Raw genomic sequence first — 238,346 nt, 5'->3', positions numbered from 1 at the left:
TTGGGAGGCTGAGGCGGGAGAATGGCGTGAACCCGGGAGGCGGAGCTTGCAGTGAGCCGAGATCACGCCACTGCACTCCAGCCTGGGAGACACAGCGAGACTCCATCTCAAAAAAAAAACAAAAAAAACAAACAAAAAAAAACATTAAAATGAATATTTTTTGTTTTTAAAAAATGTGTTACAGGAAAATTTTATATCTGTAGCTCACATATTTCTGTTGTCAGCACTGGTATAAATAATAAAAAGTAGACTTGGTTGTTTTTGTGTGTTTCTTTAAAGGATACCAATATAATCAAGACCTTGGCAGTCTTGATCACAGAATAGAAATATGAAAGATTACACAGCTACAGCTATATGAATCATAAAAGCGGCAGCTATGGATTTTTAAAGTTATAAGTTGCTATACTATAGATATGTAATGTGTATGTGTATAGTGTGTAGGTATATATATTTATACACACACTATACATGTATTTTAAAATATTGAAAATCCAGAATTATTTTATGGAAAAAATATACTAAAATTTACTTCACATGCTGAAGAAAGCCTGAGTAGACCAACAAACAAAGGAAAAATTAAGACAGAAGATAATGCTTTCTAAAAGAATACATTTAGAATCTGACTTTTTTTTTTTAAATCCTACTCTCCCGAGCCAGAGTAGTCTCAGAGAGACTCCGAGAACCTAATTTTTTAGAAGTAAAATATTTGAAGAATTGGTAATTGCTAAATTTTTCCAACATACTATTCTACAAGACTAACCTAAAACTGATTATATGAACTAGATGAGGAGGGCTGGGGAAACCAAAATCTAGACATTTCCCGTATAAAGAGAAATCTAGTAATTCTAATTTCTATGGCAAATTATATCCAATGGTTTAAATATAGAATAGAAAATCATTTATGTGGAATATCTTGGACCAGATCCCTCTGGCTGTAATTATATATTTAGATTCTAGGCATTCTACCTTCAGAACATCGTAATGATAGTGAAAGAGGTATGATTCTGGCCCAGTATCATCCCAATTGATGTTGATTGTCTTTTCTTCTTTAGCTTTCTATGTATTAAGAATGGAATAAATTTTGTGTATGTAAAAGTATAACCCAACACCTTAAAATTACCTTCTCAAAATTAATAAAGACAGAGTTCTTATAAATGATTACATCAGTTGGACTTCAGTGATTTCACTGCGGTCATCCATTGTGAACTGTATTTGCTGCTATAATTGGGAAGCTATGATGTTCATTGTATTACATCATTATATTCCATTTCTGAAATGGAATATGAAACTTGATAGCATTTGAAACCATTTCCCAGGAAACGCTAGTGCTTGATGGCATTTTAAAAAAAAATCTTTCTGTGGTTAAATGAGCATATTAAGGTATTGCATATTAAAATAATTGTTTTAGAAAATAAAACTATAAGCTTCTCCAAATGAAGTAATGAGAGTTTAATTGATTTTCTTTAACTTAATATATCTGAAGCACCTTTTACCATGTAACTTTCACTCTCAATGCCTGTGAGTATGTTTGGGATACGAACCCATTTTAACAGATAACTTCTGTAACTGAAACAGGTGACGGCAAAGGTGGAAAGTTCAGACCTCATGCCAGGTGGTTAGTTGTGTTGGAAGGTGGATGTGAGGTATGTTTCCCTGGATGTGGCATCATGTTCTAAAGTCACCTTTTTGAATATTGAACTGTTGCTTTTCTGCAGAAATAAAATTTCTGAATCAACACTATACTACAATGAAAATGAACAATCTATGACTACGTACAACAATACAGATAAATCTCAAAAGTATAATGCTGGGCAAAAGAAGCCAGACATAAAAGAGGACATACTATACGATTATATAGAACACAAAAATTGAGAACTTTTTAATGTAGTTAGAAGTCAGGATACCGGTGGGGGTTGAGGGGGTAGGTAGGGGTACATAGCAGGAGGGATAGTGATGGAAAGAGCAATGGGAGGTTTCTGTAGATGCTAGTAATGTTTTGTTGCTTGGTTTGGGTGCTGATTACTCTGATGTATTCAGTTTGTGAAAATTCATTGAGTTGTACATTTGTATACTTTTCTGTACATTTATTATAGTTCAATTAAAAGTTTTTTTAACTTAACAAAAATAAAAACTATGAGTTCATATTGATACTTTCAGTTCAAATGTAATACCACATTATTTTTAACTTTAATTTTCTTCTTGCATTTTCTGCTTTTCCCCGAAAGTCTTGTTGGATTTTAACAATGAGCTAAGTACGTGCTGTGATTTATAAGCAGTATAAAATACTTACAACAGAATACGAGCATTACCACCAAAAATAAATGCTGAATGAAGTTGAAGATTTCTTGGCATCACTCTCTGTCCTTCAGATCATTCACTAACAATGTAGAGTGAAAATGCTTACTTCTAACCAACGTAATTTGCAGCTAGATTCATTTGTTTCTATTTTCAGTGTTCAAGGACTGCCATTTTTCTGATTTAATTTTACTTTTAAAGACTATAACATTTTCATGATTTTAAAGTTAAAAACATATAACAAAATGCGTTCAGAGAAATTTTGCATCAGTTTGTGTCCCATACAATCTGTTACATCAATTCCCTCTTAAAAAACCATTTTATTATTCTTTGGTCTAACTTTCCAGTGGTTCTTGAGAAGGATTTAAGTGCTCTGATGATTGCTGTGTAACAAGCCACCCAAAACTTCGTGCCATATGACAACCATGTGATTATGCTCATAGGTTTTGTGGATCAAAAATCCAGACAGAACACAGCAGGGATGGTTTTTCTCTGCTTCGTGATGTCTGGAGTCTCAGCTGGGGTTATTTGAACGACTAGTCCAGGTAGGGCTGGAATATCCACTTCCAGGCTGCTTCTCTCTCATGCTTGAAATTTGGACTTGGAGGACTTGAATACCAATCTAAGCTAGAACTGTCAGCAGGAGCACCTACATGGTCACGGATTTTTCACAGAATGTTTGTTTATTTCAAGATGAACATCCCAAGAGGGAACATTCTAAGAGAACCAGGTGGAAGCTGGCCTTTTCTGACCTAGCTTTGGAAGTATTACAACATCACTTCTGCATTTTAATGGTTACTAGTGAGACTTAAATTCAGCCCAAATTCAAAGGAAGGGGAATTTGAGTTCACCTCTTGAAGGGAAAGTGCTAAGAACATACTGTGGAAGACCATGTGGGATGGGAAATATTGTTGCATCTATCTTTGAAAAATACAGTCTGCCACATTTTGCCTCCTGGCCACCATTTGCCTCCTGGCCACCATTCACATCCTGCCCTATGAAAATACACTCGGCCGGGCGCGGTGGCTCAAGCCTGTAATCCCAGCACTTTGGGAGGCCGAGACGGGCGGATCACGAGGTCAGGAGATCGAGACCATCCTGGCTAACACGGTGAAACGCCGTCTCTACTACAAAATACAAAAAAAAAAAAACTAGCCGGGCGAGGTGGCGGGCGCCTGTAGTCCCAGCTACTCGGGAGGCTGAGGCAGGAGAATGGTGTGAACCCAGGAGGCGGAGCTTGCAGTGAGCTGAGATCCGGCCACTGCACTCCAGCCTGGGCGACAGAGCGAGACTCCGTCTCAAAAAAAAAAAAAAAAAAAAGAAAATACACTCATGCACTTCCTTCAGGCTTCCAAAGTCTCATTACAGCATCAATTTGAAGTCTAGGACCTTATATAAATCAAATCGAACTAGATAAAGAAAATGTGTGTGTGTGTGTATATATATATACACACACATATATATATACATGGAATACTACACAGCTATAAAAAAAATCATCATCCTTTGCAGCAACATGGATGGAGCTGGAGGCCATTATTCTAAGCAAGTTAAAACAGGAACAGAAAATCAAAACCAGCATGTTCTTACTTGTAAGTGGGAGCTAAACACTGAGTACACATGGACACAAGGCAGGGAACAACAGATACCAGGGAGTACTTGAGGGTAGAGGATGGGAGGGTGAGAGTCAAAAAACTACCTCTTGGGTACTACACTTACTACCTGGGTGATGAAATAATCTGCACCAAACCCCTGCAACACACAATTTACCCACGTAACACACCTGCACATGTACCCCCTGCACCTAAAATTAAATTTGGAAAGAAAAAAATCAAGTGCAGGTGTGGATAAGCCTCCTTCAATACAGTTCCTGGGATACACTCCTTGAGTATGAGCCCTCTCAGTCCACAATATTGAGAACTAACTTCAATCTACAGTTCCCTGACACACCCACATCAAGCGGTGGAACAGGTATAGAAAAGCATTCAGATTCAAAAAGTTGGTGGGTAAAACTGTTGAAGGAAATTGTTAATCCATAGCAATTCTGAATTCTGGCTGGGCACAGGATAACCAGCTCCTTGAGTAGAGTTCCCTGGAAATGATTTTCTATGGCTCTTGCCCTGCCATCTGATCTTTTGGTTCCGCTTTCTGAGTCATGCTGAGTTTTTCTTTTTTTCTTCATAAAAAGTAGCCCATGTTTGTGACTGAGTACTAGTCTCATACTTTTTTCTTGCAGATATTTGCGAATCCAAAGATCCTTCTTCACTTTGTGCTGTTTCTGCCCCTGTAAGCTCAAGCTTGTAGTGCATCAAGTACTACAATTCTCTGGAAAATTCTGTGTATTCTGTGAATTTTATTAGGGTTCATTAAATGAAACAAAAGACACACCACAGGCTCTTCTCTTTATTGTGCTCGTTAAGAGGCCACTGTGGAAAAATGACAGATTCTTTTATTTATTTATTTATTTATTTATTTATTTATTTATTTATTTGGAGACAGAGTCTTGCTCTGTGGCCCAGGCTGGAGTGCAGTGACGCGATCTCGGCTCACTGCAAGCTCCACCTCCCGGGTTCACGCCATTCTCCTGCCTCAGCCTCCCAAGTAGCTGGGACTACAGGCGCCTGCCACCACACCTGGCTATTTTTTTTGTATTTTTAGTAGAGATGGGGTTTCACCATGTTGGCCAGGATGGTCTCGATTTCCTGACCTCGTGATCCACTCACTTCGGCCTCCCAAAGTGGTGGGATTACAGGCGTGAGCCACCACGCCCGGATCTCCTGACCTCATGATCTGCCCACCTCGGCCTTCCAAAGTGCTGGGATTACAGGTGTGAGCCACTGCCCCCGGCCCAAAAACGACAGATTCTTAGAAGCCCTGCTGTTTCACAGAAAGAATAAACGTTGGCTTCATCTTTTCCCTAAGGCTACATTTTCATGACAGCACCATAGATGTGTTTTTCCCCCCACTCGGGCCCTTTATAACTTTGAGAACACTCCCAATTGCTGAGAGAGAGGTATTAAAGTTCTCAACTATAATGAGTTTCCTGTTTCTCCTTCCCCTTCTGATAGCTTTTCCTTCATGTATTTTGAAACTTTGATATATGAGGCATAGCATTTAGGATTATTATGTTTTCTTGGTGAATTGATCTTTTTATAATTTTGGTTTTGTGTGTGTGTGTGTGTGTGTGTGTGTGTTTGAGGGCTCACTGCAATCTCTGCTGTCTGTGTTCAAGCAATTCTCCTGCCTCAGCCTCCCGAGTAGCTGGGATTATAGGTGTGTGCTACCACGCCCGGCTAATTTTTGTATTTTTAGTAGAGAGAGGGTTTTGCCATGTTGGCCAGGCTGGTCTCAAACTCCTGACCTCAGGTGATTGTCCACCTCAGTCTCCCAAAGTGCTGAGATTACAGGCATGAGCGACTGCACCAGGCTCTTTTTATAGTTTTATATAAGTTTATTATCTCTGTTCTGATTTTCTTTGAAACTGGCATTTTCTGATATTAGTAATGCCACTCAGCTTTCTTTTGGTTAGTATTTACATGGTGTATCTTTTTTCCTATTCTCTTTTAAGTTACCTATATCATTATATTTGAAATTAATTTATTTTAATTTTTATTTTTAGAGACCAGGCCTCAGTGTGTGGCACAGGCTGCAGTTCAGTGGCATGATCCTAGCTCACTGCAGCCTTGAGCGCTAATGTGGGGGCTCAAGTAGTCCTTCCATCTCAGCCTACTGCATAGCCAGGACTACTCACATGTGCCACCACATCCAGCTAATTACTTTGTGTTTTGTAGAGATGGAGTCTTGCTATGTTGCCCAGGCTGGTCTTGAACTCTTCCCATCTTGGCCGTTCAAAGTGCTGGGAATACAGGTGTGAGCTGCTGTCCCTGGCCAAGATCTTTTAAAATTGTGTCTATTTGGAGATCTCTGAGCTTCCTGAATCTGCATGTTCAAATCTCTCTTGCTAGACTTGGGATGTTTTCATCTATTATTTAATTAAATAGGTTTTCCAACCCTTTTGTTTTCTCTTCACCTCCTGGAATATCTAAAATTCTAATACTTGTTCTTGTGATGGTGTCCCAATATGTCATGTAGGTTTTCTTCATTTTCAAATATTTTTTTTTCATCTGACAGGGTTCTTTCAAAAGACTTGTCTTCAAGTTCTGAGATTCTTTTTTCTGCTTGATCTAGTGTATTGCTGAAGCTTTTGAATCTATTTTATATTTTATTCAGTGAATTCTTCAGCTCCAGAATTTCTGCTTTTTAAAATTATATCTATTTGAAAATGTCTCATTAATATCCTGAATTTTTTTTCTGATTCCTTTGTTTTGTTTTTCATTATTATCTTATTTAAAATCAATATTTTTGATTGGGTAGAGTGGCTTCTTTAAAATCAATATTTTTGGTTGGGTAGAGTGACTCACACCTGTAATCCCAGCACTTTGGGAGGCTGAGGGGAAAGAATCACTTGAGCCCAGGAATTCAAGACTGGCCTGGGGAACATAAGGATAACCTCATCTCTAATTTAAAAAAAAAAAAAGTGGAATGTGGTGATGTGTGCCTGTAGTCGTAGCTATTCTGGAGGCTGAGGTGGGAGGACCACTTGAGGCTGGGAGTTCAAAGCTGCACTGAGCCATGATCACACCACTGCCTTCCAGCCTGGGTGACAGAATGAGACCCCATCTCAAAATAAATACATAAAAGTAAGATAAATATTTTGAATTATTTTTTCAGATGTTATAAATTTCTTTTTGATTGGGATCTTTGTTGGAGGATTAATGTGTTCCTTTGGTTATGTCATATTTCCTTGCTTTTTCATGTTTCTTGTGTTCTTACATTGAGATCTTCACATCTGGTGTAATAATCGCTTCTTCCAATGTTTTGAATTTGCTTTCATAGGGGAAGAATTTTTCTTGAAGATGTGTCTGTGGTGTTGGTTGGATGGGCACTTTGGCTTTGATTCTAGGTGCATGAAGTAGTGTAGTCTTTGGATGATTGCTTCAACTGCAAACAGTGTCAATGGTTTCTGTGATTTCCTCAGTGGCTCAGGGTGCTGTTGTCAGTGTAGGCTGTGGTGAAGTTTTACTTGGCACTGGGTTGCCAGCCACATGGACCAGTCTCCAGGCCCCAGTGTTGGCAGCAGTGGGCTAAGCATGCCTGTCTTTTGGTCCCAGGGTAGCATATGCTGGCAGTGGTGGTAGAGGGTCCAGGCAGATTGGTTCTTTTATTATTTAGACGAGATATCATTCTGACTCAAGCTGGAGTAGAGTGGTGCAATCACGGCTCACTGCAGCCTCAACTTCCCAGGCTCAAATAGTCCTCTCACCTTAGCCTCCTGAATAGCCATCACTACAGGCATGAGCCATCACACCCCGCTAATTAAAAATTATTTTTGTACAGATGGGGTCTTGCTGTGTTGCCTATGCTGGTCTTGAACTCCCGGGCTTAAGTGCTCCTCTCACCTCAGTCTTCCAAAGTGTTGGGATTATAGGCATTAGCCACTGTGGCCAATTCTTGGGCCTTCAGGTGGCTTGCTTGAGTTCCAAGAGTGGCAGCAATGGACTGAGTGGTTAGGTGGGTCCTTAACCTCCTGTGCAGCTGAATTGTGTGGCCTATGCCAGTAGCAGTGGTGGGACAACCTTCTGGAACCCATGCAGTCCATGCTGGTGTTGGTAGTGGCTACAATGGGCTGGGCAGACAAGTCCCCAGGTCTGCAGGTGGTGTGTGCAGGTGGATGCCAGCTGTGGTGGTAGTGGTAGTGGTAGGTTGTATAGGCCTGACCTCAGACCCTGGGAGGAGTGCTCAGGTGCCAACGGTTGTGGACTAGGCTGGGCGATCCCCAGACCCCTGGATGGCATTCTCAGGCCAGGGACTGTCCTTGAGCCATCTGGTGGTGCTTGCAGGTGCTGACTGTGGTAGGCAGGGATGGGGTTATCCCAGGCCACCAGTGGAATGCACGGAGGGGCAGGGGGAGTAGCAGCTGTGCTACAACCATGCTACTGGGGACGTCACAGTTGCTTTCAAGTGGCAGCAGCCATAGGCAGCTGGGGGAAATGTGTTTTGCTCACCTCTTGGTCCTGCAGAAGCCTACAGTGGTGGCCAGTGCAGGCAGTGGATTTGTCCTTAGCACTTATGAAAATGTGCAGCCACCACTCTGCTTGTGGGAAGTGGGGTCACTGCCAGTGGCTCCTGCCTCATCCCTGCTGGGGCAGCTGTGGGTGGCAAATGCAATGGGGCTCCAGGGATGTGGAGATGCAGGGCCTGTGGGGCCCCAGGGCAGGATGCATTCTGGTGGGGATTGGGCTCTCAAAATGGTGCCATGCAGCAGCTGCTTCGGACTCGAGGGTTTGTAGGACCCAGCATGCACTCCCTCTCTGGAGCGATGCCCTTGTGCAGTCTTCAGGCAGGCACCTGTGTTAGTCTCAGGGCTCATGAGGGTAGAGTGGGTCTCCCTTGGGAAGATTAGCCATTGATGTGGACCACTGGGGGTCTCTCACTTACCCTTTCCCTGCATTAGGGAGCCTCTCCAGGCTCCCGGACTATCCTGGCTAAGCAGACTGCCTCTCCTTTCAGTTTTTCCCATCACTTCTCTGTTGCATTCCAGTGTTCTCCCTCAGATTTTCTATTTGAAATGTGATTATCTATATGCTAATTTGGTTCCTTTCTGTGGAAGAGGCTAGTACTAGATGGATCTAGTCAGCCACCTTGAAGCCCTTCAAAAGTAGATTACTCTGGCCGAGTGTGATGGCTCATGCCTGTAATCCCAGCACTTTGAGAGGCTGAGGCTGGAGGATCACCTGAGGTCAGGAGTTTGAGACCAGCCTGGCCAACATGGCGAAACCCTGTCTACAAAAAATACAAAAATTAGCCGGGCGTGGTGGCGGGTTCCAGTAATCCCAGCTACTTGGGAGGCTGAGGCAGGAGAATCGCTTGAATCTGGGAGGCAGAGGTTGCAGTGAGTGGAGATCATACCATTACACTCCAGCCTGGAAGACAGAGTCTTGCTCTGTCTCAGAAAAAATAAAAATAAAAAGATTAATCTGGGCTGGGTGTGGTGGCTTATGCCTGTAATCCCAGCACTTTGAGAAGCCGAGGCAGGTGGATCACCTGAGGTCACAAGTTTGAGACCAGCCTGGCCAACATGGTGAAACCCTGACTCCACTAAAAAATTCAAAAATTAGCTGGGTATGGTGGCACAGGCCTGTAATCCCAGCTACTCGGGAGGCTGAGGCAGGAGAATCACTTGAATGCAGGAGGCAGAGGTTTCAGTGAGCCAAGATTGCACCACTGCACTCCAGCCTGGGAAACAGAGTGAGACTCTGTCTCCAAAAAAAAAAAAAAAAAGTAGATAACCCTGGATTCTAAATTTTTCAAGAGTTGATTCTGTAAGTTTTTGCTTATTCATTGCTTTTGTGAAGGGATGAGTTGTTGGTTTCCTCCTCTGCCATTTTCTTATTTATAGTGTTTTGGGGTGGATCACTTGTATCAATTTTTTTAGCAGTTGCTCTAGCCAAGCTTAGCTTGACTTGCAGCCTGTGGGCCTCATGCAGCCCAGCAAGGCTTTGAATGCGGTCCAAGACAAATTTGTGAACTTTCTTAAAACATTATGAGATTTTTTGTGTGTGATTTTTTTTTTTAAGCTCATCAGCTATTGTTACTGTTAGCATATTTTATGTGTGGCCCAAGACAATTCCTCCAGTGTGGTCCGGGGTGCCAAAAGATTGGACACTTTTGCTAGGCATTACATTATATATACATAACTTACAAAGTCTACTGGTTTGACATTTTTCCAGTTTGAATTAGTTGTAGAAACCTTCTTCCCTTACCAATCCCAAATTATAATCAAGTTAAATATTTCTTTTATATACATTGAAAACCACCTGAGACTGATAGACGATTTTTGCTTTAGTTGTCAAACATAATTCAGGAAACTCAAGGAAATTACTCATAATTTTGCTGTGTTTCTTTCTTCTACCTTCCTAATTTTCCAAGATTCCTTGTTTAATATTTAATTTCTGTTCTCAGATTTTCTTTAGCCTTTTCTTTTTTCTTTTTCTTCTTCTTTTTTTTTAAATACAGAGTCTCTGTCTGTCACCCAGGCTGGAGTGCAGTGGCACGATCTCGGCTCACTGCAATCTCCACCTCTGGGGTTCAGGCGATTCTCCTGCCTCAGCCCTCCCGAGTAGCTGGGACTTCAGGTGTGTACCACCATGCCCAGCTAATTTTTGTATTTTTAGTAGAGATGGGGATTTCGCCATGTTGGCCAGGCTGGTCTCGAACTCCTGACCACAAGTGATCGGCCTGCCTTGGCCTCCCAAAGTGCTGGGATTATAGGCGTGAACCACCCTGGGCCCAGCTTAGCCTTTCCTTTAGGGTAGTTCTGGCAACAAATTCTCCTAGCTTTGTTTCCTCTGAGAATGTTCTTGATTTCTTCTTTCCTGAACATTATTTTCATTAGGTATGAAAGTCCAGGTTCTCCATTTAGTTGGCATTGACACCATATAGAAGGGGCTCATTACTGGCTGATGAAGATGAAAGGCCCTGGTTTCACACTGGGCTTTTTCCAAGACTACTTGGTCAGGAAGTTTGGGTACCTTGTTAACAGCCTGTAAAGGTAAAAGTCTAGACTCTCCACTTGGCCTTTGGTGTTAAGGGTGGTGGGGGGGCCACAGATTTTTCTGTGGCATTTGGCCAGGGTAAAGGGGTTATTTAAAAGTTCCCTGTCTTGGTTGGGCGCGGTGGCTTATGCCTATAATCCCGGCACTTTGGGAGGCTAAGGTGGGCAGATCACTGGAGGCCAGGAGTTTGAGACCAGCCTGGCCAACATGGCAAAACCCCATCTCTGCTAAAAATACAAAAATTAGCCGGGCATGGTGATGCACGCCTGTTATCCCAGCTACTCGGGAGGCTGAGGCAGGAGAATTGCTTGAGCCCAGGAGGCAGAGTTTGTAGTGAGCTGAGATCATATGACTGTACTCCAGCCTGGGCAACAGAGGGAGACTCTGTCTCAAAAAATAAAATAAAAATAAAAATAAAATAAAATAATAGTTTCCTGTCTTGCTAGACTCCCTTTCCTCTTTCCATAGCTATAGAGAGTAGGCTTTTCTTTAGAAATTTTTTTTCCATCTCTGAATATTGTCATTTTAGGGTTGCCAGCTTCTTTAGCTCCAAGTCTGGGATATAAATAAAGTCCATGGAACTCAAGACTATGTCATTTCTTGGGTCCTGTGGTCCCTAGCCAGTCTGCTCTCTTCTCTTCACCTTTCAGAGTCATCTTGTGTTTGTTTTATATCTAATGTTCAGAGTTTTGAGCTGTACTTAGTGGGAGGAACAGGGAAAAGGACATCTCTTCCATTTTCCCAGAAATGGAAGTCCCTCTATTAAAGATTTTATTTCCACAAGGACATTTAAGTAATTTTTGTAATCTCTAGTTGATTTTGTTATATAGATTTTCTGTTTCCCATCATATCATTTTGAGGATGCTGTTCATACTTACTCTTAATATTCGTACTTAAACAAAACTCCCGTTTCATTTATTCTACTACTGCCTTTGTAGTATTTCCCATTGGATCAGCACTGCTTCTCTATTATATGGGAGTCAGCTTTTTTTGGAAATGTCTGGTAATTCTGATGTGTGTTTAGCTTCACAGTGGAGAGTACTTTGGATGTAGTCTGCTTCGGTGCGGGAATAGGATGTGCTACTCTGATGTGCATTCTGACTTGTTTTTAGAGAGACAGAGGAGTGGCAGCGTTTTTTGTGCTGCAGCATGCCTGGCCCGCTAGCCCCAGGCATCGGGATGCTCCTATTTCCCCTAGGACAATACCAGTCACTGGCCTCACCTCCTCCTCCTGGAAGGAGAGAATAGTGCTTGCTAACTGGGTTAAGGCAAGGTGATGTGCCAGGTTAAATTACTTTACTTCCCCAAGCAACCAATCTCACTACTGTCACCATCCCCACTCTCGTGCCTTGTGACAAACCCTAGGCCCAGCCCCACCTTATTACATCACATTCACCTTTTAAAGTAGTGCACACTCTTGTGTTTTGTTTTCTGGTTCCCTTAGATGATCTAATACCAGTGCTTCCTCTATTTCAGGTGTTCTCCATTGTTCCTGATTCACCAAAAGTTGTTTATATTTTCAGGAGCTGTTTATATGTGTGTGTGTGTGGTATATGCATGTGTACGTAATAGTCCCAATACCATTTATAAAAATTTAGGGCCAACTGCGGTGGCTCACACCTGTAATCCCAGCACTTTGGGAGGCCAAGGCGGGTGGATCACGAGTTCAGGAGTTCAAGACCAGCCTGGCCAACATGGTGAAACGCCATCTCTACTAAAAGCACAAAAATTAGTATGGATCACAAGTTCAGGAGTTCAAGACCAGCCTGGCCAACATGGTGAAACACCATCTCTACTAAAAATACAAAAATTAGCCCGGCATGGTGGCAGGCACCTGTAATCCCAGCTACTCAGGAGGATGAGGCAGGAGAATCGCTTGAAACCAGAAGGCAGAGGTTGCAGTGAGCCAAGATCGCACCAATGCACTCCAGCCTGGGTGAAAGAGCGAAACGCCATCTCAAAAAAAAAAAAAAAATTAAATGAAAACATTATTAAAATGCCTTTCCCTAACAGTTGTTTTCAGGAAATTCTTGTAAACATTAAATTCAAATAAGTCTTTGTGTCTGGTTTGTGTATATGCATGTGTGTGTATATATATATACCATATCCCATCAAATATAAAATGCTTTGATGCTGGCACAAGGCTTATCTTACTAAAAATATCAATGCACGTTTTCTTTCTTTTTTTTTTGAGAGCGAGTCTCCCGCTGTCGCCCAAGCTGGAGTGCAGTGGCGTGATCTCAGCTCACTGCAACCTCCACCTCCCTGGTTCAAGCGATTCTCCTGTCTCGCCCTGCCGAAGTAGCTGAGACTACAGGCATGTGCCACCACACCTGGCTGATTTTTTTTTATTTTTAGTAGAGACGGGGTTTCACCACGTTAGCCAGTGTGGTCTCAATCTACTGAACTTGTGATCTGCCCGCCTCAGCCTCCCAAAGTGCTAGGATTATAGGCGTGAGCCACTGCGCCTGGCCAATGAACGTTTTCACAAGACATTGTATTAGTCCATTTTTACACTGCTATAAAGAACTACTTGAGACTGGATAATTATAAAGGAAAGAGGTTTAATTGACCCACAGTTCTACATTGCTGGGGAGGCCTCAGGAAACTTACAATCATAGCGGAAGGTGAAGGGGAAGCAAGGCATGTCTTACATGGTGGTAGGAGTTGGGGGGGTGGTGGTGAACTGCCAAACACTTTTAAACCATCAGATCTCCTGAGAACTTACTCACTATCATGAGAACAGCATGGGGGAACCACCCCCCTGATCCAATCACCTCCCACAGGGTCTCTCCCCCAACACGTGGGAATTATAATTCAAGATGAGATTTGGGTGGTGCTTTTTAGCATTGATGAAATCAGGAGATATCAGTGATAGTAAGGCTAACATATATATATATAAAAGCCACATATATATATATATATATATATGATAACGAATCGATGAGAATAGAACTGGAGCAATTCTCTTTTTCCATAATTTAAGCTGCATATGTATAGAACCAGAATATTCCAGTGTCTGCACATTTCATATATATTTACTGAAAAATTATATCATTTTGCTGACATTTTATTTAGCATTTTGATTTTTCTCTTTAATTAGAACACATTTAAATTTTGGTTTTTAGTAACTATTCTCTCTAGTTTTATTGTTTGGATTATGTCAGCTATGTATCATGAGCCGGGAAAATTCTGGTAAGAATTTTATGCTTGAATTTTTTATCAAACTAAAACAGATTGTGCTAGCAGACTGTTGTTCTAGCTTGTTCTATAGCTTAAGCTGAATTTAAGTTTTCCATTTATTTACTAGTTCACTCAAGCATCATTATGTTGTATGAATTTTGGTGAAGTACATTTTCTTTTTTTTTTTTTTTTTTTTTTTTGAGACGGAGTCTCGCTCTGTCGCCCAGGCTGGAGTGCAGTGGCGCAATCTCGGCTCACTGCAAGCTCCGCCTCCCGGGTTCACGCCATTCTCCTGCCTCAGCCTCCCGAGTAGCTGGGACTACAGGTGCCCACAACCGCGCCCGGCTAATTTTTTGTATTTTTAGTAGAGACGGGGTTTCACCGTGGTCTCGATCTCCTGACCTTGTGATCCGCCCGCCTCGGCCTCCCAAAGTGCTGGGATTACAGGCGTGAGCCACCGCGCCCAGCACTTGGTGAAGTACATTTTCTAGAAAATACTTCATTAGCTCTGGAATTTTATATACATTGAAATGATAGTACTTTCTTATAATTTAAAAAGATGACATCAATTATCTCTGGTAATGTCCTTTTTAAATTCACGATGCTTTTAACTGTGTCATTTTTTTTTTTTACTGGATTTGGAAAAATTGAATAAATCCATAATCTGCTTATTCTTATTACTTAATTTCTAATTTTAATTGCATTAATTAGTTCCTTCTTTTAGCATCTGCTTTATTTGGTACCTCTTTTTGTTTCTTGAGTTGAATACTTATTTTTTTCTCGAGTTTTATCAAGTGCCTACTATGCAAAAGGCATCACAGTAGTGTTGAGGATACAGAGAACAAAATGTTCTATCCCCAAATCGTCGTTTTCTGTATGCATTAAGGGATGTTAATTTACCACTGTGTAGAGCCTTGGCCACATCCTACAGATTTCAATATGCAGGCATTTCAATATCATTGCTTTCTGTTAAATCAATATTTAACTTTTGATTTCCAGTTTAATCCATGACTTGTATTATACATGTAGATGATTGTAAATTTGCAAAAGGAGGTGCAAATTATCACCCAATTACTTACTAATTGCAAAGAAAATAACATACCTTTACAATGGAGAGATCTGGCAGTCACTACCTTAACCAGTGATCAAATGTAGCATCACTAATAAAAGAACAACCTGCCATTATATGCCTCCTGTGTGTACAGAACGTATTACATACCTAGGAAGTGTTCTTCCTAAAAATGTTTGACCAGAAGCAAATCAAGCTGCTATTTAAGTTTCAGTTTGGAGACAGAGGAAAAAGAGGAACAACATTATGCAGAAATAAAATAGACAAACCCAGAATCCAGGATATTCTAAGACAACTGTGAGGGACTCTTCTAAAAGCCAATAAAATGAAATAAAGATGAGGGGCTGTTCAGTTTAAAGTGACAGAACAGGCTGGGCACAGTGGCTCACACAAGTAATCCCAGCACTTTGGGAGGCCAAGGTGGGTGGATCATAGGGTCAAGAGATCGAGACCATCCTGGCCAACATGGTGAAACCCCGTCTCTACTAAAAATACAAAAATTAGCTGGATGTGGTGGTGTGCACCTGTAGTCTCAGCTACTTTGGAGGCTGAGGCAAGGTAATTGCTTGAACCCAGGAGGTGGAGGTTGCAGTATGCCGAGGTCACGCCACTGCATTCCAGCCTGGAGACAGAGCAAGAGTACGAAAGTCCCTCTCAAAAAAAAAAAAACAAAGTGACAGAACCACCAAAATGTTACAATGTGTGATCCTGAGAGTAAATCCTTGTTAAATATCCATGAAATATATTCTTGGAACAATTATGGAAATTTGAACATGGAATGGATATTATAAGATTCCATGGAATTGTTAATTTTTAGGGTGTGATTTGACTACTTTGGTTATATGCATTAACATTACTTTTAGGAGATACAAACTGATTTAGGGGCAAAATGATATGTTTGTAACTCTCAAATGGTATAGCAAAAAAATTTTATTTTATATAAAAACAAAGCAAAGTATACATTTTCAAATCTAGGTGGAGGGTAAAATGGGTGTTCATTATAGAATGCATTCTATGTTTCTGTGTCTCAGGGCATTTTCATAATAAAATTAGGAAAAAATTTCTAAATACACAGCTTTCTTTTTTCGATTTTTTTTTTTTTTTTTTTTTTTTTTTTTGAGACAAAGTCTCACTCTTGTCCCCCAGGCTGGAGTGCAATGGCGCGATCTCAGCTCACTGCAACCTCCACCTCCCAGATTCAAGTGATTCTCTTAGCTCAGCCTCCTGAGTAGCTGGGATTACAGGTGCCTGCCACCATGCCTGGCTAATTTTTGTATTTTTAGTAGAGATGGGGTTTCTGTATGTTGGCCAGGCTGGTCTTGAACTCCTGACCTCAGGTAATCTGCCCACCTCAGCCTCCTAAAGTGCTGGGATTACAGGCGTGAGCCACGGTGCCCGGCCAGACAGCTTTCTTTTTTCCATCCATTTAATTTCTATATTATTGTGGGTAAATCCCCTCACACCTCTCTCTGATGCTTCAACAGCTATATTCTAAGGTTCTCCCACTCACTACATCCTTAGGGTTTCTCTTCATCTTTAATTTTCTGGTAGAACTTAAGCAATGAGGTCTGAATTCAGATCTTTACATTTTCTTTATATTCTAATGGAGTGCCTTCATTATTCTGGGCTGCATAACTAAACACCATAGACTCAGTGGCTTATAAACAACTGAAATTTATTTCTCACAGTTTTGGAGGCTGCAAGTCCAAGGTCAGGGTGCCAGCATGCTTGGGTTCTGGGAAAGGCCCTCCCTCTTTGGCACTGTAGACTGCTGACTTCCTGCTGTATCCTCATGCGGTTGAAAGAGCTAGCTGGCTCTTTGGCTTCCTCTAATAAAGGCAGCGATCCCATTCATGAAGGCTCCACCCTCATGACCTGATTTCCTCCTAAAGGCCCTACCTTCAAATACCATCACCTTGGGATTCATGTTTCAACATAGGAATTGTTACGGGAACACAAACATTCAGCTCATAACACAGATTTTATCAAAGAAGTCCTTCATGAAATATACGTGATGAGTGACTTTTCCAAATTTATCATCTCCACTGTGTCTTCCTGTTAAGAAATCCACTAACAATAATGTTGATGATAATAAAAACAGTAATATCCAATGTTAATCCAAAGCAGTATGGGCCAGATAGTTGTTGCTGTTATTATACATGTTGGAAACAATTAACCACACTTTTAGGTGTGTTTCATTTTACAGCTGAGGTACCAAGAAGCAAATATTTTGTCTAATATCACACAGATAGTAGAGTAGTGGAAAGGCAATGATGATAAGTATATGCTGTTGCTAGAACACTTTTCCACAATTGTTACATTAACAGCTTTATTTTCTAGTGTGAATTTTCCTAAATTTAATGAGAACTAAGAGATATTTAAGACTCATACATTTATTAAGTTAATATGTCTAAAAAAAGATCAACACATTGACAGAACTTCTTTCTGGCCATAAATATTTTGATATTCTATAAATAGAGCATGACATGGAAACCCTTTCTTATATTAAATTACATTATGAGTTTTCTGATGTTGATAAAGATGTGAATATTGTCTAAAGGCCTTTCTACATACCTTACACTCATAGGGTTTCTCACCAGTGTGAATTCTCTGATGTTCAGTAAGGTGTGAATTAAGTCTAAAGGCCTTCCCACATTGTTTACACTCATAGGGTTTCTCACCAGTATGAATTCTTTGATGTATTCTAAGGTCTACACTACGACTAAAGGCCTTCCCACATTCTTTACATTTGTATGGTTTTACACCCGTATGAATTTTCTGATGTTCAGTGAACTGCCCACGCCGACTAAAGGACTTCCCACATTCTTTACAGTCATAGGGTTTTAAACCAGAATGAATTTTCAGATGTTCTTTAAGATTCCCTCTACGAATAAAGGCCTTTCCACATTCTTTACATTTATAGGGCTTTTCACCAGTGTGAATTCTCTGGTGTTCAGTAAGGTAGAAACCAAATCTAAAGGTCTTCCCACATCGTACACATTTGTAGGGCTTCACATCAGTATGAATTTTCTTATGCAGACTAATTTGAGAGCGCACTCTAAACGTCTTCCCACATTCCTTACATTCATAGGGCTTCACACCAGTATGAAGTCTCTGATGTTCAGTAAGGACTGAACGAAGCATAAAGGCTTTCCCGCATTCCTTACATTCATACGGTTTCTCTCCAGTATGAATTCTAGAATGTACTCTGAGGTCACCACTATAACTAAAAGCCTTCTCACACACCTTACATTCAAAAGGTTTTATACCAGTATGAATTGTTTTATGCCGATTAAGCGGTCCACGCATATTAAATGATTTCCCACACTCCTTACATTCATAAGGTTTCTTACCTGCATGAGTTCTTCTGTGTTCAGTAAGGTAAAAACTAAGTCCAAAGGTCTTTCCACATTCCTTACATTCGTAGGGTTTTACACCAGTATGAATTTTCTGATGACGGGTAAGTTGTCCACCTACACTAAAAGCTTTCCCACACTCCTTACATTCATAGGGTTTCTTACCTGTATGAATTCTTTCGTGTTCTTTAAGGTAGAAAACAAGTTGAAAAACTTTTCCACATTCTTTACATTCATAAGATTTCTCACCAGTATGAATTCTTTTATGTTGAGTAAGTTCTAATCTACTAAAAAAGCCCTTATCACATTTCTTACACATATAGGGTTTTTTACCAGTGTGAATTTTCTGATGTCGATTAAGTTGTGAGTAAAGAAGAAAGTTCTTCCCACATTCTTGACATTCATAGGGTTTCTCACCAGTATGAAATCTCTGATGCAGAGTAAGTTGATAGCTATGACTAAAAACTTTCCCACATTTCTCACATTTACAGGATTTTTCACCAGTATGAATTTTCTGATGGAGAGTAAGCTGGCAGACATTATTCAAGGTACTCCCACGTTCTTTACAATCACGTTTCACATCAGAATCTGTTTTCCCATGTTGAACCAAGTTTGAGTCACAACTTTTCTCACTATTATGAATTCTCTGATTCAGAGTAAAAGAGGGATGTTTTCTACCAGTTGACATTTTTTTAGAGACGATTTTCTTTTGACTGATAGATCTTTCTTCAAGTCCCTGCTGACCCTCAAACTCACTTTTGCTCTGCCACTCATTTCTCAAAATGGATCCTTTCAGACGAAGAGTTTTACTTTTTTCTATTATACTCCCTTTGGATAAACTGATTTCATGAATGTCCTTTTCTGAAGGTAATTTCTTGGTCTTATGCCTGGATAACAAACCTGAAAGAAAACATAAAAGCAAACAAAAATTATTTTCCTGTAGCCAGCATAACATAAAGTTTACATTTTCAAAATTGGAAACAAAGTGAAAACAGTTCTTACTGGAAGTCAATGGCTTAAAGAATATTTCAATAAAGTTATGTAATTTGAAATTAGGCAACATGAGCTTCGAAAATGAGAGATTATAGCCGGGCGCGGTGGCTCATGCCTGTAATCCCAGCACTTTGGAAGGCCGAGGCAGGTGGATCATCTGAGGTCAGGAGTTCAAGACTAGCCTGCCCAACATGGTGAAACCCCATCTCCACTAAAAAAATACAAAATTAGCCAATCGTTGTGGCAGGCGCCTGTAATCCCAGCTACTCAGGAGGCTGAGGCAGGAGAATTACTTGAACCCGGGAGGCGGAGGTTGCAGTAAGCTGAGATCATGCCATTGCACTCCAGCCTGGGCTACAAGAGCTAAACTCCATCTCAAAAAAAAAAAAAATAGAGATTATATAAGATTGTGGTGATATGGCAAATAGTTTATTTACATCAGTGGTTCTAAAATTTTATTGTGGATGAGAATCATCTGGGAATTTATCACAAATACTGCTATTTACTTACCACACAAGTGAACCAAATCTATAGGAGTAATTTGGTATCTGAATTTTTAATAACTCCACTAGATGATTCTGATATAGGTCAAAGTTTGAGAATCTCCACTTAACAATTTTAACAGTTTTTCATTACTCTTAGAATAAAATCCAAACATGTTACCATATAATATAATACGGTCTTTGGTTACCTAAAGCCCTCTTTCAGAGACATTGTCCTCCTTACCCCCTCTTATTATGACATTTGCTTCTATTCAGCTCCTCGATTGTGTCATAGCATTTCCCATTTCATATAGTTTTCTATGGGATTTTTCATCTCCTAAAAATAATCTGTGCTGGGCTCTGTGAAAGGCCAACTCCTTCTCATTCTTAATGGTTGGTTAAATGTCTCTTACACAGAAAGGCTTGCCCTACTGACTGTAAGGCAGTCTATGTCCTTTATTCTCAATTCCAGCATCATGTTTCATTTCTTCATTTCACAATTTTCAAATGCATATCCACTGATTTTTCTTTTTGCTCTTTTGTTGATTTTCTGATCCCGAAACCTTCCCAAAGGAAGATGTAATCCTTATTTCATTCAACAGTGAATAACTACCCACTAGCATATAGCAGGCATTAAACAATTGACTGTACAATAAATTAATCATTGTCTTAAAGGAAATTATGATGATGAATGACAGATAAGCCACGTATAGGACAACTGAATATCAGGACAATCACTTAATTTTTATATTTTTGTTAACAATTACAAACTAGCTCTAATCTCTCTCACCTTATTACAGTGATTAAATGCACTCTTTCCTAGCTTACTTCCTTTACAGATCAGAACAAAAGTAACTCCAAGGTAGCTCAACCAAATGTATAAAATGAAAAGGTCCTTGTTTTGCCTACTTATCCTTTAAATGGCTATCCAATTAAACAGAGATGTTTCCAACCCTGTTGTTCACTGCCTCCTGTGCAAAGAGATGTGTGTTTACACAGCTGAGTTTTACTGTTATTCAGCCACCTACTGGATGCTCACTCTACTCTTTTTTTCTTTTCTTTTCTTTTTTTTTTTTTTTTTGAGATGGAGTCTCACTCTGTCACCCAGGATGGAGTGCAATGGCACGATCTCGGCTCACTGCAACCTCTGCCTCCCAGGTTTAGGTGATTCTCCTGCCTCAGCCTCCTGAGTATCTGGGATTACAGGTGCATGCTGCCAAACTCAGCTAATTTTTGTATTTTTAGTAGAGACGGGGTTTCACTATGTTGGCCAGGTTGGTCTCAACCTCCTGACCCCAAGTGATCCACCTGCCTCAGACTCCCAAAGAGCTGGGATTCCAGGCATGAGCCACCGTGCCCGGCCACTCTAATTTATTTATTTATTTTTTCCCCGAGACAGAGTCTTACACTGTCACCCGGGCTGGAGTGCAGTGGCACCATGTCGGCTCACTGCAACCTCTGCCTCCCAGGTTCAAGTGATTCTCTTTGCCTCAGCCTCCCAAGTAGCTGGGATTACAGGCACCCACCACCACGCCCGGCTAATTTTTTGGTATTTTTAGTAGAGAAGGGGTTTCACTATATTGGCCAGGCTGGTCTCGAACCCCTGACCTTGTGATCCGCCCACCTCGGCCTCCCAAAGTGCTGGGATTACAGGCATTAGCCACCACGCCTGGCCCACTGTACTTTATAACCTTTCTCAGAGGATATCTCTTCTGTTCCCTTACATCTAAAACCAACCATTTCTATACTTAATAGAGAAGTATTTAAATGATTTTTTTAGATATTGTAACAGGTATGTGCCATGTTGAATGGTTTCTGGAAAAAATGAACAAAGAAACTCAACAATTTTAGGGAGAACACAGTAACTGAATAGTGTGAGGCGATGGCTGGGAGACTAGAAGTGTCAAGGAATCTTATTAACACAGATAAGTTAAATGAAAGCTGGAGGGTGGCAATCTAAATAAGACAAGAGCCTAAAAAATCTAAATACCGCCAGGTGCGGTGGCTCACGCTTGTAATCCCAGTACTTTGGGAGGCCAAGGTGGGTGGATCACCTGAGGTTAGGAGTATTTTCTTTTCAAGTAGATAGATCATAACCTGCTGGGGTTTTATTAGAGCCTAATGACATAGAGGAAAGAAAATACCCAGCTCAGCCCTCTAAGCCATCCCGTCGCACCTAGCGATGGGGAAAAAACTGGAAGCACTGGTTAAGTTCCGTCAAGTGGCACAGGTGCACCAAAAGACTGAGACCTAATTCTGGGACTAGGGAACACTCCTCTCCCCTTACACCTTATCACTACATTCCTAAAGGCCTATTTACTATGTTTCCCTTTACCCAGTACATCATGTTTACCTTCCAACAAAAAATTAGAAGGAAAACTAAAAGGCAAGAAACAGTTTGATGAGACTAAACAAGCATCAGAATTAGAGTCAGATATGGCAGGAATGCTGGAATTACCAGACCAGGAATTTTAAAAGACTATAAGAAATGTGTTAAGGGCTTTAATAGAAAAAATAGACAACATCCAGATGGATAATGAAAACAGAGAGATGAATATTCTAAGAAAGAATAAAAAAGAAATGCTAAAGATCAAAAACACTGTAATAGAAATGAAGAATGCCTTTGATGTGCTTATCAGTAAACTGGACACAGCTGAGGAATCTCTGCACTTGAGGCTGTGACAAGAGAAACTTCCAACACTGAAAAGAAAGAGAAAAAATACTGAAAGAAACAGAACAGATATCCAAGAACTCTGGGGTTAAGTATAAAAGGTGTAAATACACATGATGAAAATACCAGAAGGAGGAAAAAGAGAGAAAGGAAAATAAGCAATAAATGAAGCAACAGTGAATGAGAATTTCCCCAAATTAATGTCAGACACCAAACCAGAGATGAGGAATCTCAGAGAACTGCAAATTAAAACGAAGAGATACTACCTCACACCTGTTAGAATGGCCAAAATCTAAAACACTGGCAACACCAAATGCTGACAAGGATGTGGAGCAACAGGAACTCTCATTCATTGCTGGGGGAATGCAAAAATATTATAGCCACTTTGAAGAACATTCTGGCAGTTTCCTACAAAACTAAACATATTCTTATCATACTACTCAGAAATCATATTCCCTGGTGTTTACCCAAATAAAATGAAAGCTTATGTTCATACAAAAACCTGCACACAAATGCATATAGCAGCTTTATTCAAAACTTCCAATACTTAAAAAACAACCAAGATGTCCTTTAGTAGGTGAATGGATAACATGTGGTACATCCAGAAAATGGACTGTTATTCAGTGCTAAAAGAATAAGCCATCACAAAAAGATGTTGAGGAAACTTAAATGCATATTACTAAGTGAAAGACACCAATCTTAGAAGGCTACATACTATATGATTCCAACTACATGATAGTCTGAAAAAGGCAAAACTATAGAGACAGTAAAAGGCTCCGTGGTTTCTAAGGGTTAGGGTGGAATGAGGGATGACTAGGCCAAACAGAAATTTTAGAGCAGTGAAACTACTCTGTATGATACTACAGTTGTGGATACATGTCATTATATATTTTTCAAAGTTAACAATTTATAACACCAAGAGTGAACCTTAATACAGACTGTGGACTTTGGGTGATAATGATGTGTCAATGTAGGTTTATCAACTGTAACAAATGTACCACTGTAATATGGAATGTTGGTAGTTGGGGAGGGTGTGTATGTTTGAGGACAGAAAGTATATAGGAACTCTGTACTTTCTGTGAAATTTTCCTATAAACCTAAAACTGATTTTAAAAATAAAGTTTGTTAATTAATAGAAAGTTACTCCAGAAACTAGTAAAATATTGCAAAATATATATCTAGATCTAAACTAATAAAATACTGCAAAATATATATCTGACAAAGAGGTTGATTATAAGATATATAAAGAACTCTTACAAATCAAGAAGATAAACAAAATGGATAATATCAATGGGAATTTTTGTGTCCGTGTATGAGAAAAAGAGTTCTTAGATACAAAAGCACAATTCATAGAAGAAAAAAAAGATACATTTGGCTTCATCAAAATGAAAAATGTTTGTACTGCAAAAGATAAGATTAAGAAAATGAAAAGATATGCCATCGCAATCTAGGAGAAAATATTTGCAGATCATATATGTAAATAAAATGCTTCTATTAAGAATATATTTTTACAACTCTTGCAACTCAATAATAACACAAACAACCCAATATTAAGAATGGGCAAAACACTGAACAGCCTTTCCACCAAAGAAGCTATGCCAGTAGCTAATAAGCAATTGCTCAACGTCAACCACAATTAGATACCACTACACACACACTGGAATGGCTGTTCTCAAAAAGACAGGTAATAGCACGTGTTGGTGAGAAGACAGAGAAACTGAAACCCTCATGCCTTGTTATTGGGAAGGTACAGCGATATAGGTAGTTTAGAACACATTTTGGCAGTTTCTTATAGAGTGAAAGTTATATTCATCATATAACCCAGCAGTTCCATGCCTATGAATCCAACTAAGATGAATTGAGACATATGTCCACACAATGATATGTATGCCCACGTTTATAGTAGCATTGTTGACAACAGTCCCAAACTATAAACAATCCAAAAGTCCATCACTGGTAAATAGATAAGTAAAATATGGTATATCCCTACAAAAGAACATATTTGGCAATAAAAAAGAATATATTACTAATACATGCTGCTTCATAAATGGACCTCCAGAACATTATGCTAAGTTAAGCCAGATTCAAAAGACTGTACATTGCATGATCCCATTTATATGAAATGTTCAGAAAAGGAAAATCGACAAACATGGAAGGTAGGTCAGTAGATGCCTAAAGCTGGAGGTAGAAGAAGGGATTAACTGCAAAGGGGCATAAGGAAACATTTGGGGGTGATGGAAATATTCTAAAACTGGATTGCCATGATGGCTGCCTAACTATAAATTGACTAAAAGTCACCAAGTATGCACTTACAGTGAGTACATTTTATGTTATGTAAATTATACCTCAATAAAATTGCTAAAAAATTTAATGGATAAAAATTCTAAACAGACACTTTTTACTAAAGGAAATAAGGGAATGGCAAATAAACGAAAATATATTCAACATTAGTCATTAGTTAAATGCAAATTAAAATCACAATGAGATACACCTACATATCCACTAAAATGACTAAGATTAAAATGACTGACAATACCACAGGCTGGCAAGAATGTGGAGCTATTGGACATCTACTGGGAATGCCAAAAAATATAGCCACGTTGGACAGTTTCTTTCTTTCTTTTTTTTTTGAGACAGAGTTTCGCTCTTGTTGCCCAGGCTGGAGTGCAGTGGCACGATCTTGGCTCACTGCAACCTCTGCCTTCCAGTTTCAAGCAATTCTCCTACCTCAGCCTCCTGGGTAGCTGGGATTACAGGCATGCGCCACCACGCCCAGCTAATTTTTGTATTCTTAGTAGAGATGGTTTCACCATGTTGGCCAGGCTGGTCTCGAACTCCTGACCTCGTGATCCACCCGCTTTGGCCTCCCAAAGTGCTGGGATTATAGGCGTGAGCCACCACACCCAGCCCAGTTTTTTTTTTAGATAAAGTTTTTACAGGTGTGTACCACCATCCTAGCTAATTTTTGTATTTTTAGTAGAGACAGGTTTGCCATGTTGCCCAGGCTGGTCTTGAACTCCTGGACTCAAGCGATCCGCCTGCCTTAGCCTCCCAAAAAAGTGCTGGGATTACAGGCATGAGCCACTGTGCCCGGCCCAGTTTCTTATATACACTTATATAATCCATGAATCCCACCCTCAGATGTTTAACCCAAAGTAACAAAGCATACATTCGAAGACTTGTAAACAAGCACTCATAATAAACAATTTAGATGTTCATAAACTGTTAACAAGTAGATATGAAATACTATTCAGCAAGAAAAAGGAATTAACTACTGAGACTTCTGACTACTTGGATGAATCTCATAAATATCAGAAGTGGAAGAAGTATGACACAAAATACTGCATACTCTGATTTATTTGATATGAAATTGTAGAAAAGACACAATTAGGGAAAGAAGGCAACTTAGTTGCCTGTCACGGGCTGTGATGAAAATGGAGGAAGGGTACTGACTGTAAAGAAACATAATAGAAAGTGTTGACATGGTGGACATATTCTAGATCTTGACTGAAGTGGTGATGATTTTACAAGATTCATGCGTTTGTCCAAAATAACTAAATTAAACAGATACAATTAATGAATTTTATTGTATATAAATCATATCTCAATAAAGCTGATTTGAAAAAAAATAGTAAGGCTATTTTCCAAAGCTCTGTGTAATGCTCTAAACAAAATAACCTGTATATTCCAGAATAAAAAATTTTAAGGAAACTATTAATTTCCTGTATTGACCACAGAAGAAATAAAAAGCCTAAGCAAATGAAATTCCATTGTGAAACACCTATCCTTGCAATTTCATAGACGTCTATAAAAGTTTTATAGAACAAATAATTTTAAAGTTAGTTTAGCTACTCAAGAAAAGAGCAAAAAGAAAAGTTATCTTATCCTTTATATAAAATCATGATAAGCAAAACAACTAAGCAGAATTAAGAATTTTAGAGGTAAACATTTTTAAGGAAGAATGAAAAACTATCATGATTTGCAAATGATCTGATTATATACAACCCAAGAATTTCAACTAAAAAAACTGCAAAGGGCCGGGCGCTGTGGCTCACGCCTGTAATCCCAGCACTTTGGGAGGCCGAGGCGGGCGGATCACAAAGTCAGGAGATCGAGACCATGGTGAAACCCCGTCTCTACTTAAAATACAAAAAATTAGCCGGGCACGGTTGTGGGCGCCTGTAGTCCCAGCTACTCGGGAGGCTGAGGCAGGAGAATGGCGTGAACCCGGGAGGCGGAGCTTGCAGTGAGCCGAGATCGCGCCACTGCATTCCAGCCTGGGCGACAGAGCCAGACTCCGTCTCAAAAAAAAAAAAAAAAAAAAAAAAAAAAAACTGCAAAGAAAATACAAATCAGAATTTGGCTTGATATAGAAGAATCAATACACTGTATAGAACTTAATAGCCTTTTCTTCATATTTTAAAAAATACATTATTTTTTACATTGATAGATAAAATTATATGTATTTACTCTGTACAACATATTTTGAAGAATATATACATTGTGAAATGACTAAATCTGGTATACAGTAAATAATAAATGCTGTTATTATTATTAACTCCTGATTAATAGAAAATAAAAAGTGAATGAACTAGTGAGATGCAGGTAAACTGAACACCAGTATTCAAAATATATTTACATCTTTCACTTCAAACATAACTCTCCCTTCCCTCCTGCCAATTCTTAGCTGATGATCTCCCTTATTCTTCTAATAAAAATGAGGCATTGAAAAGAAATACATAATACCACATCAACCCACCTATATCCACTGTCGTATCTATAGTTCTCTAAATTTTTCTTGTGCACTGGATCCTACCTCTTTGTCCTCCAATTTCCATAATTATCCTTCCCTCTACTACAATTTTACCCCTTTCTATAGAATCATTTTCATCTTAAAAATCTCACATCTTGAAATAGACTCCTGGCCAGGCGCGGTGGCTCACGCCTGTAATGCCAGCACTTTGGGAGGCCAAGATGGGTGGATCACCTGAGGTCAGGAGTTCAAGACCACCCTAGCCAACATGGTGAGACCCCATTTCTACTAAAAATACAAAAATTAGCCAGGTGTGGTGGCAGGCGCCTGTAATACCAGCTACTCAGGAGGCTGAGGCAGGGGAATTGCTTGAACCCGGGGGGTGGAGGTTGCAGTGAGCCGAGATCGTGCCACTGCACTGCAGCCTGGGCGATAAGAGCAAAATTCCATCTCAAAAAAAAAAAAAAAAAAAAAAGACTCCTTACATCCCGTATGCTCTTCTAGCTACTAACCCCTTATCTAGTTCCCTCCTAACAGAATTCCCATTGGAAAAATTTTCTATCTCACTGTCATCACTACCTCACCTCCCATTTTATTTCAGTCACATCTGGCAGGCTTTTTCACCTCCAGCTCCACTGAAACCTTGTCCGCTTAACACAAGGTCACCACCAGCTTCTTTCCTGCCATATCCTACAGGCAATTTACAGTTCAGTGGACCTCACAGATAACTACTCCCTTCCACTTGAAACATTTTCTTCATTTGACTTTTTTGGTACCACTCTCCAGGCCTACTTGTTCTCAATCTGCTTGCTGCCTCCTCTTCCTTCTCTAAATAGAGTGCCCCAGGCCTCAGTCTTTTTCTTATCTGGCTCCCTTCATTCTGTCAAACTCATTCGCTAAAGGCAGGGAATCAGCAAACTGTCTGTAAAGGACCAGACAGTCGATATCTTATGCATTGCGAGCCATATGACTTCTGTCTCAACTACTCAACTCTGCCATAGACAATACATTAAATAATTAAGTGTGGCTACGTTTCAATAAAACTTTATTTACAAAAATAGGTAGTAGGTCAGATCAGCCCTAAGTGATCTCATTCAGTCAGTTCATTGGCTGGACACCCAAGTTAATATAACTTGTCCTACCATCTCTCTGACTGTTCAACATCTCAATTTTGATGACAAGTAGGCATTTTAAATATATATACCTAAATCAGGACTCTATTTCCCTCTTCCAAGCTATCTTTCCCATATGTCCATCTCAGCAAATTATATACACTTAGCTGCTGGTTCACCTATGATTTCTTGTTCACTCATACCCCATGGCATGTCTGTTAGCTCTACTTTCAAATTATAAGATGAACACAGCATCTTCTTACCACCCCTCACCACTACCATCCCAATCCAAGCTACTATCACTGCTAATCTAGACTTCTGAAATAGCCTGATAACTGATCTTTCTATTTCCAATCTTGCCCCTGTTTAGTATGTTCTTCACAGAGCATCTACAGCGATCATTTAAAAACATATTTTTGATTATGGCTTTCAATCACTCTTGGAAAAGAAAAATCCAAATTTCTTACTATGATAAACATAGTAAGATAGATAGATATGATAAGACCTGACCCCTGCTCAGCTCTAAATTCATATTTAGTTACTCTTCCCCACTCTGAATCTGCTCTGAGCTGCTTCAAGTTCTTCAAACACACAAAACTCACTTCTCCACTGTGCTTGGAATTATTTTCTTCCAGATTTTCACATAGCCTAAGCCTATACTGCACATCTCTGCACATATATTCACTCTTCGAAGAGCCTTCCCTGGGCAACCCACCCAAATTAAACCTGCCCAAACTCTATCTCCTTACCCTTCATAGGTTCCTTTCATAGCATGCATCATTATTTAATGTTATATATTCATTTGTTTACAGTTTACTATGTATCTCCCCTACTACAATGTTAATTCCATTAGTATAAGGAGGTTTTGGCCTTATTCACCAAGGTACTGATATATGCTGAATATGTGAAAGACTGAACTTTTAGACATTAGAAACAAGCACACATATCAATGGAGAAAAGATAGGAAGCAACTGATTGCACTGGGAAAGCGCATTCTCTTTACTGAAACGGAGAGTAATATGGGTGGAAACAAAAACAGACAGGTGATAAGTAGGAGCCAAGATGAGGTTCTTTTGATAGTTCATGCTAAGATGATCTGTTTTCTTCACTGTCTTAGGCCTTTTCTCCAAAGGCCTGAGGCCTCTGAGAGGAACTACCTGCACAGCATGCAAAGCCTATGTATGCTCCCTCACCAGCTGGCCGCGACTGGCAATGAGGGCTTCCATCTGCCTGATGACTCTCAACTCACCTGGGTACTGTCTTCCGGTCACATCCCTCACCGCCACGCAGGGCTCTTTCCCTTGCTCCAATAAGGTAATCACATCTGGCTTTGAGCCAGAATATCCTGCTTCCAAGAAAGAAATACAAGAATATATAGAAGTAAAACATTGCACGTTCAGAAACATTTTGAGACTTGGTTAAATTCATATGGATCAATGTGATTTCGATAAAGACTTCAGAAAAAACTGACAGGATTAAAGAATATTCAACTTAGTGTAACCTCAGGATCCCAGAGAATAAAGAAACTTGATGGGCAGGGGAATTAAAATTCATCCAGGAGAATTTTAATTCATTTTAGAATTAAAACTCATACAGACTGGGTCTATTGAGAGGCAGTAGTTATTGAGGGCACAGACTCTGAAGCCAGACTACGTGGGTCCAAATTCTACTCTGCTACCTATTGACTAATGATTGTAAACAAACTGGTTAAATTCTTTGGGCCTCAGTTTTTTCATCTGTAAAATGAAAATAAAAGTAGTACCTTTTATTTTCTTTTTTTCTTTTCTATCTCATAGCTAATACTTAGAATGGTGCCTGGTATTCAGTAAGCACTCTATTAGCTATTAGTATTTTTGTTGTTGTTAATTTACTTAGAGCAAAACAAGAAGCTTCCTAAGATATTTCTAGGTTCTTGCTAAGATATTCATTTAAAGTTAGATGCTAAGTTAGTAAATTTTATTTTACTCTAACTAATTTCAACTTTTATTTTAGATACAGGGCCAAATGTGCAGGTTTGTTACCTGGGGATATTGTGTGATGCTGAGGTTTGAGGTACATTTGATCCCACCACCCAGGTACTGAGCATAATGTCCAATAGGTAAAACTTTCAATCACAAATCAGTAAGAGAAAATGTTTGTTTTAGGAAGTAGAATGCATTCACTTTAATTTTAAGTCAATTTTATTGGTCTGAACCATGGCATGTAAATTGTAGACCCTGGGTGGGGCTGTTATCCTCGCAGGCATGTTACTAAATAACAGAGCATCCATAGCAATTCTGAACTCAAATGCAATGTGAAACCTGATTTCATTGACATTGGCTTTGGAGTAAATGCCCCAAAATTCAAATCCAGTCTCTTAACTATTAAGGGAGAAGCAACTACAGGAATGGATTAAGGAACATTTCATGAGGCTCAGTGAGGTATGGTGAAAATGAAAGCATTTAGTGCAAGTGCCATTCACAAACCATCAAAGTTCAGTCCAGTCCTTGAGGGAGAGAGAAGAAATTCAGCTAGTTTCTTAATAATGACTCCTAAATTTGTGGAAGAGAAAGCTACTATTTCAGAAAACGGAGTCTACATTATTTGACATAGGTGACCTTACCCAGTGAGACCAAGTTACTATAATTCTCCAACATCACATCTCTGTACAATTTCCTCTGAGTAGTGTCCAGGCACTCCCATTCCTTCTGAGAGAAGTCTATAGCCACATCCCTGAACGTCACCAATGCCTGAAACCATAAACCAACATATTACTGGTGAAATTACACAACAAGTCTTTTAAAAAGAAGCAAAGGAGATAAAAGGTTTCATTGCAGCAGGGGGTACCATACTAAACTCTAGGCTGGGGCTGAAAGCTTATGATAAAGAGAGAAGAAAGGAACCAGGTGTTCTAAAGCAGAGTCACCTCATTTTCTTGAAGAATCCAGCCAATGTATGCAAAATTTCCTGTATATTATGGGGTTCTTTACTCAAAACATTCCTGGGAACAAATAAATGTTTCCCAATTCAATTAAACAGTGGATACAAGCAAATAAACTATATTTCTACCTCAAGAATTCTCAATAAATTATTACTTAATAATAAATCCTTTAAGAAAACCACTTAATAAATAACTTAAAGAAAAAAGAATCCTATATCTTCTTTTTCCTTTAAGTTTATCTATCTATCGATCAATCAATTGATCAATCGATATGGGGATCTTGCTCTATTGCCCAGGATGGAGTACAGTGGTGAACTCAGAAGTTCAAGGCCATAGTACCTCACTGCAAATCTGGGAGAATACAATTATCTAATATTTATGTATCTGGATGATTTTCTTATAAGTACTACACACCTTCTTTGTTCTTGAGATTAAGAATACCGATGTAATGAACCAGAATCATCCTGATGTCAAGACTAGCACATTTCGTTTAACCACAAAATGCATCTTACTATGGGTTTTCACCTCAGAGATTCTCAGGAAAGATCCCGTGACCTCTCTATAAGCAGGCCCCAACCACATACTGAAACTGAGGCCAATCAATATTAAACTGCGTTTTATCTACAGACACAGGATCTGTGGAAAACTGCAGTGCTTTCCTATGTGTAGTCAAATGAGTCCATTCTTGGTTTCATTACACCTCAGATCCGACAAAGGATGGTAAAGTACCTCCATCTAGGAACTTCATGTCTGTCCATCCCTGCTCTAGACAGAGACTGAGTACCCTGAATGATCTGGTCAATGTGCACATGGATACTGGTTAGAAAAGAGAGGGGGCATAAGGGAGGAGCTTGGGAATGTGGGGATTAAGAAAAAATTGTGTTAGGAAGTGTCAGCATAAAGAGCGAAAATGTTCACATGATCTTGAAAAACAAAAGAATCTAAAGAAAGAAAGAGAAACTGTAACTTACATGGGCCATGGTTTTAGACTCACAAGAACTGCTCAGTCTTCCACAGGATTATTCTGCTGGGGAAGCAAAGTTCGGAGAAGCCTGAATTAGAGAAGAAAAAAAAGAGGCAATGAGACTAGGTTTGCCTCAGAGGTAACAACATGATATAAATTAATAATCTTTTATTTTCCATTGTTGCTTCTAAACACCTCCCCTACACTTCCCTCACCTCCCTCCAACACACTCTTACCACACCAAGGGAACCTGGCTTACGAGGATGGACACAGTGCAGAGGTTCTCCTGCGTTAGAACACACAACAAATATTTCAGCAGGAGAGTTCTGGGCCAATCCCCACTATGAGGATACTGATCTAGACCCAAGGCTGGGATGTTCAGAACTGCCCAGAGTAGATTCTCTTCCCTCGATTCTCACCATCTAAAGGAGACAGACCACATTGTCCAAAGCAGACTGCCTTCATGGCCTTAGGAGCTTCCTGGCTTCCTCAGACTTAAAGACGAAAGATAGAACAGACTAGGAGTTTGCAACCTGTGGCCCATGGGCCAGATCTGGTCCGCCCACATGTTTTTGTAAATAAAGTTGGAATAGAACACAGCTGTGCTCATTTGTTTACTTCTGACTATGGCTACTTTCAGAAAGCTACAGTAGCCAAGTTGAGTAGTTGCAATGGAGACTGTATGGGCCACACAGCCTAAAATACTTCCTATTTGACCCTCTATAAAAACCATTTGCTGGCCGGGCATGGTGGCTCACATCTATAATCCCAGCACTTTGGGAGGCTGAGGCGGGCGGATCACCTGAGGTCGGGAGTTCAAGACCAGCCTGACCAACATGGAGAAACCCTGTCTCTACTAAAAATACAAAATTAGCTGGGTGTGGTGGTACACACCTGTAATCCCAGCTACTCAGGAGGCTGAGGCAGGAGAATCGCTTGAATCTGGGAGGCGGAGGCTGCGGTGAGCTGAGATCGTCCCATTGTACTCTAGCCTGCGCAACAAGAGCGAGACTCCGTCTAAAAAAAAAAAAAATAGTTGCTGATTCCTGGCATAGACAATCCATGATGGCCTTTTTCATTGCAAAATTATACTTGCACACTGGGATCCCTTTTCCTAGCCTGAACTAGAACTCCCACAATCCTCAGCGCTCACCACTACCCATTTCCTTCAATCAGAAGAGTCCCCAGGGTCCCTGCAGGACATCATTCACCCTCCCTTCTCCCTCAGTACTCAGAGGGAGAAGTAAGTTTATGGCCCTGGAAGCAATTTAATAAATCAACTTTTATGTGATGCATACCTTATATATAGATATTTAATCCTTAGAACATCTCTACAGTGTCATTATTATCTCCACTTCAACATCAGAAAAACAGAAACCTAAATCCACTGTTAATAAACAAGACATCTGAGTTCTGAATCCACAATTCTCCAACTACAAAGCCAGTTTTTTTTCAACTGTGCTCTTGTCACTGATACCCAGATTTTCTTATTATGCCTAATAAAACCTGAGCGTGAATAATGACTCGGGTTTAATGACTAAAAGCTATTAAATGCTGCTACTCATTAAGATAATATACGTTAGAGTGGCAAATAGCATTTTATATTTACAACACGGGAACATTGAAAAGACTGATAATAACATGTTGAACTGGAGTAAAATAGATGCCCTCACACCATGTTATATACTGGTGCCACCTTAAAGAGGGTAAATTACAAATTTATATTAGCAGAATTTAATAATGTGAGCCAGATGTTTCAGTAATCTCACTCCTATGACCCTGTCTAAGGAAAATAATTATATATGCTCACTAGGATATATGCAGACAGGTGCAGATAGACTAATTTTAAAATGGAAAAAGCTAGATACAAACATAAATTAGACTTCAATAAAGAACAGGTTAAATAAATTCTAGGGTATCCATATAATAGAAAATAAAGTAGCCATCAGAAATAATATAGATTGGGAGTCTGCAAACTTTTCCTGCAAAGAACCACATAATAAATATTTCAGGCTTTGTGGGCCAGCTGGAGGATCCCTTGAACCCAGGAGTTCGAGATTGCAGTGAGCTATAACGGCACCACTGCACTCCAGCCTGGGTGAGACAGTGAGACCCTGTCTCTTTAAAACAAATACAATATCTGCAAAGTGCAATAAAATGACGCACAATAAAATGAGGTATGCCTACATTATCATTAATGTTGACACGAATATCTTCAAACAAGAGGGAAGAAAGTACATTTGTCTATAAAAGGGCAACACAACAGATCCTTGTGGTGAAGGAAATGATCTGTCTTGACTATCAATGTCAACATCCTGGTTGTCATATTATACTACAGTCCTGCAAGATGTTATCATTGGAGAAGACTAGGTTGAAGATAACACACAATGTCTCTATTATTTCTTACAACCTCATATGAATCTGCAATCATCTCAAATTGAAAAAATAATTTAAAGAAATTTTAAGAATTTCATTTTCAAATATTTGCTAGATGAATTAAGTTTTTACCCCCTTCAAATCCTGAAGGCAAATTAATGCTCCAGGTTGTACTGTTCAATAGGAAGACTGCTAGCCATATATAGCTGTTTACATTTAGATTTATTAAAATTGAACACAATTTTACAAATTCGTTCTTCAGTCAAACCAGCCATATTTCAAGTTCTCAGTAGCCATATGTAGCTAGTGGCTACTGTATTGGAGAGCACAGATATACAAAATGGAACCCAGTTTTGCAGAAATTTCTGTTAAAAAGCATTGTTCCAAAGTGTTACACGACTGATACCCTCACTTTGCAGGTGAGAAAACTGAAGCCAGGAGATATCTGTATAACACAGCGCTGCTCATTGTCACAATATTATGCTCACACACTTCTTCCCCCGCATCCACTGCCACAAGTGAATTCTCAGTGAATCATTCACTAAATTTATGTAATTTCATAGGAATGTATTTTAAATTCATGACCATGCAAAGAAAAATCAATTTCTTACAGGATATAAGATACTCAGTCGCAGGCTGAATCTGATTAAACAGACATCACCCTCAAAGCTATAATCAAACCATTCCCAAGACCCTTCCGCACACAATTCGAATGCGCCAATAATAGCCTCTCCACAGTCTCAAGCATAATCTGACGCACATCACACAGGCATGGCCACTATCCAGTCTGCCCCCACAGAGGACACTCGGACACGGACACGCGAGCGCACAGACACAGACACACACACACGGCCTTGAAGAATGCGCCACACTTCCGAACCCCGGTGAGCAGCAACCCGGTATCGTGGCCACTGCGTCACGGCCAGAGCTGTCAGAAATCCAGACCTTACCTGACAGCCTTTTGCAGCTCTTCTAGCCCGGGACGACATTCACCTGAAGGCACCACGGCAAGATTCAACCTCTTTGTGTGAGATTCTCTGGAATTTCTGGGGCGTTACTTGAGTATAATGGAATAGGGTAGGCTCAGACCATAGTAGGGTAAGTCCTACAGTTCGAGCAAGGGAGCCTCAGTGATCGCTGTGTTCTGGAGCGCTGGACCTGATCTTAGCCGCTGGGCCTGCGCAGAGACGACCCGGCCGGTTTCCAGTTGTAGACTACGTTTCCCGAAGGCCCCTGCGTCGCTGCGCCCCGTCGTACACCTACGCTGTTACGTCTTGACGCACGGAGCCTGTCTGCGTCGGCCAGGTGAGTGGGCGGCCTCACCGCGAACAGCTCGCTGATTTTGGTTTGGCGCATTGAAAAAGAAGCTCTTGTACGGTGCTGGGAATACCGGGGTCCTGGCTTGGGCTCGGTGCTGACAGGAAAGGGACGGTGCTCTAGGCTGATTACTTATGGAAGTCGGCCTTGCGGATGCGGAGAGGTGTCGGCACCGTCACTTTGGTTCTGGGAGCGGCGGGGGCGTGGTGCTGCTAGTTGTGTTCCTTCGCTCCGAATTTATGAGTGTGCGCCTGGAGCCCCTGTCCGGGAATAAAATCGGCACCATCACTTTGGGATAGGGAGCCTAGAGAGAGAGGCGGTTGTTACTAGTAGTCTTCCTCCGCCCTGGACGTGTGCGTGTGCGTGTGCGCTTGTGCGGCCGCGGGGTGGGCTCTCCTGCCGCCTGGTAATGCTCCCAGCCCTTGGCCCTCCCGTGCCGCAGTACTCCTCGTGTGACACGGACAGCGTTACGCCAGCTGAGAATCGTGCGGTTACAGCTGCTGCAGTTCCTTTGCGGAGTAAGAGGCTCTTTTTGAAGTTTCCCTGATGGTGAGGCTTTACTCCGGAAGTGTCTTAGGAAGAAGACCACTGTTAAAGATGTCCCATTCTAGCTTGAGAGCCCTGTGGGGAAGACTAATCCTTTTCTAGAGGTTGGTGTGATCCTAAATTGTTTTGTCTGCTCCGAGAGCTCTGATGTTCTATGATTCTTTTTTCTTTTCTCTGTTCTGTGTTTTCGAAGAGAGGCACCCAGAGGAAAAGAGTATCGCACTTCTGAAAGTCTTGTGTGAAGTTCCTATTTTCTTTCTAACCTCAAATTTCTTCCTTTCCGAAACGTTTTCTATTTCCAGCAACAAACCAGCCATTCTAGTGACTGGTCCTTAGGCACCCCATAAATGATGCTCCGGGGATGGGATCATCAGCTTAGCTCTACTCCCCAGCCACACTACACTTCCCCTTTCCACCCAGTGATACAACACTCCTTTCTGGTCTAAGGTTTTTTTGTTTTGTTTTTGAGACGGAGTCTCGCTGTGTCGCCCAGGCTGGAGTGCAGTGGCACGGTCTCGGCTCACTGCAAGCTCCGCCTCCCGGGTTCACACCATTCTCCTGCCCCAGCCTCCCAAGTAGCTGGGACTACAGGCGCCCGCCACCTCGCCCAGATAATTTTTTTTTTTTTTTTTTTTTTTTTTTTTTTTTTTGAGAGCCCAGGCTGGAGTGCAGTGGCCGGATCTCAGCTCACTGCAAGCTCCGCCTCCTGGGTTCCCGCCATTCTCCTGCCTCAGCCTCCCGAGTAGCTGGAACTACTGGCGCCCGCCACCTCGCCCGGCTAGTTTTTTTGTATTTTTTAGTAGAGACGGGGTTTCACCGTGTTAGCCAGGATGGTCTCGATCTCCTGACCTTGTGATCCACCCGTCTCGGCCTCCCAAAGTGCTGGGATTACAGGCTTGAGCCACCGCCCTGGCCATTTTTTTGTATTTTTAGTAGAGACGGGGTTTCACCGTGTTAGCCAGGATGGTCTCGATCTCCTGACCTCGTGATCCGCCCACCTCGGCCTCCCAAAGTGCTGGGATTACAGGCGTGAGCCACTGCGCCCGGCCTGGTCTAAGGTTTTGATGAAAAATAACTGTACTTTCTGGAGGGAAATTTGAAGACTTTTACAATTTTAACTTTATTGTGGATGTTTTCAAGCAGGATAGAGAATAATACAAACCCCAACATGTTCAACACCTAGCTGTAATTAAAAACATTTGTAAATACCTTTGTATCAGTCCTTCCCCCTTTTTTCCTGTAGTATTTCAAAATCATATTTTATCCTCCTATAAGCATATATGACCAAAAAGACGTTATATTTTAAAATAACTACGATGCTGTTATACCAACATAAAAAAAAAAAAACTAACAATAAGTTTAAAACAATAAGTTTGTTTCTTATGTTGGTGTAACAGCGTGGTGGTGATTTCATAATATGGTATACCCCCATATTCAAATTTTCCCAATTATTTCGAACACCTATTTTTACAATAGGTGTGTTCAAATCTGGATCCAGAGAGAGTCCACACATTGCATTTGGTGGCCAAACCTCTTAAACTTATTTAATCCATGACAGTTTCCCTCCTGTGTTTTGTTTTGGTTTGTTTTAATTGGTGCTGTTGATTTGTAGAAAAACTAGATCATCTGCCCCGTAGAATATTTTGTATACTGCTTTTAGCTAATTGCTTCTTTGTACTGTCATATAATTTGTTTTCCGTTCCTTCATATTTCTGTAAACAGGCAGTTAGATCCAGAGGCTTGATTGGATTCGGATCAGGTTTTCCATAAATCACGTTTAATTCATAGTTGATGTTATTTCCTATGACATCACATCATGAGGCCCTTACAGTCTGGTGTCCCACTTTCAGTGATGTCATATTGATGTGTTTAAATGCTGCCCATGTAATCCTTTCCTTTTTTTTACCTAAAGCATGTATTCTCAGGCCGGGCGCGGTGGCTCAAGCCTGTAATCCCAGCACTTTGGGAGGCCGAGGCAGGCGGATCACGAGGTCAGGAGATCGAGACCATCCTGGCTAACACAGTGAAACCCCGTCTCTACTAAAAAATACAAAAAACTAGCCGGGCGAGGTGGCAGGCGCCTGTAGTCCCAGCTACTCGGGTGGCTGAGGGCGAGGTGGCAGGCGCCTGTAGTCCCAGCTACTCGGGTGGCTGAGGCGGGAGAATGGCGTAAACCCGGGAGGCGGAGCTTGCAGTGAGCTGAGACCCGGCCACTGCACTCCAGCCTGGAGGACAGAGGGAGACTTCGTCTCAAAAAAAAAAAAAAAACAAAACAAAAAACCATGCACTCTCAATGAGGGTGGAGGATATCACCTTCCAAGGGGGTGAAACTTGGTTTTTGAGAAATAAGAGGACAAGAACTCTTAAGTATTACAATGATCTGTGGTCCTTCAAAGGGCCACAGTACATAAACATGTATACAGTATATCTATGGTAATAAAATCTCATGAGAGTGGTGGCTTTTAGAGAAAAGTATCAAAAAGGCTCCTAGGGATATGACCATGAAAAATTTTAGAAGGGTTAAGCAGCACTGACCTAAAGGTTATAACGCCCAGGTACAATTGATACCAAGATCCATTCTTTCTTTTTTTTCCCCTAACTGTCGCCCAGGCTGGAGTGCAGTGGTACGATCTCGGCTCACTGCAGTCTCCACCTCCTGGGTTCAAACGCTTCTTCTGCCTCAGCCTCCTGAGTAGCTGGGATTACAGGCGTGTGCCACCACAGCTGGCTAATTTTTGTATTTTTAGTAGAGACAGGGTTTCACCATGTTGCCCAGGCTAGTCTTGAACTCCTGGCCTCAAGTGATCCACCCACCTCAGCTTCCCAAAGTGCTGGGATTACAGGTATGAGGCACCATGCCTGGCCTATTATTTCATTAATGGTTATATATGGTGATTTTAAAAAATTCTTTCAATTTCTTCTGTATTCATTAGTTATAGTTCTTCTATATATAAGAATTTTTCTTTGTCAAGTATTTGGTTATCTTAAAATACAGTCCATGGCCAGGCGCAGTGGCTCAGGCCTGTAATCCCAACACTTTGGGAGGCTGAGGCAAGCGAATCATCTGAGGTGGGGAGTTCGAGGCCAGCGTGACCAACATGGAGAAACCCCATCTCTACTAAAAATACAAAATGAGCCGGGCATCGTGGCGCATGTCTGTAGTCCTAGCTACTCGGGAGGCTGAGTCAGGAGAATCACTTGAACCCGGGAGGCGGAGGTTGCAGTGAGCCGAGATGGTGTCATTGCACTCCAGCCTGGGCAACAAGAGTGAGACTCCATCTCTAAATAAACAAATAAATAAATAAATAAAGTTCATATGGAAAGGCAGAATAATTGATTTGATTCTTTCCCTTTATGTATTTTCAGAGAAATGAGTTGGTGCCCTTCAACCATCTAAGGAGTCCCAAAAGTGAGTGAGTTTGTTTTGAATACCGTATGTTTCAAACTGTTGTGATCATTATTCTGTTTTATATCAAACTGCTCTTTTTTAAGCCAGTGGTGGTCTTTTCCAGGCAGTTCTGTATCTTTCTGTCATGATTCTAGTAGAGTTGATAGCTGATTTGCTTTCTGGCAGAACAAATGATCCCAAGATCACCTTCTACATTTCCTGTGCCAGGCCTGAAATGAGCCATTTCTCTAAGGAGTTCTGATTCCTCTTGTGGTATATAGTGTACAGTGACCACTGTCTGGGCATTAGAGTTTCTCATTGCCATAGGGCCGTCATTTAATCTAGGTCATTTCAGGGAACAAAGCTAATAACTTGTTTTTAAAGTGTAAATCATGAATCATGAATTTATAATAATAGTTCAGACAAATTACAGAGTATTTTCTTGTTTGATTTTTATACTTGTATCTCTGTTGTATGCTAACAATCTTAGTTGCTGAAACATTAATATAATTTATGTTCTTTATTCTCAAATATAATTGTTTGAAAACAACAGAACTGTCACTACTGTTAAGATAGAGAGTGCATTTTAGATTTCTTTTGGTGTTTTTTTTTTTGCTATATTTAAGTTTCATGGATTACATTTGGTTATGCCTCTTTAGTCTTTTAATTAAAAATTAGAAATTTTTATTTTGATATAATATTACACTTACAGAGAAGTTGCAAAAATAGTAGAAAAAACTCTCCTATGCCCTTACATATTTATCAGTTTTTTAACATTTTGCTTTTTTGTTTGCTAATTCTCTCTACATATATACTTCTGAACTACTTGATAGTAGTTTTCAGACATCATTTTCCTTTATCTATAATTAGTGTATTTTCTGAGCACGGGGACTATAACTACAGTTCATTTATTAAAACAAAGAAGTGTAGCAGAGTTAAGTGATAACTATCTAATCTAGAGTTCATAGAAGAATTTCACCAATTGTTACGATTTTGTCCTTATGGCCTTTTTTTTTTTTGAAACAGAGTCGCACTCTGTCAAGGCTGGAGTGCAGTGTGGGGAGATCTTGGCTCACTGCAAGCTCCGCCTCCTGGGTTCTCGCCATTCTCCTGCCTCAGCCTCCCAAGTAGCTGGGACTGCAGGCGCTTGCCACCATGCCTGGCTAATTTTTTGTTTTGTTTTTTTTTTTTGAGTAGAGACAGGGTTTCACTGTGTTAGCCAGGATGGTCTTGATCTCCTGACCTCGTGATCCGCTCGCCTTGTCCTCCCAAAGTGCTGGGATTACAGGCGTGAGTCACTGCGCTCAGCCCCTTATAGCCTTTTTTGCCCCTTATCTGGTGTCCAATTCAAAATCATATCTAGGATCAAACATTTCATTTAATTAAAACATCTCTTTAGTCTCTTTTAATCGGAAACAGTTCCTGGACTTTTCTTTGATCCTTTGTGATCCTGACTTTTTTGAAAAGCACAGGCCAGTTACTTTGTAGATTGTTCTTCAGTTTGTATGTGTTTGATATTTCCTCATGATTCAATTCAAGTGTGCTTTTTTTTTTTTGCTTTGTTTTTTTTTGTTTTGTTTTTTTTGTTTTTGTTTTTGTTTTTTTTTTTTGAGACGGAGTCTCGCTCTGTCGCCCAGGCTGGAGTGCAGTGGCGCGATCTCGGCTCACTGCAAGCTCCGCCTCCTGGGTTTACGCCATTCTCCTGCCTCAGCCTCCGGAGTAGCTGGGACTACAGGCGCCCGCCACCGCGCCCGGCTAATTTTTTGTATTTTTAGTAGAGACGGGGTTTCACCGTGGTCTCGATCTCCTGACCTTGTGATCCGCCCGCCTCGGCCTCTCAAAGTGCTGGGATTACAGGCGTGAACCACCGCGCCCGGCCTCAAGTGTGCTTTTTTTTAAATTTTGAGACGGAGTCTCGCTCTGTTGCCCAGGCTGGAGGGCAGTGGCGTGATCTTGGCTCACTGTAACCTCCAACTCCCAGGTTCAAGCAATTCTTTGCCTCAGCCTCCCAAGTAGCTGGAATTACAGGTGCCTGCCACCACACCCAGCTAATTTTTGCATTTTTTTTTTTTTTTTGCAGGAATACTGCTTCAGTTTATTGGCCAGCACCTTCAGTTAGTTGCTTTTTGTGTTATGTCCAGATCTGATAGGTGTATCTTCAAGGAATTTAGTCCAATAGGATCTTAATTATATTGGATTCAGAAGTTTTCTCAATTTAGTTTCAATTTGAATTTCTCTTATTTAAATGAGGATGAACATATTTTAAATGTTGAATGGCCATTGACTTTTCTTTTTTTATGAATTATCTGTTGCCTGTTTTAAATAATGATTTTTTATTTTTCTCTTGTTTTCTCTTGTTTTTTAAAATACAGCTCTTTGGATTTTAGGACACTGTGTTTTTGATTTAAGTTGTGCATATTTTCTCCCATTTTGTAATTTGTCTGTGTTTGTATTCCTTTAGGCAATTTTTAAATATAGTAATATTTATTCATATGATTGTGAGACACAGAATTTTCCCCTCTTAACTGTGTCCGCAGTTAAGGACACAGTCTATTTTTCCTTCTAGCATTTTTTTGATTTTTTTTTTTTTTTTTTTTTTTTGAGATGGGGTTTTGCTCTTGTCGCCCAGGCTGGAGTGCAGTAGCATGATCTCGGCTCACTGCAACCTCCACCTAGTGGGTTCAAACGATTCTCTTGCCTTAGCCTCCCAAGTAGCTGGGACTACAAGCACCTGCCACCACACCCAGCTAATTTTTGTATTTTTAGTAGAGACGGGGTTTTACCACGTTGGCCAGGCTGGCCGCGAACTGCTGACCTCAGGTGATCCACCTGCCTCAGCCTCCCAAAGTGCTGGGATTACAGGCATGAGCTACCACTCCCTGCCAATTTCATATTTTAATATTTAGATATCTTATATATTTGGAGTTAATTTTGGTATGTGGTATAAAATGAGGTTCCAATATTACCTTTCTCCAATAATATTTACTGAATAATCCACCTTTCCCCAGAGATCAGGGATTCTATTCTGTTACATTAATCTTTTCTTTCCATTCATATGCAGTATCCAACTTTTTAAAAATAAAATTTCAACTTTTATTTTAGATTCAGGGGGTACATGTGCAGGTTTGTTGTATGGTGTATTGTGTGATGCTGAGGTTTGGGGTATGATCCAGTCACCCGGTTAGTAAGCAGGATACCTGATAGGTAGGTAGGTTTCATCGTTTGCCGTCCTCTTCCTCTCCCTGCTCTAGTAGTTGCCAGTGTCAGTGTTCTCATCTTTATGTTCATGTGTACCCAGTGCTTAGCTTCCAGTTATACAGGATAACATGTGGTATTTGGTTTTGCTTCTGTGTTAATTCATTTAGGATAATGGCCTCTAGCCACATCTATGTTGCTGCAGAGTACATGATTTTGTTCTTTTTTTTACAGTATCCAACATTTTAATGATAGGAGTGGTATTCTGAAATCTCTGCTGTCTTTATTATCAGGCATTTTCTTCCAATTCTTGCTTTTTAATATTCTTGCTTGTTGAATTTAAATTGAATATATCTGCTTTCATACTTGTATTTTTATTGGGGTCATAGTTAATTTGTATATCATGTATCAAATATCCTATTAACTTGCAGAGATTAACATCTTTATATCATTTTATATATATAATTTTAACCCATGGGATTTTTTTTTTTTTTTTTTTTTTTTTTTGAGATGGAGTCTCATTCTGTCAACCAGGCTGGATTGCAGTGGTGTGATCTTGGCTCACTGCAACCTCCACCTCCTGGGTACAAGTGATTCTCCTGCTTTAGCCTCCCAAGTAGCTGGGACTACAGGCGTGCACCACCATGCCCGGCTAATTTTTGTATTTTTAGTAGCCATGTTGCCCAGGCTGGTCTCGAACTCCTGACCTCAAGTGATCCGCCTGCCTCGGCCTCCCTGGGATTACAGGCATGAGCCACCACACGCAGCCAACCCATGTATCCTTAATGAAGATGATATTGCCTCAACGGAGTTGAAAATTGGTTAGTGGGGGGCACAAAATCTTAGATAGTACAGTGGCTTTTGGCGCTTCAAAGCTCAACTATACCAAACAAAATCTTACTTAAATTATTTACCTGCTCTCTTACCGGGTTTTCTTGGTATCACACGAGCAACACTGATGTTAAGTTCATGGATTATACATGTACGCAAGATCAGTGCTACCAAAAAAAAAAAAAAAGGATCAGTGCTACAAAACTATGGCAGGTAGATGGCTGTAGTTGGAGAATGCTCAATCTTGAAGTCATATTGCACGAGGCGGCGTGCTGCGCCCACATTGGCTGTCATGTGAATGTTGTTCATATTTGACCCTCAGTGCTTTTGTGTGTGCCATGGCTTGGAGAATTAGATTACAGTTAAAATAGTTTGTTTTGTTATTCGACAAAAGTTATTCAACCTGTGAAATAAACAAATCCAGACTTAGGTAAGGAATGACTATTTATTCATAGAAACATTGCAGTAAGGGAAGAGGTGTTGTAATTGGAAGAACACTACAACCGTAAGATCTGCAAGCATAGCAAAGGTCAGGCATAAAGGAATTTTCTTTTATAGGGAAGAGTAAACAGGCAAAAAAGAACTAGCTTCAGGGGAGTGGGATGAGACTGTTTTGGATCTGTTGACTCTGATGTGTCTGTCAAAATGTCTGTGAGTCTAGCTGATGTTCATGATGTCTGAAAGGAGGCCACATTTTGGTCTCTGAAGCGCCTTCCTAAGATTGGGAGCAAAGCACCTCACTTTGGGTCCAGGGGGATGGTGGGGGGCTCCCTGGGCATGCCCCTGTTCTACTGTGGAGGTGAAGATGCCATGGGAAAGTAACAGCACCTAGGGTCCTGTTCAACATGGACATTAAGGAAAGGTCTGGCCTGAACCCCTTCTGCAGTAGCTGGCTTCCACTGGGTTTGTGGAAGGACTGAGATTTTTTTCCAGATTCCCAAAAGAGGAGAAGTAAAGGTAGTTCTAAGTAGTTTTATTTTGTGGGCTGTGAGCCAACTCAATCTTGTGGCTTTTTTTCCTTCTCCAGCACTGGCTTCTCTGGACTTTGCACACCTCCAGGAAAGGAACCCAGAAAATCGATCAGTTCTGACAGTTCTAAAAAACCATGCCCCACGTGAGTTGCTGTTTCTTTCCTTCTTGAAGTACAATCATTTTGTTGTGTAATGTGAACACCAGATTTATTTATCCCAGAATTTCCTGCCTTGTTTGGTCCCTTAAGGGAACTGCTGCCAAAGTCTCCCATTCTAGTGAGTAATAGTAGCAAAGAGCCCAATTCTTCTCAGTGCTTTTCCCCTCTCCAAACAGTTTTTAGATGTTCATTCAGCAGATAATTCTGCATTGTCCACAGGCATAGTCTTCTTCCCAGAGCCCTGAGGGAACAGAAATACCTCCTTTTAAGAATGGTACACGTTAGTACCACGGTTTGGTGAGGTAGAGATGAGTGTTTGAATGTGACACATGACAAAGTTTGGTCTTCTCTACAAACTTGCGTTTTCCACTTGAAAGTGACAGCATTTTTTTGTTGGATGTTCCTAGTCTCAGTGTGTGGCAAGATTTTCCGTGAAACTTTGAGGATTGAATGGGAACAGGGTCCTGTGAAGGAAGGGCTCTTGTTCCTGATATAGTTTCCTGTTGCTGCTGTTACTAATAACCACCATACTTAGTGGCTTAAATCAGTATAATTATGATTTATACTTCTGCTGGTCAGAAGTCTGAAATCAGTCTGAAAGGGCTAATATCATAGTATTAGCAGAGCCATGTTCCTTCTGGAGGTTCTAGAAGACTGGAGAATCTGTTTCCTTGTCTTTTTCTGGTTCTAAAGGCGGTCCACGGTCCCTGGGGTGTGGCTTCCATCTGTTTTCAAAGCCAGCAATCACATTTCGACCTTTGCTTTCATCATCACATTTCCTTCTTTTACTCACCTGCCTCCCTCTATCACTTATAAATACATTGGGCCCAACCAGATAATCCAGGATAACCCCCTCTCAAGATCCTTAATTTAATTGCACTTCTAAAGTCCCCTTTGCCATGTAAGGTAAGGTATACATAGGTTTTGTAACCAAATTCAGGTCCAGACTACTTGCCACTTGAAAGCTCAAGAGATGAGCATTGGTGAAAGGAAGGTTAGCTTTATTCAGGAAGCCAGCAACCCAGGGGAGGCAGTGAACTAGTGTTCAAAGACCACTGAGTTCTGTCTCCATATCAGGGGATTTTAAGGGAAATTAGGAAAAATGATGATCAAAACATTCTTGTGAAATGTGCAGTCTCAGGTCATTGCTTTCTTGGTCATTGCTTTCTTGATCAGTGTTTTGTGGCCTTCTGTAGCTGCCGTCAGCCTATTCTTATCAGGCCAGTCAGCCCATTCCCAGAGTTGTTAGCCTGCGTATTTTAATTCTCTTATCTCTGTTGAAGGTCCTGTTTTCCTGAGACTGTTCTTACTGAATAATCTACAAAGTCAAGCAAAGTAATAATTATATTTAAGCAAGCAAGCTTTTCTTTAACATTGAGTCAGTACTGTTACTGTTTCAGGGATTAGGTTGTGGACATGTTTGGGGGGCCTTTATTCTGCCTTCCACAACCCTCTTGCCCAGGAACCAATGAGAGAGGATGATCATAGTCAAGTTCACCTTGGGATTTCCTGGAATGTACCAGTTCAGAGTGATGTCTCTGTGTGCCTGGACTGGCAGCCAGTACCTTGCTGTAGCCTAGGAACAGGGAAAATAGGAGCAAATAAAACATGCCAGATGCATACTCTCAAGAATTATAGATTCTAAGAGCTCAAAGACATTAGAGAATTTGTCTAATTCAAATACTCCCAAATAAGCAGATCATTTTGTACATAAAATGGAAATATCGTATGTCCATTCTATTCTGTGATGTAATAACTTGATGAATCTGAGTCTCCAAAAAATTCTTAGGTTATATTCAAATTTTATTTTCTAATCTAGGGATTTGGTAAACATTGGAAAAAATTCGTCCTTTTAAAAGTCTTTAAAGGCAGAAGGGAGAGCAAGAACTTGTATTGATTGAGAGTATATTAGTTATTGAGGATTTGAAAGCCTAATCTGCTGTGCAGTTAAAATCTGCTGTGAAATAAATGCATGCAGTATTTTATTTAATCAAGAAACTGCATACATCTGGACATCTGGCGTTTTAAATTCTCAGACCTTTCTGGATAATGGAATTGTTCTGTTGTACAAAGGAAGTTTTATCTGTGGCAATAGGAAGGATAGAGAATCATGTTAATACTATGGTTTAGGCAACCAATTTCCTGTTGAAAACAACACAAAAAAATAACACAAAAGTGTTACTTGCTTATCCCGGCCCGCGGGATAGTCGAAGCAGGCCCTGGAAGAGGGGGTGGGAATTTGGGGAACAAGAGATATGAGAAATGGAGACAAGACAGTGCTCTGATCAAGTCTCGTTTAATGGCGGTAATGCACTGCCTTATATACACTTGGAAGGGAAGGGGTTGGGCTAAGGCGGAAATGATCTCATTGCCGAGGGCGTGGCCAGGTTAGTTTCGATTTCTCCGGTGGGACGTCATGTTGCGCTTGCGCTATTAAGTAACAATTTTCCCGGGCGCGGGAAAAGTGAGTGAAGAAGAAGCAGGAAGAGCGCCATCTTTAATGAGGTATTAGTACAGGGAAAAAAGGCAAAGATAGGGAGAAGGTGTGGGGTGGAAGTGAATATAGCTCAGGCATTTAATCTTTATTATTCGCTATGGCCGGGGCGTGCAGCTCCGGACAGGTCCCCCTTTTTATATTTTTATGATAAGAAAACCCCTCGGGAACTGCGCCTGTCTTAGGTTGGGTCAACTCACCCCCACCTTCTAGGCCCGTCATGGGATAAGGCAGCAGCAAGGGCGGCCCTCCTGTCTTAGGCTCCGATGGGGATAGTGTCCTCTTACCCGTCATTGACTGTCCAGTTCAGCACACAGGGGAGGTGGTCTTATTAAGGTAAATAAGACTCACCATTTTCAGTCATCTCAAGGCGATGATAATGAACCTGTATAGGTTTGGCCTGGAAGGCCTCGATTTGTTGTCTGACAAATGCCATAAGCTTATTAAGGATTATAGGCCCGAGAGTGAGGAAAAGTAGAAGAGTGAGTAAAGGACCAAGAAATGGCAAGAGATAGGGGAGAAGACCATCGAGTCCAGTCCATAGTGGATTGGCGGCCAGGCCTTTTCTGCGCTTCTCTAGTTCTTCCTGTAAAGTCTTTATCTTATCTCTGACGATTCCGGATTTGTTGGCGTAAAAACAGCACTTTTCATTTCCATGACTGGTCTGGCATTAGGTAAGCTGTCTTGCCCGAGCAAGTCACCTGGGTGATTCTGTCTGACGGAGGTTCAGATACCTGTCCCCCCCTGCAATCACAAGGCTGGCCGTATTGTTTTCGTAATAATTCTCTTGCCTTACGAGGGTCACCAAAACCTGCATAGACTGTCACTATGTTATATAGAGCGATTATTCTCCAAAGGAATCTCATGTTAGGCTTCATTTTCTGAAAAACAAAAAGGAAAGAACTTCTCAGGGAGATTTATCTTCCCTGGACTGACAATGGTTATGATTTATTTGTCTTACCAATCTTTCAGGCAGCCATCTGGCTGCATCATTTTTTTGTGAGAAGATGCATACTGAGCCTCTTCCCCAAATTAAAACTGGATCAGGGCCATGCCATGAACCATCAAGTGGATCTTTCCATTTTACCATTGCAAACTGTTTTTGAGATTCAGGATGCCAGAAATGGTCGGCAGCCGATTTTCCATGACTGTCCAAATTTAAAAAATTAAGGATAAACAGGGCATGATTATGTTTCTGGGGGTACCCTTCACGGGGTACCAGCTCCCCCCTTTTAATTTTGTGATAATAGTTTTTAATGACAGATGAGCTCTTTCTACTATACCTTGTCCTTGGGGATTATAGGGAATGCCTGTGGTATGTTTAATTTGTAGGGTATTACAAAATTGTAAGAAGGTTTTGGCTATATAACCAGGGCCATTATCTGTTTTGATTTGTTTGGGTATTCCTAAAATAGAAAAGCAGTGTAATAGATGAGCTATGACATGTTTGGTGGCCTCTCCTGTTTGGAGAGTTGCACTGATGAATCCACTATAGGTGTCTATGCATACATGGATATATTTTAGCTGACCGAATTCTAAGTGGTGAGTAACGTCCATTTGCCAAATTTCGTTGGGGATGAGTCCTCGGGGGTTAACTCCTAGATAGGGAACAGGTAAATACGTTATGCAGTTGGCGCATTGTTTAACTATTTGTCGAGCTTGTTCTCTGGTAAGTTTAAACATGAGTCTTAAGGTTTGGGCGTTTAAATGATGTAAGGCATGTGCTTTTTGTGCTTGTTGCAAATTGTCTGTAGTGACTGTGGCTATGATTTTTGTTGCCGCGTCAGCTGTTGCGTTACCTTGTGTTAAAGGTCCCGGTAATCCTGAATGTGCTCTAATATGCCCAAGAAAAAAGGGAGTAGTCCTTTTTCGAATAAGTTGTTGACATTGTAAAAATAGGTCAGCTGTGTCTGAAATGTTTAATTTGAGGCACGGTCTCTAAGAGGGGTATTGAATGAGCCAGGTAGGTGCTGTCTGTGTAAATGTTAAGTGGCTGACAAGGAAAAGCTGATAGTGCTGCAATTATAGCTTGCAATTCGACCAGCTGAGCTGATGTATAAGTGGTCTGGAATTTAACGACTACATTATTGTAAGTGTAAGCGGCAAGTCCTGTGGAAGATCCATCAGTGAAAATTAGTAATGCGTCATTGAGAGGTTCTTTACTGGTAATATGGGGAAATACAAACGCATGAAGTTTACAAAATTGAATAAGTTTGTTAGGTGGGTAATGGTTGTCAATCGCGCCAGTATAAGAAGCGCAAGCAATTGGCCAGGCTTCCGTATTTTGTAACAGCCAATGGATGCGTGATTGAGTGTAGGGCTGTATAATGGTAGAGGGTTCTATTCCAAAGTATTTTCTACTGTTTTCTCTTCCCAAGATAATTAGATCAGCTATGGCATCATAATAAGGCAACAAAACCTTTTTAGGGGAGGAGGGCAGGTGTACCCACATAATGGGATTGTTCTGCCAAAATAGGCCAGTAGGGGTTATTGTTGTGTTAAAAATAAGGAATATTAATGGCTGAGAATAGTCAATACCGGTAACAAATTGTGTTGCAATGGCATGTTCTACCTGTTGGAGTGCCATTAATGCTTCTTTAGTAATGGACCTGGGGGATTTTGGATTAGAGTCTCCTTTTAATATATCGAAAAGAGGTTTTAACTCTCCTGTGGTGAGCTTTAAGTACGGCCGAAGCCAATTTATGTCTCCCAGTAATTTTTGGAAATCATTTAAAGTTTTTAAATGATCACGACGTATAACGGCCTTTTGATTAATGATTTTGGGTCCATTAATTTGAAAACCAAGATAGGTGTATGGATCTTGTAATTGTACCTTTTCTGGGGCTATTTGTAGTCCAGCTGCTGCTAACTCTTGTTTGAGTTGAGCAAAGCACTGTAAGACTTGTTCGCCAATTTCTCCTGCTATTAAAATATCATCCATATAATGTATAATATACATTTGTGCCCACGTTTTTCTGACTGGCTCTATAGCAGCAGCTACATATTTTTGACACAAGGTAGGACTATTAGCCATACCCTGAGGTAAGACTTTCCATTGATAGCGCTTCATTGGTTGTTTAAAATTTGTAGATGGAAGACTAAAGGCAAATCTTTTCTAGTCAGCAGGGTGAAGGGGAATTGTAAAAAAGCAATCTTTAAGGTCAATAACGATTTTAAAATATTTTTGAGGAATCGCAACCGGTGAAGGTAATCCTGGTTGTAAGGCACCCATAAGGATCATAGTGATATTTACTGCTCTTAAATCTTGTAAGAGTCTCCATTTACCAGACTTCTTTTTAATAACAAAAATAGATGTATTCCAAGGGGAATTACTTTCCTCAATATGTCCTGCTGCTAGTTGTTCCTGCACTAACTGTTGGGCAGCACTTAGTTTATCATTGAGTAAAGGCCACTGATCAACCCAAACGGGCTCATCTGACTTCCAAGTAATGGGGTCAGCGCACCTTTGGGGTGCAGGTATGTCAGTGGCCTGAACTAAAAATTTCCAAACCCCTTTTTATCAAGTTGTCCTGAAACTAGTATAGGCTGTGGGATACCGTTCTCTCTTTTTCCAAGACCTTTACCAGGGGTGTATCCTTGAGTTAACATTTGTGCAGTAACTATATCATTTGGACTACACATTATAACTCTCATTTGAGAGAGTAGATCTCGCCCCCAAAGGTTAACAGGTAGGTAAGGGATGACAAATGGCTTAATGAGGCCTGAATTGTTTTATCTGTCCATGTTAGGTATTTAGAACTTTGTTTAGGATTACTGCTTTGTCCAATTCCTCTCAAGTGAGTTAAAGTTTCTGTGGTAGACCAATGAGAGGGCCAATCTTCCTGTTTAATGATAGTTACATCAGCCCCTGTGTCTATTAGTCCAGTGAATGTCTTCCCGTCTAACCATAAGGTTAGAGAGGGTTTTTGATTTGTAATTGGTTGCACCCAATATATATCTGATGATCCGAAACCTTTTATATTTCTATTAGAGTATTGGATATTATTATCTGTTTTAACCAAAGGTAGCAGGAGTAACTGAGCTATTCTAACTCCTTGAGGGACAGTAATAATACTATCAATAGCTCTGGCCATAATTTTAATTTCTCCTTCATAATCATTATCGATAACTCCAGGGAGGACTTGTAAGCCTCTCATGGTGACACTACTTCTTCCTAAAAGTAGCCCAAAAGTGTTAGGTGGTAAGGGTCCATATATTCCGTTATTTAAGGTTTGCGGTCCCATTTCAGGTGTTAGTATTGTGTGGGAGGTGGAACTGAGGTCCAATCCTGCACTTCCTGGGGTTGCTCTACTAAGTTTTGAAATGGATTGCTGTTGCTGGCTGGAACAAAGCTGACTGCCCCATATGCTTGTTTCGGGGCCTGAGGCTGGCCCCTCATCCCGTTTCCCTGCCTGTTGATTTCTTTTAGCTGTATCTCTACAATTTTCAAAGAACTCTGACTTCCAAATTAAGTGGTCTCCCCCAGAAAGAACTGCCCTGACTAAGGTATTCCAGTCTGTAGGAGTGAGCCAATTCTCAGCTACAGATTCCACTATAGCAAGAGTATATGGAGCAGTAGCCCCATACTGAGAAGCAGCAGTCTTTAACTCTTTTATAATAGTAAAATCAAATCCAGTATGATGCCTCCAAGCCTGTCCCTGTTCATCTATGGTTTCCGTGACCGGAAAAACGTCTTTGGGGAAGGAGTCTTCTCTATGTCGGCTAGCAACTAACCCCCCTCTTGGAACATGTTGTCCAGGCCACTGAGGTGGGCGCAAGGAACCCTCCATAGCGTCTGAGTTGGGTACTTTTTCATTTCCTGTTTTTAGCTTTTGGAGCCTAATTATCAACGATTGATGTAACTCTTCAAGTTTAATTTGTTCTTCTAGTTGAGCAATTTTTTGTTTTAATTCTTCTTTGGGATCTATTGCTGCCATAACAATGGGCGCAGAAGCCTCATTATGTGTTTTATTATATGGAGGCAGGTATGAAGTAAAGGGAGGCAAATCAGGGCTGTGATATCTAGCCGCCTCTTCCTCCAAATCATCCCAATTTATATCCGATTGATTAGGCTTATTAATTTTCTCCTCCTTTTGAAGCATCTGTAAAATTGGGTATTTTTTTGGTTTGTCTTCATGTGGCATTTCTTTATCTATTACAGAAGGAGACTTGATTTCCTCATGATCACTTTCGAGGGAAATGAGATCCTCCTCCGTATCTTGCAGAGGCTTTGCAAGGTTAGAACGGGAGCTCACCTTTAAAATATGCTCTGTCTGAGCGACCGCAGCCGTGACTTGCGAATCGACCTCCTTCCTATCTATTAAATCTCTAATGAGGTTCCAATAAGAGAAAACGGTCACAGGAATTTTTTCTGGCCCAAAAGTATTATAATAGTCCTGAAGACAATCCCCTACTCTACGCCATATTTTGATGTCAATAGTTCCTTCCTGTGGGAACCAAGGGCAAGTATCTTTTACAAAATCAACAAATTTAAACAAATCATTACCTTTAACCTTTACTCCTCGTATCTTTAAAGCCTCTTTTAATTGTCCTACATATATTTGATGTTGACTTAATTCTTGTCCCATTTCGGACGCGTCACTTACCTTCGATTCAGACGCGGCAGGTTCCCGCGGTGATTGGTTTAATTCCTTTTGTCTTTGTTAGCGGTCGACCGTCCTTTGGCGTCCTCTTCCTCACGGAGTCCCTCGTTTCCAGGTCCCTGTTCAGGCGCCACGTATCCCGGCCCGCGGGATAGTCGAAGCAGGCCCTGGAGGAGGGGGTGGGAATTTGGGGAACAAGAGATACGAGAAATGGAGACAAGACAGTGCTCTGATCAAGTCTCGTTTAATGGCGGTAATGCACTGCCTTATATACACTTGGAAGGGAAGGGGTTGGGCTAAGGCGGAAATGATCTCATTGCCGAGGGCGTGGCCAGGTTAGTTTCGATTTCTCCGGTGGGACGTCATGTTGCGCTTGCGCTATTAAGTAACAATTTTCCCGGGCGCGGGAAAAGTGAGTGAAGAAGAAGCAGGAAGAGCGCCATCTTTAATGAGGTATTAGTACAGGGAAAAAAGGCAAAGATAGGGAGAAGGTGTGGGGTGGAAGTGAATATAGCTCAGGCGTTTAATCTTTAATTATTATTCGCTATGGCCGGGGCGTGCAGCTCCGGACACTTGCTTCCTTCAATTACCTCCTCCATTTTCTTCTCATTTCACTTCAGAATCATTGCTGTATTTTCACAAGTAATGGATTTGTTGTTTCAGTTGTTGGTGACTTTCAGGGATGTGGCCATTGACTTCTCTCAGGAGGAATGGGAATGCCTGGACCCTGCTCAGAGGGACTTGTACAGGGATGTGATGTTGGAGAACTACAGCAACCTGATCTCATTGGGTAAGATCATCCTACATAATATTCAGAATTTGTTCCCCATAATTTCTGCCTCATTCATTGTGAATTTCTGATCTCCATTCCCTGAGGAAAGGCTTACATTTGAGTAGAAGGAGAAATGGACAACTCCACTGTGTACCTTTTATCTCTTATCCTTTAGACTGTCACATTTTTCTCTGTCTCTTCCTGTCAGTGTCTCCCTTCTTTGATGGCCAGTGGACTAGATTTGAATCTGGGAATCCCCTAGCAAGACCATGTACCACTTCCCTTCTTTTAAGCTGGATGTGCAGTCCCTAAGCCAAATGTATTTTCCTTACTAGAGCAAGGAAAGGAGCCCTGGATGCTGATGAGAACCATGACAAGAAGACAGAGCTCAGGTGAATAAGGGCTGGTCAGTGTCAGCTATTGCTAATAATACAGCTGATCTGTAGGTGGCAGCACTTTGACATGTCTGCATGAAGCTCTCTTCAAAGGCCTGTGGAAAGAAGGCTTGAGACATAGGGAGAGCAGGAAGGTTATGTCTGTGAGTTCCCAGTGGAACCTCCCTCCCAACTCCCATTTGCCACTCTTCTGTTTTACATTCCATTTTTGTTTTAATAAGGGAGCTACCTTTGGTCTGGTCTCTTTTGGGGACAATGCTTTTATCTGTTTTTCCAATTATGTTTTTTCCCAGTTGCTCTTTTATAGTTAAACTTGGATAAGTATCTCTAGCGAGTACATACCTGCTGAGACTTTGCTATGTTCATAGGTTAGGAGGACCAGAAATGATAGCTCTGGGGAGGTAACATTTGAATTGAGACCTGAATAAAGTTGGCTATAAATCAGGGAAATGTGTGTTCAGGCAGAGGGAAGAGAAGATCCTGAGAGAAACTGAGCTTCACTTGTTTGAGAATCAGCAAGAAGGCCAGTGTGGCTACTGAAAGTGGAAATTCAAGGTGAGGTCAGATAAATAGGCAGAGATCAAATCATGTAGGACCTTGTTGGTTGTTGCAAGCGGTGAGATTTTATTCTAAGTGCGATCAGGAGCCCCTGGCTGATTTTTTGCAGATAAGTAAAGGATCTTTGTTTAAAGGTCACTCTGAGTGCTATGTGGACAGTGAGGATAAGAATGAAAGCAGGAAGACTAATGAGAGGACTACTTCAGAAGTTCACACTAGAGATAACAGTGACTTGGAATTGGGTTTAATATGTGGAGGTGATGAAAACAGGTAATATTTTGAAGGTAGATTTAATACCTTCATAATGGAGTTGTTCTGAAGATTGGCAATAGAGGCCTCAGGGTTTGGAAGGCTGGAGAAGGAAGTCAAGAGTTATGTATTTGATATGCTCATTAGATATCCATGTGGTAAAGTTAGATAAGCATTTGGAAGCCTGTGGGTGGAGGGGATAGTCAGGACTGAAGAGATAAATACAGGATTAATCTCTGTACTGAGGAACTGAATGAGATTATGGAGCGAATTGGTTTAGATGGAAGGCAAGGTACAGTTCAAGGACTGAACCATGGGGTGTTCCAACATTCAGTCAGGAACAATCTAGCAAAGGAAATTGAGGACTAACCCGAGTAACCTGTGACCTAGGAAGAAGGAATGCAGTGTATTGGAAGCCAGCTGACAAAAGGATGAAGCAGTTAACTCAGAGAGATAATGCTAAGAGTTCAAGTAAGAGGAAGGCTGAAAACTGGCTATTGGATTTGGCAAGGTGAAGGGTGTTGGTGACCCTGACAAGGTGGGTTTGGAAATGAGAGGAACAAAAACCTCATTGGAGAGTATTTAAGAGAGTGAGAAAGAAGTAAGTCAACAATAAAAACTAGAGTGGGACAGTGAATTAACTCACCAGGCACTGTTGAAGGCCCATTTGAGGAGCCCTCAAAGTTACAAATAGAGTTTACAAATATTTTAGAAGGTTTTAAGAACACTGTAATAATTAGGGGAAAGAAATGTGATTACAGTTTGTATATGCAGTATTAGTTCAACTACATAAAAATCCATGGAACAAATTTAGGAAGGAAATATGGCAAAATGTTAATTGTGGTGGTAGAAGAGAAAGAAAAGCAAAAGGTATAGACAGGAAGCGTGCGTACCTCTTGAGAAGTGTTACCACTCTCCTGTCCACTGCAGCTCCTGTCCACTGCAGCTCCTGTCCACTGCAGCTCCTGTCCACTGCAGCTCCTGTCCACTGCAGCTCCTGTCCACTGCAGGGTGAACCACAGAATCAGGAGAGCTTTTTGTTTTGTTTTGTTTTGTTTTGTTTTGTTTTCAAAGGAGAATCTTTAAAATGGTGGTAGGCTGGGCATGATGGCTCAAGCCTGTAATCCCAGCACTTTGGGAGGCTGAGGTGGGTGAATTGCTTGAGCCCAGGAGTTCGGGACCAGCCTGGGCAACACAGCAAAACCCCATCTCTACTTAAAATAAAAATTAGCAGGGTATTATGGCATATGCCTGTGGTCCTAGCTACTTTGGAGACTGAGGTGGGAGGATCATTTGAGCCCTGAGGTCGAGGTTGCAGTGAACCATGATCACGCCACTGCATTTCAGCCTGGGCAACAGCAAGACCACGTCAAAAAAAAAAGAGAAAGAAAAGGAAAGGAAAAGGGAAAGGAAAGGAGAGAAAGGGAAAGAAAGAAAGAGAGAGAGAGAGAGAAGAAGGAAGGAAAGAAAGGAAGGAAAGGAAAGGAAGAAAGCTGGAGGGGTGGTATAAAGGTAAATGATCTGGTAACTTAAGTGGTGGTGGTCAAAAAGGACGGTTGCTTGAAATTGTGCTTTAAGAGGTGTTATTGGTAATAACATCCTTTGACATTATGTATTATGTTAGTACAAGTTGTGCTAATCATTGTTGAAAAGAGACTATTATGGATTTGGCAATTGGGGGTAGAAAACATGATGTTTGGGAATGAAATGTTTAGAATATAAATAAATGGTCCTAATGTTGTAGGAATAGTGAAAGATGTAAATAAATTTAGCTTGCCTTTTTCCCAAGGGGGTCTCATGTTTTAAGCCTTCAGTGTTCTTTGGTGATGGATTTTAAGAATAGGCATATTTCAAAAATTTTAATTGAAGTAAACAGTGCTAGAATTACTGAAAAAAGTTATGTGGATGTTTTTAGTTTTGGTATTTAAACATAAATGCTGATCACTTTTCCAAGTGTTATGGTAAAACTAATTCAAGTGTAATAGGTGTCTTAGTTCATATTGTGTTACTATCAAGGATACCCTAGGCTGGGTAATTTATAAAGACCAGAGGTTTATTTGGCTCGTGGTTCTGCAGGTTGTACAAGAAGCATGGCACCTCTTGTCTGTTTGGCTTCTGGTGAGGACCTCAGGCCGCTTCCATTCATGATGGAAGGTGAAGGGGAGCCAGTGTGTGCAGAGATCACATGGTGAGAGAGGGGAAAGGTGACAGGCTTTTTTTTTTTTAAAACAGCTCTCTTGAGAACTAGTAGAGCGAGGGCTCAGTCATCCTTGAGGGAGGGCATTAATCTGTTCTCTGGGGACCAGCCCCCATGACCCAAGCACCTCCCACTAAACCCCATCTCCCAGGACGCCATACTGGGAACTAAATTTCAAGATGAGATTTGGTGGGTATAAACCACATCCAAACCATAGCAGATGATATTTCATGTTGTATATCCATCAATATAGTTAGAGTATTGTCATGGCATGTCTGATAAATCAAATGTTGTGGAAAGAAAGTCAGGCTAACACCTACAGATACAAAATGGATTTTGGCTGAGGTTGAGTGTATAACCTGAAAATATGGGAATCAGTGAATAAATCCTGTAATGGTGAAGACTGCACCTATCGATAGAACATGTTAGAAAGGTGCTACAGCATACTATGTATCATGAGGATTGATGTCTGCTGATGAGTTTGAACAGTTCCTGTTAGGCCTCCAACTGTCAGCAGAAAAATAAAGCCTAAACCTCATAATATAGCTGGAGATCATTTAATATTACCTCCCTGTGGGGTTGCTAGTCAGTTAAATACTTTAACTCCTGTCGGAATAGCAATAATTATAGTAGCTAGTGTGAAATACATTCTGGTATCAATGTCTATTCCTGCTGTAAATATATTGTAGTCGCATACGATAAAGCTTATGAGCTAAATTGATATTATGGGTCATATTATTTCTTTTTTTTTTTTTTTGAGATGGAGTCTCGCTCTGTCACCCAGGCTGGAGTGCAGTGGCCAGATCTCAGCTCACTGCAAGCTCCGCCTCCCGGGTTTACGCCATTCTCCTGCCTCAGCTTCCCGAGTAGCTGGGACTACAGGCGCCCGCCACCTCGCCCGGCTAGTTTTTTGTATTTTTTAGTAGAGACGGGGTTTCACCGGGTTAGCCAGGATGGTCTCCATCTCCTGACCTCGTGATCCGCCCGTCTCGGCCTCCCAAAGTGCTGGGATTACAGGCTTGAGCCACCGCGCCCAGCCATGGGTCATATTATTTCTATATAATCAAATGGTTCTTTTTTTTCCAGAATAATAGGTAACAATATGTGAGATTATTCCAAAACCTGTAAAATAAGAATGTACACTTTTGGATAGACAAAAATATCAGAATAAATGTTGGTCTAAAAGTGGATCTCCTCCTCCAGCTAGATCAAAAAAAGTGTATTAAGGTTATGGTCTGTCAGCAGTATGGTGATGCTGGTTGCTAGTACTGGGAGAGAGAGTAATAAAAGCACAGCTGCAATTAATAGTGGTGTCTGGTATTAGATATGGCTGGTGGCTTTATATTTATAATTGTAATAAAATTAAAATCAGTAGCTCTTAAAATTGATGAAACACCTGCAAAATGTAATGAGAAAATGGTAAGATCTGCAGAGGCTTCTGCATGTACTAGATCAGACCATCTTGAGTTATTTTATATGGTGAAAGGTAGGGGTCCAGTTTCGTTCTTCTGCACATGGCTAGCCAGTTATCCCAGCACCATTTATTGAATAGGGAATCCTTTCCCCATTGGTTAAGGCTCACCTGTTTTCCGGTGTCACAGTACTGCTGCTTCCTGTAGAAGGGGCCTCCTCCACAGGGCCTGTGTGATTGGGTGTTGCGCTGGTGTCAGCTGGTTGGGTTGGTCTGACCTCAGGCCCTGGGGGAGACGGTCAGATGCCAGCAGAGTTGGAATGGGGCAAGTAGTTCCCCAGTTACCAGGCCCCTAGCTGGCCCACTGGACAGCCTGTGAGACCTGAAGGGGCTGGACTGCAGTCGTGCTAGCCCAGAGTTCAGGTGCTGGCTTTGATGCAGGTAGGCGGGACAGGTTGGTTTCCAGGTCACTGGTCAAACTTTCATGCAGGGTCCTACAGAACGCTTAGGTGGTGGGAGCCCAAGGGAATATCAAGGTATGTGGGGTTTGGATTTTCAGAAGGGCTCTGGGCTGCAGGTGAAATGTCCAGGTGGGGGCAGGGCGGCTGTGCTGTGGGCCTTTCACTGAAGAGGGCAGGACTCTGCAATAGAGACTGGCAGCTGCGGGGCACGTGGCGCGCTTGCATTTCCCTGCCTTCCAAACAATGCCGAACTTCACTGTTGAGGGCATGCAGAGGTGCGAGGTGTTATCTGTTACCTCTGGGAGTTTTGCCCCAGAGGAACACAGAACCGCAGACCATCGCAGAGTTTAGGCGGAGGTGCCGTTGCTGCAGAGGTGCGGTTGCTGCGCTGGAAGACGGAGCTGGTGAGCCTTAGCCGCCTCAGGGGAGGTAGGGCAGGGTTTGCATGGTCTGCTATCTGGGAGGTTCCTGGGGAAATGCGGAGCCTGCCTGCAGAGTTCTTGTGGAGAGGGTCGCTATGCTGCAGAGCTCAGGCGGGAGCAGGGTGGAGCCGAGCCTTGCCTGGCGAGGAGGGACTGGGCAGTCTGACCGCCCCTCAGCACTGTGACTGCAGCTTCCGCTGGGGTTATGGCAGCTGGCACCGAGCTGCCCAGGGATCTGGGGCTTGTGGTGCTCCACATGGGCTTGAGCAGTGCCTCTGCAAAAACTCTCGGTGGCTTTCTGTGTTGGTCTAGTGGCCCAGGGGTGGGAGTTGGCAGGTCCTCCTGTGCCCAGGATTGCAAAGGGCCACGTAGGAAGTGTGGTTCCCCCAGGGACACTCACTCTCCCACCGTTTAACCATGTTAGGGAGCTTCACCCACTCCATGCCAGTCCCAGGAAGGTGGCTGCCTGGCTTCTCTCCTCTCTGTTCTCTGGGAGTCCCCTGGCGTCTGTGGTAAATCCTGACATGGTCTTTTAGACCAGCGCTACCCCAACCTTTTTGGCACCAGGGACCGGTTTCATGGAACACAGTATTTCCGGCCAGGGGGACGCGGGGCGAGAGGGGAAGGGCAGACTGGTTTTGGGATGAAACTGTTCTACCTCAAATCATCAGGCATTAGATTCTCATAAGGAGCCCGCAACCTAGATCCGTCCTATGCACAGTTTACTGCAGGGTTCGAGCTCCCGTGAGAATCTCAAGCTGCCGCTGATCGGACGGCTGATCTGAGCTCAGGTGGTGATGCTCACCCACTGCTCACCTCCTGCCGTGCAGCTCGGTTCCTCAGAGGCTGCCAAACAATACGGGTCTGTGGCCCGGGGTTGGGGATCCGTGTCTTAGATGATCCACTTAAAGAGACAGTATTTACTTGCGACTTTGTTTCCTCTCCCTGAGAGTGGTGCATACTAGCAGCTTCTAGTCAGCCATCTTGAGTGCCCCCTCTAGAGTTACATTTAAATTTACATTAAGGTTAAAATTTGAGTAAATTTAAAGTTGAACTGAAATTCTGTTCTGAATAGCCAGCTATCACCAGGTTTTCATCTCTACTCATGGATCTTCTCGCTATTTTGCTACATATGAGTCAGTCTGTGGGTAGCTTGTCTAGTTTTGGGTTTTTTAGCTAAAGTTCTCTTTGTAAAATTGTTGTTCATTCGTTACATAAAAGGTATAAAGGATTAGTTTTGCTTTTTTCGTCCTTAAAATTATTCTTTAATCTTTGCAATATGGTACTTTTTCTGTAGCACCTGAAGAAATTCCTTTCTCCTATACCTTATGTTGTGAGTAAATGTTTTGGTCTAAATAAATATAATTGTTAGCTTCTGTTGATTTGGGGGTAGGTCTGGTTCAAAGTGGTCAAATCAATATGAAATCTTCCAGATGTAGGCTGAGTTTAATAAACACTTTGGTTTATTAAAGCATATAGTATGTTTACTTTGTTATGACTCACCTCCTCATATATAAATTTATATTAATTATAAATTTGGATATATTGAAATATTTGAGGAGGGTGATGGATGGGTGTGTGCGTGCTTCATGGCCCTATTCAATTAAGCTCTCTGGTCTTAATTTACTATGAAATTTTCCTTTCGCCTCAAATTTCATAAAGTTTGTTGTGGGTGGAATGTTCTTTAATTAGAAAATATAGCCCATGTCTTTGTGTCTTATAAGCTGCACCATGACCTAATGTTTTCATGTAAATACTTGGGTTTATTTTTTTTATTTTTATTTTTTTTGAGACGGAGTCTCGCTGTGTCTCCCAGGCTGGAGTGCAGTGGCGTGATCTCGGCTCACTGCAAGCTCCGCCTCCCGGGTTCACGCCATTCTCCCGCCTCAGCCTCCCAAGTAGCTGAGACTACAGGCGCCCGCCACCACGCCCGGCTAGTTTTTTGTATTTTTAGTAGAGACGGGGTTTCACCATGTTAGCCAGGATAGTCTCGATCTCCTGACCTCGTGATCCACCCGCCTCAGCCTCCCAAAGTGCTGGGATTACAGGCTTGAGCCACCGTGCCCGGCCAATACTTGGGTTTAATACCTTTTAAGGTTTTGCAGAAGATGACAGTGTATAGGCTGAATTAGCAAGACATAGTGAGGTTTATTGGGGTTTATTGATTACAAAAAAGGGATATAAGCACTGCCAAGTCCTTTGTGTTTTAAGCTGTTGCTGGTAGTACTCTGGTGAATAACTTTGTTAATTTAATTAAGTTTATGGCTATGCATAGTAGGATATTTCTTCTCAGTTTGGGTCTTAGCTATCATGTATTCAGAATATATTAAATCACTTTCATTGTTTATTTTTATATTAGCTGTAGCTTTTTATGACCTAGTTAAGGTATAACTTTGTTTATAATCTTAAACATGTTTTATGCTGAGTTTTATTAATTTGGGTTAGTCATATGACTGCAAGCATGAAATTTTACCAACCCTAAGGAAAATTAATATAACTTAGCCAACCTTTGGTTAACTGCTTAATTTTTATCATTGCTGTTTTCTGTGGCTGTATTGGTAGAGTAAGGTTTTATGAGCTGCTAATTAGTGTGCCTGAGGCCTGCTCTTTTTGGTTTTTGTTGATCTAGAGGACATTCTCACTAGAATGCAGATAGTTGCAAGGGTTACTAAAAATGAAGAGGTCAGGACTAAACCTATTTGTTTATAGAGTTATATGAACTCATTTAGGCATTGTCAGTGCCTTGCGTTGCGAATTAAGCTACATTAGCTTATATGTAGGAAATTCCCTCTCAAGAATAAATGGCCAAGTTTAAGTGCTGTGTCAGTATTGGTGGATGTTTTAGTAAATTTAGTAAAAAAACAAACTTTTAACCCAGAAAACCTAATTTTTAATTTACTTTTTGGATTTTGATAAATTCTTTAGGAGTTGGGCTAAAACTTAGTTCTAAATGAACTGTGTGTGTATGTATGTGTGTGTGTATGTGTATGTGTGTGTGTATGTATGCCTTACCTGTAGTTAATAAATATAAGATTTCCTGTTTTGAGGTTTGGCAAGAATAAAAGCCTTATATCCACAAGTAGTACAATAGCTTGAGATTGTGGGGTTAATTAACGTGAAATCGTGTGTACATGTTTGTGTCATGTTTTTTACTATGTCCACTGAACATGGAGTAATTAAACTTTATGGTTTCACTGTAGAGAAAGACTATTCAATTTCAGCTCAGCTACAGTTTGCTTTATTGTATCAAGTCCATGACAGCCATGTTGGATCATAACATTCCCTAAATTAAAAAATACCAAGTGTGTGACACCACCACAGTGATGTGTGATCATGGACTGGTTAGCCATTAGTCCATCGAGATGTCTTATTAAAGAGGAATGAATGGGCAATCTTAAGTCCGTGACCGTGAAGTAAGAACCAGATGGCAGGCGTAGTTTCATCCAAGTTTCATGGGCCCAGAACGAGAAGTGGGACACGTCTCAAGCAAGTTGCTGGTTTCTTGAAGCTTGGTACTAAAGAAATCCTGTTGGCGGTAATAAGCTTGTTGTCAAGGATTGATTTGTCTGAATGTACTGTGAATAATCAATAATTTCATGTCTTGTGTAAAATAAAGGATTTAATATATCGAACAGTATTTGTATTGGTAAATCTGACATATGTGGGTATGCCATTCAATGTGTTAAGCACTGTTTGTAATTTCATGTATATGCTTATATGCATGGGGAGTGGATCTTAATGTGTGATTACACATGCATATACAATGTACAATCAAGCATAATAGTACTAGTACATTATTAGGAAAAGCACATAATGCATCCATAGTTAGGTTTTATGTTTATTTTCTCAGTACTGACATAGCATTTAACAGGAATTTTTCTCAAGTAGAAGAGTCAGGTTACAGTTTTAAGTGGAATTTCAGCTTTAGAACCCTGAGACTTGAGGTTCTAGTTTTGTTATTTGAGGTGTTGTATTGTTAGGTTTGTTAATAGAGTAATTTATAATTATGTGAATAATGGGTTATGATGAAGTGGAGGTGATTTTTGATTTGAAAATTTAAAGGATTGGGTAATTTTTGAGGGTGAAGAGTTTGGACTTCTTCAGGAAATTTCTATAGGTATAACAGTATTATATAGTTATGAAGGCTGATTCATGGTTGTGGTCAGTTGATCTTTATTTGTTGGTATCTTTATTGTTCCTGAGATTACTCTGGGAAATTAGATAGCTAGGAGTGTAGCCAATAAAAGTGAGATAAGGAAGGAGAAGAAAATAATTAGGAGATGGTTATTGAAACTATCATTTAGAAGTGAGAAATGATTTTTAGAGTGACTTTTTCTAGTCAAATCTAGTAAAACTGGTGCTATGTTTTGGTTTGTTGAAAGGTTTAGGTATGGTGATAAACCGTGAACAACTGTTGGGAAGGAACCTAGAAGGTTGGAAAATTTGTATATGTATGAGGATTCAAATTTAAGATTTTATGTTATTAGTTGAGTTCTAATGTTATAATGAAACTTAAGGTAGTTAAAGCATGAGCTAAGAGTTTTAGGTAGAATGGCATAGTCATCTGAGGAATAGTTACGGGAATAATATTTTTGGAGATAAAAAAAATTCAGTGGGCCGGGCACGGTGGCTCACTCCTGTAATCCCAGCACTTTGGGAGGCCAAGGCAGGTGGATCACGAGTTCAGGAGATCGAGACCATACTGGCTAACATGGTGAAACCCTGTCTGTAGTAAAAAAATTACAAAAAGTTAGCCGGGCATGGTGGCGGGCGCCTATAGTCCCAGCTACTCGGGAGGCTGAGGCAGGAGAATGGCGTGAACGTGGGAGGTGGAGTTGGCAGTGAGCTGAGATAGCGCCACTGCACCCCAGCCGGGGTGACAGAGTGAGACTGTCTCAAAATAAATAAATAAATAAATAAATAAATAAATAAATAAGTGAAAATAATACTGATTGCAAGACATTTAATTGAACTAGCTAGGAGGGGGATTGTTTTTGTTGATTTGACTTAAAGTTGAAAAGCAGAGTTGTCCCAGGATTGTAAAGAAAATAATTTGAGTACTATAGACAGCTCTTAGGGAGATGACAATAAGCATGATTTAAAGGGCTCAGGTGTTGGCATACTGTGTTTGCTGTTTTAATAATTAAATCTTTGGAGCAGAAGCCTTTAAGGAAGGGCATACCTATTAAGTGTAGGCTTCTGAAAATGAGTAAGGACATGGTAAAGAGTATAGTTTTAAATAGGCCCCCTAGTTTTCTAGAATATTTTTCATCATTCAGGGTATGAATAATGGATCCAGAGCATAGAAAAAGTATGTTTCAGGAATACATGCATACAGATGTAAAGAAATGCTAAATGTGGTTGATTAATGCCACTAGTGACAATTAGGAGACCTAGGTTTGAGGTAGAAAAGGCAAATGATTTTTTTAAGTCTTATTTTGTGTTACGGCACAGATTGCTGTGAATGAAGTGGTAATACCACCTAAGCAGTTTTGTTATTTTCTTTTTTCTTTTTCTTTTTTTGAAACAGGATCTCATTCTGTTGCCCAGACTGGAGTGCAATGGCAAAATCACGGCTCACTGCAGCCTCACGCTTTTGGGCTCAAGTGATCCTCCTACCTTAGCATCCTGAGTAGCTGGGACCACAGGTGTGCACCACCATGCATGGCTGATTTTATTTTATTTTATTTTATTTCTGTAGACACAAGGTCTGTGTCTACTGTGTTGCCCAGGCTGGTCTTGAACTCCTGGGTCCAAGCGATCCTCCTGACTCAGCCTCCCAAAGTCCTAGCATTATATTTGTGAACCACTGCACCCCACTGTGTTTTCTTTTCTATTAGTAAAGTGTATTAATAAGAAAATTCTTGTTACAACTATTGTGCTTGAATGAAGTAAGGCTAACACTGGTGTCGAGCCCTCTGTCACTGATGGTAGTTATGGGTGAAAGCCAAATTGGGCAGATTTACCAGTTGCTGCTGCCAGGAGAAGCCTAATTAATGAGAGAGTGTCAGGATTGGGGTTGAGTATGGACATTTTTTGGAATTCTTATGTGTTTGAGTGTAACAATCATGATGCTGATAATAGGAATCCAATATCTCCAATACTTGTATATAAAATTGCCTGGAGGCTGCTCTATTTGTGTCTGTTAGGCCATATCATCATCTAGTAAGTAAAAATGATATGATTTCTATTGTTTTTCATCCAATAAAGAGTTGGAAGAAAAAAAAAAAAGAGTTGGAAGAGGTTGGTGGCATTAGCTACTATTAGTATGGTTGTGAGGAATATAAGTATGGACTTAAGTAATTGATTAATATTTTGATCTGAAAGTATATATCACATTGAAGATTCTGTAATCAATCATGTGATGAAAGAAGTTACTGGTACAAATATTAGTCTAACTTGAAGCTGAATGTCAGTTTTAAAGTTTGAATAGTCATTCAATGTCAGTTTGAAATAATTATTTCTTGCCCTGAATGAATAAATATTGGGGTTGGAAATAGGCTGGTGGCAAATGAGTATTTTTTTTTAAATAGTTATAGTAATTGGTAAACATAAGTTGGTAAGTAAAATTATGATAGAAGAAGAGAAGAAATTTATTTTATTCAAAGTTGCACCAATTTTTGGCTCCTAAGGTCAATAGATTACTTCTAACTTTTAAAAGTTCAGAAAGCCACATGGTTATATATGGAGGCATGAGTTAGCAGTTCTTGCATACTTTCTTAGCAAATCATCAGTTCCCCCTTATCTGCAGGGTATACATTCCAAGGCTCCCCCAGTGGATGCCTGAAACCAGAGCTAGTACTGAGCCATACATATAATGTGTTTTTTGAATCTGATAAAGGAGATAGCTACTGGGTGGTGACTAATAGGCAGATCCTTTTTGGATAATGGCAAAATTAGACAATATGCTCACCAAAGGGATGATTCATGTCTTGAGCAAGATGGAGTAGGATGGTGTGAGATTTCATCATGCTATTCAGAATGGCACAGTTTAAAACTTATGAATTGTTTATTTCTGGTATTTTCCATTTAATATTTTGGACCTCAGTTAACTATGAGTATCTGAAACCACACAAAGTAAAACCTTTGGAACTACTGTAAAGAGTTTTAAGTTTCTATATAAGATTCACAACTGAACGTTTTATTTAAACTATATTTACAATATATGGGTCCTGGAATAATTTTGGAGTTAAGTGACAGGAGTAATAGAGGTAGAAGATGTATAAATATGAGAGTTATTTTCTCATGTGAAATAATGGTTTGATGTTATCAATGTGATATGTGAATTTTTCTCATTGTAATGTGATTGATAGAGGGACTATATGGCCATAATTAGTACATTAGTCCTATTTGGATAATGGCAAATTAGATCATAAAAATACTGATATAATTCCAAATAATTCTCCATTCAGGTTAATAGTTGCTAGTAAGGCTGTCAACTGCTAACTCAGGCCTCCATATAGAACAATGTGGCTTTCTGAACTTTTAAAGGTTAGAAGTAATCTGTTGGCCTTAGGAGCCAAAAAGTTGTTGCAAAAGGCTAGGTCAGTTAGGCTAGCCCGTACTTATCATGTTTCTGTTAAAGGAAATAATGTCTGTAGTCTGCGAGCTAATAGTACAGATGCTTCTCAACATACGTTGGGGTTACTTCTGGATAATGTCAAAAATATTATAAGTCATTCTGTGTAACCCCGTTGGTAAGTCAAGAAGCATAATGAATGTGTATTGCTTTCTTACCATGGTAAATTTGAAAAATCGTAAGTCTAAGTATCATAAGTTGGGGAACTTATCATAAGTCTGGTTTGGCTATGGATTTGTTCATTGTTTGAATTTGGTTTTTGTTTGTTTGTTTTGAGATGAAGTCTCGCTCACCCAGGCTGGAGTGCAGTGGTGTGATCTCAGCTCTCTGCAACCTCCACTTTCTGAGTTCAAGCAATTCTTTTGCCTCAGCCTCCCAAGTAGCTGGGATTACAGGCACCTGCCACCATCCCCAGCTAATTTTTGTATTTTTAGCAGAGACGGAGTTTCACCATGTTGGCCAGGCTGGTCTCAAACCCCTGACCTGAGGTGATCCGCCCACCTCAGTCTCCCAAAGTGCTGGGATTACAGGCATGAGCCACCGTGCCAGAATCATAGTTTGAATTTGTAAGGCAAACTCATTTTGATGTTGTGTGGTCATGGGCAGTTATTAGGGCTGTGGCTTCTATAAAACTTCATGGCATTTGGATGAGAAACGCTATAATTAGTAATGCTGTATGAGCTACAGATGAATACTCAATGATTTTAAGTCTGTTTAGTATGAACAAATAGAATTTGTTATAATTATTCCTCACAGTGATATTAGAAATGGATAGGCTATATACTTTTAGATTTTAAATTAGGGTAATTTGTATTAGGCCACAGCCTATTAATTTTAGTAATGTGGCTACAAGAACTGTGGGTGCAGCATTCGGGGCTTCTACATATGCTTTTGGTAATCAAAGATGGAGGATATAAAGGGGTGGGTTTTTTTGGTTTTTTCTTTTTTTACTATGAATGCTATAATGCCTTCTATTTATACGAGACTATTCAGGAGTTTGGTAGTATTTGAATTCAATAGCAGGTTATTAAAATATTTAATGAATCCATGGTGTTTTAGATATAGATTAATTCTATAAGTAGGGGTAAAGAGCCAATCAGTGTATAAAACAGGAAATGAAAGTCCTGTGTTTAATCATTCTGTTTGGCTTTCTCATTGGGTAATAACAATTAGAGTTTGAATTAGAGTTGCTTCAAGGCAACTATAGAATACAATTAGTTCTATGACGGTAAATGTCATGATTAGGAATATTTGTAGAAAAATTAACATTGAATTTTTTTTTGTATATCTGATTCCTTGGTGAGTTGGTGTTGACTTGCTATAATTATGTCTATCTTGGGACAGGTTGGGTGAAGCAAGGCGGAGGGAAAGACATGAAGGAAAACATTGTTTCTGGCCAAGTAGCATGCTCAAAGTTTCAATAGGATCAAGAAGGTGAAGAAAATAATCAGAGTGGGGGCAGAAGTTGTAGAGGATTTTGTAGAAAGTACACGATGAATTCCAAAAGGCATAGTTTGGAGTGAAGTAGGACATGGATGGGATAAGTGAAGTAGGACATGGATGACCAAGGACCCAGGAAGCCAAGGCTTTTAAGAGTATTGAGATAAGTCAGAGATATCAGGCATTACAGGATTGGCCTCTAGTGGTCTTTTAGGGGAAGGTGGATGGTTATTCCTTTTATAAGTTAAGGATAGTAGGGCTATGACACTAAGAGCTTATGGAAATTGAGATCTCCATGGAGAAGCCAGCCTTAATAGCAGGATGTGGAGGTCTTACCAACACCCAGAGCTGTGGAGGCTTTGCTTGTAAACTGCAGTGGGTGGAGTGGCTGTCTTAACAGAAGAGAGATTACTGGAACAGCATTGCTAGGAGCCTGGGATTGGGGACAGCTTCTCAGGAAGTGCAATGGTACATGAAGTTTCAGGTGAGCCCTGAAAGAATGAAAAGCAGGTAAGGAGACTGAGGGTGGAGAGAAGAGGGAAGAGCATTCCTAGCAGAAGTAACAGTGTACTGAAGACCATAGGAGGATGGAGCTTGGTGTATATGAGGTATTGAGAGAAGGCCTTCGCAGCTGGAGTCTAGTGAGGCAGAGGTGCCACAAGGGAGTTGGAGAGGCTGACTGGAGCCAGGCCAGGCAGAACCTGCTAGAGGTTGTGAATACGACCTAGAAGGTTATAAGCAGCACTTGTTGTTTTTAATAAAACAGGAGATAAAATAACAAAATATGAATATATAATATAGCAAAGAGAATTTTATGACATCCTTGTTTTATGTTTGTGTGTGTACTCAGTCATAATATGTATTTCTTACTATGAGGTTGCAGTCAAAAGAAATTTGAAAAATACTGCAGAAGAGTTCAGATTTTATCCCCCAAATTTTTGCAGGCTGTTGAAGAATCTTATGATTTTCATATTTACTATTCCATTCTGTCTGCCAGATGGAGATCAGAACAAAGGATCTTGTAACATTACTGAGTAGGTTTTTGTTGTGGTTCAGGATGCTTTGGGGCCAGGCGCAGTGGCTCATACCTGTAATCCCAGCACTTTGGGAGGCCGAGGCAGGTGGATCACTTGAGACCAGGAATTTGAGACCAGCCTGGCCAATATAGTGAAGGCCCATCTCTACTAAAAATACAAAAATGAGCCAGGCATGGTGGTGCACACCTGTAATCCCAGCTACTCAGGAGGCTGAGGCAGAATTGCTTGAATCTGGAGGCGGAGGTTGCAGTGAGCTGAGATGGCGCCACTGCACTCCAGCCTGAATGATAGAGCGAGACTCTCTCTCGAAAAAAAAAAAAAAAAAAAGATGCTTTGGGCTTCCTGAGTGTCAGCAGTGGTGTTGGTGATAAGGTAACAGATTCAACAGCTACTTAGGAGATACATTCAGTAGGACTTGATAGGGGCTAGAATAAAAGAAACCTCCTAAAATGAGGACTCCTTTTCAGACTCCATTTTGTTGTCTTCACTCATCACCCATTTTGCAGTTTTCCCTTTTTTCACCATATAGTTTTTCATTACTGACAATAAAAAGAGCTGCTAAATGTTAATTGAATATATTTTTATATGTACTCCTCATTCTGGGTACAGTTCTGAGACTTTCATATTCTAATCTTAACTTTTTCTTTATTTCTCTAGATTTCTGTGTAGCACCTTCCTGTGTTCTCATAGTGCCTCCTACCCCAGAATCATATTAGATTTATATTTCTTCCCATTTTTATTAGGGCACCAGCACATAGGTAGCTGTTTTGGGTCCCAACTGAATTTATTTGATTCCTTATAGTGTTCGCTTAATCACCATAAGCCCATTGATTTATTTCAAAGTGTTTTATAAACCATATTGTTCTTCTATGAAAGAAACAAAATAAAAGCAGGGTCTTTTTCCATGATATGTTGCTGACATGAATTGGTGTTAAACTGAGCTGTGCTGTGCATATGGCAGGTGGGCGGGGGGTAGTTGCTTTTGTTTCTACAATTTCTTTTTGCTTTTCAGCAAAAGTGTGTTTTCTCAAGTTTCAGAGGCTTATTTCTAAAAGACTGTTTAAATTTGAACTTACTGATGTGTATTTATTTTTCTTCCCATTACCACCAGTCTCTGTTATTCTACAACCTATATACACAGTGGTCAGACACCCTGTGCCTGCTGATCCAGTTACATCAGATAGGTTTCTCTGCATTTGAAAAGTACACTTGTTTCCCAACTTCTTTGTTCAGAATGATGTAACACCTTTATTGTGTAAACTTTTCACTATTTACAGGACATTTTGAGGTACTTCTTTGGGAAATATAAGAACATTTGGCCTTAAGTAAGACATGGAAAGAAAGATGTGAAAAACTGTATTAAAGAAATAAAACATTGTATGTATACTGTGTTCTGGGGACTAGCTATATAATAAAACATTCATTTTCCCTCTACACATGTAGAGCTTGAGGAGTAGAAAGATCAACATAAATAAATGAAATTTTAGAATTGCAAAAATTCAAACAAGAATTAGGAATAAATTACAGGTATAGAAAATACATGGCATGGACCTAACTAAAGTGATCCAGGACAGTCTTTCTCAGCAGCTGACATTTAAGCTAGGACATTTCACACACAAAGGAGGTGGCCACTTTGACAGCATTCTTGGCAGATGGAACAGCATATGGAAAATCTAAAATGGGAAAGAATTTGACATGTTCTTGGAGCTTAAATCAGGCCAATAAGATTAGAACACTGTTCCTGAAGATAGCAGTGGCTCAAAATGAGGCTTAAAAGGTAATTTTGAAGAAGTTGGAGAAATTTAAGAAAGAATTGGATCATAAAAGGGGCTTATAGGCCATGAATAGTAATTTGGATTTTGTTCCAAGTACAAGGGTAAACCACTGAAAGATTATTAGCTCTATTCTCAAACTTTGTGTTGTATGAGAAGCATCTAAGGAGATTTATGAATAAAGGAACATTTACGTTTTAAAAATTATTGACAAATATTGAATGCCAACAAATGTGTAAGTAATGATGTTAGGCACTAGAGATAAAGCAGTACATGAAATGAAGTCCCTGCTTTGATTAAGCATGGGACAGACAGACAGTAGTCAAACTTTAGAAATGGTACGTCCATTAGTGAAAAATGCAATAGAGGTAAAATTGTGTGTTGGATATTTTGATAATGTGACAGCTGAGCAGAAAACTGAAATGAGGGAGCAAGCCATGCGTGTATCTAGAGGAAGGGCATTCTAAAAACAAAACTGTAAACGGAGAGGCATATGCTTGACATTTTTTAACACCAAGGAAGCCATTATGACCAGAGCCAAATGAATAATTAGTGGAGTGGTAGGTGATGATATCAGAAAAGTGGCCAAGGGGGGAGATGACATAAGAATGGTGGCCATGGGCAAGTTCGTGTAGGGTCTTGTGAGCCATATTAAGGACTTTGGATTTTATCCTGAGATGGCACACTATTAATGGGGAAGATTTTTAGCAGGGGAATTATGATATAAACCACATTTTGAAAGAATTCCTCTGGCTGCTGTATGAAGAATAGATCATAGAAGCAAGGATGAAAGCAGAGAAACCAGCTAAGAGGTTATGACAATGAGAGATGGGTGACTTGGCCTAGGATGGTGGTAGTGGAGATGGTCAGATTCTTAATTTTGACAGGAGAGCTGATAGGATTTGTTGATAGATTGTATGTCCAGCTAGACATCTGTTTTCAAGAGGGTGTTTTTATTACTATTTTATAAGCCCCCTGGGTGTTTCTAAGCCACTCCAAAGTTTGAGAACCACTGACTTAACCTATTTTTCTAATTGCCTTCTTTCCTATAAGCTCTCCTTTTTCTTTATTCTCTCCTTGTGCCTTTAAAGAAAAATGGCACAAAATATTTCTGTACTGTTTAAGCCATTCTATTCTTATGAGAATTATTTTCATCTATCATTTTTACTATAGAATTTTTATTTCTCCTTGTAAACAAAAGCAGGAATTTGTTTTCTTGTTATTCTACAGACTTGGAATCCAGTCGTGCAACCAAAGAGTTATCTCCAGAAAAGGAAATTTATGAAATGGAATCACTCCAGTGGGAGAATATGGGGAAACTTATCAACCATCACCTTCAGTACAATGGTCTTGGAGACAATATGGAGTGCAAAGGCAACTTAGAGGGTCAAGAAGCAAGTCAGGAAGGGCTTTACATGTGTGTCAAAATTACCTGTGAAGAAAGGGCCACTGAAAGCCATTCAACCTCTTCTACTCTTCATCGGATAATTCCTACCAAGGAAAAATTGTACAAATGTAAGGAATGTAGACAAGGTTTCAGCTACCTGTCATGCCTTATTCAACATGAGAAAAATCATAATATAGAAAAATGCTCTGAAGTTAAGAAACATAGGAACACCTTTAGCAAAAAGCCAAACTATATGCAACATCAGAGAATTCAGACTGGTGAGAAACCTTATGAGTGTATGGAATGTGGAAAGGCCTTTAGTCGTAGTTCTGATCTCATTCAACATCAGAAAATTCATACTAATGAAAAACCTTATCAGTGTAACGCATGTGGGAAAGCTTTTATTCGTGGTTCACAGCTCACTGAACATCAGAGAGTTCATACAGGAGAGAAACCATATGAATGTAAGAAATGTGGAAAAGCCTTTAGTTATTGTTCACAATACACTCTTCATCAGAGAATTCATAGTGGTGAGAAACCCTATGAATGTAAGGATTGTGGGAAGGCCTTTATTCTTGGCTCTCAACTTACTTACCATCAGAGAATTCATAGTGGGGAGAAACCTTATGAGTGTAAGGAATGTGGAAAGGCCTTTATTCTTGGTTCACACCTTACATATCATCAGAGAGTTCATACTGGTGAAAAGCCTTACATATGTAAAGAATGTGGGAAAGCCTTTTTATGTGCCTCCCAACTGAATGAACATCAGAGAATTCATACAGGTGAGAAACCCTATGAATGTAAAGAATGTGGGAAGGCCTTTTTTCGTGGCTCACAACTTACTTACCACCTGAGAGTTCATTCAGGTGAGAGACCCTATAAATGCAAAGAATGTGGGAAAGCCTTTATTTCTAATTCGAATCTTACTCAACATCAAAGAATTCATACCGGAGAGAAGCCCTACAAATGTAAGGAATGTGGAAAGGCCTTTATTTGTGGCAAACAACTTAGTGAACATCAGAGAATTCATACAGGTGAGAAACCCTTTGAATGTAAGGAATGTGGAAAGGCCTTTATTCGTGTTGCCTATCTTACTCAACATGAGAAAATTCATGGTGAGAAACACTATGAATGTAAGGAATGTGGGAAGACTTTTGTTCGTGCTACACAACTTACATATCATCAAAGAATTCATACAGGTGAAAAGCCCTACAAATGTAAGGAATGTGACAAGGCCTTTATATATGGCTCACAACTCAGTGAACATCAGAGAATTCATAGAGGTGAAAAACCTTATGAATGTAAACAATGTGGGAAGGCTTTTATTCGTGGCTCACACCTTACTGAACATCTGAGAACTCATACTGGAGAGAAACCCTATGAATGTAAGGAATGTGGGAAGGGCTTTAGTCGTGGCTCAGAACTTACTCTGCATCAAAGGATCCATACTGGTGAGAAACCCTATACATGTGGCCAGTGTGGTAAAGAGTTTAGACGTCCTTCACAACTTACTCAACATATAAGGCTTCATAATTGAGAAAGCCTTGAATGTGATTAAATATAAGAAAATCTTCATCATCTATTTCATATCTATACTGAATGTGGGACATCCTTTTGCTTCTGCTCAGAATCTACTCATTCTTAGAAGGCCTGTATTAACATGGATGCAGAATAATTTTAGAAACCCCTTATAAATAATTAACATCTCTATAAACCCTAGAATATAATGCTGAATTATATCCTTTATTAAGCATCATCTCCATTTCACCATATCCTAACTGAAATCAGATATATTTGTTTGTTTTTTTCTATTTGTAAAATACTGTAATTGTATTACAATGACTAAATTATAATTAAATACATATAATTCCCTTTGGATGGTATCTGATGTTTATTTTTTAAATGATTGCCATTATCATCATTACATACTGTTAGAGAACTCAAATGGTGGGAATAGTTTATGATTACAATTAAAAGATGCAACCATTCTCTTATCATGTATCCCTTTTAGAACAACAGATAATTTATTTTAGAACAAAACCTTTTGAGTATACTAAAGGTATGAAGAACTTCAGAGCACATCAGTTTTGCAGCATCAGATAATGCCAAAAAGAAACTTGCAGAAATTGCTTTAGGGCTGTTGTTTTTATGTATTTGCCTTAAATGGAAATATAAACAAAATTTACCGACTACAGTTTTTCCTCATTTGAATCTCACCCATTTCTGATATACTGAATGGTAAATTTTTAGAGACCCAGATCTCAGAGCCTACATTCCATTTTTTTAGCTTTTTGGCTTTTTTTTTTTTTTTTTTTGAGACAGGGTCTTGCTGTTCTTGTTTGGACTGGAGTACAGTGGCACAATCACTGCTCACTGCAGCCTTGACTTCCTAGCTCAAGCAATCCTCCAACCTCAACCTGCCAAGTAGCTGTCACTATAGCTGTTTATCACCATGCCTGGCTCGGTTAAAAAAAATTTTTTTTAGAGATGGGGTCTCACTATGTTGCCTCATCTGGTCTTAAACTCCTAGGCTCAAGCAGTCTACCTACCTCAGCCTCGTGAAGTGTTGGGATTACAAATGTGAGCCATTATTTTATTTTTTATTTGTATTATTTTTATTTGGCCCCATTATTGTAAATAGGAAAAATAGTATGTTTTCAGTTCATTAAAAAATCCTAACCAATTTCAATTTGAATTCAACTTAAACCACCTAAATGACTTCTATCAGGGATTTCTGAATAATGTAAAACACTCAAAAGCCAGTTAACAGTTAATTACCAGATATGTTTGTGCATGCAGTGATTTTGAAAACTATTAACGTATGAATTATGCTTTCTTTCTATGCTTTAAGGAACAGATACTATAGTGACAATAAATGTAATATATTAGTATATAATGGACACAAATGACAGATAACAGCTTTAAATAATTTGAACTTATTAATTAGAATGTTGTTGAATGAGGACTGATGGTCAGAAATTAATGACGGTCAGAAGAGGTTAATGGTGTTCAGTGAGTGAAGGTGAGTGAGAATAATATATTGGAGCAGCAATCAATGCCTACAGTTCTGTGATTCCAAGCATCTGGTGCACAGTATTCTCACTCAAGACCTCAAAATTGAGTTACTGTGTACAAAGCTGTTCATAGAAAAACAAATGTTCCCAAGAAATACTTACCTTTTCTATATGCAGTGTTATCTGTTGTCTTCTAATACATTATCTTTTTTTATTTGTTTCAAACAAAAAAACGGAGTTTCACTCATGTTGCCCAGGCTGGAGTGCAGTGGTGCAATCTCGGCTCACCGCAATCTCCACCCCCCCAGGTTCAAGCAGTTCTCTGGCCTCAGCCTCCCAAGTAGCTGGGATTACAGGTGTGTGCCACCACACCTGGCTATTGTATTTTTAGTAGAGACAGGGTTTCTCCATGTTGGTCAGGCTGCTCTCAAACTCCTGATCTCAGGTGATCTGTCCGCCTCAGCCTCCCAAAGTGCAGGGATTATAATAGGCATGAGCCACTGCACCCGGCCTACATTATCTTTAATAAACACTGCAGCCCACTGAATTGTCATCACTCTGGAAACCACTGATTGTATATAGTGTATGATTATAATCTAAATGTTAATTCACTGTTTTAAAAACTGTCAAAAAAAATTTGGTAACTGAGAATCATTAGAACTCTGAATAATCTGTGTAACCACCATGATGCCACAACACTCATGCATTCTTCATCTAAAGTACATCTTCTCTAAAGTACATTTTGCTCAGATTGGATAAGTTATCCCCTCATTGCTCAGTCATTAACAATTGAGAGATTAACATAATTGCAAAATTATAAATTTAAAGGAAAAGTTAAATGTCAGTAGACTGTTAGGTGCCCTTCTACAATGAAACATACTTGTATATTAACTGCCATTTGCAGAGAATATCTTGAGCCAGACTTTTCAAAAATATGTTCAAGAAATAATTCCCAGGCCGGGCGCGGTGGCTCACGCCTGTAATCCCAGCACTTTGGGAGGCCGAGGCGGGCGGATCACAAGGTCAGGAGATCGAGACCACGGTGAAACCCCGTCTCTACTAAAAATACAAAAAATTAGCCGGGCGCGGTGGCGGGCGACTGTAGTCCCAGCTACTCAGTAGGCTGAGGCAGGAGAATGGCGTGAACCCAGGAGGCGGAGCTTGCAGTGAGCCGAGATCGCGCCACTGCACTCCAGCCTGGGCGACAGAGCGAGACTCTGTCTCAAAAAAAAAAAAAAAAAAAAAAAAAGAAATAATTCCCAAAATACATAGAGAGGGTTCTACCTCATTGCGTATGATACAGTGCATAACCAAATTTCCTTACTGGCATTGTGAATTCCACTTTGAACAAACCAAATTAAAAGGTTGAGAAGACCTGCAGTAAAGAAAATACTATCTTTTGTTTAACCCATTGTTTCCCAGTCCTGACCATTAATCCTTTCTCTTCTGTATGCTTATTAATATCTTTGGATTGTGAACACACTTTGAGAATTCCTTTTTAACCATAAAGAATGATGGTAAGGGGGAATTTTAGGCATTATGTCAGTTATTTAAATTTGATGGATGATATAGTGCTTTTCTGTTCTTCAATCATGGACTCTGTGTTAGAGAGGAGCAGTTTCTGTAGCTCAGGTTTTTACAGTCCTCTACACTCCATCATTGTCCAGATCAATTTTATAAGGGTTTTGTCTTTTTTTGTTTAGAGGTGGGCTCTCTGTCACCCAGGCTGGAGTGCAGTGACATGGCTCATTGCAGCATCAAGCTCCTGGGCTCAAGTGATCCTCCTGCTTCAGCCTTCCAAGTAGCTGGGACTACAGGTTTGCACCACCATACCTGGCTAATTTAAATTTTCTCTCTCTCTCTCTCTCTTTTTTTTTTTTTTTTTTTTTTGTAGAGACAAGGTCTTGTTTTGTTGCCCAGGCTGGTCTCAAATCCTGGGCTTCAAATGATCCTCCTGCCTTGGCCTCCTAAAGTACTGTAATTACAGACATGAGCCCCCATACCTGACCAAGGCTTTTTCTGTTGTTACAAGATTGTTTAAAAGGAGAAACTTGAATAACTGTTAACTCTTTCAGCACTTATGTTTATTTCATAAATCATGTTTTCAGACAAATTTTTCTCAAAATGGTTGGGAGCAGGTAGGAATGTACACTAATCAGAGAATTACTAAGGCAGACAAAAGTAGTTGCAGCACTGCTTTAGTTGCTCCTTTGAGATCTGTTACCATCGTAACTGTTTAACATGAAACTTTACTTTCTTTACATCAATGTTTTTCTTTAAAAAAATAATCACATTCACGCCTGTAATCCCAGTACTTTGGGAGGCTGAGGCTGGCGGATCATGAGGTCAGGAGTTCAAGACCAGCCTGGCCAATATGGTGAAACCCCGTCTCTGCTAAAATTACAAAATTAGCCAAGTGTGGTGGTGGCATGCCTGCAATCTCAGCTACTCAGGAGGCTGAGGCAGGAGCATTGCTTGAACCCAGGAGGGAGAGGTTGCAGTAAGCCAAATCGCGCCATTGCACGCCAGCCTGGGCAACAGAACAAGACTCCATCTTAAAAAAAAATCATTACATTTATCTTACAAAGTTACATATGAAGTTTATCCTATACCAAGGAAATAGTGTAAAATTTATTTTTATTTTTATTTTTATTTTTTGATTTTGAGACAGAGCCTCACTCTGTCACCCAGGCTGGAGTGCAGTGGCACAATCTCAGCTCACTGCAATCTCTGCCTCCTGGGTTCAAGCAATTCTCCTGCCTAAGCCTCCTGAGTAGCTGGTATTACAGGTGCCTGCCACCATGCCCGGCTAATTTTTGTATTTTTCGGTAGAGACGAGGTTTTGTCATGTTGGCCAGGCTGGTCTCAAACTCCTGGCCTCAAGTGATCCACTCGCCTTAGCCTCCCAAAGTGCAGGGATTACAGGTGTGAGTCATCACGCCCAGCTAAAATTTTTTTTAAAAACCACCTTCATTGTATTGCACTCATCTGTTAAAACTTTAGTGTTTATTTTTTGATGTTTTCTTCTGTGCTCAAGTATGGGCCTCATTTCAGTCTGGTAACAGTATACTATAATAGGATAACTGCAAATATATCTGTCACTTTAATTTGTTTTAACTTTAGAAAATTTTAAATATAGGCAAAAATAAAATAGTACCATGTACCCATAACCTCTTTAATAATCACACTATTTTTTGCCTTTCTTGTTTTATCTCCCAATAAGTTTTCACTGGGATATATTAAAGACAACCAGTATGCTATATACTGGTTATATTTTCAGTATATATCTTGAACAGAGAAGTCAACCTTTCACAATAATAGTTGGTTTGAGTCCAGATATAAATAAGGTCTGTACATTACATTTTATAGGTATTTGTCTTGTGCACCTTGCTTTTCTTTTTCAAAATGTCTGCAGAATTACATGTAGCAACCTAGTAACAGCAATGCCATGAAAACTCTATCCATTCCCCGTAAGCTGAGTATTCAGGTTGAGTTTTCTGTTTCTGCAAACTAGTGCAATAATACCTTTATATGCTTATTCTTGGATTTTGTTTATATAGAATATATTACAACTGATTATACTGCCAAGTAAAAAGTATGTGTGCATTTTCAATTTTAATAGATTATGCCCAATTACTTTTGAAAATGTCAGTTTACATTCTCACCAGTAATGTGTGAGAGTTTCTTTCCAGTGACATCACCAGTGTCAAATAACATGAGCTTCTGTTGGAGCCATGATGGAATAATTGGTTTGTATAAGGACTGTGATCCCTGACAGAAGAGAATCATGTGGGCCAGGCGTGGTGGCTCATGCCTGTGTTCCCAGCATTTTGGGAGGCCAAGGCAATCACTGGAGCATGGAAGTTTGAGACCAGCCTTGGCAACTCATAGTGAAAACCCATTTCTACAAACAATACAAAAATTAGCCAGGTGTGGTGATGCATGCCTGTATTCTCAGCTACGTGGGAGACTGAGGTGGGAGAATCACCTGAGCTTAGGGAGGTGAAGGTTGCAGTGAGCTGTGATCATGCCACTGCATTACAGCCTGGGTGACAGAATGAAACTCTCTCTATATATAAAAGTGAAGTTGTGCAATAGTCACACAAACTTTCTACTTGGAGACACATTCTGGATAATGAGAAAGCTGATCCCAAACAACGTGAAGTTCTTACTGTGTTGAGAAGATAACAGAGAGACTATGCTAGCTGGTACAGGGCAGAGTTCCGCAGAGGAAGGAGATAAACAGAAAAGATTTTCAGAAATGTGCACAGGGATTTTTTCTGGCGTCTTTTGAAAATATTAAATAGTACATGTGTAGAGTGCAGTTCCTCCACCTGACTGGGCACTAAGTGCAGTCAGGGAGCTGCAAGTTGGAAACTGCCCACAGTTCACATGTGGCCAAGAAAGGTTCTAATTCTGACCAGTGATCACCCACACTATTCAGTGGAAATCCCAGAAAGGTCACACATTAGGAGCAGAGCTAAACTATCTCTGAAGTAAAGACTTCAGCTCTTCTGTAAACTGCTTTTTAAAGAATTCAGAAGGATCAAGCCACTTCACAAGTATTTGCCTACAGATGAAGTTCAACATTGTTAGAAAAGTGTAATAATATCTAACACTTAACTGTAAATTTTACAATGCCCCGTGTCTATATAAAGAAGCGGGAAAATGTGACCCAAATAGGAAAAAATGTCAGCCCAGATGCAAGTGGCAGGGGAGATGGTATTAGCATAACAATATTAAAGAAACTGCAGCATCCTGAAGGTTTTTTTTTTTTAAGCATGTACACAGTGAGAGAAATGGAAGAGAAAAGAACAAAGTGAGACTTCTGGAAAAGAAAAATATCTGAAGAGAAAATTTATTGGAGATTAAACACCAATTTTTGGGAGAAAAAATCAGTGAATTTGAGAACATACCAGGAAAAATGAAGCACAGAGGGAAAAACACTGTAAGAGAGTCTCAGTGATCTGTGGGAAAATATAAAGCAGTTTAAGATATATGTAAATGTGAGTCTTAGAAGTGGGGAGAAGGCAGAAAAAATATGAAAAAACAATGGTTGAAGATACTCCAAATTTCTTGGAACCTATCACCCATAGATCTAAGAAGCTCAAAGAATTCAAGGCTAAACACAACACAAATTGCTGAAAACTAGTGGTAAAGGAAAATCTTGAGAACAGCCTGATGGAAAAAAGATACATACATGGGGACAAAAGTAACAAGATTCATAAACTTCTTGTGAGAATCTATGCAAGCTAGCAGAGAAAGGAATAGAGGGGAAACTCTGGTATTTCTGCACTTGGTAATAATATGAAAAAAGTGAAAACTTTTGTAAACAAGTGAAAGCTAAAGCCTCAGGGAAAAAAGAAATTGTGTTATTTGCAGCAACATGGGCACAGCTGGAGGCCATTAAGTGAATTTATGCAGTATCAGAAACCCAAATACTGTATGTTCTCACTTACAAGTAGAAGCTAAACACTGAGTACACATGGACACAAAGATTGGAACAATAAACACCAGGGCCTGCTTGAGAGTGGAGGGCAGCAGGAATGTGAGGGTCAAAAAACTGTCAGCTACTATGCTCACTACCTGGGTAGCAAAATCGTTTGTACACGAAACCCCAGGGATATGCATTTTGCCAGTGTAACAAACCTATATGTGTACTCCCCAAGCCTAAAATAATAGTTTCAAATGAAAAAAGAAATGAACTGTGAGAGAATTCATCACCAACAGATGCAGATGGAAACATGTTTTCATACATAGGAATGGAAATTAACAGAAAAGTTAAATATGGGTAAATATTGTTTTCCTCATATTCTCTTGAAAAAGTGAGTTTTTAATGCAAAAGCAATAATGTATTATAGGGATGGTAATATTTGTGGCAATTAAAATATGAAAACGGCTCAAAAGGTGAGAAGGTGGAATGGAAGTATTATTTGTGTAAGACCCCAACAAAATATACGATACGATATAATACATAAAACTAGACATTGAAAGTTAAAAATGAATGTTGAAAGGCTCTATAAAAAAAGCATGCAAAATTCTAAAAAGTGCTGTAATCAATGAGCCAGTAGAAGTAAAATAGAATATAATTTTTAAAACTACAAAAATAGGCAGAAAATTAGAAAAAGAATGAAGGATAAACAGAATAAAGAGCAAGTTGATTATTACAAACCCAAATATATCAATAATTACAAACAATGGTAATGGTCTAAATACTTCAGTAAAAAACACAGAAGAAAGCCGGGCGCAGTGGCTCATGCCTGTAATCTCACCAGCACTTTGGGAGGCCAAGGTGGGCGGATCACCTGAAGTCAGGGGTTTGAGACCAGCCTAGCCAACATGGTGAAACCCCATCTCTACTAAAAATACAAAAATTAGCCAGGCGTGGTGGCGGGTGCCTGTAATCCCAGCTACTCGGGAGGCCGAGGCAGGAGAATCGCTTGAACCCGGGAAGCAGAGGTTGCAGTGAGCTGAGATCATGCCACTCCACTCCAGCCTGGGTGACAAGGGCAAGACTCTGTCTCAAAAAAAAAAAAGAGGTTATGTAAAAAAAGATTAAAATATGAAGACTCAGGTTAAAAAGTCAAAAGTATATACCAACTCAAATAGGTTAAAAGTTAAACAAAAACAAAAACAACCATGCAAACACTAATTATACCAAAATGGCTATGTGAATATAAAACAAATTGCCTTTTGTTTTTTTCCAGAGTCTCACCCTGTCGCCCAGGCTGGAGTGCAGTGGCGCCATCTTGGCTCACTGCAACCTCCACCTCTCGAGTTCAAGCGATTGTCCTAGGACTACAGACGATGCACGCCACCATACCCGGTTAATTTTGTATTTTTGGTAGAGATCGGGTTTCACCATATTGGCCAGACTCATCTCAAACTCCTGACGCCAAGTGATCCGACCAACTCAGCTTCCCAAAGTGCTAGGATTACAGGTGTGACCCACCGCACCCAGCCCTCACAACAAATTGTCTTTGAAACAAGTAATATTACCAGGGATTTTCTTCTAAAAAAGGCATATTTTACAATACTATAGAAGCGTATTGACCAAGAAGACAAAGCAATCATACAAGTATTTGTGCCTAGTACCAGAACTAAACAATAAATTAAAAACTGCTAGAAATAAAAATAAATGGACAAACTCAAAATTATATTTTGAGATTTTAATCTATTCTCTCATTAATTTTTAAAAGTATAGAGAAAATCTGTAAATATATAAGATACTTGAACGGTGCTAATAACCAGCTTGTTGTAATTGATATTTATAGACAGTCCACCTAAGAGCAGCAGAAAGCAGTGTTTTCACTTATACAAAGAACATTTAGCAAGCTTGTTTATATTGTGAGCCATAAATTGTCAATATATTGAAAAGGATTGAAATCAGAAAATCTGTTTTCTCTTTTTTTTTTTTTTTTTTTTTTTTGAGACGGAGTCTCGCTGTGTCGCCCGGGCTGGAGTGCAGTGGCCGGATCTCAGCTCACTGCAAGCTCCGCCTCCCGGGTTTACGCCATTCTCCTGCCTCATCCTCCCGAGTAGCTGGGACTACAGGCGCCCGCCATCTCGCCCGGCTAGTTTTTTGTATTTTTTAGTAGAGACGGGGTTTCACCGTGTTAGCCAGGATGGTCTCGATCTCCTGACCTCGTGATCCACCCGTCTCGGCCTCCCAAAGTGCTGGGATTACAGGCTTGAGCCACCGCGCCCGGCCAGAAAATCTGTTTTCTAACCACAGTAGAATTAAGCCAGAAATTAATGTCAAAATTCAAAAATGTTTGCAAATTAAGCAACACACATTTAAGTAAACTATGGGACAAGTAAAAAATACCTACTTGCAGTCAAAAATAAAAACAGCATATAAAATTTTGTGGAATGCAACTAAAGCAGCACTTTGAGGGAAACGTTATGTTTTTAAATACACACCAATGATTTAAGTTCCTCCTTAAACAAAACAGGTGAGACTCAAAAAAGGAATTAAGCTTACAGCTGAAATCAATGACCCCCAAGAAAGCGAAAAACAAGGAAAGCACACCTGGAACCAACAAGAGGGCGCGTAAGAAAGTAGGCGGAGTACAGAGAAACCGCGCTCCACTGCACGAGACACATTCCTTTCACCAGACACCACACACACTCACACAGAAAAACACACACAGAGACATGCAGCACTCGCGCAGAAACACACACAGCCAGGCAGCTCCTCCCAGGAGAGAGCAGCCCCAGGACACACAGGCAGGTGATACCTTGAAATCCCAGGCGGGACAGCATTCAAGGAGACGCGCCCCCAACACTGTCTGGGCAGGCCTGATGCATCGGGGAGATCCGATAGGGATCACGCGGTGCATCCTTGAAGCTCTGCTGGAGGTTTCTTTAGCCTGGTTTGGCTCTGCCGGACTCCTAGGACCGGGGGACCAAGGCGACGATCCCCCGGAGAGGAGGGGCCACAGCCCAGCGCCAACTTACTGCCACGGAGGGGTCCTGCTCCGCCAAGCTGCTGCGACCCGTCCCCAGGCAACGGTGGCGGTCACTGTGACGCAAGCACCGGCTCGGCGATCGCGCCTGGTGACGCGCCCATGGCGCATGCGCATTCGCGTGCCCGGCTGGCGCTGCAGCAGCGTCAGGGCTCTCTGGCTGCAGCCCTATAGGAAAATGGTGGAGGCCGTGCAGGCGGCGGCCGGAGGAAGGAGTCTGAGTGAGACCAGCAGCGCAGGACCCCGACAATCCTGACCTCAGTGCCTACTTGAGCCCACTTTGTGTTCGGGTCTGGGTGGAGGAGGAGGCACTACAGACCGTGAGGTGGGCACTCAGGACTGCTCTCTAATTTGATTCCGGATTGGACGGTGTGGGCAGGAATCGGGTCCCATGGGGCTGGGGATCCAATCTGGTGAGGAGTGGAGGGGTCACTGGGGCAGCAAAACATATCTGAGACCCCAGTGGAGGGTGTGAGTAGGACATTCCCCCACCCCATGAGCTGACTGCCCCGCTTCGACCTGGGCCTCTCAGGGCCCTGTCCTGGTCTCCAAGCCCAGGGCCTCCTGCTTCTCAGCACTGCTGTGGAGAAAAGGCGGAAACAAGAACAAAGGCAAGCCCAATGTGGAGCAGAGGTGGCAACACCTGAAACTGGCATCCCATGGGGGCAGATAAGGTGGAGAGAGTGTCTCAGAGGCCTTTTGGGGTGAATTCAAGCCTGAAAGGGATGTCCAGGCATGCAGCCGAGGACCACTGAGGATCGCCCAAGAAAGCGAAGCACAAACAAAGCACACCTGGAACCACAGGAGGGCCTATGCCAGAGTCCAAGCCTCGTCCAGGGATTCCTGCCAGAGGAGCCAAGAGGATCCTGCAAACTGCAAACCACCCCAACTCCCACACCGGGATCACAACCCACCACCGGGCCTGCACCCAGCAAACCCCCAGTCCCTTTTGCTCTGTGAAATCCGTGGCAACCAAAAGGTGCAGTGCTGAGAGGCAGTCCCAGCCAGGAACAGAGCAATGGAAGACCCCTCAACAATGAGAAAACACCAGCAGATGAGATGAAACATAGCCTTGATTAGAAGGCAAAGACCAGCTACGGCTGGCTACCTCTCATCCTATGTGAATCATGCAGCCAACTGATGCAACAGGGAGACCAAGAGTTTCCTTGTTGGCGGAAGCTACGGGCACCCACGGTTCCACGAGCGTCACAGCTATCCAGTCATTAAGAAATGCGAGTGTTGAGAAGGAAACACTCATCACGTACATCCCCGCCAAGGCGGTCCTGGACGAACTGGGAAACGTTTGCTGTGGAGGACATTCTGGAGGACTGTGAGCCAGACCAAGGAAAACCTGGGCCCACGAGCATCAGGGAAGGCAAGAAAAGAGGGAGGACAGAGTAGAGGCCGCAGCCCAGGCAGGATCAATCCATCCCACTCCCTTGTGGCTCGGGGAACCAGGGTCCAACAGGGGACCTGGCAAGAAAGGCCACAGTTTGCGGTCTAAAGGATCTCTGAAATTCGTGTCTTCTGTCGCCAGCACAGCGCCATAGTGTGGACAAGGTTGTACACTGAAGAGGAAAAGGGGATGGTGTTGGAAGCAGTTTCTTTGACATCTTTCTGCACCTGTTCTGCAGGTGAAGGTGCCAGACCCCCTCCACAGCTCAGCGGATTGTATCCTCACCCCCATCTGACCTTTTTTCTGCACACATGCTTTAATCCAGAATGAAATCCGAAGAGGATGAAGGAGTGCCCGCCTCACGTCCTGAAGCTCCGGTTCCGCCAGTCACCGAATTAGAAGCGGGCTCAAGGGGGGGTCCTGAGGACAGGACGGCTAGGGTCCGTTCAGCCTTGGGTGCACCACAGGACCATGGACCCCCGGAGGAATTTGTTCTTGGGTGTGGTGTGCCCGTCTTCTTTCTGGAAGAGTGGCCCCCTTGGGGTGGGGAGGTGATTTGGACGCCTGCGGGTCTCAGCCAGCACCCCCACTTCACCGAGGCTTTAGGAACCAAGAGCAAAACAAAGAACGCTTGGCCCGGCAACCCAAGCCCGGCCAAAGAGAGGGGCGCATCAGAGAGTAGGCGCACTACAGAGAAACCGCGCTCCACTGCTCGAGCCACATTCCTTTCACGGGACACCACACACACTCACACGCAAACACACACACACACACACACAGAGAGACACACACACACACAGACATCCAACACTCGCGCAGAAACACACACAGCCAAGCAGCTCCTGAGGCTGCGGGGTTCTGCTCCCTGCCAGGAAGCCCTTCCGGGAAGAGAACAGCCCTGGGAAACACAGGCCGTACCTCGAAATCCCCGCGGGACAGCTGTCAAGGAGACACACCCCCACACCATCTAGTCATGCCCGACGCATCCTGGGGATCCTTAGGGATCACGTGGTGCCTCCTTGAATCTCCGCTTGAGGTTTCTTCAGCCAGGTTCAGCCCTGCCCGACTACTAGGATCGCGGGGACCATGGCGACTATCCAGCGGAGAGCGGACGCACTGCCACAGACGGCTTCTGCCCAGCCAAGCCGCTGGGGCCAGTCCCCCGGCAACGGCGGCGGTCACTGTGACGTGAGCTCCCCCCGGCCCCCGCCTCAGCGCTGGCGCCTGGAGATCGCGCCTGGCGCATGCGCTTTCGCGTTCCAGCTTTGTGGGCCGCCATTGTCAGGCCTCGCAGGCTGCAGCCCAATAGGAAGACAGTGGAGGCCGTGCAGGCGGCGGTTCGGGGAAGGAGACTGCATGCGACAAGCGGCGCAGGATCCTGACTGCCTGACTGTCCTGACCTCAGTGCCTCCTTGAGCCGACCTCGTGTTCGGGTCCGGGTGTAGGACGAGGTGCTTCAGACCGTGAGGCGGGCACTCGGGACTGCTCTTCTGATTTGGTTCCGGATTGGAGGGTGTAGGCCGGAATCGGGTCCCGCGGGGTTGGGGATCCGGTCTGGTGAGGTGTGGAGGGGTCGCTGGTGCCCAGAAACATACCGGATACCCTCGCGGCGGGGGGTGGTTCCAGCAGAACATTCCCCGGCTCCATGAGCTGACTGCCTCCCTTCGATCTGGGCCTCCCAGGGCTCAGGATTCCTGCGTCTCCAGCTCAGGGGCTCCTGCTTCTCAGCACTGCTGTCTGGAAAAGGCGGGAACGAGGACTAACGCAAGCCCCGTGTGGGGCAGAGATGGCAACGCCTGGAACTAGCTTTTCATGGGGCAGATAACGTGGATAGAGGGTTCCAACTACATCTCCCTTTATTCTACCCCATACTACTAAACCCCACCAGCTATTTGCCTACAAATTGAGTGTATCAGTCAGGACATTAGGACATCAAGATAAAGGACTAGAGTTTGGTAATCAACTACTGGCTTCTCCAGCAGCTCAGAATGTGGCCTGTATACATCACTTAATTCATTCAAGAAATGCGGACTGAGTTCCTACTGTGTGCTGGACACTTTCCTAGAAGTGGGGCACACTGCAGTGTGTGGGACAAAGGCTGGGCCGCTTATAGCTTACGTTCTAGTTGAAGAGAGAGTCAATCAACAACAACATTCTACCTTCAGACATTGGTAAATGCTCCAATGAAAAGACAAGGAAAATGAAAAGGTAAGAAAAGGGATGGAGAGAGATGGGATGAGGGGTGCCTGGGCAAACAACGCAATGATCTGGCGAAAGAGTATGACAATCATGAGGCTGCATGTTTTCCAGTTTCTGCTGCTGAAAAACAGCATCAACACTTCACATCTTTACTTTTCTGTTACATACATACTATTATTTAAATAAAAAATAGTACTAGTTAACTGTGAAAATTTCAATTAATAGGGCAGATTAAACAAATCCTTTACATTTAAACAAATATTTTATGGTTTTTTTTAATCCTCTGATACATTGTTTCAACTGAAAAAAAAAAACCTTCTTTATTTGATATTTAAACTCTTTAGTCTATATTAATGTATATTCTTAAGATACATAAATTTAAGACTTTTTTTCGAGACAGGGTCCCATTCTGTCACACAGGCTGGAGTGCTGTGGCTCACTGCAGCCTCCACCTCTCCAGGCCCAGATAATCATCCTGCCCCAGACTCCCCAGTAGTTGGGACCACAGGTGTACATCACCACATCCAGGTAATTTTTTTGTCTTTTTTTGTTGGGATGGGGTTTTGCCATGTTGCCCAGGCTGGTCTCCAATTCCTGGGCTCAAGTGATCTGCCTGCCTTGGTGTCTTAAAGTGTTGGGATTGCAGGCGTGAACCACCACATCCAGCCTAATTTAATATTTTTAAAAAGCAGAATGTAAACATGGTCATGCATTGTGTAATGATGTGGATACTTTCTGAGTAATGCATGGTTAGGTGACTTCATCATTATGTGAACATTAGAGAGTGTACATACGCAAACCTAGGTGATGTAGCCTGGCACACACCTACGCTATATGGTACAGCCTATCACTTCCAGGCTACAAATCCAAGTTGCCTGGATACCGTAGGTGATTCTACTCAATGGTATTCATGTATCTAAATATGTCTAAACATAGAAAGGGTACAGTAAAAATATGGTATAAAAGATAAAAAATGGTATACCTGCATCTGGCACTTACCATGAATGGAGCTTGCGAGACTGGAAGCTATTCCGGGTGAGTCAGCGAGTGAATGTGAAGGCTAGGACAGTACTGTATACTACTGTAGACTTTATATGTACTGTATGCTTAGGCTACACTAAATTTATTTGAATTTTTTCTTTGGTAATAAATTAACCTTAGCTTACTATAACTTCTTTACTTTATAAACCTTTTTAATTTTTAAAAATGTTTTGACTCTCTTGTAAGAAATTACCTTCAGACAAACACATTGTATAGCTGTACACAAATATTTTCTTTATATCATTATTCTATAATCTTCTACTTAAAATAATTTTTTTTAATTTTTAAAAATTTTTATTTTATTTTATTTTGAGACAGTCTTGCTCTCTCGCCCAGGCTGGAGTGCAGTGGTGTGATCTCAACTCACTGCAACCTCCGCTTCCTGGGTTCAAGCAATTCTCTTTCCTCAGCCTCCAGAAATTTTCTATTTCTTAAAAACTTTTTTGTTAAAAACAAAGACACAAACACATTGGCATAGGTACACGCAGTGCCAGGATCACCAAAATGTCATTAGGCCGTAGAAATTTTACAGCTCCATAAGAGTTGGAAGAAAAAATAATAATAATACAATTTTATAAAAAGAAAATTTTCAGCTCTGCTATAATCTTATGGGACAACTACTGTATATGTGGTCCCTCACTGACCAAAACATCATTATGTGGCATATGATTATAACAAATGATGGATGGCGAGGTGGTGAAGAAACTGGAACCCTTGTGCATTGCTGGTTGGAATATAAAAAGGTACAGCCACTGTAAAAAAAAAAAAAAAAAAAAAAACACAAAACAGTTTGGTTATTTCTTAATAAGTTAATCATAGAATTACCATATAACCCAGCAATTTCACTTCTAGGTATACACCCAAAATAACTGAATAAGGTGTTTAAACATAAACTTGTACAAGAATGTTCATAGCAGTACATTTCACAATACCCAAAAGGTGGCAACAACTCAAATGTCCACCAACTGATGGTATTACCCATGCAGTGGAATATTATTCAGCCATAAAAAGGAATGAAGTACTGAGGCATGCTACAACATGAAGGAACTTTGAGGACATTATGTTAATATGCTATATACTGTGTAATTCTATTTATAGGAAATATCCAGAATAGGCAAATCATTAGAGACTAGAGACAGTAAGCAGATTAGTGGATGCCAGGAGTTTGGGGAAGGGGTGGGAAGAATGGGAAGTGACTGCTTAATGGATACATGGTTTCTTTTTGGGGTGATGAAAATTTTCTGGAACTAGATTGTAGTGATGCTTGCACAGCATTGTAAATGTACTACATGTCACTGAATTACACACTTTAAAGTGGTTTAAATGGTAAATTTTATATTTGTGTATTTTGCCATGATAAAAAAAGTCACCTATCACCAACACTTTAGATCCCTTATTGACTCCTTAGACTTCCCACATCCCATGTCCCAGAGACTACCACTCTCCCAAATTCCAAGACCTCGGATACCTGACCCGCTGGGACACCCATACCAATCATAGCGTTCTCTGGACTCCTGAATCATTGAAAACCAAGTATCTGCATCCAGTCATTCATTGGACTTCTTTATCACTACATCCCAGAACTGATTCTCCTCCCCCAACTCCTAAACCCGATTCCTGCCACCCACTTCCCGTTTTCAGTCAATTGCATCCAATTTCTAAACCCCATCTCTCCACAAGACCACACATTGCCATGGTTTCCTCAAAAGACATCTCTCCTGTGGCTGCAGGGCCGCTGCTACAAACCCTCTCCACCCCGCCCCAAGGCTGCCACACACGCTTAGGTGCGGCTTTCTGCTGTGTAGCCAAATGCCCAGGGCGCCCCATTAGAATATGAGATGCTGAGTAATTAATTGCGTCTATGCGGTGAAACCAGGTAGCTGCACCCATTTAGCTGTTTCTCCCTGGGGACGACAATTTTCAAAGATGTGTCCTACAGTACCCACAAACTATCTTTTTCTGACTCCGAGGTTTTGGTTGTTCTAGATAGGGATTACACAGTTTACACTGACCTGCTACCATCCTTTCTGTGGGAACCCCACTCTGAGGCTGTCACTTCTGCAGGAAATCGCTGTCGGCATCTCCTCTCGATCAATACAGTGCTAGTTCTAAGAAAGACATTAGGCCGGGCACGGTGGCTCACGCCTATAATTCCAGCACTTTGGGAGGCCGAGGCAGGTGAATTGCTTGACGTCAGGAGTTCAAGACCAGCCTGACCAACATGGTGAAACCCTGTATCTACTAAGAATACAAAAATTAGCTGGGTGTGGTGGCTCATGCCTGTAATCCCAGCACTTTGGGAGGCCGGGGCAGGAGAATCGCTGAAACCCAGGAGGTGGAGGTTGCAGTGAGCTGAGATCGTGCCACTGCACTCCAGCCTGGGCTGGAGTGAGTGAGACTCTGTCTCAAAAAAAGAAAAGAAAGACAGTAGTGGTCTGCAACCTGCTGTCACTGGTGAATGGTAGGGTATACTGGGCGCCACTATTTTGGAGAAGGTGCTGAACAGCTTAGATTCCACTGCTGGGTGGAGGAACCCAGAAAGGCCATGGCAGAGGGGACTCCTTCCTTCCCATAAGCGCGAATGGCACTGGCCCTGCTGTGTGCCGGTCTGAGAAGAGATAGCTTGGACAAAGACTTGGGAAGGGCAGAGTGACAGGGAAGAAGCCACAGCTAAAGGGAGTGTGAATCCAGTGGCACTTTCAAAATTCCTGACCCACAGACAGCGTGTGAGACGTTTATTGTCGTTTTAGGTCACTAAGTTTGGGGGACAATTTGTTATTCAACAAGAATACACCTTCCTTTCTGGTCTCCAACACTCCAGACACATTCCCTTAGGATGTTTGCATTTTTGCATTTCCTGTTCCCTCTGCCTGGAACACAATTTTCTAGACAGTTGCATTATTACATCTCTAATTTCCGTTAGGTCTTTATGCAGAGATCATTTTGAGGGCTTTCCTGGTTACTGCATATAAAATTTAACTCCCCTCCTATTTCATTTTGCTTCCTGACAATTATCAACATTTCTCTTTCTGTTTACCGCTTTATCCCCAGATCCTAGAACGGTGTCCAGTTCATAGTAGGCACGCAGTGTATTCTGTTTAGTGGAGAACTTCCAGCAAGCATATCTAGAATCTGTGCACTCATGGTGCCCAGCAGCAAGTATGTGGCTTACTTAAATTACTATTCCAACACAGTTGCCATCCTCACTCCTCCCTACTTTTTTTTTTTTTTTTTGAGACGGAGTCTGGCTCTGTCGCCCAGGCTGGAGTGCAGTGGTCGGATCTCAGCTCACTGCAAGCTCCGCCTCCCGGGTTTACACCATTCTCCTGCCTCAGCCCCCTGAGTAGCTGGGACTACAGGCACCCGCCACCTCGCCGGGCTAGTTTTTTGTATTTTTTTAGTAGAGACGGGGTTTCACCGTGTTAGCCAGGATGGTCTTGATCTCCTGACTCGTGATCCGCCCGTCTCGGCCTCCCAAAGTGCTGGGATTACAGGCTTGAGCCACCGCGCCCGGCCTCCTCCCTACTTTCAAATAAGTGTTTCCCTGATGGGGTGGGTGGACTCCAAGATGGCCCCCAATGATCTCTGCTGCCTGGTCATCTGGAGAGGGAAATTACTCTCATGTGTAATTCCTTCTCTTTGAGTATGGCTGGGACCTATGACTTGTTTCTAATAGAATGCAGCAAAGGTGACAAGACTTCATTTCCATAGCCCTAACTCAACCTTAGACCAAGCCAGGGTGCCGTCTTGTCAGAAAATGGAAACGTTTTCAAGGCTTCATTTGGTTTGAAATGTTTTCCCCCTTTATTTTATGTTTTTCAAATTACAAAAGCAATATATGTGAACAAGACAATGCAAAGGTATTTAGACAACTTATTACCCTTCTCCACCAAGGTAACCAATGAATGTTAACACCTTCGTGTGTATTTTTCTACATGTTTCTATGTTCATATAAACATCCACATGCATATATACACACACAGGAGTTTTCACTTTTTTAAAAAATAGAATTGTATACATTATTATGAAATTTTCCCTTTTCACTTAACAATATATACCATGAACATCCCCACAAATTAGCAAAATTCTAGCTCCCCCATCCCCAGCCAAATTTACTAACTCACACATTTGTGGTATCACAATTTTTCTTTTTTGGTTTTCCTTTTCCCTACACCCCTGACTCCCCCATATCCTACCTGCATTACCCACCTCCCTCCAAGTCAATGCATACTCTTCTACACTTTTCTTCATGCACATAAAATCAAATAAACATATATAGATACCGCTTATTGCTGATAAACACCTAGAGACATTTTGTTAATGATTTACAAAAATGGAGTCATATTTAACACACTTAATATCTACCTTGCATTTTTCACTCAGGAGAACATTGTGGAATTCCACTCAAGTCCACTAGCATAGTTTTAATTTGTGGCTATATTAACATTCTATGAAATGGATATACTATAGTTCTTTCCTTTCTCCAATTTCCCAATTGATGGGTATTTACTTTGATTCTAGTGTTTGCTTTGGTTTTCGGTGTTTATTTTGCCATTAGAAACAACTTTACAATAAACGTCCATGTTCACATGTTCATCTGTCTTTTATGTATTGGGGCTTTTATTTCTAAGGGAAGATTCCCCAAAGTGACATAAGTATTTTAATAATATTTAATAATATTAACAGATTTCTTTTGTTTGTTTGTTTGTTTTTGAGATGGAATCGTGTTCTGTTGCCCAGGTTGGAGTGCAATGGCACAATCTCGGCTCACTGCAACCTCTGCCTCCCGGGTTCAAGTGATTCTCCTGCCTCAGCCTCCCGAGTAGCTGGGATCACAGGCGCCTGCCATCATGCCCGGCTAATTTTTGTATTTTTAGTAGAGAAGGGTTTTCACCATGCTGGCCAGGCTGTTATTGAACTCCTGACCTCAGGCAATCTGCCTGCCTCGGCCTCTCAAAGTGCTAGGATTACAGGCTTGAGCCACCACGCCCAGCCTAAATATTACCAGATTTCTTTCCAAAAGAGTAACTTGCATTGTTTTTCAAAATTTATTTCTCCACCAGCAGTGTATAACATCTTTTGTTCTGATAGCTAAAAATAGTGTTATTTGATTTTAACTTTAAATCTGCATCCCCCAATGACTACTGAGGATAAACATTTTTGGACAGGTCCATCGGCCACTTAGATTTGCTCTTCTCACAATTGTTGCCTCATATTCTTTGCCACGTTTTGCTATTGGGATTTTCCCTGTCCATTTGGTGACTGCCTTCTCTCTGATCAGCTCTACAAATATTTCTCCACAATCTATTATCTCTTGAGTTTGTTGATGGCATCTTTTGTCACCCAAAAGATTGTATCTTTTACGTAGTCAAATGTTTATTTCCTTTTTTCTTTTGCTTTTTTTCTTTTTTTTTGAGATGGAGTCTTGCTCTGTTGCCCAGGCTGGAGTGCAGTGGCACAATCTTAGCTCACTTCAACCCCTGCCTTCTGGGTTCAAGTGATTCTCCTGCCTCAGCCTCCCACGTAGCTGGGACTACAGGCATGTGCCACCACACCCAGATAATTTTTGTATTTTTAGTGGAGATGGGGGTTTCACCATGTTCACAAGACTAGTCTTGAACTCCTAACCTCAGGTGATCCGCCTGCCTCAGCCTCCCAAAGTGTTGGGATTACAGGCATAAGCCACCACGCTCAGCCTTCTAATGCTTATTTCTAAATAGCTTCTGAGTGTCCTGTGTTGGTAATCTCTCCCAACTCCTAGATTGTACATGTAGGTTCCTTTGATTTTAAGAATTCTGTTGCTTTAAAATGTTATGTCTTAAATCCACCCAGAATTTATTTTTGTGCTGTTAATCCAAATTTTCTTCCTTTAATATTAAAAGGTTCTTGTTCCAGAATTCTTTTTAAGTAAACTACTCTTTTCCCCTATGGTTTGAGATTCTACCTTTTTCACATATGAGAAAGTTCATATATATCAAAGTCTATTTCTGAATTTTCTACTGTGTTCTAATGATGTATTTACCTGTTCCTTTGCCAATACAATATTAATTTCATTAGAATGACTTCATGTTGTCTTCTGGTATCTAGCACGGCATTTAAAATTTTTTAAATTATTATGGATATATAATTGTTATATATATTTATTGGGTACATGAGATGTTTTGATACATGGTATGACTTTTTTCCTATTTTTTTCTCAATGATTCTCAAAAAAAAATCATTGAGATTTAGTCTAATTCCAAAAAAAGTACATATAAATTATTACGTGTTTCTTGTCAGTATGGAGAAAGGCTCTTGATTTTGGTATCCTGCCTTCTTAAAAAGTTAGCTCAAAAAATAATTAGAGTCTTTTCATTTATTGGTGTACAACCATATCACCAGTAAAAATGGATAGTTTTACCTTCTGCTGTTTATACCAATTCATTTCTTTTTATTGCCTTCACTGGAATCTCTAAGACAATGTTGAATTCCTGATTTTTAAAGATGGCTTTGGCATAATACATGCTTTGGGGTTTGGGTGAATTTTTTTTTTTTTTTTTTTTTTTTAAGAAAAACCTCTTTAAGTGGTTACCATCTATTACATATTAACACATTCCATGAAATGCCTTCTCAGTATCTGTTGAAAGTTCGTATGATTCTTCTTCTTTAAGTTGTTAATTTGATTGATGTGTTTCCTATTCCTGAACTGGCTTGACATTCTTGGGATGACTCTTACTATGTCATTCTTTGGGTATATGGCTGAATTCTATTTGCCAGTATTTTAATTATAATTTTTGTTTCTATATTCATGAGTAAGACTGGTCCGAAGTTTTCTTTTTTCTTTTTTTTTTTTTTTTTTGACAGAGTTTTGCTCTTGTTGCCCAGGCTGGATGGCACGATCTTGGCTCACTGCAACCTCTGCCTCCTGATTCTCCTGCCTCAGCCTCCCAAGTAGCTGGGACTACAGGCGTGTGACACCACACCTGGCTAATTGTTGTATTTTTAGTAGAGACGGGGTTTCACCATCTTGGCCAGGCTGGTCTCGAACTCCTGACCTCACGATCCACCTGCCTCAGCCTCCCAAAGTGCTGGGGTTACAGGCATGAGCCACTGCACCTGGCAGAAGTTTTCTTTTTTTCAACTATCTGTATTTGATTTTGGTGTTAAAACTTATTCTGACTTAATAAAATAAATGAGGAGTATAGTTTATGGATTATATTATATCCATATAATAAATAACACTGGTATTACTCTTTCTTTAAAAGATAGATAGAACTAAGCATGAACTCTTCTGAGCCTGGAGCATTTTCCCATTATAGATCTTTAATAGCTTTTTTTGAGTTTTTCAATGGTAATTATTCTACCAAATTTTCTACTTCTTATTGCAGTTTTCATAATTTAAAGTTTATTAGAAAAGCATCCGCCTCCTCTGTTTAAAAAATATGTTGATTAGAATTGTATGAGTTATCTTTTTATCACTTAAAAAGTCATATTGATATCTGTGGTTATGTCTCCTTTCTCATTCTGGATCAGGCAGTCTTACATGGAGGCAAATCTTGAAAAATGTAGATTCCACATGGCCATTTTATTTTCTTACATGGATGACATGGAAGCAGTCTTCTTTCCAAACATTGAAATAATGAAGACCTTGGGATTTAGTGTCCAGGACACTTGCAAGGAAATATAAATGAAAAAAAAAAGAATATTCTTGAATTAATTTGCAGAAGAATAGAGAGAAAAGAAATTCTCCTTCAGTGGTCTATGCATGAAACATTTCTGAGTTATACAAACTGCATATAGAATAGTGTTATCTATGCTACTAATTTGCTACAAGACAAGACATTTTAAGCAAGACTAAGAAAATATGAACAGTGTACTGTATACCAGGGTGACACTACATTTTGTCAAATAGTTTACAGTGTTTCATTTACCCAATATCAGGTTCTTAAACTGTTCCTTAGCTTGCATTTTTAACATAAATAACTACATTTTGGTAAAGTTTTTCGCCAAATTATCAAAATACATTTAAAAACACTGCAGAGGACAATAACAACCTCTATAGCCATTTACGTGTATTACAAAAAGTGGAAAAATGTAGCTGGTATAATAAAGTTCTTTTAAAGATAGTGGGCCATGTCGTTGTTGTTATTTTTTTTTTGTATTGTTAAGACATTAAAAGACAATGATATTTAAAGTGGAAAAGTTTTCTGAATGGCATTCTATATATTGTGTGACATGTGTCTGCTATTCAGATTTTGTGTTAATTTCACATTTACAACTCCAAAATACAAATAGTGCTGATTGTATGGCTCACTGTGGAATATACCAGAGTATGCCTTTAAGACTCTTCAGAGATATTTTGTTTTCTGTTGTTATTCCATTTAATACATTTTTAAACATTTACATGCCAGGGTGACCATGCTTATGTTTTATAAAGTATTTTCCAGAAAAGTTTGTATCACAATTAGATCATGATTTCCATTATGATAAAACACTGTCAGTTGGGTGTGGTGGCTCACATCTGTAATCCCAGCACTTCGGAAGGCCGAGGCAGGCAGATCACGAGGTCAGGAGTTTGAGACCAGCCTGGCCAACATGGTGAAACCCCATCTCTACTAAAAATACAAAAATCAGCCAGGTGTGGTGGCAGGTGCCTGTAATCCCAGCTACTTGGGAGACTGAGGCAGGAGAATTGCTTGAACCTGGGAGGCGGAGGTTGCAGTGAGCCGAGATAGTGCCATTGCACTCCAGCCTGGGAAACAGAGAATCCAACTCAAAAAAAAAAAAAAAAAAACACACACATATACACTGTCCAAATTCATTAAAATGAATTCATTAAGATTTCTCCTAAGGATAGATTCCCTACATACCATGAAACCAGATATTTTGCTCAAGTATTTCCCACAATTATTAAGTTTTCATTCCTGTAGGCATTCTTCCGAGCATGAATTTTCTGATGTCTGCTGAGGTTTGGCTTCTGGTAGAAAGCTTTCCCACATTCATTGCACCCATAGGGCTTCTCTCCTGTGTGAGTTCTCCAATGTTTATTGAGGCAGGACTTCTGGCTGAAGGATTTTCCACATTCTCTGCAACGATAGGGTCTTTCTCCCGTGTGCATTTTTCGATGTACATTGAGGTATGACTTCTCACCAAACGATTTCCCGCATTCACTGCAGACAAAGGGTCTCTCTCCTGTATGTGTTCTCTGATGTTCTGTGCGGTGTGACTTCTGGGTAAAGGCTTTCCCACAAAAGAAACATTCAAAGGGTCTTACCCCAGTGTGAATTCTCTGGTGTTTGATGAGGGTTGACTTATGTGAAAAGGCTTTCCCACAGTCAGTGCAGCCATAAGGCTTCTCCCCAGTGTGACTTCTCTGATGCCTAATGAATTCAGACTTGTAGCAGAAGGCTTTCCCACACTCACTACAGACGTGGGGTTTTTCTGTAGGTGGAACCCTCTTCCGTTTGTACACGAGAGAATCACTTACTGCTGGTTTATACATAAGTGCCGGGTTCTGGGTGAAAGCTTTCTCACAGTGACTGCAACCCCAGGGCTTTTCTCCATTCGGTCGTCTACCATGGTGTATACGCTGAAGCAATTTCTCATAACCATAACACTCATCTTGCTTTTTTGCACAGTTTCTCTTAAAACCAATCAAGTCTAAATTATGGTTCAAATTCTTTCCACAAGGGTTCCAGTTGTTAGGGCTCTGGATTGAAGAAAAAAGGTCAGTGCTCAGAAGTGATATTTTCCCAAACTTACTATATTCACGGCTTTTTTCCTTGGGCAGTGTTTTCTTGCTTATGGCTGCGCCTTGCCTCAAAAGCATGTCTTGCTGTCTTTTCCTCTGGATATTAACTTGCCAGATGTCTTCTGGAGAAAGTACAGTGAATCATCCTTATGAAACTTCATACTACTTGAGAAATGCTCTCAAAATTTAAAGAGTGCACAGCACACAAATAGAGAACGTGAACCATAACCCAAAGCACAAATGCAGGGAAGAGTGTTCTATGAGGAAAGAGGATTCTGAACACTGGCACAAATGCAATACAATGTACCATAGAGTATAGAGACCAATAATTTCAAAGAAAACCGGATATTACAGAGCAGAGGGTGGCAAACTTATTCTTAAGGGGTCAGAAAGTAAAGGCTTTGTGGGCCATATGGTCTCCGTCGCAATGACTCAACTCTCCCACCATACCGTGAAAATATAGATGATACGTAAACATAAGAATGTGGCTGTGTTCTAACAAAACTTTATTCACAAAGCAGGTGGCCAATCGGCAGGCCATAGTTTGCTGATCGCTGTTATAGAAGAAAGAAGGTGAACTGTTAATACAGTACCTTGCTGTCCGGCATGTGGGTTTTCAAGTGGCAATTTTGGCCTTACTTGGAGCTTGTTAGATGTGTAGAATCTGAGGCCCCACCCCAGACCTACTTAATCAGAATCTGCATTTTAACAAGATGCCCGGGTGATTCCAAACACCTTGGAGTTTAACAAGCACTGGTATAGCGGTCATCCAAGGGTGTATCATATTGGGCTAGTTAGTTACAATATAAATGGCAAAGCACTCTAAAGCGAACCAGATTAAAAAATAAAGTCAACAAAGCTAACTAAAACTTAAGCAAGAGTTCTTAACTTGGTAGGCAGAAATCAGCGGTCTTGTGAACTTTGATAGAAATTACATTTTTGTTTTCACTGAGTTCCAACTACAGTTGAACAATTCCTTTGACTATGAATGTAAGCAACAAAACACAGTAGTATCAGCACTTCCTGTGACTTGATACTAGTTTGTGAATCTTGTTATTTTCAGGTCACATTATTATATTTATAATCATCTCTTCTTTGAGATCATGATAGTTATTAGACCTGATGTTAGGTCTCATTAATGTATAAATAAAAAAGTACATGTACTATTATATTGCACATTTTGAAAACATTTTGAAGCCGGGCATGGTGGCTCACGCCTGTAATCCCAGCACTTTGGGAGGCCAAGGCAGGTGGATCATCTGAGGTCAGGAGTCAGAGAACAGCCTGACCAACATGGTGAAACCCAGTCTCTACTAAAAATACAAAATAAGCTAAGTGTAGTGGCACATGCCTATAGTCCCATCTACCCAGGAGGCTGAGGCAGGAGAATCGCTTGAACCCAGGAGGTGGAGGCTGCAGTGAGCTGAGATCACACCATCACACTCCGGCCTGGGTAACAGAGCGAAACTCCATCTAAAAAGAAAAAAAAAGAAGAAAATATTTTGATAACTATTTTCTATGATCTTATGAATTTTATTGTATTTTTATACATAGAAGTGAGGTCTACAGCCTTCAAAAGAATGCCTAAGAAGTCCATGGCACAAAAATAATTAGTAACCCCTCACTTAAAGATATTCAGTCATGAGATAATCTAGGTCTGATTTTAGGAGATATCAGTGGAAAATTAAAAGTGGGACCAGGCGCGATGGCTCACGCCAGTAATCCCAGCACTTTGGGAGGCTAAGGTGGGTGGATCATGAAGTCAGGAGATCAAGACCAGCCTGGCCAAGATGGTGAAACCCCATCTCTACTAAAAATACAAAAATTAGCCGGGCGTGGTGGCATGTGCCTGTAATCCCAGCTACTGGGGAGGCTGAGGGAGAACTGCTTAAACCCAGGAGGCGGAGGTTGCAGTTAGCTGAGATGGCGCCACTGCACTCCAGCCTGCGCGACAGAACGAAATTTCATCTGCAAAAAAAAAAAAAGTGGAGAAGGACTGGGCATGGTGGCTCATGCCAGTATTTCCAGCACTTTGGGAGGCTGAAGCAGGTGAACTGCTTGAGCCCAAGAGTTTGAGACCAGCCTCAGCGGCATTGCAAAACCTCTTCTCTACAAAAAAATATGAAAACTAGCCAGGTGTGGTAGCGCGAATGTAATCCCAGTTATTCGAGAGGTTAAGAGGTGGAAGGATCGCTTGAGCCCAGGAGGTCGAGGCTGCAGTGAGCCATGATCATGCCACTGCACTCCAGCCTGGGTGACAGAGTGAGACCCTGTCTCAAAAAAAAAAAAAAAAAAAAAGGCAGTGACGAAGATTTAAAGCCATTTCTCAGAAGAAAAAAAAAATCAACAAAACCACACATATGAATGGAACAGTTAGAGTGAGTGGTAAAGGCAGAAGATTCAAAATGACCACAAGGTAGCAAAGCTCTGAAATAAAAAGCAAGATGAAGTGGTGTGTGTGTGTGCGTGTGTGTGTGTGAGGGTGAGTGTGTGGCAGGGGTACCAAGGACAAATGAAGATGATTTTCGTTTTTGACACACAAAGAACGGGAAGTGCACACCTGTAGTGTAGTCCACAGACTGGTTAAATGCGGGGCTGGGCAGAGCAAGGGGGAGAAAGGGGCCAACACGGCAAAGAGGCTGGTTGTGAGAATCATGTACTCTCAGAATGGGTGAGTTCTTTGAGAGGGTTACACCACTGGAAAGAGAACCAAGTTATGGAAAACAGAAAATGCAATCGTTCCTTGGAAGGAAAATGCTGGGTTTGAGCCAGGGAAATAGATAATAACAGAGCAGTTGGAAAAACAGAGGCTGACTAGATACATTCTTGTGGAATTTGCAGTTATGAAATTTTCAGAAGAGGAGAAGAAAAGAAAAGCAGGGCAACTGATAACCAGGATACCACAGTCTCAGGACGGCTGAAGAGCACACTTTAATGGAGAAACACACACCAGAGAGCGCCAGAAGCAGAAGTTCCGAGGCATCCCTAAGAGTGGGCCATCTATCAACCCTCAGGGTACCATGGGCATTGCTGGAATGTCTCAGAGCTGAAGGGAGAGGAGCAGTGAGTCTGAGTGTTAATCAGCAGTGGTTAAGATGGGCCCAGCTCAGGCATTTCCTTCACACCTCCCCACCCCAACATGGAATTCACCGCTTCCTTTTCTCTGATCCCACAGTCATCTGTCTATGGGAGTGATTTAAATTTGAGTGCAGAAATTAGGGAAAGCAGGTAGCTCTGAAGCATTTCATCTGGGAAGTGTCAGAACGCAGAATAGGAAGCAGGAACAGGAGAATCATAGAAGCTTTTATTTGTAAGAATACCTGCATGTGAAAGATTCTGGAGAAAGAGAGATGGACCGAGCACATAAGGACAGAGGTGCAATCAAGTAGAGCTGAGAAAAACACTCAGATTCAGGTGTTGGGGTTGCATGGAGGTTAAAGAGGCATTAACGTGGCTGAAGTTCTCGGAGGAACGTCAAGGCTTTTAAGAGAAGAACGCTGAACAAAATTCCAAAGGTGCCAGCCTCCTTCAGTACCCCTTTTGCTAGATTTATTACACTTACCCCAACAGTGGCAGCCCGGGCATGCTGCCTCACCAATCCATGGTGCTTCTTCCTGCTCCAGCCTGAGGATCACATCTGGTTTGGTGCCTTCATAACCTGTTCCAGGGAAATGATCCAGGCCTTGGACTGAGCTCCTTGGTCTTCAGGGCCTCTCAGGCAGCTTTAAAGGCTGCACAACAGATGTTATACTTGGGAGGGGACTAAACACACACCTTGTCCAGAACCAAATGGAATTAGTAATCCAGGACCACGGAAACTCAAGCCATACCCACTGAGGCAGCAGCACAGGGTAAGAATGCATTCTGTGCCGCCAGAACACTGAGGTTTAAATCCTGACTCTGTTATCTACTAGCTGGGTGACTCTGGGCAAGTTACTTCACCTTTCTGTACCTCAATTTCCTGTAAAAAAGTGGTACTAATAGTAACTACCTCATAAGGCTTTTATGAGGATGAAATGAGTTAATATTTTTAAAGTGGCTAAAACAGTTTCTGGCACATAGAAAGTGCTAGATAATTATTAAATAAATAATTATTTAATTATTTAATAATTCAGAGGTTCTAGGTACTTCAGTTGCTTTTTTTTTTTTTTTTTTTTGAGACAGAATTTCACTCTTGTTGCCCAGGCTGGAAGGCAATGGTGTTATCTCAGCTCACTGCAAACTCCGCCTCTCAGGTTCAAGCGATTCTCCTGCCTCAGTCTCCCAAGTAGCTGGGATTACAGGCACCTGCTTCCACACCCAGCTAATTTTTGTATTTTTAGTAGAGACAGGGTTCACCATGTTGGCCAGGCTGGTTTCAAACTCCTGACATCAGGTGATCCCCCTGCCTTGGCCTCCCAAAGTACTCCAGTTGCTTTTAGCAACTGAGAAAGGAAAGGTGGTCATTTGAACATAATCTGCATTGTATGGTGAAGGTGTTCTTACCCACTGAGACGAGGTTGCTATAGGTTTCCAGCATCACATCCCGGTACAGGGCCCTTTGAGCAGGACTCAGCCGGTGCCACTCCTCTTGGGTGAAGCCCACAACTACATCTTTGAATGACACAGGTGTCTGTTGAAACAAAAATGACATTGAGTCATGTAGAAAAAAATGTTTGTGCATGGCCAGGCATGGTGGCTCATGCCTGTAATCCCAGCACTTTGGGAGGCCAAGGCAGGAGGATCAGGAGTTCAAGACCAGCCTGGCAAACATGGTGAAACCCCGTCTATACTGAAAATACAAAAATTAGCCAGGCATGGTGATGCACACTTGTAATCCCAGCTACTTGGGAGGCTAAGGTGGGAGAATCACTTGAACCTAAGAGGCGGAGGTTGCAGTGAGCCGAGATCGCACCACCGTACTCTAGCTTGGGCTATAGAGCAAGACTCCATCTCAAAAAAGAAAAGAAAAAGAAAAAAAGTTTGTGCAAGAGATGGTGCTGATTTCCATAATGTTTATAAGTTAGAGCTTATTATCTATCTGGAAGGTCTTTTATATTCTTGGCTTTGTGTTATATATGGTGGGGAAAACGAAAATCACATTGGAAGCTATCTACTGTTGCCATTCATACTTTGAGTCAACAAAAATTGAAGACCCACTGTGTGTTGCTGGGATCACAATCATAGATGGGTCCTGACCTCAAGAAGCTCACTGTCTGGCACAGAGAGAGCAACATGTAAAGCCATGAGGGTGAAAGTGTCACAAGAGCTATGATGGCAGGACATCTAGGCTATGGCATACAGAGAAGCGAATGGTCTGTTAAATTTTTTAGGGTCCGGTTAGGCTTCAGAGCCCAGGGATATGGAAAGCTGAGTCTCCCCAGGAAGACGGAAAACTGCATTCTATGCAGGGGAGCAGTGGGAACAAAGACTGGGGGGCAAAACGGCGATTTTAGGGGTGGCAAGTTACCTTGTAACAAGAGAAAAGCATGTAGAGGTCGGCCAGCAATGAAATGATGCGCTTTAGGGCCGGGCGTGGTGGCTTACCCCTGTAATCCCAGCACTTTAGAAGGCTGAGGTGGGTGGATCACCTGAGGTCAGGTGTTCAAGACAAGCCTGGCCAACATGGTGAAACCCCATCTCTACTAAAAATAGAAAAATTAGCCGGACATGGTGGCGGGTGCCTGTAGTCTCAGCTACTCAGGAGGCTAAGGCAGGAGAATCGCTAGAACCCGGGAAGCAGAGGTTGCAGTGAGCTGAGATTGTGCCATTGCACTCCAGCCTGGAGGCCAGGCCGAGACTCCGACTCAAAAAAAAAAAAAAAAGAAAGAAATGATGGACTTTAGGACAATGGAAACCCTATCCAAGAAGAAGTGTACTCAGAAAGCATATTCTAGAAGGCATGAGGTGAGCTTCTTGCATTCTATGTGAAGTGGTATAATGATAACTCTAAATAAACTGTGAAAAGTTAAAGACATATATTGTATCCCTAGAGTAACCACTAAATCATAATGAGAGGTGTACCTGATATAAATAAACAGAATTCTGAAAACTGTTCCATTCATCCACAATAGCACAACAAAAGAGAGGAAAGAAGAAATAGAGGAACAAAAGAGTAGATGGGATAAATGGAAAACAGACACGAAAATGACAGATATAAATCCTACTATACCAATAATGTAATTTAATAAACATTAAATGTAATATAATTTAATATAAGACTGAACACTCCAGGCCAGGCACGGTGGCTCATGACTGTAATCCAAGCACTTCAGGAGGCTGAGGCAGGAGAATCGCTTGAAGCTGGGAGGCAGAAGATTCAGTGAGCCCAGAAAGTGCCACTGCACTCTACCCTGGGTAATAAAATGAGACTCTGTCTCAAAAAAAAAAAAAAAAAAAAAAAGACTAAACACTCCAAAAAGGCAGAGATCGTCAGACTGAATAAAAAAAAAAAAATGCTGCCTACAAGAGATGCACTTTCAATGTAAACTCACAGGCAGTTTTAAAGCCAATGGATGGAAAGAGAAGTGTGGTGGGTGACCTGGAGGGAAGTGAGAGGAAAGACCCTATAGTAACCTGTGTGAAAGGTGATGTTCATAAGCAGGACAGTAACCATTAGAGAAAGATAGAACGCTGTAAAGAAGAGCAGACCCCATTCTGCATGGGGTGATTATTTCACGTTGCATGATGCCTGTACCAACACATGTTGCCATAAATACACACACCTACTATGTAGCCACAAAAATTTTTTAAAAATTAAAACAACAAAACAAAAAAAGGAGAGCAAAAAAAGGAGAGGTGGTGGGCGCCTGTAGTCCCAGCTGCTCAGGAGGCTGAGGCAGGAGAGTGGCGTGAACCCGGGAGGCAGAGCTTGCAGTGAGCCGAGATCACGCCACTGCACTCTAGCCTAGGTGACAGAGCGAGACTCCGTCTCAAAAAAAAAAAAAAAGAAAAAAAGAACTGATAGCCCTGGAGATCCCGGCATAAGTTGTGAAGGAGCAGGACAGTCACTGAGGGAGACCCATGGGTACCAGCCTAGGAAGGTCCTGGTGATCCTGTCTTTAAGTGACTGTGTATTAAAGAATTTGACCTTGCCAAAACAGAGGTGTGGCCTTTGCCCTCAGCTCCTGGGAAGTAATCTCTATACTCTTGGAATGTCCTCAGAGTGTCCTTGTTCACCTAGTGGCCTTGGGCCACACTAGATAGTCTAATGATGTGGTTTATAATGAGGGCTTTGGGTCACAGGCATCAGATCAATCTCTTGAAAGGGCTGCAAACTGAGGTCAGCAGTGGGAACAGTCAAGCCTTTCTACATGATCAACCACCAATAAAAAGTGGACACCAGGGCTTAGGTGCACTTTCCTTGTTGGCAAGGCTCCATGTGTATTGGCACACGTTACTGCTGGGAGGATTTAGCACTGTTTTGGGCTCCCTTAGGAAAAGACAGAAGTTCTATATGTGGAACTCTCCTAAACTCTGCTTCATGGGCCTCTTCACTTGGTTGATTTTACTTACGTACTTAATTAATTAATTTTGAGACGGAGTCTTGCTGTGTTGCCCAGGCTGGAGTGCAGTGGTACAATCTCGGCTCACTACAACCTCCATCTCCTGGGCTCAGGAGATTCTCCTGCCTCAGCCTCCCGAGTAGCTGGAAATACAGGCATGCGCCACCATGCCCAGCTAATTTTTGTATTTTTTTTAGTAGAGACAGGGTTTCACCGTGTTGGCCAGGCTGGTCTCAAACTCCTGACCTCAGGTGATCCAACTGCCTTGGCCTCCCAAAGTGCTGGGATTACAGGTGTGAGCTACCGCTAGCGGCCAGCTTAAAATCTTTCTGAGAATTATCCTTGGACAAAGGGTACTGTGCCATCCAAGGATATCTACCCTCCTTGAGGCAGCCTACAATCAATGATTAGTTGATTTCAAAATATAAAAGCCTCCTTGCCTCCATTCACAACAATGCTGAAGGCCATCCCAGCTCCAGAGTATAAGATTCCCTGAGGCCTCTGTTCAACAACTCCCTCAGCCCAATCCAGCTTCCCTCACTGCCTTACAGGGGTTCTAAGAGCCTGCCTAATAAACCTCCGGTGAGAAAAATCTCCATCTATGAGTCAGCTTCCCTGAGAACCCAGCCTGTATGTACAAACTGTACATACTTACAATGCATACTTTTTTTTATCTAGGACAGTTTCCCCAGGAAGGAAAACTGGGTTACTTAATGTGATACTCACCTGGTACTCGATCATTTTCTGCTGTTCTTGGAAAAAGATCTGACACCTGTAGACATGTGGGGGGAAGAAGATGGAGAAAGAGAACAGAGTGTAAGGGACTAGGCCTGTCTTAGAAATTGCAAATTTCCTTTGTAAATCTTGTACAAAAATCCATGCTTTTAGCTGGGTGTGGTGGCTCACACCTTATTTGAGGCCAGGAGCTAGAGACCAGCCTGGACAATATGGCAAAATGCTGTCTCTACAAAAAAAGAGAAAAAATTAGCCAGGCATGGTGTTGCACACCTGTAGTCCCAGCTATCCAGGAGGCTGAGGTGGGGGATCACTTGAGCCTAGGAGGTCAAAGCTGCAGTGAGCCATGATCCTACTACTGCAATCTGGCCTGGGTAACAGAGTAAGACCCTGTCTCAAAAATTAAATAATAAATAAACAAATAAATATCCTTTATCTCTTACTTGTTTCAAATACTTTGAAATATTGTACAGGTCATAAAGCATAGACCATAAAGCATGGTTGCCATAGTATCTAAATGCCCCACACCCCAAGACATTTAATGATTATAAAAGGAAAAGAAGTAACTTTTTCTTGGAAAAACTTGGCAGTATCGCTTAGTCAAGTGATCAGTTAATATGACCAGTAATGAGATATAAGACATCATGTGCCTTCTGATATAATGCACTGTGAAGGGTACAACATCCCTTCTGTGGTATTCACACCCCAAATGCATACCTGAACCTAATCAATGAAGAGAGACATCAGACAAAACCATACTGAGTTACAATATAGAAAATAAACTACCTATACTCTTCAAAAATGTCGACTTCATGGAATATGAAGACCGAGAAACTGCTCCTGATTAAAGGAGACTAAAGGGATGTGTCACCTGAAGGCAGCATATGATCCTGGATTGGATCCTGGGATGGAAAAAGAAAAGTTGCTATAGGGCCAGGCACAGTGGCTCACGCCTGTAATCCCAGCACTTTGGGAGGCCGAGGTGCGTGGATCGCCTGAGGTCCGGAGTTTGAGACCAGCCTGGCCAAGGTGGTGAAACCCTGTCTCTACTAAAACTACACATATTAGCCAGGCATGGTGGCAGGTGCCTCTAATCCCAGCTACTCAGGAGCCTGAGGCAGGAGAATCATTTGAACCCGGAAGGCAGAGGTTGCAGTGAGCTGAGATCACGCCATTGCACTCCAGCCTGGGTGACAAGAGTGAGACTTGGTCTCAAAAAAAAAAAAAAAAAGAAAGAAAGAAAAGTTGCTATAAAGTGACAGTTGACATCTGGTTGTAGACTGGATTAGTCTAGTCTATATTCTGTATTAGTCTAGTTATCATGATTATTAAATCATTATAACACTGACTTAGTAATCAGTGTTAATTGCCTGGTTCTGAAAACTATCAGTTATATAAGAAAATGTTCTCATTCTTAGGAAATATACCCTGAAGTACTTATGGGTAAAGGAGCATCATATCCGCAAGTTAGTCTTAAGTAGTTAAAGAAAAGAAATAATAAGAATGATATATTTATGATATAACATAATCATCTATATACATATATATTTGTATATAGAAAGACAGCACATGTAAACATGGCTTTATATAGATGAACCTAGGTAAGGAATACATAGGAGACTACAGTAATATTCTTGCTTTTTTTTGGAAAAAAATTTCCAAATAAAATGTTTAGTTAAAAACAAAAGGCTGGGTGCGGTGGCTTACCCCTGTAATCCCAGCACTTTGGGAGGCTGAGGCAGGTGGATAACCTGAGGTCGGGAGTTTCAGACAAGCATGACCAACATAGTGAAACCCCATCTCTACTAAAAGTACAAAATTAGCCGAGTGTGGTGATGTGTGCCTATAATCCCAGCCACTTGGGAGGCTGAGGCAGGAGAATCCCTTGAACCCAGGAGGCGGAGGCTGCAGTGAGCTGCGATCGCACCATTGCACTCCAGCCTGGGCAACAAGAGTGAAACTCCATCTCAAAAAAAAAAACAAAAAAAAACTGGTCATGCACGGTGATTCAAGCCCGTAATCCCAGCACTTTGGGAGGCCGAGGTGGGCGGATCGCTTGAGGTCAGGAGTTCGAGAACAACCTGGTCAACATGGTGAAACTCTGTCTCTACTAAAAATACAAAAATTAGCCGGGCATGGTGGTGCATGTCTGTAATTCAGAGATTGTGCCATTGTACTCCAGCCTGGGTGACAAGAGTGAAACTCCGTCTCAAAAAAATAAAACAAAACAAAATTATATACAGTAGGCCCATAAATTCTGCCACCACCACCGTTCTGAGAATCCAGGGCCTTTTCTGCCTCTGAGTCAGGATGGAATGAACTCATCACATTCCAAGAGGCCAGGTGAGGTACCAAAAATGACAGGAGAGCAAGTCTAGAAAGGTCCAGCAAGAATAAAGGAGCGGATGGGCCATACCCCATACCACAAGATAGCAGAATGCAATGGGCTAGATGGATGTCCCCTTCTCCTGAAAGAACGTACCTATCGCACCTGCAGTGAGACTCTGGCCTCTCTACCTCTCCCTTCACTCTGTCTCCCTGGATCTTGGGCGGACCCTCCTCCCTTCATGTAGCCATGGAGAGTCCCTGAAAAGAGTAACGTCTTCAGGTTGGTCAGCTTCTGGCTCAAGGATGAAGCTATTTCCTTTTATGTGGGAGTCTTTGCTCTGACAAGAGGTATGGGGTCTCAGTGATTCCTTCAGAAGGGAATTTTCATCCCAAGTTCCCTTCTCCTGGACAGAGGGTCTTTAACCTGGCCTGCCTAGGCGCTCACAGCTCCGTCTCTCAACAGTAACTCACACTTAGCTGCAGGGCCTTCTGTAGATATTGTAACCAAGGTCCTGTGGCTCTAAGGGCTGGCAGGAGCTAGAGAACCCTAATGTCCAGCAAGGTGGCAGGATCCAAAGGTCTGCAGGGCACCCAGAGAACCTGAAGATAAGCAGATCCCATGGTGAGAGTCATCCACTCATCCCTCCCCAAACACTGCCTGGGGCCTCAGGGGGAAAAGCCTGCAGAGGCTGTGCAGGAGACATAGCTGAGTGATGGCTCTGCTCTGGGACTGCAGCACGGGAAAATGCCACAAAGACCCTTGTGTCTGAGCCACTCCCTGAGCCAAGGAATGACTCAGATACAAGTTTGAAGCCAAGCACTTCCTCTGACTAACTGAGAGAATCTGGGCTAGACACTTTACCTCTCTAGGCCTGTTTCCTCATCTGTGAAAACAGAAAGAGGCTGTCAAACAGACTTGAAAACCAGAAAACCTCGGTTCAAATGCAGGCGCTGCCATTTACTGATGTGTGATGTTGAATGAGTTACTTAGTCTCTCTGTGTCTCAATATCCCCATCATTTATTTATTATTTTACCCTCCTTTGATTTTTAATGGAGAAAGACATTTTCCCCATCTATTTATTGGTCATTTGCATTTCTTTTGTAAACAATCTGTTTATGCACTTATGATTTTCCTGAGTTATTTGCAAAAATTAATTTATAAGTGCTCTTTATATATTGAGGCTATTAATCCTTTGTCATATTTGTTATAAACATGTTTTTATAGATAACATTTGTCCTTATTTGTCATTTGTCCTTAAACTTGGGTTTATTAGTTTCCAAATACCAAACAAGTTTTATTGGTTATTTTTAATAGTCAACTTGTTGATTGTTTTCCCCTTATAGTTTCTGCTTCTGGTAGTATTTTCGGTAAAAGTCTTTTCCACAAGATTATTAAAATGGTCTTTTTGGCTTACAAGATTGGTAAAGGGCCGGGCGCGGTGGCTCAAGCCTGTAATCCCAGCACTTTGGGAGGCCGAGACGGGCGGATCACGAGGTCAGGAGATGGAGACCATCCTGGCTAACCCGGTGAAACCCCGTCTCTACTAAAAAATACAAAAAACTAGCCGGGCGAGGTGGCGGGCGCCTGTAGTCCCAGCTACTCGGGAGGCTGAGGCAGGAGAATGGCGTGAACCCGGGAGGCGGAGCTTGCAATGAGCTGAGATCTGGCCACTGCACTCCAGCCTGGGTGACAGAGCAAGACTCCGTCTCAAAAAAAAAAAAAAAAAAGATTGGTAAAGATGGAAATCATATCTCTTACACTGCTGGTAGGATGGTAGGATATTACAGCTTTCTGAAGGGAATTTATATCAGAATTTTTTTTTTTTTCTCTGTCGCCCAGGCTGGAGTGCAGTGGTGAGATCTGGGATCACTGCAAGCTCCACCTCCTGGGTTCACACCATTCTCCTGCCTCAGCGTCCCCAGTAGCTGGGACTACAGGTGCCCGCCACCACGCCTGGCTAATTTTTTTGTATTTTTAGTAGAGACGGGGTTTCACCACGTTAGTCAGGATGGTCTCAATCTCCTGACCTCGTGATCTACCCACCTTGGCCTCCCAAAGTGCTGGGATTACAGGCGTGAGCCACCACGCCCGGCCCTATCAGAATTTTTAGAGTGCACACTCATTAAACCACTCTTCAACATCCAATAATGTGTCTCTAGGAACTAATTCGTCTCACTAAAAGAAAAGATAAAGGTACAAGGATGTTCATCTCACCTTTGCTTACAAAAGTAAAACAACTGGAAGCAATCAAAATGTACCAACAATAATTTATTTATTTTTTCATTTATCTGTTTCTTTATTTGAGATAGCCTGGAGTACAGTGGCATGATCATGGCTTGCTGCAGCCTCAAACTCCCGGGCTCAGGTGATCCTCCCACCTCAGCATCCAAGTAGGAGGGACTATAGATGTGCACCAGCGCACCTGGCTAATTTTTTTTTTTTTTCTTTTGTAGAGACAGCGTTTCGCCATGTTTCCCAGGCTGGTCTTGGACTCCTGGACTCAAGCAATCCACCCACCCTGGCCTCCCAAAGTGCTGGGATTATAGGTGTGAGCCTATAATCCCACACCCAGCCTGTCCCAGCAATTAAAAGATTGGCGGGCTGATATTGGTGAGCCACAGAATGGAACACAACGCAGGCATTAGTAATAGTAGTGGAGGCCGGGCGCGGTGGCTCACGCCTTGTAATCCCAGCACTTTGGGAGGCCAAGGCAGGCAGATCAACTGAGGTCAGGAATTCGAGACTAGCCTGGCCAACATAGCAAAACCCCATCTCTACTAAAAACAGAAAAAATTAGCTGGGCGTGGTGGGAGGCACCTGTAATCCCAGCTACACGGGAGGCTGAGACGGAGAATCAGTTGAACCCAGGAGGCAGAGGTTGCAGTGAGCCGAGATTGCACCACTGCACTTCAGCCTGGGTGACAGAGTGACACTCCACCTCAGGAAAAAAAAAAAAAAAAAAAAAAAAAAAGAAATAGTAATGGAGTGGTGTACTCTGACTTGGAACTACATTTGTGATGTATTTTGAAGAAGGAAATACAAGTCATAACATACGATGTGAAGCATAATTCTATTTTTTTAATTATGTAAGTCCAAATCTATGAAAATATTAACAGTTGCTTTCTCTGAGTGAGGGGATTGAAAGGAATTTACATTGCATTTTTGAAGTGTTCATTTTCTAACTTTTCCAATAGCCTCATAATTATATATTTATTTAGATAATAGCAATAATAATAATAACAAAATTTACAATAATGATCAATCAAAACAAGCATGGTCTTACATAGGAAGAACAAATAAAACTATGACACATCATAGAAACTGACAGAAATAGAAAAGAAAAAAAAAAAGCCTAGCTTGTATTTATTGAGCCCTGATCTCAACTTAGGCACTGTGCAGGTTATTTCCTCAAATTGACTCATTTATTCCTCACACTGCCCTCTAAACCGAGTCCTACTCCGTTTCTAGATAAAGACATAGTACCTGAGAGAGCTGAAGAACTAGCACACAGCAGCACTGAGATATACACCCGACTAGCCTGGCTGTGGTGCTTCGGTTTATAACTTCTTAGTCTTGCTGCCTCTCAGAGACAGATTTGCCTTCTAAAAGAGCAATGCAACATTTGATGTGCTTTTTTTTTTTTTTTCTAGACAGAGTTTCTCTCTTGTTGCCCACACTGGAGTGTAGTGGTGCGATCTCAGCCCACTGCAGCCTCCACCTCCTGCGTTCAAGGGATTCTCCTGCCTCAGCCTCCCAAGTAGCTGGGATTACTAAAATCACCTCCAGCTGTAGATACAGACTAAAATATTAAGGCAGGAAACAGTAACTGGATACATATGATAAAACTATGATGAATGTTTTCTTCAATTTCCTTCAACAACAAGGAAAAATTAGTAATTTTCCTTTTTTATTTAAAAACGGATTTTTTCCTACTGGGGATGCCCATCTGAACACGGAGCCAAGTGTGGCAGACAAAAGCAGTGCCACCTATCCTGATTAATAAGGAAATGTGAAAAAGTTCCCTTCCTCCCTCAGCCCCAATTCCTCCCTAAAACTGAGCAACTATGGAGAGAATCCGCGTGAAGATGAAATCAATCATTATCTTTCTTGGTAAAGAGTCAATCTCAGGCAGGGCACAGTGGCTCATGCCTGTAATCCCAGCATATTGGGAGGCCGAGCTGGGCAGATTGCTTGAGGCCAGGAGTTCAAGACCAACCTGGCCAACATGGTAAAACCCCATCTCTACTAAAAATACAAAAATTAGCTGGGTATGGTGGTACACACCTGTAGTCCCAGCTACACAGGAGGCTGAGGAAGGAGAATTGCTTGGACCTGGGAAGGAGAGGTTACAGTGAGCTGAGATCGCACCACTGTACTCCAATGTGGGTGACAGAGCAAGAATCCAAATTAAAGAAAAAAAAAAAAGAGTCAATCTTGGAAAGCAGTATTGCCCTGCAGTCAGTCACTCTTCTAACAGCATGGCAGCCATCTGATGGGCACTATCTCAGCATTGTGACATGATTGTGACTTACACACCCTTATCATCAGTCCCTAACATTTGAACTCAAAAGTCATATTTTGCCATATAGATACCATCATCTAGATGCTCTCAGTCACAAACTTAAAACTAGATCATAGGCCGGGCACAGTGGCTCACGCCTGTAATCCCAGCACTTGGGAGGCCGGGGTGGGTGGATCACCTGAGGTCAGGAGTTTAAGACCAGCCTGACCAACGTGGTGAAAACCCATCTCTACTAAAAATGTAAAAATTAGCCGGGCGTGGTGGCATATGCCTCTAGTCCCAGCTACTCGGGAGGCTGAGGCAAGAGAATCACCTGAACGCGGGAGGCAGAGGTTGCAGTGAGCCAAGATCGCGCCATTGTACTCCAGCCTGGAGAAAAAGTGGGAAACTCTTGTCTCTAAAAAAAAAAAATTTTTTTTAACTAGATCATAGGTCTCTCATTGCCACCCATTGTGGTTTCACAAAAGTGAACTCAGTATCTTCTCCCTCAACTTATTCTTCCTCTTAGGTTGTAGCCTCTGTCTCCTGAAGCTGTATGTTTGAAAGCTTTGTTTAGCACATTACCTCTTATTACTTATTTTTCATAAATGTCCTAGATATTCTCAAATGTTTCATCTTCAACATAAACTGTAGAATTATTCTGTTATAATTTGGGGCAAAGAGATCCCTTCTTAAGATTTTGCTTAACATTTCACTGAATTTTTCCATTCATGTAAGAAAATACTGACAATTCTGAAAATTGTTGAGCCTTCCAATCCAAGAACAAGGCTTCAATATTTACTCAAGACTTTCTATATATCTCAAAATGTAATGTTTTATGCTTTCACATAGGTACTCCAATTTTCTTTTCATATCTGTTACTGGATAGTCAACTGTGTTTTCAGCAACCTCCACATCCCAAGTACAAATGATTATCCTGCCTCAGCCTCCTGAGTAGCTGGGACTACAGGCTCTCGTCACCATACCAGGCTAATTTTTGTATTTTTAGTAGAGATGGGGTTTCACTCTGTTGGCCAGGCTGGTCTCGAGCTCCTGATCCACCCGCTTCAGCCTCCCAAAGTGCTGGGATTACAGGCATGAGCCACCACACCCAGCCTTCAGTTTAGAATTTTGTCCTGGTGTTTGTGTGGTTTCAGAATTTCAAACAAAATTTCCTCATGGTATGAATGCCTTGGCTTCACATGTATATGATTCAAATGGAATCCTGTCAAATTCAATGAATATGAGTCAATCAAGTGGACTCATAGGGGATATATGAAATTCAGTTCAAATTCAAAAGCAGGCAAAAGTAATCCACTATATTAAACCCTAGTTACCCCTGGGGTGGCAGTAGGTATTGACCAGTAAGGACACCTTCAAGGTGTTAGAAGCGATGAATATCTTGATCTAGGCTGTGGTCACAGGATTCTGTAATATAAAAATTCATTGAGTTGTACCTTAAAGATAAGCCCACTTGACTACATGTGTATTATGCCTCAATTTTTTTAAAGAATTCTTTTTTTTTGAAACAGGGTCTCACTCTGTCACCCAGGCTAGGGTGCAGTGGCACGATCATAGCTCACTGCAACCTTGAACTCCTGAGCTCAAGGAATTCTTTCACCTCAGCCTCTCCAGTAGCTAGGATCACAGGTGTGAGCCACCACACCCAGCTAATTTTTTTTTTTTTTTGAGACAGAGTTTCACTCTTCTTGCCCAGGCTGGAGTGCAGTGGTGCAATCTTGGTTCACTATAAACTCTGCCTCCTGGGTTTAACTAATTCTCCTGCCTCAGCCTCCCAAGTAGCTGGGATTACAGGTACCCACCACCAAGCCCAGCTAATTTTTTTTTTTTTTTTTTGTATTTTTAGTAGAGACAGAGTTTCACCATGTTGGTCAGGCTGGTCTTGAACTCCTGACCTGAGGTGATCCACTCGCCTTGGCCTCCCAAAGTGCTGGGATTACAGGCGTGAGCCAACATGCCCAGACTACCCAGCTAATTTTTAAATTTTGTGTAATGATGGAGTTTCGCTATGTTGCGCAGGCTGGTCTCAAGCTTCTGGCCTCAAACAATCGTCCTACCTCAGCCTACCAAAGCACTGAGATTACGGACGTAAGCCACTGTGCCTGGCCAAAAAGGGAATATTTAATGACCTGGAGAAATGTCTGTTATATAAATGAAATTATCTCCATTCAAACTTAGAAATTTTGTTCAAACACAGGCTGGGCACAGTGGCTCACTACTAAAAAATACAAATTAAAAATACACCTCTACTAAAAATACAAATTAGCTGGGCATGGTGGTGCGTGCCTGTAATTCCAGCTACTTGAGAGGCTGAGGCAGGAGAACCGCTTGAACCCGGGAGGTAGAGGTTGTGGTGAGCCGAGATCACCCCATTGCACTCCAGCCTGGGCAACAAGAGTGAAACTCCGTCTCCAAAAAAAAAAAAAAAAAGAAAGAAATTTTGTTCAAACACAGCCACATCTTGCCTCTCCCCATGGTGCTCCTCCCCTCAATGAATATCCCATTACATTAGGGATCAAAAACAGACGAAACTAATCTGTAAGGTTAGAAGCTAGGAGAATGGTTCCCTCTGGCAGAGTCGTAACTGGGAGGGGCATCATGAGGGCATGGTGCTAGAATGTTGTTTTCTGATCTGAGTGCAATACCCAGGGGTATTCCCTTGTGACAATTCATTGAGCTGCATATTTATATACATTTTTGCATATATCTTATATCACAATAAAAGGTTTATGTAAAACTTTTTTTTTTTAATTATTTGCTCTGAAACCTGGCACTGAGCACAGTATGGGTAGTGAAGGGAATCAACGTGGAGGAAAAAATACCCAAACTCCTTTCCCTGGCTTATTACTTCACCCATGCTAAGCAGCTATCTGTGTTTGATTCTGTGCAAATGAAAAATAGGGACTATCTGCTTTTAAAACTAAAACATGACCTATGTGGGTTCTGAAAGATGTTACCTGCCTTAGCATCTAGCTGCCTTTATTTCTTAAGATGCTACAGGCATTGTGCTTTTTCTGAAGGTTACATAAAGATCAAATGTAATAATTTTTTAAAGTTAAAATATTGTTTTGGCATTGTACCTTTTCATTAGAGTAATGGTCAAAATCTTATTTTCTGACTCAGAAACTGAAAGTCAAATACTGCATGTTCTCACTTATAAGATAATAATGTGTACATATGGGCCGGGCGCAGTGGCTCAAGCCTGTAATCCCAGCACTTTGGGAGGCCGAGACGGGTGGATCACGAGGTCAGGAGATCAAGACCATCCTGGCTAACACGGTGAAACCCCGTCTCTACTAAAAAATACAAAAAACTAGCCGGGGAGGTGGCGGGCGCCTGTAGTCCCAGCTACTCGAGAGGCTGAGGCAGGAGAATGGCGTAAACCCGGGAGGCGGAGCTTGCAGTGAGCTGAGATCCGGCCACTGCACTCCAGCCTGGGCGACAGAGCGAGACTCCGTCTCAAAAAAAAAAAAAAAATCATGTGTACATATGGACATAGAAAGCAGAATAATAGACATGAGTGACTCTGAATGGAGGGAGGCTAGGAAGCGGGTAGGGAATGAGAAATTACCAGATAGGTTCAATGTACATTATTCAAGTGATAGTTACACTAAAAGCCCAGGCTTCCCCACTATGAAATATATCCATGTAATCCCAGCACTTTGGGAGGCCGAGACGGGTGGATCACGAGGTCAGGAGATCGAGACCATCTTGGCTAACACAGTGAAACCCCGTCTCTACTAAAAAATACAAAAAACTAGCTGGGCGAGGTGGCGGGCGCCTGTAGTCCCAGGTACTCGGGAGGCTGAGGCAGGAGAATGGCGTGAACCCAGGAGGCGGAGCTTGCAGTGAGCTGAGATCCGGCCACTGCACTCCAGCCTAGGCAAGAGAGCCAGACTCCGCCTCAAAAAAAAAAAAAAAAAAAAGAAATATATCCATGTAACAAAACTGCACTTATATCCCCTACATCTATTATTTTAAATCTTATTTCCATTTTATTTGCAATCCCATCTCAGCCATTTTAATAACTATTAGTTCAATTTCAGTTTCAGTGATGAACAGTTTCTAAAAGTAGCTTTAAATTTTGTTTTGTGGTTGTTGTGGCTTTATCTGTCTCGAATTTTTTCTGTCAGGACTTTATAAGGAACTGATTAGTGGAGGTTAAATGTGGCTATGCGTAAAATATATAGGACAAGGCAAAAAGACTCTCAGAATACAATAAATTCCAAATCTAGTTTCTCTTCCTTTGATTATTTTTAAGCTGAGCCTAGATGAATTTTCTAAACACTCTCAGTTTGCTCTTTCAGCCAAATCTTTTACATTATCATTTTATTTTATTTTGTTTATTTGTATTTATTTATTTATTTTGAGACAGAGTCTCATTCTGTCATCCAGGCTGGAGTGCAGTGGTACAATCTCGGTTCACTGCAATCTCCACCTCCAGGGTTCAAATGATTCTCCTGCCTCAGCCTCCAGAGTAGCTGGGACCTCAGGCGCCCGCCACCACGCCCAGCTAATTTTTGTGTTTTTAGTAGAGGCAGGGTTTCACCATGTTGACCAGGCTGGTAACTCCTGACTTCAAATGATCCACCCACCTTGGCCTCCCACAGTGCTGGGATTACAGGCATGAGCCACTGCACCCAGCCTACATTATCATTTTAGATACTTACTCAGTAAATTTGTTTTCTAATCACGGGCAAGGTCACATCCATCCCCGCTGTCACAGAGTCGGAATGGATTTCCAGAAACCAGGCTCACTCTTGGGATGCTGTCACAGATGCGTATGTCATTACTTTTACCAGAAAGAACCTTAAAGGAAACAGGAAAAAATATGCATTAGATCACTAACAGGAACAATAGAAGCCACATCTTTAATAACATGGTACTTCAGATAAGTTTAGCACGCGATCCTTTCAAATTATTTTCATTATTGTGGAGAACAATAAAAAGGGTGTGGGTTCAGAAAAGAGTTTTGAGATGGGCCTTGGTGGAGAGGAACTGGCTGCTATTCACCTAGGGAGTGTCATTTGAGTGAAATGTGTTCCCACAGATTGAGGCTTTCAGCCTCAAATCTGTGATTTTCCCATCCCCAATCTCCACATTTCAGGACCCTCAACACCAACCCTTATAAGCCTCCTAATCAGACACACATAGTGTCCCCAGTCACCGGCCTCCAATCTCCAACCCTCAGAGGTTTTCATAGTCACTGATATTCCCGTATGTTTAAATCTGACCAGGAGAGACTACTGGTCAGTAACTACAAAGCACACTGATCCGATTTGATTGCCAGTGAATTTACACCGCCCCCAATCGTGAACCCACACTGTTCGCCAATGATATCCCAACGACTGAGGATTAATTGTTGATTCTCACAGTCCCACCCCCACCCACAAGTGACAGTCCGAATAACTGAGCCTCATTGAGGCGTACCTTTAAGATAGGCACACTTGACTCTATTCTCCATTCCCTGATCTACAAAAGTCCAATCGTTATTACTCTCCGATCCTCCACCGATGATATGAAGTAAGTCTCAATCACCGATGGCCCAAAACATTTCTCCAAATATTCATCACCACTGACCCCCCTCATAACTGAACCCCAAAGTTTCCACAATCACCAATTCCGGTACCCAAACTATTACTGCCCACAGAACTTAGAACCTCCGATCACTCATCCTCTCGGGCTCAGATCATTAACCTTAAAGCTCTCTAAACCAGTGTCTGAAAAATCCCAATTGACCCCAGACCCATGAAGACCACTATAACTGACCCCATGCACCCTGAAAATCAAGACATTTCACAGAACTCGCATTTATTGATTCCCACACACTCCCAATCCATCTTCTTCAGAGACTGTGCCATTGACTCCCGCCAACCTCTGCCTGCCACCACTGAGGCCCCGCGAGGCTCAGACGTCCAATCTCTTAACCCTTCAGTCCCCTTGTCGTTGACCCTCACGGGCACCCATAACTGACCCAGTCGGCCACCGTAGTCGGCAGCTCACTATCCTTCACCAGTCCCCAGGTTTGACCGTTTCTCAAACCGACCCTTCCCATTTATGCTGCATCCGCGCCCAGAATCTGAAATTGATCGTCCTGCCACACAGCCTTATCGCGGTATAAGGTCGTCCCATCCTGAATGGCCGGTGCGCAGACTCAATTGCGACTTTGAGGCTGTCAGCGGCCACCCGGCAACGTTCCAGAGAACAGGATTCTGGGTTTCTCAAAGCTGTAATGGGAGGTATGATGGCGACGCCCGCTTGACTCCTACCGGGGGCGGCCATGTTTAAAGCTGTGCCGTACAACGGATGGTTACGCCCTTTCTTTGCCCGACCAAAAGATAAGGCTATTTTAGGACAAGGAGAAGTAAGTGTCCCTGGATCCCTAAACAGAGATGTCGTCTCTGCTCTTAACTCTGCATCCCAGATGCCAAAACCTCCTGTGACTAACATGGGGGCGCCCAGACATCAATGCTGAGCTTTCTTTGTTTCCAGCAGCCTGATAAGATGGCCGCGAACATTTTTACCGCTTCTTACGTGCAATGGGTGCAGCCTCTCCTAGGAGGAGTTCCCCTATGGCAATGTGAAACTTTTTCTGAGCCAGCTCTGGGAGTTACAGAGCAGCGAAGAGACTCGCTCTTCTTTTAGAGAGACAGAGACAGCCTAAGGAGGGGGCGTGACTTCACGGAAAGGGCGGAGCCGCGAGGAAAGGGCGGGGCTGCCGCAGCGGGAAGAGATCTGAGTTCTTAGCGCATAATGGAAAGGAAATGTTGAAAGCAAGATTTTTACCTAAGGAGGCTTGCCCGATAAGCCGACCTGAGGGAAGAATATGAGTGCAAGAAGTTTATTTGGTAGGTAGGGGATGGAGAAGTGAGACGGGAGCGATGGGAACGACTATAGAGTGCGTCGGTGAGCCGGTTAGCTCTGTGATCAATGAGGGCTCTGTCAGCTTGGGAACTCTGGGGGATTGTGTAGAAACAACTTCCAAGTTGTCACAATCCCCAGGCCGATGAAGCTGACATATGTCTACACCATCTCTCTTCCCCATTGTTTTAGAGCCACTCCAGAGGTGTTAAAGCTCCAGCACTTCCAGCCTGCCTCATGGGAAGGTCTTAGGCTGAGTCTATAGGTGCCTGCAGTAAGAAGCCAGCGGTCTGCATATGATTGCCCAGGGGTAGTGGCTGGGTACCAACAGCATTCACTACAGGCCTGCCTTGGATACCGCCTAACGCAGTGCTCTGCATATCAAAGGTATTGGAACTTCTCTAGAAAAGATTGCCTTGTCTTATGAAAATGGCTTTCTAAAAAAATCCTAATTCCAACTGGTTATCCTAGCAACTGATACAATAACTGACCTCCAAAATGTTTCCCAATGATTCCTACCTCCTACTATTCACACTCTTATGTAGTTCCCTCCCACATTGTACCAGGGTTGGACTGTGAGACTAATAGAATATAGTACCAGTGATAGATGTCACTGCTGAGATTAAATATAATAATAAAAGGCACATTGACTTCTGTCTTAAAGGCTGCTGCCCCCACTTTGAGAGAAGTTAGTTGCCATGTCATGAGGATACCGAGACAGCCTATGGAGAGGCCCATGTAGCAAGGAACTAAGCCCTCCACCCAATAGCCTGGGAGGAGCTGGGGCCTTCCTATAACCAAGTGGGTCACCCTTGGAAGCACATCTCCCAGCCCCAGTCAAACCTTGAGATGACTGCAGCCCCTGCCAATTATTTGACTGCAACTGCATGAGAGACTCAGTCACAAGCACTCAGCTATAGCAGCTCCTGTATTCCTGACCCTCAGAAAGTATGTGAGATACTAAATTCTTGTTGTTTTAAGCTTCTGAGTTTAGGGTAATTTGCTATGCGTCAACAGATAATTTCAATGCTGTGTTAAATGCTACAGTTGACATTTCTTATTCTTTCTTTTTTTTTTCTTGAGACGGAGTTTCACTCTTGTTGCCCAGGCTGGAGTGCATTGGTGCAATTTCGGCTCACCGCAACCTCTGCCTCCTGGGTTCAAGCGATTCTCCTGCCTCAGACTCCTGAGTAGCTGGGATTACAGGTATGCGCCACCACGCCTGGCTAATTTTGTTACTTTTAGTAGAGATGGGGTTTCTGAATTCTTTAAGTACAGTTTCTAAACTTGTGAGATAATTCTGTCAGAGGGAGATTATTACCAGTTTCCTCTTTTTCCTTGTGATGGAAAAATTAAAAGCCTATGGCACTGCTAGATTTTTAAAATTTAACAAAGATGTCAAGAGTCCTTGCTTCATTTGATTTAATATTAATATAAGTGGTTTATATGACAACACTTTGAAGTGACTATAGTAATTAATTTAAAATCACCATTTAGGATGCGCATGGTGGCTCACACCTGTAATTCCAGCACTTTGAGTGTTGTAACCAAGTGAGTTGTAGAGAAACGCCACACTCTGAGACTAATTCAGGAGTCCTTTTATTGCCAGCGACCGAAACATGGCTAGAGCTCAAAATTCTCTCGGTCCCGAAGAAGGGGCTAGATTTCTTTTTATACCGTGGTCTAAATAGGGGAGGGGGAGTATAGCTGAAGCAATTTTTACAGTAGCAGAACAAGCAAACAAATTTAAAAAGATTTAACTGCTTACAGTTACAGAAAAGTAAACAGTTCCAGGTGCAGGGGCTCAAACTATCACAAAGAGATAATGCAGAGGCTTTGGGTACCATCCCCCAAGCGCGTCCCCAGGAACTGCTGGTTCAGCTTGTCTCAATATCTCATCAGTAAGCGCATTCCTGGATGAGCTTGGAGTCAGCTTGCACTAGTTATGTCCTTAAGGGATGGGGGGATAAGGGGGATGCAAGTGAAGAAACAAAAATGGGGTCTGTCCAGCTCTCTCGGCTAAGAGAGACAATCAGGTTAAAACAAGGTAGAGTATCACATTCCCCACTCATGTTTTGGGGAATCAAATCATTGATTCCTCGGTTATAACAAGGGGGTTATATTGGGTCCTAAGATACATAAGTTTCACAGAAGCTATGCGCTGCTTTATAAAGTTAAGAAACCAATTTAATATACAAGACCCGAAAACTAAACCTAACAAGAGGAGGAGAAGGGATCCTGCCAATCCAGTAATTAGAGGATTCAGCTATGGATTCCAGTTAAACATGTTTTGGTACCGGGGTGTTATTTTCCTGTTCTTGCTGGCGTCTGTCTAGATTTTTTCAAAATCTTTGGAGAGGATCCTTTATGACTCCAGACTGATTGGCATAGAAACGACAGCTCTCTCCTAGAGCTGCACATAACCCTTTTTGGGAGAGAAATAGCAGATCCAGGCCTCGGCGGTTTTGAAGGACTACTTCCGCTAGAGACTCTACCTGGGAATGCGGCATATTTATGGCTGATTGGAGATTGCTTAAATCAGCATCTACTTGTTGAGACAGGGACATTAGTCCAGCTTCTCTCTGAACCAGGGCAGCCATGCCAATGGCTGCTGATCCAGCTATGCTAAGGCTGGCCAGAAGGGGTACAAGGAGTGGGGCGGCTCGGCGAAACCTGGAATGTAATTCAGGGGGAGCGATGAGAAGTTGCCCTTCTGGCCCGCTGTACACACAGACCTAGGGGAGCACATGAACCAACACGCACAGGAGAGGCCCAGGTTCAGTCCCATTGATGCAGCGAGTGAGGCCTGAAGTATGGGCCAACCAGATATTGTTAGGTGTCTGGTAGGAGACTGAGGTGTTTAAGGAAGTAAGTAGAGATTGATTACAGGTGGCCTGAAAGGGAGAAGCAGACAAGTTATACCTGGTGCTAATTAGACAGGAGGCGTTTCCTGACACGTATCCTAGTGTAAGGGCATGGGGGCGTGTACGACAAGGAAGAGAGTCAATTTTAGCCTGGCTTCTACTCCTAAACCAACATAATATGGGGGTTTTGCTTTTAGGCACAACCAACAATCTTGGGCTAGTTTAGGCTGGGTGAGATTAAGGAGGTAACGTACCCCGTCCAGAATGGACATTAGGCTGGGCTAGAGATGTGGTCATGGTAGCTGAGATTTAGGAACCTGGAGAGGCGGTGGGATGGTTAAATCGACCCTGTCTGGGTGTCTTTGGAACACAGGGTCACCTAAATCAGTTAAAGGACCAATTTGCTTAGGAGGGCTCCATGGGACCAGGATTTTTTTCTGGATGGTGAACATAGTTCCAACATCAAATCCCGAGATATAAAGCCTTAATCCCCATGACATGCCATAATACCATTGAGCCGAACCAGGGTTACGGACAGTTATAGTAAGAGGGTTACAATTTTCTATAATACACAGTCTAGGATGGGAAATGCGAGTTATGGAGAGGGTTGAGAACCGGGTTGATCCTCCAGGCTAAGTGGCTAGGGTTACACACGACCAGTGAGGGCAGAAAAACTGGTAAGAATCTCAACAACTAGAGTCAGGGTGATTTCCAGGACAGAGGTAAAAGTCAGCATTCTGGAGTCCTTTTTCTGCACCTTCAGAGCTTCCACATCCAGTCCGGCTTCCTGTGTGTCTGAACCCTGCAGCAAGGTCGATGTTCCCCACTCCCATGACCGGCAGGTGGTGGTGTTCTTCCTGGGTACTGGCAGGCTCTGGGAACAAAGCACATAAATCGACTGCAAAAGAGACTTCCTTGGAGGTTCCTGCCTTCCAAGTGGTGTTTGCAAACACACATCCTGTTGTGAAAGAAGTGAGAAAAGAGTAGAGGGGGCAGAAGGCATAATAGGCAGAAACAAACAAAAGAGGTAAATAAAGAGAATTAATCTGATGGCTTCCCTCGACTTAGGTGCAGTTTTAAGGGGCCTGGCCCAGGCTTGGGGACCCATGTTTCTTGCTGGGCTTTGTTGGATTTTTTGATGCGAGAGTGATGAATCCAAGCAGAAATCCCATCCACTTTCAGAGCTGTTGGCGTGGTGAGGATGACAGTATGAGGTCCTTTCCAGGCAGGAGTGAGTCCTCCTTTCTGCAGCCTTTTAACATACACCAGGTCACCCGGCTGGAAAGAGTGGCAGGGCCCCGTCTGGTCAGGAACTGGATTGGGGTGTGCTCCCTGGACAAGCAGCTAGATGATGTCCTGTACCTGTTGGAGAGACTGCAGGTACTGTAACAAATTAGCTTGTGAGATTTCTGCTAAATGGGTATCTCTTAGCTTAGGCAAGACAGGTGGAGCCCTTCCATACATGATTTCAAAAGGTAAAAACCCAGCCCGGTAAGCGGTGCATCTTACTCTAAGAAGGGCTAAAGGAAGGAACTTTACCCAATCCTCACCAGTCTCTAGGATTAATTTTGTAAGAGTACTTTTTAGGGTGCGGTTCATGCGTTCTACCTGTCCAGAGCTCTGAGGTCGATAGGCACGATGGAGTTTCCATTGAATGTTTAATGCCTTGCTGACCGACTGAGCTATGGACGAGGTGAAGGCTGGTCCATTATCAGACCCTATGGCAACAGGCAACCTGTGTCGAGGGATGATTTCATTTAGTAAAAGCTTATCTACCATGGTGGCAATTTCGTTTCTGGTGGCAAATGCCTCAGTCCATCCGGAAAAGGTGTCTACTAGCACCAGGAGGTATTTATACCCTGGTTTTTCTTCTGCAAAGTCAATTTCCCACTTTTCTCCTGGCGAGCCTCCCCGGAGGCGGTGGCCTGAGCTGGGCTTGGGACCTTGTTTGGCGTTTACCTGAGCACAAGCTGTGCACAGGAGAGCTGCTTGGTTAGTGAAGTCCTGAAGGTGAGGGATCTTGAAATGGCTCCTTAGAAGCTGGGCCAGTTTTACTCCGCCCAAATGGGTGGTAGAATGCAGACGATTGATTAAAGTTTCCTGAAGGCTCAGGGCATGAAAATTCTGGAATCAGGAAGAATCCACCAACCTTCTTGATTTTCACTGGCTTGAAGATCTGAATCTTGTATTTCTTCTTCTGGGGAGTATTCTGGGTGGTCTGGTAAGTCAGACTGCAGAAAGGACACAGCGGGCAGTAGGGTCAAAGGCGAGACTGGGAGCTGAGCTGCCCCTCGAGCTGCAGAGTCGGCTCTTTGGTTACCACGGGCAACGGCCATGTCTTCTCATTGATGTCCTTTGTAGTGAATTACAGCCACCTGCTGAGGAAGCCAAACAGAGATGCACCACGACGCCCGGCTAATTTTTGTATTTTTAGTAGAGATGGGGTTTTACCATATTAGCCAGGCTGTTCTCAAACTCCTGACCTCAAGTGATTCGCCTGCCTCAGCCTCCCAAAATGCTGGGATTACAGGCGTAAGCCACTGCGCCTGGCTGGGGCTATTGACTTCAAAGATAATTTAGGGGGTGAGGAAAATGTTCTATGTATTGTTTTAGGTGGTGGTTTCATGGGCCTATGTAATTGTCAAGACTCATCAAAGTGAACACTTATTTGTGTTATTATATGTAAATTATACCTTCATTTTTAAAAGAAAAAGCATACTGTTGAGAGTATTGAGTAGTGATGTGGGCCAGGGAACAGAGAGGGAGTAGAAAAGAAGTAACCGAACTTTATCATAGTCTGCAGAAAGATAGGACCCTGCCAAGGTCATCATCAGCATTTACGGCCTATGACAGGGCGATTCCTCTAGGCAGAGGAATTCGAGAAAGGAGCCTCTAGGCAGACTTAGCTCCAAGGCTCTGGGCTAACCCAACTTGCACTGACCATCAGTGCTCACTTGTTCCAGTGAGCTTATGCCTATAGGTCCAAGCCTTGAACTACATGTGGTGGCCCTGGACACTGTCATCATTTAAAAGGATACAGGCCCCAAATTTGGCCTAAAAGGAGGCACAGCGCTTCCTTGCTCTGGAGCAGAAAGGACCTTACCTGGGCCTGAGTGTTGTTTGTTTGTTGTAGGGGAAAGAAAGAGAGATCAGACTGTTACTGTGTTTATGTAGAAAAAGGAAGACATAAGAAACTTCATTTTGATCTGTAGTAAGAAAAATTCTTCTGCCTTGAGATGCTGTTAATCTGTAACCCTAGCCCCAACCCTGTGCTTGTAGAAACATGTGCTGTATTGACTCAAGGTTTAATGGATTTAGGCCTGTGCAGGATGTGCTTTGTGAAAAATGTGTTTGCAGGCAGTATGTTTGGTAAAAGTCATTGCCATTCTCCAGTCTCGAGTACCCAGGGACACAATGCACTGCGGAAGGCCACAGGGACCTCTGCCCAAGAAAGCCTGGGTGTTGTCCAAGGTTTCTCTCCACTGAGACAGTCTGAGATATGGCCTCGTGGGAAGGGAAAGACCTGACCGTCCCCCAGCCCAACACCTGTAAAGGGTCTGTACTGAGGAGGATTAGTGAAAGAGGAAGTCCTCTTTGCAGTTGAGATAAGAGGAAGGCATCTGTCTCCTGCTCATCCCTAGGAATGGAATGTCTTGGTATAAAACCCGATCGTACATTCTATTTACCGAGATAGGAGAAACCGCCTTGTGGCTGGAGGTGAGACGTGCTGGCGGCAATACTGCTCTTTACTGCACTGAGATGTTTGTGTAAAGTTAAACATAAATCTGGCCTATGTGCACATCGAGGCACAGCACCTTTCCTTAAACTTATTTATGACACACAGTCCTTTGCTCATATGTTTTCCTGCTGACCCTCTCCTTACCATTACCCTATAGTCCTGCCACATCCCCCTGAGATAGTAGAGATAGTGATCAATAAATACGGAGGGAACTCAGAGACTGGGGACGGTGCGGGTCCTCTGTATGCTGAGTGCCGGTCCCCTGGGCCCACTTTTCTTTCTCTATACTTTGTCTCTGTGTCTTTTTTTCTTTTTTCTTTTTTTTTTTTTTTTTTTTTGAGAGGGAGTTTCACTCTTGTCTCCCAGGCTTGAGTGCAATGGTGTAATCTCGGCTCACGACAACCTCTGCCTCCCGAGTTCAAGTGATTCTCCTGCCTCGGCCTCCCAAGTAGCTGGGATTACAAGCATGTGCCACCATGCCCATCTAATTTTGTATTTTTTAGTAGAGACAGGGTTTCGCCATGTTGGTCAGGCTGGTAAACTCCCAACCTCAGGTGATCTACCTGCCTTGGCCTCCCAAAGTGTTGGGATTACAGATGTGAGCCACCGCGCCTGGCGTCTCTGTGTCTTATTTCTTTTCTCAGTCTCTTGTCTCCATCTTGTGAGAAATACCCACAGGTGTGGAGGGGCAGGCCCCCTTCAGTTTGTTGTTTTTTTATTTTTATTTTTATTTTTTGGTGTTTTGTCTGGTTTAGTTTGACTTTTTGGGTTTTTTTTTTTTTTTTAGAGACAGGATCTCACTCTGTTGTCCAGGCTAGAGTGCAGTGGCACCATCATGGCTCACGGCAACCTTGAACTCCTGGCCTCAAGTGATTCCCCTGCCTCAGCCTCCCAAGTAGCTGGAACTACTGGCACACACCACCATGCCCAGCTAATTTATTTTTATTTTTTTGTAGAGATGGGGTCTTGCCATCTTTCCCAGGCTGTGGCCTGAGTGTTAATAGAGATGTAGCTTGGCATGAGTGTAGGGTGCTCTGGATCTGGGTGGGATGTGGCCATCCCTGGATCAAGTTGATCATGGGAGTAGCCTGGGATGAGGAGAGGCCACAGCCCATCCTGTCCTGAGAGTATGTGGAGGCGGGGAGAGCACAGGGGCAAGGGTGAAACAAGTATCAAAGTATAACTTCCAAAAACTTGTAATTTTTAACTCTTTTACAGATATTCAAAGATTCATATCACTTATTAGCAAGGGAATTGGAAATTGATTTCCAAGTGAACAGGTATATACATTTTTTTCAGTGAAAAATAATAGAATATTTGAATAAGATTGCAAAGTTAGATATAAAAACTATTTAATATCCCTACAGGGCAATAAAACCATACCTTTAAGGTTATTTCTTCTGCACAGAATCAATTTGTAGCTATACCAGATGAATATATGAAAATGCATCAATTGTCTGCAAGTTAACATCTATTTTTACACGACCTACATCCTAATCAATAACAGAGTCAATCAAATAAAGGTTCATTACACCAGAGCAATGAATTCTCAACCCGGGGCAGTTTTAAGCCCCAGGGGACATTTGGCAATGCCTGAAGATGATTTTGGTTGTCACAGTGGTGGGGGTAGGATACTACTGGCATCTAGTAGAAAGAGGCCAAGAATGCTTCCAGTCACTCTGTGATGTAGAGAAGAATCCTCTGTAACAAAGGATTATCTGGCCCAAAATGTGAATGGTGCTGACTGTGGGAAAACCAGTCCCTAGAACAGTTTGTTAGACTGTGTTGTAGTATGACTTTGCAAGGATACACGGGATAACAAAATAATATATTTTCCTTATTTCCTAGTGTCATGTGGTGCAAGGTTAAAGATAACCAGGGGCACACATGCTTGTATCTTGCCACAATGTCAGCCTTTTATTGATGCTAGTTCAATCACAGCAACGTGAACTACGTGGAGTTCCCAAGGAGGCATTCTCCTTAGTACTTCCCCTTCACTCCGGAGGCAGAGCAGCGGCACACAGGTTCAAGATACTCCAGAAGTCAGTCAATATTGCAAAGCATATATAATAGTGTACCTTTTTTTTGGTGGGGGGACAGAGTCTCACTCTGTTGTCCAAACTGAAGTGCAGTGGCGTGATCTCAGCTCACCACAACCTCTGCCTCCCGGGTTCAAGTGATTCTGCTGCCTCAGCCTCCCGAGTAGGTGGGACTACAGGTATGCACCACCATGCCCAGCTAATTTTTTTCTATTTTTAGTAGAGACAGGGTTTCACTATGTTGGCCAGGCTGGTCTCGAACTCCTGACCTCGTGATCCACCTGCCTCAGCCTCCCTAAGTGCTGGGATTACAGGTGTGAGCCACCACACCCAGCCAATAGTGTACTTAATATATAAACGTTCTTGGTCAGACATTCTACAACAAACAAAGGAATATTTAACATCAAGAGGAAAAAGAGATAGGAGAAAGGGTTAAGGAACCAGTCCATGGGCAAAGACAAAAGAGGTCCTAGTCTGGACTTAGGCAGTCCATCAGTCTTGCAAGAAAGAATTTTTGATGTGGCACAGCCTTCCACAACAGATGCCAAGTTCTTATCACAAGTAACTGCAAGATAGTGTCAGTTAAGATGGCCTTTTCATGCTGCTGAAGGCCTAATCTTTATTGTCACAGAGTCCTCTGGAGAGAACTGATGGTGGAAGAATGTGCTTGTTCATGTGCTTAACTGGTTGGATGCAGTCTTTATTCTTTTTTAATTAAGCAAAATATCTTGTTGGCAAAGTGTTCTATGAAAAATGAAATGGAGCCGGGCGCGGTGGCTCAAGCCTGTAATCCCAGCACTTTGGGAGGCCGAGACGGGCTGATCACGAGGTCAGGAGATCGAGACCATCCTGGCTAACACGGTGAAACCCCGTCTCTACTAAAAAATACAAAAAACTAGCTGGGCGAGGTGGCTGGCGCCTGTAGTCCCAGCTACTCGGGAGGCTGAGGCAGGAGAATAGCGTAAACCCGGGAGGCGGAGCTTGCAGTAAGCTGAGATTCGGCCACTGCACTCCAGTCTGGGCGACAGAGCGAGACTCCGTCTCAAAAAAAAAAAAAAAGAAAAAAGAAAAATGAAATGGAGTCTTTTTCTAAGATGGAGTTAGGTATGTCAAAGGTGCTCTATACACCTAGTTTCTGATAACTTATTATTTTTTTTTTGAGACGGAGTCTCACTCTGTTGTCCAGGCTGGAGTGCAGTGGTGCGATTTTGGCTCACTGCAGCCTCTGCCTTCCAGCTTCAAGTGATTCTCCTGCCTTAGCCTCCTGAGTAGCTGGGACTACAGGCGCACACCACCATGCCTGGCTAATTTTTGTATTTATAGTAGAGACGGGATTTCACCATGTCGGCCAGGCTGGTTTTGAACTCCTGACCTCAGGTGATCTGCCCTCCTCAGCCTGCCAAAGTGCTGGGATTACAGGCGTGAGCCACCACGCCCAGCCTGGTTGTTCTCAATTCTAACTACATCTTAAAATCACCCAAAGAGATTTTTAAAATCCCAATTCTTGGGCTCCACCTCCAGAAGTTCTGGTTTGATTTTCCTGGGGTAAAGCCCTGTTTTTCTTTTTTTCCTTTTTATATTTCACCAGGTATGGGAAGCTGTGGATTCATAACCTGAGTAAATTAAGGAATTTCACATTATGAACTCAATTTGAGATGGGCTGGACTGGTGATACCTGGAAGGGGTAAATGACAATCCACTCTGGAGGCACCTTATGCATCGGGGAGCATCCACAAATCATTTTTCAGGAACAGTGACCAGCAAGTTGTCACAGATATCCAGCATGCAAGGGGACAGAACCACATGAATAAGATCAAATAGAAACAACAGATAGTATAAGCAGATTCATCTAAACTGAGTAGCTTTGAACTAGGGATGTTGCTTTGGTTTGGGTTCAAGGCCCCCATTCAACATCTCTTAGCCCACAATGGTGAGTCTTCAAGACATATGAATATACATTACAGTGACAGCTAGCCCTTGGTATCTGCTGGCACGTAGATACCATTGCACCACTAATTTCCCATAGTACCTACCCCTCCTCCAAAGTCTTTATAGGAGCTGTAGTAGTTGCCTCTGTTTAGATCATGGGTTTTTTTTTGTTTTTTTTTTTGAGGCGGAGTCTCGCTCTGTAGCCCGGGCTGGAGTGCAGTGGCCGGATCTCAGCTCACTGCAAGCTCCGCCTCCCAGGTTTACGCCATTCTCCTGCCTCAGCCTCCCGAGTAGCTGGGACTACAGGCGCCCGCCACCTCGCCCGGCTAGTTTTTTGTATTTTTTTAGTAGAGACGGGGTTTCACGGTGTTCGCCAGGATGGTCTCGATCTCCTGACCTTGTGATCCACCCGTCTCGGCCTCCCAAAGTGCTGGGATTACAGGCTTGAGCCACCGCGCCCGACCTGATCATGGGTTTTATTTCCCACTCTGTCCTCTATATGTGGTGCTAGATATTATTTCTTTTTTTTTTTTTTTTTTTTTTTGAGACGGAGCCTCGCTCTGTTGCCCAAGCTGGAGTGCAGTGGTGCAATCTTGGCTTACTGCAAGCTCCGCCTCCTGGGCTCACACCATTCTCCCACCTCAGCCTCTTGAGTAGCTGGGACCACGGGCGCCCACCACCACGCCCGGCTAATTTTTGAAAACATTTTTAGTAGAGACGGGGTTTCACTGTGTTAGCCAGGATGGTCTCGATCTCCTGAACTCGTGATTCACCCACATCAGCCTCCCAAAGTGCTGGGATTACAGGCGTGAGCCACTGCGCCAAGCCAATATTGTTTATTTCTAATCAGCACTAATTTCTACCTCTTTTTGTGCTCTTACCTTTGTTTCAGGGGCTGGAAACCTAACAATTTCACTTCCTAGACTACTTGCTAAAAGTCACCTAAACAGTCAAAAAAAAAAAAAAAAAAAAGACACTGGGCTATAGCTCAGATTACACAAGTATCTCTAGCTAAAGGATATGAATGAGTGAATGAGGCAAAATAGGGAAGAGAAGAAGGGCTTTAATTTTTTTTTTTTTTTTTTTTTTTTTTTTGAGACAGCGTCTGGCTCTGTTGCCGAAGCTGGAGAGCAGTGGCGTGATTTCGGCTCACTGCTGCCTCTGCCTCCTGGGTCCGGGTTCAAGCAATTCTCCTGCCTCAGCCTCCCGAGTAGCTGGGATTACAGGCACACACCACCATGCCCAGCTAATTTTTGTATTTTTAGTAGAGACGGGGTTTCACCATGTTGGCCAGGCTGGTCTTGAACTCCTGACCTTGTGATCCACCCACCTCGACCTCCCAAAGTGCTGGGATTACAGGCATGAGCCGCTACGTCTGGCAGGGCTTTAATTTTTATCTACTGCTTTAACTTTCACTTCAGTGTGTTGGAGTGTGGTGGACAAGCACTCTCCCTCACTCTGCCATCCTGTTTCTTGTTGATATTTTCAACCATTCAGGTATGGATGTCTGAGGCCTCTCTTTGACAGTGATAGACAATTTCCTTGATATTCTTAATTGCTTATTTTTCCATTGACTTATAAATGAGAAAAATATAAAAATGTGAAGCTATCAACAAATTCTGCTGGATATTGATTATAATCACAGTGACTAAGTTAGGCATACATTTAAAAATCCAGAGTCTCTGTGTATTTGTTTCTGTATGCTGCCTATGTATCTGAAGTAAATTTGTCTCCACCGCCTGCTTCTACTTGTAACAGCCTCATGCCACTTCCCTTCCTGTTTCCTTTCACAGTATATTTTATAAAATAATAACTTTTACTAAATACTACTGTAAATTTAACATGTATTATGACAAATGCATGTAACAGTTCCAAAATAAAGATTTACCTCCCTTTAACATCTGAGAAAACTGAGTTCAGAAAGAATAGTAATTGGCCCAGAAAAATTCTGGACACTCAGATGGTACACAAAGGGAAATTAACAAATCATGGTGCATATACAATGGGGTCCTAAAAACAATAAGAATGATGATGGGAAAATTAGGCTTATAAAATCCTTAGCATAAAACGTCATTCTCAAACCAGTCACACATGGAAAGATAGTCTTAAAATTGTTAACAATGGTTGCCTCTGGAAATAGACCATAAATAAGCTTCTTTCTGAAGAAAATGGTGAATACAGGAATACCAGTGGCACGCCTGGGGAACAGTAAGAAAGTAACTGACAGGGCACAGTGGTTCACACCTGTAATCCCAGCACTTTGGGAGGTCGAGGCGGGCAGATCACCTGAGGTCAGGAGTTCAAGAGCAGCCTGGCCAACATGGCGAAACCCCATCTCTACTAAAAATACAAAAATTAGCTGGGCGTGGTGGTGCGTGCCTGTAATCCCAGCTATTTGAGAGGCTGAGGCAGGAGAATCGCTTGAACCTGGGAGACGGAGGTTGCAGTGAGCCAAGACCATGCCACTGCACTACAGCCTGGGCGACAGAGTGAGCCTCCATCTCAAAAAAGAAAAAAAAAAAAAAAAACCTGATAAAAGCAAACATCATTTAAATGTTCTTTATTTTTTTTGCATTACGAAATAGTTTAAATATACAGAAAGACACAGAGAGTAAGAACCGACTCATATACTCACAGTCAGCTTTATCAAATTTTAAGAATTGGCTATACAGTATTTGCTTATTTTTAAAATAAATAAATAATGAAAGATATTTTCATTTGCATCCTTTCCCCAATCTCATTTGTCTTTCTCCCTGCAGGTCATCACTGTTCTGAATCTGATGATTATTTTATGAATTCTTTTAGATTCTTTTCATATAGTATTTAGCCATGAAAAATATACATAACACTAATTTGCATGTTTTGAAATTGTACATGTTATACTGTATTATACAAAATACTCTGTAGTTCAATTTCATTAATACTATTTTTGAGATTTACCCGTGTTAACAGAAATATCTCTATCCATTTTAGTTTGCATTCTATCTTGTGTTTAACCTAATGGTTAGATTGCTTTCAACTTTTCATTCTCACAAACAGTGCTGCAATGGACCATCATATATATCTCCTTGAAACACGAGGAGAGACTATGTAGAGGTTTAAACGTGGAATTGCTGGGTCAAAGGTTATTCACATCTTCAACTTTACTAGACATTGCCAAATTGTGCTAAATACAACTACTTCCAATAGCACCATATGAGTGTTCCTATTGCTCCACATCTTTCCAGTAACTGCCACTGTAATGCTTTTGCCAATGTGATGATTTTGAAATAGTTCATTGTGATTTTATTTTGCATTTCCCTTACTACTAGTGAATCCCCTTACTACTAGTAATACCCCCAAATCCAGTCTTTCTCTACTGGTATGAACCATCACCATACGCAGTTTCTACAAATAGAGTCGATAATTTTCTTGCTGCTCTTAAGAATTTATACCTCATAGATAAATTTCAGAACAAACTTGTGAAGCTAAAGGGCAAAAAAAAAAAAAAAAAATACACTGAAACATTTTGGCTGGAATTGCAGTGAATTTTTAATTAGGAAGAATTGCCAACTTTATCTCTGTAGTCTAGGCTATATAATGTTCCTTGATTTATTTTCTTGTTACTCTTCAGTTTTCTGGGTTTAGAAAATCTACTGTTTTATATTTAAGTATTAATTTACATATCTCCACCTCTGGAATTTTACTATGTGAGAATATGGCCTTTGTATTGCTGTCATTTCCTCATACCTAAAACAGTGTATCACAAATAGTAATTACTCAATATTAACAGAATGAATGCCTATATTAATATTTGTATATCTGTCTGTTGTTTTCTTCCCTTAATCCCCTTTTGATTTCAATTTTGCAACCACTGGATAAAAAATTTAAAAACTTTACATTTTTCTATAGTATGGAACCCTTTACATGCCTTCTAAATTACCAGAATTCAACCATATAATTACCTGGGTATGGTGCTTTTTTCTCTTTTTTGAGATGGAGTCCCGCTCTGTTGCCCAGGTTCAGGGGCAGTAGCACGATCTCGGCTCACTGCAACCTTTGTCTCCTGAGTTCAAGCAATTCTCTTGCCTCAGCCTCCTTAGTGGCTGGGATTACAGGTGTGTGCCACCACACTTGGCTGATTTTTGTATTTTTAGTAGAGACAGGGTTTCACCATGTTAGGCAGGATGGTCTCCAACTCCCGACCTCATGATCCACCCACCTCAGCCTCCTAAAGTGCTGGGATTACAGATGTGAGTCACTGCGCCCGGCAAGGGTGTGGTGCCTATTTAAGTGGACCACGTGAATTTCTATGTTTATTGATTTTTTTTTTTTTTGTTAATTGTAACCATTTCTATTCCTTCCTTGATCTAAATATAGGTTCTGCATTCTTCCCAGTGAATTCTATTTTTCTTAATTGGCTTATCCAATTCATTATCTTTAGAAACTTCCTAAGACTGGCTATCAGTGTTGTAGTTCCACTACCTAAGTTTATATCCACTACTAAGCTACAGTACAAAGACTGCCATTTATGTTCTAAAATTTTTAGATTTTCCAAATTCCAAACTGGGGTTTTGCAGGAATGCTCTACTTTGTCCAATAAGGAATCCTGTTTTGATTGTGAGGAGTAAATGATATATGTAGAGTATGTAAGTTAATATATGTAGAGTATGTAAGACAGTGCCTGATGTGTAGTGGGCACTCAGTATATGTTAGCTATTATCCTTTATTGAATATCTGCTATATTTGACAGACTATATGAAATACTTTACATGCAAATTTCTCATTTAATATGCACCAGTCTACAACAGACACTTTTTCACTTAATACTAACAACATTTCTACAGTACAGTATCCTGTATTATTCCTATTTTAAGATTTAAAGAAAACCCTGAGGTTTAGATAAGCAAATTGCTCAAAGTCACACAATGCCATAGTAGTGTTGGAGCTATGATTTTCCAGAATCTAAGCTCTTCGTCCTGGGAAGTGCCTAGTGCCCAAAGAAGAAGACTGGAATAAAATAAGGCTGAATGGTGTGTAAGAACCAAATAACAAAAAGCCTCGCAGACAATTTTAAAGGCTGTGAATATTAGTCTAAGAACAATAACAAGCAAAAAAAAAAAAAAAAAGTTTTAACTGGAAATAGTAATATGTGTTTTCTTTTCTGGTTTTTTTTTTTTGAGATGGAGTTTGCTCTTGTTGCCCAGGTTGGAGTGCAATGGTGCCATCTCAGCTCACTGCAACCTCTGCCTCCCGGGTTCAAGTGAAGCTCCTGCCTCAGCCTCCAGAGTAGCTGGGATTACAAGTGTGCACCACCATGCCTGGCTAATTTTGTATTTTTAGTACAGATGGGCTTTCGCCATGTTAGTCTCAAACTCCTGACCTCGGGTGATCCGCCCACCTCGGCCTCCCAAAGTGTTGAGATTACAGGTGTGAGCCACTGTGCCCAGCCCATATGTTGTTTCTTATACTTTGAAAAGAACAGTTAGAGGCTGGGCGTGGTGGCTTATGCCTGTAATCCAGGCACTTTGGGAGGCCGAGACAGACAGATCGCTTGAGATCAGGAGTTCAAGACCAGCCTGGCCAACATGGCAAAACCCCATCTCTACTAAAAAATACAAAAATTAGCCAGGCATGGTGGTGCATGTCTGTAGTCCCAGCTACTGGGGAGGCTGAGGCACAAGAATTGCTTGAACCCTGGAGGTGGAGGCTGGGAGTCAGAGGTTGCAGTGAGCTGAGGTCATCCCACTGCACTCCAGCCTGGGCAATAGAGCAAGACATTGTCTCAAAAATAAAAAAAAAAGTTTTAAAAAGAAAGAAAAAAAGATCAGTTTGAGTGCATTGTGGGAAATGGACTTAAAGGTAGCAAAAATAAATACAGGTAGACCTGTTTGAAAGCTATATTAGTAATCAGAGTAAGATGAATCGGACCAAGGTGACAACATTAAAGATAAAAAAGAGTACAAATTCTAGAAACATTTAGGACTCAGGATCTATAGGACTTGGTGATTGACTGGGTTGGGTGGTGACAGTGACTCCCCAATGTGAATTCTCTGGTGATGAGCAAGGTGTGCATGCTGCCTGAAGGTTTTTTTGCATTCCTTACATTCATAGGGTCTCTCTCCAGTATGAATTCTCTGATGTTGGGCAAGGGATCCACAGTAACTAAAAGCCTTTCCACAAACAGTACATTCGTAAGGTTTCTCTCCAGTATGAACTCGCTGATGTTGAGTAAGGGACGAGTCATTGCTAAAAGCCTTCCCACATTCGATACATTCATAGGGTTTCTCTCCAGTATGAACTCTTTGATGCTGAGCAAGGTAGGCAATCTGGCTGAATGCTTTTCTACATTCCTGACACTTATAAGGCTTTTCTCCAGTATGAATTCTCTGATGTTGAGCAAGGTGTGAATTCTGGCTGAAGGCCTTCCCACATTCCTTACATTCATAGGGTCTCTCTCCAGTATGTATTCTCTGATGTACTGTAAGGTATGCACGAAGGCTAAATGCTTTCCCACAGACGTTACATTCATAGGGTTTCTCTCCTGTATGAACTCTCTGGTGTTGAGCAATGGATGATCTGTTGCTAAAAGCTTTCCCACATTCGATACATTCGTAGGGTTTCTCTCCTGTATGAACTCTCTGGTGTTGAGCAAGGTAGGCAAACTGACTGAAGGCTTTTCGACATACCTTACATTCATAAGGTTTTTCTCCAGTATGAACTCGCAGATGTTGAACTAGATGTGCATTCTGACTGAAGGCTTTCCTACATTCCTTACATTCATAGGGTTTTTCTCCAGTGTGAATCCTCTGATGCTGAACAAGATTTGATCTCTGGCTGAAGGCTTTTCCACACTCTATACATTTATAGGGTTTCTCTCCAGTATGAATTCTTTGATGAAGAGTAAGGGATGAACTCTGGCTGAAGACTTTTTCGCAGTCATTACATTTCAAAAGTTTCTTCTCTGCACAGACACTCTTGGGCTTAATAGCCATTAAATTTTTTTTAAAGCTTCTCTTTTGTGTGTCATGTTTATGTACTTTCTCCTCTTTGGGGATTATCCTTTGTGTACAAAGCAGTGGGTTCTGATGAAAACTTCCCCAAGATTTATATTCTTGTTCTCTTTCATCAACAAGGGGTTCTTCATGAGTGATTATCTCTTCCTTGAAACACGCCTTCTGATTCCCTGGTTGCCTTTCAAAATAGCCCTCACATTTCCACTCTTCTTTCAAACTGGAGTATTCAAGGTTATAGCTTGTAAGTGTTTCTATTATCTTCTGGGATTGATGTTCTTCATAAAAGTCCTGCTTTGGGGTTAATTCTTCAGTCTCACATATAGGCTCCCAGCCTGAAAAGTAATAATAAGAAAAAATGTCTCCTCTTTGAGTATCAGAAAGTATATTTAAGAAAGTACATCTGTAAAGTAAAATATGTGAATTAAATAGCAAAACCCACAGGAACATTGGTTTTTGCAGTTCTGAAGTATACAAGAAGAGAAACTGAAAACAGGTCATACAGAAACCTAAGAAGAAATAATTAGAGTTATAAAAGAAAAATCAGTAAATCTCAGGGCAGGAAGAAATTAGAGATGTGGTCAGAGCTGGTTACAATTTTATGCCTGTGTTAATAAAATAGACACTGAAATAGTCTCCACTCTTTTAGCTGCTTCATTCAAGAACATTCATTGAACAAATATTTACCTTTTGCCAGATACTATTCTGATGCTTTTAATATCACAAAACAAAGATCATTACCTTCAAGGATGTTATTTTCTTAGAAGAGACAGAAAATAAGTGATAAATAAGTAAATTTCATTTTATGTTAGAAGATACTAAGTGCTTCAGAGGAAGAAAATCAGGGTAGGGGATGTCATGGGTACTGATGAAATTAGAGCTAGGAATCATTAATAAGTTAACATTTAAGCAAAGATTTGAAGAAAGTGAAGAAGTCAGTCATTCAAGTCTCTGGGGAAAAAGCATTCAGGGAAGAGGTAGCAGCTGGTTCAAAGGCCCAAAAGTAGAAGCATGTCTACTATGTCTGGGGAATATTAAGAAGGCCAGTGTGGCTATAGAGTGAGTAGCAGGATATAAAGTCAGCATGTAAAAGGTAATGAGATTATTTAAGCTTCACAGGCCTTCGAAGGGAATTTGGCTTTTACTCTGAGAGGGAGAGTGTATTAGTTTGTTTTCACGTTGTTATAAAGACACTACCTGAGACTGGGTAATTTATAAACAAAAGAGGGTTAATCGACTCACAGTTCTGCATGGCTGAGAAGGCCTCGGGAAACTTACAATCATGGCAGAAGGTGAAGGGGAAGCAGGCACCTTCTTTACAAGGTGGCAGGAGAGAAGGAGAGAGAGAGGGAGAGGGAGAAAGGGAGAGAGGGAGAGGGGGAGAGAGAGAGAGACAGAGAGAGAGAGACAGAGAGAGCGAGCAGGAGAAACTGCCACTTTGAAACCATCAGGTCTCATGAGAACTTCCTCACTAGCATGAGAACAGCATGGGGTAAATTGCCCCCATCCAATCACTTCCCACCATGTCCCTTCCTCAACACATGGGGATTACAATTCAGGATGAGATTTGGATGGGGACACAGAGTCAAACCATAACACATGGTAATATAGTTCCATCCAAATCTCATGTTGAAATGTAATCCTCAGTGTTGGAGGTGGGGCCTGGTGGGAGGTGACTGGATCATGGGGGTGGAGTCCTCATGAATGGTTTAGTATCATCCTGTTGGTACGGTCATGATAGTGAGGGAATTCTCATGAGATCTGGTCCTTTAAAAGTGTGTGGCACCTCCCCCCTCTCTCATACGCTCCTGGCTTTTGCCAAGTGATGTGCCTGCTCTCTGTTCACCTTCTGCCATAATTGGAAGCTTCCTGAGACCTCCTCGGAGGAAGATGCCACTATGCTTCCTGTACAGCCTACAGAACTGACAGCTAATTAAACCTCTTTACATAGAAATTACCCAGTCTCAGGTATTATATTTCTTTATAGCAGTGCAAGAACGGCCTAACACAGATGGAGACCCACTGAAATGGTTTGAGTAGAGCAGTAACAGCTGGTTGCTATTCCATGAAGTCAACACAAAATGTGGTATATACATACAATAGATTATTCAGCCTTAAACGAGGAGGAAATTCTGAAATATGCTATAATACAGATATAATTTGAGGACATTACAGTAAGTGAAATAAGCCAGTCACAAAAGGACCAATATTGTATGCTTCCACTTATATGAGGTACCTAAAGTAGTCCGGCAATATAGCAGACTAGTTTTATAATGACAAATCTTCCTGGTACAAAAAAGCTTATGATTTTGTAGAAATAGAAAAACTTTCTTTTAGCTGCATTACCAAGCTGGCAGGAAACTAAGGTAAACTCTCAAAGATCAAACAGACTCTAGAAGGCACTTTCAAGTAAGTAAGGTGGAACTGAAGCTGGGAGCATCAATTTATCCCTGGTGAGTTTGGTCTTAGGCACATCTAACTGGAGTTTTAGGAAAAACAAACACAGAGAATGGGAAAGTGACAATATGTGAAGAGATAATAGCTGATAATTACCCAGAGTCCATTAATGGTCAGATAAAAAAAATCACAATAAATCCCAAGTATAGCAGCTGAAATTGACATCTAGATACATCACATTGAAAATGTAGAATAACCAGGGCAAGAAGAAAGTTCTTGAAAGTTGCAAGGAAGAATATATTAAGAAAACTGACTTTTCAAAAGCAAGAACACAAGCCAGAAAAGCATGGAATGGTATCTTTAAAGCACTCATAAAAATAATCTGTTGCCGGGCACAGTGGCTCACGTGTGTAATCCCAGCACTTTGGGAGGCTGAGGTGGGTGGATCACCAGGTCAGGAGTTTGAGACCATCCTGGCCAACATAGTGAAACCCCCATCTCTACTAAAAATACAAAAAATTAGATGGGCATGGTGGCGCGCGCCTGTAATCCCAGCTACTCGGGAGGCTGAGGCAGGAGAATTGCCTGAACCCGGTATGGGGAGGTTGCGGTAAGCCGAGACCATGCCACTGCACTCCAGCCCAGGCTACAGTGCAAGACTCCATCTCAAAAAAATTAAAAAATCTGTCAATCTATGACTGACAAGGAAAGGTTCTTGTATGTATGACAGCAAAACTAACATATAAATGAACAAAACAATAACAACAATATAAGTTTATATGAATAGTATATCTCTAAAATATTTATAAGGAAACTACTTCAGGAAAAAGTTCTGGGATAGAATGGTGAACAAGGAAAATGACAAACGTGAAATTTTTTTTTTTTTTTTTTGAGACAGAACCTTGCTTTGTCACCCAGATTGTAGTGCAGTGCCACGTTCTCAGCTCACTGCAGCCTTGAACTCCTGGGCTCAAGCAATCCTCCCACCTCAGCCTCCCAAGTAACTGGAACTACAGGCACACACCCCCATACCCAGCTAATTTGTGCATTTTGTAGAGACGGGGTTCTACCATGTTGCCCAGGCTGGTCTCAAACTCCTGGACTCAAGTGATCCACCTGCCTTGGCCTCCCAAAGTGCTGGGATTACAGCCATAAGCCACCGCACCTAGCCAAAATGGATAAATCTAAACAACACTAAATGTAATAATGGTCTATTATATAACTTCATAAAGCAAAATAATAGTTTATGGCATTGAAGAAAAACAAGGAATAACTGAAATGAGGGTAAGTTAAGACAGTCTAAGGTTCTTGTATTTTTTTTTTTTTGAGATGGAGTTTTGCTCTTGTTGCCCAGGCTGGAGTGCAGTGGCGCCATCTCGGCTCACTGCAACCTCCGCCTCCTGGGTTCAAGTGAATCTCCTGCCTCAGCCTCCGGAGTAGCTGGAACTGCAGGCGCACGCCACCATACCCAGCTAATTTTTGTATTTTTAGTAGAGATGGGGTTTCACCATGTCGGCCACGCTGGTCTCGATTTCTTGACCTCGTGATCCGCCCACCTCAGCCTCCCAAAGTGTTGGGATTACAGGCGTGAGCCACCACACCCAGCCATAAATGTTAGATTTTCTAAGGTAACCAGTACAGAATAGAAATAGATTGTATATCATTCAAATTAGGAGATGGAGAAAAACCAAGAAACAAGAAAAATTTGAAAAGGTACAATTTCTAAAAGAAAGTGAGACAGTGGAAAATAAATCCAAGTCTATTAACAGTACCAAAACATTTAATAAACCACCATCATTTGGTTAAAAGATAAAGGTTATCAGACTGGATTTAAAAAAATGTTTATCCAAATACTGCTTATCAGAGAAACACATGGCAAGGTCAGAGAATAAAGGAGTAGAAAAAAACTACATCAAGTAAATATTAACAAAAGGCAAATAAAGCTATAACAATATTAAGTGAACTTTTTTGCTTAATCAGATAATCACGAGATTTAAAGAGAGTAACAATAACATAAGAAAAAATTCACTAGAAAAAGAAAACATTCTAAAAACATATGACCAAATAAAATACCTTCAAAATACAAAAAATCTGCTGTTACAATTATGAGAAAAAAATTTATGTATTTACCACCAGAGTAGAAGTTTCTTTAACATGTCTCCCAGTAACTGATTGCTCAAAGACATTTTTTTAAAATCCATAAGGACACAGATTTGACCAGCACAGTTAATGAGCTTAATCTAATGAGCATATATCAAACACTGTATTCAATAACCAGAAAATACATATTATATTCAAGGACACATAGAATATTCACCAAAACTAGCCCTAAGAAATAAAGCAAGTCTCAAAATACTTTCAAAAAATGTATATTAAAGAGATCCCATTCTCTAACCATCATGCAATTAAACAAGTACCAAACAAAAGCCTTCAATTTCAGACTTATTTTTAATAATCAGAATTATTATTTCTAAATAATTCTATTTCTAAATTATTTCTAAATAATTCATGGATCAAGAGATCATTGAGAACTAGAAAAATAATGGACAACTTCATCTAATAAGTTTGGAAACTTACATCAAAACTAAAAATATTTAGAAAAAAATACCCTAATTGACTCCAGGAGAAATAGAAAATCTAGAATTTTAGAACATATCAAATTGAATGATTAGTTTAAATTCTTTTAACAATAAAAATTCCAGGCCAAGATGAACAAAGTTCTATCAAACATTCAAAAAACAAATAATTTTTATTTTTCACAAATGTTTCTAAAGAGGAAAAAGAGAATTTACGAGAATAATCAACCTTGATTCTAAAATCCAACAAGAAGGGAAAACTGAAGGCCAAATTCACTAATAAATACAGATGCAAAACACCCAAACAAAACATTGGCAAATAGCAACTAGCAAAAAATGGAAAAGATAAAAAGATGGGTTTATCTTGGGAATGCAATGTTGGTTTAACATTTGAAAATGTCTGTAAATTACCACATTAAGAGGTGAAAAACTAAAACCTGGTAAGAGGTAAAATCACCTACAGATGGAGAAAAACATTTGGTAAAACTCAAAAGCTTTCCACAATGAAACTCTAGCAAACAGGAATGAAAGGGTATGTACCAAAAACTTTTAAAAATCACAATTATCAAAAAACAAAATATTAAAGTATTCTTATTAAGACCAGAAGTGGACAAGAATGCCTGTTATCACTACTTCAATTCATATTATACTGAAGATAAAACAAAGGCAACAGAAAAAGAAATTAAGTTATAAGAATTAAAAATGAAGAAATTGTCATTATTCACAAACATGTCTACTCATACATAAAATCCAAACATATCTAAAAATATTAGTATTAACAGGAGAGATTGGCAAGGTTGCTGGATATAAGATCAATGTATATAAAGTTAACTTCATTTCTATATATGTGCAACAAACAGAAAATATAGGTAACATTTAACACAGCAACGAAACTAGTATGTTTAATGTTTACAATTAATCTAACAGAAGATGTGCATAGCCTTTTTTGGAGAAAATTATAAAACATTGAAAAAAGTAAAAAAACCTAAATAAATGGAGAGCTATACCATGTTAATGAATTTTTTAAATTTCCAGAATTGATTACAGAATAAAATTTGAATCAAAACTTAAAATTGGAATCAAAACTTAACAGCATTGTGTTGTTTTCTGATCAAAATTTACAAGTTGACCCTAAATTTTATATTGATGGCCAAAAGGCAAACAAGAAATTCTAAAGAATTTAAACAAGCTGTAGAGATGTTCCCTAGCAGATAAGTATCCTTCTAATAAACTATTGTTATTAAGATAGTGTGATACTGGTATAAAGAAAAAGAGATCAATGAAATTGAATAAAGTTTAAAGTCACAACCATAAAAAGACTAAAACTTGATATATTAAGAGGTAACATTCAGGAACACAGGCAGAGGGAGCATTTATTTAAAAAATATCTGGGACAGGCCGGGCGCGGTGGCTCAAGCCTGTAATCCCAGCACTTTGGGAGGCCGAGATGGGCGGATCACGAGGTCAGGAAATCGAGACCATCCTGGCGAACACGGTGAAACCCCGTCTCTACTAAAAAGTACAAAAAAACTAGCCGGGCAAGGTGGCGGGCGCCTGTAGTCCCAGCTACTCTGGAGACTGAGTCAGGAGAATGGCGTAAACCCGGGAGGCGGAGCTTGCAGTGAGCTGAGATCCGGCCACTGCACTCCAGCCTGGGCGACAGAGTGAGACTCCGTCTCAAAAAAAAAAAAAAAAAAAAAAAAAAAAAAAAAAAAATCTGGGACATTTGGTTTTCCATAAGATACAGAAACTAAATTCTTATTTAAAATAATCCTCAAAAATAAGTTCCAATTGGATTATGGACCTAGATGTAAAAGGACAATCTTTAAAAGACTATTTTCGGATATCTATATGAACTCAGAACATAGAAAGTTTCTTAAAGTATCAAAAACATAAGCTACAGGCTGGGTGCGGTGGCTCACGTCTGTAATCCCAGCACTCTGGAAGGCTGCGGCAGGTGGATCACCTGAGATCAGGAGTTTGAGACCAGCCTCGGCAACATGGTGAAAATCCGTCTCTACTAAAAATATAAAAAATTAGCCAGGCGTGGTGGTGGGTGCCTGTAGTTCCAGTTACTGGGAGGCTGAGGCAGGAGAATCACTTGAACCCAGGAGACAGAGGTTGCAGTAAGCCGAGATTGTGCCACTGCACTCCGGCCTGGGCGAGAGAGAGAAACTCTGTCTCAAAAAAAAAAAAAAAAAAAAAAAAGCTACAAATACACATACACACACACACATACACACATACACACAAACACACACAGGACAACTTCCCCCAAAATGAGCACCTTAGGAGAAACGACACATGCAAACTCTTTTTCTTCTTCTCTCGCACCACAAAAATAAACACAGAAGGCTTCTGTGACTGAATGTGAGGATTTCTCTCCACCAACAAGCAAGCAATGAAATCTGCAGTGGGTGTCCTCTACCTCAGCTCTATCTACCTGGAGATAGCATCAGATGTGTCCCCAAGACTGCCTACACTTCTGATGCTCTGTAGAGCTCAAAAATTTGTAAGATGCCGGGCACAGTGGCTCATACCTATAATCCCAGCACTTTGGAAGGCCGAGGCAGGCAGATCACGTGAGGTCAGGAGTTTGAGACCAGCCTAACACGGAGAAACCCTGTCTCTATTAAAAATACAAAAATTAGCTGGGCATGGTGGTGTGTGCCTGTAATCCCAGCTCCTCGGGAGGCTGAGGCAGGAGAATCACTTGAACCTGGGAGGCAGAGGTTGTGGTGAGCCGAGATCACACCACTGCACTCCAGCTTGGGTGACAGAGTGAGACTCCATCTCAAAAAAAAAAAAAAGTTTATGCCGGGCGCGGTGGCTCACGCCTGTAATCCCAGCGCTTTGGGAGGCCGAGGCGGGCAGATCACAAAGTCAGGAGATCGAGACCACGGTGAAACCCCGTCTCTACTAAAAATACAAAAAATTAGCCGGGCGCGGTTGTGGGCGCCTGTAGTCCCAGCTACTCGGGAGGCTGAGGCAGGAGAATGGCGTGAACCCGGGAGGCGGAGCTTGCAGTGAGCCGAGATCGCGCCACTGCACTCCAGCCTGGGCGACAGAGCGAGACTCCGTCTCAAAAAAAAAAAAAAAAAAAAAAGTTTGTAAGACTAGTAAAAGATTTTTTAAAGACTGAGAGGCTTATGAAACTGAGAGGGAATGGGACTTACTAGAAAGGAGATAGGAAAGTGAGAGAAGTGAAATAATTAAAAATAAGAAATGTGGGAGAACATCCTAAATGGCCCCAAATTTTTATAAAGACCTAGAACATCTGAGAAGAATTTGGAAGCCTGAAGAGTGAAGAGGTGATACCTTTGAGTCAAGCTGAGCTGTCACGTGCAAAGATTTTTGCCAATTTCCTCTTCACTAACCTGAGCACAAGCCTTTTGTCAGCTCTCTCTTCACCATCCAGGGTGCTTTTCCTTGTTCCAACAATAATATCACACTTGGTTTGGAAAAGCAAAGTCCTGCAATATATGAAAAAAAAGTAGAATTTGGTCATGCTGTGGATATTCCAGAACTCACATTCAATCCTTAGATCATCGGGGAAAAGGGAGTTTACAGTAAGCAAAAAAGAGAAATGTGTAAAGGACATGTATTAGAAGGATAAGGAAGATGAAGCTTCAGGCATAGGCCACGAATATGTTCACTGCCAAATCCACAAACACTAACCCATTCGTTTGGCATCGGCAGCAGACATTCAGCCAAACTTTGCAGATGTTATCCAAAAATTCACAATAGTGGTAGCAAAGAGCCCCTTTTGAGCAGAAGCTGAATTTTGCAAGAAGATATCCTTACCCAGTGATACTAAGATCCTGTAGTTCTCCAGCATCACATTACTATACAGGTGTCTTTGAGAAGAATCCAGACAATCCCATTCTTCTTGGGAGAAGTCTACAGCCACATCTCTGAAGGTCACCAACTCCTGAAATGAAATAAATGAAAGAACCTTATCTCTTACCGTATTCACCTCATTTCCTCTGCCCTAGGCACACTGGGCCCTCTCTGATATTACATTCTCAAATATGTAACCATGTTACCATATTTGTACTCAGGGCCTTTGTATGTCTCAGATTATTCCAGTATAAAATAGTAATGCTTCAACCCCAATTCCCTAACCCTCCACAGCACTTAATTATTTTAATCACTGCCCGTTCTTCACCCTCCTCAACTAAAATTTAAGCTCCATGAGGGCAGATTATGTTTTGGCTTTGGTCACTGCTTTATCCCCAGGTACAGAATAGAATCTGGCACACCTGAAGTATTCAAATATTGACTAAGTTGAATTAATCAATGAGTGGCTTGAAGAAAATTTCAAGAAGCTAGAAAGGGATCAAAAATAATCCCAGAAAGTGTTCGCTGTATCTCTGACGACTGTACCAAACCAAGCAGAGCAGAGCATCAACTCCATTAAAATTCAAATACTTTAATGCAGAGTTCTCAAAATTTTGTGTAAAGAAATGGGTGTTCTACTCATAATATTGCTTCCGCCTATAGGGGTTAGAGAAAGTTCTTTAAAACTTGACACTGAGCTGGGCTCATGCCTGTAATCCCAGCACTTTGGGAGGGCGAGGTGGGTGGATCACCTGAGGTCAGGAGTTCGCGACCAGCCTGGCCAATATGGTGAAATGCTGTCTCTACTAAAAATACAAAAATTAGCCAGGCGTAGTGGTGCGTGCCTGTAGTCCCAGCTACTCCGGAGGCTGAGGCAGGAGAATCGCTTGAACCCAGGAGGCGGAGGTTGCAGTGAGCCAAGATTGTGCCACTGCACTCCAACCTGGGCAACAGGGCGAGACTCCATCTAAAACAAAACAAAACAAAACAAAACAAAACAAAACAAAACAAAACGTGCTGCTGTGATGCTGTTGGATTCCAGATTTCTATAATGTGACCACTTGCTGATGAAACAAACATTCATTATATGTGTATGTATTAATTTTTTACAAAATTAAAAGATGTGAACCTGGCAATGCAACTTTTTGCATTTGACACAATTTTGTTACAGTTAAAGAAACCGTCTCTAGGCTGGGTGAGGTGGCTCACACCTGTAATCCCAGCACTCGGGAGGCCAAGGCGGGTGGATCACTTGAGATCAGGAGTTCCAGAACAGCCTGGCCAACATGGTAAAACCCTGTCTCTATTAAAAATACAAAAATTAGCTATATTTTATATATATTTTATATTTTATAGGTGCTATATATTATAGCACCTATAATCCCCAGTACTCGGGAGGCTGAGGCAGGAGAATCACTTGAATCCGGGAGGAAGAGGTTGCGGTGAGCTGAGATTGTGCCACTGCACTCCAGCCTGGGCAACACAGCAAGACTTTGTCTCAAAAACAAAACAAAACAAAACAAAACAACTTCTACAGAAGCAAAATTCTTCAACTTCAACACTCAGTAACCTTTTTTCTTAATTATAGGAAGTAGGCAAATCTCTCCCTCTCTGCTCCTGTTAACAATGCTTCCTGTTTAAAACTTATATAAATACATATAATAAATGTATAAATATCTATATACGACATACATACTTTCCACTGATTCTTTATAGTCAACAAAAATAATTTCTATGTCAATATAGGAGTTTACATTCTGATCTTAAAATATTTGACCCTAACAAATGATAATACTTGGTTTCAAAATCCATTCACAATTATCATCAAACCAGTCTGAAGCAAAACTACAGTTCCCACTTTCTCCTGTTTTCTTTTTGCCCTTAAAGAAACATGGCTTCCAGCTGAGAGGACGACTTCCCCTAACGCCCTGTCACTGATGAATGTTTTCTTCCCCACATTCCTTGTACCACAGCACTTGAAGGTGAGGCAGGTCACCTCTTCGCTCTTGTTTCCAAAATATTTCCTCCTCCCTAAAAGACATCTAGTTTTAAACCTCATGAAATTAGAATATGTCAATCACAATCCTTCCTTGTGATAGGTATCTACCAATTCCTGATAGATACCAGTTCTCTGTCACTCCTTAAATTCTTCAGCATCTGACTCACTGTCTCTCTCTTCAATGCCATTCCTATCATTCTTTGGTCACTTTGATATCCACATAAATAATACTCCCTACAACCCGGCCTCTTAGTTCTCTGACCCCTCTCTCCTGGAATAGTCTTATCCTCTACGCTTCTACAGTCATTCATTTCCATGGTCATAACCCAGACCTTGTCAGTACCAGTCAGTACCAAACCCTTCATAATCTCAATTACCCCACTCTGTCTTCCACCTCCTATATCTCAACTGTTGCCCTGTGGTACCCCAAACTAGATAGTTTCTTGACTCCACCAGAAGTCAAATTCTGGAGAAGTACAATTCATTGTTCTTACCACTTTTTACCACTTTTTCACTGTTCCTCATCCCTGAGTACCCTCACTTCCCAGCACAACCATCTGTTATAATCACCCCCTGCATATGCCCTTGCCTTCCCTGCCCCTCTCTCACTTAACTGTACTCACTTGGTTAAACTGCAGCCATCTTTCTGCTTACTCTGTGCCTGTACCCTGCATAGCTGAACTCTGCTGGAGAAAATCATACCAACCATGCAAATTAGTATCACTTTAAATTCATGATCACTTAACCTCAAGTGGGCCGAAATGCTGCATGATACATTTCCCTAGTCCATTCATCCCTTCACTCTGCTAAATGACCATTTGATACTATCCCCTTTCTCCTCACACCTTCAAGATCTCCTTCCCCATGCTCACTCTCAGCTGACAATCTTACTTTTTCTCTGAGAAAACAAAACCCATTGAAAGATAATTCCCATAAACTCCCACCACATCTACACATCCACCTGCACCTGTGCTTCTACACCCTAACATGCCCTTATTCCTATAACTGAACAACCCACTTTCCTAGAAAAGGCCAAACACTTAGCTCCTCTTACCTACTTAAGCACATTGTTCCAGCAATTCCCTTTTCTCTATTCATCTTCAAATCTCCCTTTCTACTGAATCTTTAGTATCAGCCTGGCAACATATATCCATCTTTCTGAAACTTTGTCAATTATGACTTTCTCCTTCAGTTACCACCCATTTCTCTCCTTCTTTTTTTTTTTTTTTTTTTGAGACAGAGTTTTGCTCTTGTTGCCCAGGCTGGAGTGCAATGGCACAATCTCAGTTCATTGCAACCTCCACTTCCGAGGTTCAAGTGATTCTCCTGCCTCAGCCTCCTGAGTAGCTGGGATTACAGGCATGTGCCACCACTCCTGGCTAATTTTTTGTGTTTTTAGTAAAGATGGGGTTTCCGCATGTTGGTCTGACTGGTCTCGAACTCCCTCACCTCAGGTGATCCGCCCGCCTTGGCCTCCCAAAGTGCTGGGATTACAGGAGTGAGCCACCACGTCCGGCTCTCTCCTCTTATAGCTAAACTTTTTTTTTTTTTTTTTTTTGAGACGGAGTCTTGCTCTGTCGCCCAGGCTGGAGTGCAGTGGCCGGATCTCAGCTCACTGCAAGCTCCACCTCCTGGGTTGACGCCATTCTCCTGCCTTAGCCTCCCGAGTAGCTGGGACTACAGGCGCCCGCCACCTCACCTGGCTAGTTTTTTGTATTTTTTAGTAGAGACAGGGTTTCACCGTGTTAGCCAGGATGGTCTCGATCTCCTGACTTCGTGATCCGCCCGTCTCGGCCTCCCAAAGTGCTGGGATTACAGGCTTGAGCCACCGCGCCCGGCCATAGCTAAACTTTTTGAAAGAGTTGTCTATGCTCTCTGTCATTTCCACCCACCCTCTGCCTATAAATAATGAACTCATACAACTTATGTATTAACAGCATCACTTTGGCTGCTCCACTGAGAACAGACTAAAAGAGAACAAGAGTGGAGGTAGAGAGAGAAGTTAGGAGAGTACCACAGTAACACAGGTGAGAGATGATGGTTCAGAACATAATGGAAGCAGTGGTGATACTAAAAAGTACTCTGGGCTGGATGCCGTGGCTCACACCTATAATCCCAGTCTTTGGGAGGCCAAGGCAGGTGGATCACAAGGTCAAGAGAGAGAGAGACCATCCTGGCCAACATGGTGAAACCCTGTTGCTACTAAAAATACAAAAATTAGCTGGGCCTCATGGCGCATGCCTGTACTCAGGAGACTGAGGCAAGAGAATCGCTTGAACCAGGGAGAGGCGAGGGTTGCAGTGAGTCGAGATCATGCCACTACACTCCAGCCTGGCTGACAGAGCGAGACTCCATCTCAAAAAAAAAGTAATCTGATTCTGGATGTATTTTGAAGTCTCTGATTTCCTGATGGAAGATTTTTAGCTTAATCAGTGGAGCTAGGAAAGTACCTAAGAGTTTCCTAGTTGAGTTCCCTAATTCTATCCTTGTCCCATTCAGTTTATTCTCAATAGCAGCCAGAGTGATCCTACCAAATGAAAATCAGTTCATGTCACTCATGTTCCAAAACCGCCAGTGGTTCGTTTCACTCCATTTGTAAGATGTTTGCATTTGAGATATCTCTTATGCAACCAAATGAAGATGTTAAGTAGGCAGTCAGGTATACAACTCTAGAGTTCAAGAGAGAGGTCTGGGCTGTGTACAGTTTGGTAGTTGTTGGCATATACATGGTATTTGAGGCTATGAGACAGGATGAGATCACCAAGGTAGTAAGTGTAGATAGAGAACAGGATGAGGGACTAAGCACTGTGACACCCAGTGGTAATGCGTGCTTACTAAAAATTAGAATGAATGAATGTTGTTTGGTTAGAAACTAGAGTGAGGAAGTTGGTCTGTATCCGTATCTGAGGGAACAGTATCCCAGGCAGAGGGAATAGCAAGTGCAAGGCCATGCATTAAGAATGTACTTACTGGCAGCCAGCCACGGTGGCTGACGCCTGTAATCCCAGCACTTTGACAGGCTAAGGCGGGCGGATCACGAGGTCAGGAGAAAAAGACCATCCTGGCTAACATGGTGAAACCCCATCTCTCCTAAAAATACAAAAAATTAGCTGGGCATGGTGGCGAGTGCCTGTATTCCCAGCTACTCGGGAGGCTGAGGCAGAAGAATGGTGTGAACCTGGGAGGCGGAGCTTGCAGTGAGCCGAGAACGTGCCACTGCACTCCAGCCTGGGGACAGAGAGAGATTCCGTCTCAAAACAAACAAACAAACAAACAAAAAGAATGTACTCACTGGCCAGGCCAAGTGTGGTAGCTCATGCCTGTAATCCCAGCACTTTGGGAGGCTGAGGCGGGCAGATCACCTGAGGTCTGGAGTTCGAGACCATCCTGGCCAACAAGGTGAAACCCTGTCTCTACTAAAAATACAAAAAATTAGCTGGGTCTGGTGGCACGTGCCTGTAGTCCCAGCTACTCGGGAGGCTGAGGCAGGAGAACTGTTTGAACTCGGGAGGCGGAGGTTGCAGTGAGCCCATATCGCGGCCGCTCCACTCCAGCCTGGTGACAGAGTGAGACTATGTCTCAAAAAAAAAAAAAAGAATAAGAAAGAATGTACTCACCACATTACAAGGAAGCTAGTGTTGCTGGAACTGAGTGACTGAGTTAAAGACAGGGTGAGAAAAATTAGATGAAGTCAGAGGGACAGTCAGGGACCAGATTATGCAGGGCCCTGCAGGTCAAGACAAGGACTTAAGCATTTATCTTGAATAAGATGGGAATCCAGTGGAGAGTGCTGATAAGTGATATGACTGGTTACCCAGAAACGTTTCAGCAGAAGGAAAATTAGTATCTGCTTGTTCTGAAAAGCAGACAGGTATTCAGGAAATAGAGAAAACACCAACGCACCTGGTACATGGCTTTAAGAAGCCCAACAGCCATTCTTTCTCCCTCCTTGCTCTTCTCTTGGGAAATGGCAGTGGCCTCAGATAACTGAGATGGGGAAAAGAACATGAGAAACTAGACTTTTCTTGCAGCATCCAGAATCACCAGTCTAGACTTTTTAGGATTCTCTTTCCTCCTCTTGCAACCTTCCCTCCAATATAGAGAACATAATGGAGACCTAGGAGTTTGTTTGCATACAATTTAACTCATGCCTAAATCATTTTCCAATTCCTTAGCTTAACACCAGATGTTCTAGGTTTTACAAATACAGACTCAGAGGAATGTAAGCTTTCACATAAAGACACAGAACTAATAAATAAGAGCACCAAGATCAAATAAAAGAGGACCTGACTCCACAATCCTCCTCTCCAATAAATCAGTGATTCTGAAACTTGGTGGCACATTGATATGACTTGAGCCGGCTTTAAAAGCCTCTCGGTGGCACACAGTCTCTCATTCAATGCCCCACATAATCAGAGTCTGAAAAACTACAGTGCCAACCACCGTCTTACCCACGCCACAGTCAGAGGCCATGGGTATGGACTGTCTCACACGGGCACCCTTTCCCATACCGGCAAGGCTCAGACACCAGGGTATCTATCACAAGCGACAGTCTCACAACCCAGTCACAAAGAGGCCGCGGGTATCGGCCCAACAAGGGGCAGCGAACACTCGCCCGCTCCCCCCCCCAACTCACAGCCTCACACTCCACGGTGCCACTGACTCCCTCGCACCCAGTCACACAGGACGTGGACAGGCACACGCGGTGACAGCCTCGCACTACGGTACCAACCTCCACTTGCACCGGAGTCACACAGAGGGCCTGGGACGAGCTTCCGGAGAACCACACGCCACTCCTCAGCCCACTCCCTACCTGCAGAACAGAGCTGGGGGAAGAGCCCGTTCCCGCCCCAAAGGCTTGGGGAATCTTCGCTTGGATCACACCCCTACCCTGAGTTGGATGGAACCCAGCCCCTACGGGCCCGGAAAGAAGCGCCTCAGCTGCCTCGGCCCCCGGAGGACACAAAGGGGCCGCGGGCCCAGCTCCCGCGGGGGCAGCTGGGAAACGTAGTCCGGAGTAGAAAAGGTCGCGGCGCCGTAGGGTCTGGCAGCAACAGGGCAGCTCCGCGCAGGGTTTGTAACACTGCCCCCTCCCCACCAGGTCCTCCCACGCTGGCCTCTTCCCCTGCCTTCCAGAGAGCCCGAAAGTCCGGATTCCCTGCAGCTCCTAGCCTGGCTGGGTCACAGGGACGGGACCCAGCGTTACACTACAGTGGCTGGTATGGTAGGCACAAGCGCTCCGTGCACCCCACTTAGCAACCAGGGCGGGGAGTTGAGAACCGCGGGTTGGCCGCAGGGAAAAGGTTTGTGCGTGGGAACGCGCTAGTGGCGCGTCTACTCAAAATGGGTGGGAGGCGAATTCCTAGAATTGTGCTGGATACCCGAAAAAAGTTGGGGGGGGGGCGAGGGTGCGAGGAGGTAAACTGCGCAAGCGTACTACACTCCTGGCAGCCTCCCACTGGCTACCCTTGGCCAGGCGCGGTGGCTCACGCCTGAAATCCCAGCACTTTGGGAGGCCGAGGCGGGCAGATCACGAGGTCAGGAGTTCCAGACCAGCCTGACCAACATCGTGGAATCCCGTCTCTAATAAAAATACAAAAGAATTAGCCGGGCGTGGTGGCACGCGCCTGTAGTCCCAGCTACTCAGGAGGCTGAGGCAGGAAAACTGCCTGAACCCGGGAGGCGGAGAGGCGGAGGTTGCAGTGAGCCGAGATCACGCCACTGCCCTCCAGCCTGAGCGACAGAGCAAAAGTCCGTCTAAAAAAAAGAAAAGAAAGAAAGAAAAAGAGAAAAAACCGCCAGACCTCAAATGATCCGTCCGCCTTGGCCACCCAAAGTGCTGGGATCACAGGCGTGAGCCACCACGTCCGGCCTATTATCTCTTTATTAAAGGTATTAAGACCGGCCCCGTGCGGCTCTTGCCTGTAACCCCAGCACTTTGTGAGGCCCAGGCGGAGGATCGCTTGAGCTCAGAAGTTTGAGACCAGCCTGGGCAACATAGTGAGACCTCATCTCTAAGAATTTAAAAAAAAAAAAAAAAAATCAGCCAGGCGGGGTGTCCCGTGATTGTAGTCCCAGTTACTCGGAAGGCTGAGGCAGAGAATCGCTTGAGCCCGGGAGTTCGAGGCAGCAGTGAGCCAGCATCGCGCCGCAGCACTCCAGCATGGGTTACAAAGTGAGGCTCTGTCTCAAAAAAAAAAAAAAAAAAAAAAAAAAGATATTAAGACTAAAGGCATGGAGAAATTAAGTACCTAGTCTGAGATGACACAGCTAGTAAGGCCAAGTCTGTTTAGAATCCAGGCGGATTGGCCACACTACTTTTCGCTCACGATCCCGGGTCATGAAATCCAGTAACACTGTCACTTCGAGAAGTCCAGAAAGAACAAATACATGCAAGGTCAGAATCAAACAGCCACGAGAATATAAAACGCGACCATGGTCACACAAAAGGTCGCATATTCGCACGACCTCAGATGTCACTGGACATGGTCTCTCGCCCGGGAAACCCCAAACTCCAAATTCCATGGCCGAAGTTTCACACATACAGTCACACAACGTCACTCCTCCCTGTTCTAGCCGCTGCCAGGACCTTAAGGCTCCAGCTGACCCGGCCTTCACGGGCACTTGAGCTCTCACCACCTTCACCACGCCGTATTCTAGTCTCAGGTAGAAACCCGAGAAGACGGAACTAAACAGACTGAGCCAGGCTTCCTTCACGGACCCTGCGAACCTGCAGCTCCAGCCCACTGTAAGAAGGAAATGCCTTTTTGCAGGGGGAGAGGGGGGAGTAGGGCCGCGAAGGCCTCTGGGAAATGTAGTTCGGGGCAGGAAGCAGCGGAACGACTCGATTTTTCTCAGTACCAAGTTGCGCTCCCAATCTGAGAGCTGGGCTGGCAGGAGGCCGCTCCGGCAAAACCGTAGGCTGAGCTCCCCTACGCGGAGCTGTGAGCCCTGGAACGCCGTGGTCGGCTTCTCAGGACGCGCAAACGGGGAAGCCGGTCCCGCCCGGGTGAGCCGCGGGGGCCTCTGGGAAGCGTCTCCCCTGGTCTAACGGACCAAGGCTTGTGGCGCCCTCAGCCACCTACAGCCCCGGCCTCAGGGGCGCCTCTGTCCCATCCCGCGCCGGCTGTGCCACTTCGGCAGCTTTACGTGTGGTTTCGGGGCCTGTGTCCGCGGGCTCGGTGGTGAGTCCTCCGGAAACCGCTAGCTCTGAGCGCCGGACTCTTTGTGCTGGGTGGGAGTGGGGGCCCGCGGACCCGGTGCCCCAATCTTTGGAAGAGGACGCCAGGCGGGGCGATGCCTGTGCCTGTGGTTACCTGAGGCAGTGGGAGTGGCGTGCGAAGGACTGTGAGAGTCTGGCGTGAAGTGACTGTCATTTGCCAGACGTTTGTCTGGCTGAGTGTGGCCCCGGGAGCGTGTCCGTAAGCGGATTTCGTGGAGGCGCTTTCCCTTTTATCTTTCAGTATGAACCTGCGTGCAAACATGCGTGACAGTGGGATCTTGAATGAATGAAAAACTGTTTTTGCAAGGTAGGGTGTGCTTGTGGGTGTAGATGTGTGACACTTGGCATTTCTGCCAGCGCTGCATGTCTTTGGCTATGGTCATTGGAAATAAGTTCTTTTTGTTTGTTTTCGTTTTGTTTTTGAGACGGAGTTTCGCTCTTGTTGCACAGGCTGCTGGAGTGCAATGGCGCGATCTCGGCTCACCACAACCTCTGCCACCCGGGTACAAGCGATTCTCCTGCCTCAGCCTCCCGAGTAGCTGGAATTACAGGCGCGTGCCACCACGCCTGGCTAATTTTGTATTTTTTGTAGAGAAAGGGTTTCTCCATGTGGGTCAGGCTGGTTTTGAACTCCTCACCTCAGGTGATCCACCCGCCTCGGCCTCCCAAAGTGCTGGGATTACAGACGTGAGCCACCGCGCCCGACCGGAAATATGTTTTTATATGAAACATCGATAGCCTCAACACTTCATTTTTAATTTTATTTTCGTGTATTAGCTACATTGTTTTGTATACGTACTAAACTCATTCTCCTCGTCCCCTACTCCACCTCATTTGGGGAGTAGAGTGGGGTGGAGAAAAATACAGAAAAGCTCGAAGAACAAAAATCATTCATAGTTCTACCAGCCATGCAACTACTGTCAAAATTTACTTTCCATCTTTTCACCCCCGCCTTTGTGAATACATACGTATACGTTCCATATGTTCTATATATGTGCATGATGGCTTCAAAATTGCAGTCACACTATACATACAACTCTGTAACCAACCTTTCTTATTTAACAATATATGATTGGTATCTTTCCATTTAAACAATCACAAATTATGCCATCATTTTAAAGTATTTCATGGTATATGTTTACCCCTGCTGATGGGTGATTTGGTTCTCTCTAGCTTATTGAAATTATAAACTGTGTGTTTATCAGCAACTATTTGGCACATGTTTTAATGTACTTTTCTAAATTTTTTGGAGGGGGAGCAGGCTCCTAAAAGTAGAATTGATAGGTCAAAATGTATGCTCTTATTAAAGGTTCCCTGAGCCTATCCAATTATTCTTCTGTAAAGTTCCAATAATCTGCAGTATTATTGGCATAAGATTGCCTATATCCTCATACACCATTGATAACAATGGATATTCTAAATAGTAGTAATCTTTGTTCCTCATTGCTATAAATTAATTAATTTACTATAAAACAATTGTTTGACTACTTATTGAAGTCAAGCATTTAAAAAATCTTTTGTGAATTATACTTTTTCTAAAGTAGCGTTCTGTTTTCAAATTTCTTTTCCAGAGTTCTTCATATATTAAGGATTCATTCATTCATAGACTCATCATTTATTGAACGCTGTCTGTGTAACAGGCACGATCCTAGGTGCTTGGGATATAGCAGTGAACAAGAGGCAACCCCCCTGCTATCATGGTACTTACATTTTTGTGGGCCAGATAATAAACAAGGTAAGTAAATTAAATATGAAGTATATTAAATGGTGAAAAATACTAAGAAAAAATGTGAAGTGAGAGGATATTTAGAATTAGAGATGGGAGTTGGAGTTTTAGATGGGCTCTTCAGGGAAGGCATCCTGAAAAGGTAGTAATAAAGATATGAAGGAAGTAAAGGATCTATTTATGCATAAGTGAGGAAAGTTATTCCAGGCAGAGGGAACAGCAGTTGTAAAGGCTTTGAAGTGGCAACATGCCTGTTAGTGAAGAGGCTGGTGTGGCTGAAATAGAGTAATTGAAGGGGAGAGTAGTGGGAGAGAAGAGAAGAAAGGTAAGTGGAGGGGAGGAGGGCAGATCAGATTGGGCTTTATGGCCCGTAGTACTAATTTTGGCTTCTCCTCTGAGTGAGATGGGAAGCTGCCGGAGGGTTTTTGAGCATGGAAATGATACTGTCTGCTTACAATTTAAGAAGATAGCTTTGGCAGCTCTGATGAGAATGGCCTATGGGAGGACAAATGAGGAAAAAGCGGGCAGGTCAAGGGAAGAAGCAGAGAGACCAATTAGGAAACTACAGTTGTGTTGCTTAATGATGGGTATCCATTCTGAAAAATACTTGGTTAGACAATTTTGTCCTTGTACGAACATCCTGGAGTGTACTTACACAACCTAGATGGTATAGCCTCCTGCAAACCTAGGCTGTATGGCATAGCCTATTCTCAGGCCACAAACCTGTACAGCATGTTACTGTACTGACTACCATAGGCAACTGTAACACAATGGTAAGACGTTGTGTATCTAAACATATCTAAACACAGAAAAGATACAGTGAAAATGCAGTATAAAAGATTAAAAATGGGCCGGGCGTGGTGGCTCATGCCTGTAATCCCAGCAGTTTGGGAGGTCAAGGTGGGCGGATCACGAGGTCAGGAGATTGAGGCCATCCTGCCTAACAGGGTGAAACCCCATCTCTACTAAAAATACAAAAAATTAGCCAGGTGTGGTGGAACACTCCTGTAGTCCCAGCTACTCGGGAGGCTGAGGCAGGAAAATCACTTGAACCCGGGAGGCGGAGCTCACATTGAGCCGAGATTGTGCCACCGTACTCCATCCTGGGCAACAGAGTGAGACGCCATCTCAAAAATAAATAAATAAATAAATAAATAAGATTAAAACTGGTACAGCTATATATATATATATATATTTTTGTGTGTGTGTGGTGGTGAGTGAATACGAAGGGTTAGGACATTAGTGTACACTACTGTTGACTTTATAAAAACCCTACACTTAGGCTACGCTAAATTTATAAAAACATTTTTCTTTTTTCAGTAATAAATTAACCTTAGCTTACTGTAACTCTTTTACTTTATACACTTTTAAATTTTTTAAACTTCTTTACTCTTTTATAATAATACTTAGCTTAAAACACAAACATATTGTATAGCTGTACAAAAATATTTTCTTTATATCTTTATAAGCTTTTTTCTATTAAAAACGTTTTAACTTTTGAAACTCCTTTGCTGAAAACTAAGACACAAACACATTAGCCTCGGCTTACACAGGGTCAGGATCGTCAATGTCACTGTCTTCCACCTTCACATCTTGTTCCGCTGGAAGGTCTTCAGGGGCAATAAATATGCATGGAACATGCAGGAAACAAAAAACATGCATTGTTATTGTTATCATCTCCTATGATAATAATGTCTTCTGGAATACCTCTGGAAGGACCTGCTTGAGGCTATTTTACAGTTCACTTTTTTTTTAAGTAGGATTATACTTTAAAATAACAAAAAGTATAGTATAGTAAATACATAAAGCAGTAACGGTCATTTATTATTTTCAAGTATTATGTACTATACGCATGATCAATAATAATATTATCAAATACTAATACCATACACAACTGTATGTGCTATACTTTTATACCACTGGCAGTGCAGTAGGGGTGTTTTGTTTACATTAGCATCACCACAAACATCATAGAGTGTACTTATATAAACCTAGGTTACATGTGTAATGCATTGTGCTATGACGTTATGATGGCTATGACGTCACTAGGTGATAGGAATTTTTTTTTTTTTTAAAGTTCAGCTTTTTATTGAACACACTATAAAAGAGATTTACTCAAAAAGACCAAAGCCCATGTCATCATCAGACTCCTCGGATTCTTCTTTCTTTGCTTCCACTTTCTTCTCCTCAGCTGGAGCAGCAGCAGTGGAGGGGGCAGGACCTCCTGCTGGTGCAGCACCAGCTGCTGGAGCAGGTCCACCAGCCCCTACATTGCAGATGAGGCTCCCATTGTTGACATTGGCCAGGGCCTTTGCAAACAAGCCAGGCCAAAAAGGTTCAACATTCACACCGGCTGCTTTAATGAGGGCATTGATCTTATCCTCCGTGACGGTCACCTCATCGTCGTGCAGAATGAGGGCCGAGTAGATGCAGGCGAGCTCGGAGAGGGAGGCCATAGAGCGGGCAAGTGTGGGACTGGCGCTGCCGGACGTGGTGCTAGTCGCCGGATGAAGTGAGGCCCTCACTCCAATGCAGCCTTAGCTTTCTCGGAAGGACCGAGCACCTTCGCGACAGCTGAGGAAAAAAGGCAGGAATTTTTTAGCTTCATTAAAATCTTATAGGACCACTGGTTGTATATGTGATCTGTTGTTGGCTGAAATGTTGTTACGTAGCATATGATTGTATTGTAGTACTTTAGGGAAAAGATATTGGTGATCTGGACCAGAGTAGTAAAAATGGTGAGAAGTAGTCATGTACTAGATATAATTTAAAGGTAGAGCTGCCGTGATTTGCTGACAAACTGAGGCAGATTGTGAATGAGACAAGGTGACACAATATTGTTTTTATGAGTAACTTGAATGGAGGTGTCATTAACTGCGAAGGGGAACAATGTAGGAAAAACTGACTTGGAATGTAGGAAAATAGTGAGATTTCAGTTTGGAATATAGTATGTGAAATGTGAGGATGCCCATTAGACATTCAAGTGGAGATATCAAGGTGGCAACTGGATATACAAGTATGAAGTTCAAAAGGAGAGGCAAAAGAGAGATCTAAGGTTTAGGATGGAGACATATTTGGGAATTATCAGGATATAAATGATATTTAACACGAGACTGAATGAGATCACTTAGAGGTTAGGTAGATAGAGAAAGGTGGAGACAAAGGACTGATCTCTGAGTCACTCTAACATAACAAACTCTGGGAAGTAAGGAGGAATTAGCAAAAGAGACTGACGGGGACTAGCTTGAAATGTTGAAGGAACACTAGGTGAGTGTGATATTCTGGAAACCAAGGGAAGAATGTATTTTAACAAGAACTGTGTCGGGTGCTACCAATAGGCCACGTAAAATGAGGAGTGAGAAAGAAACATGGAATTTGGCAACATGAAATTCATTTATTAGGGACCCTGAAAGCAGTGTCCATGGAATTTTAGGCCAAAGAGAGAACTGGAAAAGAAAAAATTGGAGATACCAAGTCTAGACAATTCTTGAAGATTTTTTTTTTTTCTAAATGGAAGAAGTGAAATGGCATGGTAGCTGGAGTTAAGAGGTATACATTCTGTTTATATACTGATTGAAATGATCCAGTAGAGAGAGAAACTACAATACAGGAGAAAAAGCAGATAATATAAAAATGTCGTTAAGTAGCCAGAGCAAATGAGATCTCGTGGCAGAGTTTGGCTGAGCTTGGACCTTGACCATGGTAATAACAGGAGAGAAGGGAGAAGTACTCAGGCACAGATACAAGTAAATGGGCAGATGTGTTGGTGAGAACTTGTGAACCTTCTCTTATGATTGTTTTAACTTTATAGTGAAGTACCTAGAAAGAGACTCAGATGAGAGTGAGACTGGTGCTAGAGTTTGAGAAGAGCAGGGGAAAGAAAATCACAGAGATTGGGACAGAAAATAGAGAAATTATGATTTTTAGGCACCATTAAATACCCACTTAATGTTAGTATTTATGAATTTAAAGTGAGCCTATTCTGTATAGCTGTGTGTTTTTTCTCCTGCAGTGTTCATCCGCTTTTTATCCTGCAGTGTTCATCCGCATAGTTTGCAGCCACAGACAGGTTAGGGGGAGATTTGGATTTAACCAGAATGTTGGTTTCATGAAGCAAAGAGGAATAATGTGAGAGAGAGGCAAAAGGAGTCTTAAGTTGGCAAAATAATTGATTGTTGTTTTGATTTTGGATTTTAGGCTACGTAAGTGGAAAAGTGAGGACAGGAAGAGGGTGAAGGACAGTAAAAAATTAGTAGAATCAAGGAATGGAAGGTCCTGACAGGGTTGAAGGACTGTTGGGTTGTAATATTAGAGGAAGTAAGGTGAGACATATTGAGGGATGGGCCGGGCACGGTGGCTTATGCCTGTAATCCCAGCACTTTGGGAGGCCGAAGTGGGCAGATCATGAGGTCAAGGGATCGAGACCATCCTGGCCAACGTGGTGAAACCCTGTCTCTACTGAAAATACAAAAATTCGCTGGGCATGGTGGTGCACACCTGTAGTCCCAGCTACTCCGGAGCCTGAGGCAGGAGAATCGCTTGAACCTGAGAGGTGGAAGTTGCAGTGAGCCAAGATCACGCCATTGTACTCCAGCCTGGCCACAGAGCGAGACTCTGTCTCAAAAAAAAGAATATTTTCCATATGTTTTAAAAATAGAACAGTTCTTCTTACGACTATACTGGTTTTAGAAAACATGGATGATTACTAACTAGACCCATTATTTCAGTAAGGGCTGCAAAATGGCAATATTCTAATTCTGTCATTCCTTCGTTTACTAGCTAGAATATTTTCCTAAAGAAAAAATTTTCCTCGTCAACTGTTTGTTCACCCTTAGGTACAGTTTGTACAGAAAAGGCAGAATAAATGGATTCTTTCCCTTTATATGATTTTGAGTTATTGAAGTGGTTCTCTGGCATCTCCTAGTGGGTTGTTTTTATTATTATCACCATTATATATTCATCATTTTTAGCATATTTGATGTGTCTTAAATTACTGCACTTATTTTCTTTTCCAAGCTTAAATGTTCTCATCTTTGGCTACTGTTTCAGGATAGCTTCTGAATCCTTTTAACACATCCCCAGTAGTGTTTGATGGTGTCCTACATTTCTGATATGATAGGACATCCCCAGATCATTTTGAACATTTTCTGCCCTATGCATGAAACCAATATTTTCTGTATGCTGCCCTGATTGCTTTAAGTAGGAAATGGTATTTTGAGACCACAGTTATAGTGCTTGTTGCTGTTGGAATGGTTATTGTTATTAGAGGGTTTTTGTGTGTGTGGACAGAGCTAGGATATATATGTATATATTTTAACAACTTGATTAAGATATAATTCATAACAATACATTTTACCCTTTTAAAATATACAGTTTAATATTTTTAAAAATATATATTCAGCCAGGTGCAGTGGCTCACGCCTGTAATCCCAACACTTTGGGAGGCCAAGGCGGGCGGGTCACAAGGTCAGGAGTTCGAGAATAGCCTGACCAACATGGTGAAACCCCAATTCTACTAAAAATACAAAAATTAGTCTGGCGTGGTGGTGCGCACCTGTAATCCCAGCTACTCAGGAGGCTGAGGCAAGAGAATCACTTGAACTCGGGAGGCAGAGGTTGCAGTGAGCCGAGATCGCACCACTGCACTCCAGCCTGGGCGACAGAGTGAGACTCTGTCTCAAAATAATAATAATATTAATAATAATAATATATATAATTGTATATATATTTTTTCATGGGGTTATGAAACTACCACCACAATGGAATTTTAGAGCATTTCATCACTAAAGGAAACATGGTATTCATCTGGGATTGATGGTACGCATCCCCTAGGTCCTGCCCAACCTAATCAACTACTGATCTTTCTGTCTCTATAAATTTGCCTATTCCACACATTTCATATAAATGAAATAATATATTATGTGACCTTTTTTGACTGACTTCTTTCACTTAGCATGTTTTCAAGGTTCATTCCTATTATAACAGGAAATATATTCTTAACAAAATGAGCATCATGAGTTCATACTGCTGTTTCCAATGTTAAAAATTTTAGCCAGGTGCGGTGGCTCACGCCTGTAATCCCACCACTTTGGAAGTCCAAGGCCGGTGGATCACGAGGTCAGGAGATCAAGACCATCCTGGCAAACACGGTGAAACCCCGTCTCTACTAAAAAAAAAATACAAAAAATTAGCCGGGCGTGGTGGCAGGCGCCAGTAGTCCCGGCTACTTGGGAGGTTGACGCAGGAGAATGGTGTGAACCCAGGAGGTGGAGCTTGCAGTGAGCTGAGATTGCGCCATTGTACTCCAGCCTGGGCAACAGAGCGAGACTCCATCTCAAAAAAAAAAAAAAAAAAACAACTAAATTATAGAGTTTTAACTTTGGTTTTATTTTTGTAGCTTTTATTTGCTCAATGATCCATCTGTATATTTATATATGTATGTATAAATAAGACAATTTCAGAGCAACATTATTAGTCCTTACAATATTCCTACAGTAAATAATTTTAACATTTCTTTATAGATCTATTTGCTGCTAGGATATATCCCTCTAGAGAAGTACAGTCCAATTATTATTATTTTTTTTTTTTTATTTTTTTTTTTGAGACGGAGTCTCACTCTGTCGCCCAGGCTGGAGTGCAGTGACGGGATCTCGGCTCACTGCAAGCTCCGCCTCCCGGATTCACGCCATTCTCCTGCCTCAGCCTCCCGAGTAGCTGGGACTACAGGCGCCCGCCACCTTGCCTGGCTAGTTTTTTGTACTTTTTAGTAGAGACGGGGTTTCACCGTATTAGCCAGGATGGTCTCGATCTCCCGACCTCGTGATCCGCCCGTCTCGGCCTCCCAAAGTGCTGGGATTACAGGCTTGAGCCACCGCGCCCGGCCCAGTCCAATTATTGAGCTTTAAAGTAACTATAACTAATTTCCATGTGGTTAAGCTGAAAACTTGATACATGATTAGTTTCATTTGTTTTATTTTGCTTCTGGTTTTTTTTTTTTTTTTTTTGAAAGCAAGTTTATTAAGAAAGTAAAGGAAGGCCGGGCGCGGTGGCTCAAGCCTGTAATCCCAGCACTTTGGGAGGCCGAGACGGGCGGATCACTAGGTCAGGAGATCGAGACCATCCTGGCTAACACGGTGAAACCCCGTCTCTACTAAAAAATACAAAAAACTAGCCGGGCGAGGTGGCGGGCGCCTGTAGTCCCAGCTACTCAGGAGGCTGAGACAGGAGAATGGCCCGAACCCGGGAGGCGGAGCTTGCAGTGAGCTGAGGTCCGGCCACTGCACTCCAGCCTGGGCGACAGAGCGAGACTCCGTCTCAAAAAAAAAAAAAAAAAAAAAAAAAAAAAAAAGTAAAGGAATAAAAGAATGGCTACTCCATAGGCAGAGCAGCCTGCTTCTGGTTTTTAGGTATAGCTTTTGTTTTAACATTTGATCCAATTTAATTTTGTCCTATAATTATGTAAAACACTTACATGGTTGGAAAGTCAGATATACAAAACAAGGTGTATTAAAGTGTACACAAAACAAATACAGAAAATAAAGAGAAGTCTTGTGTTTATTCTATTTGTGTCTCTACCACCTTTTAGTAACCGTTTTTAAATTGTTAAATTTTTTGGTTTTCCTTCTACTTTTTAATGTAAGCAAATATGCATAAAATGCTAGTTTACTATCCATAATTTTTTTTGTTTTACTTATCCAGCTTTTTCATCGTAAATAAATTTGAGGATTTGGCTTGATAAGCTGAGTGAAAAACTTTTTGGTAATTATAATTGAAATTATATAATTGGGAAAATAGGCATCTTTACCACGCTGACTTTTTCTGTCTTTAACTATGGTATTTATTTAAGGTTACTTTTGTGAACCTTAATACATTTTCTTGACTATGCTCTTACACAGCTTTTGTTTGAATTATTCCTATTGTCTTGGAGTTTTTGTCACTTTTGTAAATTGTGAATAAGTTAGTTAAAATGCCACATAGACCTGCTACCACATTTAACACACCTTTCTCCTGGTTAAGTGTTTGCTTGGGTGCAACCTTTAATTATTTCCCAGAGTTTCTGAAAGTCTGGTTCTGACAGGTTTTGCCTGTTTGTTTTTTTCATTTCTAGGGAAGGATAGGCCACCAGTCTCATCCCTTGACTTTTTTTCTTTTTTTTTTTTTTTGAGACAGAGTCTCACTATGCTGCCCAGGCTAGAGTGCAGTGACTATTCACAGATGCAGTCATGGCACACTGCAGCTTTGAACTCCTATGTTCAAGCAACCTTCCTGCCTCAGCCCCCGCAAATAGCTTGGACTGCAGGTGCATGCCACCATGCCTAGCTTCATCTCTTTACTCGTAACCTGAATGTTAAAGTGGGTTTCTTGTAGACATATATAGTTGTTTGTTTGTTTGTTTGTTTGTTTTTTAAATGCACTCTGACAATCTGTCTTCTAATTGCTGTGTTTGGACCATTTATACTTGGTGTGATTTTTTTTTTTTTTTTTTTTTTTTTTGAGACGGAGTCTCGCTCTGTCGCCCAGGCTGGAGTGCAGTGGCGCGATCTCGGCTCACTGCAAGCTCCGCCTCCCGGGTTCACGCCATTCTCCTGCCTCAGCCTCCCGAGTAGCTGGGACTACAGGCGCCCACAACCGCGCCCGGCTAATTTTTTGTATTTTTAGTAGAGACGGGGTTTCACCGTGGTCTCGATCTCCTGACCTTGTGATCCGCCCGTCTCGGCCTCCCAAAGTGCTGGGATTACAGGCGTGAGCCACCGCGCCCGGCCTTGGTGTGATTATTTTTGTAGTTGGATTAACATTTACCATTGGCTGGGCATGGTGGCTCATGCCTGTAATCCCAGCACTTTGGGAGGCCGAGGCAGGCAGATCACCTGAGGTCCAGAGTTTAAGACCAACCTGGCGAAACCTCGTCTCTACTGAAAATACAAAAATTAGCCAGGCGTGGTGGCACATGCCTGTAATCCCAGCTGAGGCTGAGGCAGGAGAATCGCTTGAACCCAGGAGGCGGAGACTGCAGTGAGCCAAGATTGTTCCACTGCACTCCAGCCTGGGCAACAGAGTGAGACTCCGTCTCAAAAAAATAAAAAATAAAAAAATAAAAAAACCTGCCATCTTCCTAGCTGTTTTCCATTTGCTTCCTATGCAAATAGAAACTTTTTTTATTTCTTTGTTTGGTTTCTTCTCTTCCCTCCTCCTTTGTCTGATTACTACAGTTTTCATTGAGCATTTTATATTATTTCATTTTATCTCCTGTTTACTTTATCATTTATACTTCTTTTAAAAATTTTTAGTGTCACCCTAAAGTTTTCAATATGTATTTTTAACTAATCTAAATTCACTTTTGAAAAATGCTGTACTGCTTCATATGTAGTGCAGGAACCTTACAACAGTATTCCCAGTTCCCCCTTCTTCTCCGTTGTTGTGTCACTTGTGATGTCTCTTTCATTCATTTCACTTATCCGTGAGCTATAATCACCTAATAACACTGTTATCATTATAGCCTTTAACAAAAAACATTTATCTTTTAGATCAATTGCTAATAAAAGAACCGAAAGATTTTATCTTACCCTTCATGATTTCGTCTCTGAGGCCCTTCCTTTCTTTATGTAAATCCATGTTTCTGACATATATTGTTTTTCTTCTGACTAAATAACTTTTTAACATTTCTTACAGGGTAGGTCTGCTGGTGATGAATTCCCTTACCTTTTGTTTTGAGAAAGTCTTCATTTCTCCTTCAATTTTGAAGGATAATTTCCCTGAATAGAAAATTCTAGGTTGGTGACTCTTTTTCATTTAATGCTTTAGATATTTCACACCACTTTTTTCTTATTTGGTTTCTGACAAGAAGTCTGCTGTAATTTTTATCAATGTCATTTTATAGGTAAGGTGTTACTTTTTTCTGGGTTCCTTGAATACCTTTTCTTTTTCTTTTTTTCAGTTTCAATATGATACACACTTTTTTTTGTTTTGTTTTGTTTTGTTTTGGTATTTATCCTGCTTAGTGTTCTTTGTGCTTCCTCAATCTGTGGTTTGATGTGTGTCGTTAATTTGAAACATTCATGGACATTATTACTTACAATATTTCATCTGTGTTCTCTTTTTTTCTCCTTTTGGTTTTCTAATTGGGAAAATAGATGTCTATTTAATAGATACATGTTTTGATATTGTCCCATGGTTTGGATGTTCTCGTTTTTCATTCTTTTTCCTCTGTGCACTTTCTTTTGAAGTTTCTATTTTCAGGTTCACTGATTGTTTCCTCTACTGCGTTGAGTTTGTTGATGAGTCCATTGAAGGCATTCTTTCTTTTTGTTAATATGTTTTTTATTTCTAGCATTTCTTTTGATTCTTTCTTATAGCTTGCATTTCTCTGCCTACAGTACCCATCTCTTTTTCTAACTTTGTCATAGAGCACTCAAAATATTAATCATAGTTATTTTAAATTCATTGCACAAACTTTTACTGCACATCTTTTCTTATATAGGTTGTGCTGGGCAATGAAACATCAAACCATATGACCAGTCCCTGCCATAAGTGGTTCACAGTCCTACTTAGACAGATAAATCAGTGGGTGCATTGGCAGAGCGATAAATGCCACAAGATGGTTAAGCTCATGAGATACAGGAGTACAAATAGATCCACATAGAGGGATATCCCAATCAAATGATAAAGTCATTCTTAATCTGATCTCTTTAAGAACAAGAAGGCATTGGTCAAAAGCAAGAAGGAACTGATGATCAGCAATCAAGAGATAGTTTCTAGGCATGGGAACGTAATATAGAGTAACTTTTAAGGAGCTTTGTATATTTTAAGAAAGCATGTAATTATGTATGGCTGGAGTTTACTTTCAGGGAGTGAAAGATGAAGCTAATGAGGTATTCAGAAACAAAATTATAAAAGTTGTCATTGAAGTAATTTAAGGTAATACCCATGTAACTAATAAGCACAGGTAGCCCTTGAATCTAAAATAAAATACATTTTTTAAAAAGGACTCCATAAAGAATATAAAAATATCAGCCTGGGCATAGTAGCTCATGTCTATAAGCCTAGCACTTTGGGAGGCCGAGGCGGGCAGATCATTTGAGCCCAAGTGTTCAAGACCAGCCTGGGCAACATGGCAAAACCCCGTCTTTACCAAAAATATATAAATTAGCCAGGTATGGTGGTGCATGCCTGTGGTCCCAGCTACTTGGGAGGCTGAGATGGGAGAATCACTTGAACTTCGGAGATCAAGGCTGCAGCGAGCCATGCGCTTCTCCAGCTTGGGCAACAGAGTGAGACCCTGTTTCCAAAACAAAACAAAAAAAAGAATATAAACATATCTAAGATTTTCCAGTTTTATTTTGTTGATTCTTAAACATTATACACCAATTCCACACTCTCTTTTCCTTTCCTATTTCCACATACCTCAGTTTCTCTGTTACCATAAGCCAATAAATTTTGGGCAAGGGGAGAAAAAATAAATTTAAACAGAGGAGTATTACTTAAGATGCATTTTATAAGGATAGAATTCTCGATTAAATCCTGAATTTATTTTAAAATTGGTTTTAAAGGATATTGTTGCGACAACTAGGGAAGTATGAATAGAAATAATATATTTTATTGTACTAATGTTTAATATCTTTGCTGTGATAATGGCACTGTGTTTATGTAGGAGACTTCTTAGTTTTTGGAGGTCATTCTGAAAGAGTTAAGTGTGAAGTTTGTGTACATGTTTTTAGAGAAGGAAAGAGAGGTAGAAAAATGTGGCAATTGCTGAATATAGGTTAAGGGTTTTAGAAGTATTCTTTGTACTAATCTTTCAACGTTTTTGTAGTTCGAGTTTTGTGTTGTTTTTGTTTTTGTTTGAGACAGTCTTGCTGTGTTGCCCAGGCTGGAGTGCAATGGCGCGATCTAGGCTCACTGCAACCTCCGCCTCCCGGGTTCAAGCGATTCTCCTGCCTCAGCCTCCCAAGTAACTACAGGATTACAGGCGCCTGCCACCACACCTGACTAATTTTTTGTATTTTTAGTAGAGGTGGAGTTTCACTGTGTTGGCCAGGCCGGTCTTGAACTCCTGACCTTGCAATCCGCCTACCTCGGCCTCCCAAAGTGCTGGAATTACAGGTGTGAGTCACTGTGCCCGGCCTCGAGTTTTTAAAACCAATAAATTTGGGAGGAAAATTTTTAGAATATATACATACAAGTATGTTTAGAGTGAACTAGAGGAAAGGAAAGTAGGAGGCAGTTAAACTGTTTCATGAAGCGTCAACTCCCTGTCTAAAGAAAAAGTTTTCTTAATGGAGAGCTCTGTGACTTAATGTTTAACTAACATGAATGGGAGCTTCCTTCTCAAACATATGGGCCCTAAGAGAGAAGTAGAAATTTTAAGAGATAAAATATAAGACACTTAGATGGTCAGTTTAAGGGATAGATCACCCTATTCTTAGGAATTATACATAAGAGAAAGTAGAGAAAATGACAACAAAAAGGTGCAAGAAAATTTCCTAGAAGAGAACAATAAATATACGGATTGCAGTGACCATATGTCCATGATATACATTGACCAAAAGCTCAGTGCGATTAATGAGAAAAACCCACACCAACTATCAGAAACTAATACGAGAAGAAAGGCCAAAAACTTTCTACAGAGGAAAAAAAAAGTTGGAATGATCTAGAAGTAGAATGTCAATATACAGCAACACTAGAAGTCACTGGAGCCGCAAAGTGAAGTCACATTGCTTTAAATTTCTGAGGAAAAATTGTTTTTCTGAGAAGCCTACAGTTAGCCAAATTATTATTTGAGTATGAGAGTAGAATAAAAATATTTTCAAACATGCCAGCCAAATTAAAGAGAGAACAAAGTAAAGAAGCTTTTGAGAAATTAAATTTTTGATTTCTGTAGGTTGCAACTGTCTTTGGCAACTTTAGATCCCAGATAGAGCGGTACCCACAGAGTTTAATGCTGTTCTTCCAGCCATCAGTGGGTGCTAATGTCCAGCCCTTATATCCTTCTTTCATGTGTCATTTGCCCTTTTTCCTTGTGATTTAAACATGTGTTGCAAAGTGGTGTGGTAGGACCTAGAATCCGGGAACCCATGGGAATAGTGGAGAGAAGACTAGGAAAGAGTTGGGGGTGGGGGAGAAAATAGTGTTGTTGTCCACCACAGAGCCATATCCCCAGTCTGTGAGTTAGTTCATGCTAACTAGAGAATTTCTGCCTTGAGAAACGCTGCCAGGTGTACAGCTTTCAATGAGTTTTAGGTTTTTGGCAAAATGTGGATTCAAGCAAGAGGACTGTTAAAAAATATATATTATTATGTAGATATGCAAGTTGCTGTAAGCATTTTAACTGTATCAGAGCTCATTTCAGGAGGGAATTATGCATGATAGTCCAAAAACTAAACAAATTGATATGCCTGGAAGTAAGTTCTCTGCAGAGGAAAGAAAAATAACATTTATTACGAATATAACATTTAGTTTGTGAATTTGTTTCTAAAGTATTTCCTCAATTAGCTTAAAGTTGAGTTCCTCCAGTATACTGAATTCTGTCTTTTCTGAGGCCTTACCAATTGCTACTGCTTTGCTTGTAATGCTATCCCACCCCAACTCCATCCTAGCTAATTTACTCGACTTTAAACTGTTATCCTAATCCTAACTTTATTTGCAAGGTATTTTTGAGCCCCATGACAAAATAAACTGAAGGACTTCTCAAAAGTTTATTGTAATGAGGGGACTTTGGGTTTCTCCTTAGGGATGTAAACAGCTGGAAGGAGCTTTGCTTCAATCATTACAACAAGGAAACTACAAACTTCTACCCTACAACAAGGAAATGGACAGACTACAAAATAACTTTTCTAGAACCCATCAGAGAACTGAGGTCACAGGGCAACCAAGTAATCTTAAATCTGGGGAAAGAAAGATGCCAGCTGAGAGAAACAGGACTCAAGCTTTACTTACCTGGGATGGACTCTGCCAGACACCATATAAGCCAGTAAGAAAATACAGCTATCAAGTTTTTAAACAGATTTTTAAAGTGTGAATGTCAGCTAATGAAAGTGTAAAACTACTGGGGGATTTGCAAAATTAGAGAGGTGGGGGTTCAATCTCTTGTAGGCTTTTCCTCTTGGAATCCCAGCGGCACTCATAGGGAAGATGGGGGTGAATCCTGAGAAGCCTTTCCTTGTGGTGCTAGCTGGGGGAGGGCAACAGCAACCCAAACCCATCTTCCCTATCACTGCATAATGAAGAGCAGCAAAAACAGTTGCCTTAGGAGACTTGTAGAAAGCTACTGCAGTATAGGAAAGGGACCTGAAAAAAAGTACTATCTCTGAGAATAGGGGAGGAATATGCTCTAGGCCTAGCACTACAGCTGGCAGAGTGGCAAAAGCACTTGTGAAAGCCACATCCCCAAGACTTAGGGATATGGTGTCTGCCTAAGACTGAGACTTAGTGAGATCATAAGAGAATGCTTTCCCTCCATCTACTCAACCCCCACCAAAATAACAAGAATCAAATAGAAGCAATAGTAGAATACAGCTAGGAAGCTTGCAAGAGAGATTCTCTCTGAGGAGCAGCACAAATGGAACACCCAAAACTAAGGGAGAAAAGTGCATTGAGAAAACAACCATGGGAAATCAACCCTTACCATAAACACAGATATTATTAGAGGATATTATTGAAGCCTGTGGTACACTCAGTGTAACCATAGCAATGACAAACCTCAAACTCTGTCCAGCTATTGAATAGATCAGCATAACCCCCCACGTTAAAAACCTAGCAGAAGGGAAGGCATACTCATGTAAACTTCTTAATCGTCGTATCTACTGTACTACCCAAGATGTACAGCCTTCACCGAAGATTATGAGGCATGTAAAAAGGCAAGAAGAAAAAGAAAAAACATACTTCAAAGAGACAAAGCAATAATCATAATTGACTTAGTTATGACATAGATATTGCAACAACCCAACAGGAATTTAAGATAACTATGACTAATATGAAATGGACCTGATGGGTAATTGCAGCAGAGATGGAAGAAAAGTATTTAAATAAATCATGGCTGAGAATTTTTCCAAGTTAGTGACAGCAAACCATAGGTCCAAGAAGCTCAGAGATAAATACCAAAACAAAAATTTAAAACACATCTAAACATATTTAAACTGCTGGAAACTAAGAATAAGAGGAAAATCTTGAAGATAACAAGAAAAAAAAATTGTCTATTGAGGAACAAGAATAAGAATTACGTATAGCAGATCTATTATCAGAGACCATGCAAGCAAGAAGACAAGGGAGAATCATTTTTAAAGTGCAGAAAAAAAGCTGTCAATCCAGGATTTCACACCAAGCAAAAATATCCCTTCAAAATGAAGGCGGGGGGGGGGTGGTGGTGGCATCATCAAGATGGTGGTATAGGAAGACTTGGACCCTTTCTCACCTTCCCAAAATTCAGCAACAATTCACAGACAAATTCTGTTTGTGAGAAATCAGAAACTAATCGTAAAGGCTGTTGTATCCTGGAAGAACATGAAACAAGACTAGGGAAGCTAGTACGAAGATTCAGGATACCCTGTTGCTAGAGATACTGCCCCTGGTACAGTACCATACAGTCAGGAAGAGATGCCCTAACTCATCCAGGGGAGAGAAGGAGTTGGTTTGTGCAACCAGTACTCCATCTTTTCTTAATGAGCTCCCCAGAGAATTGGCTGAAAAATTCACTAGAAGGATTCAACATCAGACTAAAAAAGCAGAAGAAAGGATTAGCAAACTGAAAGACAAGCCATTAGAAATAATTCAGTCAGGGGAGTGATAATAAAAAATAATGAAAAAGAGTGAAGAAGGCTTAAGTTGGTTGTAGAATACCATCAAGCAGACTAATATATACATTATGGGAATCTCAGGAGAAAATAGAGAAAAAGGACCGGAAAGCTTGTTTTAAAAATAATGGCTGAAAACTCCCCAAAGCTGGGGAAGGAAATAAACATCCAGATTCAGGAAGCACAAAGGACACAAAATAAAATGAAACAAACCCATACCAAGATGCATTATAGCAAATTGTCAAAAGTCAAAGACAGAATTTTGAAAGCAGCAAGAGAAAAGCAGCTTATCACATACAAGGGAACATCCATAGGACTATTAAGGGATATTTTTCAGCAGAAACTTTGCAGGCCAGAACAGAGTAGAATGATATATTCAAAGAGCTGAAAGATCAAACAGACAAAACAAAACAAACAACAATAGCGAAAAATCCCTGCCAACCAGGAATACTATACTTGGCAAAACTATCCTTTAAAAATGATGATGAGAGAAAGACTTTCCCAAACCAAAGCTGAGGAAATTCATCACCACTAGACCTGCCTTATAAAGAATGCCAAAGGGAGTTTTCAAATAGAAATGAAAAAACACCAAACAGCAAAAAGACAGTATGGAAAAGTATGAAGCTCATTGATAAAGGTAAATATATATGTAAACACAGAATACTGCATTACCATAATTGTAGTGGGTAAATAACTTTTAATTCTACTATAAAAGTTAAAAGACGAAAGTATTAAAAATAGATATGAAATATGTTAAAAGATACACTGTGAATAGATGTGAATTGTGACAATTATAACAAAATTTGGGCAGAAGAATTTAAAATGCAGAGTTTTTGTATGTGATTGAAGTTTGTTATCAGCTTTAAAAAGACTATTATATCTATATTTTATGTAAGCCCCACACTAACCACATATGCCAGAAAGTACCCATAGAGGCTACACAAAAGAGAAAGAAGTCAAAGCATATCAATACAAAAAACTAACAAAACACAAAGGGAGACTGCAACAGTGGAAAAGATGAAGGAAGAAGACTAACATAAAGCAACTAACAAAATAGCAATAGTAAGTTCTTCCCTAGCAATAATTGTAGTAAATGCACATTAAACTCCCCAATCAACAAACATAGAGTCGCTGAATGGATATATAAACAAGACCCAACTATATGTTGTCTACAAGAAGCTCACTTCAGATCTTAAGGGTACACATAGGCTGAAGGTGCGGGATGGAAAAAGATTATCCATGCAAATGGTAACCAAAAGAGAGCAGAGTAGCTATACGTATATCAGATAAAATAGGATTTAAGTAAAAAACTGTCACAAGAGACAAGGAAGCACATTTTATAATGATAATAGGGTCAACCCACTGGGACCATAGAATGATTATAAATATATATGCACCCAACACCAGGATATCTAATATGTAAAAGAAACATTGGCAAAATTGAAGGGAGAAATATACAGCAATGCAATATAATAGGAGACTTTAGTATCCCACTTTCTGTCGATTAATAATGGACAGAACTTCCTGACAGATCAGTAAGGAAACATTTGACTTGAATAACACTGTAGACCTGATGGATCTAATAGACATATACAGAACTTTTTTTTTTTTTTTTTTTAAGATGGGTCTTGCTCTGTCACTCAGGCTGGAGTGCAGTGGCATTGATCTCGGCTCACTGCAACCTCTGCCTCCTGGGTTCAAGTGATTATCCTACCTCAGCCTCCCGAGTAGCTGAGATTACAGGCATCCACCACCATGCCTGGCTAATTTTTGTATTTTTAGTAGAGACGGGGTTTCAACATGTTATCCAGGCTGGTCTCAAACTCCTGACCTCAGGTGATCCGCCTGCCTCGGCCTCCCAAAGTGCTGGGATTACAGGCATGAGCCACCATGCCTGGCCATATACAGAACTTTCTACCCAACAGCTGTAGAATATATATTATTTTTCTCTACACATGGAGGTTTCTCCATAATGCATCACATATTAGATCACAAAACAAATGTTAAAAATTTTAAAAATATCTAAGTCATACCAAATATCTTTTCTGACCCCAGTAGAATGAAACCAGAAATAAATATAACAAGGAAAACCAAGAAATCCACAAACATATTGAAATGAACAGAATCTTGAATAACCATTGGGTCAAAAGAGAAATAAAAAATGAAATTAGAAAATATCTTGAGGCAAACAAAAACATAACATACCAAAACTTATAAATTGCAGCAAAAGCAGTACTGAGAGGTAAATTCGTATGGATAAGCTCTTACATTGATAAAAGAAGAAAGATCTCAAATAAACAACTAACTTTACATCTCAAGGAACTAGAATCAGAAGAGCAAACTAAGTCCAAAGTTAGCAGAAGGAAGGAAATAAAGGAAATGAAAGCATAAATTAAATAGAAAAGTGATAGAAACTAATAGCTGGTATTTTGGGCTGGGTGCGGTGGCTCGCGCCTGTAATCCCAGCACTTTGGGAGGCCAAGGCAGGTGGATCACGAGGTCAGGAGATTGAGACCATCCTGGCTAACACGGTGAAACCCCGTCTCTACTAAAAATATTTTTAAAAAATTAGGCGTGGTGGCGGGCGCCTGTAGTCCCAGCTACTTGGAAGGCTGGGGCAGGAGAATGGTGTGAACCCGGGAGGCAGAGCTTGCAGTGAGCCGAGATGGCGCCACTGCACTCCAGCCTGGGTAGCAGAGCGAGACTCTGACTCAAAAAAAAAAAAAGAAAGAAAAGAAACTAACAGTTGGTATTTTGAAAAGATAAATTGACAAACCCTTACCTAAACTATGAAAAAAATAGAGAAGACTCAAATAAATAACATCAGAATTGAAAGAAGAGACAATATAACTGATGCCACAGAAATAAAAAGGATCTTAAGAAAAAACTATGTACAGCTGATGCCACAGAAGTAAAAAGGATCTTAAGAAAAAACTGTGAAGAATTATATGTCAACAAACTGGATAACCTAGAATAAATAAATAAATTCCTAGAAACATACAAACTACCAAGATTAGATCACGAAGAAATATTATAAAAAGTCTAAACAGACCTATAACTAGTGTGAATCAGGAATCAAAAACCTGCTAATGGCAGAGGCCTGGACCACACAGCTTCACTGGTGAATTCAACCAAACATTTAAAGATGAATTAATAGAAATCCTTCTCAAAATCTTTCAGAATATTGAAGAGGAGGGACCAGTTCCATACTCATCTTACGAGGCCAGCATTATCCTGATACCAAAGCAAGACAGAGACACAGGAAAACTGCAGGGCAATATTCCTGGTGAGTACAGATGCAAAAGTCCCCAACAAAATACTAGAAAACCATATCCAACAGTACGTTAAAAGGACATACACAATGACTAAGTGGGAGATAAAATGGAATAATAAAAAATGTGCAATTAAACGAAACCAAAGGAGAAAAGTGGGGGAAGGAGAGCAAAAAAGAACAAAGGAGCAAATAGAAAACAGCTAAGAAGATGACACATCTTAATCCAGCTGTATCAGTAATCAATTTTAATATCATTCTGAATGCACCAGTTACAGATAGAGCTTATCACATTGAATAAAAGAGCAAGATTCATCTAAATGCTGTTTTACAAGAAACCCATTTTAACTACCAGACTACAAGGTGGAGTAGCCTAAGATACCCATTTTAAATATAAAGATAAATAAGTGTATTAAAAGCAAATGACATAGGAAAAACTACCACAAAATACTAACCAAAAAAAAAAAACAAAAAACAAAACCAGGAAACAACTTTAATAGACAAAGTTTAGAACAAGGGATTTAATCAGGGATGAAGAAACATAATGCTCTAGGAGTTAGTAAGAAGACACAACAATCATAAATGTGTATGCAGCTAACAACACAGCTTCAAGATACATGAGGCAAAAACTGACAGAACTGAAAGGAGAAATAGACACATGCACAATTATCGTTGGGGACTTAAAACTCCTCTTTCAGGAATCAATAGAACATGAAAGCAGAATATCAGAAAGGTTACAGAAGACTCCAAAACAACATTATCAACCAACATTCAAGTATTGAATGTCAACTTTTTCAGTGTTCAAATGTCAATGACGTGTATAGAACACTCTAAACAACAGCAGAATACATGTCTTCCTCAAGTGCACATAGACATTCACCAACATAGATCATATTTGGGGCCATAATAGAAATCTCAAGAATTTTAAAGACATAAAAGTCATTCAAGGTCTATTCTCAGAACATAGCAGAATAAAACTAGAAGTGAAGAACAAAAAGGTATCTGGAAAATCTCCAGATATTTCAAAATTAAACACACTTCTAAATAGTCCATGAGTCAAAGAAGAAACATTATAGGAAATTAAAAAATAATTTGAAAGAAAATGGAAATACAGCACACCAAAATATGTGGGAAGCAGCTAAATTAGTGCTTAGAGGGAAGTTTGTTGCATTAAATTATATAAATAATTAGAAAAATCATTACTACACTTCTGCCTTAACAAACTAGAGGGGAAAAAAGCAAACTAAACTCAAAACAAACAAGGAAGGGGATATTAAAGATTACAGCATAATTCAGTACAATTTGAAACCAAAAATAATGGAGAAAAATCAGTGAACTAAAAGCTCGTTCTTTGAAAAGCTCAATAAAAGTTGAAAAAAGAAACAAATTGCTAATATCAGGAATGAAAGATAGGGTGTCACACTCACCCCCACAGATTTGAAAAGGATAATAAAAGAATACTGCAAACAACTCCATACCTGTGAATTTGACAACTTGGATGAATGAGCAAATTTTTTGAAAGACATAAACTACCAAAATTCAGACAAGAAATAACTTGAATAGTTATATATCTATTCATGAAATTGAATTTGTGATTTAAAAACTTCCAAAATGGAAACTCCACAACCAGATAATTTCCCAGGTGAAATACTAAACATCTACGGAAGAAATTCTAATGATTCCATACAAACTTTTCCAGAATGCAGAAGAGGAGGAACACTTTTCAACTCATTTTATGAGGCCAGCTTTGCCCAGATACCAAAGCCAAAGATATTACAAGAAAACTACAGACTAGTATTCCTCATGGAGTTAGAAACAAAAATCCTCAACAGTATTTGGGTGAATTGAATCTAGCAATATAAAAAAAGTATATCACAATAGGGTTCACCTTGGGAATATGAGATGAATTTCCAGCTCATCCTTTGAAAATCAATTACTATAGTTGACTGTAATAAGAGAATAAACATATGACTGTTATCTCAGTAGATGCAGAAAAGCACTTGACAAAAGTCAACATTCATTCATGTTAACAACAAAAAACAAAGCAACTCCTCAGCAAACTAGGAATTGAAGGGAACAACCTTTACTAAAGGGCATCTTCAGAAAACCTAGAACTACATTACAGTTAATGGTGAGATACTGAATGCTTTATCTCTAAGACTGGGAACAATGCAAGAATGTCCTCTCTTACTACTATTATAATAGTCACTATTGTACTGGAAGTTCTAGCCAGTGCAATAAGGGAAAAGAAGTACATAAAAGACATAAAGATTGAAAAGGAAGGAATATAACTGTTTCTATTTGCAGACAACATAATTAAGTAGAAAATGCCAAAGAATCTACAATAAACCTCTTATGTAGTACAGTTAAATTAATGTGTCATATTCTACATTCTATTTTAGATTCCACCTCCCAGAATTCACATCCTGGTTGAATTCTATTTGTATACAGTAAAATTCACTGTTTTTATGCCAATATTTTGTTCCATTAGACTGGTTCCATATTTTTGGAATTGCAAATCATGCTGCTATAAACATGCATGTGCAAGTATATTTTTCCTATAATGACTTCTTTTCCTTTGGGTAAATACCAGGAGTGGGATTGCTGGATGAAATGGTAGATATACTTTTAGTTCTTTAAGGAATCGCCACACTGTTTTCCATAGTGGTTGTACTAGTTTACATTCCTACCAACAGTATGAAAGTGTTCCCTTTTCACCACATCCATGCCAACATTTATTATTTTTTGATTTTTTGATTATGGCCATTCTTCCAGGAGTAAAATATCATATGGTGGTATGGTTTGCATTTCCCTGATAATCAGTGATGTTGGGTATTTTTTCATATGTTCGTTGGCCATTCGTATATCTTCTTTTGAGAATTGTCTATTCATGTCCTAGCCCACTTTTTGATGGGATTGTTTTTTTCTTGCTGATTTGTTTGAGTTCCTTGTAGATTCTGAGTATTAATCCTTTGTTGGATGTATAGACTGCAAAGATTTTCTCCCATTCTGTGGGTTACTTTGCTGATTATTTTGCTGTGCAGACGCTTTTTAGTTTAATTAAGTCCCATCTGTTTATCTTTGTTTTTGTTGTGTTTGCTTTTGGGTTCTTGGTCATAAAGTCTTTGCCTAAGCCAATGTCTATGAGGGTTTTTTGAATGTTATCTTCTAGAAATTTTATGGTTTCAGGTCTTAGATTTAAGTCTTTGATCCATCTTGAGTTGATTTTTGTATAAGGTGAGAGATGAGGATCCAGAGGATCCAGTTTCATTCTTCCTTTTTTTTTTTTTTTTTTTTTTTTTGAGATGGAGTCTCTGTTGCCCAGGCTGGAGTGCAGTGGCGTGATCTTGGCTCACTGCAACCTCTGCCTCTCAGGTTCACGCCATTCTTCTGCCTCAGCCTCCCAAGTAGCTGGGACTACAGGTGCCCGTCACCACGCCTGGCTAATTTTTTTGTATTTTTAGTAGAGACGGGGTTTTACCTTGTTAGCCAGGATGGTCTTTATCTCCTGACCTCGTGATCCACCCGCCTTGCCCTCCCAAAGTACTGGGATTGTAGGAGTGAGCCACCGTGCCCGGCCCCAGTTTTATTCTTCTACATATGGCTTGCCAATTATCCTGAAACCATTTGTTAAATAGGGTTTCCTTTTCTCACTTTATGTCTTTGTTTGTTTGGTCGAAGATATGTTGACTGTAAGTATTTGGCTTTATTTCTGGGTTTTCTATTCGGTTCCATTCGTCTGTATGCCTGTTTTTATACCACTACCATGCTGTTTTGGTGACTATGGTCTTATAGTTCGAAGTCAAATAATGTAATGCCTCCAGATTTGTTCTTTTTGCTTAGTCTTGCTTTGGCTGTGGGCTCTTTTTTGGTTCCATATGAATTTTAGGATTGTGTTTTCTAGTTCTGCCTAGATTGATGGTGGTATCTTGATGGGAATTGTGTCAAATTTGTAGATTGCTTTTGGCAGTATGGTCATTTTCACAATATTGATTCTACCCATCCATGAGCACAGGATGTGTTTCCATTTGTTTGTGTTATCTGATTTCTTTCAGCAGTGTTTTGTAGTTTCCTTACAGAGGTCTTTTACCTCCTTGGTTAAGTACATTCCTAAGTATTTTATTTTTTTGGCAGCTATTGTAAAAGGGGTTGAGTTCTTGATTTGATTCTCAGCTTAGTTGCTGTTGGCATATAGCAGGGCTACTGATTTGTGTACATTAATTTTGTGTCCTGAAACTGCTGAATTCAATTGCCAGTTCTAGGAGCTTTGGGGATGAATCTTTAGGGTTTTCTAGGTATACAATCATGTCAGCAGCAGCAACAGTGTGACTTCCTGTTTACCAATTTGGATGCCCTTTATTTCTTTCTCTTGTCTGATTGCTGTGGCTAGGGATAAGTATGGATTTAACTCTCTTACCATCAGTACCTCTGATACACATTACTCACACATACAAACTTTTTATTTGTTCCTCAAGATATAATTATATCACCTTTTAAATTCTTTTAAATTGCTACTTAATTCTTTCTTAATTGCTAATTATTACTGTCTTTAATGTCTCAATACATTAAAATACTTTAGGTGTTTTGTCAGTTTCATAATTTTCCTGGATATATGCCTTCATAATGCTACATGTATTCTCTGATACAGAGCTCCCACATATGCACCCGTTTCTATCCACTCTATGCCCAAGCTCTGCATGATTATTCCAACCATCCTCACACCTATTAAGAACATTTGTGGTGTGAATATTCTTGGCATTTCTGATAGATTTAATTATCATTCCACTACAGGGTGACCTTTAATCCACTCTGTGTGTGCATATTTCTGAAACTACAAGCCAGGCCTATTTTAATGAGTTTTATTCTCTTCCCCAGCTCGACTTCTGCAGGCCCCATCCCTTCCCAGAAAGAAGAGGAAATGACTGAGTCCCAGGTAAATATTAAATAGTGTATTTGTTTCTTGCCTTACTCTCTAATGCAATTTAAGGGGATTACAGTAATTCATACAGTAAATTATAAAGGCCTATATACATAAAACATATTTTCAGGGGAAATAGAGTTGAACGATTAAAACTAGGGAAGAGTTAAAATGTGGGTATTTTATGAAATTCATTCAGAGAGATTAAAGTTGGGCATCAAATTTAAATTTCCTTTTCATAGGTAAAGAAAACCAGAGCAAAAATTTGTTACATCATTTTCATTGTATGTAACAATAAAAAAATCAACATTTTCTAACAGAAATAAGCTTTTCATTGATACCTAGAGGTCAATGAAAACATTTTAGTGTTACCTCTTGTAGTTGATAAACCTAGCTCTTTTGATGTTCTCTTTTGATCAAGGACAAAATAAAGTGTAACTATCAAAATAGCCCAGCATTAGAAAGAATGCAAGTGAACATTAACAGAAAAAGGAATAAATTACAGTATTTCACACAGTGGAATACTACTTAACAATAACAAAGAACAGATGACTGCCACACACAACAACCAACATGGATAGATTACACAAACGTAGAATGAAAGAAGGCAGAAACAAAAAAGTATATATCGTAGGGTTCCATTCATATGAAGTTGAAAACGGGCAAAACTAATCTATTGTGATAGAAGTCAGAATACTGGTTACCTCTGAAAGGGTATTTACTGTGAAACAGCATGAAGAAATTTGGAGGGCTGAAAATGTTCTATGTTTGACTTGTAGGTACCCATGTCTACAAATGTATACAAATTTATCAGATTGTATGCTTAAGACTAGTCCATTTTACCACATTACTCTATGCATGTCGTATATAAATTTTATTTACTTATATTTATTTAGTTTTTGAGATGGAGTCTTGCTCTGTTGCCCAAGCTGGAGTGCAGTGGCACAATCTCAGCTCACTGCAGCCTCCGCCTCCCGGGTTCAAGTGATTCTCTTGCCTCAGCCTCTGTTGTACCTGGGATTATAGGCACCCCCCAGCACTCCTGACTAATTTTTGTGGGGTTTTTTTTTTGTATTTTTAGTACAGATGGGGTTTCACCATGTTGGCCAGGCTGGTCTCAAACTCTTGACCTCAAGTGATCCACCTGCCTTGGCCTCCCAAGTGCTGGGATTATAGGTGTGAGCCACTGTGCCTGGCCCATAAATTTAAAGAGAGAAAACTAGACTATCTTGAGAAAGAGGTGGGATGTGTGTCTTTCAAATGACCCTATGTAACTATCTTTTTCAATGGGCATTTGCTGCTGATTGAGCCACACTGTAATCATTTCTGGTAAATTCTTAAAATTTTAACCACTAGAATGAGCAGAGAGTGTGTTTTACTTTGTTTACTGCTGTATCTCCAGTACCTAGAACACCACCTAGTACACTTGATATTCTGTGAATACTTGTGATTTCCTTTCAGATTTATCCTACCCTCTCAGATACTGAACATATTTTACTTTTTACCCTCAGCTCAAAGCTTTGCTCTTCTGAGATATACCTTTCTTTTACCGTGTTGTTGTTGTTGTTGTTTTTGAGTCTCACTTTGTTGCCCAGGGTAGAGTACAGTGATGTCATCTCGGCTCACTGCAACCTCTGCCTCCCAGGTTCAAGCAATTCCCCTGCCTCAGCCTCCTGAATAGTGGGATTACAGGTGTGCACCACCATGCCCGGCTAATTTTATATTTTTAGTAGAGATGGGGTTTCACCATGTTGGTCAGGCTGGTCTCCAACTCCTGACCTCAGGTGATCCGCCTGCCTCGCAAAGGCTGGGATTACAGGCGTGAGCCTCCGCGCCTGGCCGACCATGTATTTTTATCTACCAGTTTCTGTATATCTCTGGTTTCTTCCTCAGGCACACACAGTTAATTTTCAAAATGAACACACCTGTGTAACACAGTGCACACACTCAACGAAGAAATACAGAATTACCCTAGCACTCTAGGATAGCTTTTCTATACCTACCTAGTTATCACCCGCACCCCAGGAGTGTTCAGTGTTTATCACCATAAATTGTTTCTCCCTGTCTTTTAACTTTATATATTCTGTGCATTCTGTATCTGGCTTCTTTTGTTTAATACTATGTTTGTGAGATTCATCCATGTTAAATTGTTGCATCTAGTTGTAGTTCAGTTAATCTCATTGCTGAATGTTATTATATTCTCTGATCAACATTTCCATGGATCTTATAATGCATGTCCCTTCATTTCTTACCTGGAACTACTCTGGCAACTGCCTACTAATCTCCCTGTATCCACTCCTGACCATCTATAGTCCATTCTCCATAGAACAACCAAAGTGATAATTTAAACCTCAGGTTTTATTATGACTTATCTGCTTAATACCATCTAGTGGCTTTCCTTTACATGTGGAATAATGTCCCTTACAAAGCCCTTCTTGGTATGCCTTCTGTCCATGTCTTCACCATTATCTTGTGCTACATTCTCCCCCATTCACTATGTTTCAGCCTCACTAACCTTTCCCCGCTTTGAACAGACCAAGTTTATCCTGCCTCAGGAACTCTGAACATGCTTTTAAATGTTCCTACCCTAGATATTTATATGACTGGTTCTTTCTCATTCAGGTTTCTGCTGAAATGTCATCCTCCTCAAGGTCGTCTTTGGTTACTAAATTCAAAGTAGAGTATCTGATTCATTCCATAACCCATTACCTTTATTGCATTTCTTAACTTATCAATATCTTATTTTATCTCACTTATTCACTTGCTTATGTTTTCATTTCCGTGTCCCCTAAGTAGAAGCCCCAAGAAGCCCGGAGTGTTTATAAACTCGCTCTGCTATCCCTCTGAGTTCTGATTGATAAAATGAAAAAACTAATCTTAATGCAGTCTGATTCAAAACTTAGTTCAATCAGCAAATTGTTCTCTTGGCAATTATTTAGTCATTTAGATTCTCTTCTGTATCCCTGTTCTCTGTTAAGGTGGTGTTTGAGATAACAGGGAAGATCTTCATAGCTTGGGTATGTGCTAGATGATTTAGCTAGCTTCTTTTTTATGTGCTAGATGATTTAGATAGCTCCTTTTTCTGTACATTCAGTGGCTGATGAATTTATGGTGTATTTCACAGCTCAATGATGGTCCAAGGACCTCTCCTTATCAACTGGCCTCCTTTGGTTCTTGCTGTCTCTGTAGATCTTTCTGAATCTCTGTCATGCTCTTGATGCTTCCTGAGTCCCCTAAACCCCACCACATGCATGTAGGATCATTCTGCCTTTTTTTTTTTTTGAAACAGGGTCTTACTCTGTCACCCAGGCTGGAGTGCAGTGGCGCAATCTCAGCTCACTGCAACCTCTGCCTGCTTGGCTCAAGCAGTCCTCCCGCCTTCAGCCCAAGTAGCTGGGAGTACAGGCACATGCCCCCATGCCTGGTTAATTTGAAAAAAAAAAAAATTTGTAGAGACAAGGTCCCACTATGTTGCCCAGGCTGATCTCGAACTCCTGGGCTCAAGCAATCTTCTTGCCTCTTGGCCTCCCAAAGTGTTGGGATTACAGACATGAGCCACTATGCCCAGCCTCATCTTGTCTTCTGAAATGACCCTATTTCATCCTACTCAGGGTCTGTGCTATATGGGAACTGAAAGCTACTTAGAAGTTATTCTCTCAGTTTGATATGACACTCTTCCCACTTAACTCACTGCCTCTCTCCCATTTCACACTCATGCCTTGGAGTGTGGGGAGTTCTAGGCACATATTTAACTGCTTACCTCCCTACCTTCAAAGCCTTTTTTCCCTCTATTCCAGGCCTGTAAGAAGAAGGAGAGGATTTTCCCCTTTCATCTTCTCCTCTGTCTTTCCTTTTTCAATAAAGTTAAAAGGAGAAAAGGTAGAAGGCATAAGGAAACATACATTACTATGTACTTCAAAACTAGTATACTGGTTAAACATGTTTGGAGCCGGTGAGTGCTGAGTAGAGGCCAAGGTAGTATAAAATAAGGCCATGGAAGGTCTTGAGATATTCTTGGTGATAAAGCGCATTGATAAAGAAGAAAATTAGCCCATAGAGAAGAATATCACATTTATTTGTTCTTTCGTTACCATTAAGTCTTCATCTGCAAGTAAAAGGTTCACTTCTCCAGCAATGCAGGGCAGAGTACCTAAGAAAATTAAACTAGTTCAGCTGATATATACTTACGGAGCCTACTGTGTGCTCTGCATTCTGCTTAGTGCTTTATTGGAGCTCTTCATTTTTTCATGTGGATTTTAATTGTTTTTTGCTACTTCCTTTCAGTCTGAATAACTTCCTTCCGGGTTTCTTATGAGGCCAGTCTGCTAGCATTGAATTCTTTGTTTTTATTTCACCTTATTTTTTTTAACCTGAAATTCACATACATATTTAAAATTATTCTACAATTCAGTGGCCTTTAGTACATTCACAGTGTTGTACAGCCACCACCTCTATCTGGTTCTGTAACATTTTTATCACCTCAAAATAAAACCCCATGCCCATTAAGCATCTGTTCCCCTATCCCTCTCTTCCTCCTAGCCCCTGGCAAACACCAATCTGTATTCTGTCTCTGTGGATTTAACCTATTCTGGCTATATTATCTGTCCCATCCCGCGGGATCGTCAATGTAGGCCCTAGAAGAGGGAGTGGGAACTCCGGGGGACAAGAGACATGAGAAATGAAGACAAGACAGTATCCTGATCAAGTCTCGTTTATTGCTGGCAGTGTAATGCCTTATATAGACCAGCAGGGGCGGAGGTTGGGCCAGGGCGATGATGGTGACCCTGCGGTGGGCGTGGCCAGGTAGGTCTCGGTTTCTTCGGTTGGACATCATGTTGCACCTGCGCAGTTGGTTGGTAATTTTCCCAGGCGCGGGATGGCACCTGCACTGTAAGTTGATCATTTTCCCGGGCACGGGAAAATTGGTGATGAAGAACCAGGAAGAGCGCCATTTTGTACTGGCGTATGAGACAGCAGAACAGGGAAGAAAGTAAATCTAGGGAGGAGGCATAAAGTGGAAATGTATAGAGCTCAGGCGTCAGTCGTCAGTTATAATCGCTATGGCCGGGCCACGCAGCTCCGGACAGGTCCTCCTTTTTTATTATTTCATGATGAGAGATAGCCCCTCGGGAACTGCGCCTGTCTTAGGTTGGGTCAACTCATCCCCACCTTTTAAGCCCGTCATGGGATTAGGCAGCAGCAAGGGTGGCCCTCCTGTCTTAGGCTCAATTGGGGGTGGTGTCCTCTTACCCGTCATTGACTGTCCAGTTCAGCTCACAGGGGAGGTGGTCTTATAAGGGCAGATAAGACTCACCATGTTCAGACATCTCAAGGCGATGATAATGGACCTGTATAGGCTTGGCCTGGAAGGCCTCGATTTGTCATCTGATGAATGCCATAAGCTTATTAAGGATTATAGGCCCAAGAGTGAGAAAGAGTAGAAGGGTAAGTAAAGGACCCAAAAATGGTAGGAGATAAGGGAGAAGTCCGTGGAGTCCAGTCCAAAGCGGATTGGCAGCCAGGTCTTTTCTGCGTTTTTCTAGCTCTTCTTGTAAGGTCTTTATTTTATCTCTAACGATCCCGCATTTGTTAGCATAAAAACAGCATCTTTCCTGTAGAGCCAAACAGATCCCTCCCTGTTCTGCTGTTAGTAAGTCTAGACCTCTTCTATTTTGGAGAACTACTTCAGCTAATGAGTCTACCTGATCTTGTAGATCTTGTATAGTACTGGATAAGGTTTGTACATCTGAAATTAATTGATTGGATAATTTAGTATATTGGGTTAGTGAGACTCCTAGGCCTGTGGCTCCTGTAGTAAAAGCAGTGGTGATTCCCAGTCCAGCCAACAAGGGAATAAATTGTATGGCCCGTTTTGGTCTATATATAAAATGCTCAATAGCGGGGATGGGGACAGGTTCATCTCCAGGGATGATATCAATGTCAGGGAGAAGAGTGGCTAGAACACAAAGCCCTGTCCAATTTGTGGGTAGATAAGTATATGCCATGTTGTTTCCACAGAGGAAAACCGAGCCATTTATAGCACACAAGGGGCTGGTGACATTGATTATGGAGGTACAGTTGTTGAATACAACGTAGCCTAGATCGATTTCTTCAGTGCTATTGTAAGAGGGTGAAAAGAGGCAAGAGGAGTTAGAAAACTTCATTGGTTGAACTAAGAGGGGAGAAATAATTGGACAAGAGTTACTGACCAAGGATTCACCCGTGCAATTGACATAGGATAATGAAAAGTTAAGTATAGCGAGAGGAGTAGGGGGACCCATTTTTAGACAAAGCCAACAATCGTGGGCAAGGCTTGTATTGGACATTTGGAGTAAGTTTTAAGTGGCATTAAGGATATCAAAAGTTTGAGCATCGATCATAAGGTTATCTCTAACCTTAGGCAGGGCCAAAGGGTGATATTGAATTTCAGGATACAGGGCTCTATGAATTTCTTCTAGTTTTTTTCTGAACAGTTTTAATTCTTGTGGTGTCTAATGGACCTCCCCCATCAGAGATGTGGATAGGGGCTGTAGTGCTCCAGCAAACAGGCTGTCCTTTTTGGCCGTTACAAGGAGATTGTACAAGTTGATTGGTGGATCCTAATACTTGTACGTCACTGGTACTTCCAGTTTGTGTTTTTAGTAACGTAGCCGTATAGTATGTTTTATTGCCTGATTTGCATTGTTGATATGAGGTGTAGCAAGAACTATGTACAGAGGACTGGAAAGAACTACAGGGGCATTCTTGGAGCGGCCCGCTAGGGGAGGTGTCTCTTGGGGTTGACTTACATTTCCATAGCTGGTTTGGCATTAAGTAAGCTGTCTTGCCCGAGCAAGTCACTTGGAAGATTCTGTCTGACGGAGGTTCAGATACTTGTCCCCCGCTGCAGTCACAAGGCTGGCCGTGTTGCTTTCGTATTAGTTCTATTGCTTTACGAGGGTCATCAAAACCTGCATAGACTGTCACTATGTTATATAAAATGATTATTTTCCAAAAGAATCTCATGTTGGGCTTCATTTTCTGAAAAACAAAAGGGAAGAAACTTCTCAGGGAGGATTGTTTTCCCTGGATTGACAATGGTTATGATTCATTTGTCTTACCAATCTTTCGGGCAGCCATCTGGCTGCATCATTTTTTTGTGAGAAAATACATACTGAGCCTCTTCCCCAAATTAAAACTGGGTCAGGGCCATGCCATGAATTATCGAGTGGATCTTTCCATTTTACCATTGCGAACTGTTTTTGAGATTCAGGATGCCAGAAACGGTCGGCAGCAGATTTTCCGTGACTGTCCAAATTTAAAAAATTAAGGATAAAGAGGGCATGATTAAGTATGTTTCTGGGGGTACCCTTCACGGGGTACCAGCTCCCCCCTTTTATTTTTTCGATAGTAGTTTTTAATGACAGATGGGCCCTTTCTACTATACCTTGTCCTTGGGGATTGTAGGGAATGCCTGTGATATGTTTAATTTGTAGGGTGTTGCAGAATTGTAAGAAAGTTTTGGCTATGTAACCAGGACCGTTATCTGTCTTAATTTGTTTGGGTATACCTAAGATGGAAAAGCAATGTAATAAATGAGTTATGACATGTTTGGTGCCCTCTTCTGTCTGGAGAGTTGCAATAATGAACCCACTATAGGTGTCTATGCATACATGAATATATTTTAGTTGGCCAAATTCTGAGTGATGTGTAACGTCCATTTGCCAAATTTCGTTGGGGATGAGTCCTCGAGGGTTAACTCCTAGATGAGGAACGGGTAAATAAGTTATGCAGTTGGCACATTGTTTAACTATTTGTCGGGCTTGTTCTCTAGTAATTTTAAACATAAGTCTTAAGGTCTGGGCGTTTAAATGATGTAGGGCATGTGCTTTTTGTGCTTGTTGTAAATTGTCTGTAGTGACTGTGGCTATGGTTTTTGTTGCCATGTCAGCTGTTGAATTACCTTGTGCTAAAGGTCCCGGTAATCCTGAATGTGCTCTAATATGTCCAAGGAAAAAGGGAGTAGTCCTTTTTTGAATAAGTTGTTGACATTGTAGAAATAGGTTAGCTGTGTCTGAAATATGTTTAATTTGCGGCACGGTCTCTAAGAGGGGTATTGAATGAGCCAGGTAGACGCTGTCTGTGTAAATATTAAGTGGCTGACAAGGGAAAGCTGATAATGCTGCAATTATGGCTTGTAATTCGACTAGCTGAGCTGATGTATAAGTGGTTTGGAATTTGACAATTGTATTATTGTAGGTGTAAGCAGCGAGTCCTGTGGAAGATCCATCAGTGAAAATTAGTAATGCGTCATTGAGAGGTTCCTTACTGGTAATATGAGGAAATACAAATGCATGAAGTTTGCAAAATTGAATGACTTTGTTAGGTGGGTAATGGTTGTCAATTGTGCCAGTGTAAGAAGCGCAAGCAATTGGCCAGGCTTCTGTATTTTGTAACAGCCAATGGATGTGTGATTGAGTGTAGGGCTGTATAATGGTAGAGGGTTCTATTCCAAAGTATTTTCTACTGTTTTCTCTTCCCAAGATAATTAGATCAGCTATGGCATCATAATAAGGCAACAAAACCTTTTTGGGGGAGGAGGGCAGGTGTACCCACATAATGGGATTGTTTTGCCAGAATAAACCAGTAGGGGTCATTGCTGTGTTAAAAATGATGAATATTAATGGCTGAGAATAATCAATACTGGTAACAAATTGTGTTGTAATGGCATTTTCTACCCGTTGGAGTGCCGTTAATGCTTCTTTTGAAATGGACCTGGGGGATTTCAGATTAGAGTCTCCTTTTAATATATCGAAAAGAGGTTTTAACTCTCCTGTGGTAAGTTTTAAGTATGGTTGAAGCCAATTTATGTCTCCCAGTAATTTTTGGAAATCATTTAAAGTTTTTAGATGGTCACGACGTATAACGGCCTTTTGATTAATGATTTTGGGTCCATTAATTTGAAAACCAAGATAGGTATATGGATTTTGTAGTTGTATTTTTTCTGGGGCTATTTGCAGTCCAGCTGTTGTCAACTCTTGTTTGAGTTGGGCAAAGCACTGTAAGACTTGGTCACCAATTTGTCCTGCTATTAAAATATCATCCATATAATGTATAATATACATTTGTGTCCATATTTTTCTGACTGGTTCTATAGCAGCGGCTACATATTTTTGACATAAGGTAGGACTATTGGCCATACCCTGAGGTAAGACTCTCCATTGGTAACGTTTCATTGGCTGCCTAAAATTTGTAGATGGAAGACTAAAGGCAAACCTTTTCTGATCAGCAGGATGAAGGGGGATTGTAAAGAAGCAATCTTTAAGGTCAATAATGATTTTAAAATATTTTTGAGGAATCGCAATTGGTGAGGGCAGTCCCGGTTGTAAGGCACCCATAAGGACCATAGTGATATTTACTGCTCTTAAATCTTATAAGAGTCTCCATTTGCCAGATTTTTTCTTAATGACAAAGATAGGTGTATTCCAAGGGGAATTACTTTCTGTAATATGTCCTGCTAGCAGTTGTTCCTGCACTAACTGTTGGGCAGCACTTAGCTTATCATTAAGTAAAGGCCACTGATCAACCCAAACGGGCTCATCTGACTTCCAAGTAATGGGGTCAGCGCACTTTTGGGGTGCAGGTATGTCAATGGCCTGGGCTAAAAATTTCCAAACCCTTTTTTATCAAGTTGTCCTGAGACCGGTATAGGCTGTGGAATACCGTTTTCCTTTTTTCCAAGACCTTTACCAGGGGTGTATCCCTGAGTTAGCATTTGTGCAGTAACTATATCATTTGGGCTGCACATTATAATTTTCATTTGGGAGAGCAGGTCTCGTCCCCAAAGATTAACAGGTAAGTGAGGGATGATAAATGGCTTAATGAGGCCTGAATTTTTTTCTTTATCTGTCCATGTTAGGTATTTAGAACTTTGTTTAGGATTACTGCTTTGTCCAATTCCTCTCAGGTGAGTTAAAGTCTCTGTGGTAGGCCAATGAGAGGGCCAATCTTCTTGTTTAATGATGGTTACATCGGCCCCTGTGTCTATTAGCCCAGTAAATGCCTTACCATCTAACCATAAGGTTAGAGAGGGTTTTTGATTTGTAATTGGTTGCACCCAATATATATTTGACGATCCAAAACCTTTTGTATTCCTGTTAGAGTGTTGGATATTATTATCTGTTTTAACTAAGGGTAACAAAACTAACTGTGCTATTCTAACCCCTTGAGGGACAGTAATAATGTTGTTAATAGCTCTGGCCATGATTTTAATTTCTCCTTCATAATCATTATCGATAACTCCAGGGAGGACTTGTAAACCTTTCATGGTGACACTACTTCTTCCCAAGAGTAGCCCAAAAGTGTCAGGTGGTAAAGACCCATATATTCCTGTATTTAAGGTTTGTGGTCCCATCTCAGGTGTTAATACTGTGTGGGAGGTGGAACTGAGGTCCAGTCCTGCACTTCCTGGAGTTGCTCTACTAAGTTTTGAAATGGATTGTTGCTGCTGGCTGGAACAAAGCTGACCGCCCCATATGCTTGTTTTGGGGCCTGGGGCTGGCCCCTCACCCCATTTCCCTGCTGAGACGATAAAGGATTTCCTTGACTATCAGTTTTAGATTTACATTCGTTGGCTCAGTGCCTTCCTCTTTTACACCTTGGGCAAAGGCCTGGAATTTTTGTTTCTGGATTTTTATTTTGGTTTTCATGGCAACCTTTTGCAAAGTGTCCTTTTTTACCACATTTAAAGCATCCCCCTTTATCTTTACCTTTGTTATTGAGGAAGTCTCTTACTGTTTGACCGCTAAAGGCGGCGGCCATTGCTAGACCCTGTTGATATGAGGGCCCAATATCTGAACAAAGGCGAATATATCCTGTTAAATCTGTTTTCTTTTGATAAGGTCTGATTGCCGCTTGGCAGGCGGGGTTGGCGTTTTCATATGCCAACTGTTTAACATAATCTACACCCGTTTCTGCATTTCCAAAAATTCTACCTGCCATGGTCATGAGTCTATGTACAAAATCTGAGAACGGCTCATCTGGTCCTTGTTTGACTGCTGTGAGTGAGGCCCCTGGGTCTCCTTTAACAGGGAGTTTCCTCCAGGCTTTTGTAGCGGCTGCCTGGATTTGTGAAAACAAGCCAGGATCATATTGCATTTGGGCCTGAGTGTCTGCATAGTTACCTGAACCAGTTAACATATCAAAATCCCAGCCGTTTCCTGCCTGTTGGTTTCTTTTAGCTGTGTCCCTACAATTTTCAAAAAACTCTGACTTCCACATTAAATGATCTCCCTCAGAAAGAACTGCCCTAAGGTATTCCAATCTGTAGGGGTGAGCCAGTTATCGGCTACAGATTCCACTATTGCGAGAGTATATGGAGCAGTAGCCCCATATTGAGAAGCAGCAGTTTTTAACTCTTTTATGATAGTGAAATCAAACCCAGTATGATGTCTCCAAGCTTGTCCTTGCCCATCTGTGGTTTCAGTAACTGGGAAGATGTCTTTGGGGGAGGAGTCTTCTCTATGTCGGCTAGCAACTAACCCCCCTCTTGGAACATGCTGTCCAGGCCGCTGAGGTGGGCGCAGGGAACCCTCCATAACATCCGGGTTAGGTATCTTTTCATTTCCTGTTTTTAATTTTTGGAGCCTAATTATCAATGATTGATGCAACTCCTCAAGTTTAATTTGTTCTAGTTGAGCAATTTTTTGTTTTAATTCTTCTTTCGGATGTACTACTGCCATAACAATGGGCGCAGAAGCCCCATTACATGTCCCATTATATGGGGGCGGGCGTGGAGTAAAGGGAGGCCAGTCGGGGTTATGATATTTAGCCGCCTCTTCCTCTAAATCATCCCAATTTATGTCTGATTGATCAGGCTTATTAGTTTCTTCCTTTTTTTGAGGCGTTTGTAAAACTGGATATTTTTTGTTTGTTTTTGTGTAACATTTCTTTATCTGTTACAGAAGGAGACTTGACTTCCTCATCATCGCTCTCAAGGGAAATGAGATCCTCCTCCGTATCTTGCGGAGGCTTTGTGAGGTTAGAGCAGGAACTAACCTTTAGAATATGTTCTGTTTGAGCGACCGCGGCCATGACTTGTGGATCGACCTCCTTTTTATCTATCAAATCTTTAATGAGATTCCAATAAGAGAAGGCGGTCACAGGAATTTTTTCTGGCCCAAAAGTATTATAATAATCTTGAAAACAATCTCCTACTCTACACCATCTTTTAATATCAATAGTTCCTTCCTGTGGGAACCAAGGGCAAGTGTCTTTTACAAAATCAAAAAATTTAAACAAATCATTACCTTTAACCTTTACTCCTCGTATCTTTAAAGCCTCTTTTAATTGTCCTACATAGATTTGATGTTGACTTAATTCTTGTCCCATTTCGGACACGTCACTTACCTTCGATTCTGACGCAGCAGGTTCCCGTGGTGATCGGAGGAGTTTAGTTTCAGCTTGACGGTCGACCATTCTTTCGCGTCTTCCTCACGGAATCCCTCGTTTCCAGGCTCCACGTTGAGGCGCCACGTGTCCTGTCCCGTGGGATCCTCAATGTAGGCCCTAGAAGAGGGAGTGGGAACTCGGGGGGACAAGAGACATGAGAAATGGAGACAAGACAGTATCCTGATCAAGTCTCGTTTATTGGTGGCAGTGTAATGCCTTATATAGACCGGCAGGGGTGGAGGTTGGGCCAGGGCGATGATGGTGGCCCTGCGGTGGGCGTGGCCAGGTAGGTCTCGGTTTCTTCGGTCGGATGTCATGTTGCGCCTGCGCCGTCGGTTGGTAATTTTCCCGGGCACGGGATGGCGCCTGCACTGTAAGTTGATCATTTTCCCGGGCGCGGGAAAATTGGTGATGAAGAACCAGGAAGAGCGCCATTTTGTACTGGCGTATGAGACAGCAGAACAGGGAAGAAAGTAAATCTAGGGAGGAGGCATAAAGTGGAAATGTATAGAGCTCAGGCGTCAGTCGTCAGTTATAATCGCTATGGCCGGGCCACGCAGCTCCGGACAATTATCTATTCTGAATATTTCATATGTATACAATAATAAAATATGTGACCTTTTCTGTCTGGCTTCTTTCACCTAACATAATCACCTTCATGTTTGAAAGATAACTTTCTGGCCAGGCGTGGTGGCTCATGCCTATAATCCCAGTACTTTGGGAGGCCGAGGCATGTGGATCACCAGGTCAGGAGATCCAGACCATCCTGGCTAACACGATGAAACCCCGTCTCTACTAAAAATACAAAAAATTAGCCAGGCGTGGTGGTGGGCGCCTGTAGTCCCAGCTACTTGGGAGGCTGAGGCAGGGGAATGGCGTGAACCCGGGAGGCGGAGCTTGCAGTCAGCCGACATTGTGCCACTGCACTCCAGCCTGGGTAGCACAGCAAGACTCCATCTCAAAAAAAGAAAAAAGAAAGATAAGTCTCCTACATATAGGATTCTTTGTTGATAGTTTTTTTTTGTTTTTAATTTTTAGCTTTTGTAGAAACATAGTAGGTGTATACTGTATGAGGTATACATTTATGAGGTACATAAGATGTTTTGTTTTGTTTTGAGATGGATTCTCGCTCTGCCGCCCAGGCTGGAGTGCAGTGACGCAATCTCGGCTCACTGCAAGCTCTGCCTCCTGGGCTCACGCCATTATCCTGCCTTAGCCTCCGGAGTAGCTGGGATTACAGGCACCCGCCACCACCCCCAGCTAATTTTTTTTTTGTATTTTTTTTTTTTTTTTAGTAGAGACAGGGTTTCACCATGTTAGCCAGGATGGTCTCGATCTCCTGACCTCGTGATCCGCCTATCTCGGCCTCCCAGAGTGCTGGCATTACAGGCGTGAGCCACCACGCCTGGCGAGATATTTTGATATAGGCATACAATGAGTAATCAGGGTAAATAGGGTGTCTATCCAAGCATTTATCCTTTGCGTTACAATTTACTCTTTTGGTTATTTTTAAACGTACAAATAAATTATTGTTGACTATAGTTGTCCTGTTGCACTATCAAATGTTAGATCTTATTCATTCTAACTGTGTTTGTACCTATTAACCATCCCCATTTCCCCCACCCACTATCCTTGCTAGCTGCTGGTAACCATTATTCTGTGCTCTATTTCCATGAGTTCAGTTGTTTTAATTTTTAGCTCTCATAAATAAGTGAGAATATGTGAGGTTTGTCGTTCTGTGCCTGGCTTATTTCACTTAACATAATGATCTCCAGTTGCATCCATGTTGTTGCAAATGACAGGATCTTGTTCTTTTTTTATGGCTGAATAGTACTCCAAGGTGTGTATGTATCACATTTTCTTTATCCATCCGTTTCTTGATGAGCACTTAGCTTGATTCCAAATCTTGGCTATTGTGAATAAACAAGGAAGCAATAAATAAGGGAGTGCAGATATCTCTTTAATACACTGATTTCCTTTCTTTTGGGTATATACTTAGCAGTGGGATTGCTGGGTTATATGATAGTTGTATTTTACTTTTTTGATGAACCTCCAAACGGTTCTCCATCTGGTTGTACTAATTTACATTCCCACCAACAATATATGAGGGTTCCTTTTTCTCCACATCCTGGCCAGCATTTATTATTACCTGTCTTTTGGATAAAAGCCAATTTAAGGCCAGGCACGGTCGCTAATGCCTGTAATCCCAGCACTTTGGGAGGCCAAGGCGGGTGGATCATCTGAGGTCAGGAGTTCAAGACCAGTCTGGTCAACATGGTGAAACCCCGTCTCTACTAAGAATACAAAAATGAGCCAGGCGTGGTGGTGCACACCTGTAATCCCAGCTACTCGGGAGGCTGAGGTAAGAGAATCACTTGAACCCAGGAGGTGGAGGTTTCAGTGAGCCAAGATCGCGCCGCTGCACTCCAGCTTGGGCAACAAGAGTGAAACTCCATTACAAACAAACAAAAAAAACCATTTTAATTGGAGTGAGATGATACCTCACTGTAGTTTTGATTTGCATTTATCTGATGATCAGTGATGTTGAACACCTTTTCATATGCCTGTTTGCCATTTGTATGTCCTTTGAGAAATGTCTTCAGATCTTTCCCCCTTTTTAAATCATATTATTAGATTTTTTTCATAGAGTTGTTTGAGCTCCTTATATTATCTAGTTATTAATCCCCTGTCTGATGGATAGTTTACATATATTTTCTCCCATTTTGTGGGTTGCCTCTTCACTTTGCTAATTGTTTCCCTTGATGTGCAGAAGCTTTTTAACTTGATATGATCCCATTTGTCCATTTTCACTTTGGCTACCTGTGCTTATGGGGGTATTACTCAAGGAACCTTTGTCCAGTCCATTATCCTGAGTTTCCTCAGTGTTTTAGTCATTTCATAGTTTGAGGTCTTATATTTAAGTCTTTAATCCATTTTGATTTTATTTTTGTGTATGGCAAGATATAAGGGATCTAGTTTCATTCTTCTGCATATGGATATCCAGTTATTGAAGATACTGTTCTCTCCCCAGTGTATTTCTTGGCATCATTGTTGAAAATGAGTTCATTGGAGATGTATGGATTTGCTTCTGGATTCTCTATTCTGTTCCATTGGTCTGTGTGTCTGCTTGTTGTTATTCTTTGTTGCCGCTGCTTCTGACAGGATCTTGCTCTCTTGCTGTCTTGCTCAGGCTGGAGTGCAGAGGTGTGAACATGGCTTGCTGCAGCCTTGACCTCCCCGGCTTAGGTAATCCTCTTGCCTCAGCTTCCCGAGTACCACAGGTGCACACCACCATGCCTAATTTTTTATTTTTTTGTAGAGACAAGGTCTAACTATGTTGCCCAGGACTCAAACTCTCAGGCTCAAGCACTTCTACCCCTCAGCCTCCCAAAGTGCTGGGATTACAGGCACAAGCTACCCTTCCTGGCCTATGTGTCTGTTTTTACATCAGTACCATGCTGTTTTGGTTATTGTAGTTTTGTAGTATAATCTGAAGTCAGGCTCCTCCAGTTTTTTTTCTGTTTGCTCAGGGTGGTTTTGCCTGTTCTGGGTCTTTTGTGGTTCCATATAAATTTTAGCATATTTTTCTATTTCTGTGAAGAATGTCATTGGTATTTTGATAATAATTGCATTGAATCTGTAGATTGCTTTAGGTAGTATGAACATTTTAATAATATTGATTCTTCTAACCCATGAGCATGGACTATCTTTCCATTTTTTTGTGTCCTCTTCAATTTTTTTCATCAGTGTTTTATAATTGTCATTGTAGAGATCTTTCAATTCTTTGGTTAACTCTTAGGGATTTTATTTTTAGCTACTATAAATGGGATTAATTTCTTGATTTCTTTTTTCAGATTGTTTGCTGTTGGCATATAGAAATGCTGTTGATTTTTCTATGTTGATTTTGTATCCCACAACTTTACTGAATTTGTTTATCAGTTCTGATAGTTTTTTTGCTAGAGTCTTCAGGTTTTTTTCAAATAGAAGATCATATCATATGCAAACAGGATAATTTGACTTCTTCGGATGCCTTTTACTTCTCTTATCTGATTTCTCTTGCTAGGATTTCCAGTACTATGTTGAATAACAGTGGTGAAAGTAGGCAGCCTTGTCATATTCCAGATCTTAGAGGAAAGGCTTTCTGTTTTTCCCCATTCAGTATACTAGCTGTGAGTCTGTCATATATGGCTTTTATCGTATTGAGGTATGTTCCTTCTGTACTCAGTTTTTGAGAGTTTTATCATGGAAGGGATGTTGAATTTTATTGAATGCTTTTTCAGCACCAGTTGAAATGATCATATGGTTTTTGTCCTTCATTCTGTTGATGTGATATATCACATTGATTGATTTGCACGTTTAACCATCCTTGCATTTCTAAGATAAATCCCACTTAGTCATGATGTATTATCTTTTTAATGTGTTGCTGAATTCGGTTGGCTAGTATTTTGAGGATTTTTGCATCAATGTTCAGCAAGGATATTGGCCTATAGTTTTATTTTTTGATTTTTTTATTTTCTGATGTGTCTTGGTCTGGTTTTCATATCAGGGTAATATTGCCCTCCTGGAATGAGTTTGGAAGTATTCCCTCTTCCTCTATTATTTGGAATAGTTTAATTAGGATTGGTATTATTTCTTCTTTAATTGTTCAGTAAAATTCAGCAGGGAAGCCATTGGGTTCTGAGCTTTTCTTTGCTTGACGACTTTTTATTACAGCTTCAATCTCATTACTTGTTATTAGTCTTTTCAGGTTTTGGATTTCTTCATGGTTCAATCTTGGTAGGTTGTATTTTCTAGGAATTCATTTCTTCTAGGTTTTCTAATTTATTGGCATATAGTTGCTCATAGTAACTTCTAATGATCCTTTGGATTTCTCCAGTATTGGTTATGTCTCTTTTTTCATCTCTGATTTTACTTATTTGGGCCTTCTCTTCTTTTCTTAGTCTGGCTAAAAGTTTGCTGATTTTATTTTTTCAAAAAACTGATTTTTTATTTTGTTAATCTTTTGTATCTTTTCTTCATTTCATTTATTTCTGCTCTGATCTTTATTTCTTTTCTTCTAATAATTTTGAGTTTGGTTTGCTCTTTTCTAGTTCTTTTAAGATGCATCATTAAATTGTTTATTTGAAGTTTTTCTTCTTGTTTGATGTAGGTCCTTATAGCTATAAACTGTCCTTTTAGTGCTGCTTTTGCCGTATCCTATGGGCTTTGATGTGTTGTGTTTCCGTTATCATTTATTTCAAGAAATTTTTAAATTTTTTTCTTAATTTCTTCATTGACCCAGTGATCATTCAGGAGCATATTGTTTAATTTCCGTGTGTTCGTATAGTTTCCACAATTACTCCTTGATTTCTAGTTTTATTCCACTGTGGTTAGAGAAGATATCTTATATAATTTTAATTTTTTGAGTGTTTTAAGACTTGTTTATGGCCTAACATGGTCTATCCTTGAGAGTGATCCATGTGCTGAGGAGAAGAATGTGCATTCTGCAGCCACTGGATGAAATGTTCTGTATATATCTATTATGTCCATTTGGTCTGTAGTGCAGATTAAGTCTGATAGTTCTTTGTTGATTTTCTATCTGGATAATCTGTCCAGTGCTGAAAGTCTCCAGCAATTATTCTATTGGGTCTCTCTCTCTCTTTTACTGTAATATTTGCTTTATATATCTGAGTGCTCCAACGTCGGGTGCATACATGTTGACAGTTATATCCTCTTGCTGAACTGACCCCTTTATCATCATGTAATGACCTTATTTGTCTCTTTTTATAGTTTTGGTCTTGAAGTATATTTTGTCTGAGTATAGCTAGTCCAGCTCTTTTTTGGTTTCATTTGCATGTAATGTATTTTTCTATCTTTTTTCAGTCTCTGTGTGTCTTCATAGGTGAAGTGTGTTTCTTGTAGGCAACGGATTTTTAGATCTTGTTTTTTGTTTGTTTGTTTTTTTAAATAATACATTCAGCCACTCTGTCTTTTGATTGGAGAGCTTTACATTCAAATGTTAGTCCATTTACATTCAATGTTATTATTGATAAGTAAGGACTTAGTCCTGCTATTTTGTTATTTCCAGGTTGTTTTGTGGTCTTCCTTTCCTCCTTTCCTGTCTTCCTTTTTGGGAAGGTGGTTGTCTCCAGTGGTATGTTTTAATTTCTTGCATTTTACTTTTTGTGTATCTGTTGTATGTTTTTTGATTTGAGGTTGTCATGAGGCTTGCAAATAATATAACCTGTTATTTTAAACTGATGACAAATTAACACTGATTGCATAAACAGCCCAAGAGAAAATTAGTAAAAACTCTACACTTTAACTTTGTCTCCCTGCTTTTTTAGCCTTTTGCTGTTTTTACTTTTTATTTATTTTATTTATTTATTTTTGAGATGGAGTCTTGCTGTTACCAGGCTGGAGCGCAGTGGCGCGATCTCGGGCGCGCTGCAACCTCTGCCTCCCAGGTTCAAGCAATTCTTCTGCCTCAGCTTCCTGAGTATCTGGGACTACAGGCGTGCGCCACCCCACACCCAGCTAATTTTTTTGTATTTTTAGTAGAGACAGGGTTTCACCATGTTGGTCAGGATGGTCTCGATCTCCTGACCTTGTGATCCACTCACCTCAGCCTCCCAAGGGTTTGGGATTACAGGTGTGAGCGACCGCGCCCGGCTTGCTGTTTTTATTTATATTTTATTGTACTGTGTCTTGAAATATAGTTTTAGTTACTGATTTATTTATATTGATTAATCTTCTCATCTTTCTTTTTTTTTTTTTTGAGATGGAGTCTCACTCGGTCACCAGACTGGAGTGCAGTGGTGTGATCTCAGCTCACTGCATCCTCCGCCTTCCGGGTTCAAGTGATCCTTCTTCCTCAGCCTCCTGAGTAGCTGAGACTACAGGCATGTGCCACCATGCCCAGCTCATTTTTGTATTTTTAGTAGAGATGGCGTTTCACAATGTTGGCCAGAATGGTCTCAGTCTGTTGACCTCGTGATCTGCCTTCCTCAGCTTCCCAAAGTGCTAGGATTACAGGTGTGAGCCACTGCGCCCAGCCCGTTCTTCTCATCTTGCTATTCAAGATATGAGTAGTTTACACACCACAATTACAGTGTTATAACATTCTGCATTTTCTGTGTACTTTCTATTACCAGTGAGTTTTATACTTTCACATGATTTCTTATTGTTCATTAATGTCATTTTTTCAGGTTGAAGGACTCTCTAGCATTTTTTTGTAGGACAGGTCTGGTGTTGATGAAATCTCTCAACTGTTCTTTGTCTGGGAAAGCCTTTATTTCTCCTTCACGTTTGAAGGTTATTTTCACCAGATATACTATCCTAACATAAAAGTTTTTTTCCTTCAGGACTGTAAATATGTCGTGTCGCTCTTTCCTGGTGTGTAAAATTTCCACTGAAAAGTCTGCTGCCAGACATATTGGAGCTTCCATTGGTATGTTGTTTCTTTTCTCTTGCTGTGTTTAAATGGATCCTTCTTTATCATTGACCTTTTAGGAGTCTGATTATTAAGTGTCTTGAAGTAGTCTTATTTGGTTTAAATCTACTTGGTGTTCTATAACCTTCTTGTACTTGAATATCAATATCTTTCTTCTAGGTTTGGAAAGTTCTCTGTTGTTATCCCATCGAATAAACTTTCTACCCCTGTCTCTCTACCTCCTCTTTAAGGCCAATAAGTCTTAGATTTGCCCATTTGAAGCTATTTTCTAGATCTTACAGGCTTCATTCTTTCTTACTTATTTTTCTTTTGTCTCCTCTGACTGTGTATTTTCAAATAGCCTATCTTCAAGCTCACTAATTCTTCCCTCTGCTTCATCAATTCTGCTGTTCAGTGACTGATGTGGGTGAGGGTGGTGGCTCATGCCTATAATCCTAGCATTTTGGGAGGCCAAGGCGTCAGGATCACTTGAGCCCAGGAGTTTGAGACAAGCTTGGGCAACATAGTGAGACTACCATCTCTACAAAAACATTAAAAACTTAGTTGGGTATGTGGCATGCACCTGTGGTCCCTGCTCTTTGGGAGGCTGAGGTAGGAGGATCACTTGAGCCTGGCAGGTTGAGGCTGCAGTGAGCCATGATCACACCACTGCATTCCAGCCTGGATGACAGAGACTCTGTCTCAATAAAAAAAAAAAAAAGAAAAAAAGACAGATGCATTCTTCAGTTTGTCCATTGCATTTTTCAGCTCCAGAATTTCAGCTCTATTCTTTTTAATTATTTCAGTCTCTTTGTTAAATTTATCTGATAGCATTCTAAATTCTTTCTCTGTGTTATCTAGAATTTCATTGAGTTTCCTGAAAACAGCTATTTTGAATTCTCTATCTGAAAGGTCAGAGATTTCTGTGTCTCCAGGATTGGTCCCTGGTATCTTATTGAGTTCAATTTGGTGAGGTCATGTTTTCCTAGATGGTCTTAATGCCTATGGATGTTTGTTGATGTCTGGGCAGTGAAGAGTTAGATATTTATTGCAGTCTTTGCAGTCTGAGCTTGTTATAGCTGCCCTTTTTGGCAAGGCTTTCCAGGTATTTGAAGGGACTTGGGTGTTTTGATCTAAGTTTTTGGTCACTGCAGCCATATCTGCATCAGGGGGGCATGCCAAGCCCAGTAACACTGTGGCTCTTAGACTCATACAGGTACCACCTTGATGGTCCTAGATAAGATCCAGAAAAATTCTCTGGAAGAATTATCTGGATTACCAGGTAGAGACTCTTGTTGTCTTACTTTCTCCCAAACAGACTCTGTGCTGAGCTGCCTGGAGCTGGGGGAGGGGTGACACAAGCACCCCTGTGGCCACCACCACTGGGACTACGCTCAGTCAGATGAAGCCAGCACAGCACTGAGTCTCACCAAAGGCCCACAGTGTTCACTGAAGGCCCTATCGCTCTACAATCAGCAGGTGGCAAAGCCAGCCAGTTTTATATCCTTACCTTTAGAGTGGCAAGTTCTGCCCAGCCACGGGCAGGTCCAGAGATGCCGTCCAGCAGCCAGGGCCTGGAGTCAGAAACCTTAGGAATCTACTTGGTGCTCTATTCTATGGTGGCTGGACTGGCACCCAAGCCACATGGCAAAGTCCTTCCCACTCTGCCCTCGCCTTTCCACAAGCAGAGGAATTTCTCCCCATGGCTACCACTGACCCAGGCCCATGGCAGGTATGGCCTGGCTACCACCAATGTTCACTCCAGGCCCAAGGCCTTTTCAGTCAGCTTGTGGTGAATGTTGCCAGGCCTGGGATTCCCCCTTCAGGGCAGCAAGCTCCCCTTCGGCCCAGGGCAGGTCCAGAAATGCTATCCAAGAGGCAAGGCCTGGAACTGGGGACCCCAAGAACCCAGTTGGTGCTGTACCCCACTGTGGCCAAGTTGGTACCTAAGCTGCAAGACAAAGTTCCCTGTACTTTTCCCTCTCCTTTTCTCAAGCAGGAGTCTCTCCCTGTAGCCACCATACGGGAAATGTGCTGGGTCACACCTGAAGCCAGCACATCTCTGAGTCTCACCCAAGGCACATGGTGAGTAGTACCTGGCTACCACTGCTGGCTGTTCAGGGCTCAAGGGCTCTTTAGTCAGTAGGTGATGAATGCTGCCAAGATTGAGTTCTTCCTCTCAAGGCAACGGGTTACCTTTTGGTCCAGGGTGTGTCTAGAAGTTTCATCCAGGAGCTGGCGCATGGAATGGGGGCCTCTGCCTGGTGTCCTATCATACTGTAGCTAAGCTGGTATCCAAAGTGCAAGACAAAGTCCTCTTTACTCTTCCCTCTACTCTTCTCAAGTGAAAAGAAGGGGTCTCTCCTGGAGTTGCGAGCTGCACTACTTCAGGTTAGGGAAAGAGTGGCACAAGCACTCCCTTGGCTACCCTGGCTGGTGTCTCACCAGGTCCCATGCCCCTCTAGTCCACTGGCTCCAAGCCCAGCACAGCACCAGGACTTGCCCAGGAATTGCAATTCCTGTGGCCTAGACTGCCTTTCAAGGTCACTTAGGACCCTAGAGCTCTTTAGCCCATGGTGGTGAGGCTTGCCGGAATTCAGGTTCCTACTGCTACAATGGACAATTCCCCCAGACTGGCTAGGGATGGTCTAAATACTTCTGATGTCGGCACCAACTGAGTTCTCCCCAGTGTTGCCTTCTGCTGTGACGGGGCACCACTGAGTTCCAGTGCAAAGTCCTACAATCACTCTTGGTCTCCCTCCTCCAGGAGCATAGATTCTTTCTTACCACCATATGACCACTGCTGGAGGATAGGGATGGAATGGCATCAGCAATTCAAGACTGTCTTTCCTATCCTCCTTAGTGCCACTTTCAGTGATGTGAAGTTAAAACCAGATACTGTGATTGCTGACCTGATTTTTGGTTTTGATGAAGATGCTTTTTTGTGTGGATAGTTGTTCAGTTTGGTGTTCCTGTGGGGAGGATGATCAGTGGAGTCTTCTATTGGGCCCTCTTTCCCTGCTTCCTCTCTGATAGTTTTTTTGTTCTTTCAGAACATCTAATATGTTGTCCCATTGCTATTTGTCCTCCATTGTGTTTGATGAGAAGTCAGCTATTAGTTTTATTGTGGTTGATGAAGATGATAAATTGTTTTCCCTTGCTGTTTTCAAGATGTTCTCTTTATATTTATTTTCAACATTTTGACTATGATGTGTTTAGGTGTGTATCTTGTTGCATTTATCCTACTTGAAATTCATTGAGCTTGAATATGTACATTAATGTTTTTCATGAAATGTGGGAAGTTTTCAGTCATTATGTCTTTTGAATATTTTTCTGTCCTTTTCTCTCTCCTCTCTAACTTACACTAAATTATGCATATGTTGATGCACTTATTGCTCTAACATTTCTGAGTCTACATTCTTTTTTTTTTTTTTTTTTTTTTTTTGAGATAGGGTCTCACTCTGTCACCCAGGCTAGATGCAGTGGCACAATTATAGCTCACTGTAACCTTGAACTCTTGGGCTAAATCAGTCTTCCCACCTCTGTCTCCTGAGTGGCTAGGACTATAGGCATGTGTCAGCACACCTGGCTGATTTCTTAAATTTTTTGGTAGAGATAGGGTCTCACCGTCTTGACCAGGCTGGTCTTGAACTCCTAGCCTCAAGTGATCCTCCCACCTTGGCCTCCCAAAGCACTGGGATTACAGGCATGAGCCACTGTGTCCAGCCTGTATTCATTTTTCTTTGTCCTTTTTTCTGTCTTTTCTTCAAATTGCATCATTTTTGTTGATCTGTCTTCAAGTTTACTAATACTTTTTTCTGCCAACTCAGACCACCCTGAAGCTGTGAGAAAGTCTCAGCCAGGCCAAAGGGGAGTTGCTGACCAAAGCTTTCCCACTGGAGGAAAACCATATCAGGTGTAATAGTCCAGACTTTAATAGCCTCACTATGCTGAGCCTGTGGCTGGAAGCAGTGTTGGGGTATCATGACTTCAGCATGGCTGTTTGCCAACTATGCTTCTCACAGTGGATTCCCTTAAAAAGGATTTGAGTACCACGCCTTCATAGCTGCCAAAGGATGGCCAGATCTGGCATGAACATATTAATCTGTTAGTATTACACTTGACTGCCTGTGATAGAAAGCCCAGATAACCTTTGCTTAAACAAGATAGAAGTTTATTTATCTCTCATATTGAAGTTCAGCACTGATCCTGTAGCTCCAACGGGCAGAAAACAAAACCCTTTCTCCTTCATTGCTCTACCATTCTCAGTTGTTGACTTCTCCCTCATCTCAAATGGCTGTATTTGCTCTAACCATCACATTGACTTACCATTCTACAAGAAGGTAGAAGCTTGGGAGAAATGGTATACCTCGTGCTTTTATGCTCACTTATCAGCAGTTGCATGCAGTACTTTCATCTCACTCTCCAGAACTTTATAATATAAACATATTAATACTTATTTCAGCAGACCATGTGCCTGGCCAGAAATTGGGAAGACAGAATAAATAATGGAATAGAAGAATAACAGGGGTTGCTACAGTATTGCACTGTTGGGATTTTCTTCTTAGGCTTATGTTTCCCTTTAGCTTATTCATTTCGTTATGAATTTTAAAATTTCAGGCTGGTTATGGTGGCTCACACCTGTAATCCCAGCACTTTGGGAGGTGGAGGCAGGCAGATCATTTGAGGTCAGGAGTTAAGAGACCAACTTGGCCAACATGGGGACACCCCGTCTCTACTGAAAATACAAAATTTAGCTGGGTGTGGTGGTGTACGCCTGTAGTCCTAGCTACTTGGGAGGCTGAGGGAGGAGAATCATTTGAATCCAGGAGACGGAGGTTGTAGAGAGCCAAAATCACGCCACACTGCACTCCAGCCTGGGTGACAGGGAGAGCCTCTATCTAAAAAAAAAAACAAACCACAGATATGTACTACTTTAAATATTGATTAGTTTTAATGGTTTTTCCTAGTTTGGGATGTTTATTTTTCTTCATTAAACTTACTAAATATTTGGCTAATTCATTCTTCTTAAACTATCAACTTTTTTTTCTTTTAAGAGACAGGGTTTTGCTCTATTGCCCAGGCTGCTGGAGTGCAGTGGTGAGATCATGGCTCACTGCAGCCTCAAACTCCCAGGCTTAAGCAGTCTTCCCGCCTCAGCCTCCCAGGTAGCTGGGACTATAGCAACGTACCACCATACACGGCTTTGATTGATTGATTAATTGATTGATTGTAGAGATGGGGTTCTGCTGTGTTGCCCAGACTGGCCTTGAACTGGCCTCGAGCAGTTCTCCTACCTCGGCTTCCCAAAGTCATAGAATTACAGGCGGGAGCCACCGCGCCTAGCTCCAGCTTTTAAATATGGAGATTTATGTAGATACAAGTTCTAAATTTTTCACTTTAAATTGTTTCTATTTTTGCATTTACTAAATTATTTTTCTCAAGTATTTTCTTCAAATGTATTTTAATGACTTCTTTTTTTTTTTTTTTTTTTTTTTTGAGACGGAGTCTTGCTCTGTCACCCAGGCTGGAGTGCAGTGGCCGGATCTCAGCTCACTGCAAGCTCCGCCTCCCGGGTTCACGCCATTCTCCTGCCTCAGCCTCCCGAGTAGCTGGGACTACAGGCGCCCGCCACCTCGCCCGGCTAGTTTTTTGTATTTTTTAGTAGAGACGGGGTTTCACCGTGTTAGCCAGGACGGTCTCGATCTCCTGACCTCGTGATCCGCCCGTCTCAGCCTCCCAAAGTGCTGGGATTACAGGCTTGAGCCACCGCGCCCGGCCTTTAATGACTTCTTTTGGGATTCTTTTACTCTTGAGCTAGGGGCAATTAGGATTTTCTTGTAAAATCTTTGGTGCTGATTTTTAAAATGTATTTACTAGTTTAATGATCTGATCTCTTGAAGAAAATACAACTTCCTGAGGAAAAAGTCTGCAGCTGAGGTAGTCCCAGCAAGAGTGTGTCTTATGTGCTCATGTCCTTCCCTGTAATTGGTGAAACTATTATACCAGCGCCAGATTTTCACATCATGCTTTCTCCTCAGTCCCACTTCCTCACTAAGTGCTTTATCCAAGCTTATTTGGATCTTCCTCCCAGATAAGAGGAAATATTAAAAGCCCCTGGATTTCAGGTTATTTTTCCCCTGACAAATTGTTACCAGGGCATATTTTTTTCATGGTTGTCTCTGAGATTCTATCTGTGGTCCCTTTTCCAGTATATGTAAACTCTTTAAGCAATCAGATCCCATTTGCATGGCTGCAGACACATACTACAGGCTGATGACCAATAAGTCTTCATTTCCAATGTGGATTTCTCCTGATCTCATGAACAATATGTCCAACTGCTAAATCAGTGGCTATCTACAATTGCATGTCCCACCATACCACAGATTTCACCTATCATTCTGTCCCCTGCTTCTGCTTCCATCTAAGCCTTGCTTTCATTTTTTCCTGCCTTTGGTATCTTTTGAGATCTCAAACCACTTAACTTGGTTAAAGTTTTATTTTTCCATTTCTTTCACACTCAGGATAAATTGGTACCTAACATCTCCCCTTTAACTCACGGTAGATAATAAAAACATGTGCTTGCTAAATCAGTGAATGAACATAAACTGACAGCAGGCTGCTAATATGATGGGCTTTTAAAATAACCTCTGATTAATACCAGAACAAGGTTCAATATATTTTGTTTACAATCACCTAAGATGGATACTTCAGATTGAGTGGGAGTGTGTTGTTACAGGGAACAGTGACATTCAAAGATGTGGCTATTGACTTCACCCAGGAGGAGTGGAAGAGATTGGATCCTGCTCAGAGAAACCTGTACCGGAACGTGATGCTAGAAAACTATAACAACTTAATCACAGTGGGTAAGAGTAATTCACTATATAATTCAAACTCTGGAAAGAAAGTACCTTCCCCCCTACCCCCCTAGTGTTTCTGAAATATGTGGACCTTTTAAATATTAGAGTGAGCTTGCCCCTGGGATGCTTTTGCTCATGTGAATGTCCATGCTGCAGTTTTCAGAACAAAAGGAGACAGCATCCCTAGAAGCCACATTTTCTTGTCCTTTAGAAAGCCTGGTTTTCCTGGGCCAGCCTCAATTTTTGGGTGGTTCTTTGTTCCTAGTAGTATGTATGCACAGATCTATGTAACTTCCCTTTGACAGGCTATCCATTCACAAAACCTGATGTGATTTTCAAATTGGAGCAAGAAGAAGAACCATGGGTGATGGAGGAAGAAGTATTAAGGAGACACTGGAAAGGTAAGTGGAAGGGAACCAGACAGGTGAGGAGAGGTCAGGGCCCTATTAATGATTAATCAGTGAATGGTTGATCCCTCTAAAATATTCTTCAAAGATATTTTCAGAGCTTGGCACGACAGTTCATACCGATAGTCCCAGCACTTTGGGAAGCCAAGGTGGAAGGATTGCTTGAGTCCAGGAGTTTGGGACCAGCCTGGGCAACATAGTGAGATCTCATCTCTTAAAAAAAAAAAAAAAAGAAAAATTAGGCATGGCGCCGTGGCTCGCACCTGTAATCTCTGCACTTTGGGAGGCCGAGGTGGGCAGATCATGAGGTCAGGAGATCAAGACCATCCCGGTTAACACAGTGAAACCCCGTCTCTACTAAAAATACAAAAACTTAACTAGGTGTGGTGGCGGGAGCCTGTAGTCCTAGCTACTTGGGAGGCTGAGGCAGGAGAATTGCTTGAACCCGGGAGGCGGAGGTTGCAATGAGCCAAGATCACACCACTGCACTCCAGTCTGGGAGACAGAGTGCAACTATGTAAAAAAAAAAAAAAAAAGCCAGGTGTGGTGGCACACGCTTGTGATCCCAGCTGCTTGGGAGGCTGAGGTGGGAGGATCACTTGAGCCTAGGAGGTTGAGGCTGCAGTAAGCCATGATCACAGCACTGCATTCTAGCCTGGGCAACGGAATGAGACCCCATCTCAAAAAATATATATATATTTTTTTATTCAGAAAGCTGTAGACCTTTTGTGTGTGTGTGTGTGTGTGTGACAGAGTCTCACTCTGTCACCAGGCTGGAGTACAGCCACGTGATCTCGGCTCACTGCAACCCCCGCCTCCCGGGCTCAAGAGATTCTCCTGCCTCAACCTCCTGAGTAGCTGGGACTACAGGCCCCTGCCACCATGCCCTACTAATTTTTTGTATTTTTAGTAGAGACAGGGTTTCACCATGTTAGCCAGGATGGTTTTGATCTCCTGATCTCGAGATCTGCCCAACTTAGCCTCCCAAAGTGCTGGGATTACAGGCGTGAGCTACCGGGCCCGGCTTTTTTTCTTTTTTTCCTTTGAGACAGAGTCTCACTCTGTCACCAAGGCTGGAGTGCAGTGGAGCGATCTTGGCGCACTGCAACCTCTGGCCCCTGGGTTCAAACGATTCTCGTGCCTCATCCTCCTGAGTAGCTGGGACTATAGGCATGCACCACCACGCCCGACTAATTTTTTGGTATTTTTGGTAGGGATGGGGTTTCACTATGTTGGCCAGGCTGGTCTTGAACTCTTGACCTCAAGTGATCCACCTGCCTCGACTTCCCAAAGTGCAGAGATTACAGGCGTGAACCACTGCGCCTGGTCTGATGTATACTTTTGTAATACAAAAGTGACCATTGATGCAAACTCTTTTATAAACCTAAGATGTCATTTCTAGATACCATTCTTAATTTCTTTCCTCAGAACTTAGAGATCTGGTTGGCTTTCTTACCTGTGTGCTAGATACCAACCTTTCCTAATAAGTTTCCAGCCTTACTTTGATAATCATTCTGTTATTAACATCTTCGGGAGTACCGTCCACCCTCATATACAGGATCCTTTCTTTTTGCATACATTCACTAATTTGCAGTCATTAAATTAAACCTACTGACATTTATAGGCCCTTACTTTCTCTTCTTTTTTCTGTTCTAAATGTCTGAAATATACAGTCATACTTCTCACTGTATTTTTAGGTTTTGCTCTCATACTTCAATAATCACTACCATACTTTTATTTCAATAAAAGTTTTAAGTCAGTGCAGATTTATTGGTAGCTCCCATTTTCTGATATATTTGTCATGTGTATACGTAAGTGTTTATAATGTATGTGTGCATATGTATACACACACATATACATATATACACATACATATATATGTCCATATACACATATTTTGAATTTTATAAAGTCATTTTTGCCCTCCAAAGAGACTGTAATAATTTATATTTCTACCAGTAACTTCAATGTAGTCTGTTAGCATTTTAAAATATCATTGCCGGCCAGGCGTGGTGGCTCACGACTGTAATCCCAGCACTTTGGGAGGCCAAGGAGGGCGGATCACAAGGTCAGGAGATCGACAATCCTGGCTAACACAGTGAAACCCTGTCTATACTAAAAATATAAAAATTAGCTGGATGGGTCGGGCGCGGTGGCTCAAGCCTGTAATCCCAGCACTTTGGGAGGCCGAGACGGGCGGATCACGAGGTCAGGAGATCGAGACCATCCTGGCTAACACGGTGAAACCCCGTCTCCACTGATAGCCGGGTGAGGTGGCGGTCGCCTGTAGTCCCAGCTACTCGGGAGGCTGAGGCAGGAGAATGGCGTAAACCCGGGAGGCGGAGCTTGCAGTGAGCTGCGATCCGGTCACTGCACTGCAGCCTGGGTGACAGAGCGAGACTCCGTCTCAAAAAAAAAAAAGAAAAAAAAAAAAAAATAGCTGGATGTAGTGGTGCATGCCTGTAGTCCCAGCTACTTGGGAGGCTGAGACGAGAGGATCGCTTGAGTCTAGGAGATGGAGGTTGCAGTGAGCTGAGATCACACCACTGTATTCCAGCCTGGGTGACAGAGGAAGACCTTGTCTCTAAAAAAGAAAAAAAACAGTGCCACTACAGTATACACACAAATGATAAGAAAGCAAAATAGCCTTATTGCTGATATGGAGGAAGTTTTAGTTGTCTGGGTAGAAGATTAAACCAGCCACAGCATTCCATTAAGCCAAAGCATAATCCAGGACAAGCCCCTAATTATCTTCAAGCCTTAGAGGTGAGGAAGCTGCAGAAGAAAAGTTTGAAGCTAGCAGAGGTTGGTTCATAAGGATTAAGGAAAGAGGCCATTTCCACAACATAAAAATACAAGGTAAAGCAGTAAGAGCCAATGGAAGCTGCAGTAAATTATTCAGAAGATCCAGCTAAGATTATTGATGAAGGTGGCTAACTAAACAATAGAGTTTCGATATAGATGCAACAGCCTTCTATTGGAAGAACATGCCATCTAGGACTTTCACAGCTAGAGAGGTGAAGTCAGTGGCTCATTTCAAAGGTTCAAAGGACAGACTGACCCTCCTATTAGGGGCTAATGCAGGTGGTGACTTTAAGTTGGAGCCAATATTCATTCCCCATTCTGAAAATCCTAGGGCCCTTAAGAATTATACTACATACACCCTGCTTGTGCTCTATAAATGGAATAACAATGCCTGCATGGTAGCACATCTGTTTACAGCATTGATTTGCTAAATATTTTAAGCCCACTGTTGATACCTACTGCTCAGGGGAAAAAAAAAAAGTTCCTTTGAAAATATTGCTCATTGACAGTGCACTTGGTCACCCAAGAGCTCTAATGGAGATGTACAAGGAGATCAGTGTTGGTTCTCATGCCTGCTAATACAGCATCCATTCTGCAGCTCGTGGATCAAGTGTAATTTTGACTTTCAAGTCTTATTATTTAAGAAATACATTCTGGGGGGTGGAGCAACATGGCCGAATAGGAACAGCTCCAGTCTCCAGCTCCCAGCGCGAGCGACACAGAGGACAGGTGATTTCTGCATTTTCAACTGAGGTACTGGGTTCATCTCACTAGGGAGTGCCGGACAATCAGTGCTGGTCAGCTGCTGCAGCCCGACCAGCAAGAGCTGAAGCAGGGCGAGGCATCACCTCACCTGGGAAGCACAAGGGGGAAGGGAATCCCTTTTCCTAGCCAGGGGAACTGAGACACACAGCACCTGGAAAATTGGGTAACTCCCACCCCAATACTGCGCTTTACCAAGGGTCTTAGCAAACGGGCACACCAGGAGATTATATCCCACACCTGGCCGGGAGGGTCCCACACCCAGAGCCTCCCTCATTGCTAGCACAGCAGTCTGCGATCTAACGGCAAGGCAGCAGCGAGGCTGGGGGAGGGGCATCCGCCATTGCTGAGGCTTAAGTAGGTAAACCAAGCCGCTGGAAGCTCGAACTGGGTGGAGCTCACAGCAGCTCAAGGAGGCCTGCCTGTCTCTGTAGACTCCACCTCTGGGGACAGGACACAGCTAAACAACAACAACAACAAAAAGCAGCAGAAACCTCTGCAGACGCAAATGACTCTGTCTGACAGCTTTGAAGAGAGCAGTGGATCTCCCAAAACGGAGGTTGAGATCTGAGAACGGACAGACTGCCTGCTCAAGTGGGTCTCTGACCCCTGAGTAGCCTAACTGGGAGACGTCCCCCACTAGGGGCAGACCGACACCCCACACCTCACACGGTGGAGTACACCCCTGAGAGGAAGCTTCCAAAGCAAGAATCAGACAGGTACACTCGCTGTTCAGCAGTATTCTATCTTCTGCAGCCTCTCCTGCTGATACCCAGGCAAACAGGGTCTGGAGTGGACCTCAAGCAATCTCCAACAGACCTACAGCTGAGGGTCCCGACTGTTAGAAGGAAAATTAACAAACAGGAAGGACACCCACACCAAAACCTCATCAGTACATCACCATCATCAAAGACCAGAGGCAGATAAAAACCACAAAGATGGGGAAAAAGCAGGGCAGAAAAGCTGGAAATTCAAAAAATAAGAGCGCATCTCCCCCTGCAAAGGAACGCAGCTCATCGCCAGCAACAGATCAAAGCTGGACGGAGAATGACTTTGATGAGATGAGAGAAGACGGCTTCAGTCCATCAAACTTCTCACAGCTAAAGGAAGAATTACGTACCCAGCACAAAGAAACTAAAAATCTTGAAAAAAAGAGTGGAAGAATGGATAACTAGAATAATTAATGCAGAGAAGGCCATAAACAAACTGACAGAGATGAAAACCATGACACGAGAAATACGTGACAAATGCACAAGCTTCAGTAACCGACTCAATCAACTGGAAGAAAGAGTATCAGCAACTGAGGATCAAATGAATGAAATGAAGCGAAAAGAGAAATCTAAAGAAAAAAGAAGAAAAAGAAATGAACAAAGACTGCAAGAAGTATGGGATTATGTAAAAAGACCAAATCTACATCTGATTGGGGTGCCTGAAAGTGAGGGGGAAAATGGAACCAAGTTGGAAAACACTCTTCAGGATATCATCCAGGAGAACTTCCCCAGCCTAGTAGGGCAGGCCAACATTCAAATTCAGGAAATACAGAGAATGCCACAAAGATACTCCTCGAGAAGAGCAACTCCAAGACACATAATTGCCAGATTTACCAAAGTTGAAATGAAGAAAAAAATCTTAAGGGCAGCCAGAGAGAAAGGTCGGGTTACCCACAAAGGGAAGCCCATCAGACTAACAGCAGATCTCTCTGCAGAAACTCTACAAGCCAGAAGAGAGTGGGGGCCAATATTCAACATTCTTAAAGAAAAGAATTTTCAACCCAGAATTTCATATCCAGCTAAACTAAGTTTCATAAGTGAAGGAGAAATAAAATCCTTTACAGATAAGCAAATGCTTAGAGATTTTGTCACCACCAGGCCTGCCTTACAAGAGACCGTGAAGGAAGCACTAAACATGGAAAGGAACAACTGGTACCAGCCATTGCAAAAACATGCCAAAATGTAAAGACCATCGAGGCTAGGAAGAAACTGCATCAACTAATGAGTAAAATCACCAGTTAATATCATAATGGCAGGATCAAGTTCACACATAACAATATTAACCTTAAATGTAAATGGACTAAATGGTCCAATTAAAACAGACAGACTGACAAACTGGATAAAGAGTGAAGACCCATCAATTTGCTGTATTCAGGAGACCCATCTCACATGCAGAGACATACATAGGCTCAAAATAAAGGGATGGAGGAAGATCTACCAAGCAAATGGAGAACAAAAAAAAAAGCAGGGGGCCGGGCGCGGTGGCTCAAGCCTGTAATCCCAGCACTTTGGGAGGCCAAGACGGGCGGATCACCAGGTCAGGAGTTTGAGACCAGCCTGGCTAACACGGTGAAACCCCGTCTCTACAAAAAAATACAAAAAACTAGCCGGGCGAGGTGGCGGGCGCCTGTAGTCCCAGCTACTTGGGAGGCTGAGGCAGGAGAATGGTGTGAACCCGGGAGGCGGAGCTTGCAGTGAGCTGAGATCCGGCCACTGCACTCCAGCCTGGGCGACAGAGCGAGACTCTGTCTCAAAAAAAAAAAAAAAAAAAAAAAAAAAAAAAAAAAAACAGGGGTTGCAATACTAGTCTCAGATAAAACAGACTTTAAACCATCAAAGATCAAAAGAGACAAGGCCATTACATAATGGTAAAGGGATCAATTCAACAGGAAGAGCTAACGATCCTAAATATATATGCACCCAATACAGGAGCACCCAGATTCATCAAGCAAGTCCTTAGAGACTTACAAAGAGACTTAGACTCCCATACAATAATAATAGGAGACTTCAACACCCCACTGTCAACATTAGACAGATCAACGAGACAGAAAGTTAACAAGGATATCCAGGAATTGAACTCATCTCTGCAGCAAGCAGACCTAATAGACATCTACAGAACTCTCCACCCCAAATCAACAGAATATACATTCTTCTCAGCACCACATCACACTTATTCCAAAATTGACCACATAATTGGAAGTAAAGCACTCCTCAGCAAATGTACAAGAACAGAAATTATAACAAACTGTCTCTCAGACCACAGTGCAATCAAACTAGAACTCTGGACTAAGAAACTCAATCAAAACTGCTCAACTACATGGAAACTGAATAACCTGCTCCTGAATGACTACTGGGTACGTAACGAAATGAAGGCAGAAATAAAGATGTTCTTTGAAACCAATGAGAACAAAGATACAACATACCAGAATCTCTGGGACACATTTAAAGCAGTGTGTAGAGGGAAATTTATAGCACTAAATGCCCACAAGAGAAAGCTGGAAAGATCTAAAATTGACACGCTAACATCACAATTAAAAGAACTAGGGAAGCAAGAGCAAACACATTCAAAAGCTAGCAGAAGGCAAGAAATAACAAAGATCAGATCAGAACTGAAGGAGATAGAGACACAAAAAACTCTCCAAAAAAATCAATGAATCCAGGAGTTGGTTTTTTGAAAAGATCAACAAAACTGATAGACCGCTAGCAAGACTAATAAAGAAGAAAAGAGAGAAGAATCAAATAGACGCAATAAAAAATGATAAAGGGGATATCACCACCGACCCCACAGAAATACAAACTACCATCAGAGAATACTATAAACACCTCTACGCAAATAAACTAGAAAATCTAGAAGAAATGGATAATTTCCTAGACACTTACACTCTCCCAAGACTAAACCAGGAAGAAGCTGAATCCCTGAATAGACCAATAGCAGGCTCGGAAATTGAGGCAATAATTAATAGCCTACCAACCAAAAAAAGTCCAGGACCAGATGGATTCACAGCTGAATTCTACCAGAGGTACAAGGAGGAGCTGATACCATTCCTTCTGAAACTATTCCAATCAATAGAAAAAGAGAGAATCCTCCCTAACTCATTTTATGAGGCCAACATCATCCTGATACCAAAGCCTGGCAGAGACACAACAAAAAAAGAGAATTTTAGACCAATATCCCTGATGAACATCGATGCAAAAATCCTCAATAAAATACTGGCAAACTGGATCCAGCAGCACATCAAAAAGCTTATCCACCATGATCAAGTAGGCTTCATCTCTGGGATGCAAGGCTGGTTCAACATACGCAAATCAATAAATGTAATCCAGCATATAAACAGAACCAAAGACAAAAACCACATGATTATCTTAATAGATGCAGAAAAGGCCTTTGACAAAATTCAACAGCCCTTTATGCTAAAAACGCTCAATAAATTCGGTATTGATGGAACGTATCTCAAAATCATAAGAGCTATTTATGACAAACCCACAGCCAATATCATACTGAATGGGCAAAAACTGGAAAAATTCCCTTTGAAAACTGGCACAAGACAGGGATGCCCTCTCTCACCACTCCTATTCAACATAGTGTTGGAAGTTCTGGCTAGGGCAATCAGGCAAGAGAAAGAAATAAAGGGTATTCAGTTAGGAAAAGAAGAAGTCAAATTGTCCCTGTTTGCAGATGACATGATTGTATATTTAGAAAACCCCATCATCTCAGCCCCAAATCTCCTTAAGCTGATAAGAAACTTCAGCAAAGTCTCAGGATACAAAATAAATGTGCAAAAATTACAAGCATTCTTATACACCAGTCACAGACAGACAGCCAAATCATGAGTGAACTTCCATTCACAATTGCTTCAAAGAGAATAAAATACCTAGGAATCCAACTTACAAGGGATGTAAAGGACCTCTTCAAGGAGAACTACAAACCACTGCTCAGTGAAATAAAAGAGGACACAAACAAATGGAAGAACATACCATGCTCATGGATAGGAAGAATCAATATCGTGAAAATGGCCATACTGCCCAAGGTAATTTATAGATTCAATGCCATCCCCATCAAGCTACCAATGAGTTTCTTCACAGAATTGGAAAAAACTGCTTTAAAGTTCATATGGAACCAAAAAAGAGCCCACACTGCCAAAACAATCCTAAGTCAAAAGAACAAAGCTGGAGGCATCATGCTACCTGACTTCAAACTATACTACAAGGCTACAGTAACCAAAACAGCATGGTACCAGTACCAAAACAGAGATATAGACCAATGGAACAGAACAGAATCCTCAGAAATAATACCACACATCTACAGCCATCTGATCTTTGACAAACCTGAGAAAAACAAGAAATGGGGAAAGGATTCCTTATTTAATAAATGGTGCTGGGAAAATTGGCTAGCCATAAGTAGAAAGCTGAAACTGGATCCTTTCCTTACTCCTTATACGAAAATTAATTCAAGATGGATTAGAGACTTAAATGTTAGACCTAATACCATAAAAACCCTAGAAGAAAACCTAGGTAATACCATTCAGGTCATAGGCATGGGCAAGGACTTCATGTCTAAAACACTAAAAGCAATGGCAACAAAAGCCAAAATTGACAAATGGGATCTAATTAAACTAAAGAGCTTCTGCACAGCAAAAGAATCTACCATCAGAGTGAACAGGCAACCTACAGAATGGTAGAAAATTTTTGCAATCTACTCATCTGATAAAGGGCTAGTATCCAGAACCTACAAAGAACTCAAACAGATTTACAAGAAAAAAACAAACAACCCCATCAAAAAGTGGGCAAAGGATATGAACAGACATTTCTCAAAAGAAGACATGCATACAGCCAACAGACACATGAAAAAATGCTCATCATCACTGGCCATCAGAGAAATGCAAATCAAAACCACAATGAGATACCATCTCACACCAGTTAGAATGGCGATCATTAAAAAGTCAGGAAACAACAGGTGCTGGAGAGGATGTGGAGAAATAGAACACTTTTACACTGTTAGTGAGATTGTAAACTAGTTCAACCATTATGGAAAACAGTATGGCGATTCCTCAAGGATCTAGAACTAGAAGTACCATATGACCCAGCCATCCCATTACTGGGTATATACCCAAAGGATTATAAATCATGCTGCTATAAAGACACATGCACACGTATGTTTATTGCGGCACTATTCACAATAGCAAAGACTTGGAATCAACCCAAATGTCCATCAGTGACAGACTGGATTAAGAAAATGTGGCACATATACACCGTGGAATACTATGCAGCCTTAAAAAAGGATGAGTTTGTGTCCTTTGTAGGGACATGGATGCAGGTGGAAACCATCATTCTCAGCAAACTATCGCAAGAACAGAAAACCAAACGCCGCATGTTCTCACTCATAGGTGGAAACTGAACAATGAGATCACTTGGACTCGGGAAGGGGAACATCACACACCGGGGCCTATCATGGGGAGGGGGGAGGGGTTGCATTTGGAGTTATACCTGATGTAAATGACGAGTTGATGGGTGCAGCACACCAACATGGCACAAGTATACATATGTAACAAACCTGCATGTTATGCACATGTACCCTAGAACTTAAAGTATAATAATAATTTTTAAAAAAGAAAAAAAAGAAATACATTCTGTAACGTAGTAGCTTCCATAGGTAATGATTCCTCTGATGGATCTGGGTAAAGTAAATTAAAAAGTGTAAAAACTGGCTGGAAAGGATTCATGATTCTAGGTGCTATTATGAATATTCATGACTCATGAGAGGAGATCAGAATATCAACAGGAGTTTGAAAGAGGTTGATTTGACACTCATGGATGACTTTGAAGGGTTCAAGGCTTCAGTGGAGGAAGTTATTGTAGATGTGCCCCTAGCAAGAGAAGTAGAAATAGAAGTAGAGCCGGAAGATGTGACTGAATTGCTGTAGTCTCGTGATAGCAGGGATAAGGATTACTTCTTATGGATGAACAAAGAAAGTCATTTCTTCAGGATCTACTCCTGGTGAAGATGCTGTGCACATTGTGGAAATCAATGATTTAGAATATTCCATAAATATAATTGATAAGGCAGTGGCAAGATTTGAGAGGAGTGACTACACTTTTGAAAGAAGTTCTACTGCGGGTAAAGTACTATCAAACATCATCACATGCTACAGATAAACTTTTTGTGAAAGAAAAGTCAATCAATGTGACTCTTCATTGTTATCTTAAGCAATTGCGGCCGGGCGCAGTGGCCCATGTCTGTAATCCCAGCACTTTGGGAGGCTGAGGCGGGTGGATCACGAGGTCAGGAGTTTGAGAGTAGCTTGGCCAACATTAGTGAAACTCCATCACTACTAAAAATAATAATAATAAAAATTAGCCTGGCATGGTGGTGCACACCTGTAATCCCAGCTACTCAGGAGGCTGAGGCAGGAGAATCGCTTGAACCCAGGAGGCAGAAGTTGCAGTGAGCAGAGATTGAGCCACTGCACTCCAGCCTGGGCAACAGAGGGAGATTCCATCTCAAAAAAAAAAAAAAAAAAAAAAAAAACAAGAAAAGAAAAGAAAAAAGAAATTGCTACAGCCACCCCAACATTCTGCAATCCCTCCTTGATTAGTCAGCAGCCATCAACATTGAGGAAGACCCCCTATCAGCAAAAAGATTACTCACGGAAGGTTCAGATGATTGTTAGCTTTTTTTTAGCAATATTTTTAAATTAAGGTGTAGTACATTTTTTAGACATGATGCTATTGTATACATAATAGACTAGAGTATATAGTATTAACTTGTTTTTTGGGGTTTTTTTTGAGATGGAGTCTCTCTTAGACACCCAGGTTGGAGTGCTGTGGTGCGATCTCGGCTCACTGCAACCTCTACCTCCTGGGTTCAAATGATTCTCCTGCCTCAGCCTCCCAGTAGCTGGGTGTGTACAGGCGCCTGCCACCACGCCCAGCTAATTTTTTAAAATTTTTAGTAGAGACCACCATATTGGCCAGGCTGGTCTTGAACCCCTGACCTCAAATGATTCACCTACCTCGGCCTCCCAAAGTGCCGGGATTACAGTCGTGAGCCACCACACCCGGCCAACATAACTTTTATATGCAGTGGGGAACCAAAAAAGTTGTGTAACATGCTTTATTGTAGTGGTGTGGAACTGAACCCACAGTATCTCTGAAGTATGCCTATGTTTCTATTTTGAATTATTGATTTATAGATTTTATTTTATTATCTTTTTGTATATTTGTTGTAATACATTTAGTTAAGATTATTTATGTAAACTATCAGTAAACAGACAACCTACAGAATGGGAGAAAATATTTGCAAACTATGCATCTGACACAGGCCTAATACCCAGCATCTATAAGGAACTTAAATTTACAAGAAAAAAACAACCCTATTGAAAGGACATGAACAGATACTTTTCAAGACATAAATATGGCCAAGAAGCTTATGAAAGAAAGTTCAACATCACTGATTGTTAGAGAAATGCAAATCACCATAATGAGATACCACCTCACACCAGTCATAATGGCCATTATTAAAAAGGCAAAAAATAACAGATGCCGGCAGAGAGGAGAAAAATTTCCATTTTCCTATTGGAAGTAAGCAGCAATACGGAACTGAGTATCTCAGCCTTATTAAGTATGTAAACTTTCACTTATTCTCCTTGTTTGAGCCAGTTTATTTTCTCTGTATTCTTCTGCCTGGTGTCCCTGACTCTAGAGTCTGTCTGGTTCCATTTCTCCAGAAGCAGAGAGTAGTCTCCCATCTTCTCTAGGGAGTGATAGGCATCTCATAGCACAATGCAGGCAATTGTTTGCCTTATAGACTTCCATTCAGTTCTCTTGTTTTTTAGGGCCCCTGTTCATTCCCACTTTTCGTGGTACATGATTTCTCAGCCTTTCTTTAGTTATATAGTAGGAACTTGCTTTTTGACATCTTCGTCTGCAGGCACATGGGTTTCAGTGTTCTCAGTTCTTCTGTTAGGTAACAGTCCTTTCATCTTCTTCCATCTGCTAAAATTATGTTTAAATCTATCATCCATTGTTGTCTGTTATGGCCTTTGTCTTCGTTGGTTTATGCCTTTTACATGATACTGTAATATTAGTGCACTTTTGGATAGAATCCAAGCTAAACTCATGTATTTATTATACCATATTTAACCTCAACTTCTTATTATTTTTTTTCCCTCTGCTCACTATATTTGCCCCTATACAAGTAACCTAGGTGGGCCTCTCCAGTTTTATGTTCCAATTCTGTCATCCAGTTTTTAACCTTCCTATTGGTTCTTCTCATTTTATTGATTATTGCAGTGTTCAGAACAATTTTATTTGTTTACACTGGATATATAATACATACTCATGGAGCAGAACTTTTTATTTTTATTTTTTGATGATGATTTTTTTTTTGAGATGGAGTCTCACTCTGTTACCCAGGTTGGAGTATAGTGGCACGATCTTGGTTCATTGCAATCTCCGCCTCCCGGTTCAAGTGATTCTCCTGCCTCAGCTTCCCATGTAGCTGGGACTACAGGCACGCGCCACCACGCCCGGCTAATTTTTGTATTTTTAGTAGAGATGGGGTTTCACTATGTTGGCCAGGCTAGTCTTGAACTCCTGACCTCATGATCCATCCGCCTCAACCTGCTGGGATTACAGGCATGTGCCATCGCACCCAGCCAGAACAGACCTTCTAAAGTAGAAAAGGATATAGTTTGAAAAGTAATTATTCTCTTACACATTTTTCCTGTCTATGGTGGCACCCCCAGTATCATTTTCCTTTGAGCTATTCTATTTTCAAACATTTTTATTGAAACTCCTTTAAACTGATATATTAACTTGTGAATGTCATCTTTATGCTGTTGAATTTTCTCATGTAAAATCCTTTAATGCCTTTTGTCTTAGTTTCCTAGGGCTGCTGAAACAAAATACCACAAACTTGGTAACAGAAATAACAGGAATTGGCCAGGCATGGGCCACCACTTTGAGAGGCCGAGGTGGGTGGATCACCTGAGCTCAGGAGTTCGAGACCACCCAGGGCAACATGGTGAAAACCCATATCTACTAAAAATACAAAAAAATTAACTGGGTGTGGTGGTGCACGCCCCTAGTCCCAGCTACTCGGGAGGCTGAGGCACGAGAATCGCTTGAGCCCCAGAGTTGAAGGTTGCAGTGAGCCGAGATTGCACCAGTACGCTCCAACTTGGGCTACAGACTGAGAATCTGTCTCTAAAAAATAAAAAATAAAAAAAAATGTTCTCACAGTTCTGGAGGCCAGAAATCTAAAATCAAGGTGTCAGTAGGGCCATACTCCCTCTGAAACCTGTAGGGAAGGATTCTTCCTTGCCTCTTTCAGCTTCTGGTATTCCCAGACATTCCTCGGTTTGTGGCAGCAAAACTCTACTCTGTCTCTCCATCTTTGCATGGCATTTCTTCTGTGTCTCTTGTCTCTTTGTGTAGCATTCTTTTTGTAAGAACACAAGTCATATTGCATTGGGGCTTCTCTTATTCCAGTTTGACCTCATCTTAACCTAATTTCATCTTCAGTGACCCTATATCTAAATGAGGCCTCATTCTGAGGCACGAAGAGTTAGGACGTCAATTCAATTCAATTCAGTCCATAACACCATTCCATTTCTTCAAGTCTATGTGTTCATTTTAAAGTTTTCTTCGTATGGTTTTTGGACATTTTAAATTTTTGTATATTTTTCATACTTTTTGTTGTCATTATAAATGTAGTTTTTAATTCTATAATTTCTGAATATAGTCAGCCCTTTCTATCCATGCTTTCTGCAATTACAGATTGAAAATATTCAGGGGAAAAAAGCAACAAAAAATAACAATACAACAATAAAAAAATACAAATTTAAAATTATAGTATAACGATTTACATAGCATTTATATTGTATTAAGTATTATAAGTAATCTGGAGATTAAAGTATATGGAAAGATACGTATAGGTTATATGAAAATGCTTTATCATTTTATGCAAGGCATTGAGCATCCATGGATTTTGGTATCCATGGGAGGTCCTGGAACCAGTCCCCAGTAGATAATGAGGGATGACTGTAGTTGTTTGTATATGAAGGTTTTTAAAAATGAATATTGATTGATATGTAGTGAATTTCTTACTTTTCATAATTGTTCAGATGACTTGATTTTTCAGGTAAACAGTTTTGTTTCTGACAAATAATGTTAATTTTCATTTTCTTTTCCTTTTTTTTTTGTTTTGTTTTGTTTTTTGAGACACAGTCTTATTCTTTCTCCCAGGCTAGACAGCAGCGGTGATCTCTGCTCACTGCAACCTTGACCTCCCAGGTGATCCTCCCATCTCAGCCTCCCTAGTAGCTGGCACTACAGGTGTGCACCACTACGCCAAGATAATTTTTGTATCTTTGGTAGAGATGGGGTTTTGCCATGTGGCTCAGTCTGGTTTTGAACTCGTGGGCTCAAGAGATCTGTTTGCCTCAGCCTCCCAAAGTGCTAGGATTACAGGCATGAGCCACTGCACTCACACCTTTTAATTAAGAGGGGCAAACTCTTTTCTTAATTTTCATACCTCTGATTTATTTCTCTTATTTAATTGTACTACCTAGTACTGCAATGAGTGGTGACAACAACTCATCTTTTCTTATTTCTGACTTTAATGTGAATGCTTCTGAATGTTTTCCATTAAGTAAAGGGCTGGTGTTTGGGCTGTACTGTAGTTTATTCTCAAATTAAATGTTATTTGTTCCTATTTTATATAAAGGATTTTTTAATGAAAAATAGAGTTTTATGATCTTAATATCTACAGAATTGATTACTTGACTTTTCCATTTTTTTAAATGTCATTACTTGCCATTTTCATTAATGTATTTACTTTTAGTAATATACTTTCTATTATTGAAACATATCCCTGGAAAAAATGGACTCAACTCAAATATGATATATCTTATATTTAATGTACTTCTGGGTCACTTTTTTCCTTTTGGGTCATTTTGATGTTTTACATAGAATTTTTACATTGGTTTTCATAAATGAAATTGGATAGTTTCCTTTTTTGGTGTGTCATCTTTGTCAGGTTTTTGTATTAATATATTTTTTTCATATACAAAAACATTGGGAATTTTTCTATTTTTTCTTTCAGAACATTTTAGACAGCACAGGAGTTGTTCTTTAAATCTGTTAGAATTTTCATGTGAATCTCTGGGTTTTTCCTTTTTGTTTTGTTTTAGGGTATTACTTTTCATATTTCTTTTCATTTTATGAAAACTGATTTAGATAAGTTTTCTGAATCTTGTAGAGTCAGTTTTGGTAATTTACAATCCAGAAACGTTTAGATTATAAAAATGTATTTTAATAGAGTCCTGCAAAATGATCTTATAGGTTTTAGCTTCCTGTTTTTGTTTTTTCTCTGTAATTATTTCTTCTTACTTTATTTGTACATTCTGCATCTCCTATTTATTTACCAATTTGTTTTCTATCAAATCCTTTTTTAAAGCAATCAAAGCTATTTGTATTTATAAATACATGCCTCCACTCATATTTCCTTTCCTGAATTTCCTTCTCAAAACTTCAGAGATAAGAGATATATGCACTTGAAAATTTTTTAGTAGTGGGAGACTGGGGCTTAAACCAATAATCAGTCCCATAATTGCAATTTTTTTTTTTTTTTTTTTTTTTGACGCGGAGTCTTGCTCTGTGCCCCAGGCTGGAGTGCAGTGGCGCGATCTCGGCTCACAATTGCATATTTTTCAAAATGTTCTTCATATTACGATATTGGAAAAAAAATTGTAAGTGATATTTATTTTCAATCTGTTTTAGGAGAAATATGGGGAGTTGATGAGCATCAGAAAAACCAGGACAGACTTTTGAGACAAGTTGAAGTTAAATTCCAGAAAACACTGACTGAAGAAAAAGGCAATGAATGTCAAAAGAAATTTGCAAATGTATTTCCTCTGAACTCTGATTTTTTCCCTTCCAGACACAATCTCTATGAGTATGACTTATTTGGAAAGTGTTTAGAACATAATTTTGACTGTCATAATAATGCTAAATGCCTTATAAGAAAGGAACATTGTGAATATAATGAACCTGTGAAATCATATGCTAACAGCTCATCCCATTTTGTCATTACTCCCTTTAAGTGTAATCATTGTGGAAAAGGCTTCAATCAAACTTTGGACCTCATCAGACATCTGAGAATTCATAGTGGAGAAAAGCCCTATGAATGTAGTAACTGTAAAAAAGCCTTCAGTCACAAGGAAAAACTTATTAAACATTATAAAATTCACAGTAGGGAGCAGTCTTACAAATGTAATGAATGTGGTAAAGCTTTCATTAAAATGTCAAATCTCATTAGACATCAAAGAATTCATACTGGAGAGAAGCCCTATGCATGTAAGGAATGTGAGAAGTCCTTCAGCCAGAAATCAAATCTTATTGATCATGAAAAAATTCACACTGGAGAGAAACCTTATGAATGTAATGAGTGTGGAAAAGCATTCAGCCAGAAGCAAAGCCTCATTGCACATCAGAAAGTTCATACTGGGGAGAAACCTTATGCATGTAATGAATGTGGTAAAGCCTTCCCTCGAATTGCATCTCTTGCTCTTCATATGAGAAGTCATACAGGAGAAAAACCTTATAAATGTGATAAATGTGGTAAAGCCTTCTCTCAGTTTTCCATGCTTATTATACATGTTAGAATTCATACAGGTGAAAAACCCTATGAATGTAATGAGTGTGGAAAAGCCTTCTCTCAAAGCTCAGCCCTTACTGTACATATGAGAAGTCACACTGGTGAGAAACCCTATGAATGTAAGGAATGCAGAAAAGCCTTCAGCCACAAGAAAAACTTCATTACACACCAGAAAATCCATACTAGAGAGAAACCTTATGAGTGTAATGAATGTGGGAAAGCTTTTATACAGATGTCAAATCTTGTTAGACACCAGAGAATTCATACTGGGGAAAAACCCTATATATGTAAGGAATGTGGGAAAGCCTTTAGCCAGAAATCCAATCTCATTGCTCATGAAAAAATTCATTCTGGAGAGAAACCCTATGAATGCAATGAATGTGGTAAAGCCTTCAGCCAAAAGCAAAACTTTATTACACATCAAAAAGTTCATACTGGAGAGAAACCTTACGATTGTAATGAATGTGGTAAAGCCTTCTCTCAAATTGCATCCCTTACCCTTCATTTGAGAAGTCATACAGGGGAAAAGCCTTATGAATGTGACAAATGTGGTAAAGCCTTCTCTCAGTGCTCACTGCTTAATTTACATATGAGAAGTCACACAGGTGAGAAGCCCTATGTATGTAATGAATGTGGGAAAGCCTTCTCTCAAAGAACTTCCCTTATTGTGCACATGAGAGGTCATACAGGTGAAAAACCCTATGAATGTAATAAATGTGGAAAAGCCTTCTCCCAAAGTTCATCCCTTACTATACATATACGAGGACATACAGGTGAGAAACCCTTCGACTGCAGTAAATGTGGAAAAGCCTTCTCTCAAATCTCATCTCTTACCCTTCATATGAGAAAACATACAGGTGAGAAGCCCTATCACTGTATTGAGTGTGGCAAGGCTTTCAGCCAAAAGTCACACCTTGTTAGACACCAGAGAATTCATACTCATTAGAAACCCTATGAATACTGTGAATATGGCAAAGCCTTCTGAAGGAATTAACACCTCATTGCATGTTACATGATCACTTCCAGAGTAGAAAACTATGAATGTGGGATAGCCTTCTGAAAAAGCCACAAATTTATGAAACATTAGAGAATTCTTCCAAGGTGACAAATTATATAATGAAAAAGCTGATTATCAGAAACTTTCAGCAGACATCTTACTGATAATATTTAATCAGAATTCTCATTGAAATCTGAAACAAGGTATCTGCCATCAGCATAACAACACAATACTTGAGCTCCTAGCCAATGTATTAAGTAAGAAAAACAAGATTGGGAAAACCAAGTATCAATGAAGAACTATAAAAATAACTTATACAAAAAATAGTTAATTAGAAAACATGTTGATAGAAAAATCTAAGAATAAACACAACAATGAATTGAGGTCTTCATCAAGTTATAAAACATGTTGAAAGGCACCTGAAAAATGATATTTTGTCTGAAAAGACTTGACATTGTAAAAATATAATTTCTCTCCCAAATCGCTAAGTTTAATATACTTCCACTTGAAGTTTACATCAGTTTTATTTTAAGGAACTTCACAAACTTATCCAAAAATTTTATGTGGAAAAGTAAAGAAACACAAGTAGCTGAAACAAACTTGACAAAGCAAATAGAGAAGACACACTCTATTATTAGATATATACTTATTTAAAGCTGTTGTCATTTAAACAATGTATTACTGAGTGAATAAATCAAGCAGTAGTAAGATAGCATCGATACAAAAATCCAAGAAGATACAGGAATTCTGTGTATGACAGTGCTATTGAAATCACTGGAGAATGAATGGCTTATTTAATAAATGGAAGGTTCACAGGAGAAAACTTTTAGCTTTCTACTTTATCTCATATACGAAAATAAAATCCAACTAAAGACCAGAATATAAAAAGTAAAATTCTAAAACTATGATGAAAGTAGAACCTATTACTTTAGGGTAACAAGATTTCTTTAAAAACACATAAACGGCCGGGCGCGGTGGCTCAAGCCTGTAATCCCAGCACTTTGGGAGGCCGAGACGGGCGGATCACGAGGTCAGGAGATCGAAACCATCCTGGCTAACACAGTGAAACCCCGTCTCTACTAAAAAATACAAAAAACTAGCCGGGCGCGGTGGCGGGCGCCTATAGTCCCAGCTACTCGGGAGGCTGAGGCAGGAGAATGGCGTGAACCCGGGAGGCGGAGCTTGCAGTGAGCCGAGATCCGGCCACTGCACTCCAGCCTGGGCGGCAGAGCGAGACTCCGTCTCAAAAAAAAAAAAAAAAAAAAACAAAAAAAACCAAAAAACACATAAACATGGAATAGTCCATTGAATTTTGGTGTGTTGGCTCACAGGCACCCACAAATGTACACAAAGAGATATCACTGTGTTCCTGAATCATGGTTTGTATTGCCCAAAATTGGATATAACAAATTTTTATCAATTGTGGAATAGATAAGTGTGATCATTTCTGTGACAAAATACAGAATTTAGAGAGAAACAAAACCTACTTATAGTTATATGGATAGATTACACTATATAATATTGAGAGAAAAAAATTTAAATACACAACGGAACACAGTATAACATTTGTATAATTTAATAAGATCTTGCAAAGAACAGTACTATGTATTGGTCATGGATCCATATACGACTTGGTTGCCTTTTGTGATGTGGGAAAGGTTTGATGGGAGTTCTTATATTTATCTGTAATATTTCTTTAATAAAAGAGTGAAAGCAGGCCGGGCGCGGTGGCTCAATCCTGTAATCCCAGTACTTTGGGAGGCCGAGACGGGCGGATCACGAAGTCAGGAGATCGAGACCATCCTGGCTAACATGGTGAAACCCCGTCTCTACTAAAAATACAAAAAACTAGCCGGGCGTGGTGGCGGGCGCCTGTAGTCCCAGCTACTCGGAGGCTGAGGCAGGAGAATGGCGTAAACCCGGGAGGCGGAGCTTGCAGTGAGCCGAGATCGCGCCACTGCACTCCAGCCTGGGTGACACAGCGAGACTCCGTCTCAAAAAAAAAAAAAAAAAAAAAAGAGTGAAAGCAATTTTGACAGTGGTGATAAATCTGGTTGTCCAAATTAATGTTACGGGTTTTTCATTTTTTTTCTTGCCTTTATTTTCCTAATTTCCCTAAAATAAGAATCAAATGGGTGGGGGAAACCTGGGCCTGGAGAAATAATTTTAAAATGGAATTTTATTCTTGATCAGATACTAACATTTATAGAAGATTCTCTTTACACAAAACATACCTAACAAGATATTATTTTGTTTACTGTCTCTTCATGTTAACTGGAATAATAAAATCAGCAGTATTTTAGCATTTATTTGAGGCCAATTTTTAATTTTAAACAAATTTTTTTCTAGTTGAAAGGAGTATAGAAACAAAACAATTGACCGGGCGCAGTGGCTCAAGCCTGTAATCCCAGCACTTTGGGAGGCCGAGACGGGCGAATCACGAGGTCAGGAGATCGAGACCATCCTGGCTAACATGGTGAAACCCCGTCTCTACTAAAAAAATACAAAAAACTAGCCAGGTGAGGTGGCGGGCGCCTGTAGTCCCAGCTACTCGGGAGGCTGAGGCAGGAGAATGGCGTGAACCCGGGAGGCGGAGCTTGCAGTGAGCTGAGATCCGGCCACTGCACTCCCGCCTAGATGACAGAGCCAGACTCCGTCTCAAAAAAAAAAAAAAAAGAAAGAAACAAAACAATTATTATTGGGATAATTGGCTATCCATTTGGGGGGGAAAATCCACCTTCATTTGGGTTGGTTTTGGAGTGAGGGAAAGAGACCATTCATGCATACTGTAAAATATAGTTTACATTCTAATATGTCAAGCCAAGAATAGTTACCAGTGTTGGAGTAGGAGCAATATCTATAGATCTCAACAAAGCTTTCTTTGTTTCTGGATCAATAAATGGGGATGCAGATGCTGGTGATTTTATGTATGCCAGGTAAGGCCCAGTGGAGGTGAAAAATTCACTTCATTCTGTTCCACAGATGTTTTATATTCAGGCCTTTCAAATATTTGTGTTGCTGCCAGGTACAGTGGTGGCTCACGCCTGTAATCCCAGCACTTTGGGAGGCCGAGGTGGGCAGATCACTTGAGGTCAGGAGTTCATGACCAGCCTGGCCAACATGGTGGAACCCTGTCTTAACTGAAAATACAAAAATTAGCGGCCGGGCGCGGTGGCTCAAGTCTGTAATCCCAGCACTTTGGGAGGCCGAGACGGGCGGATCACGAGGTCAGGAGATCGAGACCATCCTGGCTAACACGGTGAAACCCCGTCTCTATTAAGAAATACAAAAAACTAGCCGGGCGAAGTGGCGGGCGCCTGTAGTCCCAGCTACTCGGGAGGCTGAGGCCGGAGAATGGCGTAAACCCGGGAGGCGGAGCTTGCAGTGAGCTGAGATCCGGCCACTGTACTCCAGCCTGGGTGACACAGCGCGAGACTCCGTCACAAAAAAAAAAAAAAAATTAGCTGGGTGTGGTGGCACGCGCCTGTAATCTCAGCTATTTGGGAGGCTGAGGTACAAGAATCACTTGAACTCAGGAGGCAGAGGTTGTAGTAAGCCGAGATCGCGCCACTGCATTGCAGCCTGGGCAACAGAGTGAGACTCCATCTCAAAAAACAAAAAAACAAATATGTTGCCTCCAATTTCATTTTCTGTGAATAGTCTATTCATATATTAAGTCTGCTTTTTTCTACTGGAACTTTAAAAAGTTTTTCTTAGAAATAATTATAGATTTGTAGGAAGTTATACAAATAATACCCTATATAGTACTATTTAGTTCTTGTACCCCACACCTCATTTCTTCTAATGGTAACACCTTATATAACAGTACAATATCAAATTTGACATTAGTACAGTCCACAAACATTACCAGTTTTATGTGCACTTGTGTATGTGTCTGTACAGTTCTATACAATTTTATCTCATGTACAGATTAGTGTAACTACCACTCCCAATAGTCAATATATAAAACTTTTAATACCCCAAAGATCCCTTGTTCTATCCATTTATAGTCATACCCATCTTCCTGTCCTCTCCTCACTCCCCATCCCTAACCCCTGGCAATTACTAATCTATTCTCTATCTCTCTAGGTTTTTTAATGGATTTTTTTCTTAATTTTTGTGTTGTAATATATTCTGGACACAAATCCTTTGTCAGTTATTTGCATTCTAAAAATACTGTTTTGTTTTCAGTTTATTTCAGACACAAAAATTTTTAAGCTGAATGTGAAAATTAGTCTATGATACATTTTGAGTTAACTTTTCATGAGGAATAAAATTTAGGTCAAGATTCATTTTTTGGATGTCTACTTGTTACAATGCTATTTGCTGGAAAAAAAAAAGTGTTTCTCCATTGAATTGTTTGGCCTACTTGTGTGTTTCTGAATGCTCTTTTCCAAAAATCTATGCATCTATCCCTCTATCAATGCCACACTGTCTTGATTACTGTAGCTGTATACTGATTGCTCTCACTTTATTATTCTTTCTCTTTTCTTTTTTTTTTTTTTTTTTTTTTTTTTTGAGGCAGGGTCTCACTCCTGTTGCCCAGGCTGGAGTGCAACAGTTCAGTCATAGCTCACTGCAGCCTCAACTTTCCAGAATCAGATGATTCTCCTAACCAAGTAGCTGAGACTACAGGTGTGTGTCACCACACTCAGCTAATTTTTGTATTTTTAGTAGAGATGGTTTTGCCATGTTGCCCAGGCTGGTCTCAAACTCTTGAGTTCAAGGAATCCTCTGGCCTTGGTCTCCCAGAATGCTAGAATTACAGGCGTGAGCCACCACACCTGACATATTTTCAAAATTTATTTATCTATTCTACTTTCTTTACTTTTCCATATAAATTTTGGATCAGCCTGTCTATGTTTTCAAAAGCCCTGCTTAAATTTTGATAGAAATTGCATTAAGCCTTTATTTCACTGTGGCAGAATGGAAGTCTTTACTATACTGAGCCTTCCACTCCATAAACACAATATGTGTCTTATGTAAGTCTTCTTTGATTTCATCAGTTTTAATCATTATTTTGTAATTTTTAGCTCTTGTAAACGTATTAGATTTAAACTTAACTGCTTCACTGGATGTGTGTGTTGTGATATTCTTGTTTGTAAATTCCTTTAGATTTTCTACGTAGAAAATAATATCATCTGTAAATGGGGCCGGTTATATTTTGTTCTTTCAAATCTATATGCTTTCTTTTTACTTTTCTGGTGTTATAAATTGTCAGCAAGCTTCTGGAATGGGATTTTAAAGCTGACTTATGGGAGAAAATCAGTTAGCAATCATCAAAGGCCAGAACATAAAAGGCAATGAAAACATAAAAGGGGCACCCGGGAGACAGTACATGGGTGACAGGGTCATTTGTACCCCAAACCTCAGCATCACACAATATGCCCAGGTAACCTGCACATGTACCCCCAACTCTAAAATTTTTTTAAGAGATGATATTTAAAGGAGAAATGAGATTGCCCTATACTACAGTAACAGTCACTTGTACAGATAGAATTCCATTGTTTTTATCCCTAAAGTGGGCTGAGTTTCAAAGAACCTAATTGAGATAGGTAATCTGGGTGGAGCTTTGCTCCCATCAGCCAACAACAGGAAGGATCAGTTGTGAATACTGTGGCATCTAACCAGAGATTCCTTCCTGGAATCCCAGTTGAAAAAACAGTGACCAGGTAATTAAGGTCTCTATCAGTTCTGGAACTCCCGACCTCAAGTGATTAACCCACCTCCGCCTCCCAAAGTGCTGGGATCACAGGCATGAGCCATGTTCTAACAGTTCTATCCATTCTATCAGTTCTAATCATTTTCTCTTGAGCCATGTACACGAATCCAAGAAAGTCTCTTTCTCATGTGTAAGCTCCACAACACAATAAGGGTACCACAGGGGTACACATGGACATAAAGTTGGGAACAACAGACAATGGGGACTACTGGGGGGAGGGATGGAGTGGGATAAGGGCTAAAAAACTACCTACTGGGTACCATGCTCACCACCTGGCTGACAGAATCATTTGTACCCCAAACCTCAGCATCATGCAATATATCCATGTAACAAACCTGTACATGTACTCCCCGAATCTAAAATATAAGTTAAAAAAAAAAAGTTAAGGTACAACAGCAAAGATCAAAACTGATTCCTGAAGTCAACCTTGTGATTTTTGCAGGTGTGGTCCATTGTATGTTCAGGGAAACAGGAATTAAAGCAGCAGTAGGGGGTGAAGTGGGAATCAATTTTAGGTCTAATATATGGCACGAAAAGAACATAGGTAATTTTAATAAAATTCTAACTAGAATAGGGTGGTAGAATCCATGTGCTTTTATAAAATTAAATGAGACCCAGCGCGGTGGCTCACACTCGTATTCCCAGCACTCTGAGAGGCCAAGGTGGGAAGACTGCTTGAGCCCAGGAGTCCCAGACCAGCCTGGACAACAAGTCAAAACCCTGTCTCTACAAATTAAAAAAAAAAAAAAAATAGCTGGACATGGTGGTGCACAACTGTAGTCCCAGCTACTTGGGAGGCTGAGGTGGAAGGATCAGTAGAGGCTGGGAGTTCGGTGAGTTCGAGGCTGCAGTGAGCTATGGTCATGCCACTGCACTCCAGCCTGGACAAGAGAGTGAGACCCTATCTCTAACAGAGAGAATATAAAAATTAAATTAAATGACGAGAGCCACAACCAGGCTGACTTGTGTTTAGGGTTTGAATCTCTTCAACAGACTCAGAGACCTGTGTCTCCTTTGACTAAAAGATTGGAAATCATACTGTAGAGCAAGTAGTGAGTCTCATTATGAATTCACCCTGCATAATTTTGTGTAGGTGAAAGTACAATTTGGGGAAAGGATTATCTTTTTTTTTTTCTTTTTTGAGACGGAGTCTCGCTCTGTCGCCCAGGCTGGAGTGCAGTGGCCGGATCTCAGCTCACTGCCAGCTCTGCCTCCCAGGTTCACGCCATTCTCCTGCCTCAGCCTCCCGAGTAGCTGGGACTACAGGCGCCCGCCACCCCGCCCAGCTAGTTTTTTGTATTTTTTTAGTAGAGACGGGGTTTCACTGCGTTAGCCAGGATGGTCTCGATCTCCTGACCTCGTGATCCGCCCGTCTCGGCCTCCCAAAGTGCTGGGATTACAGGCTTGAGCCACCGCGCCCAGCCAGGATTATCTTAAAAACACTGAGTGACAGCGATTATGACAGGTTCAGTTTTTCTTCCCTCACCCACTCCACCCTTGTGGTTCACCCCAGGGAGCATGTCAAAACTTCTATGCTATGGGTTTATGCTCATTAAGCCCATCTCATTGACGCCAACAATTAATTATTATAATTTGCATCTGGAACAAAAGTGGCACTCTTCTGTGGAAGTGTCCCAGTCTCTTCTTGTAGACAATGTCATTGTTCTTCTTACAGGTGACATGGTAATGACATCTCCACAGGGAGGGGGCCGGGTGCAGTGGCACACGTCTGTAATCCCAGCACTTTGAGAGGCCAAGGAGGGTGGATCACCTGAGGTCAGGAGTTTGCAGCCAGCCTTACTAACATGGTGAAACCTTGTCTCTACTAAATACAAAAAAATTAGCCAGGCCTGGTGGCACATGCCTGTAATCCCAGCTACTTGGGAGGGTGAGACAGGAGAATCACTTTTACCTGGGAGGCCAAGGTTGCAGTAAGCCTAGATCGCACCATTGCACTCCAGCCTGGGCAAGAAGAGTGAAACTCCTTCTCAAAAAAAAAAAAAAAAAAAAGAGAGACATCTCCACAGGGAGAGGAGATCCATAAATATACAGTACCTTTGCCTGTGCTATAAGATACCCCATGCACAACCCGGTAACACATCCCTGCCTACAGTTATAAACTGCAGAGGCTCATCCAGAGACACTCATTTTGAAAGTAAAACATAAGAGGGGTCTCCCCTGGCAACAAGTTTGGATTAGGGCTATATTTTTGGAGCAACAGATGTTTTCCTCTGCCTTACTTCTAGAATCCTCCACAGCCCAGAACCAATTTACCTGGAATAAATTGGACTGTGTTGTAGGATCCACATAGTGGCCAACAGGAACCCACATCAGACTAGAATATATGACATGGCTTCACAGATTTGTGCCCTATTTATATTTATTCCAAATTCATCATGGGATGAAACTGTCTCTTAGTATAATCCCAGCCATGAAAGGCAAAAGCCACTGAGCCTTTACCAGCACCACCATCTCCTTTTTAATAAAAAATCTCAGTGGGGTGCAGTGGCTCACACCTGTAATCCTGGCACTTTGGGAGGCCAAGTCGGACGGATCATGAGGTCAGGAGTTCCTGACCAGCCTGGCCAATATAGTGAAACCCCATCTCTACTAAAACTACAAAAAATTAGCTGGGCATGATGGTGCGCGCCTGTAATCCCAGCTACTTGGGAGGCTGAGGCAGGAGAATAGCTTGAACCCAGGAGATAAGGTTGCAGTGGGCCAACATCGTGCCATTGAACTCCAGCCCAGGCAACGGTGTGAGACTCTGTCTCAAAAAAAAAAAAAAAAATCTGGACAAGGGCGGTGACTCACACGTGTAATCCCCATGCTCTGGGAGGCCGAGGCAAGCGGATCACAAGGTCAGGAGATCAAGACCATCCTGGCTAACAGAGTGAAACTCCGTCTCTACTAAAAATACAAAAAAAAATTGTATTACAAAATACAAAAAATTAGCCAGGCATGGTGGCACATGCTTGTAGTCCTAGCTGCTCAGGAGGCTGAGGCAGGAGAATCACTTGAACCCAGGAGACAGAGGTTGCAGTGAGCCAAGATCGTGCCACTGCACTCCAGCCTGGGCGACAGAGCAAGACTCCGTCTCAAAAAAAAAAAAACAAAACAAAACAAAAAAAAACTGCTCATTATGTCAGAACTAAGAGAACTGGTCTTATGGTGAAAACATGATTTGGTATTCAAAGATTAGGACCTAAAAAAACATTTCAAGGATTAGCATCTATGAACGCATACACTCAGAGACACACAGACCTACATGTATACATATGCACATGACCCTTGTGTAAGCAACACACTTGTTTCCTGCCCTTTGATAGGATATTTTGTAATGGCTGGGTTACTCCCACCGGGAAGTACTGGCTCAACTTTTTGAGTATCTGTGCGGTTACAGATATGTGTGGTTCATACTTGTGGCTTTGTAAATGAATTGGAATGGGCCTCTCCTCTGCTACTCTTCAACAGGAAAGTGGAGAAAGATAAACGACTTTGTATCCAGACAGTCTCCAGTTCATAAGTCAGATAGGTAAATAGAACCAATGCTAATTTGGGAGATTTGTACAACCCTTCTCCAATTTCCACACTTTTAGAGGAATATGGATAATGAATGACAAGTTAAGAGTATTAAATATTATTCTTGCTAATATTTATATTATTAATCAATTTATAAAAGCCACAAATAATTGTAAGATGGACTGTTTTCTGCAAGATCTCAGGAGTAATTACCAGGAAAAAGATGGATAGACATAGGGAACAAGTGTCTCCTCAATTTTCTGGATATCTAAACCTAACCTTACCTCCCTGGCACCCTCTCCCTCTTCTCTAATCTTGTCTCAAAACCATATAATACAGATCCTGCGGTTTTGTCTTCCATGAATGTCATCTTGCTTTTTAAAAAAGTATGTTTCCAGCCACGCACAGTGGCTCACACCTGTAATCCCAGCAATTTGGGAGGCCGAGTCGGGTAGATCACCTGAGGTCAGGAGTTTGAGACCAGCCTGGCCAACATGCTGAAACCCCGTCTCTACTAAAATACAAAAATTAGCCAGGCGTGGCGGTGCATGCCTGTAATCCCAGCTACTGGGGAGGCTGAGACAGGAGAATCACTTGAACCCAGTAGCCGAAGGTTGCAGTGAGCCAAGACCACGCCATTGTATTCCAGCCTGGGCAAGAAGAGCAAAACTCTGTCTCAAAAAAAAAAGTATGTTTCCTTAAAACCCTATCCCTCTTTGTGTCTCTAGGTATATGGTGGGGACCAGCCTCAACACTACCCGTAAGGTACCCAAAGTCCGGTGGCGACGAAGGAATGAGAAGAGACAGGTTAAAAGAGCATAAAGAGTGGGGGCCAGGGGGCCAATTGCAAAATGGAGGCTGCAAAGGCACCGAGCTCTGGTCTCCACACTATTTACTGAGTACAGTCACTTAGATCTAAGAAGCAGACGTTCAGGGCGAACGGTGGAAGGGAGGCAGTGCATCATACTATAGCAGTGGTGGTTTAAATGAATCTCCTTTATCCTCAAACAGCACAAATTTAACTTATCAGAGAGTAGCTAGTGGGAGTGGGCTGAACTAGGAGGCTGCACGGCTGGCCACATTCCAACGCTTCAAAGGAGTGTCTTTCTCCCTGAGCACAGTGTTTATGGATAAGAGAGCAGGTCTCGCTCAGAGCATGGGAACATAAAGGCGATAAGAGGCTTTCCTCCTCAGAGGCCTCTTGTGGCTTTCCACAACTTCCTGTCCCATCTTGTTATGGCCAGTTTATACAGGCACCCTATAAGCCTTTCCCCCCAACAGGTATAGACTCTGTCTTTGAATGCCCTAACATACGTTCCACCCTGTTCCAAATGTACTAGATACCAACGTGCTAGAGAAAAAAAGAAATCCATCAGATAATTTGAGTTTTATTATTTACACTATCACCCTCCACGTCCTGAGTTCAAAGAATGAAGCTGATTATGTCTAACATTTGCTAGGGCTTAGAATAAGGCCTAAATTGAGGATTTAATTTCAAGGTCATTTAGTAGTATTTGTAAGGGTGTTTGGAATATAAGATTTTTTGAAAATTTTTTTCAAGAAGTCTATCTTTATAATTTAACCAAAATGAGTTTGTGGTTAATGCTCTCTGGCCCCACCACCCTAGACAGAATATTCTACCCCTCTCTGAATTCACAGCATTGTCTTCATACACTATTACAGCACCTATCAAACTTATGTGCAATCACAGGTAGGCAGTATAATCCAAAATCTTCTGCACTACAGTCTACATGCATGTATTCTCAATTTTTGGTTCATGATACATGTCATTAGGCAACTTTGACAATATAGCAAACCTCTCTGAACCCCAATTTTCACATTAATTATATTACCTTATGAATCAGAATTGTATTACTCACCTTATGAATTTGGGAGATGCATTGTACAAAGTGATAACTTATAAATACTGGGTTGTGGAAGAATCAGCACAAGA

The 238,346-nt window shown here is 41.4% G+C and overlaps 5 protein-coding genes and 1 pseudogene across 52 annotated transcripts; 2 read left to right on the top strand and 4 right to left on the bottom strand.

Moving 5' to 3' along the window:
- Positions 1 to 15,188: 15,188 nt before the first annotated feature.
- Positions 15,189 to 35,876, bottom strand: LOC105495434 (zinc finger protein 540). Of its 5 annotated transcripts, XM_071087668.1 has the most exons (6): positions 35,740 to 35,867; positions 33,308 to 33,430; positions 32,421 to 32,501; positions 31,132 to 31,258; positions 29,779 to 29,877; positions 15,189 to 19,418 (listed from the first exon to the last, which is right to left on the bottom strand). In XM_071087668.1, exons 3-6 carry the CDS (start codon positions 32,427 to 32,429, stop codon positions 17,668 to 17,670), a joined length of 1,986 nt encoding a protein of 661 aa, XP_070943769.1. In that variant the 5' UTR covers positions 32,430 to 32,501; positions 33,308 to 33,430; positions 35,740 to 35,867; the 3' UTR covers positions 15,189 to 17,667. The 5 variants fall into 5 exon arrangements, with proteins under 5 accessions (XP_070943769.1, XP_011763276.1, XP_011763277.1 ...); XM_011764974.2 differs by lacking the exon at positions 33,308 to 33,430 and having other exon boundaries at positions 35,740 to 35,876; XM_011764975.2 differs by lacking the exon at positions 33,308 to 33,430 and having other exon boundaries at positions 29,779 to 29,874; positions 35,740 to 35,876.
- An 83-nt stretch (positions 35,877 to 35,959) lies between these two features.
- Positions 35,960 to 74,848, top strand: LOC105495432 (zinc finger protein 571). 5 transcript variants are annotated; one of them, XM_011764969.2, is made up of 5 exons: positions 35,960 to 36,094; positions 40,019 to 40,061; positions 45,094 to 45,180; positions 53,956 to 54,082; positions 72,816 to 74,848. In XM_011764969.2, the coding sequence occupies exons 3-5, from the start codon at positions 45,172 to 45,174 to the stop codon at positions 74,507 to 74,509; spliced, it is 1,830 nt and encodes a 609-aa protein (XP_011763271.2). In that variant the 5' UTR covers positions 35,960 to 36,094; positions 40,019 to 40,061; positions 45,094 to 45,171; the 3' UTR covers positions 74,510 to 74,848. The 5 variants fall into 5 exon arrangements, with proteins under 5 accessions (XP_011763271.2, XP_011763272.2, XP_011763270.2 ...); XM_011764970.2 differs by lacking the exon at positions 35,960 to 36,094 and adding an exon at positions 36,101 to 36,624; XM_011764968.2 differs by lacking the exon at positions 35,960 to 36,094 and adding an exon at positions 36,101 to 36,756.
- On the bottom strand, positions 46,257 to 120,558 carry LOC105495429 (zinc finger protein 793). 16 transcript variants are annotated; one of them, XR_011617854.1, is made up of 13 exons: positions 119,866 to 119,980; positions 118,562 to 118,700; positions 103,306 to 103,432; positions 102,383 to 102,478; positions 86,769 to 89,842; positions 86,147 to 86,450; positions 84,227 to 86,022; positions 73,018 to 73,076; positions 59,046 to 59,160; positions 53,296 to 53,459; positions 48,041 to 48,570; positions 46,694 to 46,771; positions 46,257 to 46,513 (listed from the first exon to the last, which is right to left on the bottom strand). XR_011617854.1 is itself a non-coding variant. In XM_071087680.1 (8 exons), exons 5-8 carry the CDS (start codon positions 107,043 to 107,045, stop codon positions 97,960 to 97,962), a joined length of 1,221 nt encoding a protein of 406 aa, XP_070943781.1. In that variant the 5' UTR covers positions 107,046 to 107,076; positions 107,826 to 107,941; positions 109,522 to 109,625; positions 118,562 to 118,700; positions 119,866 to 119,980; the 3' UTR covers positions 96,003 to 97,959. The 16 variants fall into 16 exon arrangements, 14 of the variants coding, with proteins under 14 accessions (XP_070943781.1, XP_070943782.1, XP_011763259.2 ...); XR_011617855.1 differs by having other exon boundaries at positions 48,391 to 48,570; XM_071087680.1 differs by lacking the exons at positions 46,257 to 46,513; positions 46,694 to 46,771; positions 48,041 to 48,570; ... (4 more) ...; positions 86,147 to 86,450; positions 86,769 to 89,842 and adding exons at positions 96,003 to 98,942; positions 107,031 to 107,076; positions 107,826 to 107,941; positions 109,522 to 109,625.
- LOC105495427 (zinc finger protein 569) lies at positions 87,923 to 230,302 on the top strand. Of its 16 annotated transcripts, none has more exons than XM_071087650.1 (11): positions 119,992 to 120,130; positions 120,945 to 121,139; positions 157,921 to 158,084; positions 171,802 to 172,041; positions 177,041 to 177,146; positions 182,007 to 182,064; positions 201,822 to 201,907; positions 205,720 to 205,805; positions 208,629 to 208,755; positions 209,055 to 209,150; positions 225,275 to 230,302. In XM_071087650.1, exons 7-11 carry the CDS (start codon positions 201,832 to 201,834, stop codon positions 227,095 to 227,097), a joined length of 2,208 nt encoding a protein of 735 aa, XP_070943751.1. In that variant the 5' UTR covers positions 119,992 to 120,130; positions 120,945 to 121,139; positions 157,921 to 158,084; positions 171,802 to 172,041; positions 177,041 to 177,146; positions 182,007 to 182,064; positions 201,822 to 201,831; the 3' UTR covers positions 227,098 to 230,302. The 16 variants fall into 16 exon arrangements, with proteins under 16 accessions (XP_070943755.1, XP_070943751.1, XP_070943757.1 ...); XM_071087656.1 differs by lacking the exon at positions 171,802 to 172,041 and adding an exon at positions 154,229 to 154,346; XM_071087654.1 differs by lacking the exons at positions 119,992 to 120,130; positions 171,802 to 172,041 and adding an exon at positions 87,923 to 88,058.
- LOC105495428 (zinc finger protein 570) lies at positions 131,838 to 155,815 on the bottom strand. 9 transcript variants are annotated; one of them, XM_071087670.1, is made up of 6 exons: positions 155,379 to 155,787; positions 153,860 to 153,940; positions 153,031 to 153,114; positions 147,093 to 147,219; positions 146,666 to 146,761; positions 131,838 to 138,650 (listed from the first exon to the last, which is right to left on the bottom strand). In XM_071087670.1, the coding sequence occupies exons 3-6, from the start codon at positions 153,061 to 153,063 to the stop codon at positions 137,296 to 137,298; spliced, it is 1,611 nt and encodes a 536-aa protein (XP_070943771.1). In that variant the 5' UTR covers positions 153,064 to 153,114; positions 153,860 to 153,940; positions 155,379 to 155,787; the 3' UTR covers positions 131,838 to 137,295. The 9 variants fall into 9 exon arrangements, with proteins under 9 accessions (XP_070943771.1, XP_011763252.1, XP_070943772.1 ...); XM_011764950.3 differs by lacking the exon at positions 153,860 to 153,940 and having other exon boundaries at positions 155,717 to 155,815; XM_071087671.1 differs by lacking the exon at positions 153,860 to 153,940 and having other exon boundaries at positions 155,379 to 155,788.
- Positions 160,148 to 160,658, bottom strand: LOC105495425 (large ribosomal subunit protein P1 pseudogene; annotated as a pseudogene). The gene has a single exon (XR_011617856.1). The product of XR_011617856.1 is annotated as a large ribosomal subunit protein P1 pseudogene (transcript).
- Positions 230,303 to 238,346: the final 8,044 nt, after the last annotated feature.

The sequence above is a fragment of the Macaca nemestrina genome, chromosome 20, assembly GCF_043159975.1.
Source record: "Macaca nemestrina isolate mMacNem1 chromosome 20, mMacNem.hap1, whole genome shotgun sequence".
NCBI lineage: Eukaryota > Metazoa > Chordata > Mammalia > Primates > Cercopithecidae > Macaca > Macaca nemestrina.
This window is presented reverse-complemented; position numbering and strand designations above follow the sequence as displayed.

Coding starts and splice junctions, on each gene's coding strand:
- LOC105495434 (XM_011764974.2), bottom strand. Junction 29,878..31,131: donor TAGTAACTTGGTCTCACTGG/GTAAGGTCACCT, acceptor CTTTCTTGGAAG/CAGGATATTCTGGCTCAAAG. Junction 19,419..29,778: donor GACCGGAAGACAGTACCCAG/GTGAGTTGAGAG, acceptor GTTTTCTTTCAG/GTTTGTTATCCAGGCATAAG.
- LOC105495432 (XM_011764969.2), top strand. Junction 54,083..72,815: donor CAGCAACCTGATCTCATTGG/GTAAGATCATCC, acceptor GTTATTCTACAG/ACTTGGAATCCAGTCGTGCA.
- LOC105495429 (XM_011764961.2), bottom strand. Junction 102,479..103,305: donor TAGCAACCTCGTCTCAGTGG/GTAAGAACACCT, acceptor TCCCTGGAACAG/GTTATGAAGGCACCAAACCA. Junction 98,943..102,382: donor CCCGGGCTGCCACTGTTGGG/GTAAGTGTAATA, acceptor TACTTTCTCCAG/AAGACATCTGGCAAGTTAAT.
- LOC105495428 (XM_011764950.3), bottom strand. CDS start 153,063: ATGGCTGTTGGGCTTCTTAAAGCCATGTACCAG. Junction 146,762..147,092: donor CAGGATCTTAGTATCACTGG/GTAAGGATATCT, acceptor CATATATTGCAG/GACTTTGCTTTTCCAAACCA. Junction 138,651..146,665: donor GACAAAAGGCTTGTGCTCAG/GTTAGTGAAGAG, acceptor ATTACTTTTCAG/GCTGGGAGCCTATATGTGAG.
- LOC105495427 (XM_071087654.1), top strand. CDS start 201,832: ATGTCGTGTCGCTCTTTCCTGGTGTGTAAAATTTCCACTGAAAAGTCT. Junction 208,756..209,054: donor TAACAACTTAATCACAGTGG/GTAAGAGTAATT, acceptor TCCCTTTGACAG/GCTATCCATTCACAAAACCT. Junction 209,151..225,274: donor ATTAAGGAGACACTGGAAAG/GTAAGTGGAAGG, acceptor AATCTGTTTTAG/GAGAAATATGGGGAGTTGAT.